The sequence below is a fragment of the Puma concolor genome, chromosome A3 (assembly GCF_028749965.1).
Source record: "Puma concolor isolate L17-30 chromosome A3, mPumCon1.1.hap2, whole genome shotgun sequence".
NCBI lineage: Eukaryota > Metazoa > Chordata > Mammalia > Carnivora > Felidae > Puma > Puma concolor.
The window spans coordinates 21,787,171-22,063,387 of NC_141669.1; the positions used below are offsets into that span (position 1 = coordinate 21,787,171).

Sequence of the window (276,217 nt, forward strand, 5' to 3'; positions counted from 1 at the left end):
ATTTAAACACAGCTTGCCAGGCCTCACCCCCAGAGTTTCGGGCTCAGTAGGTCTGGTGTGGGGCCTGAGAATTTGCACTTCTAACAAGTTTTCAGGTGTGCTGAGGACCAAACTTTAAGAGCCGCAGCGGAGCAAATAGCTCCCACTCCTTCAGCTGCCGGTCCATGGCGTTGTTTCCATGCTGCTCACCATCATGTTAAAACGTAGCATCAAGCCTCCAGGATGGAGGTTATGATGCTTCTCATAAGCCAATGACTTCCAGCCTGGAGACAAGCAAGGAACAGCTAAAAAGGCAGAGGGTCACGGGAAAGTAAGTCTCTAAGCAATGACCTCCTCCGGAAGGCGAGTGCCTTCAATTCCTAGGCAGCCAGAGCAGCGGCTGTAAACTGAAAATGCCTGGAAGGTATTTCCTCACCTGCCGCTCTCCACTGCTAGACAGGTCTCCCCTTCTGCCCTGTCTCTGCCTTGTTTGGCCTTTCCCTGCTCCCTCAAATCCTGGGTCCGTGGGATGGCCCCTGGCCACAGTACTACCCATAAGGGCCTCCAGGTGGCGCTTTAAGCCCATCAGCGGCTGCTTTTTCCATTTAAAAGTGCCAAGGGGACTTAACCTAGGTGACCGGGTAAGGCTCAGGAAAGGCAGGCACACCCAGGTTACGGCGGTCTCAACCCCAGCCCTCAGAGCAGCTGGGGATGGGGTCAGTCTTGAGTGTGAGTGAGGGGCCATAATGGCCCTTCTCTCCGCCAGGAGAACCCCTGGGGGATTTGTCCCTTTCAAGGCCAACCTCGGGGGTTAGGTGAAGGTTACCAGATACAGCAAATAAAAATATAGAATGCTCAATTAAATTTGAATTTCAGGTAACAAATACATTTTAGGTTTTTTTTTTTTCCTTAGTGTAGATGTATCTCAAGTAGTGTCTGTGGCAAACTTATATTAAAATATTGTTTATCTGAAATTCAAATTTAACTAGGCATCTCATACTGATCTGGTAACTCTAGTTCGGGTTTACTTAACATTTTCCACCTTGCATTTAATGCATGCATACGGAATATGTGCCAGGCATGTATTAGATACTACAAAAATGAAGCAAATGTGGCTCCTGCATTTACAGATTAGTTTGGAGAAGACATATTGACAAATGATTATAGCATAGAAAGCGCAGGAAGCAATGGGATGGTGGAAGAAGTTTGGATTTTGGTGTTGGCTTTAGTTCCAATCATGCTTCTGATGGTCACAAGCTGTGTGATCTTAAGCAAGTCAGTTAACCTCTCTGGGCCTCGGTTGTTTATTGTGAAAACGGAAATGATACCAACCTCAGGAGGTGATCAGCGAGGTTATAGGAAACTCATCCAATGAATCCCAGCCTTTGTTACCCACCTGATTGTCACGGTGGGCACTTTCTTCAAAAAGCGGGGTAACAACTTGCCATCTAAGCCACTGGTCCGAGGTTGCTGTTCATTCTGGATACGGTACATCATTACTGTTCACACGAGGCTTGTCTTAAGATGGTTGCAAATTTTAAATTTGCGTATTGGCCCCTATGTCATTTAATAGAATATAACTGAGGGGGAAATCAAGTGAGCTCTTGACCCTAGTGAAAGTTTGGTCATTACTCATAGTTACCATTCACTAGGCATTTACTGTGTATAAGGCACTGCTGGACATTTTTCATACATTATCACATTTGACCATCACAACAACAGATGAGAAAAACCAAGGTCCAAGGTCACATGGCCAGGAAGTATTGGACCCACTGCTTATGCAGTTCCAGCAGGGTGAAGGGTTAGAGTCACTCTCTAGATAAGGACGCAACTGTGTCATGTCATGTGATTAGAATTCATCCCTCAGCAAAATTACATACTGCCAACACAGGTCCCTTGTAAATTTTAAAACCATGTCAAGGGGTTCCTATATGTGGGGATCAGTCGTATGTGAGTGCCTGTTCCACTCTCAGCTAGTTTCAAACGAATAATGAACACGGCTGGTGACGCTCACCAGCTTCACAGATCCCTGCCTCCCCCTCACCACCAGGCAGAGCACCCCTGCATGTTCCCATCTAAAATCTAGCCCCCCACCAGCCAGAGTTAACCCATTCACTTAGACTCCCTCCACCACCACTTGGCTTCCCCAGTCACCCTGGGAAAAGTGCAGAAAGGTCAGATTGTTTTCAGCTTGCTTGGCTGTTTTTAGTGAGGTGTTTTATGTGAGGTGCTAAGAATACAAAGATAAAAACAAGATGTGGTCTATGAGTGTGAGCACCTTGGACCGTGATAAAGAATATGCCTGCTACCAAGGAGAACATGCCAGCTCTCCGTCCCACATGTCTGGTAAGGACCAGAGTATAATACAGCTTGTCCACCGTGTGAAGGAACCTGAACTTTATCCTTTTAGCCTCACCGGTGTTTCTTAAACTTTCCACTGAAATCCCGTCAAAGGCAGTGGGTAGTACAGGCATGGAGGTGTCTTGAGTTCAAACTCTCTTGAAAAGTTTTGCCTTTAAACTCTTGTGATCCTTGTATTCTACGTCATCACACGCCAGTTTGTCTTACTAGTTTTAAATGGTTTACTGACTCGCCAAATAAAAATGAAACTTGAGGGAGATGTCACTATTCCATAGCTGCTCCCTCTCTGTCTCCTTACATGAATCCCCCGTGGCCAGTGGTTGCTTCAGCTGGTTTGAAGAGGACAACCATAGGGATTTGAGCTGAGACGTTACGTGATAAGATTTACCTTCTGGAAAGAGCTTTCTAGGAGTGGCGTTGAGGATGGGTCGGAGGTGGGAGAGGTTGGAGGCAGAGAGACCAGGTGGGAAGCTCTGCAATAACTCAGGTAAGAGAGGGTAGAGGTGATGGGGATAAAGAAGGGTCATATCTGAAAGACATTTAGAAGTGTGATTGATAGTATTGGAAAAACGTTCTGGTATAGGGAGCTGGGAGATGTGGGATAGGATCATCCTCACGTTTTTCCTAGTGATGCCATTAACAATAATAAGGAATATAGCACGGGGGGGGGGGTTGGTGGGGAGAAGGGTAAATAAGTTTAACTGAAACTCACTGAGCTTGAGGTGCTTATGGAACACAGGGTTGGAGGAAATCTAGAAGACAATTACATGAACAGGTCTGATAGCTAGGAGAGCTTATTGGGCTGGAGACCCAGATGCAGAAGTCACAGCAACAGATTAAGGCACTCAGGGAGTAGGTACAGAGGAAGGAGAGAGAAAAATGAGATGGGAACTCAGGGAAACATCGAAGTCTAAGGGCAGATTTAGGGAGGAAGAGGGAATGGAAAAAGGAACATCAAAAAGTCAGGAGGACCCATGGTTCCCTGGTGAATGGCCAATTCTGGGGCGGGGCAGGAAAGGCACAAGATGAGCCTGGAACATCTTGTGTCAGAAAGCAAGGAAATGTTCAAAGAATGATGAAAACAACTCCAAAGGGCACAAGAGCCAACTTGGAATTTCTTTCCCTGGCCAAATCGGTGACAAATTGCATATCAAAACAAATAATCATAGGCAAGGATTATAACCCACTGGGGGAAAAAAATCCATGTGAAGGCTAATATAAGTAAATGGTAGTGGGTCCGAGCACTACATTGGGAATTGGCAACATGTGCCCGGCTAGATTTCAGAATTGCTATGAACTAGTAACTGCTGTGTGTGCCTTCTGTTTTTCTCCTGTTTGAAATGATAATATCCATAGAAATTACCCCATGCTTGTGCCACTAGTGTTTTCTGGGCATATATGAGGCACGCGATGTGTTTCTTTACTTCGCAAGGTCTTCAGGTCAGGAGGATTGATACTCAAGGAGCCATGCCCAAGGAACTGGATGTGAGGAGCTATATCCACACGGGGACCCGGTTTAGAAGAGGGGATCCTGGGCTTCAGGCTGGTGCTGTCATGGAATGAGACTTGGGGGTTCTTGGGGGAGGGGATGAATGTATTTTGCATTGAGTGGGATATGAACGGTTGTCATCAGAGAATAGGAAAACACAGATGATGTTTTCCAAAGATGATTTCGACAATCTCTCCCATCCACATTCTCTTATTATATGACTTGGATATTCTTCCCATTAAGAGGTGGGGTCTGGGTTCCCTCCCCTTGCTCTTAGGTAGATTTTTGTGATTTTTTTTTCCAACCAAAGGATATGCCAGAAGTGATATCTGAAGCTGGGTTATAAAAGGGGATGCAGAGTTAGTCTTATTCACTATCATTCTCATCCCGAAACCTTCGGTTACCATATGAGTAGGTCCAACAGCACTGAAGACACCATGTGGTTATCAAGCTTGCTCTAAGACAACTGGAAGAGAGAGGGTTGTCTAGCTGGACCCCTACCATTTCAGCTCCTGCCACCATGTGACTGCTGCACTTGTGGGAGGAACCCTGAGCCAGAAAACCACCCCGCTGAGCTCTTTTTGAATCCCCATCCCACAGAAATGGAAATAATGCAACAGTTATTATCTTAAACACTGGGAGTGATTTATTTTGTAGCAACAGATAACCGGCACATGGTAAAATGTTAAGGTGGAGAATCTGGGTGAAAGGTATGCAGGAACTCTTTGTATAGTGGTCCTCTATCCCCTGCAAAGATGTGGGGCTACAATCTTCTCACGATTACTTGGGGCAGTCTACACCACCCAAGTCTACACTTACAACCATGGAGCTGAGCTGGAACTTCAGAATGGAGACACAAAATACACTGAATCTGAAAATTTCCCCTTGTCTTTATAGCATCCAGACACCCTACAGATACAGTTAGGAACAATTCCATTCTCCAATTCTGTTGCTAGGAAAAAGTGTGGCCTGGGTTTTCACTCTCCTAACTCCTTGATTTGTCCTGGGGATTTTTTTTAATGTTTACTTATTTTCAAGAAAGAGACTGTGAGCTGGGGAGGGGCAGAGAGGGAGGGAGACACAGAATCCGAAGCAGGCTCCAGGCTTCAAGCTGTCAGCACAGAGCCCGACACGGGGCTCAAACCCACAGACCGTGAGATCATGACCTGAGCCAAAGTCAGGTGCTTAGCCGACTGAGCCACCCAGGCGCCTCTGTCCTGAGGATTAACCTCTACAAGGAACCCTCTCCATTCTGAGAGTTGCCTTGGATAGGAGGAGACGGTCTTGACTCAACACTTGCTGTGTGCCTCTCTTTTCATACTCTACTTATGATAGGCTGCCTTCTCCTTCTCCCCTGAGAAAATGGGCCCAGAATCCTTTGGCACCCATAGTCCTGGGATGGAATCTCTGAGAGGTAAGCAGGGACACTGGGAAAAGAATGAATTCTTACTTCTGAGTCATTTGAAGAGAATGCAGTGTCTCCAGTATGCCAACGAGCCCAGCAGCATCCAGGGATGCACACCTAGAGGGCTTGATCCAAGCTGGGTCAGCAGATGATAGAATGGTAAGGTGTGAAGGGCTTACACTGATTATAGAGGCTGACAGGAGTCATGGAGGAGATCAGTACCCAGTGAGGTAATTTTCTTTGGTGGATGCATTTGGGATAGTGTAGAAGGGACACTAGCTAGAGGCGAGGATTCAGGAAATACAGAATGCTAGAGTCTCAGTTAAGAGATGACTAGAATTTTAGCATTGAGATGGAGAGCTAAGGGAGTGAGGGAGTTCTAATAGGAGTATTAAAGATTAAATATGCATTAAAGTCATAAGGAAAACACTGATGGAGACTCTGAGGCAGTTTGGTCAGAGAAAGTGAGAAAGAATGAAAATCTTCTTTTTTTTAACCTTTTGACTCCCTTCACCCATTTCTTTGGGGGTCAAAGAAAATCTTGAAGAATTTTCAAGGAAATCTTTGTCTTCATTCGATTCAGTTACATCAACACTATGTATTTATGTGGAAATCTACTATGTGTCACATTCTGTGCTAGATGCTGAAGGAATTCCTGCCCACAAGGGGCACGTAGTCTGATTGGGGAGACAGAATGTAAACCAAAGACAACACTGTCTTTGGATGTATGTAATAAAAGAGCTATGTTCATGGTGGGTACAGAGGTGACCTCAGACATCTGTGGGAGTCAGGGCTGAGGGAGACAGAGCCAGAAATCATCTGCAGGAAGAGAACCAAGCTGATGAAATCACAAAGCGGGTGAGCACAGTGGAGCCCTGGACAGAGCACTGAAGAACAAGGACAGCAGGCGTGGAGAGGAAGAAGAGGGCTCTAGAAAATATGGGGAGATCCATAAAAGCAGACTTGGCATAGGGAATTTGGAGACACCAGTGAACATATCAGGGAGGGAACTAGTTATGAGGAGATAGAATCTCAACCAGCTAATGGACAAGATGAAGACACAAGAAATGCTCACAAATGCATTGGGAGAGACAAAGAGGTTGATAAAAACTCAAGAGATATGTGTATAGGCGATTCTGTTAGCTCGATTTAGGGGTAAAGGTATAGACTTTCTGGCAGAAGACGAAAAGGTATGTTTAACACGGGGAGGGGAAAATTGAACTCGGAGATTAGAGTAACGGGCTGTGATGAAAAACCATAAACCGCGAGGAGCTTAGCCTTAGAGCTCTCATGCGTTGCTGAAAGAGAAGAAATAATGCGCGAATTTTTTTCCTTTGCAGTAGCCGTGAGGCAGATAAGAATCCGTCATCTGGCTACTACGGAATCAGGTGTAAATGGTTGTTCCTTCTGCGCTTCGTTAGACGGGGCGGAGGAATTGTTACCCTGTTGCTAAGGAAAAAGGAAGGGGCTGTTCCCAGTTGCCATGGTGACAAGGTAAGAGCGCTCCCTCGGTACCACCATAAATTTATGAGGTGGTTTCTTCTCCTTGTTGCTATGACAATGTAGAGAGACTGTTCTCGTTGTCCCCCACCAAACCCCCCCCCCCAACCGCCGCCGTCGCTAAGAGGTGGAGGTTGGGGCTGTCCTTTCCTCGCCGCCCAGTTGCCTTGGAGACGGCGGGTGCCCTGGCCCCGCCCCTCTCGGACTGACAGCGGTGGCCGCATCGCGCCTGCGCAGTGCTCTCTTCCCCCGCAGTCCCTGTGCGTTGAAGCCGGAGACCGCGGCGGCCTCTGCTAGGACCCCTCGCCCCGGAGCCTCCGGCCGGAGCCGCAGCCTCAGCCGCAGCGCCCCCGCCGCCTGTTCCCCGCCCCGCCGCCTCCGCCGGAGCCGCCTCGCGCACTGTGAGTCCCGGCCGAGGCGACCGACGCCGTGGGGCTGAGTCAGCGAGAGGCCCGGGCCCGGGCTGGGGGAGGGGAACCGGGCTGCCCCCCTCGCCTCCCCACCCGCGCCCCCGCCACCCCCCCCCAGCCGCGACTCACCCCCGCCGCCTCTGTCCCTCCATCCCTCTCTCCTGGGTTCCCGGCGGCGGCCGTCAGGCCTCCGAGCCACTCCCCCTCCCTGCCGTCCCTCCGGACCCACCCCAGGGTTGGGGAGTCGGGGCGGGGGGGTCCTTCCCCACGAGATGCGGCGCCACCGCACCTCCACGCGGGACTGATTCTCTCCCCACAGCCCCAAACTGCCTCCAGTCCGCCCTTGTCCCTTCTCCTTACTCTTCTTGGGCCTGACACCTCCGGCCTCTCTGGTTTTCCCCAGTGATATGCCAGAAAAAGAGTGACAAGGGAGAAGGCGAGGGGAGACTGGGGGAGGGGGGACATTCTGCCTGCCCAAACCTTGGGGCCTCAGGTTTCTTACCCCACAAGCTCGTGCCCTGGCTGGTGTGGGGAAGCAGGTTTGGACAGTTCTGACTGGCTGCTAAGAGCTCGTGGGGCTTTCAGAATAGATTTTGCTGAGGACTCAGCCCCATGGCGATCAGCTAGTGTTTAGTGAACACCCGCTAGTGCATGGTGGCCTTCTAGTGGGCTGGGCTATGGCCTTGGCTGGTGCTACGGAGAGGGACTAGAGGTAGTGGGGGGCGGGGGGAAGGTTGCATTGGGGAGCTGAAGTTACTGCGCTTCCGGTGTGGTGTTGTGAATAAGCATCTTTCGGTACTATTTAGTATGCTTTTCTCTCTCTCTCTTTTTGTTTTTCTTTTCGTTTCTACTTTTTTTTTTTTAATACAGTACAACCCTGGTGTACTGTGAGGTTTAGAAATAGGCCTGATATCATCCATAGCAGGTGCTTACTGTTTGTGTGTTGAGGCCTTGTGGCAGGACAATCTCTGATACCTGTAAATTCCATGTAGTAACCAACTGAGCGATAGTGAGTTTAAACATAACATGTGCAGAGTGGAGAGGAAGAAGAACTGAGGTTGCTCCATGGTGTAGGTCTGAGGCCTGTACCCCCTGCCTCCTGCAGCTGTGAATCTTTGTGGGGGCTGTCACCTGATAGGGGTTCTAGCATATTTGGACAATTCCCTGGGTTATGTTTGTTACCAATCCACCTGCCCACCCTGCGTTTCCTGATCTTGGAGGATCCAAAGTGTTTTCTTCTTCCAGCAGAAATGGAGCTGAAGTCATAGTTGGTGTCCATAGCCAGAAGCTGTCTGTTAATAAACGTGTCTCAACTTGAGGGCTCTTAACTACTAAGCATGTACCTCATTCCTCATTGCCAGCTTCCTTTGATTTTTTTTTTTTTTTTTTTGGCTTCCAGATTTCAGTGTGCTGTTAGCAAATATGTGTAACTATCAGCCAGTTAAACCCTAAAAGAAGCTTTGTGGTTTTTTTACTCCAACCTACAAAAGGAGTAGAGAGTTTACTTCTAAAAATCATAGTGAAGGACTCACCAATTTGGAGTTTGGGGGATTGCAAACAGTGAGAAATAAAGGTTGTGCTCCTTGACTTTGCTCAATCATGGCCTATTGGCAGTCTCCTCGGAGCCACTCCCCACCCCCATGCCCATCAGATTAGTTTACAGTAGCAAAGACGGCTGTCGCCCTAGTTTTAAACATAGAGATGAAGTTCAGGAAAACTACAGCCCCCATGCAGCCATGCAGTTTCTTCTGTTTCGAATGCCAGTCTGGGGTTTGGCGGGATGCACCTGCCTGTGGGGCGATGGGAGCTGTGGGGCCTGAGAGTTGCATTCCTTCTGTGTGGTCCTCTGTGTTGCATAGCTCACCGAAATACCCCGGGCAGGGCAGGAGCAGACAGCTGTGCTGGAGAGCTGCTCCTCCTGGGTTGAGTGTATTTTGGGAATCGGCGATATTACTGGGGTGGAGGGTTGTGAATTAAGAAGCAAGAAAATGTGTCAAGGCTAGATAGATGAAGAGGGTGTGAGTAAAATGTTCCCTTTCCAGTTTGCTGTGGGACGGTACGTTTTCAGAGCATCACAGTGATTTTTATATGGGTTAATTTGCCTTTGAAATCCATACCGATGTTTTATGGGATAATGATGGAATGCCTTTTAAATGGCTACTATTGGGAAACAGGACTGATCCCTGTGCCTTATACATTGCCTATCCAGTTGTTACTGAATGTAATTGTTAGGATCAGGGAGAGGGGCATGATTTGAATCAAGTTAGACCTACCTCTATGTAATCCATGTTGTGGTTTCATAGCATTAGATTTCCCTGATTCTAAGACACCCCAGCAATTTACCAACAGCTCTTAGTAAAATCGTTTAACACAACCAGATCAAAATATATATGTTGATTCTAAGGCATATCCTAATTTCAGGACCATTAAAATAGTCAGGAAGTGGCAAGACTTGAAGGAGGCTTTATGTGTCTTAGAACTGAGAAGGGATGATATTTGTAATATTTCTGGGTATGTGATGATGCCATTACTGCCCTACCATCCAGAGGGTGCCTGCACTGTGGGGACGGATTTCGTCAAATCCTTCCCCCAAGCCAACCTACTTTATGGGTTTATGTGTGTAAGATGATTGACTGCCAGTAGGCATAGTAGTTGACTATTGAACAGAGGAAAGCTATGTAGGCATCCAACCCAAGACCTTAATATGGCACCTTCCAGAAGCTGAGCCAACTAGCTGGCAGCAAACGTCTTATGAGCTATATGTGAACTTAGCTGGGTAACATCTTTCAGAAGCTGAACAGAAAATAGTATTTTTCTAAAGTAGCATGCATCTGCCCTTGTTTACAGACACGTTCAGAAAGATCCTAAAGCACATGCCCAACCCCTGTGTGATGTTAGAAGTAGAGGGGACTTCATTGATGTAGTTCAATGTTCTCTTTTCCAGATTTTAGCGTGAGACATTAAAAGTTAAGTGATTTGCCTGAGGTCATCCAACTAATGTAGAAAGTATGTAAAAACACTTTGTAAACTGTATATACCATACAAGTGAATGTTGGTGGTTATTAGTGGCTGAGTCAGGATTAGAACCCAGATTTCTAAACTAGAGCTAGTCTACACTATACCTTGCCCCACCCCTCATGTTTAATATTCCAAAGGCTTTTAATAAAAATAATTTACTAGTCTGTAATTAGTCCCACAGACAAAGACTTGTTTTATTGTCTGAGATGTTGCAAAGCTAGGTAAAATCTAGTGTCCTGCTGTCTAATTAAATATTTATTCTTGCTGCCTTAAAAATAATAATTTTGTCTCACACACTCTGACCTGAGGAAGGTTTTGCTTTCAAAAATTTGCATCATCTAATATAAAGCAAATGGGAAGGTGGGTATTTGAAGCCCTCTCAACTCCTCATCTGTGAGGCTGCTGCATCCCAGGAAGCCGGATGCAGAGGGCTGAAAGGGGCCAAGAGGAGGAGAAAACTGGGTTATCTTCCAGCTCCCAGACTGTAACCTTCTGTAGTTCCTGGAAGCCCCGGTGAGATCTCTAACCCCTCTCCTTGAGAAAGTGAGGCGGTCTGGCCTCTGGAAGCAGACAGACCTGAGTTCAAATGCCAGTCCTGCCACTTCCTGGCCTTGGGGGGCTGTGGAACGTCCGAGTGCCAGTTCCTCACCTGCAAGCCTGGGGTGATAACCTGCCTGTTTTTCAGGGTTGTTGTGGGGATTAAACGAAAGAAAGTACGTAAAGTACCTGCTGAACAAGAGATAGCAACCACTATTTTGTATTGCTGGTGTATAAAATAAAAAACCCTACTTTCAAAATTGTATTATGACTTAAGTCCATCTTGGACCCTCAATTCCGCAGCCCCCATCTCCCAGCAGCTCTCTCGTCATGTTTGACATGCACAGAGAGAAGACTTGTCCTGTGAAACCTGGCACTTGCAGTGTTACTCCAACTGCCAAAACTGGAGTATATGAAATGCCCCTTTGTGTCCATGGATTCAGCTGACCTGGTTGTCTGAAGGCCTGGCAGGGCAGGAGCACTTGACTAGGAGAGTGCCGACTTGGTGTGTTTGTGTGTGTCTTGGGGGCAGTGGGTCCTCCAGTTGGGGAGGCCAGTCTGGGGAGGGAGCTTAATTTGAAATGAAAAAGCCGCTGAGCTCTCCGTTGTGACTAGAGTTCCCGTGGCTTTCATGCACTTTCTCGACTGTTAGAGATGGAGCCCGCATGGGCGACCTTGCTCAGGCCAGCTTCTGCGCCTGCCCGGGAGAGCTGGAGGGCCAGGGAAGGGAGCTGTCCATCTTAGGAGGGAAGCCTTCTTTCTAGTGAGGAGAGGTAGAGGGAGGTCATCTTGGAAGGCAACATCTCCAGATGGGAAGATGGGATCAAGGCAGAGACTACCGAGTAATTAAGGAGCCAGGGCAAATCAGTCAGGCCCAGAACACAAGTGAACTTGAAGTCCTACAAGTGTCACTTGGGAAGAAAATGCCCAGGTATAGGCCTCTAAAGACTGAAAAGATAAACACAGTAGGTTGTACCTCTTGGAAGCAGAACTTGGGTGTGGAAGAGGGAAAGGGAGACTCAAAGGGGAACTTTTACTTTATGTGCTTCTATATGTGAATTGTTTTGAGAGACATGTATGCTTTTGTAGTTTAATGCAGACCAACAGAGTTAGCAGTGGTTGGTTTTTTTTAAGTGTATTTATTTATTTTGACAGAGAGGGGGAGGGGGAGGGACAGAGAGAGAACCCCAAACAGGCTCTGCGCTAGAAGCCCACGTGGGGCTCAATCTCACAAACCGTGAGATCATGACTTGAGCCGAAACCAAGAGTCATATGTTTAACCGACTGAGCCACCCAGATGCCCCATCAGTGGTTGTTTTTCACTGAGCACATTTTGGTACCAAAGAAGCCGTTGCCTTTACTCGGAGCCTTCAGTGCACGGGACAGACAGGGTGAGCCTGCTTCCCTCCGGTCGGCCGAGCCAGTTTACACGAAGCCAGCCTCTTACGTAAGGGCAGGAAACTCCAAAGTGGCTGCTTCCCTGGCAGCCCAGCATGCTTCATTGACCTGCTACCTCCCCACCTCTTCCTCCTCTTTTCCTTCCCTTCTTAAGAACAGTCCCTTCCTCTTGCCCAGTTGAATTCATCATCAGTATTCCAATATTCAATTGTGTTTCCTAGCCAAATGTCCTATCTAGTATAGAAAGAGGGCACACCTACCATTCAGACGCATGCTTTGACTCGCTCAACCAGGAGTTAGGATGGGTCATGCTGAGTAATCCACATTCCATCACCTAATCTTCCCCTTTGGCCAAAAGTACAAATTTGCGACAGTTGGCTAAGGTTGGAGAGGCATCCTGTGGCCAAGGATGGTTTTTCCTCTGTGTGGAGTTGACCAGCCAATACCAGCCTAAGCCCTGTGTCTTTTTCTCACTAGCGTCACGTCCTATCAGCTTTGCTAAACAGGCGTAATGTAACATCAGCATTTTGAGCTCTGGATGCCTCATTTGCCCAAAGTAAATAGGACGCGACCTATCTAAAATGTTTCAACTCCAAGTAAAATTACTTTTTTTACTGAAACTCTTTCGTGTGTATGGGAGATACACGCCACTGTGTGGTATGTTTAAAATAACTGAGCAAGAAACATTGCTTCAGTAATGTTGACAATGGATGTCAAAAGCCTTAAAAGGACATATATCCTTAGATGAAAAATTACCATTCTAAGAATATTTAGAAAATCAAGGGTGTATATAAAAATACTTATACAAGGAGTTTTATTAATGTAACATTATAAATAATATCAAACAGTTAAAATAGCCAAAGGATCAACAATTAGGGATTGGTCAGGCTTACCCAGATAAAATATTGTGCGTGCACACACACACACACACACACACACACACACACACACCGCACGTACATTAAAAATCTTGTAGAAGAATTTTTTTAAGTTTATTTATTTATTTTTGAGAGGGGGGAGGGGCAAAGAGAGAGGGAGAGAGAGAAGATCCCAAGCAGGCTCCGCACTGTCAGTGCAAGGAGCCACATGTGGGACTCAAACTCACAAACTGTGAGATCATGACCTGAGTTGAAATCAAGTGTTGGATGCTTAACCAACTGAGCCACCCAGGCACCCCAGAATATTTATTGATACCGGAAACTTTAGATATAATAAGTGAAAAAAACGGATGCAAAATAGTATGTCAAGAATGATACCATTTTATAAAGAAAAATCTGAAAAGAGGTTAGAAGGGCATATGCCAAACCATAGGTGATAATCTTAAGTGATATCACTTAAGCATGGGATTATAAATAGATGCAGTTTTTTCATAGTGCTTTTTACTGTTTCCTAAAATTGTTCTGTTAAGCAGTTATAACTTTTATTATAAAACTTTTAAACTAGTGCTTTATAGGAGCTCCTGGGTGGCTCAGTCGGCTGAGTGTCCGACTTCGCTCAGGTCGTGAGCTCATGGTTCATGGGTTCAAGCCCCACGTCGGGCTCTGTGCTGACAGCTCAGAGCCTGGAGCCTGCTTTGGATTCTGTGTCTCCCTCTCTCTCTGCCCCTCCCTTCCCCTGCTCATGCTCTCTCTCTCTCTCTCTCTCTCAAAAGTAAATAAACATTAAAAGAGTGCTTTATAGATTCCATTAGTAGACAGTCTCAAAGAAAATCACGAGATATTTAATTTATTTATCATTATTTGGTTTCACTATTATCAAAAACACTTTTTGAATGTGTTTCTTTAGATACCACTTTATTTCTTCTTTGAGAGGGAACATGCCTGGAATATCGTGTAGGTGTGTGACTCAAAAACACGGCCTAGATGCCCAAGTCCGTCATCCAAAGAAGTACTCTCACTTGACTCAAATGAGACATAAAAAAATATATATATGAAAAGAAAGTATCTTAAGATAGTCTTCCTTGCCTCTTACCTTTTGCTGTTTAAATTTATCAGAAGGTTTCAGTAAAACCTGTATAACAGAGCTCTGTTTTGGGTGGGCTTTCTTCCCCCAGTGTCCTGGAGGCCTTATCTGAGGCTTGCTGTCATGTTTTGGTGGTTGTGTACCTATCTGAACTCTTTTTGAAAGACTGTGCTCAAGCCTGCGCAAACTCCTTTCTCCCTTTGCCTTTGGCATGTTCCGTTCAGCCATCAGCTCAGAGGTCCTTTTTCTTCCAAGGATAGAGAAAGTTGGGTGCCCACCAGTAGCCACCTGAGGGGCAGAAGCCCCCTGCAGGGACAGACTGGGCAGCTCCCCTCTTTGCCACACCAGGTCCATGGAGCTCCTGGCTGTGAAGGGAGGGGTGGCCCAGTAGCTGTCCTCTCACCTCGTCTTTCTCGTGCACACACATCGTGTGTTGCCTCCATGGCCCAGCCCAGAGGACTGATACCTGCCCTCCACCAGTGGTGGTGTCTACTCACCTCTGAGCACTGGGGATTCAGGTCTTAGAGTTGAGGGACATACGGCCCGTCACACAACTTGGCATATGCTGCCATAAATGTTTGCTGAGCAGAATCTGCCTCGTCAGGATGGTTCTGACTACCCAAACCCTTGTCTCAGATGGGGTGGAGGCCTTCCTAGCCACCTGGGATTATTAGTGAACAAATCTTTGGGCATGGCTAGCTGGAGATGCTCCATCACCTGAGAGAGTAATTAGCAGAGAGGCATTCATCTTGTCTTGAGGGTGTGATTGTCCTGGTCACCTTGTCATTTAAGTGGGGTTTCCTGATTGGTAAGAATGAAACCTTAGCTGCTCTGAGTCAGCAAGACCATAGTTGGACTAACATGCATTGTGCCATGTGAAAGGGGCAGGCCTTGGACTGCTGGATGGAATTAAATATCTGTTCCCATGTGAGGGGTGTCTCACTGAAGGCTTATCTCCAGTGGTGTAATATGTACTGTGTAGCTAGACTTTTCTGCAGCACCAGTCTCTTGGCAGACAGCTGCTAGCCCCAACCCCTTTCCTGTGGATTATTGCCACTTATCAGGGACTCTGATTTAGTCTCTGATTTGTTCTGATTTTAGATGGGTAGGGTTCACGGCTGAGAGCTCCCAGTTTGGGCATCCGATTAACACCTTTAAGTGACAGGACCACTGCTAAGTACAGAGATGTGTTATGCTGGCCCCAAAATAGCAAGGTGCAGTGTTTTGAGACTTGATAAGACTTGTATTCCCCAGAAAGTACAGTTTCCAGGTTTTTAGGTTATTCATACCAATTTACATATTGTCTTCTCAAGACTTTATTCTAAGTATATCTCAACAAGTACTCCCCAGGTCCTTTCTGTTTTGTATTCTAAGTCATATGCAATTTAAAAGAAGTGAGATTTAAAAAACAAAAAAGAAAAAGAAATAAGCTTCAAACCCTGTCTCCATAAGGAGATCATAGTCTGGTTTGGAAGATAAGACACATGTGTGAAATGACTAGTGTATATGACAACATCGAATGTCAGCAACATATTTGTCGTGCTTTGTTGTATAAGATGTGGTCTTTGTCCTTAAGGAACTTGTCTAACATTCTGCCGAGAGTCAAACAAAAGTGGTACAAGTCACTACAACACAAGGGGGTGGGAACCCCAGCAGCAATAGGAAGGGGTGCTTTGGTAAGCACTTCCAGAATGCACTATTAACACACTTGCAGAGTGACCCTGAGCTTGTGGGAACAGGGAGGGCTTCAGAGAGGGAGACATACTGGGGCTGGGTGAGCAGGATGATGCCGGGTTCTGTCCACCAGAGGACAGATGAGTAAGAGAGTTCAGGTAAAAGAAATGAAAAGAACAGCACATTGCGTGCACTAGAGAGTCTAAATTCAACAAGGATTGTGAGAGGGAAATAATCATTGTGAACTGGAGTGATTGGAAAAGGCTTCACGAAGGAAGCAGAGCCTGAACTTGCCCTGAAGGCAACAAGCAGGCTTTCAGGAGACAGGAGCCCAGAGAGGGCTTTCTAACAGCCAAGGAATGACTGGGAGCAAGTGTGATGGGGACTGTAAGCAGGTCACCCTTACCAAATTGAGGGTGTGACAGTTTGGGACAATATTGGTGACATTAGCCAAAAGTCAGGAAGTTGAAGAGACAGTTTGGAGAGAAGTTGCACTTCAGACATAGAGAACTAGAGGTGACAGTTGGAGACCTCTAAGTGGAGTGATCCCATAGACCCAGAAGCTGAGGGTGAGGCCGGGAATGGAGCTACAGAGATGAGAGTCAACAACACAGGAGGAGGGATGGCTTCCCTGAAAGGGGCTCTTTCCAGAGGTCTTGGGTATAGAGCACGAAGATGAGTGCTCTGAGTTACAGGCCTCGAGAATTGTCCGTAATTAGGGAAAGAGCAAAGAGAGGTGGGGAAGTTAGGATGATTCAGTAGCAAGGGAAGAGAAGAGAGATGTCAAGAAGAGAGCTTTGGTGCTGCTGCTTGACTAGACTCAAGGATCTACCCAGAAGAAGATCATGATGATTGCTGCGAATGTCAGTCCAGTAAAACCCTGGAGATGGGAGCCAAGTTGGGTAGTGTTAAGTGGGGAATCGGGTAGAGAGAAGATAGAGGCAACGGATGGTCACCAGAGAACGGCAACAGGAAAAGAGAGAAAAGTAATAACAGAAGAAGCAGCACGATCAAATTTCTTATTGTTATAATTCTATTCCTTATCAGCAAATGTATATAAAAATTTAATAAGCAGGTATTTTTGTTTATATGATTTTATGTATTAAAATGACCTCATCTGCGCATTTCTCTGTGTCAGCATAATTCATGTATTTGTCACTTCAAATATCCCATTGCAGTACACTTCTCTTGATGAGCACTGAGTAATTATATAGAAGTGTTAAGTCACTATATTATACACCTGAAGCTAATACAACACTGCAGGTTGACTACACTGGAATTAAAATTAAATAAATAAATTAAAATAAAATAAACAAATATCCCATTCCTTCTGTGGTATTCTATTATATCGGTACCAAAATATGCTTAACTATCAATCTATTATTGGGCAATTGGGGTATTTCCAACATTTTGCAAGTTGCAAATATAAATATCTCTGCTCTGAACATCACTGCACAAGCTACTATTTTTCTTTTGTGGGTTTTTTCTTCAGGGTGTATCCCATAAAGCGGAATTACAGAGGCAAAGGGTACAAACAATGTTGGGCTTTGTTTTATTTTGTTTTTGATTTTCCCATTTGGCCCCTTCCCCCCACCCCTCTCCCTCTGGCAACCACCAGTTTGTTCTCTGTATTTGTGGGTCTTTTCCTGCAGCATTTTTAAAAAATGTTTGTTATTGATAGAGAGAAAGAGCGTATGCGCGAGTGGGGGAGGGGCAGAGAGAGGTGGAGACAGAGGATCTGAAGCAGGTTCTGTGCTGACAGCAGAGAGCCCGATGGGGGGCTCCAACTCATGAACAATGAGATCATAACCTGAGCCAAAGTTGGACTCTTCACCGACTGAGCCACTCAGGTGTCCCATTTCTGTGGCATTTTTTTAATTGAGATATAATTGACTCATAACATGATAGCGGTTTCGGGTGTACAACATAGCAATTCTGTGTTTGTAGAATATATGTCTAGTTAACATCCATCACCACACACGTAGTTGCAAATTATTTTTTTGTTGTGATGAGAACTTTTAAGATTTGCTGTCTTAGCAACTTTCAAATATACAGTACAATAAATAACTACAGTCACCATGCTGTACATATCCCCAGGACTTACGGTTTTTATAACAGGAAGCTTGTACCTTTTGACCTTCACTCATTCCCCCCACCCCTCATTCCCCATCTCTGGCACCCATCAGTCTCTTTTCTGTATCTATGAGTTTGGTGTTTTTAGATTCCACATGTAGGTTTTTGCCTTTCTCTGTCTGATTTATGTCACTTGGCACTATGCGCTCAAGATCCATCTGTGTTGTTGCAAATGGCAGGAATTCCTTCTTTTTTGTGGATAAGTGATACTCCATTCTGTATATCACCACATTTTCTTGATCCATTCTTCTATCAATGGATATTTAGGTTGCTTGCATGTTGTTGTTGTTGTTGTTGTTGTTGTTGTTGTTGTTGTTATACATTGTTCTCCATGGTGATCCAACCAACTTACAATCAGAGTAAGAGTTGGGTATTGACTTAGAATGATTTCTGATAATAAGGAGGTCTGGGGGCGCCTGGGTGGCGCAGTCGGTTAAGCGTCCGACTTCAGCCAGGTCATGATCTCGCGGTCCTTGAGTTCGAGCCCCGCATCAGGCTCTGGGCTGATGGCTCAGAGCCTGGAGCCTGTTTCCGATTCTGTGTCTCCCTCTCTCTCTGCCCCTCCCCCGTTCATGCTCTGTCTCTCTCTGTCCCAAAAAATAAATAAAAAACGTTGAAAAAAAAATTAAAAAAAAAAATAAGGAGGTCTGAATATGTGGAATGGCAGAAGGGAGACAGAGTTATTGGAGGAAAATAATTGGGGTACAAGAGAGAAGGAGAGCAAAATAGGAAAGATCTTAGGGACACCAGGGAAGGGGTAGCTTTGCAGAGGAGGGAAAGGTTCCCTTCTACTGAGACCGGTAGGAGGAGAGGGTATGGCTCTTTCTACCCATGACTTACAGGGTGAAGCCCAGGGGAGTGACTGGAGTTCCTGCTAAGAAGAGACTTTCTCCTCAGTGAAATGGAGCCAGGGCCCCTTGCTGAGGTAGAGAGTGAATGAAGTCTTGAAGGTCTGAATTCACTGCTGTGAGAAATGAGCCTGGGCGTACGAGAGATGAATGAAAGTCTTGTTCAGGGCGGAGGGCTGACTTGGACCCGGGGATTCATAACGGGCTAAGTCTCTGAAGTCCTTTGGCCTAGGGAAGCAGCAGCAAGCCGCGAGCAGCGGGGGTGCGGGGCATGGGCACGTTCGAGGCAGGGTGTCTGAGGAGGCAGAATTTAAGGTGGCATTGACACCGCGGGCCCTAAGGTCAGAGGTGGAGGGAAGCGCTACAAATCTGAGGCGTGCTGGTTGTCAGCAGGAGGAGGGGGCAGAGTGATTACAGGCTCGAGTGAGAACAGAGAGCAGGTTTGGAATATGAGGGATGAGGAGTAAAGAGGTTATTGATGGAAGATTTTAATTTAAAATTTTTGAAGAGACTGTTTTTACTTTTAATTATTTACCACTGTGTAAGATTTGGGTGTTTTTACATGGGCATGTATTACCAGTAACATTAAAAAATTTTTAATATTTATTTATTTTGAGACAGAGAGAACACATGCATATGAGCTGGGGAGGGGCAGAGAGAGGGAGAGAGAGAATCCCAAGTAGGCCCTATGCTGTCAGTGTGGAGCCCCACACGGGGCTCAATCCCATGAACCATGAGATCATGACCTGAGCCAAAATCAAGAGCTCAACCAACTGAGCCACCCAGGTGTCCCAACATTTTTTTAAACTGATAATTAAAATCTCAGGAGTAGGGGCACCCAGGTGGCTCAGTTGGTTAACTGTCCAACTCTTGATTTCGGTTCAGGTCACGACCTCAGGGTCTCGAGATCGAGCCCTGCGTCAGGCTTCTCTCTGGGCGTGGAGTCTGCTTGGGACTCTCTGTCTGTCTGTCTGTCTGTCTCTCTGTCCCTCGGTCCCTCTCCCTCACCTTTTTCTCTCCCTCTGCCCCCCACCCTCTCTCTCAAGTTAGAAAATAAAATCAAATGGTTAATTTTAAAAAAATCTCGGGAGTAGAGCTGTGCCTTCAGGGGCGGCTGGTTCTCTGAGATTGATGAAGGAGAGATGAGGATTGCAGAGGACCCCAGAGTCTGGCCTGTTAAGTGTTAAAACTGTGAGGTGTCTCTGCTTAACAACCAATAGCTCCTGTGGTCACAGCTTGTCACTAGAGAGCAGCACCCAGCCACCGGCCCTTCCCCACCCACAGACCAACACTGTTTCAAACCTGAGGACACCCGCCTTCCCTAGGCCCGGCAGCATTTTCGATGTGAGGTGGTGTGGTTCTGGCTGTTTCCAACCCCCTGACCAGGTGCCCTACAGAGCCATTCCTCTCTGGCCTCTGTCAGTGAAGGTTCTTCCTTCAGGCAGATACAGCCTCTCGCCAGGAACACGGTTTTGTGAGTGGAATATGGATTCCACTTCAGCCTCAAGCATCCCCTCCCTGAGTGCTTCGTGCAGTGTATGAACGGGTACATCTGTATATTCAGCCCTGTTTCTCTTCTTGCCTGTTTTGAAAGAGGCCCTTCCCTCCTGGTCCCTGTTTTTCTCGTGTCCTCCTGGATCATCCACTTTGACCCTGACCCAGACTGACACCCATGGTTGTGGCCTGCATTTCACTTACCGGATTCACATTACCTTCAGGCTGCACCACCGAGCTATCTACACGGCTAACCAGGCACAGCAGTCGCAGGGGCTGATAGCAGGGAACTGAGCAAGGTGGAAATGCATGGAAAGTCAGGTGCCAGCGTCAACATGGGGAGATGGAAAAGCGGGGGCGCTCTGCATTCTTTCCAGGGCTTTCCACTGGGTCTAAACCTCGCCTGGCCATTTTGTAAATGCTGTTTCATTAAAGCCAGGACTGAGCAGGAATATGGCTCCCTGCCAGTCCCTACCAGGAAGGAACAAACAGCTTGCAGTGCAGGCCTCGAGCCAGGTGGGGTAGGAGCTAACGTGCACTGTTTTGCATGTAGAATTTAATGGGCTCTTTGTAAACACAGCCTCCTGCTGTTGTTCCTTTCTCTTTTCTCCTAGGCAGCCTAGGTGAGAATAATTAGTGCTTGGCCCATAATTACTAAATGAAGAGGAAGACTACACCTGGTAGGCTGCAGTGCACGAAAGAACCTTGAACCTAGAGTTAGAAGACCTGAGCTCAGAGTTATGTGACCTTGAACAAATCACATCTCCTCTTTGATTCGTTTCCTTTTCTGTAAAATGAGAGGTCTTTGTATATGCTGTTCCCTCCCCGACACCCCCACCCCCCACTCCAGAACATTCTTTCCTGGCCTTTTTGGGCTAACCCTCCTTAACCTCACCTGCCTGGGCCTAAGTATCATTCCCTCAGGAAAGTGTCTCATGACCTCCACCCCAGCTCCATTACAGGTTGGGGCCTCCAAGACAGAACTTTTCAAATTGTGGATCACAAACTTTAATTGGTTGTGAGATCAATTCACTGAGTTATAACCAGCACTTTGTAATGAATAGACCAGAAAATGTCAGAGTGCATAGTTCATAGTAAGAATAAGAATTCGTTGAGGCACCTGGGTAGCTCAGTTGATTCATAAGCGTCTGACTTCGGTTCAGGTCATGATCTCACAGTTCATGAGTCTAAGCCCCACATGGGGCTCACTGCTGTCAGCACGGAGCCTGCTTCGGATCCTCTGTCCCCTCTCTGCCCCTTCCTTCTGGTTCTCTCTGTCTCAAAATAAATAAACTTTATTTTATTTAAACAATAAATAAACATGTATAAACAATAATAAAACATGTATTTTATTATACATGTCTGTATGTGTATATATGTATTCTGGATTATAATGTAAGATGTATTGGGGCACCTGGCTGGCTCAGTCGGTTGAGCTTCCAACTTCGGCTCAGGTCACGATCTCACGGTCTGTGAGTTCGACCCCCGCGTCGGGCTCTGTGCTGACAGCTCGGAACCTGGAGCCTGCTTCAGATTCTGTGTCTCCCTGTCTCTCTGTGTCCCCTGCTCACACTCTGTCTCTCAATAATACATAAATATAAAAAACAAACAAACAAAAAAAAATGCTTTAATGTAAGATGTATTTTTTACTAAAAGGCTGAAAGCCATTGCTTTCAAAACACTCTAGTCATGTATTTTTCCTCTATAGCACTTAATGTGATTACATAGTTATTTCTGTGATTATTATATTACTGTTTGTCCACTTCACTAGACAACATGCTCCATGAGTCAAGGACCAAGACTGACTTACTCATCAGCATCAGACCTAGAAATAGTTGAGGCTCAACAAATAATTGCTGAACGAGTGGCTTTCTGAGATGTGTTTTGTTGCCATCAGTCCTTAGTTCTGTAGAGTCATTCCTAGGAGTAAGTAGTAACTGTAATGATAAACTAAAAAGCCCGCACATTCATCCCTCATGGACAAAAGAACTGGAAAGAGCAGACCTCTGACGTTCATCTCCAGATCGGTAGTGGCACTAGAGACCAAGAGGTCTCAACCCAGCTCCTCTCAGAGGGAACTAGGAAGCAGATACCACTATCGCCACTCTATTTAACAAGGTCTCACTCGAGCAGTGTCAACTTTCCAGTAAGATGGAGACAGAGACATTCAGAGAGCAAGACCCACCACATAATTTTGTACTTACATAAAAAGAAAATTGACTGGTCTAGGGTGGTCTCTCCCAGGGGTGCATTTCTGGCTGTCCCGGGTGTGGGTTACCAGACCCTGACCTAGGAGCCCACCGGGTTCCAAGGGTAAATTCAGAACTCCTTTTCTCCCTGCGGCACCTCCACCCTGCCCACCAACTGATCTACTTCCCAGGGCATCTTTCCAAACCCAGCCAGTCTGACAGCAAACAGACTACGCCTTCCACAACATAACAAGCCTCTGATTGTAGCCCGGAGAACCTCCTATGGCCGGGAAGGCTCCATCAGCAAGACCCAGCCAGGCACTGCTCTGCCCAGAGCTGTTCTGGGATGTGCTGAAGGTTGTAACTCAAGAAGACTTGTGACTGTTGAGGACATTGGGAACCCACTGATAACACAGGCCCTGTGAGGAGTATTTATCTTTATCTTTAAAGCTTATCATTAGAACTCAGATGGCCTTGCCAGCATCTAGCTGTTTTGTGGAAATTATGTTGCTTGCTGCCTGGAGCAGATGACCTCTTTGGGGGGGTGGGAGGGGACAAGGAAATAGCTAGTTGTTTTAGAGCTCCCAGAACTGTGAAGCATCTTAATTTATACATTGCTTACAGCTCGGTTTTCTGGAATTGGCAGCCCTTTCTAACTGTCTCTCCAAAGAGGCTGCCTGTCAGCTTCTCTCAGAAGCTTTCCCAGGTGTCTGAGCCACAGTTGGGTTGTTGTAGGCATGAAGTGAGCTGAGAGAAACAACTGGGAAGCCTCGATGACAGCTTGTCCCTGGGCGGCCGTTGCCTCTCCCCTCCGGTCCCTTCCCAATGGCGGGGACTGGGGGTTTGGAAAGGCATTCCTCCAAGACTGCTGGGTCTCCAGCTGTTTCTCTGAAGGACACTTTTAGGAATTTGGGATCGCTTGTCCCACTCTCACCCCTGATTTGTGTCCATGCATTAGCTTTCCCATGAATTAAAAAAATTCTCAGAAATCACTGTTAACTTGCCCATATTTTCAGAGAAGCTTCTAAGAATAATATGTGTTTAACTAAAAACTTTAGTGTATAGCAATCCTCAAATCTCCTTTTTTGGATAGCAAGTGTAAGTCAAAATTGCCTTTAAAAATATTTTAAAATTAAAACACTACAGAAACACTTTAAGCAGAAATATATATATATAATGGAAGGCACAGAGAAGAGAGAGAGAGAGAAAAAAATCCCAAGCAAGCTTTACGCTGTGAGCACAGAGCCCAACGCAGGGCTCGAACTCACAAACTGTGAGATCATGACCTGAGCCTAAATCAAGAGTCTGACACTTAACTGACTAAGCCATCCAGGTGCCCCTGCACGCATATTATTTCTTTTTAACAACATGACAGCTTATTATTTTTCATATGCAAAAAAATTGGAAAAGATAGAAAAGAGTAAATGAAAACATGAGACCCATTTGTAATTCTACTACTTGGATAGTAGTGGCAACCATGGGGTGGCTTAGGCGCTGCCCCTCTCCCAGAGCCACCCCAAGGAAACCTACGATCCCGATGCGAATTGGTGCTAGTCCTGCAAGGCAGCTTTAAGACCCACTTCTAGCTCCCTCTTCCCGCCAGACCACCAGCCCTAAGCCCTCCCTACAGAAAACCTGTTGCTGTTATTGCCATTGACTACAGTGACCACATCACTGCCTTTTCTTCCAGTTTTTAACTACATTAGAATCCTATCCGTTTACAGTTTTTTCCAGCAGTCACTTTTAAATCCCGGTGTAGGACACATGTCGAAAGCACTTCCCATTGCTCCAGATGGCATTGTATGTGGTTTTGTCCCCAGTAGCACTGTTTCCAAGACACTGACATAACATGTTGGGGGACTTTGTTTTGAACTCATTCGTAGAAGACACTTTCACTGTGCTTGTGGAAAAACTGAAACCTAGGGACAATGACTTGTTTTAGATCAAAATAAAACTCTCGCATAGCTCAGCTTACCTACAGGTGTCTCAGTGCCCAATATCACTGGTCGAACTGCCTATTTTCGCTGAAATTTGTGTAAAGAAATAGAAGGGACATCCTAAATTCTTCCTTCCCTAGCCTGGGTATCAGCTGCTTAGTACCATTTAGATACATGTGCTTCAGCCCTGAGACAGATTGTTAAAAGCCATGTGCCATTGAAACTTTTTTCCTCCCTTTGGGGAAGGATCTTGGCCTTTCCCCAAAGTAAGTCAGAATCCCACCTGGGCCATCTTGCCAGGTCTTGACATGGTTCACAATGCTCTCATTCTCGATTCTCTTCCATGCATCTCATTTCACCGTGTGCAAACACAGCCAGGCAGAGTTCTGACAGTGTGGGTCTGAGTGGGTGAGGCCATTCTCACAGAAGGAACCCAGCAGAAGTAGGTTCCAGAGACCCACTCCACCAGCTCAGGTTTGGCCCATACCAGTGCCAAGACCACCAGGTAATCACCATAACCTGGAGAAACCTCCACAAGTGAAAGCAAAGAGGGGCTCTGCAGCTTAGAGTACAGCTGAGGACAGACTAGATCAGTATGTGGAGTAGGTTCCTCTAGCTGCCGCAACAAATTTCCATGAGCTTTGTGGCTTAGAACAACTTAAATCTGTTTTACAGTTCTGGAAGTCAGAAGTCCAAAATAGTGGGCGGAATGCTAGCTCCCCAAAGATCCTCCCTAGAACCTATGAATGTTACCTTATATGATGAAAGAATGAATTTTACCTTCTTAAAAAATGTTTATTTATTGAGGGAAGGGTAGAGAGAGAGGGAGAGAGGGAATCCCAAGCAGGCTCCATGCTGTCAGCACAGAGCCCCATGTGGGGCTCAATCCCATGAACCATGAGATCATGATCTGAGCCAAAATCAAGAGTTGGATGCTTAACTGACTGAGCCACTGAGATGCCCTGAAAGAATGAATATTACTTCCTATGAGGAAGGGTGTGGTTTCGGATCTTGAGAGGAGGAGTTTATCCTGGATTTCCTGGGTGGGCCCTAAATGCAATCACATGTATCCTTGTAAGAGGAAGGCAGAAGTTTTGAGAGAGAAGAGGAGACAGGGTGACCAGAGGCAGAGATAGAGTGATGTGGTCACAAGCCAAGGAATGCCTGGAGCCACCAAAAACTAGAAGAGGCAAAAACAGATTTCCCCAAGAGCCTTTGGAGGGAGAACAACCTTGCTGACACCTTGATTTTGTACTTCTGGCCTCCAGAACAGTGAGAGAATTACCACAGTGTGGTAATTTGTTACAGCAGCCAGAGGAAATTACTATAGAGGGTTAAGATCACGGTGCTGACTTTTGGGATGAGCACTGGTGTTGTATGGAATCCAATTTGACAACAAATTTTATATTAAAAAAAACTGAAAGAAAAAAAGATCATGGTGCTGACAAGGCTCTGTTCCTTCTGGAGGCTCTATGAGACAATTCATTTCCTTGCCTTTTCCAGCTTCTAGAACTGCCTGCCTGCCCTCCTTGGCTTGGGGCCCTGCATCCCTCCAGCCTCAGCTGCCATCATCACATCTTCTCTCGACCCCACCCACTGGCCTCTTATAAAGACCCTTGTGATTACATTAGGCTCACCTATATTCCAAAATGATCTTCCCATCATAAAATCCTTAACTTAATTACATCTGCAAAGCCCTTTTGCCATTTAAGGTAACCTCTTCCCAGGTTCCAGGGATTAGGACATGGACACATTTGAGGGCCTACCACCATCTATATAATCCTAAAGGGTGTGAATAGGAACAGTGGGTCTGTTCACCATATCCCTATGTGTTCAAATTAGATGAACTTATTCACGTAAGAAAGAAAATATCAAAGGAAAATTTTCTTGAACAGAGGCAGGAAACATGGAATGCATTGCCCCCACAGGTTCTTTTAGGCAGAAATTGTAGAAGGGCTGAGGTCAGCTGTGGTAAAAAGATGGGGGTATGGATGTGAGCTAGGCAAAGTGAAGTTCTCCCTTTAAGCTTTCAAGGTGACAGTGTGTGTGTCGGTGGGGGGGGGGGGGGGGAGTCTTCCACAGCACTCACCTTTGGTGCTTATCGGGCAGACTAAGCTAAATGGGTCTGTAGGGCATTTCATGCTGCCATCAGTCATAAAGCTGGTGCCTGTGGAGACACAGCATCCTGAAGATGAGCCAAAGGATGAGTCACAAGAAGTGTACATGGTACTGGGATTAGAGGTCATTGTAATGGGAGACCTACAGAGAATGTGAGAAATGTATGAGAAATGTATGGGTCTATCGTAAAAGACAGAAGTGTTTCGTGCAGAGTGTTGGTCAGAAGAGAGAGTAAGGAGCTGAAGAGCCACCATTTGGAACAGGTTTCCATCTAGAAGCAAGAATTGAGGAGAGACCAGTCCAGTGATAGTTACTCTTGAAGGCAGGTGGAGTGACTTGAGGCAGTTTGAATCCTCATCTAGACCATCAGAAGCAGTTTCATTCTGCTTCTGCCTGTCTCTCTAGCTCTGAGAAATAATACTTTTGTTCTCAGAAGTAAATAAAACTTCCTACTTGGAAAAGGATGAGAAGACATTAATTATTAACGTTTATTTTCATATTTACGGATGAAAGGCATGCCAACTTCAAAGAAGTAGGGTTGAGAGTGGGGAAGATAATTAATTCACAGCATTACAATGATCTACTAGGAAACACTTGTGACTATTTTGAAAGTTTTTCATGGCTGAATATAAAGTTGGAGAATTTTTCAAAGAAATTTGACAACCAGAGAAGAGTCTTAAGACAGCAATGTTTGTGTTCCTAACCACTCAAACTCATTTCTAGGACAAGGCATCAGAAGTGTCCTGCACGCTTGCAAGACACGACGAGGAGTTATGGCAAATGCCTCGGAACCTTGCCAAATAATTAACGACTTAATTCTGCTTTAGCTCCTCTTTTTATAACACAGAGGTCTGAGACTCCAATTAATGAATTGCACTTTAAAAAGCAGCAGCCTGCTGGATACTTGCTCTAGTTTAGAGCATAAGGTACAAGGTACGGGACGAAAAGAGCCCATCATCCTGGGGCATCTCTCTGTAGTCAATCCTGGCAGGGGGGGCCACCTGGGGGCTGGGTTCTAACGACTGAGGCCATTGTTACATAGTGTGTCTCTTGGCCAACTGGGCTGAGCAGCCACAGCGATGGGCGCTAGTGTCTTTCTTGGGACCAGCATCCTGACTTGATGGAAAGGGAGGCTTCTCCTGGACTCTTTAATACAAGGACTTCCAGTGTTTCAGCATTCTGGAGTGGTGTGAGGTAATATCTGCCCTAGTCTCTAGCTCTTTTTTTTTTTCATTTGCGTACGTGATCTTCAAGAAAGAACACTGTGTACATTTGGCTTCTTTTTAAATGTTGGCAAAAGAAACCAATTAGCTAAAGTGATCATTAATAGCTATGACCCTCCATTGAAATTTTTTTCAGCATCCATATAGGAAGTCAGCGTATTTCTTTGTATTTGTTTCTGAAGTTGCTTTACCCCATCACAACATTCTAGAATCCAACCAGAAAGGAGACTGAAGCTTTTTGGAAATGAGGGGAGCCTGCAGTATAAGATTCATGCCTTCCCATGACTCAGCTTAATGCTGATCAGCTTAATGCTGGTCAGGCCACTGGTTCGCAGTGACAGCAGCAGTTCTGCCTCAGAGCTGGTAAATGGGAAAATCTTGCACATATTCTGTAGAGCAGGGTGGTCTCTAGTGTTGTCCTGCCACAGACTCGTGAGGAAAGCCTGTGAAAAATGCAGACTTCTGAGACCCAGACCATATTTGTCTCTCTCAGGGCACAGGCTCAGGATTCTGCATTAATAATGGAGCACCAGTCAGATGATTCTTGTGCACGGTAAAATTGGAGAACCTCTGCTCTGGAGAGTTTTCTTTCTTGAGGTATTGGGGGGCGGGGGGGGGCGTTGGTTTGCAGGGCTTCATTCAAAGCCAAATGTGACCCTGGCCACGCCTTAGCAGAAGAATAACCCTGCTCTTCTTTTTGTATCCCCTTGGATCTAGAGAAGAGTTGTGGCCTAGCTCAGCACCTTAGGTACTGTGAAATCCCAGGTTTATTATTCATTCTTCCTGTGAGCCAGGCAGACAGCTTCACCTCCTTAACTGTTTTTATAAACAGCTCTATAATTACAGCATCCTTATCTCCCAAATTGACACAGAAGTGAAGCCTTGAGATGCAACTCTCTTTGTCTTTTTCATTATTTGATGGCATTCTAAAGCTTTTCTTGACACCCTTAGAAGAAAAGTCTACATGGAGTTTCTTTTTTTTTTTTTTTTAAGTTTGTTTATTTTGAGAGAGAGCGCACACTCAGAGGAGGGGCAGAGAGAGAGGAGAGAGATTTCCAAGCAAGCTCCACACTGTCAGTGCAGAGCCTGATGCAGGGCTTGATCTCACGAAGCATGAGATCATGATCTGAGCTGAAATCAAGAGTCAGACACTTAACTGACTGGGTCACCCAGTCTAGAAAGGCTATGTGGAATTTCTGATGACTGTTTTGCAGACCATCAAGAAACATCCACTAAGCTCCAGAGCCCATGAGCAGCCTTTGTTTTGTTGTGGTCAAGGAAAGAAATGACTTTTCTCTGCTGTGAGCTGGGCCCTATGCAGGATGCTTTCCATACTTTGCCTCAGTTAATGAGAAAAGTGATACAGGGTTCACATAATTCAAGGGAAAGGACAATAGTATCATGAATGGAATGAGAGACAGGCTTGAATTCTGTTCTCAGCTTCAATTTTGACTCAACATGATAGGAGTCCCCCTGTGCTTCTGTTTATCCTTCTATAAAATGAGGTTATTACCAGTTTCCATTGCTTAATCATGAGGTTAGCATTGGGAATACTTTGAACTTCTCAAATGAAAGACAATATAAAATTACAAAGTGAAGAGTTGGTGGGGAGAGGATGCTAGAAGGCTAAGAATGAGATGACTAAGTGAGAGAACAACATAAGGGTGTCAGGGCTTTCCTTTTTTTTTTCCTTTTTATGTTATTTTATTTTTTATTTTTTTATTAAAAAAATTTTTTTAACGTTTATTATTGAGACACAGAGAGACAGAGCATGAACAGGGGAGGGGCAGAGAGGGGGAGACACAGAATCTGAAGCAGGCTCCAGGCTCTGAGCTGTCAGCACAGAGCCCGACGTGGGGCTCGAACTCACAAACCACAAGATCATGACCTAAGCCAAAGTTGGACGCCCAACCCACTGAGCTACCATGCACCCCCCCTTTTTTTCCTTTTTAAAATGTTTTTACTTATTTATTTTTTTGAGAGAGATGGAGTGAGTGGGGGAGGGGCAGAGAGAAAGAGGGGATAGAGAATCTCAAGCAGGTTCCACATTGTCAGCACGGAGCCCAATGAGGGGCTCAAACTCATGAACCATGAGATCATGACCTGAGCTGAAACCAAGAGTCAGACACTTAACCTACTGAGCCCCCCAGGCACCCCAGGTGTCAGGACTTTCTACTCCATTATCATGGGGACTTTCTGGCCTCCAGTTACCTTCCTTGCCTTATGAAGGATGAGGGGAATACACCCTCATAGAAGGAAGGCAGTCTAGTGTAGTGGTGAAGAGCAAAGACTTTGGGGGACATCAGCCTATTGAATCAGAATCTCAAGGTAGGGGATGGGACAGCTGCAATTTTAAAAAATTCCCGGGGTGATTCTGATGCACACCAAAGTCTGAGGAACAGCATGTCCTCACCAGACCACTGGTGGTCCCCAAAGAGATTGTGTACTTCCACACCTCTCTTACATGCTCAAGCTGTCCACACTCCCTGAACCACCTTTCATACATCGCAAGCATTATCTCTTGCCTTTGCTTTTTACTAAATGAACTCCAGCTCCTCCTTCAAGGCCCAGGTCACAAATCACCTTTTACTCAAAACTTTCCCTAACCTTTTCAGAGAAATTAACTATTCCTGAATACAAAAGAATATGTAATCATCAAGGAGAATGTGGTGAATCTCTATATACTGCATAGAAAAGTAACCACGATATTTTTAGAGGAAAAAAGTCACAAGGTTTTATTGTTTTTCTTTAAACAATGGAATAAATATATGTATATGTTTTGAATACATATATTAAAAGGTCTGAAGAATATATGTACCTGATATCAGTAAACTTTACTTTTTAATTTTATACCCATCTGCGTTATTTGAATACTGCTTTTGTAATTTTTCAAATTTAATAACAATTAAAGTAGTTACCAAGAGAGGAATTGCTCCAATAATTACCAGGGAGGAATTGATTGATGTTATAGCTCTCGTATGTGATGTTGTCATTGGTATGTCTGTCTCCACAGTTCATCTATGAGCTCCTTGATAGCAGGGGACTCATCCTGTTCATCTGCCTATCACCAGTGCCCAGCGCTGTCCTTGACACTCAGTGGGTGCACAGTGCATAGTTACCAGATTTAAGAGATCTAAAACAGAGTCTGGGGAGGCTTAGTTAATCAACCCCAGGGACAATCAGGTCTGCCGCTGCGGCTCAGCCTATCCATCAGTTGGCATGTCTAGTCCTAGAAGAAGGACAGTAGCAAAAAGAAAGTGATAGTGGTGGCTGAACCAATACTGCCTACAGCCTTGATCACTATAAATATAAAGAGCTTGACAGTGATGGTAGGGAGAAGAAGACTTTGGAGATTGTAATTGGCTACAAAAGGTCTGTGGGTCACTGCCATTCGCTTTATTAAAAGTCACTGCTCCATAGTTATGATCCATGTCTGCTTGCTTGAAAGTAACCCCTACTGTTTTTGAAAACAGAATAAAACTCCTCATTCACTTTGTAGAACCCTACATAAGTAAAATAAATGGGTTAATTTTTACACATTGTCCATAGCATCTCCTTTCTATCCCTAATCCCTCCAGAATCCTGCAATCAGGATTACCTAAACAATCTCTCTGAGAGGCCCTGGCAACCTCTAGGCATCTACTCCCTGCTTACATATCTGGATCAGACTCTCAAACTCTAAATTAGGCCAAATGTAAACAGGTAACAGCTCTCTGTATTTTCTCCAATCCTCTAAAATTAGTGGCATTCCTCCCCTCCTTCCCTCATTGAAACCACTCACTCTCATAAATCATGTTCGACCTTAACCTTGACCTTCTTAGGCCACACATGTGAGAATTGGTTCCCTGTCCTTCGCTACCGCCACCCCACACACACTCTTCCTTTGTGCCAACTTCCAATGAGAAACTGGATATGTATAAATATTGAATCTCATGATTTGGGGAAAACATAAACCTATTCCTCCTATAATTAAGGGAGAAGAATAACGGAGGTGTGTTTGTATTTATTATGTTTACATCTAAAAGCTATATAAATTTCCTTTTTAACCAAAAATGTGATTTTAAAGTCATAAGGGAAGCAGGATACTCATTCTCACCGAGTAATGTTGTCAGATAATTTTTTAAATTTTTTAAATTAAAAAAAATTGTAATGTTTATTTATTTTTGAGAGAGAGAGAGACAGCCTGTGAGTGGGCGAGGGGCAGAAAGAGAGGGAGACACAGAATCCCCAGCAGGCTCCAGGCTCTGAGCTGTCAGTACAGAACCCAATATAGGGCTGAAACCCACAAACTACCAGATCATGACCTGCCAAATTCAGATGCTTAGCCACCCAGGCACCCCCAGATATTTTGTTTTTTACATACTGACCTATTCTATGAGTTGGAGATGGGTTATTTGAGGGGAAGAGAAGACAGGTCATTCAACAAACATCAAGCGCCTACTTTGGACCATGCTTTGGAATTAAAAATACAAATATGAGACACTGCCTCTGCCCCTAAGTTCATGTTAATACATTCTGCTATAATTACTTGGTGCATGTGGGTATGACTTCCTGTCTAGTGAATGACCAAGTTAGGGACCAGCTGCTGAGCCCTCTGCTCCCTTCTCAGCCTTACCAACTCTGTTTGCTGGATTCAGGAGATAGGGCAGTTCTGGCACTTTATCCTACTACTCTAGGCCCAGCTTGGTCCTGGCCACTGGTCAGGTCCAAACGTTAATGTCTGGGAGGAAAGCCAGGACTGTAATGGACAAATTGAGAACCATGCTCTCCTGGGTAGAGGGTGGGCTTCTCCCACAAGACACAGACTTATTGGGAATATTGACTTTAGGAATGCTCCCAGGATACCCCCAGGATTTGGCTGGAGCCCTAAACTTTGTGAATGGGAGCTGTCCAACATTTCAGCATACTTTTGCATCTGCATACTTTGAAAAATATATAATAATCCGTCAGTTTGACTGTTTTATTGTGTGCCATGTTATAAGAGAATTTACACAGTTCAGGACCTAGCGTCTCAGGTCTTTAGTTTTGTTTAAGATTTTATTTTTAAGTAATCTCTACACCCAACATGAGGCTCAAACTTAAAACCCTGAGATCAAAAGTCTCACACTCTACCAACTGAGCCAGCCAGGCACCCCTCTCAGGTCTTTAGATCTGATACCTTAATGTTCAGTTCTCCTTAAAGTCACTGAGACCTGAAAAAAACCTGACTTATTATTTGTTTAGGCACATTGGTACCAGAAAGCAAATTGAATATAGAAAAAGATATACTTCTTTCCTATATCATGGTGACTTGACAATCAGAAAGGTAATCAGAGCTTGCTTTGCTCTGTCCTAGTGACCAGAATACCAATGTCAACTAAACAGATTGCCACTTCATTGGACAGTGTTAAAATCGTACTAACATAGTTTTACTTTCCAGGTATCATTTTTTCTAGATTCCGTAATAACCAACCCTGATGTTTATAATTTCCTTTACAACCAGATTCTACAGCATGCTGTATGACAGTTTTTACAATTTTATATTTTATTCTGCATCAATAAAAGTACTGCCTGGTGACATCCAGGGAAACATAGGGAGAGATATTAATCTTTTTACAGTATCTCCAAGTCACACTATTCCTCTTGAAAGGGATCCTGTCTACAGCATGTAAATACGTGTTAGCAAGGATCAGCAGCCATTTTCTGCAAGGGCCAAATAGTAAGTATTTTACATTTTGCAAACCATACAGTCTCGGTCAAAATTACTCAACTCTGACATTGTAATATGAAAGCAGCCTTAGATAATAATAGGTGAATGATTATGGCCATATCCCAGTAAAACTTTACTTACAAAGAAAGAGGGGGCTCTAACTCATAATTGCTGACCTCTGCTTATTAGTCATAATCAGAGAAGGGATCTTTCTTGTCCTTTCTTGACTTTGCTTTGGTCCTCTTTTATCATAAATATTAATATGATGGTTAAGTCTTCAAAAGTGGTTTTCACTCTCCCCTAAAAGAACAGGAATCCTTTGAGAAATGGCTTCTTTTGAGATGGAGGCAAGGAAAGTACAAGTTGAGCCTGGAACATCTTGTTCCACCAGAAAGTAAGGAACTTTTCCAAGAATGATGGGAATGTGTCAAAAGGACATGGGAAGGGGCTCCAAGGCCAATACTAGGACAATTTGAGCATAAAAACAAATGATAGTAACATATTATAACCCGTAAAATAATCTATGAGTTTATACTGATTTAAAGAGATAAGTAAAAAAAAAAAAAAAAATGGGATAGGAAGGGAAAGCTCTTCCTTTTTTAAAAAAATTTTTTAAATGTTTATTTTTGAGAGAGAGGGAGACAGAAAAAGTGTGAGCAGGGGAGGAGCAGAGAGAGGGAAACACAGAACCCGAAGCAGGCTCTGAGCTGTCAGCACAGAGTCCCACGCGGGGCTCAAACTTACAAACTGTGAGATCATGACCCAAGCTGAAATCAGATGCTCAACCAACTGAGCCACCCAGGCACCCCAGGAAAGCTCTTCCTTAGTGATAGGGTTAGGAGGAAAAACTGTTTCTCAAATGTGGGAGAGCAATCAGAACCACTTGGGGAGCTTTTCCACATACCTGAGCCTTTTTTTAGAGGGCTGTGTGTGTGTGTGTGTGTGTGTGTGTGTGTGTGTGTGTGTGTTTAGAAAAGCTCTCCCCGATAACACTGCTCAGCCTTCTCTGTTTAGGGAAAACTGATATGTGGGCTTAGCCCACAATTCTTCTTCCATTGAAGACAATGAAAAGACAGCAAATGGGAGTGTTGTCTCTTGAGACTGCTTCGCCCAATCATGCCTGCTTCTTACCTCTATTCCTTCTGTTATCCTTGTCAGTGTATTTGGTCCTCTTGGAACCTGGTGGGTCCAAACGGAGGAGCTCCTGCCTCTAGGGTCCTTGGGCAGCCATAGGAAACAGGTACTTCCTTGGGGTGCTTGGGTAGCTCAGCTTGTTAAGCATCCGACTTTGGCTCAGGTCATGATCTCACAGTTTGTGAGTTCAAGCCCCACGTTGGGCTCTGTGCTGACAGCTCAGAGCCTGGAGCCTGCTTCGGATTCTGTGTCTCCCTCTCTCTCTGCCCCACCCCAGCTTGCACTCTGTCTCTCTGTCTCTCAAAAATGAATAAATGTTAAATAAACAAATAAATAAATAATGAATAAATAAATAAATGACAAGCATTTCCTTAACTAGCAGAGACTGCCTCTTCCAATGTTTCCTTTTTAAGCTGTTAAAAGGAATAGCAAAATACCTGGAGGAAAAGTAGCTAATGAAGAATTAATTCTTTCCTAGGGAATTTTTAGGAGATAAAAGACAATCCTGTTAACAGACAAATTAAAGTCAAGTCACAAAGTGAACATTTAAAATATTTTTCTTCTATTTTGAACAAGTGTAGATATGTGAGACCAAAGATATTTAATACATGTTATATGATCCGTGACTTCAAGGGGTGTATCTGTTTAGGAATATGTTGGGAAAAAATTAAATGAAAACATAAAGGATTGGTAACTTAAATATTTTGTGGCAAGCTACATTTGTACTTAATCACCAAATGAACTATGTAAAATCATAAAATTTATTAAATATGGAGGAGTAAGAGATTGCCAATAGCTAGAGAGGGCAGACAGGACAGAGTAATAGAATCCGCATCTGTTGAAGGGACCTTAAGAGGTCACCTAAAAATAAAAGCTCACCTACTTCAGCTCAGCCTTCCACCTGGTTCTTGACCCTACTAGAACATCCCACATGGTGTCATCCAGCTTAAAAACCGGCCATGATAGGACCTCACCCCTTCCAGGGATAGGCTTGTTGCATTTAACTAGCCCTGCTGGGAAAGTTTTTCTTCAGTGGGTCAAAATCTGTCTTTCTATACCTTTAAACCTTGATCAGTTTTACCCCTTGTGACCACAGAGAAGAAATCTAATCTTTACTCTTCCCCTCATAGCCCTTCAAGTAATTAAAGACAGTTCTCTGGCCACTCCAAGTTTTTCTTCCATCTCTAAGCTAAACCCTCAGTTTCTCCAGCAGATCCTCACAAAACCTAATATGAGTATATTTGCTACATACACCATCACAGTCACTTTGTTATTCTAAAAATAGGCTGCCCATGAACTGGTATTCCATGAATTCAGTATTCCAGGGGAGAAGGGGGAACATTATCCTAGAAAGATCTTATAATCACTTATCTGGCTTCAAACCAGTTCTAACCAGCTGTTACTTTGGGCAAGTTACTTAAACTCTCTGAGCCCCAGTTCTGTTCTGCTGAGAACATACCATGTGCTGGGCACCATACTAGACATTAGGGATGCAAGGACTTAATGCCAGCCCTCAAGAAGCTCATAGTGAAGTGGAAGAAATAATTATGGTAAGTACTGTCTGCATTAGACGTGTATGCCCACACAGTATTACCGAAATACCTAGAAGGCCAGCCTAACCCAGCCCAGTAGAAAGAAGTAGGAATCAGGGCCAACTTTCCAGGTGAGTTGACACTTGACATGAATCTTGAGATTAGGTGGGCATTTACCAGGTGAAGATCAATGGCAAGGAAGAAAAGCATGAACAAAAGGCTCCTAAGTTTGTCTCAGTTGGTACAGTGTCTTACAGCTGGAACATGGAGTAGTGAGAAGGGTGAGAGGTGATGGGAGGTGAAGCTGGAAAGGCAGGCGGGTGCCAGTCACAGGGAGTTCAGTGAGGCGCAATGAGAAGACGCTGGGAAGACATTGAATCAGGGGTTACTTTAACGGTGGTCTGCAAAGAAGTAGACATGAAGCCTGTAAAATGGAGCTGATGATGCCTTCAGCCCATTAGTACCTCCCCACGTTGTAAGGAGCAGATGAGATAAATAAAATGCACAGGGGGTCAGGCGCATGCCAAGGGCTCAGTCAGTGTGGTCCCTTCCCCATCTTCTGTCAGTTCCATCACAAAGACAACTCCCGTCAAGCCCGTATCCGTTTAAAAGGCTTCTGTATTTTTGCACACTCTGTTGCAAACCCTTATGTCATCGGCCTAATCTCTTCCTTCCATTTGGTGTTTCAGATCCAAATTCACAACCTCATCTGAATCTCTTTTGAGTGGTTTAGCCTCTTGCCATAGCCTGTCACAGCAGTTTGGGATCCTGACTCTGTCAGCCAGTGCTCCTGGGAATGGTGGGGGGGTAGAAGCATCACCTTAAAAGGAGTAGGGCATTCAGGAACAAGTGAGGGCAGGGTGGGAGTCAATATCAGGACCGGAAGAAGGAGAACAACAGTCTGAAGCTGAGGGTTTAAAGGGTGGAGAAGTCAAAGAAAAGAATGTGGGGGAGGGGTTGGGTGGTATGGAGTGAAATTGTGCACACCAGGCCAAGACCTTTGGTCTTTATCCTATAGATAGACATAAAGGGCCACCAGAGCTTTGCAGGGGTTTGATGAAAGCAGTGTTTGGGGGAAGTTTGTCTTGCAGCGAGGGGCCACAAAGTTGAAAGGAGACTGGAGGAGGAATACTGTTGGTCACAGAATGACAACAATCTGGACAAGGATGAAGTCAGTGAGAATGGTTGGGATGAGCTGGGTGAGAAAAAGCAATGCTTTGACAACTTGGCCAAAGCAGGAGGGATAAGATTGGTTCCCACGACATGCACTTTCAATGCAGCATTTCACGGATCCTCACAGACTTTTTAAAAACATTTCAGTGGTGGGGCACCTGGTTGGCTCAGTCAGTTAAGCATCCAATTCTTGATTTCAGCTCAGGTCATGATCTCACAGTTTGTGGGATCAAGCCCTGCATCAGGCTCTGCACTGATAGCATGGAGCCTGCTTGGGATTCTCTCTCTCCCCCTTTCTCTCTGCCCCTGCCCTGCTCACTTGCTCTCTCTCAAAACAAATAAACTTAAAACAGAATAAAGTGTCTCAGTGGATGCTACAGATTTAAAATATAATTTAGTTCTAATATTTTGCCATTAAAAAAACACTTTTTCTAAATTACCATTATCAATGTTCCCAGTATTTTTAAACTGCAGTATTTTTAAACTGCAGTTTGGAAGAAAAAAATCATTTTCCAACTTACTAATCGTTCTGCCAGTTCTCAGTTATTGGCTCATAAAAATAAAGATTCCATAAGACCTTAATTTTTAAGATGCAAATAACACATCTCCACTCATTTATGTGGATGGCTGATTTTACACATAAATGAGTGTCTCTGTGTCATATTGTGCTTTATCCAGATAACAAAACAATGGAATGTAGTTCGCAGTATCGGGCAAACACACATTCGCCAGGAGTGTACTTTGAGTCAGGTGTTACGAAAGGTTGTCGGGAGTGTAAAGGCATGGTCGCCGCTCACGGACCACACTGGTGAGCAAGGACGAGAGGCCCGTGAACGGATAAGTACAGTGCAAGGTCACGTGAAATGTGATTAAAGTACACATACAGGGCTGCGGAGGCCCCGCAGGTCCTTGTTATGCCGTGGCCAGAGGAGGCAGGAAGAAGAATGAAAAAGGAAAGACGGAAGAAGAGTGAAAGCTTTTTAAACAGGGAGAGAAAAGAAGGAAGAACAAAGTATAAAGTACAAAGAAAAATACCTTGTCCTTTGTGACGCTTTGTAACGTGCAAAGTCCTTTCAGATAGGTTATCTCATTTGATTCTGCCAGGAAGCTTATGAGAAAGCAAAAATGTGAGACAGAGGGGAGGCGATGGGAAGGGAGGCCCACAGTGAAGAGGAGAGAGGACCTAGGGAGAGCTCAGAGGCCCTCACGGCCTCTTCTGGCCATCCCGGAGGATAGCAGCCTGCTGCTGGGATCAGGTCTCGGCCGCCCGGTGACAAGCTGGTGCGGACCGCTTACCACCAGACAGACCGGCAAGGAAGGGCTCGAACCACCACTTCAAAGAAGTCGGAACCACCCGGACAAAAAGCAAGAGAAGCCTTTAAGTGGTTATTTTGGCAGCTATTATCAAGGACTTCTTGCTGGCTGACTGACCACAAGCTTCCTTCCATACTTCTCTGCCCTGTTTTTTAAAAATATTTTTATTGAATTTTTTTCTTGTCACAAAAGTTACACGTGTTCAATGTAAAAAATTTAGAAAATCCAGGTAAACCTGAAGAAGAAAATAAAAATTCCCTATAACCCTGCCGTCAGATAGAACCACAATTATTATTTTAGAACATATCTTCACATTATTCTTCTGTGCCTATTGGAATATTTCTGCTCTGTAATACCTTCCCTTCACTTCATATATTGTAAACGTCTTTCCATGTCTTTATCAGTCGGGATTGTGTTTTGATACAAATAACAATAAACTCTAAGGACAACTAGCAGTGTTCGTTAATAGCAAACCCCAAACTAAACTAAGCATGGCTTCAACAAATAATAGGGGCATTTTTCTCACGCGGCAGGAGTCTGAAAGTAGGAGGTACAAGCCGGTACCACAGCTCACGACACCATGAAGGACATTACAGCCCCTTAGCCAGTTGGGTGTTAACCTCATGTCTCAGGTGGCTCTTCGCTATAAGAGAAGCTGTGAAAAAAGTATTTCGTCTTTCTGACCCCCCTAGCGGAGACAGGCAAGGGAGAAGGGTGCTGGGAATGGGCGCTGAGCCAGCGCTCTCTTAAGCAGCTGCAGTTTAGTACCATGATTTATTTAACTGTTCGTTATTGTTCATCGTTTTAGTTGTTCCCAGTTTTTCATGATTATAAATATGCTTACGTCTAAAGTTTTACACATACTCACAATTATTGCTTTAGCACAAAATTCCTAGAAATAGAAATAAGGTCAGAGAATATAGAAAATGTAAAGGCTTTTAATGTTTTGTTTTGTTTTTTTTAACCAAATTGCCATCCAGAAGGACTGTGCTAAATTACACTCTGACCAACCACGTTTAAAAGAGCACATTTCCCCGGACTCTCAATAAAAGGTTTTTGTTTGTTGGTTTGTTCATCATTAAGCTATTATCCTATGACCATTTAACAGATTTAACTTTGAGCTAGCGTGGGCCAGATTCTAAAGTGCTCAGCAGCCTCTGGGAACCCAGAGCAGGGATGCTGAGAGCTTCAACCAGCCCCCACCCTTCTCCAGTGCTGCCTGGAGGTAGGGGTTTGCAGGGTGGCCTGTGCTCCCAGGCACAGGTGTGGGTCCTCATCTTGGCAGGCACCGCAGAGGACTTGTGAGGTCCCTGGTGAACAGAGACCTCACTCATCTGTCCTTTTTTTGGGAAGTTCTTTCTGCCACCATGAAGCCATCGTCTGTTGCCATCTTAGTCCTAACTCAGGGCTAGCCTGGCTTATTTGGAATTGAGGTGCACCCGGTATCTGGCCTCTTTCGAAACAGCCCTCCCTGTATCTTCACACATCACTCTTCCCTGAGGTACCTCAAGTAGGGTAGCCTCACAGGCCTACCTCACGATCTGCAACAGAGAGAGGGCTAAGAAAACAGTATCAGGAGATTTGGGGGGCGTTTTAATCATATTAAGCCGCTTTCGTGACACGCTGCAGGTTCCCGGGGAGGTGGTCAAAAGAGTAAATCATCCCTAGACGTCACTACCCTTTGAGATAGTTATTAACTAGTCAGGAGTTGGCCACTGTGTACAGTCCTACTCATTAAACGAGGAGCCATCCATGGATGAGAGAAGAATTCCTCTGGCCCAATCATCTGTATGTACATAGTAGGTGCATAGTATCTTAAATATTCATGAGTGTAGACATATATTCATGTGTGAACAAATTAGGGAATGATGAATCCAAGCAACACTTGTGCTCGGTGCAGGAACACAGGCCAGATCTCAGCACCACACCGTGACCCTCTAAAATAAGAAAAGGAAAATCCCAGAATTCTGGTTCCAGGAAGGAAATGATAAGGATCCTATTTTGGTGGTCGCTTTAGGACCTCACCCTGACCTCCGGAGAAGTGACGCGTAAGACGTGAGAAGCGCTATCTTAAGGAAACGGAGTTCCGCGTGAGCTCTCCTTATGGGGCATGGTTTGGAGCTCCTGTCGGTTATTACCACCACAAGGGAAGAGAAAGGAAGAGAAACTAAAACTTATGAAGCCCCTATTCCAAATCCAGCTAAAGCAGGATCGTGATGCCCTGGCCAGTCACTGCTGTTAAATGCCCACCTCGGGGCCTTTACCCGGATCCCTCACTTTTCCAGACTCCGGAATGCGACTTCGTAAGACATCCACAAAATAGATCCACTCACAACTGACTGTAGTTAACTGTATTACTTAGAGTCTCCAACCGCCTCTCCCTACCGAATTACATTGTTACTGGTTCTATGTCAAAGACTTAAAAATTCTCCGTCAGAATTGCTTTACAAGCCTCTCACCAATAACTGTAACGATAAAGCTGGACTGGTTAGGTCCTGTGTGAGTGCCCCACTCAGGTTAGCTTTAACCTTCATGACGGTCCAGCAGCATAGCTACTTAGAAATCATTAGTAAAGTTGAACATGTTTCATATTTCATGTTTGTTAGCCATTTGTACTCCTTCCATGAATGCATCTGTGTTTTGGGTGCCCATGAGCCACACACATAGTGAGTGATGTCCGGAAGGCATTTCTATTTCATGATAAGAAACTGAGGCCTCGAGAGGCCACCTTTGCCCAGAGCCCAGATCGTGAGAGGCAGGGCTGGAGCTGGGTCCTTTGGAGTCTTTGTGTGTGTGTACCATGCTGTCTGTTCACGCAGCTAAACATGCCAGTATATTTCTTAGGAAATACGCTGTAAGGCTCCCTATTTTTGGAGATGCAGTTAAAGTTTGCTTTCTTAATTCTCTATTTCTCCTACTTTCAGCAGAATCTTGGGAAACCCTAAGTCATTTTCCCTTTCTTAACCCCTTTCCCCCATGTACTAGGCAAAAATATGAAGGGGGTGCGTATCTAGGGTAATGTCTAGCTTTATCTTGGTTCCCTGGTCATGTGCGATTTCTCCATTGCTACCAAACGTCCGCTTTTTTCAAACCAAAATGCATTTTAGCATAGCTGCAGTAGAGCAACAGTATTTTCTTTCATTTTATAATTACCTTAAGTGAATCTTCAAAACCTTCATATAGGGACATTTTCTAGTATCTCATGTTCAGAATAAATTACATGGAGTATCAGGGATTTAGTTTTGAAAAAAAAGTAACTTCCATTTAGTAATAAATAAACAAACAACCGACAAATAAATAAATAAATCTGGGGCCAGTACAAATCCATCCCAGAACCCTAGATAGATCTTCAGTAAAGGTGTGAATAGTGAGAATTTACTATCAGAATATCCAGATGTTTCTTAGACCACATCAATGACCTGTGGGTTCCCCAAACTCTACAGCCCAGACAGTTCACAAAAGAATACATTTATATGAGTAATAAATGTGGAAATAATGTTCTCCCTCACTAGTAATCAAAGAAATGTTTTTTAAAAGAACAACAAAAAAGAGTTGGTTTTTATTAAATCAACACATTTTCTAAAATAATAACATTCTGTGTTGGTGAGAGTGTAGTGAAATGAGCACTCTTTCCGTCTGGAAGGAAAATAAAAGGTACAGTCTTTTTAGAAAACTGTTAAGCCTTAAAACATGCCATGCCCTTTGACATAGTAATTCCCTCCCCCCAGGTAGTAGTATATTTAGACAAAAATTGAATGTTCATAGATGTTAAATCTAGCACTATCTAAATACCAAAAATGTCTAACTACCGGAGACTGATTTAATAAAGCATGGAAGGGGCGCCTTGGTGGTTCAGTGCGCCCCATTCTTGATTTCAGCTCAGGTCACAATCTCATGTTTCATGGATTCTAGCCCCACGTCAGGCTCTGGGCTGGTGGCACAGAGACTGCTTGGGATCCTCTCTCTCCCCCCCTCTCTCTCTCTGGCCCTCCTGTCTGTGCTCTCTCTCTCTCTCTCAAACAAACTTTAAAAAATCTTATAATAAAGCATGGAATATTGTGCTCCATTAAATATGATGTTTCCTAATACCCCTACCTATTCTTCCCAGTGTTCGTGTATGATATTAAGTGAGCCCCTGGTCTCCACCCCACCCTTAAACCTGGTCCTCCTGTAGTTTCCTCCATCCTTCCAGGGCTGGGGCCAGAAACTGTGGGGTCATCTTTGACCTCTCTCTTTCACATCCCCCAGCTGGCCTGCTGCATTCTGTCTGTTCCACCTTCAGTAGGATTTGCCCTACTTTCCAGGCCTCTTGTAAAGCATGAACTGAGAAGGCTTGAGGAGAAAAGAAAGCAACCCTGATTCCCCTTGAGTGGCTAAGGTTTTGATTCTTAAATCGAGGCCAGGTTTTTCTCCTTCTTGAATTATCTAACCATCTCTTTTTCCTAGAGCAGAAGCCGATGGGCCAAAATCACCTCATTGAGAACATGACATCTAAAGTAGGATAGCAGGATTCAAAGCATTACTGCAATGAATAGAAAAATAAGTGAGGAGAAAGTAATAGGATTCCACTGGTGGTAAGCCTACTTACTGAGAAATGTTGTGTGTTTTCAGTGAGCTACAAATATTGTATACCATGAAGGACCATCCAATTTATTTTTTTTGTTTGTTTGTTTGTTTTTTTGTTTTTTTTTAAAATTTTTTTTTTCAACGTTTATTTATTTTTGGGACAGAGAGAGACAGAGCATGAACGGGGGAGGGGCAGAGAGAGAGGGAGACACAGAATCGGAAACAGGCTCCAGGCTCTGAGCCATCAGCCCAGAGCCTGACGCGGGGCTCGAACTCACGGACCGCGAGATCGTGACCTGGCTGAAGTCGGACGCTTAACCGACTGCGCCACCCAGGCGCCCCAGGACCATCCAATTTAAAGGAGACCCTAAAACGAAGTGTGCAGAAACCTCCAATAACTTAGCTGCTGGGCTGTTGCCCTTAGGACAGGTGAGTAGACTCTGCCACAGGGGAAGAGACACTGCGGTAGATTGTTGATGTCTGATGGTTCCCACGAAGTTGAGTCATAAACACCAAAAGTTTGTCCGGATCTCACATGTACAAATAGGTAGAACGGTTTTTGATAACTACGTAAGCCCAGAGTGGGAAGATGTTGAAGGGCTAATTTAATTCGCAAAAGGCCTCTTCATGTTTAGATTCCTAAGGAAGAGGTTTGCAGACTGAGGGCTTGGTTAAGTTGTAAGTGTGATGATTTAGAAAAGTTGGAAAGTTGGGAACGGCCTGGACTCCGTCAAAAGTATAGGATTTACCTCCTGGGGATAAATCATGTCCTGGGTAATAACCTTTACTTTGACCAAATTGTAACTTCTCTTTGGAACGCTGTGCCCTCTCCGAGAGAAAACAGCAGATGGCTGGAATCAGTCTTAGAGTCTACTTGTCTTTAGAACACAATGTAACGTCATCCACGTGAAGAATCATGCAGAAATTTAAGGTCTTTAAGGTTGTGGCTGGGGACTTGTGAGAAGTAGGTGAGGCCTCAGGAAATCTTTAGGGCATTTAACAGTCCAGGTAGATTGGTGAGTTTCCCAGAAGAAGGCAAACAAATGTTGACCCTTTCGACCTAACAGAACACTAAAGAAAGCAGAACATGTATCTGTAACTGTAAACTATGCACCCTCTGGAGGCACTGGAGATAAGAGTATTTGGTTCTGGTCAGGAGATGACTATTCTATTTATGGCCCCAAGGTCCTGAGTAAATCTATATCCCCACCCACTGGGTTTTTTGACTGAAGGGTAGGGGTGTTATAAGGACTGTTCAGAGTATGATGAGTCCTTTCTCTGTTATGCTTTTGACTACTTTAGTCCTTCTTTAGCTTTAAGAGGGTATTGTGTAGGTTTGGGTAGAAATTCAGACAGGCTGTTCTGAACCTCAGTGGATTCAGCCCCAGTAACCCTGCAAACAATTGAATGTTTGAAACTTTGTCCCCTTTTTGTGCTAAAGCACTTCTCAATTTTGTTCATATTGAAGGTTCCCCAAATTGATCACTATAATTTTAAAGTATCCTTGAGGGGCGCCTGGGTGGCGCAGTCGGTTGAGCGTCTGACTTCAGCCAGGTCACGATCTCGCGGTCCGTGAGTTCGAGCCCCGCGTCGGGCTCTGGGCTGATGGCTCGGAGCCTGGAGCCTGTTTCCGATTCTGTGTCTCCCTCTCTCTCTGCCCCTCCCCCGTTCATGCTCTGTCTCTCTCTGTTCCCAAAATAAATAAACGTTGAAAAAAAAAAAAAGATAAAGTATCCTTGATAAAATTGGGCCATCTAGAAAGATAAGTTCACAAATTTGAGTTACAGAGTAAATGTATATAAGAAGCAAGAACCTGGCCTACAGGGGTCCAGTCTTTAGATCGAGCAAACCCATAGTTTTGAGAATAGTCAGTCCAAAGAGTTGCTTGTGTACCTGTGTCCCCAAACCTAATGCCTGGGCCTTCCAGCTACAAACCCCAACCAGCTTTGTGGTTCCAGAGGACAAAAAACATGGCGAGATCTCTCCCAGAGCCACACTTATATGGACAAAGCAAGAGAAGACTGAGGAAAGTTCTCACAGGGTTTTTAGTAATCACCCCAAACTGGAAACACTCAGATATCCTTCAGTGGGTGAGTGGATAAGATGTGGCCTATCCATACTTGTACCATTGTTTGGAATACTACTCAGCAACAAAAAGGGCTATTAATGTATACAACAACTTGGATAGAACCCCAAAGGCATTATGCTGAGGGGAGAAAAGGCCAATCTCAAAAGGTTACTATATAATTCCATTTATATAACATTCTTAAAATTATAAAATTATAGTGATGGCAAACAGATCTGTGGTTGCCAGGGGTTAGAGTTGGGGACGAAGCATGGCTATAGAGGGGCCACACAAGGGAGTTTCCTTGAGGTTATAGAACATTCTGTGTCCAAGTAGGGTGGTGATTACATGAATCTATACATGTAATAAAATTTCATAGACTGTACACCAAAGAGAAAGAAAGAAAGAAAGAAAGAAAGAAAGAAAGAAAGAAAGAAAGAAAGAAAGAAAGAAAAAGTGCATGTAAAAGCTGATTAAACCCAAATAATGTCTATAGCGTAGTTAATAATGTACCAATGTCAACTTCCTGGCCTTCACAATTATTATGTAAGATGTTACTGGGGAAGCTGGATGAGGGTGCATGGGAATTCTTTGTCCTATTTTGCAATTGTGAGTCTAAAATTATTTCAAAATAAAGTGTTTCCAAAAATTTGGAGGGCACTGATTTCTGCAAGCAGCACTTGGGAATCTCTTCAATTTTTACTAGAAAAGATAATATAAAATAAAGCCTCAAGAATTACAAATTTAATGCAGTTTCTATTCACTGCAATTTCATTTGCTGCAATTTTGATTTGGAAATTATGCTCCGTTTTTTTAACTATAGTATGGTTACAAGTATTTTTGTATCGTTACCAATATGTTATATACAAGGGAACAAAATTTCCTTGAGTTTCCCCCCGGATGGAATACCCCCTAACCTCTTTACGGAGCTCCTGGTGTATAGCTCCTGTGTACCCTTCTAACCTAATCTCCGCCGGCACCCAGCATGCATTCTGGGTGAACTATTTGTAATCCTCGCCCTCTTCCCCCTAGTCTTCTCTCCTCTTAACTCTTGGCTCGATGACCTTCTCTTTCAAGACCGCATCAAACTATGCTTCCTCTACAAAGGCTTCCCTGACCCCGGGAAGCAGGCCTGCTCCAACAGCGCGCCCTTCCTGCCTGTGGGGTTCTAGCATAGTGTGAAGCCCTTTGGCTATTTGTTCACTGGCCTAGCTCCCACCCTATCCGTGAACGCCTTGAGGGCCCCGACTGGATCCCATTCCTTTCTAGAGGCCCTGTGCCTGGCTCCATGCCTGCAATATACACTCCATGAATGGTGGTAAGTAAGTGAGTGAATCTGAGGCTCTGGAAAGTCCTTAGTAATAAATTTTGTGCATTCTACCCTGCCTTAATAGACCTTTCAACAAGATTTTCAACGAAACTGAAGATCAAAAGGGGTTCTGTTCTGATTAACTACAGGTAAACAGGACAGTAAATGAATACTTAAAACATATTCCAAACATTCAAATTAGTTAAGATTTTATTATATTTAAAGTCTTCCCCCATTCTTTCTTTCATTCATGACACAGGGTTGTGATAAGCTTTAGAAAAACCAAGAGGTTGTACTTGTGAGCCTCTGTGGACAGATACAATCTAGAATTTAAGAACAGGATATGGAGTCTGAAGGAGGATGTGTGGGATGTTGAGATTAGAGCACGAGCCTACATTGAATCTGAATATTGCTTCGGCCTTTACTAAGAGTAGCGCGGTGTCCCCCACCTTGCGGGCGAGTCGCTCGTTACTTCACCTGTGATATGGCAGCAGACATAAATGGCCTGGATGACAAACTCCTGATTTCCCCACTCAGCATCCATCTGGGCAGATGGTCTGGGACTCTGTAACTGTCTTTGGGTCTAGCGTCTCTCTCCACCCTGCAGCAAGGTGACTCAGATATTCATCGTTTCTTCTTGCACAATCTAATGACCATTTCTCCATCAGAGGTCTGTCTGGTAACTTCATTCAACAGGGTCGATGACCTCCTTGAAACTGGTGTCTCCCTTGGCTTAGACACATCACCTGCCTCTCCTACCTCCTCTCTTGATCGAATCCCCTAACATTCCTCTAAGATTGAATCACTGGTCTTATGCTCATTTTAAAAAATAAAAGTAACAGCAAACCTCTTTTCTGTGTCTCCACTTTCCCGTTTTCTCTTCACTGCTTTCTGATACGCTGTCATCAAGGTGTTAGGTGCACCTTCCCCCAGCAATCATCTAACTGAGCCCACACTCATCCTTTGCGCTCTCTTGGAGCACTTAAAAGCCAAATGTACTTTCACTGGGTAGCGCCTCCTCTGTTCTGGTTTGCGGGATCCCTTGTTGTTTTATGAATTACTCTTATTTCTCCAAACGAAGGCTCCTTAAGGACGAGACCCGAGTCTTGAAATGATCCTGTGTCCTCATGGTGCCTCACAAAGTGTTTAGCACCTTGTGTCAGCGGTCAGTAAATAGTTGGTGGCTGAGATTAAGACAATGCTGCAGTAGCCAGGAAAAGGAAACGTAAAGAAGAAAACCTTTGAAATTTCTTTTCCCTTCTCCTAATGCTCAGGGGCCTAAATCATTAGATCAAATGATCACGCACCGCACCGGGGCTGTGCAAGATCAAACAGCTCTTCTTGCCACAGTGTAGTGGTAAAGAGCATAGACTTCAGGTTCAAATGGAAGGGGTTCATGCTCTAGTCTTGCCAGTGGTTGATCTTGAGCTTGAGCAAGGCACTTACTTGAACCCAGAGCCTTCATTTCCTCATATTCAAAATTGAGATAATAACTAAGGCTTTTCAGAGATGAAGGCTATCATCCAGAAGAGTATCATCTGTGGTGGGAATTTCAGGAACCATGGCAGACCAGGGGAGATGCTGTCTGAAAGTAGGCACCATACCCCGTCCAGCGCATATCCCCACTGAGGGGGGGGCCACTGTCTCCTGCGGGGCAGGCAGCTAGAGTCTCGGGGACCTGAAGAATGACAGTCTGCACGAGAAGACAGAAGAGCAAACACTGAAGCTTGTCAAGTTCTAGACATAACCAGGGTAGACTTTCTGGTGGAAAAGCTAGCAGATGAGATGAGCAGTCTGTCAAAAAGGCAAGGGAATAAAGCTGGAGAATCCTGAGAGGGGTTGGCTATGGGGCAGGAGGAGCTATGAGGGCAGAGGAGGGCTGAGCTTGGGATAGAGGGAAAGCAGGCTAAACAACCGGTCAGATCCACTTGTTCCAGAGGTAGGGAGAACATGCCACTTGGTCCAGTGACAACCGCAAGGCATACAGGCTGACAAAACATCGTTTTCAGGAAGATAAAGTGACACAGCTTGTATGTGCCCCCTGGGAGACACCTGCTTTTGAAGCGCGAAGGATCATTAAGGAAAATCAGGCACACCAGGGCTGCAGAAACCAACGTTCTCTTCTTAACATGTCACAGCAGCCGCTGCTGCCTCCTTCCCTGTCTGTCCTCAGGCTAGCCACAGATGGGCCAGCAACCCACCCCCGGCAGAGCAGGGCAGGGGGAGAGGGGCTGAACACAGCCTCCGGGGATATGGCAGCATTACCCGGACCAGCCTGGGGAAGCCTCTTTAAGAATTGAGATCGGGGCACCTGGGTGGCTCAGTCGGTTGAGCATCTGACTTCTTGATTTTGGCTCAGGTCATGATCTCAGGGTTGTGGGATTAAGCCCCGTGTCAGGCTCCGTGCTGAGTGTGGAACCCATTTAAGATTCTCTCTCTCTCTCTCTCTCTCTCTCTCTCTCTCTCTGCCCCTCTCCCCAACTCCCGCTTGCTTGCTTGCTCTCTCTTAAAAAAAAAAAAAATCAATAAATAGAGTTGAGATCATTGTTCAGCAGGACATGTCCCAGACCCTGGAAGCTGGGACTTCTGTGGGGTTCGGGATCTTAGAGAACAGCCACAGCCACATGACCTAAAAGTGTTGTGAGAACAGAATCCTAGAGAAGCTCCAGTCCCCACCTGAACCAGTACCATCCAGATCCCTGTCCTGGATCTGCTGGATTGGGCGTATGCTGGTTCCCCACCAGCCCTGGAGCTGTTCCACCTGCCCCCTCTCTACCTTTGACGAATTCAACTGTGAGAGCTGAGCCTCCGTATGAGTCAGGTCCCTGCTCAGCCGTGAGAAGAAGGTGATTGGCTGGGTCTGCCGGGGCTTTGTGACCCGCTGGCCGGACTCCTCCAGGCCCTCAGAACCCTTCATGCCTGCCTGCACATATTGCCTCCATGCAACCCCGGAATAACCTGGATGTGTGACCCAAGGGGACAAGGGGTAGCAATTTTGCAGATTTTCCAGACAGGTGACTTCAGCCCCCCCGGGCCTGGGCAGGAAAGGTTAACCCAGTGACAATGGGCATAGCCCCATGTCAGGAGCAGGAAACGTTTTGGCAGACTCCTCAGAGTTGTCCTCTGATCCCACAGCTTCTCTTCCAGTTCTCCTGACCGGTAGGATGAATCTACAAAGCCAAATATGTGGGAGATCTGGAGTTGGGGAGGAATTGTGGTCAGAGGCCCAGCTTCAGGAAGCCCAGATGGCTGTCCCCAGGCAGAAAGGGCAGAGCTCTGTAGTCTCTCTCCCTCCAGGACTGGTCTTCCTTGGTCTCGGAGACCTGAAGCCGGGTATGTGTTGAGCCCCTGCTTCCCAAACACGTGCCCTTGGAGTCCCCGCTGTCTGCCCCAGTGGTGCTGACAAACACTTACTGAAAACTGACTACGTGCTGGGCTCTGCTCAGCATTGTGTATGTGGTTCACTTAGTCCTCATGAAAGCTTGATGGAGTGGGGACTGTCCCCATTTTATAGATGAGGAAACTGAGGCCCAAAGCCAAACTGCTAGGAAATGTTAGAGCCAGGGTTTGAACGCCAAGCGTTCTGACTGGAGCTCAGTATGTTTAACACAGCACCTTTTTGGAGGCTGCCGAAGGCTTGCCCAACACCCACTGCAGGACTGAAAGACCCGGTGTGTCTTTCATAGCCGTGCTGGCCGGAGGGTAGAGTCCCGGGAACTGCAGGGGGTTCTTGTAGGGACCAAAGAACTGGGGGCTGGATGTCCCTGAATTAGCTTCAGGACACATTTGTAGAAGATAGATTTCCACTGAAGACCTGAAAACGAAAAGCCAAAATCAGATTTAGGCTCGTGATACTATTATTAAATATCAGAGTGTGAACTTTCAGAGTTCTGTAGACTTATTTATGACTTAGGAATCAATACTTAGAGCTAATGTAGTCCTGGGTATCTGGGAAGGAACTGGATGATTTCTAGAAACTCTGCTGACCATGGGATGTTGAGATGGAGTCATTTTGAAGTCACTAGGCTACAGGGGCGCCTGGGTGGCGCAGTCGGTTAAGCGTCCGACTTCAACCAGGTCACGATCTCGTGGTCCGGGAGTTCGAGCCCCGCGTCAGGCTCTGGGCTGATGGCTCAGAGCCTGGAGCCTGTTTCCGATTCTGTGTCTCCCTCTCTCTCTGCCCCTCCCCCGTTCATGCTCTGTCTCTCACTGTCCCAAAAATAAATAAACGTTGAAAAAAAAAAAATTTTTTTTTGAAGTCACTAGGCTACAGAATGACCAGCGTCTCTGCCTCTCTGGACGAGACCTGTGGCCACCTTTCCCATCTCCAGTAAACGCACCGTGAACCTTACGGTCCTAGCACAGGAAATGATTTAGCAAAATCATCAGCTTAAACCTCCTCAACTTGTCTTTCCCATGACTCCAGACCTGTAGCAAGAGTCATGGCTCTGAAGAGCAGGCTTTTCCCGAGGCCGCATTTTCAGTCTGGTCCCAGAATGGGGTTTACAGCTGGCTCAGACGGTGACATGCCACAACCCCATCAGGGGCTGTTCCTCCTGATATTCACCATGTGCCAAAGATGATGGTAGAAACCCAGGGACAGGGAAGACCTCGCTGTGGTAGCCTTTGAAACAGAGCCTGACCCCTTGTGGGGGTGGCTACCATTGTCTCAGAAGAGAGAAAGCCGCTCTTGGTAACAGGTGTGTTAACTTCAAGAGTTTTGTCAGACTGTTTCTCCGCTTTAATTGGAGGCAGTTGGACCACGAAGGGCCAGATGCTTGGATAAATGCTCTATATATCTTTGCCCCCAGAAGCTGATCTGGTTTGAGTCTGGGTCTGAGTTAACACCCAGTACAAAACGTCATCCGAAGGTGGACCGATTGATGAGTTTAATGTGTAGCTTTGAGGAATAGAGAGGTTGGTGTGGTTCAGTCCAGAATCTCAGACCCAGCGTTCCAGGCCCACTCCAGCTGGTCCAGCTCTCAGAGGACGTCTGGGTCAGGAATGAGCACTCCATCCCCCCACCCCCACCCCCCGTGCCCTGACATCACGAGCTTTTGACAAAACCAGGCTTTTTCTTTGAGGGCCCAGATCCAAGTTAGGGGCTCTCTTTTTCTAAATTGAGCTAGGGAGAGGAGGATTTGGGGATGGGGGAAATGTTTGAGGAGGTTTTAGCTCAGGACCTGGGTGCCACCTGCTGGTCATAACTTAGTCTTATTTACGGTGTCAAATCTAGGAAAGGCAAATGAAATCCTGCCCTCCCTACCAGGATGGGGGATAAGGGAGCTAGGAAGCCACTTCTTTGGGACCCTCTAGCAAGTGTGACAGAAAATCCTTGCAGAGACCCCTGGGTACCTTAGATGAGTCCTCTTGAGCTAAAATGGACCCTGACCAAGGCAGAGAGTGGCCAGTCCTGAGTGGAAATAATGGCTCTGTTCCTAGTATCAGCCTCCCACCTACACTACCCCACTCTCCCACCCCACTCCACCACACCCCACCCTCTTTCCCAAAAGCCCCACAGGAGGCAACAACATGATTGTTGGGCCTCAAGGAGACATTTTTTCCAACTTCCTTCTTACAGGCCCCATTGCCACTTTGGGGACCCTAGATTCAGAAATGATCAAAGGTGTGGAGAATGCCCTCCCATCGTCAGGCACAGACCGAACTGGGAATTTCTGGCCAAGCTGAGAAGACTTTGGCATTTTTCAAGTACCTGTATAGCTCTTGGTGGCTCTTGGAGCCCTGATAGCAAGGTCTTTGGTTGTATCCTGGAAGGAAAACTAGACATTTCTCCCATGTGTCAAGGAGGAAGATGGCTAACACTTTCCCCCCCAAGGGAGGTGGCAAAACATCTCAACATCCCAGCGTATGCCATTGCAGTGTAGGCCAGTCAGTCCCAGCCAAGCCCCTGTATCAGATGAGGATCAGACTCACCTGAGGGTGTGTGTGTATGTGTGTGTATGAATAATATATGTAATATTTGTGTGTATAAATGTATGTGTGTTTAACTGTATACAGTTGACTCCTGAACAATACAGGTTTGAACTGTGCAGGACCACATATATGTAGATTTTTTTTGATACATACAGTAGGCTATACTGTAAGTGTATTTTCTTTTCCTTGTGATTTTAATAACATTTTCTTTTCTCTAGCTTACTTTATTATAAGAATACGGTATATAAAACATACACAAAATGTGTGTTGATCGACTGTTTATGTTATCAAGAAGACTTTTGGTCAACGGTAAACTATTAACAGTTAAGTTTTGGAGAGAGTCAAAAGTTATACACAGATTTTCAACTGTGGAGGGGGGTCAGAGCCCCTAACCCATGTATTGCTCAAGGGCCAACTGTATATATACTCTACATGTTATATATTATATATAAATATGTATTAATAAATTGTATACATAGTATGTTATATATGTAACATATATAATATAGTTATATACAATACATATATAGTTATACACACACACACACACACACACACACACACACACACACGATGCACTTGGGCTTTACTCTGGCCTACTGAATGTCTCTGAAGGAGAATCCGATGTACTCTTCTAGTAAAGAATGTGAACTATCACCTGTTCAGTCCTATGGAACCCAAAGAAAGCTAAGAGACTCTTGAATTCGTTCTGGAGGACTAATTTTGACCTAGACCAATGCCTCTGCTTTTTATTCAATAATCAGCCCTTGAAACTCATACACTAAACGGAAAAAAAAAAAAATCCCTAGAGTGGCTCAGGAATCCCCAGGGCCAACCTAAGACCCCTGCCCCCATTATCTCCTAGATCCAACCCTGACCAGCCTAGACCCCCTGAGGCAGACACCTCCTACAGAATGCAGAGCCACAACCCTCCCCCTCCCCACCCCTCCCATCACCCTGCCTCAGGGGCCTGGGGGAAGAAATAATTCCCCTAGCTCAAGCTAATGGAAGGCCAGTATCCACAATAGCTTGTCTCCTCCCACACTGAACTCCTGGAGGCCTCTGCACCCCCCCCCCGGAGGCCTGGAAGGGTCTGACCACTCAGATGGGGTCCTTTCAAGCCCATTTCTTTCTAACTCTGCCCGCTCTCTCCTTCCTGACTTCCTGTCACAACAGTAGGTGACACTACGCTTTGGGGCATTTGGTTATATTATTCTCCTATGAGTTTTCCCAGTAAGACTATAAACTCCCTAAACTAAGGAGCAAGTCTTTTCTATTTCTCACAATCCCTAACTAAAGAGTCATCAAAATAAAATGCACTTTCCTTGATCCTACCCATTCTGCCTCTCTGTCAAGTTTGGTGTCCATCCATTCCCCATTCCCACTAGCTTACTGATGTTAGGTGAGTTTCCTAGGAACTCAGAAGCACTCTCCTAAATCCAGTCTCTGCAATTATTGTTCATGGAGAATTGGTCTGGAACCCACAAGTGAATGAAACAGCCTGGCCATGGAGGAACTTACATCTAGGTGGAAGGGACAGGCATAGAAGTGATTTCAGGAGAATTGACAAATGCTGTGAATGAGCATGCTCAGCGTGCTATAGAAACAGAGAGGGGCAGGGCAGGGGTTCAGAGACAATGTCCTGGAGGAGATGATGCCCAAGCTGAGTCCTAAAGGTTGAGTGGGGGTAGAGGGTCCAGGCCAGAGGTGATGAAAGATGATTCAGAAAGAGGAGAGGCCATGAGGAGGCATCACTCAGTCATTCAACAATTTTGCTGAATACCTTGCCTGTGACTGGCCTGAAAATCCCACCCCTGGCTTTAAGGCCTTTACTGACAAGGGGGGCAGGCATTTAGACAAGTCTTGTGGTTAGAGCAAGGGTCAGAAGGGCAGAGGCACTGGGCTCAAAACCACTGTGTAAGAGGAGACCCAAGTGCAGTCAAAATTACCCTCAGAAATCTCTGGAATTCCCAGCTTCTGAGTCCTTAGGAGCTCCCAAGACAATGCAAGACAATACAATAATTTTTGTTTCTGTTGGCTTTTTGGCCTGCCGGACCTCCCTTTCCCAGGGCAATGAAGGGCAAAACAAGAGGGTTTCTCTCTCGATTTTTCTCAAAAATGCCATTGAAGTTGAGTGTGCATCTAGTGAAGTTCCATTATGTATACTTGGGGTGGAGGCCATGAGGGAGCAGAGCCCGGCGGATGTCACCCAAGCCTCCTATCTAAAGCAGCTTCTCCAATCTGCGCCTGCAGACCCTTTGGGCATGTTGGTCAGGAGCAAATCCTGACTCAGTAGGTTGGGGTGGGGCTCCAGGATTCCAGTTTCTAGCAAGCCGAAGCCCAGACAGCACCACTGCTGCTCCTGCAGGGACCATGGTTTGAAAACCATGGGAGCAGAGAACGAGTGGACTTTGGGGTGGGGGCAGCATTCCAGACAGGGTGAGTAGGCAGCTGCCGGAGGCTCCCAACTCGGGGAGCAAAGTGAGAGACAGGGCTGGAGAAGTGGGGCCCAGTTAGGAGTTTGATAAGTGGTGGGGAGGGTCACACGATAAGGGCAGGTGCCTGCTGGGGGGAGGAGGGAGGAAGGGAAGTGGTCTGGGCATATTTTTCCTTCACAGAGACATTTTATGTATTAAACCTAGAGAAATATTCTTCAGTCCGAAGTAAGCACTCTCACAGTTCTCAAAATACGCTGTCCTTTTGTCTATCTTCTGTTTCTCCACTTCTGATAAAGACCTAGTTACAAGGTATACTGTGTGCTTAACGGTGCAAGTCGGTGACACTTGGCTGAACGGGGCTAGGGGGGAGGATAAGGAGGAGCTCATATCCGCTGGCCAGAAGGGGGCGCCTCTGCCCAGCTCCAGCCATTGGTTGCTGTGCAGGAACAAAGGCCCAGCGCTGCCAAAAGCCAGAAACCTCAAGTTGTTTGTGTGAAACATCCCAACGTTAAAATATTGGGCACTAATTCAAAAACGCTTCCAATGCTGGGAGTGCTGAACAGCTCAAGTCTATAAGGCAAATTCAGCCAATGGGGGTCTCGTTCATGACTGCGACGGAGAGTGGTGTGGTTTGGGCTACTTTTATATGGATTCTGATCGGAGCAGTATCAGGGGTGGGCCAGGAAAGACTGGAGGCTGGGGGGGCCTTTAGGAGACTACTGCTGGCCTTGGCCTGAGAGAGTGCATACATAGCCCCCAGGCAGCAGGAGACTAGTCTGAGCAGGGCACACTGGAAAGGACTTGATGGATGACTGGATATGAGTGTGAGGGGGTGTAGGCTATGTAGGATAACCCCAGGTTTCTAACGTGCGTGATTGGGTGACTGGTGGTGACGGTCGCTGAGATAATGAGTATAACAGGAGACTGCACGTATTGAGGGGAGGTTCTAGACAAGCAGGGTTTAGGTGCCTGTGGGTCAGCCAGCAGGCCACCGGCCACAGAAATATGGGGTTTCAAGTCAAAGGAGAGGACAAGATTGGTCAGCTTTCTAAAACACAAACCTGGTCAGATTACTGCCGGCTTAAAATCCTCTAATGGCTTCCCGTTGTCTGAACAGAAAGTCCAGACTCCTCCTCGTGGGAAACAAAGCCCTTTGCAATCTGTCCCTGCCAACCTCACTGTACCACACCCCAACACAAAAACCTGCTCCCCAGGCCTGCTGAACAACTCAGAGTCCCCGAATAAGCCATGCCTTTGTTCTCGCTGGTCCTTGGGCCTGCGGTACCCTTCTACCCCATCCCTTTGCATGTTTGGAAAATTCCTGGTCCTTCCAGACTCCAGCATCTCTGCTCCGAAGCCTTCGCTGACCTTGTCACGCAGAAGAGATCACTCCCACCTTTGTGTCGTCTCTTAACTTCGTGTGTGCCGCTTTCGCTGCCCTGCCACTCCCTTCTGTGAGGGTTTGCCTGTCTGTAAACTCCTTGGAGGCAGAGACCACATCTTATCACCAGTTTCTTAGCACATGTCTGGCGTATAGTAGGCACTCGTTAGATGCCTGAAGAGGGAAATGCCTGAAGGGTTTTCCAGGAGGGAAAACCGCAAGGCCGGTCTGGAGGAAGGTGCTTTTCACTCGCCCGGGACTGTCCAGCTCCTTCTGTCCTTACAGTCAAGGAATAGCACGCGGCCCCTGGATGCTGACCTTGCCTCTCGTCTTTCTTTGCAGCTGGGGTATGGCCGTCAATGTGTACTCCACGTCCGTGACCAGTGAAAATCTGAGTCGCCATGATATGCTGGCATGGGTCAATGACTCCCTGCACCTCAACTATACCAAGATAGAACAGCTCTGTTCGGGTAGGAGCCTGGGTGTGGGGGGAGTGGGCCCTGCTGGAGGGAAGGGGAGGGAGAGTGGGAGGCAGAAGGGCCACGGCAGAGAACGGAGTCGGAAATTAGGATTGAGGAGGAGAGCAGCAGAGCCCTAAACTAGTCACAGTCGTGGCGGTGAAGGAAATGAGGGTCTCGTGGAATGGGAAGAGTCTGAAGCGAAGAGCAGGAGAGACTCAGGGAGGGGCTGCGGGAGGGCAGGGGCCGTGGGGTATCAAGAGCCGGGACGGGCAGCGAAGCCAGCGGCCCACAGCATGAGGTCTAATCTGGCCACGCTGGGCCCGAAGCTCAGCTCTTCTTGCAGCGCAGTCCTGGGCAAGTCGCTAGGTCTCAGTTTCCCCATGCACAAGATGGAGAGAACATGCCTGTCAAACTAGGGCTGCTGTTGGGATTAAATGACACGTACGCAGTGTTTGACGTGACCGCATCAATCTGTCGTAGTTGCTCTTGTTCTGGGAAAGCTGGGGGGGGGGGGGGATTCCGGCCGTATCTGTCCCACCCGTAGGACTGACCCTGCCAGGACAAGGAGAGAGGAGACTGGGTAGTTTGGGGGAGCAGCCCAGGCAGGCGACCCCCTCAGGCAGCTGTGCTTCTCCCCAGGGGCAGCCTATTGCCAGTTCATGGACATGCTCTTCCCCGGCTGTGTGCACTTGAGGAAGGTGAAGTTCCAGGCCAAACTAGAGCACGAATACATCCACAACTTCAAGGTGCTGCAAGCAGCTTTCAAGAAGATGGGTGTTGACAAAGTAGGTGCCTGCGCTCCGGGGGGCCCTGAGGAGCTGTGTGACCCTGGGGAAGAAGATGACCCGCCAGCCGGGGCAGCAGGGGCTGCTGGGGTCATTCCAGCTCTCACGCCTCTCTCCACCCCCTGCTCTCCGGAGGGAATGTTCCCCCAGCTCAAGGCATGGTGGAAAAACCCCCACACTTGATATCCTATCCTGCCGACATTCCTTCCCCTTCCTTCTCTCTGGACCCTGTCTGTCTCAGCAGCTGGGGCTCAGTGTGCCGCTCCTTCTAAGGTCCTTCTCTGTAGGGCCTGAGGAAAGTCTCTTGGCTCACTCTACTGCCTCAGTGGCCCCCAGCCCCTGGTTCCGGCACCCCCACCCCACAGGCACACGGCGGCGGCAGCACCGAGGGCCGCAGCCGGCTCCTCCCGTGCCTGGAGGAGAGGGCCGTCTCTGGCTCCCAGGCCCGGCCACAGCGTCCCGGCTCCGGTGCCGAGGGAGGGGCCCCGTGGAGAAGGTGGAAGACGCCGCAGCCCAGGAGCTGGCTTTCCTGAGAGCAGTGGACCCTCTCACAGAGGAAGGCAGCCCTGCGGCAGCAGGTGGCTAAAGTTCTCTGCTTGTGTGGTCTGTTTCAGATAATTCCCGTAGAGAAATTAGTGAAAGGAAAATTCCAAGATAATTTTGAGTTTATTCAGTGGTTTAAGAAATTCTTTGACGCAAACTATGACGGAAAGGATTACAACCCTCTGCTGGCGCGGCAGGGCCAGGACGTAGCGCCCCCTCCTAACCCAGGTGATCAGATCTTCAACAAATCCAAGAAACTCATTGGCACAGCAGGTAACGTGCCCGAGCTGGGGGAGGGAGCGTGGGGGGCCGGACCGGCATGGCTCCGCAGCCAGGAGCGCCCCCTGGGCCGCCGGCCCGGCCCTGCCAGCCTAGAGGAGACTGTTATCACGGAGTTCAGATGACGCCGCCTGCTGCCCGCCCAGACCAGGGGGAATCACAGTAGGGAGGACAGGGCTGGAAAGAGGGCCGAAAACGGAGAGCCACCGGCACCAGCCATGGGGGCAGTGGTGCTGGGAGGCCCAGGGCACTGGCTTTGTGCCTTGAGATGACGGGGCGGCATGTGGCGCGGTTCGTCTGTCCAGATCCATCCAGGCCAGGGGCCTGGTGCCAGCACCACACACCCTTCTTGCCCCCTGCCCACTGGACGCCCCCTGGGGACAGGAGTCTGCCAAGCTTCCCCCATTGGGATCCGATCTTCCCCTATTCCAAAGGCCCACAGCCCTGAGTCCTCAAGAGATGAGTCTTTTGAAAGGAGGCTTTGTCTGGGTTCGAGAGGAAAAGGGAGAGAAGCAATAGGGCATTTGGGGGATGAGAGGGTTGGGGAAAGGAAGAGAAAGGAGCAGCCCCAGCATCTGAACCCGTCATAGCAGAGCCACTCCTCTGTTTGCGCTGCTGCCCCGCCTGGGCCTGCCCCCCCCCCCCCTTCACCTGCTTGCTTTGTGTTAGAAGCAGCCAGCTCTGTCTAGGGAGCGGCCATAGCTAGAAGACAAGTGGCCTCAGCATGCTGGGCTTGTGGGGGAGGAGCCGGGGTCCCGAAGTCAGGCCCAGCAGAGAACACAGAGCCCATCCTGAGGCAGGGATGCTGGGAGGGGCAGGGGCCCTGAGACTGAGCTTATCCCCAGGGAGGGTGGGGCTTCTGTCGGGAAAGACCCAGCAAGTGCCAGACTTGAGACCCTGCACCAGCTGCTTTTCCTCAGACTCTGGCTGACAGTACAAGAGGGCCCAACCCTCCCAGCCCCACTTCCCAAATCCTCCTTCCTGGTTGCCCTCACTTCTCCCTCAGGCCAGCTCCCCCCCCTCCCCACACCTCATACCTTCTTTGCTTCCCTATAGTCCCTGCTCTCCCAGGCTTGCCAAAGAGCTGCCCGGCTGCTGTGGTGTCAGTGTGGCCATGGCTTGAGGCCTAGATGTCGATGCCCCTCCCGAGTGGGAGAGGAGGGGAGGGCAAGAGTGCCTGCCTTTCGCATGGGCCTGCCCCCGCAGTCATCACACCAGGCTGTCTCAGGCCCCGTGAGCCGCGGGCTCACGTGGCCCCATCCGACCTTTCTCCTCTGGGCAGTTCCACAGAGGACGTCCCCCACAGGCCCCAAAAACATGCAGACCTCTGGCCGGCTGAGCAATGTGGCCCCACCCTGCATCCTCCGGAAGAACCCCCCATCAGCCCGGAATGGCGGCCATGAGACCGATGCCCAGATTCTCGAACTCAATCAGCAGGTGAGTAGGGTGGGCGAGAGAGCCCTCAACAAAAGCCAGGACCTTGGGTGGGAAGGGGAGTCTGGGGCAGGGGCCTCTGGCCTGAACACCGCCTTGTCCCCAAGCAGCTATTGGATTTGAAGCTGACGGTGGATGGGCTGGAGAAGGAGCGTGACTTCTACTTCAGCAAACTTCGAGACATCGAGCTCATCTGCCAGGAACACGAAAGTGAGAACAGCCCGGTTATCTCGGGCATCATAGGCATTCTCTATGCCACCGAGGTGAGCTCTGCCTTCCCCCGCTCATGTCCCAGGCCCACTGGGCCCTCCCCATCCTGCCCCCTGCAGACCACAAGGGGTAGCACCCGAGGGGCCTGGGGGAACAGGGTGGGGAGAGCCCACTGAAGTCAAGAGCCCAGGGTCACACAGAGATCAGCAGGGGAGGTGGGACTGGCTCCCAGCAGAAGTCTTCCCCCTCTGCCTGGCCTGCCTGGCTCACCACTTCTCTCTCCCTTCCCACCCTCCAGGAAGGATTTGCACCCCCCGAGGACGATGAGATTGAGGAACACCAACAGGAAGACCAAGACGAGTACTGAGGGCGGCTCCAGCCCTGGCTGACTGCACGGCTGCCGTGCCTCCCCGCCCTGCTCCCGCCCCACATTATAATCCTTTCCTTACAGCCGGTCGGCGCCGGGTGCTTTGTGTCAGTGCCGCAGCACTGGGGAGTCAGGCAAGGAGCGAGGCTTGTGGGGACGGGGCAGGTGAGCAGGCAGAGGCCCGGTGGGCGCTGGGCGAGGCCTCTGTCCACTCCTCCACCCCTATTTATTTCCGTTGTCTCTACGCTGTGTCGGCCAACACTTCCCAGGGTGGCGCTGCCGCCGCCCGCCCCAGCCAGCCGCCCGCTCCCCTGACAGCCAGCAGCTGTATATTTGACAAAGTCATTGGTATATTTTTACTTACTGGATTTTCCTTGCACTTTACCTGTTCTTTTCCCAGGGCTGACAGCACGGGGCTCCGGGGCAGTGTGCCTGGCTTGGCATCCCTACCCCATTGCTGGGAGCCTCGGCAGGACTCACCCGTTCTTATTTATTTTGTCTTCTGACTTCCCAGTAGTTGAGGGGAAGGCTGATGTCGGGAGAGGGATAAGGGGACCGAGTGGGGGGTGCCTGAGGCCCCGGTTGTCAGGGAGAGGCGGGGGGAGCACGTGAGGGATGAAAATGACCTCCTGGCACCAGGCTCACCCACCCTCGGCCCCCTGCCCCCAGCACCGAAGCCCAGCACCGCCCCCAGGCCCCCAGCCACCCCTTCTGCAGCTTGGTTCATACCACACAGATTCTGCCTGGACCTTCCTGTTCGTCTGCCTCCCATCTGCCCTCCTCCCCGACCTCTGCCCCCTCGGGCCACCCAGCCTGCATATGTGTTCACTTTTATTTAAATAAACTTGTGTGGTAAAAGTCCATGCCCTGTCTCCCTCAAGCGAGCCACAGCCTGGGTCTCAATGTTTTTCTCCTCCCGAGCACTCCCCTCTCCAGAGGTGCCGGCCACGGAGCACTGCACCCCTGCCATCCTCTGTCAGGCCTAGAAACTGCCATTGGCGCTTGGCCTCAGAGGCCAGCTCTGACCTAGTCCCCATCTCTCAACACTGGTGCCAGGGCTCTAAGGGAAGGAATTCACGGAGGCCCCAAAGCCCCAATCCCCATGAAGGAACAAAGTTTGGGGCTATGGCTGTGACGATGGGCAACCCAGTAAAGTGGCTGGGGGTGGGGGCAGTAACTGGGGGCGGGCTGGGGGCCCGGCCAAGGGTTGCTTTGGTTCAGTCTCCTTTGGGCCAGTCAGGGCGCATATTGTTATATACCTCACAACTGTGATCCAGCTGGGGACAAGGTATTATGTGACAGAGAGCTGAGTGGGTTACAAAGAGCAAGCAGCTCTGAGTGCTGAAGCCTAGGACAGCAGTGCCCCAGTGGTTCCTCCTTCAAACAAGCTCTGAGGAACCAGGAGTCAGGAAGCCTCACGTCATCCACACAGCCCTACATTCCTGGTGCGTGCCCCGGCAAAGGGCCATCGTAACCAATGGCCCGGAAGCCGACCAGGGACCGAGGGCCCTGAAATGAATGTGGGAACCAGGCCCAATCAAACAAAGTCATCTCATTTACTGATGAAGGGACCAAGGCCTGCTTGTGACATGACTTGCTCAAGGTGGTAAAAATCTAGGTTAGACTTCAGACTTCCTGACGCATGATTCGGCGCTCATCCCCAAAGACCACGGAGGTGTGACCTCCAGAGTGTTCTGTGGCTGCAGGCTAGTAGTCCTTGTAGGTGTTTCCTCATCATCCTGAATTATGATCAAACTGGAACTGTTTCTCCTGTGACCCTGCTCCCTGAGCCTCTGCCAGACCACTGCCATTTCTCCAATGACTCCAGATAGAAGCCTTAGAGAAGCAGTTCATTCCTGGTCATTCCTCATTCGCTTCACCTCCTCCTTTTGACTCCCACCCCCACATAGATACTTCTAGCCCTATTCTACTTCTGTTTTTCTCCTCCCAACAAGTTCCTTGCCTGCTTTTATTGATCGTTATGACTTTTAATTCCCTTGCCTCACTTCAAAGGGCTTTCCCTCCATTATTCCAGGTAGACACTGTAAGAGGTAGGGGTGCCCGGGTGGCTCAGTCGGTTAAGCGTCCGACTTCGGCTTAGGTCTTGATCTTGCAGTTTGTGAGTTCGAGCCCCACATCGGGCTCTGTGCTGACAGCTCAGAGCCTGGACCCTGCTTCAGATTCTGTGTCTCCCTGTCTCTACCCCTTACCCGCTCATACTCTGTCTCTCTGTGTCTCTCTCTAAAATAAATAAACATTAAAAAAAAAAAAAAAGAGGTTAAAGTAGTTGTTCTGTGTGGCCCTAATCTTCAGGCCAAGACCTCACCCCGCCAGCAAAGTGGGTGTGGTCGCCAAAACAATGCCTCCTCCCTAAAGGTGTCCAGGTCATAATTCCCAGAACTTGGAAGATGTTAGGTTACATAACAAAGGGGGATTAAGGTTGCAAGTGGAATTAAGTCACTCATCAGTTGACCTTAAAATAAGGAGAGTATTGTGGGTTATCCAGATGGGGCCAGTGTAATCACAGGGTCCATACAAGTGGAAGGGGAGCAGAGGAGATACCCTGTGAGAAGGACTCAATCTGCTGGCTTTGACGATGGGAGGGGCCTGAGCAAAGAAACTCGGGCAGCTTCTAGATGCTGCGAAAGGTGAAAAAACAGATACTCCCGTAGAGCCTGCAGAATGGATCACTGTCCTGCAGACACCGTAGTTTAGCCCAGTGAGACCCTGCCAGACCCTTGCCCTCCAGAACTATAAGATAATAAACGTGTTGTTTTCATCCACTAAGTTTATGGCAAGTTTGTTACGGCAGCGATAAAAATCTAACGTGGTAAGTCACACTGCTTCGGTGAGCTCACCCTTCCTGCCCCCACACTAGACACCCACCTGTCCTGCTTGACCCCACATCTTGATTCTTCCCTCAGACCCCACGTGGGTAGCTGCCCAAGTCCGCTGCACGGCTAGTGTCTGAGGCTGCTCTTGGAACGCCCAGAGTTCAGGGACATAAAGCCACTGCCGCCGCCTCCACCTCTTCCCAGTACCCTCATCATACTAAGTCTCTTCCTCGTGGAACACTTAGATGGTGAACTATAATTTTCTGCTTTCACATTTGTCTCACACAGGCTTCGAGTTCCTCACAGGCAAGTGAGGTGAATCCTCCAGCTCCCCTGGCACAGTGCCAGGTGCTTAGGTAGAGAAGGTGCTTAGAAAGTGCAGAAGCGCCTAAGTAAGTGAATGACTTCTCACCCCTGGATACCAAGGTACAACAAATGAGCTGTCAGACGGTGCCAAAGAAAGATAGAAAAGAAAGCCCCTCCCATCCTTTTTAACTACGTCCACCACGGGGCAGACCCTACGGAAAGCCCACCCGTTCTGTTTCTCTTCAGAAAAGAACATCTCTTCGGTGACCCTACACGTGACAGAAAAAGGGCTGAGCAAAGGAGATCTTGTTGTGAGGTCGGGTAGAACTAAACCGATGATCCGAAAAAAAGGAACTGATGAACGAGCAGCTCAATTACGGTCCTGGGCAAAAGCACTCCATTTCAGACGAAACGGAGGCAAGGTCAGCCACAGTCAGGCCAGAAGGGGCTAGAGGACAGGCAGGAGGCATTCCCCCCGCCCCACCCTATCCTTCACATACACTCACTTATTTTTCCAAAACAGTAGATTGTGCCACTTTCTCACTGGCTTCCCAGTCCACATTTCTGGCAGACCATAGCATATGGGTTCAGATCGCTTTCCACCCTTCTTCACCTCCCAAATCTCATTAAACACCATCACACTGAACTACTTCGTTTCCCAGCTTTGCCCTGCTGTGCCCCACCTCTAGGCTTTCACTTAAAGCAATAAACCCATACGGCTGGCCTGTTCTTTGCACCTGTCCTGATGGCCAACCAGTGAAAATTCTCCCTGTCCCCGGACCCATCTCAAATGCCACCTCTTTCAGGAAGGCTTCTCTAATCTCCTTCCTATCCTTAGGATATCCTTAGGATATCCTCATCACTTCCCAAGCTGTTCATCCTGTAGGAATTTGGACTCTATCAGTTCTTACTACAAGGCCTCACCTATCTTGTACCTGAGTACGGCAGGTATGAATCTCACCCTTAAATGTAGGAGTGTACCTGAAACAGCACATTTCCTTAATTATAATAAGTTACTTTCATTTCTCCTCTCCTCCTCCTCCCCTACTGGGATGCTTTACATTTTGAGGTTTCACATGATACTACAAGCATGGTGGAAGGCCCTCCAGGGACAGAGAAAGTCAGCAGTAACCTCTTTTGAGTGGTTCCTCAGGTCTGGGGCTCTTCTTGATGACTCCCTGCCACATCTGGGACTTGGGACTGACTCTTGCACTGAGGGTCAGAGCCATTCTTTCCTATTCCCTGTAAGGGGAAACAGCCCTGGCGGTCCCAGAACCCCAGACTTTTCCCTTCTATTAGCGGGGGCCACCGCTCTCCATTTCCTGTCCTCCAAACACTTCCCCTACCCGCAAGTTCCATCCTCTTCCTTGTTCTTCCACAATAGATTTTTTTTTTATAGCCCAATAACTTAAAGTTTAACCACTAACAACAAAAAAACTAGCACTTTCCTAGAAGGGAGAAAGCATGTAATCTTCAACCTCGCCCCGAAGGTAAGGAGAATGTTCCATTCCATCTTTCTGGCACCACTAGAAAGCAAAGAAAACCGCAATTGGTTACATTTCCAAGTCACCCAATGCAGTGGCCTTCATACAGTAAATGCCCAATTAAAATGCTCTGAATACAACAGCCTCTCATCTCAACGCCTTTGCGTGGATTTTTTTTTTCTTTTTTTTTTTTTTTTTGCTACGAAGGAGACCCCAGCCGCCCGGCCCGACCCGATACCTTGCTAGAGATAACGCGGCGAAAACGAAAGACTACAAGTCCCAGGCTGCCTTGCGGTCGGCGTCACGCGCCGCGAGGCCCTGCGAGGAGACGTGGCAGAGCGCGGTGCATCCGCGCCGGACCGGAAAGCCCAGGGAGGTGGCAGTGGCGGGAGGGTCGGAGCCATGGCAGCCAAGGCGGCTGGTGGGGGGCGCTGGGAGGTGGTGAGGAAAGGGCGGCGGCCCGGGGCCGGCGGCAGTGGTAGAAGCGGCGGAGGGGACCGCCGGGCTCTCGGGGAGGCGAACGGTGTGTGGAAATACGACCTGACCCGTGAGTACCCACCCGGCCGGCCGCCAGCGCCGCCTCCCGGCCCCGGGCCTGCCCCTCCGGCGAGGTAGCGAGCAGCCACCCGAGCCCCTGGGCTGTCCTGCCGATCGGCACCCCCCGTTCGGCGAGCGCTGCCGTGCGTCGCCCCTTGAGCCTCACGGGAGGTAGACAGCGCTAGGAGGGAGCTGTCCTCGCCTCGCAGATGAGTTAACCGAGGCCCAGTGGAGTTAGGTGCCCTTTCCCGGGGTCACATGTCAGAGGGGACCAGGACTGCTGTCTGCACACACCCTACCAGCTGTTCCCGGCCCTAGCCTGGCCTCTGGGGCCAATGTCTGAGAGCTGGGGAGAGGCAGCCGGCTTCATCGTGCTCGGTGCCGCCTCCTTGAGTAACCAGCAGGTACTGGGGGGGGGGGGGGGGGGGAAGAGACCGACGGGGGGGCCCCGGCAGCAGAAGGAAAGACCCCACCACTCATTCTCAACACCCAGCGAGTATTTAAGTGGCGCCTCTTTCCTCGAAGTCTCCTGGAGAGTGGAGAGAGCTTGCCACTTGTTGATTATAGAGTTGTCACACTGGAACCAAGACAGAAAAGTCCTGACCTCCCAGACTGGTAGCCACTCACCAAGGAAGCCAGCCCTCTGTATCCTACTCCTCTGCTAGTTCCCACGTACTCTGACTTATCTAATAAAGAAATGCCTCACCTCTTTGAAAGAGCCTATGAACTCAAGAGCTGCCATGACTGAAAGAAGCAACCGGGAGGGCTGCCCGCCCTGCTCCTTAAGCAGGACGCAAGAAGGGGCGTTGAGGCAGGCTCCCCACTGGAGACGAATCTGGTGGCAATGTGGGGGAAGGCACCGCTGTTCCCGTGAGGCCCTCATGACTCAAGGATGGTCCCCCTTTCTCTGCCTGTCATTACCCCAGCTCCAATTCAGACGACAAGCACCCTTTATGAGCGGGGCTTTGAGAGAATCCTGAAGCGGCAGAATAAGGAGCAAGTTCCACCCCCTGCTGTGGAGCCTAAGAAACCCGGGAACAAGAAGCAGACTAAGAAGGCGGCCACCCTCGCCAACCAGAACCAGAAGCAGGGTCGCTTCCGCAGCCTGGAGGAGGCACTGAAAGCTGTGAGTGTGCCTAGACTTTAGGTGGGGAGACAACAGGGACGTGAGGTGTGGAGAAGATGAAAGGAACAAGGGGGTGGCGGTGGCCGCCGAGGGACCTGTGGAACTCGAGACACTACTTTTGGGAGGAAGCATTCAGGAAAGGGCAGAGATCCCAAGGTATAGAATGCTTGCATTTAAGACAGATCGGAAATAAGTTTCTAGGGAAACCGAGATTATGCAAGGAGAGCCTTGAAGACCCAGGGATACTGGGGAGAGGGTAGAGAAACAGCTGTGGTTCCTCGCCCTGTGGCAGCAGCAGTGTTTCATTTTCCGTCTGGTCCCCTTGAACGTGTGAAGGGCTTAAGAGTATTGGGCCTTGAGATCAGCAATCCCAGCTGTACTCTTCCTCAAATATCCGGGTGCAGCAATATTGTGGCATTCCGCATACTTAACACTTAAAAGCAGAAACCCTTTTTTCCTTCTGCCTTCACCTAGTTCACCCGTTTTCCCACCTCTGTCCTGTTTCCCTGTACTCATAACGCACCATGGGGGGCCTGTGTCCCTGGCAGCTCGACGTGGCAGCTCTGCAGAAAGAGCTAGACAAGAGCCAGAGCGTGTTCTCTGGAAACCCATCCGTGTGGTTGAAGGACCTGGCCAGCTATCTCAACTACAAGCTGCAAGCGCCTCTAAGTGAACCCACTCTAAGCCAGCACACTCACGGTTAGTTCTTCTGACTCCCTCAAAATCAGACCAGTTCAAGGAAACACCGAAAGGGCTGTGCGTCAGCACATGAGTTAGTAAAAGAGCCCAGTGCCCCTACCCTGTCCTGATTCCTGTGCGTGAATCAAAGATGTTCTCGAATCATAACAGCTGTGACAGCGCCTGGGCCTCACTGGGATAGGGAGGATGCCAGCCTCAGTGCAGGGGGCCTCTGCCTGCACTCCCCATCCTCAGGGAGTGCACAGAGCTGCAGAAGCTTCTGGTCCTAGCACTCACGTGGAGGCCTGTCGGCCCCAGATTATCCCTACAGCCTGGTAAACCGGGAGCTGCGTGGGATCATCCGAGGGCTACTGGCCAAGGCAGCAGGGTCTCTGGAGCTCTTTTTTGACCACTGTCTGTTCACTATGCTGCAAGAACTGGATAAGACGCCAGGTGAGTGGGCCCCCCTGTGAGGGTTAGCCCCCCCCCCCCATCTTGGAAACCTACTAGTCCCTTTTTTCTACTTCCAGATGGGCTGGGTGGTTCTGTTTCCAACAGGGAAATGTACCGATCTCCACACTCTTTTGGAAAGAGAAAGTTAGAAGTCGCTGGGCCTGCGTTCTGGGCTCACAGCTGCTAGAAGGGAGATTTCAGATTTGGGATGTCAAGTAGGGTATGTACGTCTGAGAACACATGTCTCTTCAGGGGAGTCACTACATGGTTACCGCATCTGTATCCAGGCCATTCTGCAAGACAAGCCCAAGATTGCCACCATGAACCTGGGCAAGGTGAGCTCAGGCTGGTGGTGGGGACACCAGGAGGCTAGGACTGGGGAGGCTGGGCAGAATCTACACTCTGGACCGAGTTAAGGGGTAGTAGAAGACCCTGTAAGACCAGTATTGATGGCTAATGCTGCTAGTGCTTGTCCTGGATGTGCTTTGTATGTACGTGAGGTAGGTACTGCCGTTACTCTCATTTTATAGAGGAGAAGGTTGAGCTGCGGAGGGGTTCAGTAACTTTCCTAGAGTTAGTAAACTAGTAAGCGGAAAGTATGGTCGAAGGCCACAGCCTGGTGCCAGAGCACATGCTCTGAATCACTGCCCTGTACTACTCCACTGCTCCGTGGCCTGTCCCTTGTCTCCCTGTTGACATCTCTTACTGCCTGGCGTTGGGGTGCTCCTGGTGCTTTGCCCCATCCCAACCTGCCTTTCCCACCGGTCTCCTCAGTTCCTGGAACTGCTAAGGTCTCACCAGAGCCGTCCAGCGAAGTGTCTGACCATCATGTGGGCCCTGGGTCAAGCAGGTTTTACCAACCTCACTGAAGGACTGAAAGGTAACGGAGAAGGGGGGCAGGAAGAAGGGTGGTCTTGGAAGCAGTAAGCTTTTTAACATCCCCAGTGGGTCCGAGCCTGAGTCTTCCTCCCTGAACTTTGTCTCCTCAGTGTGGCTAGGGATCATGCTGCCTGTGCTGGGCATCAAGTCTCTGTCTCCCTTCGCCATTGCATACCTGGATCGACTGCTCCTGTGAGTAACTGGGGGGGGGGGGGGGGGGGGGCAGCCAGGAAGGCTTAGGGTGTTCAAAGTTCCTGCTTCGGGGGCACCTCAGTCAGCTGAGCATCTGACTCCTGATTTTGGCTCGGGTCATGATCTCATGGTTTGTGGGTTTGAGCCCTGCATCGGGCTCTGCACTGACGGTGCTGAGCCTGCTTGGGATTCTCTCTCTCTCCCTCTCTCTGCCGCTCCCCCGCTCATGCTCCCTCCCTCAAAATAAACTAAAAAAACTTTTTAAAAAATTTAAAACGAAAAAACACAAAGTAGCTGTTTCAGCAAAACGGGATGCTGTGATCCTGGCCTCCATAGATGTGAGGAAAACCAGGACCAGCCCCTCCCGATCAGAATGTGAGGAAGGAAAGGAAAGAAGCTATTAAGGGGTAGGGGGTGGGGCAGGGTTTATGCCCATTTCCCTAGATGTTGGGTTTAGCTGGGTTCACAGCCTGTATGGTAGTCTCCACAAGTCTGTTCCTTCCTTCCCCCGTAGGATGCACCCCAACCTCACCAAGGGCTTTGGCATGATTGGCCCCAAGGACTTCTTCCCACTTCTGGACTTTGCCTACATGCCCAACAACTCCCTGACACCCAGGTAGGACTACCCTGGGGCACACCTGCTGTGAAGGATCCCAGCAGAGTCAGGAGCAGGCAGCATATTTCCTGTCCCCTCTTCTCCAACCATCCTAAATTTGAGATTCTCAACCTGCAAGGTTCGAGGGATCGGTGAACCTCCTGAGATTGTGTGGGCCCTCGAGTATCATTGCCATATGGACGTCTTCCTGGGGAGAAGATCCATGACTTCAACAGATTTCCCGGGGGCTCTCTGTGTTTGAAAAGACTCCTTGCCATTATAAGGCCCTTAGCGACTCCCCTCTCTCGGGCAGGAAAAGGGACGCATCACATAGCTCCATTTAGAGCCTGTGCCTGGCTCTCCTCCCCACCCCCACCCCAGCCTGCAGGAGCAGCTGTGTCAGCTCTACCCCCGACTGAAGGTGCTGGCGTTTGGGGCGAGGCCGGAATCCATCCTGCATACGTACTTCCCCTCCTTCCTGTCCAGAGCCACCCCTAGCTGCCCTCCTGAGATGAAGAAAGAGGTGAGGAAGTGGCGGGAGGCCGCTGCAGAGGTCCCTACCTGCTGGTGAGGTCCCTGCCTTCCTGGGACCCGTTTCCTGGGCACCTCCTTAGCTCCTGATAGCCACCCGCCCCACTCGCACACCACCCTCACGAGGACGGAGCTAAGCTGGTCTCTGATGTCCTGCCTCTTGTGGACGGGTGACCTTCCAGCTCAAGCTCTAGGTTGGGAGTTCCAGCCTCCCCGTTACGACCTCTCAGACATTTCTGGGGTCTTGGCATGATTTCCCCATTCTCTGGGATGGGTGTGTTGCCTGGGCTGCCCCACTTGGGGGCCAGGGGTTACCTCTCAGCACCCTCTCCTCCAGCCAGCCCCAGTCCCCAGCAGTTTCTCCTGTCCCCTATGCAGCTCCTGAGCAGCCTGACCGAGTGCCTGACGGTGGACCCCCTCAGCGCCAGTGTCTGGAGGCAGCTGTACCCCAAGCACTTGTCACAGTCCAGGCAGGTGGGGGTGGGGGGCTGCCCACCTCCAGTCCATACAGAGAAGCCTAATCCATGCTTCCCCACCTGTCCCTAGCCTAGAAGTAGAAGGGGAAAATCTGTCACTGTCCTTTGGGTTCGTGCCTCTCAAATTGAGCGGGAACGTTGCTGGGGTGGCCTCTAGGAAGCTGCCCACTGTGGGAGGGAAGTGAAGGAGCCAGGGCCTAAAGGGGGACGGGAAGGGCCAAGTGGGCCCCCTGATTGCAAGGGGTTGTGCTTTCCCCATAGCCTGCTGCTGGAACACCTGCTCAGGTCCTGGGAGCAGATTCCCAAGAAGGTGAGGAGCTGGGAGGACATGGCAGGCTGAGCCTCGTCTGGGTTCTGGGTTCGTACCCTTCAACCACTGCCCCCCTCCCTGAGAAGGCACTGTATTCACTGCGTGGACAGTGAAACAGGGTGGAGGCTCGGTTCCCTTACAGACTGAATGCTGTCCTCTCAACCCAGACTTTTCTTATCCGATAGACACAGAAGTCTTTGCAAGAAACCATTCAGTCCTTCAAGCTTACCAACCAGGAGCTGCTAAGGAAGGGCAGCTGCAACAACCAGGATGCCGTCACCTGTGACACAGCCTGCAAGGTACCAGCACCCAGCCCTCCCCAGCCCGCGCACCGTCCTACACCTGTGGCTCAGCACATTCTCCGCCCCACCTGTCCCTGGAGGGGAGGAGGCCTGGCTTGAGGCCCGCCTTAGGAGGCGAGGACCACCCCCTTCCCATCTGACCACCGGTCCTTCCCCCTCCCCTCGTAGGGCCTGTTGCAGCAGGCACGGGGCTACCGGCTGCCCTGGACACGGCTGCTCCTACTGGTGCTGGTCTTTGCCGTAGGTTTCCTGTGCCATGACTTCCGGTCACATAGCTCTTTCCAGGGTAAGCAGTGATTGGCAGGTGAGGAAGATAGCACGAGGGTGAGGCACGGAGCTAGGTGTAGTGGCCACTGCCCCTAATACAGCCTTGTCCTAGTCCTACAGAAGAAACCTTTCCAGGCAGGCTTTTCTGTCCACAACTGTGACATTACCGCTTCAGATTGGACTGTTGCTTTGCAGTGTAGAAATGCTTGTGTATGCACGGTCTTGTTTGAGAAAGTGTTATCTCCTTTTTAACTCCTGAGGAAATTGAGGGTCACATTTACCAATTAGCTTCAGATCACGGCTGGTAAGTAGACGGGTGGACCCTCCAACCCAGGCTTCCTGACACCTGCCTGGCTGCCTCATTCCCATTCACCCGGCCCAGCAGGAGAAACGGGCTCAGCTCCCCAGGCCTGCACCCCTCCCTCCAAGCGAGCATGCTCCAGAGCAGACTGGAGCCAGCTCTGCAGCCCTGGGAGCATGCTGCGTTCTGCTACATCCCCCACTGGGCCTGCTCTGGGGCCTGTAGTGTCTGTCTCCCCACTCCCTGTCCGCCTTGCCCCCCAGCTCACCACGGGCCCCCTTTACTCAGCCTCCCTCTCTGGCCGGTTGCTTCAATCATCTGGGTTCTTGCCTGCTGGCCAGCACGTATGTGCCAAGGTCTACTCCTACAGCCTGCAAGGCTACAGGTGAGCTCCGCCTGGGGAGGGGAGAAAGGAGGTGGCAGGGAGAGGGCTTGGTGTTCGAGGTGGTGGCGGTATCGGTCGGGAACGATGGCAGTTTTCCCTCCCCAAGGCCTCCCTTCCCCCCAGCTGTTCTCAGGGGAGCCGAGCTGTCTGAGGAAACTCGGCCTTCCTTTCTCCCCTCCATCTTGTACAGCTGGCTGCAGGAGACCCTGCCAGCCTGGGGCTCCCACCTGCTGACTGTGGTGAGGCCCGGTTTGCAGCTGGCCTGGACCCACACCAATGCCACAGTCAGCTTTCTTTCTGCCCACTGTGCCTCCCACCTTGCCTGGGCTGGTGACAGCCTCGCCAGCCTCTCCCAGAGGGTAAGCCAGATACAGGGAGAATGGCTGGTCTGCCCAGGGGCCGGAAGGTCCAGCCCCGTGTGGAGCGGGTCCTCAGGACCAGGATGCGTTCTCCCGGTGCTCTAACCGCCCCCATGCTCTGTGCTCCAGCTACAGATCCAGCTCCCCAACACCCTGATCCAGCTGCTCCAGTCTCTGAGGGAGCTGCTCCTGCTGCTTTACCACAGTGTGTTGCTGCCGCTGTGGCACGTCCTGCTAGAGGCCCTGGCCCGGGCCCAGGAGCGCTGCCATGAGGCGTGCAGGTGAGAGCCGCGTCCAGCGCTGCAGCAGGAGCCCCGGAGCCCCCTGCCCTTTCCCCAGGGACAGGGCTCTCCGTCCAGTCTCTCCCTGTGCCCCACCCCAGCGGTCAAGCGTCCCTAGGCGACTCCGGGATGCGGGTCGTGGGTCTGAGCTGCAACCCTGTGACTTGACACTGCCTCCCAACCCCCACAAATGTTCTGCTCTCCTCCCAGAGGTGAGGTGACTTGGGACTGCGTGAGGACACAGCTCAGTGCGGCTGCCCGCTGGACCTGGCTCTGCCTACAGGACATCACCGTGGCTTTCTTGGACTGGGCACTTGCCATGATATCCCAGCAATAGGCCCCGCGTCCCTGTCTGGGGCAGCCCTCGGAGACTGCTGGGGGGTTTCCGCAAAGGAGTCTTTTTTTACTTGGCGCCCGAGTTCTGTCTCCTAGGCAAGTGGCCAGTGGCCTCTGTCCCACTTCTACCTTTGGTGGGGACTGAGCCCAGAGGCATCTCAGCCTCCTACCCCTGATCCCACTGAACACTTGCCTGGCCCTGTTGCATGTAGCTCCCGGCCTCTGCCCTCAGGCCAGTAGCCTCTGTAGCCCGTTCTGGTCTCAGGCTCTCCACTTCCTTCCATCTCATCCCCAAAGCCCCAAAACAGCTCCTCTCCAAAGTGGTGGGACTCCACTGAGTGACATCTGCATTCTTTTGACGAGTGATTCCTGCTCCCAGACTTTGGTCACGGTGGAACAAGGAGAGGGGCCTGCAGAAGAATATAACACCATAGTGGGCGACAGCGGCCTCGCCTCAACCCACAGCCTGGGCGTGACTGTCGGTGGACGTGAGGCCTGGCCGGAAAGGCCTTTCACCTCCAAATGCCCAACTTAAGTCCTTTGAGGCCCCTCACTGCCCCCCCCTCCATCGTGGTCCTACTTCCTTACTCTCCACTCCCCTTTGTTGCTGGGGGACTCTGCCTCAAGGTTCAGCTTATCTCTGCCGCCCAGCCCTACCGTCTGCCTGGAGAGCAAAGCCCAGGTGGTTGTGTGCCTCGGGCCCAGCGAACCTTCCAGCAGCCCGTCGAGACGGGATTCAGCATGTGGCCCCTGGGTATGCCTCCTGGGTGGAATAAAGGACACAGGTGTGATTGCCAGCTTTCCTGTCCGCATCGTCACGTCGGGATTCCCGTGGTTGTGAACGGGACAGCGAAACACTGGGCATATGCGTGTTCTCCTTTGGCTCCCTGCCTCCTGGAGGTTGTAGCCACTGGCTGCAGGGGAGCTTCTGGCAGGGAAAGCTCATGCCCATCACTCTAAACTTGGACCTGTTGAGGATTCCAGACGCTCCTTTTGCTGCCCTAATCATATTGTCTCACTTGCCACTATGATTCGTGTCCCAACACCTACCTTGATGGCTTGACTATTTTAAGCTGGAAAAAGCAGGGAGAGTTTCCTAGGGGAATTCTTGGTCTGTGATTGGTGGTGGTCTCTTCCTTGCTAGGACCTTCATTTTATTTTATTATTTTATTTTTATTTGTATTTTTGTTTTTAGGTAGGCTCCACGCCCAGTGTGGGGCTTGAACTCACAACCCTGAGATCAGAGAGTCACATGCTCTCGGAGAGAGCCAGCCAGGCTCCTTGCCAGGACCTTAATTTATTAATTAGTTTTATAAGGCAAGGAGTGAAAGATGTAGGACTCCAAAAGACACACGAGTCAAGGGCCTATCACCAAAGCCCCTTTTTGTTTTTGACTGGGGACCGTAAGAGAGCTGCACAGGCTTTCCACTCTCACCTCAAGATTCTAATGTTTGAAATGTAAGCAGTGCTAGAGGTGCACTGTCCACTCCAACCCCCCCAGGCTGGTTCCTGCTTCCATCAAACCCTGAGATGACAGCAGGATGATGGCCAGCTACCACTTTCCCATTCAGTTGTTGCCCTGAGACTCTGCCTATCAAGTAGCCAGCGTAGAAAAATCATGGCACAAAGTGAGGTCATGAGTACAATGGCATCTCCCGTTGTGTTCTCTTCCCTTGTTAGGATGTAACTCTAACCTGTCGACGGTTAAACAGTCCACATTGGGCAGAACCCTGCTCCTAGTGGCAGCTGACCACGACCATTTTTCCCAAGGGAAAAAACCCACCTGGCAGCTAAGGTCTGGGACTGCTAGGCAGGACTGTCCAAGGGTCCCAAGACCTCACTTCCCAATCAGAAACAGGTGCAATTCTTAAGAATAGCTAATCCTTCTAACTGGCGTGAATTCAAGGCAAGTTGAAGGAAGGGCTGCTGTGAACCTGGCTTGGCAACAGCATAGGACAAGTAAAATGACGACCCTGTCCTATGATGACATTGAATCACCAACGCTGCTGGACTGTCACAATCCAGCAAACCAAAGAACGCCACTTAGGAGTGCTGTGTTGGTTTCTAGTGTGTACGAGATTTACCTTGCTGGGTTTGTTTAATTTCTGACCTAGAATCCTGGGGTACAACGTGTAATCAGGTTGGCTGGGGCCTCCACAGCTTTTCATAGGGACACTGACACCCTAATTGGCTTTATTTGATAAACCCCGTTGTTTGACCTGTTATTGGAATTGTCCAGAATTTCTCCGGTGTCAAGAGAAGTAGTCCAACACTGCACCTGCTGTCCAATAAAGCTAAACCAGACACCCAGAAGTTTCACATTTGGCAGACCTGTCAATGCACAAGTATCTAAGCTGAGCCAGTGAACTGACCTAGTGTGGACTAGACAAGCAGACCCAGGCTGACAGGTGGGCTATCACCCTATGATGATGGGTGTTACTGGAAGAACAGAAGTCACCTGACGCCTCAGAAGGTCACATTTGGACATTGTAACTTTACTTTTTACACAGCTGGAGTTCTACAGATAACGTGCCCCAAAAAACGAAGGGCAGTTTGAGTATGGTTATCTTTTGTCAATCTCTTACCAACTCCTGTATGGGCCTGCGAGTTCTGGTACATGACTCATTTGAAACACTTCTTCCCAAAAGGCTTAAAGCACGTTTCTGGATGTGTACCTATAGCGCCAGCTTTACAGCAGGTCAGCTTAATGGGTGGTCTGACTTCCCCAAAGCATGGCGTCGCTAGACTCACCTGTAGCATTGCCAGTCCCTTCTCAAATGCCATCACCCCTGGGGTGGAGCGTTTCCCACGGAGACGGGCATGCCTGCCTGTTCAAACGATGATTTCAAAGACTCTCTAAGACATAGGAAAATGCTTATAATTGAGCTCAATTTGTTGAAAATGGGCTATAATAAAAGTATCCAGAAGAGCATTGGCAAGGATGTGGAGAAATTAGAACCCTCCTACATTGCTGGTGGGAATATAAAATGGTTCAGTCAGTGTGGAAAAAATTTGGTGGTTCCTCAAAGAGTTAAACATATAATTACCATAAACCCCAGCAATGTCACTCCTATACACCCAAGATAAAAACACATATCCACACAGAAACTTGTACATGAATGTTTATAGCACTGTCATTCATGAAAGTTAAAAGGTGGGAACAGCCCAAATGTCCATCAATAGATGGATAAACAAAATGGTATAGTGATACAATGGAATATTATGCGACCACCAAAAGGGAGAAGGTGCTGACACGTAACACAACCCGGAAGAGTCTCAAAAACATTATGACAAGTGGAAGAAATCGGGCACAAAAGGTCACATATTTTATTATTTCTCTTATATGGGATCTCCAGAATAGGCAAAGCCATAGAGAAAAAGCAGGTTAGTGGTTGCCTGGGCAGGGGCGCCAGTCAGGGAGTGGGGGAGTGGTGGTGGAGAATGATTACTTAAAGAGTACAGGATGTTCTTCTAGGGTGATGAAAAAAATAAGTTTTGAAACTAGAGAGAAATGATAATTTGCATAATACTGTGAATGCACGAAGTGCTACTGAACCGTTCATACTTTAAAACGGTTCATTGTATGTTATGGGAATCTCATCTTAAAAAAAAAAAAAAAAAAAAAAAAAAAAAAAAAAAAAAAAGTTCGGTTTACCAGCATCCTTCCCCTCAAGAAAGAGAGTCAATGGGCACACTAAAGACTGAGCCAAGAAAACTGCCCAAATTAACACTCTCGGACACAGTGGTAGCATTTGGAGCAGCAGAATGAAGCTAAACTAAGAAATCGGTGGGGAGATTGTTAACCTCCTGCTTCGTGGGTGGGCGCAAGAGTGAAAGCCCTGTGTGCTCAGTGACATCAGAGACCTCGGATTTAAAGTGTAGGGCTGCAACGGGTCCTAAAACCATCACTGGACCTGGATTTGCCCGGGGCGACTGTGACTCCAGGTAGCCCAGGCCGCAGAGCTGGAAATGGTCCAGGTCTTCCCACACAGGCACTCCGCCAGACCACCAAGCAAGGCTTTGTAGGGGAGGTGGATTTTAGGTTGGTTTCAAAGCCCCAGGAAATTCTGGTGGGCAAAGGATTGTAGGCTGGCATTCCAGGCCCTTGGAAAGAGGCGCGGAGGTGTGACGAGATAGGGGCAGGGGCGGACGGGCGTACTTGGCCTCGCCCAGGGCCCCCTCCGCGCCTGCGGCCAGGCCGGAATCGCAGGCTTTCTGCGCGGCGGGACGGTGCGCTGTCCTGCACACAGCGAACAGCTCTGTGGTTTGTATGTTTCATGCTCCAGCCAGAACGAATAAATCCTGACAAAACGTTGGTTAACTGACCTAATGAATGTCCTTCACATCAGGAGAGCAGTAGGATTTTACCGGCGCCCCCAAGACACCGAAGGGAAATCTGGAGCAAATAGCGAAAGTAAGCCCTCGGCTTTGCAAACTGGACTTGCGCCTTGCAACTGCAGAGCACATGTGCGTGCCCGCCGCGCACGGGAAATGCGCCCAGCGGCCCAAGGTTGCGAGCAGGATCTCAAAGCGTCCTCAATCCTATAAAAGCCACGGGGGGTGAGGAGATGTGGTTTTTTTGTTTGTTTGTTTTGTAAAAAACGGAAATGGAAGGTAAGTGTATTGCCCATTTCCTTTGTCCAGAGTTGGGAAGCAGGTTCTTTGCCCGAACTTGTTTCCGGCTTCCTTTGTTTCTGTGCGGCTTGGAGGGACTCGGCAGGAGAGCTCCTTTTATGAAGCGGGGTGGGGAGCTTTCCCCCAAATCTAGATCTTGTCAGAGTAATGTGGCGTTGGTAAGCATTAGGGAGGAATTGGCAGGCGTCAGAGACAGCGGAGCCTTCGATAGCTCAGTTGGTAGAGCGGAGGACTGTAGTGGTACGAGTTGCGGCAATCCTTAGGTCGCTGGTTCGATTCCGGCTCGAAGGACTTCGTATAATCTTTTTAGCTTCCAACTCAAGCCAATCAAGTCGTAGGGAGAAAGTTTCACTCAGAGGCCCGCTGTGGATTTGCAGGAGCACAGCAGATGTTCGGTGAAACACATGTGCAGTAAGTAATCAGTGTACGATCCAACCCTCGTCTGTGTTAAATGCGAAGATATGTTATTACTATTGCTTACGTGTGATTATTATATGCCTGCTTTTAAAAATCTTGCCCACGATCCCCCTGTACACTACTAGATAAAGGTTTTGAATTACGGTCGGTCCTCGGGTCAGCGGCCAGCCTAGAACAGCCTGTAAGGCAAAAGGAAGAGAGGCGGCAGCAGGCGGGGGATTAGCTCAAATGGTAGAGCGCTCGCTTAGCATGCGAGAGGTAGCGGGATCGATGCCCGCATCCTCCACTGAGGCTTTTTGCCCCCTGTATCAGTATCAGAGGATTCCTGAAGGGCGGGAGATCCGCTGACCCAGGAAGGTATTTTGTAATACACAGAAGAGCGCGGTGCGCAATGATTAGCTTCGCACATCGTCCTTTTATTTTGCAGGTGAGTCTTCCGGTTTATTTCTTGGTCACTTTTGTCTTGCCCTCCTCCCAGCGGGCAGGCGGTTAACCGTCTTCTGAGAAGACCCCGGTAGAACCCTCTGGCCGGATCTGCCCGCCGAGCCCCCAAAAGCCACTGGCTCAGGTACCTGCTAACGTGCGAGGGAACCCCTGCGTGCTGACCAATGGCAGCGAGCCTTACTGGGCGGGTAGCCAGCTGTATCAGCGGCCAATAGGCGAAAGACTTCTTGTTTCCTGGCAGAGCGGGGTCCCGGCACCGCGGCGCTCGGGTTTTGTTTGGGTCCTGGGTGGAGGACCCGGGTGCCGGGGCCCGAGGTGGCGCCTCGCTAGCGGGAGAGAGAGCGGGATCGCCGGCCCCGAGAGAGGTGAGGGGCGCTGCGTGGAGCGCGGGCCCCGCCGGCCCCGGCCCCGCCCCCTTCTCAGCCCCTTTCAGCCCGGAGCCCCTCTGGAATGCCATCCCGCCCCACGACCCGGCCGACCCCTCCTCCCCCGCCCCACTCCCACGCCCGCACCTCTGACCCCCCCCAGTCCCTGCCCCGAGTGTGAGACCCTGTCGTCCATTCATGCCTCCGAACCCCGCCCTGCCCAGGGCAAGCTCGGTCGGTGTGAGGTGAGGGTCTGTCAGAGTCGAGGGTCGAGAATCACCCCCTACCCCCACGTGGGTCTCTGCCAGCCACGTTTTTAGAGGTGCTCAGCATACCCATCACTTACCCACAACTATTGCCAGCGTAGCTTTTTCAGGGACTCCAGTGCTTTGCAGGGCGGGAGGGGGCTGGAGACAGACCCATGCCCTAACTGGCATTGAGCTACAGTTTCCAGGTGAGCAGGTGGCTTCTGCCTTGTTTCTTTTGACTTGGCAAAGGCCACCGTTTTCTAGGCATAGGGTAGTGACAAAAAAGGAAGAACTAGCCCTTCCAAGGGTTCAGGGGAGCCACAGACGAATGCCTGGTCAGGACTTGTGAGGACAGAGGAGTGGAGAGAAGCAGCTGCCCATTTAAACTTAGAATCTTGGCTCTCTCCGCTGCTCTGCTCTGCTGGAGATCGGGGAGCCAGTCTAGGAACAAGAGATCCAGAACGGCCCGTTTTTCAAGACGGCCACGTGCTGTGGTGGGTGTATCTGGGTAGGTTTGAGAAATCTGACCTCTCCAATGTCATTCTCTAGTCTTTTGCAAAAAAGCTTGGACTCTAGCGTTTCTCAACATTAGTTAAGCCATGGAGTACTTCATTTTGGGTAAGCCAAGATGTAGTAAAATGGGGTCCTTTTAGGTCAGTTCTAGCCCTTTGTGTGGCGTTAGACAACTGCTTTCTCTTAGCCTTTGCTAGAAGGCCACTTCTGCCTTTTCTGAGGTGGAAAGAGCCTCTTGTTTCTTAGGGCATTTCCTAAGAAGAGCTTTCATTGATCAGGAGATACCCAAAAACCTTGTTTTCATTTTTCTTCCTTCTTCCTACGCCACCCCCCACTCTCCCCCAGCTCTCAGGGCCAGAGTGGGCAGGAGGATGCTTTCCCAGCCTCACCATGGAGCTGCGCTGTGGGGGATTGCTGTTCAGTTCTCGCTTTGATTCAGGGAACCTAGCCCACGTGGAGAAGGTGGAATCTGTGTCTAGTGACGGGGAAGGAGCAGCAGGTGGGGCATCAGCCCCCACCAGTAGCATCGCCTCTTCTCCTGACTACGAGTTCAACGTGTGGACCCGACCAGACTGTGCTGAAACGGAGTTTGAGAATGGGAACAGGTAAGGGGGAAAGAGGGGAGCGTGGAAGAAGGACAAGAGAGGAGGTGGCCAAGGCCCCAAATCCAGGCTCATTTCGCTGTCTTACTGTTCATCCCGTCAGTACCCTTCCTCTCCCTCCCCTCCTCCCTCCTCCCTCACCTCCTCTGTACCGAACGGGCCTTTCCCAATCTTGCTCGCTCCAGCTGTTTCACGTAGCCTGTCTCCAGCCCTCAGTATATAATGACCTATTCCTCCTCCTCTGGCCCTCAGGTCATGGTTCTACTTCAGTGTCCGGGGAGGAACTCCAGGGAAACTCATCAAGATCAACATCATGAACATGAATAAGCAAAGCAAGCTATACTCCCAGGGCATGGCCCCCTTTGTGCGCACACTCCCCACCCGGCCACGCTGGGAACGCATTCGAGATCGGCCCACCTTTGAGGTAAGTTCTCCATGAGGGAGAAAGACAGACTTGGGTGCTAAAAGCAGAAGAGGGAAAGAAGAGAGGAGTTACCCTCGATACAGAGTACCAGGCAGGTGGGACGCCAGGTTTTGGTATCAGCTTTCCCTCTAGTGCTAGCTGGAGTCCAAGATAAGCCCCTGCTTCAGGAAGCCCAGAAGGAGCCAGCTGTCATATGGAAAGTCCCAGAGGGAGGGAAGTCGGGCATTGTGTTGAGGGTGTAAGGTCAGTTCTTGGCGATCCCAATAGGATCTTAGTTCTCACACCAACAGCCCCTCCCTCTTCCTCCTCTGCTCCTCAGATGACAGAGACGCAGTTTGTGTTATCCTTTGTCCACCGTTTCGTGGAGGGCCGTGGGGCCACCACCTTCTTCGCCTTCTGCTACCCCTTCTCCTACAGTGACTGCCAGGACTTGCTAAACCAGCTAGACCAGCGCTTTCTGGAGAACCACCCTACCCATAGCAGGTGCCAACCCCATCCTTACTCCTGCCACCCAGTCCTCGACCAGACACCACCTCTGCTACTTCTGGAACTTGCCCCAGGAGCCCCGAACCAAAATGTCACCCGCTCTTTTTCTGTGCAGAGTGTGGGACTTTGGGTACCTTTGACCAATATGTTTCTGTGTGACCATGACCTTAGCCTACCGCTACCTGCATTCTACTCACCCATGTGCCCAGTTCAAGCCTCTTAATATCCCAGCTCCCATCAGTTGCCCAGAACTTAGCCCCGCCATTGCCCAACACACCTTTTTTTCTGTCCCGGCAGAGGGTGAGTCTGTGTACGAAGTCATCACATAGTAGAGAGCCATAAACTGGGGAGAAAACAATAAGTTCATCCCGTCTTGTATTCTGCATTCTACTAATTCAGACGACCCAAATCCTCAGCCTCTTTTAACACTCTGAGGGACTCTAAGGCCCCAAAGGTTAGCGTGAAAGACCAGATCCTACAAATCCTAGGCCGGGGATGAGGCTCACCTCTTGCTAGGATTTTAGGGACTTCTCGTGGCTTAATCGTTTTTATCCCCATAGCCCCCTGGACACCATTTATTACCACCGTGAGATCCTTTGCTATTCTTTGGATGGACTTCGTGTAGATCTGTTAACGATCACTTCCTGCCATGGGCTTCGAGAAGATCGAGAGCCCCGTCTAGAGCAGCTATTTCCTGATACCGGCACCCCCCGACCCTTCCGTTTCACAGGCAAGAGGGTGAGTGGGAACAGCATAAAGGTAGCACCATGGCCTTTCCGTAGCTCCAAGCCCTGTGGATAGCTTAAGGCCATGTTACCTCTGGGAGTCGTGGCCGCATTCGGAGGCAAGCAGGGCTGCTCCCAGCTCCACTTGCAGACTCAGCCAGCTGCAAATCCAGTGGCTCTTCCTGCCCGCCCCCCATTTACTGTTAGAGAGGACATACCAGGTAACTGGCCTAATGACCGCTCTCCTCTCCACCTCAGATATTCTTCTTAAGCAGTAGGGTACACCCTGGGGAGACTCCATCTAGCTTTGTCTTCAATGGCTTTCTGGACTTCATCCTTCGACCTGATGACCCCCGGGCCCAAACCCTGCGTCGCCTCTTTGTCTTTAAGCTGATTCCCATGTTGAACCCCGACGGTGTGGTCCGGGGCCACTACCGGTAAGCAGCCTCCCCAGCCTGTCAGGATTGTTCCCGGTCCCCTTCGTGTCCTCCACCTCCGTGAAATACTATCAGCCTCTCCTTTAACTTCTCCTGCATTCCCAGTCCTCTTGTACCCGAACAAGGGCAAGCCCATCTCATTGTCCAGGGACCAGAGAAGGAATGTGGCACATCTAGCGGCGCTCTCTGGAAGGAGCAGAGTTAGAATAACCGCAGGTCCATCTGGGTAGAGGGAGCCGTGCTTAGTCTCTGTGGTCGGGGGGACAGCCCACCAAGGAGAGGGCCTGTTCTCAATCCTTTCCTTCCTAATGCAACCTGGGCCTCTCATTTTGCAAGTCAGTCTCCCCCAGGCCCCCTTTCATCTACTCTCATGTCTCCTTCACCGGCTCAGCGCTCTAGACTCTGCTTCAGTCTCTGTTTTCCTATAGCACAGACTCGCGTGGAGTGAACCTGAACCGTCAGTACCTGAAGCCCGATGCAGTCCTGCACCCAGCCATCTACGGGGCCAAAGCTGTGCTTCTCTACCACCACGTGCACTCCAGACTGAACTCCCAGGGTCCCTCTGAGCACCAGCACAGTCCCCATCTCCCTCCTGATGCTCCCCTTTCTGACCTTGAGAAAACCAACAATATCCAAAATGAAGCTCACCTTGGGCACGCGTCTGACGGGGATGACCCTGAAGGCTGGACACAGACCGAGTCGGCAGAACAGAAGCCCAGTGGTGTGTGGATTATGCCACAACGGTCCGCTGAGGTTGAGCAGCCGGCCCCCGACACCATCCCCCCTAAAGAGAGTGGCGTCGCTTACTATGTGGACCTGCACGGACATGCTTCCAAAAGGGGCTGCTTCATGTATGGAAACAGCTTTAGTGATGAGAGCACCCAGGTAGGAATCCAGAGTGCCACGTGAGTGTGGGAAGTGTTGCAGGTCAGGAGATACAGGTTAGGCCAAGGACAAAGGGAAGGTGGTCTTATGACAGGAAGGCCTGTGGCTGCAAGAGGTATTCTACCTCCAAACAAGCTTCAAAGGGCCAAAGGGGGATGGCACTGGGGCTTTGTGTCTCAGTCTTTACATCATGACCTTTGAACGAAGACCAAGCTGTCAGCATCGTGGTGTTTATTCTACAGTTCGGGAAATCAGGGGAAAAGGAAAAGTTTGCATTGTGGGAGAGACGAAGCTAAGAGCTTAAAAAGAGATAGAACTGTACCTTTCCAACACCTGGAAATAAGGTCAAGCACACAGTGACATTTTCAAAAAACATGGTATCTGCCATGTATTTAGTCACATGGCCCCCTGCTTGCCATCTCTTCCTTGCCCATTCCTTCTTTCTGTCTGTCTCTCCTGAATTGCCTTTTTCCTCCCTACACAGGTGGAAAACATGCTGTATCCAAAGCTCATCTCCTTGAACTCAGCACACTTCGACTTCCAGGGCTGCAATTTCTCAGAGAAGAACATGTATGCCCGAGACCGCAGAGATGGCCAGTCTAAGGAGGGAAGCGGCCGGGTTGCAATCTACAAAGCCTCAGGGATAATCCACAGGTTGGGGGGAAACTGGGATATAGCTGATGAAGTAACTTCCTTAAAGAAAACAATACCCAGTCTAAGTTGTTTGAGGGGCAAGGGACGGCCCAAATCTTCTCAAAAGACAGGCTCACCATTAGCATTACTGTCTTTGGCCTGAGAGTCTGACTTTTCGGTACTTCTCGGGTACATGATATAGTGCCAAGGTCAATTGCTAGTTCCTAAGGATTAGCACTTTGTTTGTATCCACTGTTTTCCAAGTGATTATTTCTTAGACCACCTAGGCTGTCCCCCATGGTTCTGTCCTGATTTTTCCAGGCAGGACACTAATAAAGGTCTCTGTGTCTTAGCTACACACTTGAATGCAACTACAACACCGGACGCTCAGTGAACAGCATCCCTGCCGCCTGCCATGACAACGGGCGGGCCAGCCCCCCTCCCCCGCCGGCTTTCCCCTCCAGATACACTGTGGAACTGTTTGAACAGGTATGGATACAGGGGATACCTGGGGAAGAGGGGAACCCCAAAGTCTGGAATGGTCTTCACTCCTGCTGCCTAAGGCCCTCTGAAGAGAGGCTTACCACCGTCACCATCTCACCGCTGTGGTTATTTTCTGCAGTTAGCATAGGGCAGGCCCCTGACTCTGATGGGATTGGGACGATGAGTAGGCACTATTTCTGACCTCATACCACAGAGAATCCCCAGCACATCTGAGTCAGATTCTTTGCGTCTTAAGCTGGTCTTCTTCCTTCTATTGGGTTTGTTCACTCCTACCTAGGCTTAAAAGCACCACCTCTGCAGTGGTCTTTGAGGACCCCAGGGTCCTAGAGCTCGCGAGAGAAGGAGAAAGAGCTGCAGGTTATAGAAGAGATTGAAACACCTTCTCCTGCTGGGAGAATGCCTTCCTGGTGCCAGCCAGAAAGCCCACTTGCTCTTGCCCATAAAGGATGAGGGTCCCAAAATGAGCAACGGTTTAGGGAACGGCTTTAAATCTGCCGATATAAATAGCCCTGGCACAAAATATAGCCTGCCCGCTGAGGAAATTTGGGGCCGGGCCTCCCCTTCCACTGTGCTGTGCAACCCCCTCCCCAACATAGCAGCCTGGGTTGGAAGTCCCAGATGCTGAGCCAAACTGGACTACCCCACAGGTGGGACGAGCTATGGCCGTTGCAGCTCTGGACATGGCAGAATGCAATCCATGGCCCCGAATTGTACTGTCAGAGCACAGCAGCCTCACGAACCTCCGCGCCTGGATGCTAAAACACGTGCGCAGCAGCCGCGGCCTGAGCAGCACTGTGAACATGGGTGTCAACAAGAAGAGAGGCTCTCGAACTCCACCCAAAAGTAACAAGTAAGACCCACAGGGTGGAAGGAGGAAAGGGTATGAAAGTGGAACAGGGCTTTAGAGCAAGGAGTTCCAAGGGGTTTGTGTTCCTCCCCTATCCAAAAGGACCACATGGTGAGTATTTTCAGAGCAAGTTAAAATTGGTAAGATTAGTACATTTTTTTGAAAATGGGATCCTCTTCCCTCTTCCCTGGAGCTACAGACTTCCTAGGCATCTGGAAACCAGGCCAGGGGATTCCCTGCTCCAGAGCCCGGCACAAAATTAAATTTAATTGTGGTGGGGGTAAGGGCAGGTCTCGGTTTCCAGGGGTTGGGAATGACCAAGAGGTCCAAGGGAATAAGGGGGGAATTCACGAAGTTAAGCTGCTCCGAGACAGCCCCGCAGCCCTTAGTATGTTTTCTGCAGGAGCATGTCTTTGCGAACAAGGGCTCCCAGGCATCCTGAGATCAGCTGGTATGGTCCAGGTTAGATACCCCATCTGTGGACACAGATCCCTCCCTTTTCCCTTGCAGTGAGCGCCTTTGCCTTTTTCACCCAAGGTGAACCTTTCCTGAGCATCAGACCTCAGGGAAAGCCTTGGGACACAACCTCCCCGGCCCAGGGCTAACTGGCATCTGCTTGCTTCTTTGCAGCGGCTTGCCTGTTTCCTGCTCTGAAAATCCCTTGAGCCGTGCACGCAGTTTTAGCACCGGCACAAGTGCCGGTGGCAGCAGCAGCAGCCAGCAAAACTCTCCACAGATGAAGAACTCCCCCAGCTTTCCTTTTCATGGCAGTCGGCCCACAGGGCTGCCAGGCCTGGGCTCTAGCACTCAAAAGGTCAGCCACCGGGTGCTGGGCCCCGTCAGAGGTAAGCCAGTCTGGGAGCCCCTGCAACAGGTGTTCAGTTGTTTGGGGAATTGCTGGGGGAAATGAGAGCTTGAAGATACACACTCTTGGCTGGGACCAAGGGGTGAATCAATAAAAGTAGTTTATAGCAGAATCTGCAGCCTCTCCTGCGACCTTGGTGTTCCCTGCGCCATGAGCCCCAGAGCAGTACTGTGTGTGGCACAGGCGGGAGTCCTGGGTACCTGGGCTTCAGCACATGCTGGGAAGCAGCGGGATTTCCAAGAACAAAACACTAGCTGCAACAGGGCCACACTGAAATGTGGAGCCTCCATGTCAGGAATGGTGTCAGACTGTCTTGTTAGGAGCAGTGTAAGGAAATGTCCTCACAACGCAAATTGTAGCACCGTAGAGATGGAGAATCCTATCCAAGGTCTCTATGGGATGAAACTGTTCCTGGCTTCAGAGCCTGTTCAGAAAGCGGTGTCAGAAGGATTCTAAGTCTTCCAGAGAAAAACGGAACAAGTACAGACAGCTTCTGTTGGAGGCTTACAACACAACAGTCTGGCCCCTCCCAGCAGTCACCACAACTGCTCAACTGTGCATCAATACCCCTGGGGTTGGCTTGATGAGACCCTGCCTGATGAGAGATTCTGAGTTCAGAGGTATACCAGAAACAGATGGGCTTTTAGGGACAAAGAAGAGGAAGAGACCATGGAGCCATTCCTTGGGGGTGACTCAGACTTGGGTGGGGGGAGATTGTTGTAGTGCCACTTCCAGAAATACACGAAACCTCAAAGCGGTATTGTACGTGGCCTCTGGGCTGGAGACATCCTGCCAGAGTTTGGAGGCTTGTAAGCTGGAACTAAGAGGCTGGGGGTCTTCAGGCCGCACTCCTCATTAGCACTCCCTGGTAGGGACCCAGAGGCATGCCCTGGGTCAGTGGCTGTGGGAACCTGACTGCACCCGCTGGAGCAGCCACAGGTTTATAAACAGCCAGTAAGACCGTTTATCCCTCATAAGCAACACAGTTACCGCTTCTATTCCGAGCCCCATTCTTTGAGATTCTCCCTTCATTTGGAGAGGATGCTTTTGTACAGCGTTGTTTGAAGGAGAGTATTAAAATAATAATGCCACGTATTTAAATAGCATTAAACAGCGAACAAAACAGTATCACATATATATATTTCATTTAGTCCTCACAAGGACCCCGTGGGGCGGATGGTATTTCCATTTCTCTGATGAGAAAACTGAGGCTGTTTAAGGGCGACTTGTCCAAGATTTCATAGCTTAATATTAAGTAGCAAAGTTATTCACTAATCATTATTCAGACTTCCTCTAATTTCTTTTCCTTTTTTCTTTCTGTTTTTTTCCTTTTTGTCAGCCTCTCATACCTCTTCACTCATAGCTCCTGGGAAGGAATGTCAGCGTCCTAAATTCCCCTTCCCTGACTACAAAAGAGAAATAGGAAAGAGTCTTCTCTAGGCCCAGGTCCTCACTGGAGGATTCTAAGCAGTTTTTCGTTCGTATTTTATTATCGTCCCCACCCCACCCCATGCAGAGTGCTGTATGAAGCTCCGTCAGTGAGAGACATGTATTCTGTGTCTTTGTTACTTCCCCAAATAACGAAGAGAAAAGGTGCATATTCAGTACTAAATACTTCCTGGTTGGCTGACTTTAAATTTAATAGGGGACACAGGACAGTGAACAACATAAAAGCACACACTCGTAAACACAGGGCACTTGGGGAGCCACCGTCATAGAACACTCAAGAGTAAGTAGCCAAAGAATGTTCAGTTGAGTGAGGATTTTGAAGAATGGATGGTAGCATATGGCTTGACAAAAACATTCCGGAGATGAGAGTGGTAGCCAGGGCCAGTGCTGCTGCGCAGAGGGGACAAGAAGCAGACAGACCTAGCTGGTGCAAAGGGCCAAGCCCTTCAGCACAGAAATTAGGTGGAGAGAGGTTGGAGGAAGAAGTTGAAATGTCTGGAAAACAAAGATGATAAGTTAACTGAGACATAGGACAACGATTGTGTGCTTCAGAGAATGGTGGGAACGAGAGATTTATGCCAGAGTGGCCTGTGAACTGTATGTATTGGGTAGGTGGGGGGAGGGGAATCCTCACAGTAATTGATAATGAGATAACTAATGGCTATACCAGGGTCTGGAAAGGAGAGAGAAATATATGCATCAGAAACAGGTAGCAGGATTCAGTGATGGTGGAAGAGAGGCAAACTAAGAGTTTCAAGGTTACAAGCCAAAGGAGAGAGTCGTGGTGATGTTAAGACATTGTTTGGAAGAAAAAGTGTTGAGTTTATCTATTTCAGACATACTTGGATGTCATGGGCTATCTATACGGAGATGTCCTGCAGGCAGAAAAAAGAGCCAGCCTGTAGAAAAGGTGACATCAAGGTTGGATCTAGGCATCAGCCATACGCAGGTGCAGGTAAAACAAGTGAGAAGCGATGTCCCCCCAGGTAAATGAGCTAAGAAGCAGAAAAAAGGAGCTGGCGCCAGGAAGAGACACCCTGGGGACTTGAGTAAAACTTGTGAGACCTAACAAACTATGTGTCTAAAGTCAAAGGGTTGAGAAGAGGGTTACTAATTCTATCAAACAGGAATACTGGAAGGAGGTGAAAGGTCAGAGCGCTGGAATCTTGACTCCAGGTACTACAGTTTTTGCCGCTTCATCTCCTAGAGTCTCCAATAGGACTCTAGGATTGGAGACTAGTCCCGGCTTAGGATAGGGACCTGCGGCTTTATTTGTCCGGTTGATCTGTCCTATAGCTTTGTGCTGTTTCCTGGTTCTGCACATCCGGTTCTATGGCCCCTGCCACATCTAGTCATACTTTGTCTTCTGACATAGGAAGAACACAGCTCCTGTATCTCTGAGACCTAACTATAAAGCGGCTATACTTTCCAAACCCAAAACTGAGATTGTGATCTGACAAAAGATTTTTTTCTGACTTGTAAATTTAAAAGAAAGTTCCCACTGATGTATAAAAATCGTATCACACTTAACTGTATACTTAATTCATGACTATCCTTTATTGGCTAGAACAGAGCATAAGACAGGCTATCCAGAAAATTTCAGAAAAGAGCTAGGCAGCCCAGCCAGAAGCTTAAAGCAGAGGTTAGGGAACTAGTCTGGCAGGTTCTATTCTCAAGACTGGAGGATGAACATTTTAGGAGACCAACGAGCAAGGCAACTCAGGGTGAACAGGAATGTTCCTGAGACAGGAGACTGCAAGAGCCTCCAAGGAAGCTTGACCCCACTCCCACCCCGTGACCGCAGTGCCAGGAGCTTCTTTACCTAGTTGCCCCAGCTGCAAAACACCTCCTGAGCAGCACCTGCCCAGTTATGCAGCCGAGTTCCAGTTCGGCAGGCACAGAACGGCACACAGCGTTAGCAGCAGCTGTTGCTGCAGAGGAAAGCAAGCTCACGGGAAGAGCTTATCCAGTGACTGAGTCAGGGAAGTAGGAAGTTGAAAGCCTGCAAGATACTGGTGCAAAACAGAGCTTGAAGGCAAGCCGGCTGGGGTGAGGGTGGATAAATCAACCAGCTCCACCTGTCTGTTATGTAGGGCATAGGACTAAGGTGAAGCTGGTGGGGCGCCCAGGACTCGGGGTCGGGAGTGCACCCTAGGTGTCTCATCCTAGTCCTGGCCCTGGATTCAGGCAAGTCTCACCCAGTAACTGAAACATATTCCCTGGCCCTGTGCCTATCTGGTGGGACCCTGGGGTAAAAGACAAGGGGGCAGTGTAAAAACGGAGGCTGTCAGCTGTCATCCCACCACAGCCACCGTCCTCCCTCCCAGCTCTGGCACTTGCATCCGTAGTTACTAGAACTCTTTCCTGGCCTCTGCCATGCCATGGCTCAGCCGACGGGCTGCTTCTGGTAGAGCAGCTGAAGTCCGATGGTGAGTGGAGGTTCCTTTGAAAAGTGAGTCAGAGGACAGAGGAAGAATGCCTCCAGCACCATCACTAACTACTTTTACTTTTTCCACTGCAAACAAGTTTTGTGGTTAAGAGTAGATTAAAGCTTGAGGGCAGGAAATGTCTCCTAACACATTTACTGATTCCCTTGGTGCCTTGCATTTATTTATGATCAGTGAATGCTTGTTGAATGGAAAAGACAAGAAATTGGGAGCTGAATAAATGCTTGTCTGACCTTTTCACCCCTTAGAGGGCATAAATCAGGTCTGTGATTATCCCAGGGATTCAGTACGATCTAGGGTGCTCCGTGTAGGGACAGTTCAAAGATGCCAAGTCAGTAACTGTTCCTTTAAATTTTGAGACCTTTAGAATAAACCACTCTGACTCCTACACTGGGGAGGTCAGTCCGGCTCTACCTCAGACCTTTGCCCCAGGATTATCCTACTCCCAAAATGGAATCTACAGTTGATTACCATAAAATGCAATCTCACAACCTCTGGAAGCACAGCTGACTCACATATCACTCTGCACTCAGCCTCAAGCCACTGTTTCTATAGCTTAGAAGCAAGAAATAACAGCTGGGGTTCCTCCCTTAAATTTTTGTCTCAGTGGGAACTGAGTAGGCCTGGATTATACCAGGGGCCAAAAGTCAAAACATGAGAAATTGGGCTGTGTGCTCACATTGCCAAATTTACAGGGAGGCCTGGCCAGGCTTTAAGACAGTCTTTTAAGGGACACCTGGGTGGCTCAGTCAGTTGAGCATCTGACTTGATTTCAGCTCAGGTCACAATCCCAGGGTTGTGGGATCGAGCCCTACATTGGGCTCTGCACTAAATGTGGAGCCTGCTTGGGATTCTCTCTCTCTCTCTCTCTCTCTCTCTCTCTCTCTCTCTCTGTCTGCCCCACCCTCCCCCAGTGCACACTCATGCTCTCTTAAAAAAAAAAAAAAATCGTTTAAGTGAGGGTTAAAATGCTATTTTTAAATGCCTTATCCTTTCCATATTAGGCCTCTCCTAAACCAGACTGGTCTCCTGTCCTTAAAACTCTCATTAGGGGCAGGATCCTTGAGTTGTATCTGTAGTATCTTTCCCATAATACGTACATTCACACTGACATTTTTTACATCATATGCCTGTTCTGCTTCATACCTTCCTGAGTGTTGCTCAGTTTCTTGCTACAACCTAGAAATGTCCTAAAGGCTTTCATTCACTTTCTTACTTGCTCTTTCGTACCTTTCCTGGGGTGGGTAAGGCTTCATCCTTAACATGATTTCAACATGCCTCTGTGTAGAGATACCCAGATCATCAAGAAACCCACTATTTCCATCCTTGATCAAGTTCATTTCTGCCTGCTATGCACTGTCATCTGGATATCATCCTGATATCAGTGTTTTACTGAAGAATCACTCAAGGCTAGGTTCTACAGTATTTCTGAGTCATTGGTGGTAGGTAATGCTTCAGGTTGACTGTGGCCATGAGTCTCTGACTTCTGTCCTTTCACTGTGTATCACCTCTTTAGTACCCTAAGGTCTGTTTGTTGTTGTTGCCTGTTTACTATTGACTTACAATTGACAGGTCTGGTTAGTTTTGACTCTTGGCTCTAATTGGTACTCTAATTGGTACCCAGCCCCTCAGCAAACTCCTCAAAGCTAGAGTAGCTTCTGTCCTGAAATCTCTCCCTTTCTTCTATTCCTTATTCATGTGTCAATTTTTTAAAAATTTGGTTTGGGATTTCCAGAAGTAGTCTTGTCACTGCTGACTACTGCTCATTATAGCTGGCCAAGATTAAGTTATTGTCACCTACTTCCTGAATTAGAGGTATTTTGCATCCAACACACATTACTTTGTTAGAGGCCAAGTGGCATCCTGGGACCTTCACTGAATTCAGCTCCACAAAGCTTAATAGCTCATTCAGTCTGAGAGCATTTGGCACCTACCATCCCTCTGTGATGAGACAGACCTGCCAAACCCGAGAGCCTCCCTACACCATCCAGTCACCGTCTGCTCTCAGAACTTGTACCGGTGAGGCTCTAGCCAGAGTGGACCAGAAAGAGCTGCCCCACGGAGAATAAGCATATGTCCTTAGACTCAGATTATTGAGCAGCCCATGGTCTATGGTGGGTGTCTGCTATTCAGGAAAACAAAACCTTTACTAGTGTCTCTGGTTTTCTAGGCAGAGTTTTGTAGGCACCAGGATATACAGACTGGTATAGACTGGAGAAAAGTCCTTACCCTCAAGAGATTCCAGTTTCAAGCAGAATACTAGTTAACAACTACTGAGTACTATGTACCAGGCATGATTATAAGTACTTGACATGTGCTAGCTTCTTGAGACAAAAACCATAAATCATTACTAGCCAAGTGAACAAAGGACAATAAAGCAAGGGAGAACAGTCGATTCTACCTGTGATGGTCAGGGAGGCTTCACAGAGGTGACATTTGAGATGGGACATGTTAAGTTGTTCAAGGTTTCACTAGAAGAGGAAACGGACATTGCAGAGGAACCACACAGCTAGCAGCTACAGGGGCTGTAGCAGAGGGTTTGAAGGATCAAGTCAGCATCCTACCAAGGATGGGCAGACTGGAACCACAGTGGATGGAGCTCTGAATGCCACGGTAAAGGGTTTAGACTTTATCCTTTATTTTTTTATGTTTATTTATTTTTGAGAGAGAGAGATGCAGACAGAGCATGAGTGAGGGAGGGACAGAGAGGGAGACACAGAATCTGAAGCATGCTCCAGGGTCTGAGCTATCAGCACAGAGCCTGATGTGGGGCTCAAACCCACAAACTGCAAGACCATGACCTGAGCCGAAGTCGGATGTTTAACTGACTGAGCCACCCGGGCGCCCCTAGGCTTTATCCTTTAAAAGACCTTCAGTTATCTCCTCCTTGCCTGAACCAGATGACTTTTGATCAGGTCTAGGTTTTGGAATAATTTCTGGCACCGGTGTGAAAGATGGGACTGTAAAAGGGAACAGATTCAAGCTAGGGTGACAAGTGGGGAATTTTTTTCAGAAGCCTGAATGAGAGATAAAGACCTATAGCTGGACACAGGCCATGGCAAGGGAGAATGAAGGAGGAATCCAAGCAAAGGCAGAGGCAGAATTGTCTAGATTTGGTTAAACACAAATCTAAATATGAGGGAGGAGTCAGAAGATGAAACAGGTTTCTAGGACATTTTTCACCAAGGTAAGGAGAAGAAAAGGAAGGATGGAAGAAAATTAGTTTTGCGGGGGTCACGAGAGACCGCCAGGTAGAAATGCCAGTGGACCACTGAACTGTAGTTCAGGAAAGAGGGCTCCAGAGCAGCTTGGGAGTTTGGAGTATGCACAGCAGGAGGGGACCAAGGGTACAATGGGGGAGGGGCACTGGCATTTGGGGGCAGTAAGAGTAGTTGAAGAGGAGTGGTTAGAGGCAGGAGAAACCTAGGGAAGCTATTTCAGAAGCCAAGCTCAGTAACTTCTCGGCCAGAAGAATGAACTGGCGAGCGAGCAGGGTGGTTAGCCACAGAGAGGCGGATGAGGGCTTGCTGTGACCCGGGTAACCAGAGTCAGTATCAGAGGTCTTTCTACCCACCTTAAATTTACTTCCAGAGAGGAGTGCTGGTGTGATGACAAGTGCAAGAACCAGCAGGGCAGTGGAGTGACAGGGCCTCACTTACTTGCCCTTTTATCTCCTTGTGTCCCTTCCACTCAGAGCCCCGAAGCCAGGACAGGAGACGGCGGCAGCAGCCACTGACCCATCGCCCTACTTCAAGCGGCCTGGCCCCATCCCCAAATCCTGCTAGTTCTAGCCCAGCAGCCTCACACAACATGGGTTCCCGCCTACTCCCCAGCTCACTCAGCATATCAGGTCTGTACCTACTGCCACCGAAATCTGGGTTGGCCAGCCTCCTTCCTTCCCTACTACCCAGGGTGTAGACCAGACTCCCTGCTAGGCTTAAACCAATCCCTTCAGCTCCTTTCTTGACTTGATGCAGAAAGTTAATGCAGGCCTCTCCACACCGGGGGCATCCGTTATCCTCCTGGATTATCCTAAACCCGTAAAGCACCCATGCTCTTGTACAGGAAGCTGGAAGTTAATGGATGTCTTTGTATAATAAAATAGCTATTGTTTCTTGAGCATCTATGTGGCAGGCACTGCTCTAAGCACGTTGTCTCACTTAATCCTCAAAGGTGAACAACCTGAGTACCTGCTACTTACTCAAGCTTCCTGACTCCAGGAACTGGGCAACATTAGACAAAACCGAAGAACAAAAAAAGGCAGAGGCCTTTCACCTATCATCACAGCAAATGCTGTGTGACCGCATCATCCACATAAAACCCAGGCCACCTGCTGTCCTTTTAAGTTATACACCCAGCTGTGTAAAGGACTGGACGGGAATGATTCCTAAGACTCCAGTCCAACATCCTCTAACTCCCTCAGAGCCCACTACTCCCAACCTGTTAACGGTCTTCAGTGGGTAGCCCTTGTCAGTCTATCATCTTGGGTACTGACTTATCCTTGAGCGCTTACTCATTTGGATGCGACAGGCCCTGAAGTCTATAAATTCAGAGTAGTTCAGCTTGATGGGCTGTGGCTCAAGTTGCAAGTTGCTACTCCACTCCTTGGACCCGACTAGAGCATGCCGTGCTTCTCAACCAGGGGCCATTTTACTCGCTAGGGAACATGTGGCAAGGTCTGGAGACATTTTTGGTTGTTACAATGGGGAGGGGACAGAGGAAGAAGAAATGCCATCTAGTAGGTAGAGACCAGAAAGGCTATTAAACATTCTGCAATGCACAAGACAGGTCCCCACAACAAAGAATCATCCAGCCCAAAATGTCAATATTGCCAGTTTTGAGAAACCCTGTTCTAAAGGAAGTTCCCTCTTCTTCTCCACGGCTCCCTACCCTGATAGCAGTTTTCTTTGTTTCCTAGGGAGCAGCTGCTCATTCCTGTCCTCAGGCGACAAGCCAGAGGCTGTCATGGTGATTGGGAAAGGGCTGCTAGGGACTGGACCTCGGATCCCCTGTATCAGGACACGACTGCAGGTAACATTTTTGTGTCTTCCCCAAACCCCAGTGTAACAACTCTCACAGAGCCCAGCAAGGCACTGTTCGTCTGGGTAGTGGGAGGGAAAATGCTCAGCACTGCTTTACAACCTCCCCCGGCCATATCAGAGAGCTGCTCTGGTGCCCGTGCCTGTCTGTCCAGTACCCCCATCCCTCAGCCAGGTCTCTTGCTTGCTTCCAACCCGCGTCCCTGCCAGATACACCCCAACCTCAGCCTGCTAGCTTTGGCACTGCCCGCCCCTGCCCTTAGCTTCTCCTCTCTTTCTGCCCAGACCTGCCCGAGGACAGTTCCCGCCAGGAGGGGTCCCGGATTCCCCAGGTAACACATCTGGTTGCTGCTCCTAAGAACAGCTGTGCCACCAACTCCCAATTCAGTCCAGATTTCTCATGTTAAACTGGCTAAAGCTGAGTACAGACAGAGACCGGATGCGTGAAGCCTAAGCTGCTCTGGCAGGGACTGAGGCACAGAAGGCTCTGAGAGACCCACCAATTCTCCAACCTCTTTCCAAACACTGCTTCCCTATTCAGCCAGATGTCAGCCATAATACAGCCATGGAGGTTAAATGCTAGATCCTTTTGCCTCCCCTAGTTAAGTATGACTTAGAGTGTATAGTCATAAACTGAACCTAAGAATTCTCTAGCTATTATCCTGCCTTACCCTCTCAGCTAGGGACAGTGCCCAGAAATTCAAGGTCCCAGTACCGGTGTTGACCCCTGTCCTACACTCTTATGCACGGAAACTCTAGAAGCAAACCCAGAAGCAAAAAAGTTAATGGAAGAATCCAGCCTCTCAGCCCACCCCCTATCCACACAGGCTAGGCCCAGGTTGGGCCGGGGCTCACCGCCGACTCGCAGAGGGATGAGAGGCTCTTCGGGCCCCACATCCCCTACACCCCGGACCAGGGAGAGCAGTGAGCCGGAACCAGGACCCATCTCTGCACCAGGGTGAGCACCCGGGTCCAGTCCCTCACCCCACCTCTCACTTCTGTCCCTTCATTCCCATTTCTGTGCACATTCAGGATCATTTTCTTCCTTCCCTAATCCCTCTGACCTCCAAAAGACTAAAGGTACTTTCATTAAGAATCTAGTCCCTGATTTTTTTCCCATCATGGCCTCAGTCTTCACTGCAAAGGACAAGAAAACAACTCCTTGTTAGGGGCTAAGGCCTAGGAGCCGCCGCATTTCAGCATCAGCCCAAGGTGCAGTGCTCAACCCACCTATCATTACCCATCTCCCCTCTCTCATGTCCAGCCCCTGTCAGAGTTCTCACAAGCCTGATTCCTCTCTCTTCTCTGTTGCAGGCTGCCTCATGCCGGGCCCCCACGGCCCCGCTCTGCCCCTGCCTTTTCTCCTATTTCCTGTAGTCTATCTGACTCCCAGTCCCGGATACGTTACAGCGGGGGGCCTTTGGGCCAGCCTGAGGTTTGTTTTGTCCCTAAATCACCCCCACTCACTGTTTCTCCCCGGGTCTGATGCCTCCACCTCCATGCCCAGGATATAGCCCCAAGATGGGGTACACAGTGAGAAATGTGCTAGCCTCCTCCCTCAGCTGTTGATTCCATGTGACAACCATAATTCCTATATGAACGGACAGTGAATACCAGCCACACTGTTCTGAGACATCCCAGAGCATCACCTTGAGACAGCACAAAGCAGAAACCTGCTACCCCATCCCTCCCTCCACAGCACAAGATTTTGGGACCACAAAAAATATATATCTATATTTTTATATTGGGGGGAGGGAGTAGAAAAAGCCCCTATACTGGGCCCTACTCAGTGGCAGCTTCTTGTTCCATAGGGTTAAGGAAGACTTTGAGGAAATAAAAGTTGTTTGGAAAAATCCAGGTGTAGTTGCTTTATATGTTGTGATGGGTAGAGGGATGAAGTGAAGTGTGAAGGCCCCTCACACCCTCCATCTTGCCTCAGCCTATGTCCTGGAACCCTAGAAAAAAGGGGGAAAGACCCGAGGTAAGGAAAATGCTGCAGCTTTCCTCTGGGGAAATCCTTCAGGCATCCACTCCCATCCATCCTGTTCCCCCTTTACATTTTTGACCAACACTTAAGGTTCCCCACCCTACCCCACCTTTCTTGTCTAGGGCTTGGGTCTACAGGAGCCACCCTAACTCAGTGCCTCTTGCTCCAGAAGTCTACATCTTTACAACCCCCCCCCCCGCCTCCCCCTCCCCCCCAAATTCTGCCTAAATAAAAGCCTCAACAAGCTTGGAGAAGTGAGGACTCCTTAAGTCCCCCTTAAGTGAAGAGCCCAAATCCTCATACTTGGATGGCATCCTCAGTACCTTTACTCCTCTCTGTGTCAGTGTCTCCTAGTACCCAAAGGCCCAACTTGGGCATGGGGGTACCACGAAGACGGGGGCAGAGGAGTAGGAAAGTCACCCCCATTCTAGCAGGTAAAGGGCGGGGCACTGTAGGGCATTCCCTACTGTGTGCGGATAAAGGGGCTCAGTTCTGGACTGTATCATGCTTGGCCCGGCACTTTCTGATTTGAAGTTTCGAACCCTGCAGGCCCTGGCGCGGCCTCGCCACTCCACTCTCCGGGGGCTGGGCGCTGCAGCCCCGGACCGTTACCTGGGGCGGAGAAAGCGCCACTTTCATTCCTGCTTCTTGGGATTGTTGACGGCCACGTAGTGATAGAGAACCACAAGCAGAAAGAGCGACACGCCCAGCATGTTGGCGAAGATGGCGAGCTGCACGTCTGTGATCATCCTGCGGAGAAGAGGAGGGACTGAGCCTGGGGCTGGCGCATTCCTCGCCCAGGCCGGGACCCGTTCTCGCCCCCTGGACCAGCCACCGCCAAAGCGCCGCTGAGCGCGCTTACGCGCCTCTCACCTGACCAGCTGGGCTCAACGCGGTGTGGTCTGCGCACTAGCTCCAGGTAGGAGTTCCGGCCCGGAAGTTGGTAGCGCGAGCGCAAGCCCAAACCAGGCACTTCCGGCCGTGCTGCTCGGCCGGAACGGGCTCTCTAGCCCCGCCGTCTCGCCTGCTCCCCGAGGCGCCTCGCAGGGGCGGGGTCTCGGGCGGGGCTGCGGCCGGACTGCCCGCCGCAGGGGGTGGGCGAGCCGCGGGCGCGCGCCACAGGCGGGCGGAGCGCAGCTGGCCGCAGCTGGCGCAGCATGGGACGCGGCAGAGCCGTGGCCGCCTCCCCGAAGCCCAGCGGCGGGCCGGGGCGAGGGTGCGGCGGCGTGGTAGGGTGAGAGGCTCGGCCTGACCCCTAGACTTCGACCCCGCTTCCTGCCTTGGCCCCCCGCGCTGCTGCCCACCCTCCGCTTCCCGGCTCGGCCCAGCCAGGTGCTTCCTTTGGGCCCTGCCCTCAGGGTCCCCTCCCTGGCCCCCGCGGCGGAGAGGGCGGTTAGAGGCGGTGCAGAATAGGGAGAGAGCTGGGGCGGCCGGAGGCTCCTCTCCTCGGCTCCCGCCTTTTTGCCCCACACCCGCCCAGGGGAACGATGCTGCCTGCGATCCGACCGGTGCCTCCCTTCCCCGGGCTCGCTCCCCCCACCCCACCCCCGGAGGTGGGCGTCGGAAATAGGGCGGACCCTCCCGGAATCAAAACCCAAACCGTGGGACTTGGGCCAAGTGGGAAATCACCCCCCGGATGTGAGGGAGGGAGAGTGGGAGGGAGGGCCAGGACAAGCAAGAGGGGTTGTGTGTTCTGAGCAGAGTGGATCACTGAGGAGAAAGCCGACTGTGGGTAGATGACTGAGGGTCTCTGGTGAGGGAGCGGCCCTGGAGCTCTACAGCGCTCTGCCCCAGCGAGAACCTACTCCCCACCCCCCCCCCCACCCCCTCCTTGCCTTCCCTCCGCTTCACCATAAAAGGGAACGGCACCGAGCCAGGCTGGGGCCGGGGGCTGGGCTGTTACTCTGGAGCTGTCAGGGGTAATGGAAGCCAGTTGCTTTGCGGTAGAGGGGAGCCAGGGCTCAGGGGACGCCTCTGCTTCTCTGAGCCAAGGAAAACTACAGGAGCTGCTGTGGGACTGGACCAGCTGGGGCAGGGGACCGTCTTGCTGCCTGTGTGCACCATGAGCTAGGGGCTCACCAGCCCAGAGCTGGCTTCTGAGGCCTGGGACCATCAGCAGTGGGTCCTCCATGCGCTAGCCCAGTGGCTCCGAAGGTCAGTCCCTGCCTTGAGCAGTCAGTCTGTCATTCCCCCTGGCCTTCCCCATGCCACCCCCCAGCATTTCCCCGAAGTTTCCTATTTAGGATCCCAAGCCCATGTCCCGTCTACATAACCGTGAAACCCCAGGCGTGTACATCCTCGTGTCCCTCAGAGTGTCCCAGCCCTGCTCTGGGAGAATGGGGGTCTAGGTCTCAAAGGACTACACACATTATGCTCTGTGGCTCCTGGAAATTTGAACCAGATCCAAGTCCAGCCAGACACTTAGATCTACTGTTAAAACAGAACGAAACCCTGGAAAGTAGACTTTCTAGACTGCAAATGACATGAGGGAAGGCCTTGGAAGTATTTCAGATTAACAAGGGTGTCCTGAAACCAACTGACCTTAGGCTGACAGAGCTGAAAGGGGCCTTCAAGATCATTTTACAAAGAAGGAAACTGAGGCCCAGAAGTAATTGATTTGAGCAGGACTCTACAAATAGTTTGAAACCGTCACCTGATTCGCTTTCCTCTATTCCATACTCCGTGTCAGACTGTGGACTCGACAGGTTATCCTAGGGCCAGGGACAAGAGGAAAAGATTTGTTTTAGAAACATCCAGAAATGTCCTTCACCTCTCAGAACTTGCCGTGCCTGGGTCAGCAAATCTTTATTGGCCTTGAATGGGTCATTTGGCCTAGTGCCTGGGGGAACTGAAATTAAAAAATGGTCCCCAGGACTAACCCAGACTCGGCTAAGAACTAACAAAACTTGAAAAAAGCTTGGGTGGAAATGTCTGTGGAAAGTGAAAGAGTCAAAGCCTCACCCTTGGGGGAACTGGAGGAGAGAGAGAACTGCTGCGAGGGGCATATGTGGAGCTTAATCTCTGGAGTTAGTGTGACATTTTCAAGGAGAAGACAGGAGGGAAGGATTCGGCTAAGGAGTGAAAAGGCAGCAAGATCCCGGAAATGGGCCTGGGCCCTGAGTCCAGAGAGGCTGGCTCTTAAAGTATTATACCTGTGGGAAGGGTTGGGAAGAAAAGGAAAATGTGTACATTTGAGCAGGAGTGGACTTCTGCTCAAGAGTCCCCAAAAGCTTGAATTCCCATCTGGGTTTGCATAACCTAAGACCCAATTCATATCACTCTCATTTTTTCCCTCCCAATATCCAGTCCTCTGACAGAAGGCATTAGACATGAAATGCCCCTCGCTGCTGGTGCCCCCAGCTGTCCTGGCCTTGGTACATGAGCTCATTGCTCAGCCACCGATGCTCGACTGAATAATTTAGTTGTCCAGTATAGCGAGGATTTCCCATTGGCACTAGACCCTTGATAGTCCCCTATCCTGGAGAGGTTATAAAATAGATCTTGTCCTCGTGCTCCAAGGACTTAGCCATTTTTGGTCTCCGGAATTCTCTTGGCAGTTTCTTTGGACATTTGTGGCTACTCGTCAGTTACCACGGCCATCGGCAATGTATTTGCTCTAACCTTAGTCTCCATTGCAGCCTGCTGGCTCAACACCCCAAGCCTCCCCAGTGAACCCAGAGCCACTGATTTACTTGAAATATCACAAACATTCTATGTCAGCCCCTAGGTCGGGGCTCCTAACTACAGGACTAAATGAAATGCAACCTATCACAATTGTATTTCAAAGCCAACCTTTTTGGCTTGGCATACTTAATATACAACAGATTTTTAAATTTAAGGGGGACGCCCATTTAAACTTAAGGAATGAAGGACAACCGGACAGTGACAAGATGGCTGGGATGACTTTTCAGATTGTCAGAAGCCCCCTGATGGGAGGGAGGGTGGCAAGAACAGAGAAAGAAAACCCACAGCAGCAGCCAGGGCAACCTGAAATGGGTTGGCTTCCTGCCAGGGCCAGGGCCCAGAACTGATGCAGAGACCAGGGACAATGCTACAACCTTCCACTGACAGCAACTTTCAAATCAATCCCTTGGGGCTCTTTCCTTCAAGTCTCCCTGTGTGCTGATCCCCACACTTCCGAGGGTAGCCACAAATTTCCATTTCTGTGGATTTCAGCATTCACTTTCATCATCCTGTCGTTTTACGAACATTTCTCCCAGCCATCAAGATCATATTCTGGGCCATAGGACCTCAGGGGCAGATCACACAGAGTCACATAGAAGATTTGGTGGCATCCATTCTCATGATTTCCAACTATTGCCCTATAAATGGTTTCCGGAATCAAGACCCACATCTCTGACCATCTCCTGGACATTTATTACCATTGAACCATGTTATTCTCATCTTAAACTCAGTATGTCCAAACTAAGGTCATCTTCTTCCAAACCCGTTCCTCTTCTCAAGTTACCCATTTCTGGCTCAAACCCCGGAATCTTCTCTGATATCTCCTTTACTGTGGCCCCTTATTACCCAGGCAGTCACCAAGCAATCACAGCCTTCTCTTCCCAACCTGCATCATTTTGCAATGTAGAATTTCGAAGGCACCATAGACAGTAGCCAACAGACCTCTAGCAGAGTCATGGGATTTGCTCAAAGGGATAACGATACTTAGAGGAGGAGCAGGAACCGGCATCCTTGTGCCTAAAACCCTGCCCATTGCTCCTGTCTTCCTTCTGCATGTATATTGAGCTCCTACTCAAAAACTTACAATGCAAGCTCCTAACCAGTCATCTGGGCCTCTCCCCAGGTTTTCCACAATCGACTTCTCTGACTTTCTGTCCCACTTCTTCCTGACACAAATAAGAGCTAACACTTACTGAGCGTGAACACGCGCCAGGCACTATTCTGAATGCTCTACGTGTATTAACTTAATCGTCACAAACCTAGGAAGGAGGGTGCTGTTATTGCTGCCATGTGGAGCAATGAGACGACAAAGGCAGACCTCTTTCCCCAACCTGAAATCTCTCCCCTCCCCCTGTCTCTGTTCTTCACTTTTCCCCCCCAACACTGTTCCGGCTCTCTCTTCCAAGGGCTCTACTCTGACTCCCCCGAGCGTCCAGCTGTCTTTCCCCTCCTCTTACCCAGAACACATCATCCATTTGTCTGGCTCCCTTGGCACGCTGTCTATCCTGCTTTGTGTTCGTTTTCTGCTTCAGTGTCTGTGTTCCATTCCCCCGCGGCCCCAGTTACTCATTTCTGAGTCTTACATACGCCTTTGCTACCTGGGCACCCGGGCACCTGGGCACCACCACAGTGCTGCACACAGCACTCCCATCTCCCTTCTGTCTGATACTTCTGCTTCGATCTTGCAAGCGAGCGCCCTACCACACAGGGACACCTGGTCCAGAGCACAGTGCTGAGGCCAGATGGTGAGGGGGGGGCCAGCTGACGGATTCGGACATCTCAAGAGGAGCTTTCCCGTCAGGCTGTTGAATGGGACTGAGTTCCTTGCCGGCTACGGAGGCTATCAGGCTTGCCTCTAGGCTGGGGAGTGACTTCCTTTGGGCTCTGTAGATTTAGATAACTGCCCAGTTTGCCTCCTTCCTTCCCCTCCCCCACTTACGGCCTGGCCTTTACCAAGAAAGGCCTGGGATCCATATTCATTTGGTTTTTTGAGAATAAGTCTCCTCCTGCTCATGCCCTCTCCATGCTTGACAGAAGGCTGTGGCCTCATTTCCAGATTCCTTTCTTCCTCCTCTGGCTTCTCTGAATTTCCTGCCCACCTCAGTGGTGTTCTTTTCCGTCTCCTCCCTGGCCCAGTAGCTCTCTCACCTATGCTACTTCTTCCTCCCAAGACACTGACCTAGGCATTTAAATTCTAATCACAGCCCCACTCTTGATGTGCTGTGTTACCTCGGACACGTTACTTTCCCACTCTGGGCCTCATTGTTCACATCTGTAAAAGCAGGCAGCTGGACAAGATGGTTGAGTGATGCCCTGCTGAGCCCTACAAGTTCATTCTCCCTTTTACCGTCCTCCCCTCCTTTCTCGGGTCTTCTCTCCCAGAGGAGGCTTGCCCTAGCCCCAGGGGAGCTGTGGCTCCAGCTCCCGTTCCCTGTCTAAGCGACCAGCCCAGGGCCTCCTCCCCAGCTCTGGCCCCGGCTCCACTCCATGTGGCCCGTCTGAGAGGCTGGCCCCAAGCCTGGCGGCAACTCCACATTTCTCTGTTTTTCCTTTTTTTTCCTCTCTTTCCCGGAGTTAACAAGAAGCAGATGTGGCGCACGATGGTTGGAGAGGTGGGGGGAGGAAGGGGGAGGCTGGACCGCCAGCCAGACAGGGGGGAAGGGAGTGAGCAAGAGAGGGAGGCGGGAGGCCAGGGCCCGCCCCACAGCCACTCTTGCGCCTCTGAACAGCCACAGGGGCAAAGCCCTGTCACCCCCAGGATCCGGTCATTGGGGAAAACAGATAGGGAGACCAGAGGAGGGCCAGCTGGGGCGAGGGGGGTGGAGGCCCAGGAAGCAGCATCTGAGAGGGGCAGGGACCAGGCACAGGAGGCCAGGGGGCACAGAGAACAAACTCCCCTCAGAAGTGGAGAAGAGGAGAACGGAAGGAACCAAGGGAGGGACAGACAGGAGCCTGAGGAGGAAAGAGGAGGGGGAGAGGGGTCAGGCCAGGCGGCCAAGGAGGAGGCGTGTGGCTGGGGGCTGCCGCCGGCAGGAAGCTGGGGACAGGACCCGGCCCCGGCGCTGTCCCTCGGAGCAGAGGCATCCCGGCTCCAGACAGAGGCGCCAGTGGTCAGGCCAGGATGTGCCTCTGAGGACCACTGCGGAGCACCCCCACCATGGCCCCCAGCACCCTCTGGAGCTGCTACCTCTGCTGCCTGCTGACCACAGCCGTGGGGGCAGCTAGCTACCCTCCTCGTGGTTATAGCCTCTACACAGGGGGCGGCGGGGCCCTCAGCCCTGGTGAACCCCAGGCCCAGAGCGCCCCCCGGCCTGCCAGCCGCCACAGGTAAGAGTCTGGGTCCCAGCCCAAGGCTGGAGGTGGGTGGGAGGGTGGGTCAGGAGGTTGGTATCCTGGTCCTCGCCTTGGCTACCCTCTCCGGGGCCATATGCCCTAGTGCAGGGAAGAGGGGGAGAGGAAGCCCATCCATCAGGTGGCCCTGCACAAGCCCGCCTTCCCGTGGGGCATTTCCAGGGCCCCCTAAATAGATAGGTCCCTCCCTTACCTCAGGGGGACCCGTAGTTAGGTGCCCGGGAAAACTCCCCTGAAGGGCACGGGCCAGGCCTTCCTGCAGGCTGACCGTTGCGTCCCAGCCTGGTATCCTCCGGCAGACCTTTATCCCTTCTTAGGGCTTCCTCGGCCCCATCCAGTGATCTGTGATTCTTTCTGACGCTGCGGCTGCTCTGTCCCTTCGGGCTCTCCAGCCGGACACAGATCAAAGGCCAGCATGAATGGGGCCAAGAGTGTAGAACGGCAAGCGATGAGAGGGGCAGCGTTCATCAATGGCTTATTCTCTACTTAACCCTGAGCTGGACCCCTGCCTGCCCTGTCCTCTTCTCTTAGGGGTGGGTGGAAGCCAGCATCCAGGGGATCACCAGAGGGACCCAGCCAGCTGGCTCATACAGGCCACGCTAGGCTGGGGATTGGGACAGAAAGGGACATGAATGAATGTGTGAATTCAGAGGCTCCCCAGGACCCCCCAGCCATGAGAATCAACTTCTTGTAGTTGTGGTTTTCCATTCTGTGCTTCCTTTTGCTGTCTTGAAAAGTCTTTACCGACTCTTACAGCACAGGAAAGCGTGGGGGGAGCTGCCCTGCCAAAGTCCTGGCTCCTACAGGTCCCCAGGGGCCCTTCATCTTTTGACCCTCCCTCAGCCCCTCTGGTAGCCCCTGGGCCCTCCTCTGGGGCTTGTGTCTTGGCCCTTGGGCCCAGGTGGGGTTGTGCCTACAGGAACTGGTGTGCCTATGTGGTGACCCGGACAGTGAGCTGTGTCCTTGAGGATGGAGTGGAGACCTTCATCAAGCCCGACTACCAGCCCTGTGGCTGGGGCCAGCCCCAGTGTCCCCGCAGCATCATGTGAGCCCCAGTGCTGGGGGATGGGTACTTGGTGGGGCTGGGCTAGGACAGAAGGAGGGCAGCCAACTCAGGGAATTTGTGCGAAGCAGGCAGCAAGGGACAGGACCAGGGGCTTCGGTCAGAACCATTTGAGAAGATGCCGAGGCAACAGTTTGGGGCGGATACTGAGGGCAAAGTTACCTAGACCACCCTGCCAACCCCCAAATGCCTTCTCTGGGCTGAGTCAGGCCCCAGAGGAGGAGTTCGAGGTTCCAGCATAGGACAAGGGGAGGAAGAACAGGGATTTGGCTCCTGGCCAGAAAGCTGACAGCTGTCAGCTGAGCACAGACACATGCTGGACAGTAAGGGGGACCCAGCCTGAGGGACAGGCCTTGTCCACCACCAGCAGCTGCCCATCTCTGAGGACAGGTCCCAGGGTCACTGACAGTACAGGGAGGAGTAAAGAGGCCTCCCTCTGCCTCTCCCAGGTACCGCAGCTTCCTCCGTCCTCGTTACCGAGTGGCCTACAAGACAGTGACAGATATGGAGTGGAGGTGCTGTCAGGGGTATGGGGGCGATGACTGTGCTGAGGGTCCTGCCCCGGCGCTGGGTCCTGCACCTACCACACCACGCCCCCGGCCCCGGCCCGCCCGCCCCAACCTCTCCGGCTCCAGTGCAGGAAGCCACCTGAGTGGACTAGGTGGGGAAGGTGAGTGTGGGAGCCGCTGGGGAGAGAAGTGGGAGCTGGTACCGGGTGGAAAATGTGGGGCCAGGTTGTAGAGGGAAAAACCCTGTGCCCCAAAGTCAGAAGGGAATAGAAGGGAATGAGATCACTGAGATTCTCTGCCTACCCGTGAAGCCCATGCACTGTGTGTGTGTGTGTGTGTGTGTGTGTGTGTGTGTGTGTGTGCGTGTGTGTGTGTGTGTGTGTGTGTGACAGAAGCAGATTGAAAGAGAGGGAGAGAAAAAAAAAAGGCTGAGAAAGAGAATGTGCTCACGCACGCCCACATGTGGCCGAGATACTTCCCAGTTGCGAGCCACTTCGGGAGGAAGGGGGAATTCCTGGGAGAAGCTTGTTCACCACGGGGATAGACTACAAGTCCTAGCATGCACTGCACCCGACTACAGGTCCCAGGCCCCTCGGTGGCCTCTGGAGACTGCAGGTCCCAGAATGCAGCAGTCCCCCCTGCTTTCCTGTCGTGTGTGCACCAGGCACTGCGGACCGACGTGCTGTGTTTGCCTGCCAGGGAGATAGTCATGCTGTAATGATGGAAACAGGAACTTCTGGCTGATTCTCCCACCGTCCAGCTAGAGCCCCTGCAGGCTTCCCGCGGAATCTCGCCTGTCCCTTGGTGTTAGGGACAGGTGCTTGCCGCCCCAGGAACATCCACTGTTATGGGGTCTACAGTGCCTCCCCATATTCCCATTTCACAGATGAGAAAACAGTTTCTGAGAGAAACTCTGGATAGTAGACTTGGTGGTCAAATGGATGCCCTGGGTTTGAAACTTGCCTCGGCCACTTACTAAACTCGTAATCCATGGCCCAGTTCCTTAATGTCCCCTGAGCCTCAGTCTCACGGTCTACAGAACGGGGAAAGCTGTGATATCTGTCCGGTGGAGTTTGGTGTAAGGGGTGGGGGGAGCCATGTTACAAATTGGGCCTAGAGGCATTCAGTAAATGGAGTTTCTTTCCATCTTTTCTTGCCCAAATTACCCAGCTAAGGAGTGGCTGACTCAGCCAGGAGCTCTTGCTGGAGCCGGGGAAGGCAGGGCCTCGGAGGTAGGCACTGAGCTCTGAGGCCCGGCCCCTCCGCCTTATGCCTTCGCCTCTCTGCCAGGTCCTGGGGAGTCAGAGAAGGTGCAGCAGCTGGAGGAGCAGGTGCAGAGCCTGACAAAGGAGCTGCAGGGCCTCCGTGGTGTCCTGCAGGGACTGAGCGGGCGCCTGGCGGAAGACGTCCAGAGGGCCGTGGAGACGGCCTTTAACGGGAGGCAGCAGCCAGCGGATGCAGCTGCCCGCCCTGGCGTGCACGAGACCCTCACTGAGATCCAACAGCAGCTGCAGCTCCTGGACAACCGCGTCTCCACCCATGACCAGGAGCTGGGCCATCTCAACAACCATCACGGCGGCGGTGGCGGCGGTGGCGGCGGTGGCGGCGGTGGCAGGGCCCCCGCCCCAGCCCCGGCCCCTCCCGGCCACAGTGAGGAGCTGCCGCGGGAGCTGGAGCGGCGGCTGCAGGAGTCCTGCTCCGTGTGCCTGGCGGGGCTGGATGACTTCCGCCGGCAGCGGCAGGAGGACAGAGAGCGGCTGCGAGTGCTGGAGAAGCGACTGACCTCGGTGGAGGAGCGGCAGCGGCAGCTCCCCGGGCAGGCCGCGGGCCGCAGGCCCCTTCAGGAGTGCTGCCCTCCGGAGCTGGGCCGGCGGCTGGCAGAGCTGGAGCGGAGGCTGGATGTAGTGGCCGGCTCGGTGACAGTGTTGAGTGGGCGGCGAGGCACCGAGCTGGGAGGAGCGGCTGGGCAGGGGGGGCACCCCCCGGGCTACACCAGCTTAGCATCCCGCCTCTCTCGCCTGGAGGACCAGTTCAACTCCACTCTGGGTCCCTCACAGGAGCAGGAGGAGGGCTGGCCCGGGCGCCCTGGGGGCCTGGGCCACTGGCTGCCTGCCGCCCGGGGCCGACTGGAGAAGCTGGAGGGACTGTTGGCCAACGTGAGCGGAGAGCTGGGTGGGCGGCTGGATCTGCTGGAAGAGCAGGTGGCAGGGGCTGTGCAGGCGTGTGGGCAGCTCTGCTCCGGGGCCCCGGGGGAGCAGGACACCCAGGTGAGCGAGATCCTCAGTGCCTTGGAGCGCAGGGTGCTAGACAGCGAGGGGCAGCTGCGTCTGGTGGGCTCAGGCCTGCACGAAGTGGGAGCAGCCGGGGAGGCCCGGCAGGCTGCACTGGAGGAGCTGCAAGGGGTCGTGGGCCAGCTCCAGGGGCGTGTTGACGCGCTGGACGAGACGACGGCGGAGTTCGCGCTGCAGCTGAACCTCACGGCGGCACGGCTGGGCCAACTGGAGGGTCTCCTGCAGGCCCGTGGGGATGAGGGCTGTGGGGCCTGTGGTGGTGTCCAAGAGGAGCTGGGCCGCCTTCGGGATGGTGTGGAGCGCTGCTCCTGCCCCCTGTTACCCCCACGGGGCCCCGGGGCCGGCCCCGGGGTTGGGGGACCAAGCCGAGGGCCTCTGGACGGCTTCAGTGTGTTTGGGGGGAGCTCAGGCTCAGCACTACAGGCCCTGCAAGGAGAGCTGTCCGAGGTTATTCTCACCTTCAGTTCTCTCAATGACTCACTGCACGAGCTCCAGACCACCGTGGAAGGGCAGGGTGCCGATCTGGCTGACTTGGGAGCCACCAAGGACCGTATCATCTCTGAGATTAACAGGCTGCAACAGGAGGCCACGGAGCATGCTACAGAGAGTGAGGAGCGCTTCCGAGGCCTGGAAGAGGGACAGGCCCAAGCTGGCCAGTGCCCCAGCCTAGAGGGGCGATTGGGCCGTCTTGAAGGAGTCTGTGAGCGGCTAGACACTGTGGCGGGGGGACTGCAGGGCCTGCGTGAAGGCCTTTCCCGACACGTGGCTGGGCTCTGGGCTGGGCTACGGGAAACCAACAGCACCAGCCAGACGCAGGCAGCCTTGCTGGAGAAGCTGCTTGGGGGGCAGGCGGGCCTGGGCAGGCGGCTCGGTGCCCTTAACAGCTCCCTGCTGCTGCTGGAGGACAGGCTTCACCAGCTCAGTCTGAAGGACCTCACTGGTGAGGGGGCGAGAGAAGGCATGCGGTGGGAGGTGGTGGTGGGGGGCCCTTTTAAGTCTTTTCTTTCTCCTATCCCTACCCCACAGTAGCCAGTCTTAATCTCATCTACTTTCTCCTTGCTCTGCCCAGCATGAATGGCAGACCCATCACTGTCCCAGGGGTTGGTTTGCCCACAACAGATGACCCAAGCTCCTGGCTCCCCACTCTCCACTGGCAGCTCAGACAGGCCTGTGGGCAGGGGTGGGGTGCTGCTCCGCCAGCCGGGTGTCCAGCACGGGCAGCAAGGTGCCCCACCATCTGTCCATGGAGCCATGACTTTCCTTGTCCTTTGGAAACTCCTTTTGTGGCTTTCCTTCAACTGAATTTTGTCACTGTAGGGCCCGCAGGTGAGGCTGGGCCCCCAGGGCCTCCCGGGATACAAGGACCCCCAGGCCCTGCTGGACCTCCAGGACCTCCAGGCAAGGATGGACAAAAGGGACCCATTGGGCCACCAGGTATGTGAGATTCCTACTGCAGCGGGAACTCCCCCACTCCTCTAGCAGCCCTAGGCTCGACATTCTATTCTGAATTTGACAGAGAAGGGAGGAAAGGGGCAAGGAATGGGGGGAAGGCCTATATGGCTGACAGGGAGTGACTAGGAACTGGGATAGTCACTATATGGGCTAGTTGGATAGGGTGGCCTCGATGATGTATCGAAGACTAAGGCTGGGCTCACAGGGCTATGTAGGGTGTGAAAGGCTGGGGGCTAGTTGCACTGAAGGGACCCTATTCCTCCTTTTCTTGACACCCCCCTTCCTGCTTTGGAGTCTGTGTGATGCCTAGCACAGCGGAGAGATTCAGCAGATGTTTGCTGAGTGACTTAGTGAGAGCTGCCCCCTTCTTACTGCTCCCTCCTGTCTTCCCACAGGTCCCCAAGGAGAGCAGGGTAAGTTCCTCTCATCTGGTGCTGGAGGGAGGGGAACTGAACTAGGGGTTGGAGGATGGAAGGCCTCAGGCAGCCCTGGAGGTAGAGACCCAGGAGGGGAAGGGGGCCAGGCAGCTCTGCACTGAGCATCCACTCTGAACCCCCCCCCCTTTACCCCTACCCAGGAGTGGAGGGGGCACCAGCAGCCCCTGTGCCCCTGGTGGCCTTTTCAGCTGCCCTGAGTTTGCCACGCTCTGAACCAGGCACAGTGCCCTTCGACAGAGTCCTGCTCAACGATGGGGGCTATTACGATCCAGAGACTGGTAAGCCTGGAAGCAGGCTGGCTGGGCAATGGGGGAGACCGGAAAGGCTGTGCAGTGATATGTTCTCATTCTTGCCCCCTCAGACAAGGGGAAATCTTCTCATGCTCTGGTTTGGGGAGATCCCTACTTCCTTCATTTACCCATTTTCACCACAGCTTGGGTAAGGGGTGAGCTGGGGAAGGCAGGAGCGCTTCTGTTCAACAGCTCTTTATTGGGGCCCCGGGGATGCTGTAATGTGCTGGGCGCGCAGTAACGAACAAAACGCCAAATGCCCTGCCCTGGTAGAACTTACACTCTAGTGGAAGACAGGTGAAAAGAGCCAGCAGGTTCCTCCTTAGTCCAGGAGTTCTGGGTGGGCTCCCCAACACCTCCCTGGCCCCTGCCACCTGTCTCCCCTCCTGACTGCCATCCTTGTTCCCAGGCGTGTTCACAGCACCACTGACCGGGCGCTACTTTCTGAGCGCGGTGCTGACTGGGCACCGGCATGAGAAAGTGGAGGCCGTGCTGTCCCGCTCCAACCTGGGCGTGGCCCGCATAGACTCCGGTGGCTACGAGCCTGAAGGCCTGGAGAATAAGCCAGTAGCCGAGAGCCAGCCCAGCCCCGGCGCCCTGGGGGTCTTCAGCCTCATCCTGCCGCTGCAGGCTGGAGACACGGTCTGCATCGACCTGGTCATGGGGCAGCTGGCGCACTCAGAGGAGCCGCTCACCATCTTCAGCGGAGCCCTGCTCTACGAGGACCTGGAGCCCAAACAGGTGTAGACAGGGGGCTGGGCCCGACCGGCCCTTAGTGTCTACGCCGGCCAAAGAGCCAGCTGGGGCCGCGGGGCTCTCCCGGCTTCCTGCCTGGGGTGGGGCTCCGTCCCGCCACGCCAGCCCCAGGCGAGCCGCCGTCCCTGTCCCCTCTGTGGCACAGGCGCCCAGAGCAATCTCTTCGCCACGGCCTGAGCGTGCCGGGTGGGGGACTCTGGCATCCCCTCGTCCAGACTTTTGGCCTGCTCGCCGTCCCCTGCAGGGCCGACTGCGGAGGAGCCCATCCTCGCACCTTCTGCTCCTCCAGCTGGCCTCCAGGCCGATGCAGGGCTCTCCCGACGGGCTCCGGCCCCCACCGCCATACTAAACTATTCAGGAATAAAGACACTTGGTTTTTCTAAAAAACAAAACAAAACAAAACAAACCGTCTGCTCCAGTACGTATTCAAGGGTAGACAGAAGTACACAAGGGACGGACGGGGTGAGGGAGGTGAAGCCCCAGGTTGGGGACCCTGGTCGCCCCTCCTCCGGGCTCGGTGGCTCTGCGCGCACTTGCTGTGCACGCGCCGGCGGCCCGTGCCCGGCGCTCCTCCCCGGAACGCCCGTTCCGCCGGCGTCCGCCAGGGGGCTCTGGGAGCCGACTCCCGTCACGTGACCGCCGTTGCTCACCTAGCCGCCCCAGCTGCCCGGCGGGGGAGGCGGGGCCTCGAGCTGGGATTGGCTGGACCTCGGGGGCGGGGCGGAGCCGCGGCGACGCGCCGGGGAAGGCTAGGGCTGAGGGGGCCAGGCCGCAGCTTCGAGGCCCGGCACTACCGCGGTCTCGGGTCTGGAGTGGGAGTCGCAGGTGCAGGAGAGGGAGGGGCAAGGGGCGCCTTTCTACTGCACTTTTTTTTGCATTCAGGAGATTGCCTAGCTGCAATCTAGAGAGGTTTGCATGAGCTCCGAGTCTGCCTGACAAGTGAGGAAATGAGGCCAAGAAGCGGGAAGGGTTGCCATCTGCTGGGCCACGCCACCTGCTAAGGGAAGGCCGGGAACCAAGGCCTCGGGGGTCTGCGTTCCCAGGCCCGCTCGGTGGGCGTGGGGAGCAAGGGCCCTGCTCCGTTCCCTCGAGACTGCAGAAGGCTTTCTGAGGGGAGGAGCTCAGGACGCAGAGGAGGAGCCAAGTCCGCCCCAGGAGCTGGGACCCGATCCTCGGGGATAAAACGCAGAGCCCGGGAGGAACCCCGTCAGCCAGGCGGGCAGAAAGCTCCGGGAGCGGCCTCATGGAAGACAAGCAGATCCTGTGCGTGGGGCTAGTGGTGCTGGACATCATCAATGTAGTGGACAAGTACCCGGAGGAGGACACGGACAGCAGGTAGGGGCGCCCGGGCCCCTCGGACACCCCAGGGGCCGCTGCAGCCCCACGTTTGAGCCCGGCAGCTCAGACCCCAGGTCCGCGGGGCCAGGGGCCCCACAGTGAGAGTCCAGCCTCGGGAGCTGGTGTCCCGTCCCCTCCGCCCGGGAGGACCTAGGGAAGGAATTGAGGCCGTTAGTAATAAAGCCCAGGCTTTGGATGGCACTGTGTTCGCCAGTTGCCGTTCCAGGAATCATTATCCACGTTTTACCCATAAGCAGGTAGATGAAGAGATTTAACCAAGGGCACAGAGCTAGTAAGGTGCGCGACCAGCTTCTCTCTTTTTAACAAAAAGGCGGCTGCACTTGCCTCTTACCAGCATTTACTTCTAATTTATCTACCACGTATATCTCATCTATTTCTTAAATCTTGAGGTAGCTTACAATAAGTATGCAGTTAGACCGCAGGAACATTTAAAACCGTGGTATTTGAGCTTCCCTCTAGCTTCAAGGCCTTGCTGGCACTGGAGGTGTATTTGGAGATGCTGTGGGTGGTGGATAGAGCTGGTTCGTGTGCCATCACCAACGTGTTTCCCTGGCGCTAAATTCCAAAAGGAGTTTACGAGAAGTCCTTTTTACAAAACACAGCGTCTTTCTTGGTTGTCTGGTAAAAGTGGAAGAGTCGCTGGTTGGCTCTTACATTTACTCTTGATAAGAACCTCACCGTTAATCACTGCAATCCCAAGAGGGCATTTCTGTGGGCTAGAATCTTTGGGTCCACCCAGCCCCGTCACATGCATTACCACATAATTTCCTTACAGCAGCCAGTGGGCAGTATGGAAGGGTCAGTCGGATCCTCTCTTTATAGATGATGAAGCAGCTAAATATGTGGAGAAATTAAATAAGAATCGTGAGACCACATAGTTACTGAGTGGCAGAGCAGTAATTACAACGCCTAGGAATCTAGTGCTCCAGGCCTCGGTTGTCTCCTGTGCTCCCTCTGCCCATCTCACGGAGTTGACCCTTTGCTTTGGGCTGCTTTGTTTGCCAGAGGTTAGAGCCCTTGCCAGGGGCACGGGGACAGTGGGGGAGGGGCACAAGGGGATGCTGCTCTGTACACCTAGCCCCCCTCCCTACCAGGTCAAGCTGGCCCCAGGATGCAGTGCACCGTGAGGAGTTGGGCCTCCTCTCAAGAGAACAGTGTGGATCCCAGGACCGGAGGGCCCGGGGAGGAACCGGAGTGCCTGCTTTTCACAAGAGCTGCAGGCCCATTCCCTTTGAGCTTACTTAGGGGGAGAGGTTAGGATAAGGAGATCCTCGGGGCTCCCACTAGGACGAGCTCATTCTGAAGGTGGGCGCAAAGGAAGGTGCCTCTCTAAAGAGACCTTTCCCATGTTCTCCATGCTCTCTGCTCCCAGGGTGTACCCCCCTCTCCCCCAGACCCATAGCTCTGCTCCTCTGCTGAGCAGAGCCCTTGCCTATAGGGCCTCTGTCTGTCATGTGCCTAGCCCACCCAGCCCACCTTCTGGACTCTGTTGTGCTTCCCAGATGGGCAAGCCCAAGTGGGGACCCAGGCCTTCCCAAGTGGGCACCTCAGCCCCATCTGTCCCAGACTCTCTGTGCTCCACGGGCAGCTGGGACTCTCAGGAGCTGCCACCTGGAACTTGGCCAGACCCCTGAGGAACGGCCCTGCCTCCCAGAGTCCAGGCCAAGAAGAGCCTTCCAGAAAGCATCCTCTTGCTCAGCAGAGCATTTCTGCACAGGAAGTTGGGTATTCGTGTGACTTTGAAGGATCTCCACAAAGCCAAAGTGTGCAACCTTTCTGTGAAACCTCATCCAAGCTGGGGCCTAACTACTTTCGATTCAGAAATATAGAGCGCATTGCAGTGGTTTAGGGAGTAAGGAAACCTGGGTTCTGACAGCAGCTTTGTCATGAAGTATTGGTGTGATCTGAGCAAGTCAAATCCCACTGGGCTCCCCCTTTCTAATCTGCATGAAAATTTCTCTAAACCTCATAGCTTGAGTAATGTTTGACCTTTTACAAATTAGTATCTTTTCTTTTTTTTTTTTAATGTTTATTTTTGAGAGCAAGAGAAAGACAGAGCATGAGCTGGAGAGGGACAGAGAGGGAGGGAGACACAGAATCCGAAGGAGACGCCAGGCTCTGAGCTGTCGGCGTAGAGCCTGACGTGGGGCTCGAACCCACGGACCATGAGTGGGATGCTCAACCGACTGAGCCACCCAGGCACCCCAAATAGTTTCCTTTCTAATAAGATCACGGACACCTTTTCCCAAGGCTGAAGAGAACCACAGGGTTAAGTCTTGTGTGCCAAAATACCTTAGCCTAAAAATTCTGTTTCATTTCTTTCTTTTTTTTTAAGTTTATTTATTTTTGAGACAGAGAGAGACAGAGCACGAACAGGGGAGGGGCGGAGAGAGAGGGAGACACAGAATATGAAGCAGGCTCCAGGCTCTGAGCCATCAGCCCAGAGAGCCCGATGCAGGGCTCGAACTCACGGACCGCGAGATCGTGACCTGAGCTGAAGCCAGACGCTTAACCGACTGAGCCACCCAGGCACCCCTGTTTCATTTATTTCTTAATTAGTGGTTCTTCTTACTGTGAGGCCACAGTTACTCTTGTTTTTGGAACTGGAAGAATATAAATAACACCTGCACTGTTTACCTCCCAGTATTATTGGAGCACAATGAGAAATCGTTCCAGTGCTTTGAACATGCATAAGTAATAATTTTTGTTGTTGAGAACAATGCAGTCCTTCGGGTGTATCTCCAGTTAGTTTCCTCGGAGTACACCTTGAGTTAGGTTTCCAGCAAAGATAGAGAAAAACTGAGGGAAAAAAAGGTAATTATGTGATGGGATGTTGTGTTAACAAACCTTATTGTGGTAATCATTTTGCAATACGTGTGTATATCAAATCACCACATCGTATACCTTAAACTTATGGACTGTTATATGGCAATTATATTTCAATAAAACTGCAAAAAAAAAAGGGGGGGAATGGAGAAAAACTGGTCTTCATCCAATAATCTTTTTTTTTTTTTCAATGTTTATTTATTTTTGGGACAGAGAGAGACAGAGCATGAACGGGCAAGGGGCAGAGAGAGAGGGAGACACAGAATCGGAAACAGGCTCCAGGCTCTGAGCCATCAGCCCAGAGCCCGACGCGGGGCTCGAACTCACGGACCGCGAGATCGTGACCTGGCTGAAGTCGGACGCTTAACCGACAGCGCCACCCAGGCGCCCCTCCAATAATCTTTTTAACTTTTGACATTGTGTTTTTATTTTTTTTTATTATTATTTTTTTAATGTTTATTTATTTTTGAGACAGAGAGAGACAGAGCATGAACGGGGGAGGGGCAGAGAGAGAGGGAGACACAGAATCGGAAACAGGCTCCAGGCTCTGAGCCATCAGCCCAGAGCCCGACGCGGGGCTCGAACTCACGGACCGCGAGATCGTGACCTGGCTGAAGTCGGACGCTTAACCGACTGCGCCACCCAGGCGCCCCTGACATTGCGTTTTTAAATCTTTAAAAAAATTTTTTTCCTAAGTTTATTTATTTTGAGAGAGAGGCAGTGCAAATGGGGGAGGGGCAGAGAGAAAGGGAGAGAGAGAATCCCAAGCAGGCTCAGCACTGCCAGCGCAGAGCCCGACATGGGACTTGAACCCACGAAACCACGAGACTGTGACCTGAGCTGAAGCCAAGGGCCGGATGTTTAACAGACTGAGCCACCCAGGCACCCCTTAACCTTGACATGGTAAAAGTTAGCTTTCCCTCCACATAACTCCTACATTGGTTACAGCGTACAGGTTTGCTCCCTGTCTTACTTATTTTGACCTGAGTTGTTGCTGAAGCAGGCTCCCCAAGGACAGGAGTAGGTAGCAGATTTGACACCTTTGGGAAGAGGCTCCTGAGTTATCCAGCAATCAAGGTGGAGGCTGAAGGTCCCTCTGCCTGGGGGAGAGGTGGGTCATTGTAACTGAGGAGGAGGTCACCTGAGTTAGTGGAGCCCTCCTCTGAGATACCTGAAGGAGTGAAACTGGAAAAATCCAGATGCTTTCTGAGGGAGGCCTCCCAGCTTTTACACGCCCCGGGGCCCTGCCCCAGGACTGCGTTTGGTCTTGCTTATCCTGGCATCAGCCCGCTGGAGCCGCAGGGACCCTCCCTGTGTTTTGCAGGTGCTTGTCCCAGAGATGGCAGCGTGGAGGCAACGCATCTAATTCCTGCACCGTCCTCTCCCTGCTTGGAGCCCCCTGTGCCTTCATGGGCTCGCTGGCCCCGGGCCATGTTGCCGAGTGAGTGGAGGAAGGAGCGGGCAGACTGCCCTGTAGAAGGAAGTCTTAACCCTGGGTGGGGGTGGGGGGCTGGGGGCAGGCTGTGAGAAACGGTTTGTGGCCACCAGAAATGGGTGGGAGGGGCACGAGTGGGGCACCAGCATCCCAGACCCTCCCAAGCGCGGCTGTTCGCTGCTCGGGTGCTAATGCTCTCCTGTGAAAGCTTTTATTTCCACAGCCTGTTTCCCTGGCCACTGCCCAGAGCCTGCTCAGCTCCCCACCTTCTCCTTCCTTGCTTCCAACAGACTCTGCAATGGATGTGACTTTGCCCTTCTCAAGTCCCTAATCCTGGCTATGCTTGTGGCAGGAGGCAGCTAGGGACCTGCTGTCCCAACCCTCCCTCGGGGATGTCCAGCATCCATGGTCCTAGGGTTCAGGCCCACGGTTTCTTCCCCAGCTGAGGGGGCAGGGCCACTGCTGTGTCCCCGTGGTTCACTAAAGCAACAAGAGCAGCCTGCCGAGGACACCCTGAAGCCACGTGCTAAAGCTGGGCCCAGGCCCAGGCCTCCCAGCTCCCCGGCTGTGAGGCTGCAGCCCGTAGGTGGCCCGTACACTTTCTCCATGTTGGCTGCTGTGGGGACCCAAGAGCCCTTTGACCCCTGGCCCCGCCGACTCAGCAAACGCTTATCAGGAGGTGAGACCCACACTTTGCCCACTGTGGGCACTAGGGCAGGCTGCCAGGTTGCTGGCCTGTGAAGCACAGCCCTTTGAACCCTGGTTTCATGGGGCTGCTGCCAGAGCCCAGCCCCCTGAGCTGTGGCCAGATTCTCTTCCTCGGTGATCCGGCACAAATCAGTGGGCAAGGGCCCGCCCTGTGAGGTGGGACAGAGGGACCTGGTGCCAATAGCTGGCCACTTGTCAACCTTCTTCAGTGGCTGTCTTCCTTCCTGTTCCTCTGGCTTAGGGTGGTAGACTCACCTTTCTGGAACAATAATGCCGTTAGGTAAGCCATTCCAAATTCTCCCCCTTTGTTCAGCAAGCATTTAATGAGCACCTACCACGTGCTAGGCACGGAGGGTGCAAAAAATCATTTGGAAAACCACCCTGTAGTTTGCATGCTTTGGAGGGATCCTACTATTTAAAGGATCTTTGAGGTGTACGATGAGGAATGATGCCCCAGCTTGATGCCTATATACAAATCTGTATTGTCCAGCCAGCGTGAGAAAGGCCAAGATGGTGGCCGGACCAGCGGTCATAGGACACTTTCAGAGACGCTGCGGCCAGGAAGCGTGGGGGTGGCGCAGTCCCCCCCAGGGTCCACCTCCCACTCACTCTGATTAGAGGGGATTCTGGGGAAGAGTCCTGGACCAGGCCCCACGTCGAGGAGCATCAGGCACTGGGAGCCAGCTCACTGCCTGCGGGGTTCACCTTGCCACGAGAGGTGAGGGTGGTGGGTGGCCTCACCAAGGCAGCACCACTTCCTGGCCGGGCATCACGGAGGCAGCCGCGGACTGAGTGAAATCCCAGTAGCACTCAAGGGACTCCCGAGAGAAGAGTACCGTGAGGATGAGTGTGTAGAGGGCAGCTGGGGAGCGAAGTACCACCTTGGTAATTATCAGTTCTGCCAAGGCTTTGCATGAGACAGACCACAGTGCCCTCACCTGCTTCGTTCAAACAGGGCATGTGCTCCAGGCCCCCAGATCTACCCCATCTGGGTTCACTGAGCACATCCTTTCTGGCTTGAGTCAGACTGAAGGACAGGATCCGGGTTGGAGTTTACCTCAGCCAGGACCTAAAAGAACATCCCTTAGTGTTTCTCTCACTGAGTTCCAGGCTCTGTGCCCCTGCCTCTCCTGCCCCCTGGCACAGCCTCTGACAGCATGGTGATTCCCGGCTCCCTCCTAGCCCCCTCTGCTTGCATCCGGAGTCCCTGCCGCCTCCCTCCAGTCCCCAAACCCTTTGCAGCCGGAGTCCCTGCCACCTCCCTCAAGTCCCCAAACCCTTTGCAGCCGGAGTCCCTGCCGCCTCCCTCCAGTCCCCAAACCCTTTGCAGCCGGAGTCCCTGCCGCCTCCCTCCAGTCCCCAAACCCTGTCGAACTACACCTCCCCTGGGTTACTCCGTCTCGGCAGTTTTGTCCTGGATGACCTCCGCCGCTATTCTGTGGACCTACGCTACACAGTCTTTCAGACCACGGGCTCTGTCCCCATCTCCACAGTCATCATCAACGAGGCCAGTGGTAGCCGCACCATCCTCCATGCCTACAGGTTTGTATGCCTGTCTGCACCTTGCCAGCCGCCGCCGCCGCCATCACCGAACTCCCGGAACGGGACCCTTCTTCTCAGAGAGGCACCCCTGCTCCGGCATCCCTCCTCAACCCTGAGGGAGGCCCAGGCCACTCGTAGGCTCTAATTTGTGTCTCCTTGCCCTTCCCTTGGCTCGGGCTCCACCTCAAGCTTCCTGGTGGCCGACTTCAGGCAGCGGGGCGTGGATGTGTCTCAGGTGGCCTGGCAGGGCAGAGGGGAAACCCCATGCTCTTGCTGCATCATCAACAACTGCAATGGCTCCCGCACCATTGTGCTCTACGACACGTAAGGCCCCCCCGGCCTCGCCCTGGCACGGCCCACCAATCAGTTCCCTCCCTCGCCACCACGGGCATCCCAACTGCCTGCTCTCTGCTGCCTCTCTCTATACCAGAAATTGTCCTCATGCCAAACTGCTCAGTGATTTCTGAATTGTTTTCAATTAGGAGAGAAGTGAGGTGGGAAGAGATGTGCTTTGTTCTGCCTGGTGACTTGGCCTCGGTCACTATCAAGGATGGGCGGGCAGGCCTGCACAAAACATAATTCGTGATGTAATTCCTCCGTAATTGGCCAATCAGCAGCCTGGGTATGGGTGTGGGGAAATTGTTCTGAGGAGCGGGGGACAGGAGGTGTGATTCAAACCATCTGAAGCCCTGAAGGGGACTCACTGGAATTTCCAGGGTCAGCCCCAGGGTTGCCAGCCTGCAGCATGGCACCAAGGAGCTGGGTTTGGGTGTTCAGAAGAGATGAGCCCACCGCGAAGCTCCCTGCATAATGAAGCCAGGCCAAATGCCACACACAATTCACAGCTGTTGCTGAAGAGAGGGAAGGGGAACATTGGGTCAGCAGATCAGGGCCATCTGATGCCATGTTAACTGGGGGAGGGAATCCCTTTAAAGTCCCAAGCTGCTAGGGAGAGGCCCTGTGGGCCCAGACCCTTCTTGTCTCCCCTAGATTGCCTCCTGAAGAATCTCAGACATTTAGCTTACTAAGAATCTAGCATGTGCCAGGTACTATGTTAGGGCTGAGGTGGTCCACACCCAGCAGCCCTGGGGTTCAGGCTGTCCCTACTGCCCGGCATGACTACTGGACCTGGGGAAGAGGGGGCAATTATCCTAGGACAAGCTTTATGGCCAGTGGTCTCTGGGCTCAGTGTGTCGCAATGAATAAGTGAGTGGGCATATATGCAAGCAATGACCTTCACCTTGGTCAATCCTAGTGTTCTGCCCATCAGGTAACAATCTGTAGCAACTTTGATCAAGGACACCACATGGGTATCCACAGGAAGGGAAGGAGAGGAGTTCCAAGGAGAAACGTTTGTTGCCCTCTGGCCTCAGTGTAGGGAGATCCGCACACGTTACCTTCAACTGCAACAAGCTGGTGGGTTTGGACCCATCTACCAAATGGAGAAGCAGCCTCAGAAAGGCCCAGGTACTCAGCTAGTTAACTGGATAGATTCGGCTGCAGAGCGGGAGGAATATAGGTTAGGTGTAGCTCACTGGTCAAGGCGGACCCTTCCCAGGGCTCCACACCTAAGTCAGCCAAACAAAAACTCATCCTCAAGCACCAACCTTGACCTCGGAGTTGTAACACAGAGCCGCCGAACTTAGAACGGTGGTGCTGTCACGGCTGGGACGCCAGAAGTGAACAGGACCAGACCCAGAGCAGCCATAGCTTTTGTAGATCACCAGGGCATTGCATGCTGGGAGCTGTGTGTGCTGCTGGCAAGGCGGGGAATTCTGGGAATTGTAGTCCCTGGTGCTCTTAGAGTATTCTGGGAGATGTGGTCTCCAAGGCACTCAACTGGCCTCTTGTCACATGCTGCAGTTGAGTTTACCCTTAGAAAATATCACAGCCTCCAACACCCAAAGGGCATTCTAGCAAACTGCTTCTAATCCCCTGTCTGGATGGAACTGAGTGGGGCAAGGAGTGGTCAGGAGTTTAGCCTGGAATAGCGCCTATCCTGGAGCTGAGCCTCAGAAGCCTGTGCTGTAGAAGCCTGTGCTGTAGATGTAGTTTCTGGCCATGCTGCAGGCAGCACCAGGCAAAGGGGCTCCAGCAACCAGTTAGAGATCCCAGCCTTGGCTGACCTCACCATCATGCCTTTTCTGTCGTTTCTGTCCTATGACTTAGGAACCTGCCAGATGTGTCTGCTGCGGACTTTGACAAGGTTGATCTGACCCGGTTCAAGTGGATCCACATCGAGGCAAGTCCTGCCCTACCTGTGTTTTGAGGGGCTCAACGTGCCAGGTCCTCCACATATTTTGCCTTCTTAGTTTTTTTGAACCATGATGTACCTTAGAGATAAATGAATCCAAGTACCCTCATCCCCTCTCCATTCTTCTTTGTGTTTTCAGGTAGGAAACTAAGGCCCAGAAAGATTGGGTGACTTACTCAAGGTCACACAGCAGGGTGTAGGCACCAGAAGCAGGATGCCGGCTCCAGGCAAAGGCCCATGCTTTCTGTGTTACAGACTGCCCACCTCCTCTAGACTCTGAGAAGTCCCAAGTTCTAATCCTAGCCTTGTGATTTAATTTACTGTAGGTCCTTAAGAAAGTCTCTCTTTTATTATTCTTTTGTCTCCTCCTCTGTGAAATGGGGGGGGGGGGTGCTGGTCAATAAGGTCTCCGAGGTCCATGACTGCTCTAGAATTTTGAAACTTAGAATGGAGTTCCCGCCCCCTGCCTCCCCTCACCCAGAATTCCAGCAGGGAGGGAAGAATGAGCCAGATCAGCTGGGCACTGCCCAGCTGGTCCTGAGCTGCCCCGCCCCGCCCCACCCCAGGGCCGGAATGCATCGGAACAGGTGCAGATGCTGCAGCGGATAGAACAGCACAATGCCAGGCAGCCTCCAGGTCAAAAGATCCGAGTGTCCGTGGAAGTGGAGAAGCCCCGAGAGGAGCTGTTCCAGCTGTTTGGCTATGGAGACGTGGTGAGTGGCCCACACAGCTTCCCCTTGCCACATCCTGCTAATTTGGTTCTTAAAGGGAGCCAAGCATTCCCTTGTTCTGCCTTCCACACCTGGAATGGCTTGGTGTCATTGGCAGGTGGGGGGCAAAGAGGCCCCCAGCTTTGGGCTCCCATGCAGGCCTCAGCAGTGGCCACGGAGCAAAATTTCTCCGTCCCAGTGGGTGCATAGGTACGAGAGTAGCCAAGGGGGGGGGGGGGGGCTACTAGAGCCAGCCTCGGAGCACCCTGCGTGGGAGCATCTCCTCCCTGGGCCTCCTCAGTCTCTCCTTCTGTCAAATGGAAGAATGGGACTGTTCTCCCAGGTGTCCTCCAACTCTGGGGTGGGTGGCAGGCTGTGGGGGCCACTGAGGGGTGAGGGAGGATGGGAGGGGACTTGCATAGGGTAAGTTTGGGCAGTTCTGGAATGGAAATGAAATCTGAGTGACAATCCTGGCATCATAGCCTGAGCTGGTTGGACCTCCACTGTGGCGGCACAAAGGTACGGGTGCCTGAGCCACACCCTGGGTTTTTATTTGATTGGTGGGGGTGGAGCTCAGCTGAAGTATTTTTTAACAAAACTCTCTCTGGAAGTTCTAATGTGTAGCTGGTGTTGAGGAAGCTCTACAACCCCTGCCCCTTTGTTTTATAGGTGAAGAAACGACCCAGAGGGCGTAGTTGCATTAGGAAAACAAAACAAAAACGCCCGCGAGAGCCAGAGGTGTAACGTGGCAGTGGTAGCTCTCACCGCCAGATGGCGCTCAAGGCTCGCTGTGGGTTTTCAATTGCAGGGACATTCGTTGCTCTAGAACAAATAAACCGGGGATTTTTGCGTCACAATTTACAGGGCTGTATTCTAGCATATCTAGAGCAAGTATGAAAACGCATCCCAGTGGGACAGCGAGATACTACGTTGGGGATTTAGGTGGCCACGTTGGAGGAGTGGCATTGCACTATGGGGGCAACGCCAGGCTGCTGGTGGTGAGTGACTGAGCCAGGACTAGGGTGGAGGTAACCGTCAGCCTCTCTTCCACTGCCCACAGGTGTTTGTCAGCAAAGATGTGGCCAGGCACTTGGGGTTCCGGTCAGCAGTGGAGGCCCTGAGGGGCTTGTATGGTCGTGTGAGGAAAGGGTGAGCAGGGGAAAGCCAGGAAGAGGCCTTAGGTACGGAGCGTGAGTGAGCCTGGACACTGGGGGCCGCCCTGGGGAGGGGGGTGAGGCTGGGGGCCCGGGTGGGCTGACAGCCCAGCTGAGTGGAGGGTCTTGCAGGGCTATGCTAGTCTGCGCCTGGGCTGAGGAGGGCGCTGATGCCCTGGGCCCTGATGGACAGCTGCTTCACTCGGATGCTTTCCCTCCACCCCGGGTGGTGGATACTCTGGGGGCCGGAGACACCTTCAACGCCTCAGTCATATTCAGCCTGTCCCAGGGTGAGTATCCCCCCCCCCGCCCCCACCCCCGCCCCCGGCACGAGGCCCAGGGCTGAGGCCTGCCTCTGCCCGGAGGACCGAGCTCATCTAGCTATTTGTCCCTCCAGGGAAGAGTATGCAGGAGGCTTTGAGATTTGGCTGCCAGGTGGCCGGCAAGAAGTGTGGCCTGCAGGGCTTTGATGGCATTGTGTGAATGCCCGATGGTGGCGGTTGCTGGCTTACACTACCCCCCTCCTTGGAGGCTGGCATCACCGGCCGCCGTTGCCTTCTCCCCTCCATCCAGCCTGGCACATGGGCTGCCCTGCTCCCTGGGCGGATGCAGACCGCGGGAGGGTTCCGCCTGTGTCCTGTGTCTCTCTCACACTGCTGAGCCACACAGGAAATAAATCTGCCCCAAAGCCAGCTTCCTTCTGCCAGTCTGTTTGTCCTTGATGCCTGAACTGCTCTGGCTGGGGACTCCGGAGGCTTTGATACTACAGCCCTTCACCCTCTTCTTCTCTAGTCCCCAAATTAACCTCCATGCCGAGGCCCAGAGGAGGGGCTGCCTACACCAGAGCAGCAGGGAAGTACCCCAGACTTGCCTCCAGCTGTGCTCTTGGTGGTGGCCCAGCCGGTCTGGTGAGGAGGAGCCACAGGGAGTGGGTCTCGAGGCCCAGAGGAGGGGCTGCCTACACCAGAGCAGCAGGGAAGTACCCCAGACTTGCCTCCAGCTGTGCTCTTGGTGGTGGCCCAGCCGGTCTGGTGAGGAGGAGCCACAGGGAGTGGGTAGAGACCGTGAGGCTTCCTGGCTGGGGGCAGGGGGACACTTCTGTCCTTGTGCCCCAGGGAACCTTCCGAACAATACGCCCATTTGAAAATCTCCTCTGGGCCCCTGGGCTGTCACAAGACTCCAGTCTTAAGGTCTTAAGGCTCCAGGACTGTCCACAAGGTTGAGCCAAGCTGATGGGCCAATGGGCAGGGAGCCTACTCTGGTTTGGTGGTGCCTTCACAATCTAAAAATATCCCCCCCCCCCCCCCCCCCCCCCCCCCGACTGTCCCAGAACCAACAAGCCCCACCCTTAGAGCCGCCCTGTAGTTAAGGCTGTGCTTCAGCCACAAATGTGCCCCAGGATACAGTTGCTGTCCCGGAGGGAGACGGGGCCTGAGGGCATATTGGAATTCGCCTATTTTATAAGCTTCATAGGGGAGTTGGGGCAGGGTGTGTGAGGCCACAGAATGTGATACAGAGCCTGGGCTTTGCAGTCTGACACACGTGAATCCAAATCGGCCACAGTGTCACCTTGGGTGTATTACTGAATGCCGTCTTCCTCAGTTTCCTCATCTGTCAAATGGGGCTAATTCTGCCTGGTCATAGAATTGTGAGGGTACAGACAACATATAAAATGTCCAGCATGATGGCTGGTACGGACCAGTCTCTCAATAAATGGCAGTTCTTGTTAATATTTGGGGGTGGGCACATACAGGGTGGTGGGGAAGACCTGCTCGGAGCTGCAGGAGGCTTCTGGGTGTCTGAACACCCGGTGGGGGGGGGGGGGAGGGGTGCACTCGGGCTCCAGGGAGAGGCTGTGCTCTCTTCCCCGGCTTGTCTGCAGCCGGCCGGGCCCTACTGCTGCAGCCTGCTTGCCGGGCACCGTCCACGAACACTGGGAAAGCCGAAGCCCCTCCGAGAGGCCCTCCCGGTCCCCAACCCCGTGTCCCTGAGATCAGGCAGGCTAGACCTGTAGGTAGACGGCCTGAGTGGATGAGTTCATTCAGTTTTTTATTGGCTGTCTGGGCCCTAAAGCTGCCCCTCAACTTAGGGTCTCCCTGAGCTGCACAGAAAGACCTGTCCCTACTGGGGCCAGGAAGTGGACAAAGAGGCGGTCCTCGTCACACACACACACACACACACACACACACACACACACGACTCTCCGGGGCTTATGTTCTGGTACTGAGACTTCTAGGGAGGCAAACTTGTGACCTCAAGATTTATATCTCATCATTCTCCAGTTGAACAGCATGAACTTCAAAGTCATTTGGGATGTCCTTAGACTCCAGTGTTTCCCCTGGAAGCTCCTCTGCTTCCTTTCCAGTATCCCTGGCCTCTGCCTGTCCTATAGCCTCCGCTCCAGGGGCTGGGGCTTCTCTTTCAGCCTCTGCCTGTCCCCCAGCCTCCTGTACAGGCTCCAAGGACTCCCTTCTGGCCTCTACCTGTCCCCCATCTTCTCCTCTAGGACCCAGGGCTTCCTGCGTTTCTGGTCTTGATGGGCTTTTAGCCACCAGGGACTGCCTCCCAACATCTTGTCGCTCCAGAGGCTCTTTGGGCTCTGTGTGGCTTGGGGCCTCTCCTGGGAAGTTGATGAGCTCTGCAGGGGTCATGAGCCCATCCCCATTCAGGTCCTGGGTCTCGAGCACCTTGTCCACTACCAGGATCACCTGTGGAAGCACACAGTTGCTCTGAAGTCTACAGTGAACAGAGGTGTTCCCAGAAGCCCTGACCCTCCCAACACCTTCCTACATCCCTGCCATGCAGTGCTTTGAGCATTTCTTTTATAGTGGATTCACCAAAAGAGTCATGATGAAAAAACCCAAAGTCCCAAGAAGCGGTGTCTCCTTCGTGGGGGAGAAGGGGCCCCCCAGCCGGCAGGGCTTACCGGGTTGGCAATAGGAAAATCAGCAGCTCCAGGGGCCAGAGCTGCGGTCAACATGGACAGCAGTTCCAGGCCATCCAGCTGTCCACTCTGGTCATAGTCGTGGAGGGCAAAGAGGTAGAGGAGAACTAAGGGGGAGAAAGAAGCTACATCAGAAGGGGCACTAGGGACAGATGGAGGAGGCAGGGGGCACCCGACGGCCTGGGGTCAGTCCTGACTCTGCTGCCTTAAGCCCCCCACCCGCCGGCCCCACGGCCCAGGCCCTCACCCTGCTCCCGGCTCATGTGTTCCGGCTCCTCTTCCATCTTCTCCAGTCCCTGTAGGTAGTTCTGCAGAAGCCTGGTGGAAACACGGGAAGTAAGCCCCAGAGAGGCCGGTGTGCAGACCCAGGCCTGCCCCCCAGACCAGTGCACTCACCGGAGCTGCTCCTGGCCTGGCTGGAAGGGGTTGGGCAAGGGCTGCTGCTGCAGGTCAGGATCCAGCCTGGAGGAGGGAGAGAAGGGCCGGCCTTGCAAAGAGCCTCTCACAGGATGCAGCCACTGGCCTTCCACCCTCAAGTTCTTTGTAGGGTTCTCTCCCCAGACCCGAAGGGCATTGTTCTCTCAAATTCCCAAAAACCTGGTGGGGAGGGGGCCCTCCTGGTCTCAGAAGCAGAACCTTACTCCCTCAGACTATTCTTTTTGCAGATTCCTAACTTAGATGCTAAGTGAAAACCCAAATAAAGCATCTGGTTAGACAGAGGCCAGATGAGGCCACACCTAGTAGATACAAGTTGGAGATCCAGGAAAACAGTGAGCGGGTGGCCAGACCACATGGATTGTGGTCACCCTTCTACTTTGGTGCCAGGCCCCAAGGGGCAGGTCTCTGGCTCAGCCCCGAGGCACTGCCCAGTTTTACACAGACCCGATTTGCTCCACAACACAGACTGGATTCTTTTTTCCAAGCTGAGGGCATTTATGTTGGTTTTGGAGTTTGAACCTACTCAGGGTCTCTTTCTCAGTCCTTAAAGCTCACGGTTTGCTCCCAGTTCTGGACAGGGCTACCTGTTTGCCCAAATCAGTCCAGACCTGTGAAGCCAGACTGTTGGCAGGAGCCACTGCAGTGGCCTTTGTCACCACTGCCAGTCTCGCTGCTGCTCCTGGATCTGTCCCTCCACCCCACCCAGCACATCCACTGTGTAGCATTCATACCAAAAACCTTGACAAAGGATGCTCGCGCAAAATAGAAATGGTCTGCTAATGATCTTGATGTCGTCGGCATTCCCACTATAAGGTCTTGCTAAGAGGACCGCAGCCCCTTGCTTGGCCCACAGCTTCCACCTCATGCTTCACACCCCGTGGGAACGGAGCTCCTGGATCCCAGACACAGTGACCCCAGCAAACGCGTACTGAATGCCCACCCTGCGAGGGGTGCTCTAACTGGCTTAGAGGCTGCAGTACCTGGGCAGGGAGCGGGGCTCAGATACAGAGATCAGGGAGCACAAAGCCCCGTCTCCTGCCTCCCAGAGGGGCCCACCACACCCTCAGATTCCCCAGAGACTGTCCCCGTCCCAGCCCACGGCCCTGCCCTCTGAATCCCCTTACCTCACGGTTCCGTCCTTGGGAGCGGCCTGACCCAAGGGCAGCAGCAGCACTAACACTCTCACTGTCAAAGGTAACATCCTGGAACTGAACTAGGAACAGAGGTAGGGAGTCAAGGGGAAGGGGTGGAGGGTCGGTGGGCTAGACAGGAGCACCTTCTCTCCCTGCCCCCACCTGCAACCCAGGTGACAGGACTCCTGCTCAGGGCAGAGGCACAGACATCAGGGATCCCCTGTGGAATTCATTCAAAATGAATCTTACTCCAGACCCCAGGTGGAAGGCGCCTAAAGCAGACCTGCTGTGGTGGAAGCAGCAGTTAGGGCAGGAGCCCCTCCCCACACCCAGCTCCCTCTCCCCCCACCAGCCTCCCTGAGGTGCTCGGAGAAGTGCAATTTCAGTACATCTAATCCAGTCCAGTCACTCATTTTGCAGATGGAAACTAGCTCAGAGAGGTTAAGAAAAAAGCCAAATCAGAAATGCATAGGGATACAAAAAGGCGAAGACTCGCACAGAGTAAGACTGTTACTTTGTATTAAAACTCACCCAAGAACAAATCAATAAAGGCTCAGTCTCCTTGCAACAGATCTAAACTCACATAGGGACTGAAACAAATCAGGGTCAAACCAACAGTGGCCCCAGGAACTATTTACTAAATGCAGTTAGGAAATCCCAATATAAAGAAAAAAAAAAAAACTTTCCTTTGGACGTACTTTCTATAAGCTCCCTGGCAACACAATCGCTTGGTTATATGAAAACAGTCAAACAGAGGAAGGATCGATCAAAAGCACAGAACGCGAAGCTTTCTGATTACTCCCAGGTGCGTGTACATATCATATGAATTTCTGAGGAGGTACACACCCACCACAGCTGAGGCCTGAGACCCTAGTCCCACTTCTAGGAAGACCAATCGCCAGGTGCTTGACAAATCACCTGGGCAGAGGACCAGGAACCCTCTGAAACCCTCTGCACCCTCTGAAATGCCATTCTGGCTAGCACTGGATTTTCCTGGAGAAACGTTTGTAGCTTTCATGAGATTCTCAAAGCGCTCCATGATTCTAACAAGGTTCAGAAGCACTGCAAGGTTGGACATCGACTTCCTAAGAGATGTGGGGTAGAGCAGGTGAGCATCCGGCCAACGGGAAGACACTTACGGGAGCCTGGCTGCAGTTGCGCAAGCAGAACTGCCTTGAGGAAGAAGCAGCAAAACATGGACGTCTACAAGAAGGTAAAGCAACTGAGAGGCACGGAAGCCGTCTTTAGTTTTCTCTGCATACGTGGCCCCTACAGATATCATGAGTCGACATAGTTTATTGGCGTCCATAATCCCCAGTGGCCAAACACGAACACTGGCTGGCAACACAGATGCTTGAGCTTCAGTTGTTGTCCCCAAAAGAGAAGACACGTCTTGGGTCCATCCAAGGGAGGTAGTTGGGACTGAGATCTCCATATCAACTGCGGGCCCTCAGGGGTCTGGATACACCTCAGTGAAAGGGTTGTCTAGAAGAATATCCAGATCTCTATGTCGGAGACTATGATTGTAAATGTTCAAAGAAAGTAACTCCAAAGTTGGATAAAAATAGTATTTTTTCAAATGCATTGAGTTGGCAAGAAAGTAAGAAATTCTGAGTGCAAAAGCACAGTGAAAACGGTCATCCTGGGGGAAAGTGAGCTTGAAATCAGCTTTGCCTTAAAAGTGTCTGCCAAACCAAATCCAGGTGAATTTGCACTATCAATCTGAGTGCTTTGTGCAACAGAGGAGCCCAGAGATAAGGTCTGGACCCACCCATCGTGAGGAGACTGATAGGAAATCCCCTACAGAAAGCTGGGATTCAAACAGCCTGACTCAATCTAAGGGTGAACGAAAAGTAAATGTGTCACAAAGAAGGGCAGCACAAATCTTGCCAGTCTTGACCTTGGTGCTGGGTAGAAGGGATAAAGTCTTCCCTCAGAATTTGTAACAAGCCTGCTCTAATGTGGGTTCAGGACCTGAATTAATTCTATCTCTGTGGTTCAAAAACCTAAAGCAGATCATTTATATTTTAAGTGGTACCTGGTTGATGGTACCTCCAGTTGACTAGCAGAGGAAATTATACATCTTGTCCACGAAACACAACTCCAATCCTAGCTCAAAGAAATTCCGAGTATCGGTGAGCATGACCTTACAGCCAGAAAGTCATAAACATACAAGGAAATAAGACACTGTGAATGAGAGCCAGCTAACCAATAACGGGTGAACCCAGACTTGCAAAAATTAAAGACATTGGAATTATCATACAGAGAATATAAGGTATATTTAATATGTTTCAAGAAACCAAAGAGAAGTTTGAAACTATGCAGAAGGAATATGAACATAAAAATGACCAAGAAGATTTGAAGAAGAAACAAACATAACTTACACAAATACAAAGAAAAGGTTGATTTTAAAATGCAATGGGTGGGGTGCCTGGGTGGCTCAGTCGGTTAAGCGTCTGACTTCAGCTGGGGTCATGATCTCACGGTTCATGAGTTCGAGCCCCATGTCAGGCTCTGAGCCTGGAGCCTGCTTCGGATTCTGAGTCTCTCTCTGTGTCTCTCTCTTTCTCTGCCCCTCCCCCACAGGCACTCTCTTTCAAAATAAATAAATAACTTTAAAAAAAAAAAGCAGTCAGAAAGAAAAGGTAAATACCCCAGAAGGAAGAATAATTAGACTGACAGCTGATTTCTCAACAGCAAGAGTGATGCCAGATTACAGTAGTATCTTAATACATTGAGAAAGGCAGGGGGAAGGGGGTGGGGGTGGGGAGCGGCGGTGGGGAGACTGCCATTCTAGAACTCCAGTCTCAGCAAAATTATCTTTCAAGAATGAGGTGAAATAAAAACAATTTCAATAAACAACAAATTAGAGACTATGCCACCAACATTCCTCCAGTGAAGGAAATTCTAAGGGATCTGTTTCAGGAAAAAGGAAAGTGATCCCCAAAGGATTTGAAATGCAGGGGAAAATGGTGAGCAGAAAAGAAATCAGAAAGTATTTGGGAAAATATAAACAAACATAGATTGACAACTATGTTAATACAGGGGGCAGAAAAGGTGGCCTGAGCTACAATATTAGACAACATTAAGATGTAAGGTGCGGACGGTTGTTTGGGGAGAAAGTAGACATACTGAGCAACTTTGTTAAATACGCATGTAGAAGTTTTAAGGATAACCACTAAAAAAATAGAAATGGAATGCATGACCTCAAACCACCAGAGGAAAAAATGAATGGAATTAAAAAAAAAATCAATTCAAAGAAAGGCATTACAAGAGAAAAAAACTAAAAAAAAAGTTAAAAAGGAAAGGCAAGTAGAAGGGCGCCTGGGTGGCTCAGTCAGTTAAGCATCCAACTCTTGATTTCAGCTCAGGTCACGATCTCACGGTCTTGAGACTGAGCCCAGTGCCGGGATCTGTGCCGGGTATGGAGCCTGCTTAGGATTCTCTCTCCCTCTGCCCCTCCCCTGCTTGCACACGCATCGGCACTCTCTCTCAAAAAAAAAAAGCAATAATAGACAAAAGAAAGCTACTATAGCTTTATTGACTAGACTTTAACGCATGATTATAAATAAAAGAATGTCATTACAAAATTCATAAAACTTGAATCCCATAGGAGGATAACATAATTCTGAACTTGTATGTGTCTAATAACGTAACCTCAGAACATCCAAAATAAAAACTGGCATAACACTACACACCTATCAGAATTGCCAAAATCCAGACAAAATCCAGAACACTGACAACACCAAATGCTGGCAAGGATGTGAAGCAGCAGGAACTCTCATTCGTGGCTGGGGGAATGCAAAACGGCACAGCCACTCTGGGAGACACTTGGGCAGTTTCGTATAAAGCTAACCATATTCTTACCACACAATCTAGCAATTGCACTCCTTCACATTTAATGAAAGGAGCTGACAAATTATGTCCGCACAAAAACCTGCACACAGATGTTTATAGCAGTTTTATTCATAATTGCCACAACTTGAAAGCAAAGAAGATACCCTTCAGTAGAAGGATGGAGAAATAAACTGTGGTCTATCCAGACAATGGAATATTATTTAATGCCAAAAAGAAATGAGTTCTCAAGCCATGAAGAGACCTGGAGGAACTTAAATGAATATTACTAAGAGAAAGAAGCCAATCTGAAAAGGCTGTGAGCTAAATGATTCTGACTACCTGACATTCTGGAAAAGGCTAAACTATGGAGACAGTCAGAACATCAGTGGTTGCTAGGGGCTGGGGTGGAAGGGATGTGTAGGAGGAGCACAGAAGATTTTTAGGGCAGTGAAACTACTCTGTACGATCCCATCATGACAGACACATGTCATTATACATTTATCCAAACCCACAGAATGTACACCATCAGGAGTGAACCCTAACGTAAACTATGGACTTTGAGTGATGATGTGTCAATGCAGGCTCAACCGTCGTAAAAATTGGACTCTCTGGTCTGGAATGTTGATAATGAGGGAGTTGTGCATGAGGGGCTGAAGGGGGGAGGTATATAGGAAATCTCTATACTTCCCTCTCAATTTTGCTGTGGACCTAAAACTGTGCTAAAAAAATAAAGCCTTAAAAAAAAAAAAACAGGCAGAACTACAAGGAGAAAAGTCGAATCTGCCATCATGGTAGAGAATTTAACATATCTCATTTAGTATTTGAAAGATTAAGCAGACTAGGGGCGCCTGGGTGGCGCAGTCGGTTAAGCGTCCGACTTCAGCCAGGTCACGATCTCGCGGTCCGGGAGTTCGAGCCCCGCGTCAGGATCTGGGCTGATGGCTCAGAGCCTGGAGCCTGTTTCCGATCCTGTGTCTCCCTCTCTCTCTGCCCCTCCCCCGTTCATGCTCTGTCTCTCTCTGTCCCAAAAATAAATAAACGTTGAAAGATTAAGCAGACTAAACATTAGTAAGAATGTAGAAGGTTGAATAAAACATTTAATATGCCTGGGCTAAATGGGGGCTCCTGGGGGGCTCAGTCAGTTGGGCAGCTGACTTCAGCTCAGGTCATGATCTCACAGCTTGTGAATTCAAGCCCCGCATCGGGCTCTGTGCTGACAGCTTGGAGCCTGGAGCCTGCTTCGGATTCTGTGTCTCCCTCTCTCTGTCTGCCCCTCCCCTGCTCACACTCTGTCTCTCTCTCTCAAAAAATAAATAAGCATTGGGGCGCCTGGGTGGCGCAGTCGGTTAAGCGTCCGACTTCAGCCAGGTCACGATCTCGCGGTCCGTGAGTTCGAGCCCCGCGTCAGGCTCTGGGCTGATGGCTCAGAGCCTGGAGCCTGTTTCCGATTCTGTGTCTCCCTCTCTCTCTGCCCCTCCCCGTTCATGCTCTGTCTCTCTCTGTCCCAAAAATAAATAAACGTTGAAAAAAAAAATTTAAAAAAAAAAAAAAATAAATAAATAAGCATTAAAAAAGTATATGCCTGGGGCGCCTGGGTGGCTCAGTCGACTTCGGCTCCGGTCACGATCTCCCGGTCTGTGAGTTCAAGCCCCGGGTCAGGTTCTGTGCTGACAGCTCAGAGCCTAGAGCCTGTTTCAGATTCTGTGCCTCCCTCTCTCTCTGACCCTCCCCCGTTCATGCTCTGTCTCTCTCTGTCTTAAAAATAAACATTAGAGAAAAAAAAATCTGTCGCACACTGTATTATATGACTAACATACAATTACATTAGAAAGCAATAACAAAAATTATGTAAAAAATCTCACGTAAATGGAAATTTAGAAGTCATACTTGTATGTGGATCAAAGAAGAAAATCATAATGGAAACTGTTGAATAGTTAGAATTGGATAATACTGGGAGGATATGCATGAAAACAAGATAGGTAATCAAAGTGGTATCAGAGGGAAAATGGATTGACTTCAAAGTGTATATTAGAAGAAAGGACTAAAAGTTAATGAGTTAAACCTTCCAACTCAACAAGCTAGTAAAACAGAATAAACTAAGAAATAAAGTAATAAAAGATGGCAGAAATTAGGAACACGATTGAGAAGAGCAGCAAAGCCAAATACTGGTGTTTCTTTTCTATTTTTTAATAATTTTTTTAATGTTTATTTATTTATTTATTTATTTTTGAGAGAGGGTGACAGAGCCTGAGCAGGGGAGGGGCAGAGAAAGAGAGGGAGACACAGAATCCGAAGCAGGCTCCAGGCTCTGAGTGGTCAGTGCTGAGCCCCACGCGGGGCTCGAACTCATGAACAGTGAGATCATGACCTGAGCCCAGGTCGGAAGCTCAACTGACTGAGCCACCCAGGCGCCCCATCACTGGTGTTTCTTTAAAAGGACTAATACAGAGGTTAGAGTGGGAGAGAGCCAAAGCATAGGAGACTGTTAAAAACTGAGAACAAACTGAGGGTTGATGGGGGGTGGGAGGGAGGGGAGGGTGGGTGATGGGTATTGAGGAGGGCACCTTTTGGGTTGAGCACTGGGTGTTGTATGGAAACCAATTTGACAATAAATTTCATATACTGAAAAAAATAATAAATAAAATAAATAAAAAATAAATAAAAAAAATAAATAAAAGGACTAATACAGGGGCACCTGGGTGGCTCAGTTAGTTGAGCTTCTGACTCTTAGTTTTGGTTCAGGTCATGATCCTAGGGTTGTGGGATCGAGCCCTGATTTGGGCTGAACGCTGAGCATGGAGCCTGCTTAAGATTCTCTCCCTCTTTCCCTCTGCTCCCCCTCTCTAAAATAAAAAATAAAAAATAAATAAATAAATTTTAAAAGGGACTAATTCAGGGGCGCCTGGGTGGCGCAGTCGGTTAAGCGTCCGACTTCAGCCAGGTCACGATCTCACGGTCCGTGAGTTCGAGCCCCGTGTCAGGCTCTGGGCTGATGGCTCAGAGCCTGGAGCCTGTTTCCGATTCTGTGTCTCCCTCTCTCTCTGCCCCTCCCCCATTCATGCTCTATCTCTCTCTGTCCCAAAAAAATAAATAAACGTTGAAAAAAAAAATTAAAAAAAAAAAAGGGACTAATTCAATAGACAAACCTCTGACAATTCGCATTAAGAACAAAGAGAAAAGGTACAAATAAAATGAAAATGGGGACATAACTATAGAAACAGCAGAGATTTGAAAACTTCTTAGAGGATAGAGCTAATTTCCTAGAAAAACTTAGTAGCAAAACTGATGGAAAAGGAAATAGCAAATCTTAATAGTCCTATAGCCATTACATAATTTGAATCAGTGAGGATTAACCTCTATCACTTGAGGGACTACAAACCTGAAACGTTTCTAGAGAGGTAATCTGCAAATATGTGTTAATTGCCATGAAACTCTGACCCAATAACACCATCCTGAGGATTACATAGGGAAGAACTCAAATGGAAAAAGAAACTACAAAGATATCTATAACTGTGCTATAAATATTAGTCAAAGAAACAAACAACCTGACATTGTCTAACATTTAGGCAATGGCTAAGCAAATCTCATTATAAGACGGAGCAATAAAAAATGATAAATACTGGGGCGCCTGGGTGGCTCAGTCGGTTAAGCATCCAACTTCGGCTCAGGTCATGATCTCACGAGGTTAGTTTGAACCTCGCATAGGGCTCTCTACAGAGCCTGCTTCAGATCCTCTGTTCCCCTCTCTCTGTCCCTCCCCAGCTTTCGCGTGCACATACTCTCTCTCTCAAAAGTAAACATAAAAAATGTAAATACTACAAACTCATAAGTCTTAAAGGAAAAAATAGACAGATTTGAATATATCAAGGGTTTAAACTTCTGTATCACGAAGGACGTGGTTAAGTCAAGTGCAGTGGGACAAGTGAGGACTGGAGGCAAGTAGGGTTTCAACACCGCTGCCTACTGCAACAGGGGGTTCAAGACAGAAATCTCAACAGAAAGTCCATGGAGACTGAGTGGAAATGCAAGAACTGCAGGGATGTGTGCCTTAGCCAGGAGGGTTAGAGGGAAGGTCCTGCCCGCAGGGCACCGGAGCACCCAGGAAACAATGGCTGAAGGAGGATATAGGTGAAGGGGTCTGGTATCCAGAGTGCTGCTGGGTTTCGGGGGTGGTGATGGCAAGGTTCAGCTGAGGGTTCTCTAAGGCGGAAGGAGAGGCATATAATGGCTGAGAGGGCCAGCTGGCCAAAAGAGGCCAGACGGAGAATGCCAGAAAGTATAGATCCTGGGACCAGATGCCCCAGAGGACAGCATGGGTAGCACCAGATGTCAAAGACTTTTCATGACAAAGGCCAGGAGCGTGAGCATCTGTAGGGAAGGCAAGTATAAATACTAAGTTTGTAGAATGAAGATAAAGGTATTTAGTTCTTCAATATTTATTGAGCACCTACTATATGTGAGGCACTCTTATAAGTGAGATGAGAGTATGAAGTAGAAGTACTTATTCCTTTTTTTTTCTTAAAGCTTGCAAATATATAAGCAGGAAAAGATACAGATGTTAAGCAATGATTAAGAGAAAGAGAAACACAGAATTATAAGGCATAGGTGGCACAGCCCAAAGTGTAAGGGAAGGGGCCCTAACCTCAGGCTGCCTGAATCCAAATCCTGGCTCTGGAACGCAGTAGCTGTGTGACTTCTGTGTTTTGGGTTCTCGTGTGGCACGTGAGGTGGACCTCTCGTGGGGTGTGGTAAGGGTTAAATGACACAAGATTTGGGGCACCTGGGTGGCTCAGTCGGTTAAGCGGCCGACTTTGGCTCAGGTCATGATTTCGCGGTCTGTGAGCTCGAGCCCCGCGTCGGGCTCTGTGCTGACAGCTCAGAGCCTGGAGCCTGTTTTAGATTCTGTGTCTCCCTCTCTCTGACCCTCCCCCGTTCATGCTCTGTCTCTCTCTGTCTCAAAAATAAATAAACGTTAAAAAAAATTAAAAAAAAATAAATAAATGACACAAGATTTTACATATGTTGTAAAATCCCATGCCTGGCTGTACAATAATGCCTTCTTCCCCTCCAGAAGTTTTCTTGGACTGCTCTGCAGTGGCTTCACACATCCCCACCCCTCCCTGGATACCCTCAGATGGTGTGGGTATACCCCACACTACCGCACCCCCCCCCCCCACCCCCATCTGTTTTCTGCCAGGACCTACGCCTACAGGAGGCACTGAAGTAATTTAAATCCCTCAGAGCTGTCCAAACCTATTATCCAGGCTTAATGTGTTATCATCCACTACGAGTTGCCTTTTAAAACAGGACTCTCTGGGGGTAGCAACTCAGGCATAAAGGAGAAGCACCCTCCGGTCCCACTAATGTACACACTCGTTAGGCCAAATGTGCTGGTTTGAAAAAACATGTCTGCAAATTCTTTGACACTTCTTCCCACAAAGGATTGAGTCTAATTTGCCTTTCCTTGTATATGATCTGGACTCAGCCACTCACTCCTAATGAAGAGCTGAAATGATGCTACGTGACTTTCAAGTGTGGGTCTTCAAAGGTGACATAGCTTGTACCTGGTTCTGGTTCTCTCTCCCTCTCTCTCTCCCTACACGCAGATATGCGCGTCTGAAGCCCTGAGCTGCCGTGGAAGAAGTCTGGCGTCCCTGAAGCTACCACGCCGAAAAGACTGGAGAAACCACAGACAGCGAGATGTCTGAGGAGCCTCGGCTGTTCTGGCCTTCAGCCGCTCACATCTCCCCAGCCCAAGGACCATCCAGGAGAAAGAGCAAACCTTCAGGTGATTCCGACCCCCAGCTTTCCAGGTGCCCCAGCCCACACTGAATGGAGCAGAAATGTGCTTGTCTCCATACCCCTGCCCAGACGGCACGCTCGTGAGCAAAGTCAAAGTTATTGTTTTCAGCCACTAAGTTTCGAGGCGGTTTGTTAAAGCTGTCTGAGTAATCTGAACTGCGTGTGACCTGGGCAGTCACACAGGGGCCCAGCTCTCGGAGGGGCCCTGTGCTTAGTGTAATACTCTGCTGTCACTGTTTTGAAATTATTTTTCTTTAATATATTTTTTAATGTTTATTTATTTATTTGTTTATTTATTTAGAGAGTGCAAGCAGGGGGAGGGGCAGAGAGAGAGGGAGAGAGAAACTGTCAGTGCAGAGCCCAGTGTAGGACTCAAACCCATGAACTGCAAGATCACGACCTGAGCCAAAATCAAGAGTCAGCCGTTTAATGGACTGAGCCACCCAGGCACCCTTCCATCTTGAAATTCTTAATTTTGTTTTTGTCCTGGGCCCTGAAAAGCATGTGCCCTGTCCACACGAATTACCAGTACTCTCCTCCTCTCGGTCATATGCACCCATCACAAGTATGTAACTATGCAGCATGTGTAGTGGACAGAGAACAGAGCTTTGGAACCAACCAGGCCTAGGTTCAAATCCCAGCTCCACCACAGGCTGTCCTCACTGAACTTCAGTTACCTTACCTCCACAAGGGAGATAATAACAGTATGCAACTCACAGGGTTACAGTGAATGTTAAGTGCATAACGAAGTATTTCTTGCACAAATTAATGCAGTAGCCTCTCTCTTGCCCTTGCCTCTGGTATCTTCTCCATTTAAAGGACCCTCCATACCCACATCACATTAATCTTCCTTAGCTGGAACTCCAAAATCTTCAGTGGCACCCTATTTCTATTAGAGTACAAAGTCCTCACCTTGGCATTTTCAAGGCCTTCTACAATTAGATAGATATCAGGTCACCATTTTACACTCATCTTCCGGTGCTCTATGACACTAATGCTCTGCTGCAGAGGAGAGGCTCCCAAAATACCTCTCACTTTCACTTTACAGTGCTTTTGCCCAAGCTGTTCTACCTTCTACCTGGAATAACCTGGGCCCTCCTGACAACCTTAGCATTCTGACGATAGTTCACGTCACAAACTTGAATAACTGTATGTGGACTGTTAATGTCAATCCAAGTAATATTCTCAGGAGTTATGCTTCAAACTGGCATTTTTAGTACAGATGACCCACCTATATTGCTTAAAGGAAGTCAGCTACAGCACTTCAAGTAATGTGTAATGAGGTTGGCATAATGTGACTTGTCCACACGTAAGACATTTCTCAGCATTTACAGAAGCTTTTGTAAGCAATAGAAGAAATAAAGCCATTATTGAACCACTGCCTGTCAATTAAAATGTTCCTAATCATTTCCTATAACTATGATGCTCATAAACGTAATTTACTCTCATGACGACACGAAAGCCACTGCAACTCATAGTCAACAGTTGTGATGTAATAGTTACTCACATCCTTCACACACACTCCCATTCATACACTCCCAGTCACAGCGACTCTCAGGCCTCAGATTTCTTCAAGCCTTTGCCTCCGAGCACGGGAGGAGAGCCCAGCCTTGGGGTCAGACCTCTGATCAAACCCGGCCCCTCCGTCCTGTCGCTGGGGCCTAGGTGGGTGTCTGAGTCTCTCTGCGCCTGGAACAACAATATCAGCCTTGTACGGGCCTGGGGAAGATGCAGTGGGATAATGTCCGTTACATGACTGGCAGCGAGCGCATGCTCTTTGAGTATTTCCAGAGAATCTAGGAAGTGGCAGGGGCCTTTTATCTTGGGTAGCTTCCCATCCAATGCAAAGCTTTCTTCCACAGCATCCCTGTCAATGGCCATTCAGCCCCCGCTTGACTTTCCAGGGCAGGAGTCTAGCACCTCATAGGGCATCCATCCCATTTCTGGCTGAATCTAACTGTCCCAAAGTTCTTTTGAACCAAATCCTCACCCTTAACTTATCCCTCTGGTGCCCCCTGTGCCTCCCAGGACACTCCCCTCCCCCAAAAGAAGAGAGAGTGGCTTTAAGGGCCAAAAAGGTCCCCCACACCTGACAGCTGGTCTCCACCCTAACACTTCCAGCTGGCCCCAGCTGGGGTCCCTCCCCAGTCCCCCTTTTCTTCATCTGTCAAATGAGGATGAAACTCCTGCCTGCCCCCAACCTCCCTCCCACGATGTCAGAGAGACAAAGGAGACATGGGGGGAAAGGCGGCCGGGGAACTGTGAAACCCCATCACCACGCCTAGAGAGCTCGGGATTCGCTCTCCAGCCCATTCCTCTACTCGCCCTCCGGGGTAACCTCCTCCCGGGAGGTGCCCCGAGGCTGGAGCCGCCGCTCCTCGCCGCCCCCGCCCGGGGACGCAGAGGGGCGGCGCCCGCAGCCTGGGTCCCCAGAGGCCGGAGGCCGCCCCCGCCCCGCGGCCCCGCGGTCCCCAGCCCGCCAGGCCCGGGGCGAGGCCGCCCGACGCCGAGCGCGGACCCACCTGCGGCGGCGCGGCGAGGGCTGGGGTCCGGCTTCGCGGCGGCTGGAGGCTGTGCGCCGGCCGCGCCTCGGCTCGCCGCCGCCGGGCCCTCCCCCGGGCCGCTCCACGTGGCCGCTCCACGTCGCCCTCCGGCCGGCCGCCGCCCTGGCCCGGGCAGAGTCCGCAGCGCCAGCGGCCGCGGGCAGGGCCGCCGCCCTCCGCAGCCCGCGCCGGGCTTCCTCCCCGCGGCCCCGGCGCGCGTGTGCGTGCGCGCGTGTGCCCGTGTCTCCGTGAGAGAGACAGGGACAGACTTCTAGAGAGACAGCTGGTGATGCTGGTGTTCAGGAGAAGCGTGCCTAACTGTGGTGGTGCTGCCGGTGCCACTGCCCGCCGGCGCCCAGCCTGTGTACAAGACAGGACGGAACTGTTAGTGTGGCTGTGACTAGTGCATGTGGCCGTGTGCGTGAGGCACTTGTGACAGTAGAGGTATTTTGTGTAACTGTGTATCCAGAGCGACAACATGGCCCTGAGAGCGTATGGCCAGGGTGGGAATGATTGTCCGGGGGTGTGACAGGAGAGGACAGTAGCGGTACATGTGTTAGGGTAGTTGGTTGAACTCTTTCCTGAGTTGTTTGTGATGCTCACATGACAGCTGTGACTGCTGGTTTCCAGGGAAGGTGTCATTGGGTGGCTGTGACCAGGTGCATCACTGAGAAGCGGCTGCATACGAGACATGGTTGGCGAGAGGGCTGGGAAAAGTGTCATCTTAAGGGTGATGGTGGCAGTCATTTGCCAGCAAAGTGTCACCTACTTTTGTCACAATGATCAATTCCTCCTAGGCTTCAGACTACATCTTCACCCACTGGCCCAAGGACTGACTTCCTTCCTTCCTTCCTTCCTTTTATTTTCTTTCTTTTTCTTTCTTTCTCTTTCTTTCTTTCCTTCTTTCTCTCTCCCTTTCTCTTTCTTTCTTTCTTTCATTGTGTGTGTGTGTGTGTGAGAGAGAGAGAGAGAGAGCACAGGAGTGTGCACACATCAGCAGGGGAGGGGCAGAGAGAGAGGGGGAGAGAGAGAATCCAAGCAGGCCCTGTGCAGTCATCACAAACTGCAAGATCATGACCGGACCTGAAACCAAGAATCAGACGCTCAAACAACTGAGCCGCTCAGGCACCCCACAAGGACTTAGTTCTTCAAAGGAATAACTTATCTCTTCAGAATCTTCAACGTCTCCCTCTCCTTCAGCTCCTTCCAATCTGCATCTTTCAGAACAACTGACTCTCATCGAAGTCATTCTGTCCTCCTTCCTATGGCGGACATTGCTGGACACTACCTGCGAGAATTAGGGGACCCACTGCCCAGCAACACCATCTTCTCCCTCTACTCGTCTCTTCTTAGTTTTCTTTACGCAACAGAGTTCCTCTGGGCTCTCCCCTCACTCCTATCTGTTCATGTTGCTTCCATCACTATCTGTTATGGGTTGAACCGAGTCCCTCAAAAAGTCATATGTCGACATCCTAACCCTCAATACCTCAGAATGTGACTTTATTTGGAAGTAGGGTCGCTGCAGGTATAAGAAGTGAAAATGAGGTCCTACTGGAGTAGGGTGAGCCCACCCCACTCCAATTTGACTGGTGTCCACGTGAAAAGGGGAAACTTGGGGGCTCCGGAGTGGCTCAGTTGGTTAAGCATCCGATTCTTGGTCTCGGCTCAAGTCATCATCTCACAGTTTGAGCCTCAGGTTGGGCTATGCACTGACAGTGCAGAGCCTGCTTGGGATTCTCTGTCTCTCTTTCCGTCCCCTGCTTGCTCTCTCTCCTCTCAAAATAAATAAATAAGCTATTTTTAAAAGGGCAAATTTGGACATAGACACACACACACACACACACACACACACACACACACACACACACACACGGAAAGCATCTTGCGAAGATGCAGGTAGCATGTTCTTGTGGCCACGAAGCTTCTACATGCCAAAGATTGCCAGCACACCACCAGAAGCCAGAGAAGAGACCTGGGACAGATTCTTCCTCACAGCTCTCAGAAGGAACTGATCTTTCTGGCACTTTGAAGTTGGACTTCTAGTCCCCAGAACTGTAAGACAATAAACTTCTGTTGTTTAAGACAGCCAGTGTGTGGTACTTTGTTATGGCAACCCTGAAAACGAATATATCATTTAAATGCTGATGGCTGCCAAACCTCAAATTCCAAGCCCCAAGCCCCAGACCTCTTCAGGAAATGAACATCCTCTAATTTGTGCCTAGATTTTAATGTATAAAGGTGACTGAGTGACAACGTGGAGAGGTCAATGTCATTGAAAGAAAAATTTAGTGCTCCAGTTATCCTGGAAACGACAGGCATAGCTCACTACACAGGATGACAGGGGGAAACCCCAGTGGGCTTCTGTCATGGGCAGAAAGGAGCAAGGAGGAAGGCAGAGGCCACAGCCTTTATTAAGTGGAAAGGCAAGACAGGGCAAGGTAGACAGCTTAGAATTGGCTAGTTTGAGTAATCAGGCAGGCTTTGGGACATAGGGACTGTCCCTAGTTATGTGATACCTGGCCCTGGGTTGATTTAGGACAGGGGAAATATTGGCTTGTCGTGTGAGATTTAGATAAAAGAAGTGGCTCAGAGTATGGGCTCTGGATTGCAGACGAAATGTCAACTTCGGCTGTTAGTTTGGCCCTGTGACTGACGGATGCCAAATAGACAAATACAGAATCTAAGAAAAAGCAGTTAGAACACCTACCAGCACCCTAACCTCTGTGTGTCTGAGTTCAGAACGCATCCTCTTCCTCCTCAAACCTTCCCTTCCCCCAGTTTCCTTAACCCAGGGACTGGTACCGCCATGCATCCCTGAGTCATACAGTCAGAAACCTGGGCATCCTTCATGATTTCTCCTTCTCTCCTGACCTCCAAACACCAAGTCCTATTCCATTCTGCCTCCTGTCTTAAAGATCTTCACTCCTCTCCCAAGCTCCTCCAGTCCAGGCAGCCACCTGCCATGCCGAAGTACTGTTAACAGCCTCCCAACTGGCCTGTTTCCATTCTCAGCCTCCTCCAATCAATCCGTTCTCCAAGTCGCCTGAATGATTGCTCTAAAACATAACGCCGGTCATGTTGCTCACCCCTTTGTAAAACTCTGATGGTTTTCCCCCATCCTTAGTCTAAACTCTCACATCCCTTGTGTAGCTGCTCACAGCCTGATTCTTGACCATCTCATATGCTCCAGACAACCAGATTTCTTTTGGTTCCTTTAAGAAGTCTCTCACACCCAGGCTTTTGCTTACGCTATTTCTGCTCCTGGAACAACTATTCTCTTCCCACCTCTCCCTTGCCTGGGAAACTCCTACTCAATTTTTGGTTTCACCTTAAATGTATCATCACTTAACATCCGGGTACACTCGCTCTGACCCATGGTGTTCGGGCACCCTCCTCAGTGCTCTCACTGCAGCTAGTACTTCCCCTATCTAGCTAGCCCTGTGCCCTACCACAGGGGTTCAACCCTGACTACACATTCGAATCTTCCAAAGAACTTCCAAGTTATATTGATACCTAGTCTCCTCTCCAAACCAACTATAGCAGGGGGTGAGGCCTGGGCGCTGGTTGTTTTTAAAATTCCCAGATGAGGGGCGCCTGGGTGGCGCAGTCGGTTAAGCGTCCGACTTCAGCCAGGTCACGATCTCGCGGTCCGGGAGTTCGAGCCCCGCGTCGGGCTCTGGGCTGATGGCTCAGAGCCTGGAGCCTGTTTCCGATTCTGTGTCTCCCTCTCTCTCTGTCCCTCCCCCGTTCATGCTCTGTCTCTCTCTGTCCCAAAAATAAATAAACGTTGAAAAAAAAAATATTTAAAAAAAAAAAAAACTCCCAGATGAAGGGCGCCTGGTGGCTCAGTTCAACGGCCAACTTTGGCTCAGGTCATGATGTCATGGTTCATGAGTTCAAGTCCCACATCGGGCTCTGGGCTGACAGCTCAGACCCTGAAGCCTGCTTCATATTCTGTGTCTCCCTCTCTGCCCACCACCCCCTTCTGCCCCCAGCTCACACTCTGTCTCTCCCTCTCTCAAAAATATAAACATTAAAAAAATTAAAAAACAAAATAAAACTCCCAGATGATTCTAATCTTCAGTCACGGCTGAGAACCACTGCTCTATTAGATTACTTATTCGTTTTCACATTCCAGTGACGACAGGCAAGAGCATTCCAGGGGTATCCCACTGCCTGGTACAAAGTGGGGGATGAGTAGGTATCTATTGTACTTACTTGACATTATGAAAGACGGTGTAGAGTGATGGTACGTGACCTTAACCCTTGTGTGTGTGTGACTCTATGTGGAATGCCATCCACCCAATAGCTGAAACCTATGTGACTGGGTGCCACAGTGTGAATGGCTGTGTCCAGTACGGGAAGTCCACTGTGAATAGCTGAACACTGCAGGACTGCAGGGCGTCACAAGGTGAGCGGCCACGTCCTGAATGTGAAGTTCACAGTGAATGGCTGCCCTGTGTGAAAGGGCAGGATGTCACCAAGGAGTGGCTGGGTCCTGTGTGTCAGTGACTGGTTGACTGGGGGACCGTAACCAAACTGCCTAACTAGCGTGGCGGGGGCAGAGTTTGAGGAAGGCGCTGGAGACACGTCTCACCAAGATGGAGGCTGGGGAGAGGGTGGTGGTCCTTGCAAGGGGCGGCACCGCTAGTCACCGGGAGGCGGAAGCAGGAGGCGCCCAGGCGCGCGAAGCGGGCGACGGACAGGGAGGTCACCACTGGTAACTCGATTCTGCTCGGCGCGGGTCGAGGTCCGGGCCCCGCCCTTTGCCACGCCCGCCGCGGAGCGCGGCGGCGGTGGGCGGGGCGGGGCCCGGACCCTCGCCCCACCCGGCAGCGGAGGCCGTCCCTGCACAGACTGTCCAATGGCGTGTAAGGGGCGGGGCCCGGCGCACACCTGCCGGCCTCCAGGCCAAGAACCAGGTGCAGGAGCCGGTCAAGAACTGGGAAGTCAGAACCCGACCACCCAAGATGCTGAGCTCTTCTCAGAGCCCTCAGACTGGCACCTGGACAGAGCCCTTCTCTCTGCTTTTGGGTCTTGGCGCTACCCTCTACTTGGGCTACTACTGGATATGTGTGCCCCAGGTGGGTGCGGGTCCAAAGCTCTGGCCGGCGGGTCTAGGATACTCGGGCCTAAGGGCCAGCTTCCAGCCAGGGGATAGAGCCCTTTGTGGGAGGTGGCATGATTGGGCCCCCTGCCCCCAGGTGAAATTTGATGCCCCAATTCCACCACCAGCCCTGCCATGCTACAGCAGTGTTCTGTTTTGCTATTATCACCTAACGAAGAGTTTTGCTTCTTTGTCTGCCTAGATTCTCTGCGTCCCAAAAGCTCCCCATGCCAGTTGGGCCTTTCAGCCATCAGAGGGGTGCTGCTCCCTATGATAGAGACAAACAGTTGAGGAAGGGCCGGCTGGAAGGCATCCTCAGGTGTCAGGGAGACGCTTTCCTCTTCTAAAAAGGCAGTCGAGTTGAGTTTCTCACTAACTTCACAGAACAAAGGAACCGGAGGCCTGTGCAGATGTGGCTGACTCCCACCATCCTGTCCACTTAGCAGAGCCTTGCTTCTCTTAAGGGCGGGTAGAGGTTCCCTGTGTAGCTCAGGACTCGTGGATAACCCTGTCGTTGTTCATTCAGCCCTGTGTTAAGTTCTAGGCTCTCCGCGTATATATAATGCAATGGTAAAGTCTCAAGAGGTTGATTTTGATGAACTTGGACACTGAAGTTGAACACTGAAATTTAGACAAAATACATAATTCATATATCCAGAAAAATCTAAATCTTTTCATCTTCATTAAGCTGTTCTAGGTAACTGAGTCTAATGAAAAAAGATCTATTGATGCAAGCCCTTAAAGATCTATAGGGAATTTAAATGTAATCTAAACTTTCTGTATTTTCAGAGCTTTCTACATTCGCATGTATTAAATCTGCCTTAATAAAACAAAAATCCAAACCTCACAGTACCCTATAAATCCTACCTTATATGCCTGATTTCAAAAGTCAATCATTTCAGACCAGAGCTGTCCTTAATAAACATTTTCCTTTGCTTGGACCAGCCACAAAGAACTCAGAGACCTCTGCCATTTTTTACTCCAAACCCCTCCTTGACTTCCAAATAGTGGTTACAATGCAGGAAAAAGCACATTCTGAAAGCCCTGAGGAGTTTGGATTGTCCAGCATGATAATGGACTATTATTGATTTACCCACAGTGACCAATGGCATATTACTAATTAATTGTCAGGAATGAGTCAAGAAATACTTCACTATGGGGCGCCTGCGTGGCTCAGTCGGTTAAGCATCTGACCGGCTCAGGTCATGATCTCACGGTCTGTGAGTTCGAGCCCTGCGTCGGGCTCTGTGCTGACAGCTCAGAGCCTGGAGCCTGCTTCAGATTCTGTGTCTTTCTCTCTGTCTCTGTTTCTCACCCATTCATGCTCTGTTTCTCTCTGTCTCAAAAATCAATAAACGTTTAAAAAATTAAAAAAAAAAGAAATACTTCACTAGAGCTAAAATGAAATTAACCCATATAAATCAAATGTGTGACCTAGTTTATTCTACACTACTGAGCTTATTTGATCAAGAATTCCCTAAATTGGGGCACGTGGGTGGCTCAGTCGGTTAAGTGTTCGACTCTTGATCTCCGCTCAGGTCATAATCTCGTGGTTCATTGAGTTTGAGCCCCAAACTCTGCCCTGACAGTGTGGAGCCTACTTGGGATTCTGTCTCTCCCTCTCTCTTCCCCTTCCCTCCTTGCATTCTCTCTTTAACTAAACTTAAAAGAAAAAATTCCACAGATTGATGACAACTCAAAATCCTGGCAATTAGGAAGTAATATAGTACGGTGATTAAGAGCATAAGCTCTAGAGTCAGACCTGGGTTTGAATTCCAGTTCCGCCACTAGCTGTCTTTGGCAGGCTTCATGACCCTTGACAACTTACTCAACATTCCAGCCTGTTCCCACGGGGGATCACAGGATCTACTGTCAAAGAGCTATTGTGAAAATCACAGGGTATAATTATGTAAAGTGCTTAGCACAATGCTTGAAACATGAGCACTCAACAAATTCAACCTACTAGTATTGGTGGTAGTATCATAATTGCGAATTCTGCTTTGCCTCTTGCTTGCTGTGTGACTTTGGGCAAACAACTTAAACTCTTTGAGTCGCCATTTCTTCACCTATGAAATATGCTCCCTCATAAGGTTGGGCTTAGCCTAGAACCTGCATATAGCATACAATGAATCTCAAGCATTATTATTCCGGGGGTTAAAGACCATGTTATGAGTCACATCTCTCAACAGCTGCGCTAGCAACTTGGCCTCTCTAGTTCATAATTTACCCAGCCTTTTTTGGGTACTAAAACTGCAGAAGACCTAGGAATCTGGTCCTCAGGTTCCTTAGGGCTTGCAACAGCAATAGAAATTTCTTGAGACTGTGACCTTTTGGCTTTGTACAGCATGCCCCTGTTTCATAAGCCTGCTATGCGGCTAGCCCTCTCATTCACTTGATGTGTACCCAAGAACCAAGCAGAGGGGTGGAAAGTCAGAGCCGAGTCCCCACTGACTTGTCTGTCCCTGCCATTGTTACCTTCCCTCTAGCTGGCATGAAACAAGAAGAAAATCTGTTCACATCGAGACCATTCCTCCTTTGGAGTATGGTCTGGCGACAGGGGTCCTATGAGCGAGAAAATGAGGTGCTGTGGTAGAAGCAGCAGTGAGCGCATGGTAGGGAGGGACCGCGAGTATGTGGCAACGGGGTGCTAAAATCAGGCGCAGCCAGCATGGCTGGAGCTAGTCTGAGGAAGAGGAGTGTGGTAAATCAATTGCAAGGCAGAAGTCACAGATTGAATGGTACTGCATTTCTTCAGCCTCTGACTAGGATGCCAACCCTTTCCGCAAGGACTCAGCTGGGCAGTTGATATTACCTGCTCTCTGCAAAATGGGTTTGGGGCACAGATAGCCTGAGCGGAGGAGTCAGCACTCAGTCAGCTGCAGCAGTTCCCAGCCCTGGTTCCAGGTCAGTTGAGTCCGTGCCGGAGGTTGCCCTCCAGGACTGGAGTTCGCCCTCCAGGACTGAAGTTCTTTGGGGCTCCAGCTGGACTCTATTATAAACAGAGGTGACTTGGCCATTCCAGGCTAAGGTATGTTAGGTCTCTCACCCCCAGAGGCCGGCCTCTGGAGAGGGGTTGCTCTGGTGTCAGGTGCCTCACTGGCTGTGCAAAATCCAGGGGAGTGAGGTAGACTGTTATGGTTACAGAGGCCTCAACTGGTGACTGGGCCCCGGTTTCTGGCCCTCCTGGAGCAACACTGTCCGATCACTCTGGAGACTTTCTACCCTACGCTGTGGTGTTTTGAGGGGCGGCTACAAACCATCTTTCGAGTCTTGCTGCAGTCTCGGCCTCCAGTCCCTTACCGGAGGTAAGAAGGGACAGAGCGGGTGAACAGTAAGCTGCAACTATCGGGAAATCCTGTCTACTTCTTAAAACTGAAGGTAATCTTTGCCCCACGTACCTCAGTGTGTTGAGGATAACGAGAGTGGTTATACAGAAGGGCTATTTAATTGCACAACAGTGAGGTAATATTTAATCTTTTACGTCCCATTACACCTTGTTATGGTCTTAATGTGGGGCACACTGTGTGCCCTCAAATGATACAGGAGGGAAGTTGTGGGAGTTGTTTGTGGGGAAGAGAGGTAAACCTTCTGAAGCACACGGAGTTCCTCATAGTATCTTGGTGTGCCCTTTTCTCCAAAACCACAGCGAAGTCCTCCAAACCCCAGATGGAGGACAGCTCCTGCTAGACTGGGCTGGCCAGCACAACAGCAGTCAATATCCTGACCCCACCACCCAGCCCATTGTATTACTGCTTCCTGGTATCACAGGCAGTAGCCAGGACTCCTATATCTCACAACTAGTCAACCAAGCTCTGAGGGATGGTTATAGGTAAGGATGGGTCCAGCCCGGAGGCAGTGGGTGGTATCTGAGGCCTTGTAATAGGGAGGCCGATCAAGACCCTGATACCTCTGGGAAGAAAGCACTATATGAGGGGCACTTCTGACTGGGGTCTTCCTGAAGGCTACCAAAAGGGGAGCGGGGCTTCTAGGAAAGGCCTGGCTGAGACGTACCTGTGTGTGTCACAGAGCTGTTGTATTTAACAACCGAGGCTGCCGTGGGGAAGAACTGCTGGTGAGTATCCTTTCCTCATCGTAGCCCTTTACCCCACTCCCTTAACAGATCCTTGGCCCTGGGGCTCTACCTACCCATCCTTCTTCCATTTTCCTTCCATCTCTCGAACCCTCCCATCTTTCTGCTTCTGGCCAGGGCCTCCCTCCCTACCTAATTATCTGGTTTGCCTCAGACTCACAGAGCCTTTTGTGCCAGCAACACTGAAGATCTGGAGACAGTCGTGAGCCACATAAAGCACCGCTACTCCCAAGCTCCACTGCTGGCTGTGGGCATCTCTCTTGGAGGGTAAAGGTTGCCTGGGCTTGACCCAAAGGTCCAGTCTTCCTTTGTTTCCTCCCCCATGTCCTCTCCCCCTTTCCCAACTCACTAAAGCAAACCCTTCTTTCACGGCCCCTGGATCCATCCTTCAGGATATTAGTGCTGAACCACCTAGCTCGAACAGGGCAAGATTCGGGGCTGGTGGCAGCACTGACTCTATCTGCATGCTGGGATTCCTCTGAAACCACCCGCTCCCTGGAGACCCCACTCAACTCACTGCTCTTCAATCAGCGCCTCACTGCCGAGCTCTGCCACATTGTGAACCGGTAGGGTTTTGGCAAGTGGGAGGGGGCAGCAGGCAGGATGGGATGGCAGAAATACCAGGTTCTCCCAGTGCTCAGACTAGTTTTGTAACTGGGTTTGCTTATTCATGAGATACGATAGGGTCAGGTCCAGGAGAGTCACACCTCTATGAACTCTTTTGCAGAAATAGGAAGGTGATGGAAAAGGTGGTGAACGTAGACTTTGTGCTACAGGTAGAGTCTTTCAACCACCACCCCCTACCCAAAATTGTTCAGTATCTTCTTATTCCCTATCCTCATCCTAGCGTACCCCACCCTCTGCCACATGCAGGCCCGCACAATCCGCCAGTTTGATGAGCGCTACACAGCTGTGGCTTTTGGATATCAAGACTGTGTTACCTACTACCAAGCAGCAAGCCCAAGAACCAAGGTAGATGCCATCCAGACCCCTGTGCTCTGCCTCAATGCAGCTGATGACCCCTTCTGCCCAGTCCACGGTGAGCACCCTGAATCTGGATGCTTTACAGGCCCTGGGGAAAACAGGTGGTGAGGTGCAAGGGGAGAGAGACTGGGCTCTCAGAAAAGGCCAGTTCCTGACCTCCTCTCTAACCCCTCCCCAAGCCCTTCCCGTACAGGCTGCCCAACATTCTCCCCATGTTGCACTGCTCATCACAGCCCGGGGTGGCCACATTGGCTTCCTGGAAGGGCTGTTCCCCTGGCAGCACAGCTACATGAACCGCCTCTTGCATCAGTATGCCAAAGCCATCTTCCAGCACCCAGTGTCGCTGCTCAACCTCAGGGATCTCTCACCTTCTGAGGGAGGCAAGAACTGACAGGAGTACCACCAGGGTCTCAGTTCAGTCTTTGCTTGTTTATTAAATATCAACTTTTCCAGGGGCGCCTGGGTGGTGCAGTCGGTTAAGCGTCCGACTTCAGCCAGGTCACGATCTCGCGGTCCGTGAGTTCGAGCCCCGCATCGGGCTCTGGGCTGATGGCTCAGAGCCTGGAGCCTGTTTCGGATTCTGTGTCTCCCTCTCTCTCTGGCCCTCCCCTGTTCATGCTCTGTCTCTCTCTGTCCCCAAAATAAATAAAAACGTTGGAAAAAAAAAAAAAAAAAAGAAAAAAAAATATCAACTTTTCCTGCTGAATGTGCTGAGGTTCATTTTCCCTTTTCTCAAGGGTAGGGAAGACCATCCAGGAACTTATTGTATATGTCACCTGGCTGGCTTGGAGCTACCCGGCTGGACCCAGAGATTACTGCCTGGGTCTTCCTTTTGCCCCTTCCTTCCCTAACGGCAAGTCCCAGGCCAGTGCTTGCTTCAGCAAACGCCAGGGGTTCACGTGAAGACCCAAGTGATGGACAGCAGTACCTCCAGGTTCTTGGGCATCCTCACATATTTCTGGAGAAAGGACAAGCTCAACTTTGGAGCCTCTGGCAGGCAGAGGAAGAATGCAGGTGGTGTGGCCTGGCCTTCAGATACCACTGTCCTGGGAGGATCCACGGATGAAGAATGAAGGGTTCTCAGGATTCAGAGTCACACAGAGCCATAGCCAAGCTTTAAGTGGGCAGGGCAGGCAGTGCCCGTCAGTCTCATCAGAGGAACGCCAACTATGGATTCAGGTGGAATGAGCAATGGGGTTCAGGCCTCCACTCTGTTCTAGAAGGTAGTAATGTCCAGGCCCCTGATTCCCTAAGAGCAGAAAGGCTAAAGAAAACCTGGAAACACACTCTGGAGCAGCAGGATGGTCATAACAATAAGTCCGACACATAGCAGGAGCAGCAGCCACACAGGAACACTCCCTGCAGGAGGGGTAAGGGAAGAAGTCAGCAGGCAAAGGGGCTTCACAGCCCTACGAACAAAACCATTCAAGAAGGGGACAGATGGCTACAAACAAGCGGCCCATTCTCTAAGGGGCAAGTTTTTGCTATAGCTAGAGGTAGGGCGGTACCCACCCCCATCCCAATGACTCACTCCGTGAGGGCAGCAAGTGCAGCTGGCAACGACTATCCACAGCCACAGAGAACAGGGCAGTTTCATGGAAGCCAAGGAGCTCTGGACCACGACCCTTCTCAGGTAGAAAGGCCACATCTGTCACGACAATGCCATGAGCCTCCCTCACATAATAGAGGCGCTGGAGACAGGAGAAGAACTATTGACGGATGGCCCTGTTCAGAACATTCCCCTAGAAAACAATCTCCCTGTCCCCAGATGGCTTTTCCTCTAGAGCTGGGCCAGACCCTTCCTACACACTTAGGTTCGAGCAGGCCCAGAGTCCCCACCCCAAAGAGCCCTCAGGGCTGTGCCCACCTTTACCCATTACCTGGAGAGAGAAAGCTATGTAGATGGCAACAGAGCCAGTGACTGTGCCCAGGCCTAGGAAGGTGCCCGATTCACTGCAACAAAAAATAAAGTGCTCACTGTCCCGGGGGCCTATGCAGCAACATTCACCAATAGTACTCTTCAGAGCCTCAGACAGGACATCCTTCCAAGCTCCCCAGGCACCCCACAACCAGCCAAGTCACCACTGTCTCACACCTGACACTAAGGCAGGAGATGACTTCATGGCCGCAGGACTTAGTCCGAAGGGGCAAGAAGGTGGAGCCATCCCAGGCTGTGAGGTAGCAGGGTGGGGGCTGGCGCAGACGCTTGTGGGGAATCTGCACTGTGAAGAGTCGCAGCCTGGCAGGCTGGTCTGGAACCTGCCCAAACCTGGGGGCCAGGTGAGAGGATATTCAGCTCCTGGGGCCTGCTCAGCCCTTCTCAGAGGTTTGTGCCCTCCTGCACCCTGGTCAGGCCTGGGGTAACACCCACCAAGGCTACAATCCTCCCCAGCTTCCCCCCAGTCTCTTCCCTCTCCCCCACCACATCTAGGCTGTGCCTCTTTTAGCTACCCTCTGGGGTCTCACACCTGCAGGCCTGGTAGCGGTAAGGCGTGTTAGAAAAGGTGGGTCCGTTCTCTTGCCAGTGCAGCTGTGTCACCAGCTGATCCTTCTGCCACACGGAGGCCTTAAGGTCCCAGCCCACAGTTACCAACTAGTCAGGAATCAAGATTCCAAGGATGGACAGTTAGGGGATCCACTTACTGGACAAGCAGCATAATCACCTACTTTTTTGACACTCTCACTTCCTCACCTTGCCATCAGGCCCCAAAGCCAGGTCCTCAATCTCTCCTTCATGGGCTCTGAACTCCAGAACTTTCTCTAGGCTGGGTACCTGCGACCAAACCACCATCATGGTTACCCTAGGTACCCAGCAAGGGTGCAATGATCCCCACCCTTCTTTTTTTCTGCCACTCAGTACAGGCTCCACTCAAGTTTCCCAGAACCATGATCAGTTCATCACAATCTGACCTTGCTGCTACTGACACTCATCCTCTAACCCACAAAACCACACCTTCCAGATACGAACGTAGCCATCCGTCCCTCCAGTGGCGAGCAGGGTGTTATCGTGGTTGAAGCATACAACTTTTTGCAACGGATCAGGGCTGAAGTCTGTCTGCACCGCTTGCAAATTCTCTACACTGAGTTCTACCCCCTCCTGGTGGGTTTCAGCTCCAGACTTCTTCTCTACTGGGGCTGCCCCCTTCCTCTGTCGTGGCCCCTGTTCCTTGCAACCTGAAATACAAAGAGTCTGCCAGGTTTCAGGGCCCTATAGTAAGTAGTACTTGCCCCCTCCCTAGTAGTGAACATCCAGCTTCTTGCCTGCTACCATAACCCACTTCCAACCCCTTTTTTTGGAACCAAAAATAAGTGATCTTACTCATTTAACCCTTACCCCAAAGCTAAAGAGGGAGCTTCTCACCTGCCTTCTCTGTCTTGTTTTTGCCCTTCTGCTGATGGGCCTGGAAGCGCAGAAGCTGACAGTGGGCATCCTGCCCTGCAGCAAGGATGTTACCAGCCAGCGCCAAGTTCATGGTAGCCCGTGTCTCTGTGTCATGAGAGTGTAGCAAAGAGGCGCTCAGGCGCCCATTAATTTGTTCTAGCTGCAGAAAGTGCTGTGGAAGAGGGAACCAGGGTGAGCAAGGTGCAGGGGCGCCCAGGATGTAAGGACAACCTTACATCCTATAATCTAAAGCCCTATCTCTTTGCTTACTACAGTTTCTACTTAAAAGGCTTTTCCCAGCCTGCTTGCTTCTTTCCTTTTCTTTCTTTCTTTGGAACCTCACAAATCTGTACAGAAAGGAGGGTTGGGATTAATACCTGCAGTTTACAAAATAATTGGGTAATCCTCAGAAGAGTGAAGAACCCTTGCCTAAAGACCAAATGCAGCACCCTTGCCGCTGCTAGAAAGCAGAGACACAGGTCTATGCGATCTCCCCAGAAAAGACCAGGATAAGACCCCTGGAGCTGCTTGTGAGGTTGAGTTGAAGCGTTCCTGCCTAAGCGGTGTCGTGTGCTGTTTTTACTCCACTTTACGATTCGTGGTAAGTTCTCAGGTGAAATTCCCGCCAGGGCGCCGGGCTTTCCACCGGGGAGGGGGCAAGCTAGAAATGCAGCTAGTGTGCAGCCGGAGGTACAGCCCACCCCCAAGACCCCTTATCCCCGTCGCCCGTGCCGTGACCGGCCCCAGTGTCCCTGAGCTCTCACCACGCCATTCTTTATGCCCGTCTTGGCAGCGCCTCCTCCGCCCGCAGCGATGAGCAGCCCCGCGCTGGGGTCGACCTGAAGCGCGTACAACGGGAACGGGGCCCGGTACAGCTCGGGCGCCCGGCGCCGGCCCATCCTGCTCGCCGCGCGCTTCACTGTCCGCACCGGGGCACCCGGGACATGCCACGCCCGGCTTTCGACCACTCGCCCTGCCGCGATTCAACTTGAGCCCGTCGCCGCCAGGAGGATTCTCGACTGCTTCCTCGCACCCTCGGAGTTGCCAAAACTCTTCACCACACTCAGGAATCCATATCTCCGCCCCGAGCGGTCTTAACCCTGTCCGGTGAACGCGCAGTGCGCACGCGCACTTAGCCCTGGGCTCTCCTTGCGCAGGCGCAGACCCGCCAATACGCGTCAGCACTAGCGGGCATCGGGATGACGCAAGTCCCGCGCCAAGATTCTGTCCGCCTGGGTCGTGAGTCTCCGTCGTGTTTGCGTGGGGTCAAAGAGGCAGGCTCCCCTTCCAGGGGATGTGCTTGGTGATTCTGGGGGAGGAGGGGAGCTAATAAAGGTTAAAAGAGGCTAATAAACCTTTACAAAAAGAAATCCTTGGATGCTCCTGGCTGTCAGTCCCAGGGCATGCTTCCCTTGATCTCTGTGTTGTCAATTCGAGCCCCACCTTGGGCGTAGAGATTACTTAAAAATAAAATCTTAAAAAAAAAAAAAAAATCTTGGATTAGGGTTGTCCCCATTTCAGGAGTGATACCTGATGTGGAAGTGGGGTGGGGGGTGGGGTGGTCAGAGCGGATGACCAAGAAAGAATTCTTGAGACGTCTTTGGTGCAAAAAGGTGGTTTTATTGAAGCCCAGGACAGGACCCTTGGGCAGAAAGAGCTGCACTGGCGCTGTGAGGGGTGACTGATGGATGATACACTTTCAAGTTGAGAGGCGGTTAGGGACAGCGTAAGCCTCCAAGGTATTTTGGAAGCTAGGTTTCCAGGACCCTGAGGGGGCTAGCTGTTGTTAGGAAAACGTCATTTATTACTGGTCAGTAAAACCTCAGTCACAGATGCTTCAGATGTATACCAGTGGGCCATATATGCTTCGAGCATGATTGCCAACATGTATCTTGAGGGGTAGAGATAAAGATTCCAAAGGAATTTTTATATGTTAAATTAGATCTACAGGATCCTAGAGGGGCGGGACAATGTTAAGCTAAGACTGACTTTTGCCCTTAGCAAAGTGTCAACACGGAGGCAGTCGAGTTTCCAGAGATCACTCTGCCTGTCTCAAGGAATTGTCAGTTGTAAGGAAATTTAATTTTTTCTTTTGCCTTTGTTTCCTACACCAATACACAAGTGCAGCCTTTACCTTTTACCCCAGAGAGGAAGTGATGTGTCCCAGGTCACACACTTTGGAAATTTCACATTTGGGAACTTGAACTGTGTCTCTTGCCTTTTCATGGAGGCAGCATGGACTTTAAAGTAAAATTGGCTTCAAACTCGGAATCCACTGCTTCCTAGTGTGAGGAAACCACTATTTACCTTAACAAATCACCTCAGCTCTGTGGTTGGCGGATGTGAGAACCGGCCATGCTTGCAGCTCTGTGACAAGGGAGACGATTCATTTTCAGAAATACCAAATAAGAGCTGAGCTGTCTAGTTACCAGTAGGCTTACAACCTATTGGAAATCTATATGAACTCCCCCTCCCCCCATGGAGCCTCAAACCCTTAGACACTTCACTTCCTGATTCTTCTAACCCTCTCCGTTTTGCGGGCTTATTTTCCAAAGGCTTTGCGAGAGCATGCGCCAAAGAACAAAGGAGGGACTGAAAGTCTCTGCGTCACCTCGGGAAATGTACATATGTTCCAAACAGACTACTTTTTGCCTTACGTGGGCATAGGCGAAGTCTGGGTAAGGCTGTAACCTCCATTGTACCCCGCCAATGAGGAATCAGGAGGGACTTGCACGCTAGGAAATAAATTGTTTGCTGTAACTACACCAGATGTGCCCGTCCATCACACCCGCTCTTGCAAGAATGTTGATTAAATCCTCGCTTCACTGTGCTCCGAGTCTCCACGTCCCTCCTTTGATTGGGTCAGTGGCCTTATTTCTCACATGCATTCAGGGGTTTGGGAATGGGGATTGCTCTATGCTGACACCCTCAGAGGGAGGTGACTTGGCTCCCAGGCAGGGTAAGTCTCTTTTCTGCCTGACATCCCACCTTCCTGAGGGGGGCCACTTGGGTTTCTGATCTTCAACATGAGTACTCTTAATGTTTCTCTTCAAGTGAACCCTAGGAATGTCCATCCCTTCAAGGAGACACCTCCTGCTGCTCCCCTGGCTGCCTAAGCATCTGTGTGTGTGTGTGTGTGTGTGTGTGTGTGTGTGTGATGTTTATTGCTTTATTTTTGAGAGAGAGAGAGCAAGCACAAGTGGGGGAGGGGCAGAGAGAGAAGGAAACACAGAATCTGAAGCAGGCTTGAGGCTCTGAGCTGTCAGTTCAGGGCCCTATCTGGGGCTTGAACCCATGAACTATGAGATCATGACCTGAGCTGAATTTGGATGCTTAACCAACTGAGCTACCCAGGTACTCCAGTATGAATCCTTGTTAACCTAATATGATAGGGAAAGATAGGATAAAATAGGCAGAGAGAGAAAGATTAGGACCTGAGGTCCCTGGATGGGGAAAAACATATATTTTGGATCAATGCTGGGAGGGTCTGACCACAGTAAACCCCGTTGGGCCTAAGATTCCTCTCAAGAATGTAACAGACAATCCAACAATACATTAAAAAAATTATTCGGGGCGCCTGGGTGACTCAGTCAGTTGAGTGTCCGACTTCAGCTCAGGTCACGATCTCGCGGTCCGTGAGTTCGAGCCCCGCGTCAGGCTCTGGGCTGATGGCTCAGAGCCTGGAGCCTGCTTCCGATTCTGTGTCTCCCTCTCTCTCTGCCCCTCCCCCGTTCATGCTCTCTCTCAAAAATGAATAAATATTAAAAAAAATTTTTTTTTAATTATTCATCATGACCAAGTGGGATTTATACCTGGGATTCAGGGCTGACTCAATATCCACAAAACAATCAATGTGATACATCACATCAATAAAAGAAAGGACAAGAACCACATGACCCTCTCAATAGATGCAGAGAAAGCATTTCACAAAATACAGTATCCTTTCTTGATAAAAACCCTCAAGAAAGTAGGGATAGAAGGATCATACCTCAAGATCATAAAAGCCATGTATGAAAGACCCACCACTAATATCATCCTTAATGGACAAAAACTGAGAGGTTTCCCCCTAAGGCCGGGAACAAGACAGGGATGTCCACTCTCGACACTGTTATTCAAGATAGTATTGGAAGCCTTAGCTTCAGCAATCAGACAACACAAAGAAATAAAAGACATCCAAATCAGCCAGAAGGAGGTCAAACTTTCACTCTTTGCAGATGACATAATACCCTGTATGGAAAACCCAAAAGATTCCACCAAAAAACTGCTAGAACTGATCCATGAATTCAGCAAAGTTGCAGGATATAAAATCAATGCACAGAAATCGGTTGTATTCCTATACACCAATATGAAGCAATTCCTATACACAAAATGAAGCAATAGAAAGAGAAATCAAAGAATTGATCCAATTTACAATTGCACCAAAACCCATAAAATACCTAGGAATAAATCTAACCAAAGAGGTGAAAAATCTATACACTGAAAAGTATAGAAAGCTTATGAAAGAAATTGAAGAAGACACACACACACACACAGGGGAAAAAGATTCTATGCTCCTGGATAGGAAGAACAAATATTGTTAAAATATCAATACTACCCAAAGCAATCTACATACTCAATGCAATCCCTATCAAAATAATACCACCGTTCTTCACACAGCTAGAACAAACAATCCTAAAATTTGTATGGAACCAGAAAAGACCCCAAATAGCCAAAACAATCTTGAAAAAGAAAACCAAAGCAGGAGGCATCACAATTGCGGACTTCAAGCTGTATTACAAAGCTGTAATTATCAAGACAGTATGGTACTGGCACAAGAACAGACACTCAGATCAATGGAACAGAATAGAGAAGCCAGAAATGGACCCACAAACATATGGCCAACAAATCTTTGACAAAGCAGGAAAGAATATCCAATGGAATAAAGACAGTCACTTCAGGAAATGGTGCTAGAAAAACCAGACAGCGACATGCAGAAAAATGAACCCGGACCACTTTCTTACACCACACACAAAAACAAACTCAAAACAGATGAAAGACCTAAAGGTAAGACAGGAAGCCATCAAAACCCTAGAGGAGAAAGCAGGCAAAAACCTCTTTGACCTTGGCCGCAGCAACTTCTTACTCAACACGTCTCTGGAAGCAAGGGAAACCAAAGCAAAAATTAACTATTGGGACCTCATCAAAGTCAAAAACTTCTGCACAGTGAAGGAAACAATCAGCAAAACTAAAAGGCAATCGAAGGAATGGGAGAAGATATTTGCAAATGACATATCAGATAAAGAGTTAGTATCCAAAATCTACAAAGAACTTATCAAACTCAACACCCAAAAACAAATAGTCCAGTGAAGAAATGGGCAAAAGACAGGAGTAGACACTTCTCCAAAGAAGACATCCAGGTGGCCAACCGACACGTGAAAAAATGCTCCACATCACTCATCATCAGGGAAATACAAATCGAAACCACAATGAGATACCACCTCACACCTGTCAGAATGGCTAACATGAACAACTCAGGCAACAACAGATGTTGGCGAGGATGCGGAGAAAGAGGATCTCTTTTGCACTGCTAGTGGGAATGCAAACTGGTGCAGCCACTCTGGAAAGCAATATGGAGGTTCCTCAAAAAATTAAGAATAGAACTACCCTACGACCCAGCAATTGCACCACTAAGTATTTATCCAAGGGATACAGGTGTGCTGTTTCAAAGGGACACATGCACCCCCATGTTTACAGCAGCACTATCAACAATAACCAAAGTATGGAAAGAGCCCAAATGTCCACCGACTGATGAATGGATAAAGAAGATGTGGTATGGTGTAATACAATGGAGTATTACTCGGCAATCAAAAAGAATGAAATCTTGCCATTTACAACTATGTGGATGGAACTAGAGGGTATTATACTAAGCAAAATTAGTTGGAGACAGACAAATATCATGACTTCGCTCATATGAGGACTTTAAGATACAAAACAGATGAACATAAGGGAAGGGAAGCAAACAATAATATAGAAACAGGGAGGGGGACAAAACATAAGAGACTCTTAAATATAGAGAACAAACAGCGTTGCTGGAGGGGTTGTGGTGGGGAGATGGGTTAAATGACTAAGGGGTGTTAAGGAATCTACTCCTGAAATCATTGTTGCACCATATGCTAACTAACTTTGATGTAAATTAAAAAATAAATAATTTTCAAAAAAGGGATGTAACAGACACCATCTACTCCCCCTCAGGTTTCCCTCAGGAATTTGACAAAAGAGCTGATTAAAAATAAGTAGACCATAGGGGCGCCTGGGTGGCGCAGTCGGTTAAGCGTCCGACTTCAGCCAGGTCACGATCTCGCACTCCGTGAGTTCGAGCCCCGCGTCAGGCTCTGGGCTGATGGCTCGGAGCCTGGAGCCTGTTTCCGATTCTGTGTCTCCCTCTCTCTCTGCCCCTCCCCCGTTCATGCTCTGTCTCTCTCTGTCGCAAAAATAAATAAATGTTGAAAAAAAAAACAAAAAAAATTTAAAAAAATAAATAAATAAATAAGTAGACCATAAAATGTATGGCCCACAAGGAATGGTACGGCCATAGGCCACACCTCATACAGTGGAAACAAGCCAATCAGGAATGGACAACCCAGCACCTAGAGCTATCAAGCCAATAAGGGTAAAACCTGAGAAGGAACAAGGGGGGAGGGAATGGGTGTGTGTGGAGGGGGGGTGGGGGGCAGTGACCAGAACCTTATAAAAGAAAGACCCTTGCCTATAGTCCACGGACATTCACTTTCGAATGGCCCCTCTCTGTAAAGAGAGCTTTCATACTGTTCTTCTTTCTGATCTTAAATTCGAATACACTTTTACCTGCTACTCATTTTGTGTCCATCTCTTCATTCTTTGAAGCGGCGAGACAATGAATCCCAGGTGTGGAGGTAAAGAATCCTGCAACACTAACGTGCACTCCGAGGAAGGGGCCCACGGCTCCATCTTTGGGGATGCCATTATCTGTGCCACCAAACTGAATTAAACGTGTGAAGAGCCTTGCAGAACCCTCTGAATGTCTCAGGTGCTCATGCCTTATGGATCCCATGCCGTCCTCAGATATACGGTAACAACTCTCCCCGGCCGCTCTGGTTCCTTTGACTCTCCCCCTCCCCTTCTTTAGTTGTGGCCCCCTGTAGGTTCAGCTACCCACTGTGTCTGCTGTGCAGGACGCAAACACAAGTGCTGCAGGGTCAGGCTTTATTGGATACACTGAAGGCTGAATGGGGTCTCGGGTGCCCTTCGTCCTCTTCAGCCAGGAGAGAGCAGACTCCATAAGGGGCTCCCAGGGTTCAAGGCTGGAGAACACACCTGACCTCCGGCCAGCCAGCCCTTCAGGGAGTCTCGGGGGCTCCCTGAGTTCTGGAGCCTGGTGGGGGCAGTGGGGTTCAGAGGAGGTACTCCAGGGAGCCTCCTTGTCTCTGGAACTAGAGTGGCGACTTTCGGAGAATGGGCTCTGAAGAGGCAGGACTCTTTCGGGCAGAGGACGGCCTGGGCTTCAGGGAGACAGTGGCCTGTTTTGGTGCCTGCGGTAAAGGCCCTGAAAAGCGCATAGAGTGTGTAGATCTGAGGCTCCTGGTGGGGGAGGGTGGGCCCCGGGCTGGATCTGCCCGCGCCTGAGCCACCGGTACGTGAGCTGCTGGGGCCTGGGACGCCTGGGTTTGATACCCACGGGCCTGAGCGGCCTTGCCCTGTGGACCTACTTCCTCTGGCCTTCTTTCTGGCAACAGGTGCAAGGCCCTGGCCTGGCCCCGAGGCAGGCGGAGGCCGAAGCCAATGCCTAGGCGGAGTGGTCCGGATTCCTGGCCCTGCGCACAGGGCAGTAGTTGGGGGAAGGCAAGCAGCCGGGGTCCGGTCTTGTACCTGGAGATGGGGCACGTGGGGCTGCGGGGCTTGAGACACACCAGGCATATAGGATATTCTACAACTGGGGCCTGGCCAGTTGTGCCTAGCCACAGGTGCTGCAAAAGCAGTAGCCGCAGGTCGTGTGCAATGCGGCGGTGCCCCAGATGGGCCACTAGGGCCTGGGCCAGGGCTCCCGGGTCCATGAACTCTGCAGGGTCCCTCTGGCTTGCCACGCATCCCCCCACCACCCCAGGGGACCCGGTGTCCCTGTACTGGCGCCAGGGCCATGTCTGCCTCTTCCCGTGGACCCCAGGAGAAGGAAGGCTGGGGGCCGGGGAAGTGACAGTGGAGCTGGGGTGGTACCCTGGGTTGGAAGGAGACAGACGGTGAGAGTGGGGGAGAGAGTCGTTCTGTAGCTGAGTGGGAGAGGAGGAAGAAGTAGGAGGAAGGGAGGGGTATAGCTGGCGGGTGGGAGAGGAAGAGCGTGTGAGGGAGAGAGAGAGGTAATTCTGATGAAAGAAAGTGGGGGAACTTGGGAGGGAGGAAGAGTAGGGATGTAGGACAAAGTCAGAACCTGAGTCAGAGTTGTAGAAATGGGAGCCAGGAGAGTGGGACCGTGGGGGAGGGGAGCAAGGTGGGTGAGAGGGAGGGAGCGACGGCTGGGGAGGCAGAGGCTGCAGGTTGCCAGAAGACAAGTCCACAAGTTGTGAGGAGCCCTGAGGGGGGCGCCCAGGGGGTGCTGTGTTCTGTGGCAGCACCTCGTCCTTGTTTTGAGGCAACATTGCCTTGAATCCAGAAGGGACTGGGGCCTCAAGACCAGAGATTAGAGACCTAGCAGAATCAGGACAGTATCTCGGAGGCCAGACCTGGCGGAGAAATCAGGGCCTTCTGTGCGCAAGTGTGACTCCAGCCTGGTGTCGGTGCTGCTGTTGGTTGAGGACAAGGAGACACCCAGCCCTGTAGCACTAGGCTCTCCGAGTGTTCAGGCAGGCACTTGGATCTAAACTTGGCCTCTCACTTTGCAGTCAGCCATTGACGAGGGATATATGGGGATAGAGAATCAGAGCTGCCTCTTGGGAGCTGAGGGGCAGCAGTAATCATCTGGGTGGGCCAGGGAGGAAGAACACAGCCCATGGGACCTGTAGAGAAAGAACGAGAACCTAAGATATTGGGAGAATTGGTCCATTTCTGGCTCTGAAGGCTGATTTACTAAGACCCTGAATCCATGTCACCTTTGGGGTCACAAGAGCTGGAAAAATGCTCCACGGAAAGTGAGAGCCGAGGAGGAGAAGAAGGGAGGTGGGAGGTAGAATGGAGTTGGAGGAGGGGGCTTAAGGATGGCTGCTGAGATGGGACTAGAAATTGGGGGTGTTCTGGTGATGTGAGCTCTTACCAATGAGGGTTCCTCCAGGCTGTTTCGCAAGGCACTTCAGCAATTGAGGGAACCTGGGAGAAAGAGGAACAGTCACCAAACGGTGGATACACCCCCCTCTGTCCCCAGTATCTGTCACCCTAAACTCACTCTGACTCAGATTTCTGTTGGAGCCGTGCCCTCAATGCTCCTTCACCCAGGAAGAAGTCTTCTGTTACAGGCTTTTGCTGTCCTCAACCTGAATCAAGGATTCTGCAAGCATCCTGGTTTCCTGCCCACTTTGGTTTCCGTGACCCCTCGTCACCCCTAATGCTGATGTCCTCTGGCTCAGCCTGGTCCTGGCTGAGATGGCTGAGCACACCCAGAAATAGCAATACCAGTGGGGCCAGCTGGTGAAAGCCTGTGGAAGACCGGGCTTCGTCTAAGGGGTGGCGTTGCCACCCCCATTGGGAGCCAGGAACCCCATTCCCTGGGGGAAGTTCTCCCTGGCATCTAGTGCCTATGTCACAAAGGTCAGGTGCTGACATAATACACTCTCCTCCTCAAGGCTCTAGGGCCTTCTTTCAGAGATCGTCAAAGGCTGGTCCTTGACAAAACTGAAGCAGACAAAATTCTTTGGGGCACTCGGTCTCCCTTTCAGGCCCCAATCCTCCCCCTGCTCTCTGCCCATATACTTTACATTTCCTACCCCTTCCTACATCCAGGGTCCTCTCCAACCACACAGCCTATGTGGGCCAGGCTCTCCCTTCAATTTGCTATTTTCTTTTGCTTTCTGAGCAGTGCTTGTGCTCTACATTGGTTCCCCCATCTGGGATATACTTCTATAGTTTAATAACTATTTTCTTAGCAGCTTTAATGAGATATAACTCATATACCATACAGCCCACCCATTTAAAGTGTGCAATTCGCTGTTTTCTAGTTTACTCACAGGTTGTGCAACTATCACATCTAAGCATGTTTTTCTTTTTGATGCTATCTACATCTAGATAGATGATAGATATAGATATATCCTAGCGGTGTTTCTCTAGAAAATGGTTTCATTTAAGGTATCTATTTTTATTGACATATAGATTATATATATTTACGGTGATAGATATATAGATATTATAAGAAATTGGTTCATGTATCTATGGAGGCCGAGAAGTCCGAAGGTCTGCAGTCTGCAATTTAGATATCAGGAGAGCCGATGGCATAGCTACCCCAAGTCCAAAGGCCTGAGAACCAGGAGAGCAGATGGTGTAAGCTCCGGTTCAAATCTGAGCCCAAAGGGAAGAGAAAACTGATGTCCCAGCTTGAAGACAGTCAGGCAGAGAGAGTGAATTCTCCCTTATTCTGCCTCTTTTGTTCTACTCAGGCCTTCAATGATCCGACGAGGCTCACCCACATCAGGGAGGCAAGCTGCTTCACTCAGTCTACCGATTCAGACATTAATCTCAGCCAGAAACACCCTCACGGACACACCCACGTTAATGTTTAACTAAATATATGGGCACCCCATGGCTCAATCAAGTTAACACATAAAATTAACCATCACAATCTACAACTGAAAGATTAGATGCCCTTCCAAGGGGCTATGATACCTGTATTAAAGGAGGCTTTGCCCATATCAATATTTCTGATAGTCTTTTTTTCAGGTGCCCTGGAGTTTGTTTGTTTTTTTTAATTTTTTTTTTAAAACGTTTATTTATTTTTGAGACAGAGAGAGACAAAGCATGAACGGGGGAGGGTCAGAGAGAGGGAGACACAGAATCTGAAACAGGCTCCAGGCTCAGCACAGAGCCTGACGCGGGGCTCGAACTCACGGACCGCGAGATCATGACCTGAGCCGAAGTCGGCTGCCCAACCGACTGAGCCACCCAGGCGCCCCTGGAGGTTTTTTTTTTAGTCCAGGGCAAGTCATGATAAATTTAGGAATGAGTAAGAGTCGTGGCTTGTATAAAGTGACAGAAGGGCACTTATGGGTGGTGGGAAAGGAAAACCAGGCAAGATCTCAGACACGTCAGTTTTACGGAGGAGGAAATATGTGAGTTGAGATCCAGCCTTCAGGGATCGAGAGGCTTCCTGGAACATGGGACTTTTAGTGCTAAAACCAAGACAGCTCTGGAAAAACCGGGACAATTGGTCACACTAGAACTTGGGTCTTCTTGGAGAATATTCATGTTCCCCTCGGGGTATGAGAACCCCATTCTGGAGATGGCTGTTCAAACAAAAAACGTCTGTAGTAATTTCAATTTACACTAATGAATCTCTCCCCTAGTTTGTGCTAATTACCCTAATTACTTGGTTTGTGCTTAGTAAACCTTTATGGACTGAGTGAACAGAAGTTCTCCAAGCATTTGGCATCCAAGGTGGAAATGCGATATTGTAACGGACTTGTTTTAGTTTGCTAGTTATTTCCTGTTGTAGATATCATCTACCATGCACACCTCCCACCCTCCGTTTTCTAACCCTGGGCAAGAACACTGTGTATTATTTCCTCCAAATGCTATATAGCATGATCCTTCCAGAAATTTGCAAATGTTTCTTAAGAGGATGGATGGATGAATGAGTAAATTGGTAATTATTTAAGAGAATTTGACCTTTGCACTTTTTTCTTGTCCTTTCTTTTCTGTTTGAGTTGCACATATGATACGGAAGGAAGGGGCTGTTTACAGAACTACCTTGACTATTCTTGGAGAGATCATAATTATAAGAGAGGTGTCAGATAACTGCAGATAGGTAAATAATTTATTCAAAAGGGGGAAAAAGACAAATTCTAGGAGCTCAAATCAGTTTCTAGTTGCTTGCTAGGAAAATTTTATTTTATAATTTCTAACGTTTACTTATTTTTGAGAGAGAGAGAGAGAGTGTGTGCACAAGCGGTGGGGAGGGGCAGAGAGAAGAGAGGGAGACACAGAGTCTGAAGCAGGCTCCAAGCTGTCAACACTGAGCCTGACCCGGAGCGAGAACCCACAAACAGCGAGATCATGACCTAAGCCGAAGCAGGATGCTCAACTGACTGAGCCACCCAGGTGCCCCGGAGGAAAATTTTAAACTGGATTATTAAACAGAATGTATGTGAGCTCTGAGAAAGGAAACTGATGATCACAATGGCCAGAGTTGATTCAAGCAAAACAAATTGTGGAGAACATACGGCCATCTGGAAGTGGCATATATGCTGTGTCATCATGGAAAACAATTATATCTGGCTTTTTACTTTCCAGGATGAGAAATGTGCTCTTGACGTTGCCAGCTAAAACACAACAGCCTAAAGTAAGCGCCAGAATACCAATTTTTATTTTTGGGACAGAGAGAGACAGAGCTTGAACGGGCGAGGGGCAGAGAGAGAGGGAGACACAGAATCGGAAACAGGCTCCAGGCTCTGAGCCATCAGCCCAGAGCCCGATGCGGGGCTCGAACTCACGGACCGCGAGATCGTGACCTGGTTGAAGTCGGACGCTTAACCGACTGCGCCACCCAGGCGCCCCCAGAATACCAATTTTTAAAGAATAGTTCACGCAGACGGGAAATAATTCACTCTATAGTCTCTCTCTATAGTCTAGGTATTTGGGAAGACAAAATGATCCGAATCCGCATCATTGACTTACCATTGGAAATCATATGTTGCAGGGACTGACTTATTGCTTTCAACATCATCAGTATCCTCAAATCATATAGACAGACCTGCCTGGGAGCCAGAAAGATGTTTGATGCTTGGTCTCTGAACAAGGGAAGCTGAGAAAAGTAATGAATTAATTGCCTACTAGCACCCAGCTAAGGGGGTTAGTTTCATTCACATCAATAGAAATACTCAAATGGGGGCGCCTGAGTGGCGCAGTCGGTTAAGCGTCCGACTTCGGCCAGGTCACGATCTCGCGGTTCATGAGTTCGAGCCCCGCGTCGGGCTCTGGGCTGATGGCTCGGAGCCTGGAGCCTGCTTCCGATTCTGTGTCTCCCTCTCTCTCTGCCCCTCCCCCGTTCATGCTCTGTCTCTCTCTGTCCCAAAAATAAATAAAAAACGTTGAAAAAAAAAAGAAATACTCAAATAACGTTGGGCAAAGTTCTATCTTTTTTGAACGGTGCTGGAGTGAGCATGATCGGATTTGCCTCCATGACCCTTCTTTTCTTACTCTTCCAAAGTTGACTGACATATTCTTTCAAACTGGCTACTAAGGAGCCTTGTTAGATGGGAATTGAAACCTGCACACCAGTGCTCTGACCTACTGTGAGTTGCTTTTGCAGTTCAGCAAGGCAATATACTTCATCCCTAAGTGTTTGTAGGTACCCACATATACTCCTTGAGTACTTACCGCACATATTTTCCCACGTTGTTTTTATTTCCTACTTTGTAAATGAGTCTTATAACCTGGGAACGATAATAATCCCTATGTATTTTTTACGTTTATTTAGTTAAGTAATCTCCGCACCCAACATGGGGCTTGAACTCATGTCCCAGAGATAGGCAGCCACAGGCTCTTCTGACTGGGCTAGCCAGGTGCCCCTCCCTACATATTTTGATTTCATCAAGGCGTTGACTATTGTGCTGCAAAAATGTGAGCCAGCCTGTTGAACCACTATTGCTTTTTTGCCTTTTGTCTCTTATTGTTCTTTGAAGTATACAAATGATACACAAATAAATTTCAGTCTACAAAAGCCAAACAATACAGAAGTATCCAGGTAAAATTTAAAAGTTCTCCTTGGCACTCTTCCCATTTTTACTCTCTCCAGGGATCTTCACTGTTTGTCCTTTACTTTTGGATTTATCTAATATCTTGAGTTTATTAACTATAATTCAGTATCTCTGCTTATATATCTCTGTTTAATCTATCAGTTACTGAAAGGGGTGTGTTAAGATCAACTATAATTAATTTCTCTGTTCCTACATTTCTGTCCATTGTGCTTGATATATTTTTGAGGTGTGTTATCGGGTGCAAAAATGTGTTTATGATGACTGTCATCTCGTTCCATTGTTCTTCTTATCATTTAGCAAAACACAACAAATTTTAAGATAAGCCAACCAAGCTTTCTCCTCAGGAGTTGGAAAAATGAACACGAGGGCAAAAGTGAAGAAATGAGAGGGAAGAAAGTAAAAATGATCAGGCTAAAAATTAATGACACAGAGACTTAAAAATAATATAGTCACACTCATCAGGGTGGCAATTACAGAACAGAAAATAACAAGTGTTGGCGAATATGTGGAGAGATCGGAACACTCGTGTACTGCTGGTGAGAATGTAAAATGATACAGGTACTACGCAAAACAGTACAGTAGTTCCTCGAAAAATTAAAAATAGAATTATCACACGATCCAGCAATTCCACTCTTGGGTATGTGCCCCAAAGAATTGAAAGCAGGGTCTCAAAGAGATACTTGGAGACCCATGTGCATAGCAGCATTATTCACAGTAGCTAAAAGGTTTCTACAACCCAAGTGTCCATTGACAGATGAATAGATAAACAACAATTATATATACATACAACGGAATATTATTCAGCCTTTAAAAAGGAAGGAGATTCTGACACCTGCTTGCAATATGGATGAACCTTGTGGATGCACAAAGTGAAATAAGCCAGTCACAAAAGGACAAATATCATATGATTCCACTCATCTGAGGTACTTAGAAGAGTCAAATTCATAGACACAGAAAGTTCAATGGCAGTTGCCAAGGGCTGGGATTAGGGAGAATGGGGAGTTATTGTTTAATGAGTATAGAATTTCAATTTTGCAAGATGACAAACGTTGCGTGAGTGGATGGCAGTCATGTTTGCACAACAGTGTGATGTACTTAACGCCACTGAACTGTATACTTAAAATTGTTCAAAGGGTACATTTTATGTTATGTCACAATTTTTTATAAATAAACATTTTTTGGGGCGCCTGGGTGGCTCAGTCAGTTGGACGTCCTACTTCGGCTCAGGTCATGATCTCGCGGTCCGTGAGTTCGAGCCCCGCGTCGGGCTCTGGGCTGACAGCTCAGAGCCTGGAGTCTGTTTTGGATTCTGTGTCTCCCTCTCTCTGACCCTCCCCCATTCATGCTCTGTCTCTCTCTGTCTCAAAAATAAATAAACGTTAAAAAAAATTATAAATAAACATTTTTTTAAATATATAGAATACTTTTTAAGGAATAAAGGCTGGTCCTTGAAAAGATGGATAAGTGAGGCACACTTCCGGTAACACTAAGAACAAAAATAGAGTTGGGTACAAATGAAATACAGGACAAAGAAAAGGGGTGGGGGAAGCATCTAGACACATAATGGAGATTTAAAAATAAGAAGGGACACCTGGGTGGCTCAGTCCATTAAGCATCTGACTCTTGGTTTTGGCTCAGGTCATTATCTCACAGTTCATTTGTTTGAGCCCTGAGTTGGGCTGCACGCTGACAGTGGAGCCTGCTTGGGATTCTCTCTCCTTCTTTCTCTGCCCCTCCCCTACTCATAGACTCTCTCTTTCTCCTGAAAATAAATAAACTTAAAAAAAAGAAAAGACAGAAAAGAAAAAAAAAAGAAAAGAAAAGAAAAGAAGGAGGCGCCTGGGTGGCTCAGTTGTTAAGTATCCAACTCTTGATCTCAGTTTAGGTCATGATCTCATGGTTCATGAGAGCCCTCATTGGGTTTTGCACTTGGGATTCTCTGTCTCCCTCTCTTTCTGCCCCACCCACCACTTTACATACACTCTCTCTCTCAAATATAAGTAAATATTTTTTTTTTAATTTTTTTTTTAAAGTTTTTTATTTATTTTTGGGACAGAGAGAGACAGAGCATGAACGGGGGAGGGGCAGAGAGAGAGGGAGACACAGAATCGGAAACAGGCTCCAGGCTCCGAGCCATCAGCCCAGAGCCTGACGCGGGGCTCGAACTCACAGACCGCGAGATCATGACCTGGCCGAAGTCGGACGCTTAACCGACTGCGCCACCCAGGCGCCCCTCAAATATAAGTAAATATTTTTAAAAAATTCTTTAAAAAATAAGAAATACTTGAGGCATTAAGAGAAGTATGAGTGACTGTTCTAGCTAGAGGCGGAGGGATAAGGCTGCTCTTCCTGTCCCCTCCCACTGAACCCACAGCCAAGCAGAAGGATCCTGAGCTTGCCAAGCACTTCTTTTTCAAAGGGACTTCCACCAGTATCCAAGAGGTCATTGTTCCAAGTATAAAAACTCCTGAGAGATGGGGCTCAAGTTCTGAGGTGAAGACGATCCTACTCTGCATCCACTTCCTCGCTACACCTCAGTGAGAGCCAATTCCACCCAAGTGGGACTGTGCCTGGGCTTCTTCCTCAGCCGGTGATAGTGGGGGCTGATGGTGCTGTGCTGAAACAAAATCCAGGAAGAGGAGAACCTGTCATCAGCACTAGACGCCAACATAGAAGCCATGAGACCCAACTTCCACGAGTTACACTAGCTCCTGGGACCATACCTATGTCTGACCCAAGAAGTAGATATCCCAGACCAACTTCAAGAGAATACATGATAGGGAAGATGGGCCTTCACCCATCTGCTGCCTGTATTCCCCCTAAAGCCCACTTGGACCCGTGTGGTAGAAGCTGTCCTTGCTATATCCGTGGCCTCGCTGCTGGAGATGAAGCACAAGGCTATGACAGACTTGCACTCCACAGAGCCACCCACACATGCGTCTAGGTAGAACCATGCCCCAGAGATAGCCAAGAACAGCACGGACCTGAACTGTGCCCTGGAGATGAGTTTCACAACGCAGAACCCTACTGCCTTGAAGACCAGCTTGTTGAGTTCCAGTCTGCCTTCTCTGATGCCCGCCAGGGAACCTGTAAGATGATGGAGTACTAGAAATGACCTCTGCTCCTTCTGGCCTGGGAGGCACCACTCCTTGTATTTCAGTCTCACTCTCTCCTGGTTCACCACTTGGGGCTTTGTGGACACTGTTTTTCGCTGTGGAAGTTTTCCTTTCTACATCAGCATCCCTGCTATGGATGCAGTGCTGAGGCGGTAGACTGACACTCCCAGGTTCATCTGACCATGACCTTGCAGTCCTTCTGAGGACTGAGTCTTCAGGTGGAGGAGCTCCCTGAGGGTGTTCAGATCACCTAACTCTGAAAAGGCACTTGGCACAAGAAGATCTGTTTCCACATAGCTGCGAGTGTGGCTTTTTTCTTCCCTCCTACTTTGTGTCCTGCTGAGGCTCAGAAAATTTGGAGTCAGACCTCCCTCCTTCCCTGATGGGTAAGTTCCTACAGAGGGAAAGAGATCATACCCCTTTACCATACAGTAAGGGCTTCCACAGCTTCTCCTAAAGTCTGACGTTGGCATGGACCTGATTAAATTTCAGATGGAAGCTTCTGGAAGTCTGCCCTAGCAACAACTTCATGTCTTCTGAGAAAGAATATTGACCTGAAAGCCTAGAAATGCCCACCATTCATTCCATGGGCTACTCCTCATCTCACAGATGGTTAGAATGCAAGAAACTCAGGACTGCCCAATGAGCTCCCTGGTGGTGGTAGATTTTGGGGGAGGGGGCTTTTTGAATCTGTTCTCCGGAACTTGGGATGGGAGCCCCTGTTGACTTTTAGCTCATCACTGGAAGGTTGGTGTCTGATACCTTCAGAGTAGCTACATAAATATAGGAGGATAAAAGACAGTTCTTTTAGGTCTAAAAAACATCTTTTTGCTCTATCCTTCAAAATGATGTTCTTCTGTCCTGAGGTTCTGGGCAGTTCTCTCAAGATTAGAACGCTCTCTGACTGCAAGGGGGCTATACTTCCCGTAGATGACCTTGCTCTTTAGGAGTGCCATGACAGTTTCCTATGTTCTTGAGTTTCAACAGCAAAAAGGTTCATGTCCTAGGAATGGTTCTTATGCCTCTTAGAAGGTGTGGGTCTTTTGTGCAGATCTTGGAGATGTTTCACATCAGTCTTAGTCTTGCAGTCCAGCCACAGAACTGTTGGCCTGTTAGAGTCTCTGAAGCTTTGGGTTTTACCAGAGATCCAAGGTCATGCCCATTTTGTGGGCCAAGTGTTGTTCTTGGGCAAACTGGCCATTCTCAGAGTTCTACACTGTTCTCAGGGCTGAGGAATGCTTAGATTTTTTGAAGAAAATTTCTTCTGGATAGAACGTTTCTTTTTTTCTCATTTCCTTGGAGATAGGTTTCTAAAAGCATTTTGTTCATTAAAGTGTTAGAATTCCTTAATGAAATGGCTAAATTCAAAGAAATATAAAATACTAAGTATTGAAAAGGAACAGGCACTTCAATCAGTCAATAAGAAGCCAAAGAAATTGAATGAAAGTTAAAATTTCTTCCCCTCTTCACCAAAAGAAAACTAGTCCTAGTGGTTTTACAAGTAAGTTTTACCAGACTTCAAAAAAGAGTTAATTTCTATATTATGTAAAAAGTTGTTTCAGGGGCGCCTGGGTGGCTCAGTCAGTTGAGCGTCCGACTTTGGCTCAGGTCATGATCCCACAGTTCGTAAGTTCGAGCCCCACGTCGGGCTTTGTGCTGACAGCTCGGAGGCTGGAACCTGCTTCGGATTCTGTGTCTCCCTCTCTCTGCCCCTTTCCCACTCATGCTCTGTCTCTCTCTGTCTCTCAAAAATGAATAAACAAAAAAAATTTTTTTTAAAAAGTTGTTTCAGACAATAGGATAAGAGCAGCTAAACATCCGACTGTTAGTTTCAGCCCAGATCATGATCTCATGGTGGTGAATTCGAGCCTTGCACTGGGCCCTGTGCTGAGCATGCAGCCTGCTTAAGATTCTCTCTCCCTCTCTCTCTCTCTGCCTCTCCTCCCCACTCATGCTGTCTTTCAAAATAAATAAATAAACTTAAAAAAAATACTTTTACTTTTAAATTAAAAAAAAAAAGAAAATAGAATAAAAGGGAGAGCTACCCAGCTCATTTTATGAAGTTAGTGTAACCTTGATACCAAAACCAAATAATGACAGTTAAAAGAAAATTAGAATCTCATTTCACTTATGAGATGGCTGTAAAAATTCTAAACAACATATTAATTATACGAAGCAGAAAGTATATTTTTTAAAAAGTAATCACAAGCAGATGAGACTTACCACAGGAACTCAAGCAAGATTTGTCATCAGAAAATACAACAAAATAATTTGGGGTGCCTGGGTGGCTCAGTTGGTTGAGCAACGACTTTGGCTACGGTCATGATCTCATGGTTTGTTTGAGCCCCACGTCGGGATTTGTGCTGACAGCATGGAGCCTTCTCTGTCCCCCTCACTCTCTGCCCCTCCCCACTAGTACTCTATCTGTCAAAAGTAAATAAACATATAATAAAAAGAAAATACAACAAAATAATTTAACATATTCATAGACTGAGGGAGAAAAATCATGATTGTATCTCAGCTGATGGCGGAAAAGCATCTGATAAGTTATACACCTAGTTAGAATAATAATAAAAAAAAAACTACCAAAAACCTCTTAGCAAACAAGGAATAGAAGGATATGTCCTCAACTTGCTAAAAGTTATATATCAAAAGCCTACAGCAAATAGTATGCTTAATGGAGAAATTCTAGATACGTTCAGTGGAGGGTTAGGGGAAGAAAACAGTGCCAGCTACCACTATTTCCTGTTAATGTAGTGTTGGAAGCACAAGCCAATGCTCTAGGGAAAGAAAAAGAAACAAGTGTAAAGATTGAGAGGAAGAAATAAAACTGTCATTTTGTATCTACTCAGAAAAGCCAATGGAAGCAACAGAGTTTTAAGACTAATAAGAAAGCTCAGCAGGGTTGCTGGATTCAAGACAAACATTAATGAGCATTTCTGTACAGCAGCCATCATCAACTAGAAAACAGAATAAAATAAAAGCATTTGCAAGAGCAACAAAAACTGTGAACTAATTAGTTCAACAAAACTGTGAGCTATTTCACTGAAGCAAGAATACACAGACCTTCATGGAGTAAACTATGCAATTAATAAAGGATATAGATGTTTAAAACAAAATGAGAGGGGTGCCTGGGTGGCTCAGTTGGTTGAGTGTCCGACTTTGGCTCAGGTCATGATCTCGCGGTCTGTGAGTTCGAGCCCCGCGTCAGGCTCTGTGCTGACAGCTCAGAGCCTGGAGCCTGCTTCGGATTCTGTGTCTCCCTCTCTCTGCCCCTCCCCCACTCAGGCTCCGTCTCTCTCTGTCTCGAAAAAGAAACATTAAAAAATAAAATAAAATGAGAGACATTTCATGTTTTGGGAAGGATTGACTCAAAAGTATAAAGATGGCAATATTCCCCCAGTTAGCTCATTTACTCAACAAAATCTCAATCAGAATTTCAGTTGAATTTTATAGGAACCCAATGAGTTTTCTCTAAAATCTATATGGAAAAATAAGGGTCCAGAAATAACTAAATCAACCTTCCAAAATAAGAGTAAAGAGGAGAGTTTTATCATTCCAAGTAGTAAGACATGCTATCAAGTCAGAACAATAAAAGCAGTGTGCTGTTAGCTCAAACAGACAAAAAGATCAGCAGGACAGAATAGAGAACTCAGAAATTGGCTTTTATACGAATATGGGAACTTATCATATAATAAAGTGGGAGCTACAACTGAACAGGAAGAGAGAATGGACTGTTCAGCAGATGATGTTGGGATAACAGTCTCCCTATAAGGAGAAAATAAAACCGGCTCCCTATATGGAGAAAAATAAAGTGCAATCTCTACCAAGCACCACACACAGGATGCTTGAACTTGTCAGTTATCAGATAAAGGCAAATTAAAGCAGCCCTTTATAGCTCTCCCACCATAAAACTGGGAATCTGGTTAATATCGGGTGGTGGTGAGCCCGTGGGGCTCTAGGGTCCTGGGTAGTGCTGACTCGGCAACTGTTCCGGATGATGGCACTCTGGCAACACTTAGTCGATTAACCCAGCATTCTGGTCCCAGACCTATGTTGTTTTGTTTTGTCAATCTTGCATAGATCCACAAGGACACATGCAATGGTATCATGATGGCATTTTTGGGGTGATGATGAGTTGGCAGCAATCTGGATGTCCATCCCGGGGTCTCTGGGTGATCAAAATGTGATGGGTGCGCACTGTGGGGCATCCTGCAGCAAGTCAGAAGAAGGGGCTTAAAAACATAGGATTGGACTTCCGGTAGTGGCAGCGGGAAATGGGTTACCGGGAGGTGTCTAGGCCTGTGCCGATGGGAATCCAGCGGGAATCGGATCCATCGGAACCGTCACTATGATGCCTGTGGGCAAGAACAGCAAGATGCTGCAGCACATTGACTGCAGGATGAGGTGTCTCCTGCAAGATGGCCGTATCTTCGTTCACACCTTCAAGACTCAACAAGCATTCGAATTCAATCCTCTGTGACTGTGATGAGTTCAGGAAGATCAAGCCAAAGAACTCAACGTAAGCAGAAAGAGAAGAGATACTGCTTTGCAGGGGAAAGCCTGGTCTCAGACGATAGTAGAGGGACTTCCTCCCAAAGATACTGGCATTGCCCAAGTGCCACTTGCTGAGCTGCCGGGGGTCCAGGCAGAGCTGCTGTCAGAGGAATCCAACTGGTGTTCCAGGGCCCCAGGTTCCTACAGGACTTGCTGGACCAGTCAGAGGGGCTGGTGGGGCACCCAACAGGTGGTGACCCCGCAAGGAAGAGGCACGGTGACAGCCACTGCAGCTGCTGATACAGCCAGCACTACAGGGGACCCAAACCAGTGTCTGCCTGGCCGTGGGGGTCTTCCCCCACCTATGGGCCAAGGGGCACCCCCTCCGGGCATGATGGGCCCACCACCTGGCATGACACCTCCCATGGTTCCCCCAGTGGGGATCGCCCCTGGACGAGGAACTTCAGTGGGCATAGCCCTCTGGGGATGTGGGCCCCCTCCCCTGCAAAGCAAGGGCCCCTCCCCTGGGAATACACCCACCAAGACCCTAGACTCATCATGGCCCCTATAAGTTCCCTCGCTATTTCCTGAAAGGCTGGTCCTTTTACTTCCTTTTGGCCTGTGAAATTAGTTCATAATAAACTCTTAAGATTATAAAACAGAGGCACCTGGGTGGCTCAGTCGGTTAAGCGTCCGACTCTTGATCTCGGCTCAGGTCATGATCTCGCAGTCTGTGGGATGGAGCCCCGTGTTGGACTCCCCAGCTGACAGCGCAGAGTCTGCTTGGGATTCTCTCTCCCCCTCTCTCTCTCTGCCCCTCCTCTGCTCTCTCTCTCTCTCTCTCTCTCAAAATAAGTAAATAAATGTTTAAAAAAAACCACAAAGAGGGGCGCCTGGGTGGCTCAATTGGTTAAGCGTCCAACTTCGGCTCAGGTCATGATCTCACGGTTCGTGAGTTTGAGCCCCACATCAGGCTCTATGCTGACAGCTCAGAGCCTGAAGCCTGTTTCCGATTCTGTGTCTCCTCCCTCTGCCCCTTGCCCACTCATGCTCTGTCTCTCTGTGTCTTACAAGAAAGAAAGAAAGAAGAAAGAAAGAAAGAAAGAAAGAAAGAAAGAAAGAAAGAAAACCCACAAAGACCTCTCGTTAGGATGGGAAGACATGTGCGTAACCCACCCAAGGCAGAACACCACAGGGCGTGGGGCCACCTTCCAAGTCCACCTGGCTGCCTGGGCTCTCATCCCAACCCCGTCACTTACTAGATGTTTGACGCTGGGTGAGTTGCGTCACCTCCTGATACCGGTTTTCCCATCTGTAAAATGGGGATGTAAGAGTCTCTTTTTCTTAGAAGTTTGTCCTGAGAAATAAATAAGAGAATACGTATAAAGTACTTAGCACAGTGCCTGACCCAGAGTGACCTAAACGCACCGAGCTTTGAGGAAACTAGCCAGGGTGTGGTCGGTCACGCATCAGTTAGAATACCCATGAAACAGGGAGACATGGGCTCTCTGCTCTGTGGGGTTTGAAGAAATCTTCACGAACGAAGGGCATAACCCAACAGGCGAAGGCAGCTTTTCCCTGGCAGAGCTGGAGGAAGATATTCCAGGGGATGGAAAAGCACTAGGTTGGAAATAGGAGGCCTGCTTGGGGGGATGGGGATTAGTGCCCCGGGGCTGGAAGGTCAGGTCATTGGCAAGGGGAGGAAAGGTCCTTTTAGGGATGTGTGCAGGCACCCTTCTGGCAGAGGAGGAGGTTCGGGGCCCTTCCATTGGCTTGAGCCTCAAAGCTGGAGTCGGGCGACCATCGCAAGACTACTGCGGGGTCAGGCAAGTCTCCGCGAAGGGAGCTCCCTTCCCACCATCCTCCGGCCTTCTGGAGCGGGGGGGCCTCCTCCCAAGACTTGGCCACTCCCAACATCCAGTACCCCCACCCCAGAGCCGGGTGGGAGGCAGGCAGGCAGGCAGGCAGGAGGCTTCTCGCGGGGGCTGTGCCGGGTGGGCGGTTTTCCCAGAGCAAGGAGTGAAGCGCGACTGACTTGGCGCCAGCTCCCTCAGACACAGACATGGTCGGCTGGGTGACCAGCCTGCCCAGTTAGCCCGAGCCCGGGGGGCTCCCTCAGGCACTGTGCTCCCGTCCTAGGGGCCGCAGCACCACCCTCCAGGGGTGTGGCATGTCACGGAGGGAGGTCAGAAGGCCACCAGCCATGCCAGGAGTGGGGCAGACCCCGGCAAAGGCCAAGCTGCGGCTGGCGGCAGGCACTGGCAGGAAGAGGAGCCGCCCGTGCGAGACAAGGCAGGACCTGTGGGAAGAGACAAACTGGAGGGACCAGATGTGGAGCAGAGCTGCCCCCAGCTTAAGAGGGGCCAGGGGTCCCGGCAGGGTAAGGAATCACTGGCCCTGTGGAGGGAGCGGGGAGGCAGGAGGGGAGGGGCTGAGGCGTCACCTCTGCTGGCAAAGCCTCGCTCGGTATGACCGTCCCTTCCCAAGAGGGGGACACTGGCACCCGGGACTCCACGGCTCCACACTTGGGTGGTTGGGATAACCGAGCTGGTCTTACCCAGAGCGCAGCTCAGAGAGCTCCTTTTTCCTTCTCTGCTGTAGCTGCCTCTTCATGTCAGGACCTGGCTGGGCAAGGATCAGCCCTGAAGAGCAGGGGTGGCTCTGTGCTCCCTGCGGGCCCAGGGCACCCCGACAGCAGGATTCAGACTGGGCCGTGGGTGCAGCAAGGGCTAGAGCGTTAGGAAGAGTAAAGGACTCTCAGCTTCTGAGCTGCCATCTGACCCCAAGTGAGACCCTCTCTCCATTTCCTCAGCCATAAAGCAGGGCAGGACTGAGAGTGCACAGAGACAGCGTGAGGCCCTCGGGTCTCTGCTGTCCGGCGCATGGTTGCTCACTCTAGAACGTTCTTAGAAACCAGGGGCAGATGGGGATCCAGTCAGACCCACTGACCTGGGGTCCTCTCTGCAGAGCGAGGCCAGTCCCGAGAACGCTGCTCGGGAGCGGAGCCGCGTGAGGACGCTGCGCCAGGCCTTCCTGGCCCTGCAGGCCGCTCTGCCCGCCGTGCCCCCTGACACCAAGCTCTCCAAGCTGGATGTGCTGGTGCTGGCCGCCAGCTACATAGCCCACCTCACCCGCACACTTGGTCGGGAGTTGCCTGGCCCCGCCTGGCCACCCTTCCTGCGTGGACTCCGCTACCTGCACCCTCTGAAGGTAGGCCACGAGCTCAGGGCCTCAGGGGGTGGGGTTTGGGATGGACTGGGCTTAGGCCCCCGGCCCTGAGCAGAGCTGACACTGGGACCAGCTGCTTCCTGCTCTCTCGGAGGGAGAGGAGCCAAGGCTGGCTCTTGGGACTGCGCTGACCTTGGGTGTAGTGGGGGTGGTGATTGGAACTGACTTCACGAAAATGCGGTTCCTCCAAGAGGAGGGAGATTCACAGAGTCCCAGGACTCTGGGGTGCCTAGCGGCAGGGGAGAAAAAGGAGCGGTTTCCGGGGCTGGGGCCTGGGAAAGGAAACCGCACCAGGAACGCCCTAGATTCCAGGGCACACCACCCCTTCGTACAACGCCTTGGTGTCCCCTGGACTTCTGCCGTAGGAGGGATCCCCCTCTGGGAGAACAAGGTCTGAGAAAGCCTCATTCTAGAAGCAATCAAGCTGGGGTCGGGGAGGAGTTTGGGGGGTGCCTCCTGCATGCACCACCTCCCCAGACCAGGACCTACCTTTTCGGAGCCTCGGTTTTATCAGATGTGAAAGGGAAGAGGACGTGAGCCTTATTTCTCCTTCCGGGGCATGAAACGAGATCATGAATGAAAAGTATAATTAACAATATTCACCATCGCAATAACGGCAATAACATCACTTGGGTGCTAAAGTGATGTCAGGAGCTGGGCTTAGCGCTTCGGCCATCTCTACCTTTTAGTGCGCAGGAGAACCAAATGAGGATCACTTTCTAAGTGAGGAAATCGAATCTCAGGGAGAGTAAGTGGCTAAATGCAGTTTGAACCCAAAGGCGTCTGACCTCAGAGCCCATGCTTACAGCCACCAGGCAGGCCAAGGGGACGGCACTGTAAGTCGCTGTTTGCAGAGTGTAACTGTTATAGAGGAAGGGCCATGCTTGCCCTCTCAGGATAGATACAGCCCTGTGATGGGGTCCACCTTGTTTTTATAGAGGATACTTTCACTATCTCTCTCCCTGAAACACAGTTCTGAAACGTCTTGAAAACTTGAGATTGTTTTCTTCCATGCAAATATAGCTTAAATGCAAGAATTCGAGACTACGTGGGGGCAACTCTGAAATACTGACAGGGGCAGAGTCACTTCCTTAGCTGTAAAACGATGAGCAAAGTAAGGCCCTTGCACGTAGGAGGTAATGGATACATGTGTTGAAGAAAGAACAGATGAGAGCTGGTTTAGGTCAAGAACTTGGGCAGTTTGGTGGGATAGGATAGTTTGCTGGGGGCAGTGCCCCTTCGACTCCCCCGGTAAAGGGGCTGCCAAGAGGAGGGGAGACCTCAGGGCAGAGTAACCTGGTGTTTTGGGGGCTGTCCACACTCCTGCTGGAAGAATGGGTGATCTTGGGAGGTCTTAGACGGACAGAGCAGCACTGATAAGTGTGGCCAGAGGCACTTGGGCGGGGGGCTGGGCAAAAGAAGAGGTCGGGACCGGTCAGTACCAGGAGGAACCTCTCCTTGCCCTAGTTCTCTGCCCTCCCCACTGCCTAGCCCCTGGCCATTGCCAACACTGCCATCCACCTCCCTCCCCACTATCGGGGGGCTCTGTTCAGGGCCCTTGCTCTCCTCGAACAGCTCCTTATGGCCACCAGGCTGAGGTGGTCAGGAGAACGCATGGGGCCATAAGTGGCGGTGAGTCCGAGACCACTATCAGAGCAGTGATGAGGGAGGGCTCGGGGAGGGGGCTAAGGAAGGCCATGTTTGGGGTGCCAAGGACTACAAGGGGCTGTAAGAGTGAGTGTTACTCACTTACCATCCCCATGTCTTGCAGAAGTGGCCCATGCGATCTCGTCTCTATGCTGGAGGCCTGGGGAGCTCTGGCCTCGACTCCACCACAGTCACCACCTCAAGCCAAAGAACAAAGGAGGCAGAGGCTGGGCCCCAAGTCTCTGAAGAGGCACACGCTCTCTTTCCCACGAAGCCACTCTCACCAGCTCTCGGGGACAAATGAGTATCACACTTGCCCTTTTCTCCTAGACTACAAGTCGAGCTTAGGGACCTGGATTCTCTACCAGCCCTGCCTGTCTTCATTCTGACTCTCAGCCCTCGGATCAGACGGACTCAGGTTCAGCTCGCGGGCTCCAGCATGCAGACCAGGCGAAGCTGCGGGCCCTTCAATGGGAGGGGACTCAGAAGCACCGGCGGGGGTAGGGGGGGCGCAAGTGCTCATCTGGGCACCCAATGGGGGGGGGTGACTTCTCAGTGGCTCCTGCTGTGGCAGCTGCAAGGGAAGTGGGAGAGGAAGAGGTTTGGCTGGGTTGGAAGTTGAGTTAGGGCACCCTCCCCCCCCCCCGCCCCGCTTTTCTCCCCTAAGCTTCCCACAGACACTCGGAGAATGCAAGGACAATGACAAGGCTGTGCAGGTGCAGAGGTAAAGGCCTAGGACAGCAGCAGCTGCGGGTGCTGGTGGGAAAGTCTAGGGCCAGACATGTGCGTGTGAATAGAACTGGGCCGGGTCACGTGGCCAGATCCTGGCGACACGGGGACCTGTCGTTATTGCTCCACAAACCCTTACCTGATGGCGAAGAAGCAGCAGGGAATTTAGGAGTCTTGTCCGCATGATGGTCTCTCCAGCAGCCCAGCATCACTACATTCCCTCCCTCTCTGGGCCCCGAGACCTTCCACTCTTTTCTTGGTATGACTTATACTTACAGGTTAAGCCAGAAAAACCTACATTGCTTGCATTCCAGTTTCCACAGAAACTTTTAGATGGTCCCAGCTGCCTAGTTTGAGACGATCTTATCCCAGAGGCAGGTCTATCTACCGGAAATGAACCAGACAGCACCTTGCATCTAAAGGATATTGATGGGCCTGATTACATCCTTGAAGGACCTTAGAGAGAGAACAGATATCTTTTCCAGAGGATGATAATTACAGCCTTCTCTTTCCATTATGTTAGAAACCCAACTTCCAGGACAAACAAGATAGGCCTGGGTTCAGTGGGTTCTTTGTATGATTTTTGGCCTGAGGTCTCACTGGCTCTGGAGTTATTTCTACCATCTGGCTACAGACAACTGCCCCAGAGGCAGCTGTGCCTTACAGGCACTGCCCTCCTAGGCACTCCCCTCCTAGGCACTCCTTAAGTCTTGCCACGGGGTGCCAGAAATCTGTTAGAGTTTTAGTGGAATTTCTCTCTGGCTCTGAAGAAATAACTTAAGGACTAATCACAGAAGTCTACACATACTGAAAGTAACTTTCCTTTCCAGATCAAGTATAGCTTCAAACCCAAAGGCACCTGAAGTCCAGACAGAGAAGTAACCAGCTTTTTAAAAAAATTTTTTTTAACATTTATTCATTTTTAGAGACACGGAGCACGAGCAAGTGAGGGGCAGAGAGAGGGGAGACAGAGAATCCGAAGCAGGCTCCAGGCTCTGAGCTGTCAGCACAGAGCCCCACACGAGGCTCAAACTCACAAGCCAGGAGATCATGACCTGAGCCGAAGTCAGAAGCCCAACCCACTGAGCCACCCTGGCGCCCCCAGAACCAGCTTTTTGTTAAACATCAGTGCCTCAGAGCGGGAGGGGATGGGCCAGGCCGACCCCGAATGGGGTAGACTTAGAGCCACGTTGCCACTGTGAGACTAAATGAGGTTCTGGGCAGGCCGGGAGTGGCCAGAGGCCTGGGCTCTGAAATGACGAACCACGGCTCCTCCACAGGGCTGGCCAGGGCCTCAGGGGAAAGGGGCTGAGGGGTGACTCAGCAAGTCGAGGTGGAGGCTGAAAAAGACACACAACACGCCAGCCACAGGCTGCATGGGATGTGGGAGAGCGGCTGATCTGTGGCTGGGAGCCACGGGGAGAAGGTCTCAGCCAAGGCCGAACTCGTAAATCTACCAGGTCCCCACCGCGGGGCCTGGAGAGCTTGTGCAGAAGTGCTTCTGAGCAGCTGGGTGAGGCCAGGCAGGGGCAGGGACCAGGTGCGGGTGGGCGTGAGCGCAGTGTTCTCCACGAGACCATAAAAGTCCAGCTTGAATATTCTATTTTTAAAGCCAAATAGCAATGTCTTCCTGGTTGAGTCTGAAGGTGGTCGGAAGAGGAGCAGATGAATTTCTTCCCAAGCTGGTGGCACAGTCTTTTTCTGGGGACGAAACTGGGAAAGCTGGTTTTAGGTGTATGGAGGCTGCCCCAGCCCACCCCGCTCAGACTCGAGCCTTTGCCCAGCAGTATCAGACCCCCTCCTGCGCCTGACCCCGTAGAGACAAGGACAGCAAAGGAAGATGAAGCTGGCGGAGGGTGGCTGAGGAAGGACAAGCGCCATCCCATCGATACAAGTGGCTTAGGCTGCCTCAGGCTCTATCCGGGCAAAGCTGTTTTCCTTCGTGCCCAGGCCAGTCTGGGGTCCAGAGGCCGTGGCCTCCAGCCAGAGAGCACCCAGCACAGGCCACGTTGCCAAAGGGCTCTGAGAAGGCAGGCAGAGCCAAGGGAAGGACCGGAGCATGAACGGGAAGAACCAGACGAAATGTCAGGTCAGAGACTTGGATCCACAAACGAACCAGAACCAGGAGTTCTTTGCCTCTGCCGCAGAGGAAGAAAACACCTGCTCACTGGGAGACTTTTTATTCCCACCGGGTCTAGGGGCATGCGGTAGGCAAGAGTAGAAAGGGGCAGGTGAGACTCGGGTCCAGAGACAGCTTGGTCCCCTGCGAACAGGGGTTATGTGGGAAAGAGGCTCCAAAAGGAAACAGAAGCACAGAGGACAACACGTCACTAAGGTGGCCTAGTTCAGGAGTCAGAGGGATGCCTGGCCCACTTGGTTAGCTTTTCCTGCCTGCCCAGGTGCCCAGGACACGAGGTGGGAGGGGAGGAGGCAGTGATGCTAGGACGGCTTCCCCAGAGTTGGATGTGCGTTATGTTTCCTGATGAGCGGCAGAGCCGCAGGGCAGAGGCTCGGGCCATGAGAGAGGGAATGGCTAAGGAGAGGGTAGAGACCGTCGATTTACCACTTGGGAACTAGGTAATTAAATTGCAAGATCTAGTCTTCTCTGAGAAATTTCTTTTCTCTTCCTTTGGAAGGCTCCTGGCTAAGTCACATGCCACCGTTCTCCCTCTTTTGTGGCACAAGCCCTAAACTCAGGGCACCTGCAAGCTTGGTATTGTAGATCAGGAGCTGGCTCACTGGCCACAGCGTATCAAATCCAGCCCACCCCCTCCCTCCACCCACCATGTTCCTGTAAATAAGTTTTTGTGGGAATACAGTCACATCCATTTGTTACACATACTATGGCTGTTTCCTGATACAGCACAATTGAATAGATGCCATAGGTTAAGCCTAAAATATTTATAATCTGGTTTTTGAAGAAAAAGTTTACTGACCCTCGCTCTAGATCATAGGTACTAAAAGTGTGGTCTGGGAACTCTGGGGGTCCCTGAGGCCCTTTCAATGGTCTAAGTGGCCCAAACCATTTTCTTTTCTTTAATGTTCATTTATTTATTTTGAGAGAGAGAAAGCATGATGGCCTGTGCACAAATTGGAGAGGGGAGGGACACAGAGAGAGGGAGAGAGACAGAGAGAGAATCCCAGCAGTCTCCACACTGCCAGCATGGTGCCCAACATGGGACTCGATCCCACAAACCTTGACATCATGACCTCAGCCAAAACCAAGAGTTGGACGCTCAACCGACTGAGCCATCCAGGCACCCCTAAAATCATTTTCATAATACCAGGCACTATTTGCCTTTCCTTACTTTTCTCTCACGAGCATAGCAGAACGTTCCAGAAGCCATACAACATGATATTGCAACAGATGGAATGTAGAAGCAGATAGGAGAACCCAGCTGTCTATTGCAACAGACATTAAAGGTATTTGCAAAAATGTAAAACAATGCCACTCCTCTCACTAAATATTTTCCAATATGGAAAATAATTATTTTTCATGAAAACATTATATATATTCACATACAGTGGATTAATTAATGTAACTTTTAAGTAACAGCAAGATGTCAGCTGTTGAGCAAAACAGAGGATAAGGGACCACCCGAACTGCCTAGGGCAGGAGCTGCAGGATTAGGTGCAACCTACAGAAGGTACCGGAAGAAGGTGACCACCAGCCACCAGTAAGGTATTAGCAGGGACAGAAGTGGGAACTAAGGACCAGTGCAATGAATAAACTGAGAAGTTATGAAGGGGCAAAGACAATTGAGGTTTTTTTTTATCTGAAAAGAAACAAAAATATGATCCAGAAATCAGAAGAAGAACAATCCTCCACAGCAAGGAGGCTAGAAGGAGAAAAACAAATTCAGTAAATCAGACCTAAATCACATCAGTTACATCAGGCTACAGTGGGCTGGAACCTCTGGGTTGCGGCCAAGTTGGATGAAAATAGATTCTATGTTTCACATCTCAGAAACCACAGCTAACTGCAGGCTGGGTGGCAGAGCCCCTGGAGCTCCTGGTACAAATACAGGCACACTCTCTATAAATGTGCTTGGGGAGGGAGCCAGCCATAACTGATGCACCCATGTCGAGTGAAGAGAAAACTATGAAGGTCCCATAGGCTCTGAGAAGTACAGCAGCATAAATCAGAAGTTGAAGCAAAGCTCAGTTATAACCGCTGAAGTGTGGGCATGTGCCAAGCCTGCTGGGAAGGGCCACACACATCTCATCGCAAGAAGCCATTGGCCCTGATGCTGGGAGGGCTGCCAGATGTGTGATGTGCCAGTCAGCAAAATTCCTCCTCCTCCACGGGCAAGGCTGGTTGAACGTGCCGCTCTAACACAGTTCTAGTACTCCACCATCTGGCCAAGGAAGTGAGTCTCCCCTTGACCAGTCTCACCTATCTTGGCAACAATGTGCCACCACCATTAGTTCCCTGGACATAAAGGCAGAGCAGGGCACACCCTTTTTGCTTTGGGGAGCTGCGTCACAAGAATAACGCCACTGACCCGAATGGGCAGGCCCCTCATACGTTAACTATAAAATGAATATCGACTTGTGCCTTTAAAAGGGAGAACTCAGGTGGGGGATACAATGGTGTTACTAAAAAATTATGAAATCCTAGGCTGTATTTGAAATCCCAGACGGGGTACATACGGGACCCAGGGTCAGCAAATTTTCACGGAGTTCCTGTTATGTGCTAGCCAGGGGCGTGTGGGGCGGGGAGAGGAGTTGAGGGAGGAGTACGACTGGAGAGCCCTTTTTGAAAGGCAGTGTCACGTTGTAGAAGAGATCTTGATATTGCAAATCATTCCAAGAAACCAGCTGTTAGAAACACCACCAGTGAAGCGGTGGGTGTGTTACTAACGCTGTGCTTATTTAAGAACTAGAATGGGTAGGGGCCCCTGGGTGGCTCAGTTAAGCATCCAACTTCAGCTCAGGTCATGACCTCACGGCTGGTGAGTTCGAGTCCCACCAGCATTGAGTTCTGTGCTGACAGCTCAGAGCCTGGAGCCTGCTTCAGATTCTGTCTCCGTCTCTCTCTGCCCCTCCCCTGCTCATGCGCGCGCACACACACTCTCTCTCATTTATAAATAAACATTAAAAAAAAAAAAAACTAGAAGCGAAAGGGACTGGTCTCATGAATATTAAAAGAAGCCAGAGCCTTCCACAGCTTCCCAGAAACAGTAAAAATCCAAAGTCAATCATCATATGTCCATCCTCCTCAAGCCCTTTTAAGAAGAAAAGTGTTATTTTCAGCTAAAGATGACACAGAAATTGGTGGTGCTTCCTGTCCCACACCCTTTACTGGAGGACATTTTTTCCTTACGGTATTACAAGGATGATCTTTGTCATGATTAAGTCAGAAGTGGAACTATCAAAAAGCCGCCCCCAAATTGACAAAACATCTATGTTGAAATATCCCCTCTGACTTTACCAGAATCTTTTCCACTTAAGTTTATATCCTAAGCCAGGGAAATCACCTATTTTGAAACAACTCCTACCTCTTCCCAAATTGCAAAATTATGGAAGAAAGTGACTCTGATGTTTTTTTCTTTAAGGTGTTCTTTTTTTGTTTTGTTTTTTGGGTTTTTTTTGAGAGAGAGAGACGATGGGGGAGGGGCAGAGAGAGGGGGACAGAGGATCTGAAGCAGGCTCCATGCTGAAAGCGGACAGCCTGATGCGGGGGCTTGCACCCACACACTGTGAGATCATGACCTGAGCCAAAGTCAGACGCTTAACCAACTGAGCCACTCAGGGGCCCCGAAGTGACTCGGATCTTGATAGAAGTGTATCAAAAGGGATCGATCAGTTCTCCCATAGCCTTTATTTTATCCCAACTCTATGTGGTCCTGGATGATCGTCTCATTATCCGGGGCAATAATTCCTCACAGGGCTTTCGTTCAATCTGTTCTCCCTTTACCTGTGCTCCCTTTACGGCAACTATGCAACTCTGTTTCTCCAGAGACACTCTAAACAAACACGAAGAAACAGAGCAGAAAACAGAATACTTGGGTTGATAAAACATACTTGACTGTGAACTAGAAATTACCTGCTTTATATAGGACTCCTGCATGACGGACATGTCTTCTAAGAAAACTCGGTGGACTTCCATTTCTGACAATATGGTGGACCTGATAATGTGGAGAAATCTTCCTGGTACAGAACACTCAAAATGATGGATCAAATATTGAAAACATATTTTTAAATGTACTTTTGGGCCAACAGAAAAGTAGGGGACAAGAATAAGAGAAGGGATAAGAAACCATAAAACCAACACTGGTAAGCCAGCACTGAGGCCAATACTGCCTTGGCAGCATCTGCCGATCGTTGGTGCCCCGAGCCAGGGTTTTAATAGGCCAAATTTGGATACAAGAGACAAAGCCTGGGGCCTATACAAAATGGGAAGTTGAGTCAGAGATCTTGTCACAAAGCTGGGGTCGCCGAAATGCAATACCCTCAAGTATGTAAAAGAGAGTTGACCATACTTGCCCAAATAGACCTTGGCTGGGGTGGTGGGAGTGAGCGGGGGAGGAGCTTCCCAGAAATTTCTTTTTTTTTTTTTTACGTTCATTAATTTATTTTTGAGAGAGAAAGGTGCGCACAAGCGAGTGGGGGAGGAACAGAGGGAGAGACAGAGAGAAGGAGAGAATCCCAAGCAGGCTCTTCACTGTCATCTCAGAGCTCGAGGTGGGGCTCGAACCTACGAATGGTGAGATCATGACCTGGGCCAAAATCAAGAGTTGCCCGCTCAACTGACTGAGCCACCCAGGCACCCCTTCCCAGAGATTTCTAAGCCCTCAAACTTTGGGGGCAAAAAATGCCAAAAATTTTCATGAGTCTCAATTTAGGAGTGTTTCTAGGCACAAGCAAGTACAATTCCTCTGTAGAAGAATATCCTTTAAGTCTAGCCTTCGAAGGATTCCCATGAATAAAATTCTAACAAACTTGGGCGCATAGCAGTTATAAACATCTGAAAGAAGCATAAGCCCCCATAAGCCAATGATGGCAGAAACACTGAACTGTAGAATCACATTTGCAATGACTGAAGATACTGTAATGTTTAGGTACATCATACCCATTAGACATGCTTCCTGTGTTTAAAGAAATAACGAGTATTTTGAAAAGACAATCCAGGAACAACAAACTAAAAATGAACAGGCAAAATTGGGGAAAATCATAATTTGTCGCAATTAAAAATATAATATTTTATTTTATTTTTTAAAAAATACAATATTTTAATTAGAAACCCAGCAGATGATTAGAAACTGCTGAAAACAGAACAAGTAAATTAGAAAATACATGTGAAGAAACTACTCATAATTCAGGACATACAGACAAAGAAAAGAGATGAAAAACAGAAAAAGAAGACTTTGGAGACTATATTCATGGATCTGGAATAAGGAGATACTGTTTAAAGAAAAAACAGCCTAACCCTAAAGGAAAAAATGTAAAGTTGTACCACATAAACTTAAGAACATCTATTCATCACAAGACACCAGTTCAGAGAATGAAAAAGACAAGTTCACAGACTGGGAGCGGATATTTGCAATGCATATAATCAAAAGGGTTTATACCAATGGTGAGAGAAACAAAGTCAAGAAAAACGTAGTTGAAATTAAATTCCCTTACAGCCTGGAGCCCACTGATAGATATCAGAGACCTGCATGCAGCGTGTAATACTTCCCAAGACGTGTATGGCTGCCTTAATACCTTAATGTTTACACTCTCTTAAAAAACTAAAAGCAACCTTATCTTGACAATAGCTAAATCTTCAGGGTCCTGTGAGACCCTGCTTTCAGCGTCCAGAAATTCCTTGGAAACTAACTTTATCTCTATCCCCCTCCCAAACCTAAAACTACATAATCAGTCCCTCCTCACAACCCCAGGGCAGCTATTTCTGCCCATGGGTCCTGTCCCCGTGCTTTAATAAAATCACCTTTTTGCCCTAAAGACATCTCAAGAATTCTATCTTAGCCGTTTGCTCACGAACCCCACTTCAAATTTCATCAAGAGTATATTAAAAATCCCCACAGAGCAATAAGAAAAAGCCGGACCATCCAACTGTAAATAGGCTAGAGACTTCACGATGCACCTTAAAAAAAAAAAAAAAAAAAAAAAAAGTGGGGCTTCAACTTGCAACCTCAAAATCAACAGTCCCATATTCCACCAACTGAGCCGGCCAGGCCTCCCAATGAGGAACCTTTTTAAAAGTTTTATTTATGTAACTAATCTCTACACCCCACTGTGGGGCTGCAACCCAGGACCCCAGACATCAAGAGTCGTGGGCTCCTCGGATCCAGCCAGGCAGGCGCCCCACGAAGATACTTTCTAATTAGGGAGGATATCCCAATGGTCAAAGATGGCCAACTTCAATATTAATTAGAAACATGCAAATTGAAGCAGCTCTTTCTGCCCACGGGTCCTGAATAAAACCATGTTTTCGCACACGGCGGGAGGGGGGGGGGGGGGAGAAAAAGAAATACGCATATTGAAATCACAATTCACAATCACCAGAACAGTTATTATCTGTATCTATTAAATCCAGCAAGAACACTCCTTGGTATACACACCCAAAATACGAGTACACAAGAATGCTCGTAACAGCATTATGTGTAAGAGCCCCAAACTAGAAACCTGTACTCGTTTCCCGTAGCTGCCGGGACTGGCCTCCTTGCAGCTCAGTTCTCTTTGCCAGCTGGCTCCTTGTTAAAGTCCGCCAACAGGGGGTGCTAGAGGAAACCTGCAAAGTGGGCGGGGGAAGCGGGAATGGACTTGCGACCCACGCCAGAGTGTAGTGGTGGCAACAGCTCTCCCCACCCCCGGCCCCGCTACCCTTCCCCCCTACCCAGTTCCCGGCCGCCTCAGGCGCCGCGCTAGGTTCGAGTTTCCAGCTTGAACCCTCCCTACAACTAGTCTCCATTGTGCCCCTTAAAGATACCACCACCAACGCTCCAGCACTCCTTCCTCCGCGGTCTGAGTTCCACCTCTCCCAGGCTCCTCCTCTAAGCTTCCGGGTTCTAGTAAACTTGTAACTCTTAGCCCTTTGTTAACCGCTACCCGTCCAGGAGCTTCTTTCCGTGGCCACCTGTGTTTTCTTGGCATTTCCCTTCGGCTTTTGCCACCCTTGTAATAAAGTTTCTCTGTTAACTGGTTTCTGTGTTCTTGACTGGACCCTGACTGATAGGACAGCCAAGGTTTGATTCGTTCGGAATCTGCCCTGCCTCCTGACCAGGAGTGCATTGAACATCACTCCTGTTTTAAATAGGGAACCTGAGGGCTGCGACAAGTTTCACGGATCCTTATAGCCTCAGTTGGTTGTCCATGACGTCTTGACACGGTTACAGAAATCAGCTAGGGCCAAAGAGAGCAGAGCATCTTGGGTGTCTATTAGTGTGCCTGCCAGGAGGACAATTAGGTTCGCACCAAACATGAACACACTCTGGCTCGACTTTTATTTATTTGTTTGTTTGTTTGTTTATTTATTTAATTTAATGTTTGTTTATTTTTGAGAGAGAGAGCACGCGAGCAGGGGAGCGGCAGAGGAGAGAGAGGGAGACACAGAATCCGAAGCAGGCCCCAGGCTCTGAGCTGTCAGCACAGAGCCTGATGTGGGGCTCGAACTTCGGAACTGCGGGACCATGACCTGAGTTGAAGTCCCACACTTAACCGCCTGAGCCACCTCGGCGCCCCTCGACTTTTTTGCCCCCGTGAATGTGCACGGGAAAATAGCATCTTTCCTAACGTCTTCGTGCCCCTCTTCAGGTAAGCTGTTGAGGAAACGAAATTTGAGAACATCTAACTCCACAGGTGCCCTGCCTGCCGTTGCCATGGCCACCATTGTGTACATTTGTGTTTAATAACGTCATTGTAAGGGCTGATTCTTTAACCAGATGGCAAACATGTGTGCAGAGCTTGCCCAGCAAAGGAACAAGAAAGTTATGCAATTTGTAAGCAAAACAACTTGAGCCAAGACCTTGTTTGATGGGCCATGATTTTTCAGTGTTCTTCCTCCAGCGGGCTGTACCAACCATTATGAATCCTTATAAACCCAGACCACCTATCCTCCCCACCCCAAATCCCTCATGGTGTATAACTGTCCTACCTCACCATTGGTTTAAATGGTTCACACCATTTAAATTTGTGTCTAAACAAGGCAGAATACAAGCCATTATTCAGAAACCTATTTTTATTTACACTGTAAGCCAGAGTACTCTCATAAGATTTTCTTAATGCATAAATTCTAAATTGTGCCACAGTTTGGGTTCTGCCCAGCGGCGTCAACCATCCTTGGGATCTCAGCTCCTCACTTCCGCAAATGCAATGTCGTATTATTTTGCTTCAGCCACCTACGTGCACGGTCATGCCCTTTACCATTTCATCACCAATAACTGCACCGCCTCCAAACTCCCTATTTCCAGAATTCTGACTTGATATTTTGATCCTTATCGCCTATCCTCCGTCTTGCTTAGGCTAGAGCATGCAGTCCAGTATATCTTGAACCTTACCGAAACCTATGACTCATATGCTAACCATCTGCCCTCACGTCCTCACTTCCTCTTTACTCATCTCGGATCCTCTGTTCGTTATTGTGATTGCTCCCTTGCAAATACCTCTATCCCTTGCCCCCCTTCCGCTGTTTTTGCTTGGCAACACCCTGACCCTGTACTATTTTCTACTCCAACCCTTGCCTGAACACTGTGGGAGATGAACACACCGTTTAGTCAGTGGCCTCCCTTGAAATTCTCACCATGGGTCTCAGATGGGCGACTCAACACTGTGTGGCAACTTTCCCCAGTGTGTTTACTTTCCACATTCTAACGCACTTATTTCCCACTCCTTTTCTCCACTCAGACCTCCCAACTTACCTTCACCACATGGCTTCGTGGAGAAAGCAAGAACCATCAGGCAGGAACCCCTCTATCATCATACCAACAACCACACCTACCAATTTCCAGCTGTGTGCCCACGCTCCCAATACACAATGTGCCTTCTATGTGGACCAAGGTCCCACCCCCTTTTGCCCTTAGGAGGGCCTCACTTCTAAAAATATTCCCTCCGCCTCCTTCTGAATCCTTAGATTTTTCCATCCCTGGGTCATTTCTCCCATTTAAATCAGCCTACAAACACTCTCTCAGTATAACACCTTCCATTAAAAAAACTTCTTTGACCTCATAGCCCCATCTGGCTATGACCACACTTCCCTGTTCCAGTGCATAGCAAACCTTTAAAAAAATACTCTCAGTTGTCTTTCCTCATTCACTCACTCTAACGTGTATCTCCCTCTTACCTCTAAAACTGCATTGATGGGGTGCCTGGGTGGCTCAGTCGGTTGAGCATCCAACTTCGGCTCGGGTCATGATCTCGACGTCTGTGGGTTTGAGTCCCACATTGGGCTCTGTGCTGACAGCTCAGAGCCTGGAGGCTGCTTTGGATTCTGTGTCTCCCTCTCTCTCTGCCCCTGCCCCACTCATGCTCTCTCTCCATCTCTCAAAAATGAATAAATGTTAAAATAAATAAATAAAAATAAACACAAATAAAACTGCACCGGTAAGGTCATTAATAGCCTTCTTTTTTGCCAAATCTGATGTTTGTTTCTATGGCCTCACCTTAGTGTTTTAAGTATCATTTGACTCGTTTGACAATTCTGTCCTGTTATTATTATTGTTGTTGTTTTAAGTAGGCTCCATGCCCAATGTGGGGCCTGAACCCAGGACCTCGACATCAAGAGTCGCATGCTCTACATGCTGAGCTAACCAGCCAGAGAGAGAATCCCAAGCAAGCTCCACAGCCTTTTTTTTTTTTTTTGAACTGAAGGGAAACTCTTTTTAGTCTTTTTGTTAAAGCAATCAAGTTTAAAAACGAGCTGAGGTTAAGCAAAAAGAAAGAACACGAAACCTTCCACAGACTCACAGTCAGACAGATAGACAGGGGGCAGGGATGCTGGCAAGGGGCCTCCTCATCAGATCTTCTCCATCTTGGAGATGAGGTTATCACCGATTTGGGTCAGTTCCTCATTTTCCTTAGTCTTTTGCTCAACTCTGTTGTTTCTTTTTTTCTTTCTTTCTTTCTTTTTTAAGTTTACTTATTTATTTTGAGAGGTGGGAGGGGCATCGAAAGAGGGAGAGAGAGAGAATCCCAAGCCTGCTCCACAATATCCGTGTGGAGCCTGATGTGAGGGTGGCTCGAACTCATGAACCATGAGATCACAACCTGAAGTCGAAATCGGACGCTTAACCAGCTGAGCCCAGGTGCCCCAACTTTGACCTTCTTGAAACACTTTTCTTCTCTAGGTTCCCTAACCAACTGTTCCTTCGCCTTCTCTGTTCTGTTCTTTTTTTTTTTTAATTTTTTTTTTCCAACGTTTTTTTTTTTATTTATTTTTGGGACAGAGAGAGACAGAGCATGAACGGGGGAGGGGCAGAGAGAGAGGGAGACACAGAATCGGAAACAGGCTCCAGGCTCTGAGCCATCAGCCCAGATCCTGACGCGGGGCTCGAACTCACGGACTGCGAGATTGTGACCTGGCTGAAGTCGGCCGCTTAACCGACTGCGCCACCCAGGCGCCCCTCTGTTCTGTTCTTAAAGGTCAAAATAGCATTGTACCAGGATTCTCCCACAGAAAGTTGTGACACAGAGGCTTTTCTTTCCAGGAAGCAACTTTATTCCTGCCGGCACCATTCAGTTGGGTTCGTATCCGAAGAACTGAGCCCCAAATGTCCCGTGGCATAGTTTTTCATACATTTTTTATTGTTTTGTCTCCCATATATGGTAACACACACAAACAGGTAGTCTGATTCAGTAGTCTCAGTTTACAAGGTCATGAGGGATGTTGTCACATAGGCACATAACCAGGTTACCTTGAAGTTTTCTGTTTTGTTTTGTTTTTCTTTTCTCTCTTCTTTTTTTTCCTCTCCTTATGGAGGGGACCTTACCACATTCCCCCCTTTGATGCTCGGACCCCTGTATTTTGGGTCTAAGACCATCATCTTGGTTTAGAGGTTTATATTTTTATAACATTATTACATGAGTGGCCGTCCTTTTTATTTTATTTAAAAAAATTTTTTTAATGTTTATTTATTTTTGAAAGCGAGAGAGAGAGACAGAGCATGAGTAGAGGAGGGGCAGACAGAGAGAGAGAGAGACACAGAATCTGACACTAGTGAACTCCAGGCTCTGAGCTGTCAGCACGGAGCCCGATGCCGGGCTCGAACCCACGGACTGCGAGATCATGAGCTGAGCGAAGTGGGACGCTTAACCGACTGAGCCACCCGGGTGCCCCCGTCCTTTTTAAATCATGGCCTCATTGAGACTGGAGACAGCCCGTACAACCAAGGGAGCTAAGCAGGGGAAGATTAAGCACCCTCCCAAAATGAGAGGATAATTCCTATGAGGGTTTTGAATCCCCCATGAGTTGAAAACCATCCTCCAAATAACTCCCCAGGGTTCCAACAGTTCCAGGTCTGGACTGGACGTGAGCAACCTTTTTTATTTGATCTGTGATCTCCTCTATGACTCCTCCCTCATCATCTATCTGTAGGCAGCAGTTGCACGGGTAAAATCCTCCGCAAACACCTCCCTCTGAAGCAAGCAGGTAATCTAAGGCCAAGCGATTTTGATAGATGGCATTGAGCATTTTCGTTTGCTGCTTGGCCAGTAAGTTAAGAGCTCTGGCAGTTTTATTGGTTATAATTTCTACAACTGCTTGCAGTCTGATGATGCAGTTTGGCATGTAAATGGGAGTGCAGTAGCCCCAGGACGCATCCTCTGCCCAGGCGGCAGGGCCGTAATACCGGATTATACGCTCTGGAGCCATTTATCTTCTTTTTAACTGCCAATTTGTAAGGCACGCTGCTTCCTTGGAGTCTCCCTGTCCCCATACACTTGGACTCCCAAATGTTTCCCTCTGGCAAGTGGGAGCAGGAAGAAAGATGGATGAATAGTTTCCAGCACACATGACCCTGACCAGACTGAGAGAAGTACTATGTAGGCTGTCCTTCCACGTGTCTAGTATAATCCACCTGGGACCCGCCATTTGATGGCCGCGTTGACACTGTCTCAGGCCTCTTGGAGTTGAGAGAGGTTAGATAAGGGGTGGGGATCTGGTTCAAGGTGATCCTGGGTCCCCCATCACTGGGTTTTTTGGGCAGTTGAGTTACAGAATCTTTGGCCTAGGCATGTTAAGTTTTTAACAGAGACAACGATGAACTTTTTCCCCATTAAGCAAGACAGTTTTTCCCAATAATTGAGCTTTTGAGAAGCCAAACCCTGGTTGTAAGACGGGAGTATTTTGGTTTACTACAAGGTTTGTGGGGATCTACTTTTCTAGTCTCTTACAGCCATTGTTTCCCCATTGTTTCGTTGGTACCAATGACGTATCCTATCCACAAAAGGAAGGTGAGTGCTAACAGAAACCTCTCACCACATTTCCAGCCGGCCGGGGCGGCCTCAGCCAATCCTGTGGCAAAGAGTAAAGCAAGAATCACGAGAATAGTGAGAAACAAGGTGTGACAGTGCATCACAGTAAGGAAACATATAGAAAATAAGGACAGTCTTTTGTTGCATCAGACCATCGATTCCTCAAGCTTCTGCAGTGCGTAGATTAGTCAACTTCCGGAGTGACTAAAGCAGGGCTGCAGTCTCCTGGAGCCTCTGGAGTTGCAGATTGCTTTTTTTTGTACGGTCAGCTTGCACAGCATTGATGGATCAGGAATGCACTCCCAGTTTCGGGACGCTGGCTTCACTCTGCTGTAGTGAATCCAGGGACCCACGTTGGCTACATTTACTGCAGGAGGGGTGGACAAAATGACAGTGAACGGGCCCCTCCTGAGGGGTTTTAGGTGTTGCACATTTCACTCCTTTATCCATATTGCATCGGATTCACAGGCGATCGCTCCCTGACCCAGCGGTGTAAGGTGGTTAGGGTAAAGCTAAGGGCCCCGCATCTGTTGTCGTAGGGTTAGGTTGTCTGTCTCATTTAGATCCCCTCCTTGTGCCCTTGATAATGGGGGGAGGGTGCCCATAAAGGATTTCATCTGGGAGAACCCCAGATGTTTCTTCAGCCTCCCACCTGCAGCTGCAGTCTGCCTCCCTGAAGGTCCCTTACCTCTTCCTGCCTAATGTTCACCCTTTCCCTATTTATTTCTCCCCTGGAACAGGGCCTGTAACTGCTGTTAGGGAACAAGGATGATGACTGTTCTGGCTTCTTCAAGCTGATAAGGGACGGTGTAGGGGTACAGCAGTTAGGGTCAGTCCAGTGGCCCACAGTATGGTTTTACAGGAAGGCTGGCAGGCATGAGGCAGTATAAACATTAGCAGACACAGAGAAAAACACAAAGTAAAGATTATACTGACCAATAAGGTGGCATCTTAAGATAATGTCTACAGTTTCCAAACCTGACAAATAACTAGGAGAGACCCTGACGTTGTAGACAACACATGTCAGGGGATCTCTCATAACCCAGGTGATAGAGGAGCAGTAAATAATTAATGGTGCCTCTGTTTCTGAGAGTTTGGCCCTAACTTAATTTAAAAAAAATGTTTAAAGCATCTAATGCTTGTGAGGTGTTATTTATAGTTTTGCTGAGTATAAGTAGACAGTTTGCTTTATTTCGAGGTGTAAAAGTTTTCCAAGAGCCAGGAATTCTACTACAGGAAAGAGTCAAGGCAGCCATCTACCATTATTAATTTGTAAATTTTTAGGTAAGCCAAACCTGGGTATTACTTCATAAAGCAGAATTTTTATTACTTTTTGTGCCTTTTCTGTCTTGTATGGGGAAGGCCTTTACCCAATTAGTAAAAGTGTTAACCCATACCAACAGATGTTGGAATTTTTTTGACCTTGGCAGATGAGTGAAACCTAACAGTCAGTCTTTTCTGGATGGCCTCCAGTTTCTTGATTGCCTGGGAGAGCAAGTTTGTGGTTGAAAGGATTGTTCCTAAGGCACACTTCACAGGCTGATACTACTTGAAGAATTGTCCTTGACAAATTTTTTTTTCAGTAAACATCTTTTGGGCCATTTGATAAGTTTGTCCCTCCCTAAATGAAAGTCCTGATGCTGTGCTTTAATGATCTTTTAGCTCTGTGAACTTGGGAATAGTAATTGCCCTGCTCTGTTTGTAACCATTCTAAGGGCTGGGGACAGTGTCTAGGAATCAGACCCCCGTTTATTTTTAGGGGGACAGTAGGTGGGATTGAGTCTCCTTTAATAATTGGTAAAGCAGGCAAACTGTTAGGGTCAGGCGTAAGGCAGGGTAAAGATAGGAGTCAGAGGCTAAAAAATTTTAGCAGTCAAAGGCTTTATTTGGGAACTAAGGTCTCAGGCGAGGTTCCGTGACTCAGGGAGAGAGAGAGAGGAGTCAGGGAAGTTGCCCCCAGGTATGGTGGGATGGGGTTTTTAAGCTGCAGCGGTTCCAGGTTTAGGTCCGGGTGGGCCTTTTTCGCATCAGGTCGTGCTGTCGCTCCGTGATTGGTTGACCTCCAATTCGTTCTGGCACCCTACTAGGAGCTTTTCGTTGGGTTGCCCTGGCAAGATGGCCGTCCCCTCTACTGTGGTTCCAAGGACATCCTAACACAAACTATTTTCCTGAACCTTGGTATCTGTAGCCTACAATATCCAGTAATTTTCAAAAAGTCACATAATTGTTTCTCTGCCCTGGGGTTAGTAGCACCATAGTCTCTAATTTAGCTATAGTGTCCCTTTCTAGCAAGGGGGTAAGGCTCTCTGGCATTATGAGGAAAGAATGAAAAAAAAATTAGGTTTTTCCATATACATCCCAGGGGCTGAGAGAAAAATTTAGTTAGAAGTTTTTCGAAGACGGCTCTAATTGTCATGCTGCATTTGGATAGTTGTCCTGGAGTGGAAAGGAGGACAGAAAAGGTAGCTCTGGTGTTGAGAAGGAAATCAACCAGTTTCCCTTCTATATTTAGAGTTACCCGAGGCTCTGGGTTTCTGACAGACAGTTGGTTTAGGTGAGCCACTGTGAAGAGCCCCAGGCCCTGGCTAGTGCCTTCCAGGGACATTGGTTATCTGAGCCCTCACAGATTGAAGTCCCCGAGGGCATTCAGATCTCCAGTGATTGTCTGTCTCCACAAAAGGGACAGACAGGGCTTACGGGGTTTTCATTTTGGTTGTCCCTTCTGAGGACATTCTCATTTTAGTGCTCTGAAAGGCCATATAAATGGTACTTGGTGCCAGGACATCAGGAAGTCCCATCTGATGTAGTAAGTAAGGCCATAACTAAGCCTCCCTTTCTCTCTCTCTCTCTCTCTCTCTCTCTGTGTGTGTTTTAAATTCTTATTCTCCTCTTGATCTTGGTTGTAATATACCCAATTGGCAGCTTGTAAGAGCTCCTCTAGGGTCCCTTCAAGGCCAACAGCCAGTTTTTGCATTTTCTTTGAATATCTAGGGCAATTGAGTGACAAATTCATCTTTTAAAATCATCTCAGCCTTAGGGGTGTCAGGGGAGATAGCCATATATTTAATGAGAGCCTCCCTCAACCTCTCCAGGAAGGCTATTGGGCTCTCATTTTGTGTTTGTAAAATAGTGGCTAATTTAGCATAATTTAAGGGCTAAATCTTAGATTTTCTTAATTTTCTTTTAAAACATCTGTCTCATTAAGAGTCTGATTTAACAAAAGCATTATATCTTGCCAGGTCAACTCAAAAACATACGTAATATTCTGAAAAGCCTTTATATACTTATCCGATCAGAAAATTTACCTAGATCTCCTTTTATCTGTCTTAAACCTTGTAATGTAAAGGTTTTTTTCTTCTGGCATTCTAGTTTCTTGTAAGCGAAACATGCCTGTTACATTACAGGGAGGGCCTGGATAAGGCGGGTAGCAGGGAGCAGAATTGTATTATTATATATACATACATAGATTGAGGACCTGAGGAGGAGGAGGTTGAGGTGAGAGACTTCCCTTCCTCCTTCTCTAGGTCTGTTTTGGGTACAGGTAAGGGGCCCTTAGTTGTTTCCCCTCCTGATTGCTGGACTTTAGAAAAGAGTTGCCATTAAATTAGGATCCACCTTACACTGCTTACATAGATCTCAATTTTTTTTTCTTAAGGCCCAAAAGCAATGAACATAGGGGAATTCTCCCCATTTCCCTTTACATTTGCAAAACCAGTCCAATTGTAGGATAGTATCGTCATTGATATTTCCCTCTGGTGGCCAGGTTCCCTCTTCCAATTTGTATTGGGGCCAAGCCTTTGTGCAAAAGAAATTGAATCATAATGCATTCCAAAGGAGTAATGGCCTTGGTTGGGGAGTTACTCATCTACAGGAAAAAGGAAGAAAGTTGTCCCTTATCTCAATTTCCTGTAGCTGGCCAGGAGAAACCTCATCTCCTGGCCCGGCATTTTGGCTGGCTGTGGGACTGGCAGCCAAAAACCCTGTCAGTCTCGCGAGGTGCTGGGAGTAGTCCTTCTTACCCAGACTTTGACCCTACCTCTGAGAGCTGATCTGGTCTTTCTTGCTTTTTTTACCCCTCCAGTTTCCCACCTGCAGGACCTTGGGGGTATGGACTGTGACCAAGCAAGACTTTCCTGGTTATTGTAGGATGCACTCATTTTATTTTGGCCCAACAGTAACTTACATATTGATCATTGGCCTTTGAGGGAGGGGGTTAAAGGGCCAAAGTCAAGGTCTATTCCCCTGCCTTTTTCAACAATGCCCGCATAAATATGTTTTAGCCATGTGGATATCCATTTTTGGCATACAATGGGCTCAGTTTAGTAAAATGGCTCCCATGTATCTTAGTAAAAGCCCTTCATATATCATCCCTCTCTCATATGGCAGAGGCATCCAGTCCTCTGCTAAATGGGAACAACACAAATGTGGAGGATTTGGAGGCCGGCGCCAAGGGTATTGCCATCATTTTCCCGGCCTTTGAATCAAAGGAGGAATTTTAATCTTAACCCAGTGTACTTTTAAAATCCATTTATTTATGGGGCGCCTGGGTGGCTCAGTCGGTTAAGCGTCCCACTTCGCTCAGCTCATGATCTCGCGGTCCGTGAGTTCGAGCCCCGCGTCGGGCTCTGTGCTGACAGCTCAGAGCCTGGAGCCTGTTTCAGATTCTGTGTCTCCCTCTCTCTGACCCTCCCCTGTTCATGCTCTGTCTCTCCCTGTCTCAAAAATAAATAAAACGTTAAAAAAAATTTTTTAAATCCATTTATTTTAACCTTAGTCTGTCCCGACCATACATAAAAAAAAAATGTTTTTAAGATTTTCCTTCACGAACCCTCTACAACTTTTCTTTACGTTTAGATTTTGTCCCAAGCCATTTCTCTCCAAATAAACAGTCTCATTTAGGACAGAATTACTTTCTTTTACCTTCAACAAAAATATATTTTCATTTCTTATATATATTTTTATATCTCTTACTTTTCTACACACACACTTGCTTTTCTTATCTTTATCAGTTTTAACTACATTTCGTAGAATTTTAACTCTTAGAAAACTTAGTCTCCAGTGAAAACTAAGTAGTAACCAATTGTGAACTCTACGTTACATCAGAATTTTTTTTTAGATGGCAAACTTATGAATCCATTAAGCACAAAGCATGTTTTCCCACGCACCCAAATATTCTTAGTTTTTTTGCAACAAGTCAAAAGCACAGACCTACATCTAGTAATTACTGCTTTAGCCTCTTATCTCATTAGATATCCAATGAATTTACTCTCAATTTATCATGCAAGCAAAACGTTAACGTTTTGGGTTACCAAAGACTTTGAAAGCTATCTTAACAATTACCCGGGGCGCCTGGGTGGCGCAGTCGGTTAAGCGTCCGACTTCAGCCAGGTCACGATCTCGCGGTCCGTGAGTTCGAGCCCCGCGTCGGGCTCTGGGCTGATGGCTCAGAGCCTGGAGCCTGTTTCTGATTCTGTGTCTCCCTCTCTCTCTGCCCCTCCCCATTCATGCTCTGTCTCTCGCTGTCCCATAAATAAACGTTGAAAAAAAAAAAATTTTAAATTACCCATGAAAACTCTGAAACAGACAGTCTGATGGGTGGCACTCCCTGAGCTGGTTCCTGGGCCTCCCAGGTTCCACTGGCGCACAGGGGGTCCTTGCCCCGCTGCACTGGGAGGGCTAGTCTCCTGTGGATCAAGTGGTTCACTGGCACCAGGTGAGGTCCCTTTTCTCAGCGCTCTGATGCTCGTATCCCTGGTGGCAAAGGAGGTGGAAACGTAACATCTCTGAATCCTGGACAAGGCCCCAAGTAATGTAGCAGGATTCTCTCACAGAGAGTCATGACCCTGAAGATTTTCTTTCCAGGAAGCAACTTTATTCCTGCCAGCACCATTCAGTTGGGTTCATACCCAAAGAACTGAGCCCCGAACGTCCTGTGGCATAGTTTTTTTATACATTTTTTATTGTTTTGTGTCCCCTATATAGTAACACACACAAACATGTAGTCATTCGGTAGTCTCAGTTTACAAGGTCATGAGGGATGTTGTCACGTAGGGACACAGCCAGGTTAACCTTGAAGTTGTTTTTTTTTTTTTTTTTCTTTTTTCTTTTTTTTTTTTTCTCTCTTTAGGGAGGGGACCCTACCATAGCATGAGAAAATTAGCAAGGCAAAAATCACTATAAGAAAAGTCAAAAGGCAAGTGACAGAATGGGCAACAGTTGTAATGGAAAAAACTCAGTTTTTCCCTTCCAATGTAGGGGAAAACCCAGTTCTTTTCTGCTATGTGTTTTTCTCTTGTGTGTCTCCCTTACAGAGAATACTTCACTTCTGACACTTCTGGTCACAAATGTTTGAGGGTTTTTCCCTGCAACAACAAGCAATTCTCCCAACACCAGCTAGGTGTCCTACAATTTAACCCAATTCTAGCATTATCTACCTGAAGACAGAGTCAAATCTCACAGGTAAGGGCTCAGTCCTACAAGACTGCTCCTCACGAATCTCAAGCTCAGGTTATCTATCACCTGTGTTTCTGATCTACTGGCTACCTATCCCTCCTTGGTTTAATTAACTCGCTAGCACAGCAAAACACTGTTTCCAAGTTTATTAAAGTATATGATAAAGGATACAGATGAACAACCAGATGAGGAGACACACAGGGCAAGGTCTGAGAGGGTCCCAAGAGCAGGGGTGTCTGTCCCAATGGATTTGGTGTACATCACCCTCCTGGTGTGGATATGTTTGCCAGCCTGGAAGTTTCCTGAACCCATACCACCAGGATTTTATGGAGGCTTCCTCACGTAGGCATGATCAATTATTAAATCTATTTCTACCCCCTTTTCCCCTCTCTGGAGGATGGGGGGTGGGGGGTGGGACTGAAAATTCCAAGCTTCTCCTCACAGTATGGTCTTTCTGGAGACCAGCCCCCATCTAGATGCCCACCCAGGATCACCTCATTAGAACAAAAGATACTCTTCTTTCTCTTATCCTTTAGAAATTTACAAGGGTTTTAAGAGCCCTGTGTCAGAGATGGGGTCAAAGACAAGTATTAGAACAAGAGATATTCCTAGTGCTCCTAACATTTAGAAAATTACGAGGGTTTTAGGAGGTCTGTGCCAGAAACTGGGGGCAGAGGCCAATATATATATTTTCTATTGTCTCATAACAGTATTTACAGTTCAGGTCATGGACATAGTGATTATATCCTAAATATTTAGAGAGAATTCTCTTTATCTGCCAAATCAACAAAGAGACCAACAACCCAACAGAAAATTGGAGAAAGAATATGAACAGACAGATCTCAGGAAAGTGATATAAATACGTTTTATGATACAAAGACATAGGGGCACCTGGCTGGCTCAGTCAGCAGAGCATGTGACTCTTAATCTCAAGGTCATGAGTTTAAGCCCCACACTGGCCATGGAGCTTACTTAACAACAACAACAACAACAAAAAGTTACAAAGATATAGGCAAACTCATTAATAATAAAGGGAAATAAAGATGAAAATCACACCAAATATCATTGTCAACTATCATACTGATAAAAATTCAAAAGTTTGACAATATACCCTATGGGAAAACAGATCCCATATGCTGCTGTGAAATTAATATGAAAAGATCTCTGAGATAGATTTTTAAATGGATAAAAGGAAAAAGACAAACCAGCTCCTAAAGCATATATGATTTCCATTTTTATTTGCATAAGGACACACACACACACACACACACACACACACACAGAAAAGTGGTTACTTGTTGCAGTGGGAACCAGAGTGGATGAGGGATAAGGTGAGAGTAAGTGTATACCTTTTAAGAAAAAAACAAAAGAACTATGGTCCAAAGAGTTTCCTAAAAGGCAAATCATTATATGTGATAAAAACAGAATACTGTTGTTGTTTTTTAAAGTATCCAGAAGTTTTGAAATGTACCCTATGGCAATGACTCCTATGTGTACAACTGCAAAAATATTTTGTGTGTGTGTCTGTATCCTGGCTTATTTCCGAGAAGACTAATTGGCAGAGAACTTTTTTTATATCAAAAGGGTGGTTAAAGGGTATCTAAAGTGCCAGAAAAAAAAAAAAAATGTGGTGCAATGGCTTCTTGGCAGTCTTTGAACAGGATGTTACAAAACATTTCCCAAACATTCAGTTAATGGGAATCCTCCTGGCAACACAGAGTAACAATGAGCTTATTCATATGAAATGTGTCAATATGGTGGTTATGAATAACCTGAGGCAGACAGGAAATGCACAGTCAAGTGAAATACCTTCACTGAACATTTACGGTATCAGAATTTGGCATCCTTTCCATCATTCAAAATATGTTCTGACCTGTCAAGAGAAAGCACACAATCAATTGATTTAAAAAGACAAGTATCATATGATTTCCCTAATATGTGGAATCTAAATAAACAAACAAACAAAAAAATCAAACTCATAGATACAGAGAACAGATTAGTGATTGCAAGAGGCAGGGAGTAGGGGATGGGAGAAATAGGTGGGCCTTTTTTTTTTTTTTAGTTTTTATTGAACAAAAATTTTTATAAAGATAAAACATGGAAGTAACCTGAGTGTCCACTGACAAATGAGTTGATAAGCAAAATATGGTATATACATGCAATGGAACGTTATTCAGCCTTTTAAAAAAGGAAATTCTGCAATATGCTACAACATGGATGAAACTTGAAGACATTAAGCTTAATGAAATAAGCTGGACACAAAAAGACAAATACTGTATGATTCCACTTACATGAGGTGCTTAGAGTAGTCAAAATCATAGAGACAGAAAATAGAATGGTGGTTGCCAGGGGCTGGATGGAGCAGGAGAATCAGGAGTTATTGATTAATGGGTACAGAGTTTCAGTTTTACAAGGTGAAGAGAATTCTGGAGATGGATGGTAGTGATGGCGGCACAACAATATGAATGTATTTAGTATCACTAAACTGCACACTTAAAAATGGTTAAGATGGTATGGGGCACCTGGGGGGCTCAGCTGGTTAAGCATCCAACTTCGGCTCAGGTCATGATCTCACAGTTCGTGAGTTCCAGCACCGCACTAGGCTCTGTGTTGACAGCTCAGAGCCTGGAGCCTGCTTCAGATTCTGTGTCTCCCTCTCTCTCTGCTCTTCCCCCGTTCATGTTCTGTCTCTCTCTCCTTTAAAAATAAGTAAAAACATTACGAAAAATTTTTTTAAATGGTGAAGATGGTAAATTTTAGGCTGTGTGTTTTACCACAATAAAAAAAGTTTAAAGAAATAGAAAAAAAGAAAGCTAGAGTGGCTTTGTTAGTATCAGACAAAATAGACTTCAGAACAATACAATTACCAGACATAAAGAGGGACTTTTTTGAGAGAGAGAGAGAGAGCGAGAGAGAGACTGAATGAGTGCAAGAGAGAGGCAGAGGGAGAGAGACTGAGAATCTTAAGCAGGCTCCATGCTCAGCATGAAGCTTGATCCCATAATCCCAAGACCCTGGGATCATGACCTGAGCTGAAATCAAGAGTCAGATGCTTAACCAACTGAGCCACCCACGTACCCAAAGGGATACATTTTATAATGATAAAAGAGCCAATTGACAAGGAAGAAATAGTAATCCTAAATGTGTATTCACCTAATAACAAAGTTTTAAAACACATGAATGAAAAACTGATGGAACCAAAGGAGATTTATAGTTGGAGACTTCCACACTTCTCTCTGTGTAACTGATGGAACAAATAGACAGAAAATCAGTAAGCACAAAAAAGCTCTGAACAACACTATCAACCAACTTGATGGAACTGACATTTAAAAAAATTTTTTAAAAATGTTTATTTATTTTTGAAAGAGATAGGGGCGCCTGGGTGGCGCAGTCGGTTAAGCATCCGACTTCAGCCAGGTCACGATCTCACGGTCCGTGAGTTCGAGCCCCGCGTCAGGCTCTGGGCTGATGGCTCAGAGCCTGGAGCCTGTTTCCAATTCTGTGTCTCCCTCTCTCTCTGCCCCTCCCCCGTTCATGCTCTGTCTCTCTCTGTCCCCAAAATAAATAAACGTTGAAAAAAAAAATAAAATAAAAAAAAAAAAAGAAAGAGATAGAGTGCAAGTGGGGGAGGCTCAGAGAGAGAGAGAGAGGAGGACAGAATCTGAGGCAGGCTGTAGGCTCTGAGCTGTCAGCACAGAGCCTGATGCAGGGCTCGAACCCACAAACCGTGGGTTCATGACCTGAGCCAAAGTCCGGTGCTTAACCAACTGAGCCACCCAGGTGCCCCTAATGGAATTGTGTGAAATAGAACAATCCACACAACAACAGTAGGAAGTCTTTCAAGTTCACATGAAACATTCACAACCAATAAGGTAGACCATATTCTAGGCCATAAAATAAATCTTTACAAATTATTAAAAATTAAAATCACACAAAGTACATTTTATGAACTCAATAGAATTAGATTAAAAACAATAACAGAAAAATATCTGGACAATTCCCTAATAATTGGATAGCTTCTAAATAACCCATGTGTCAAGGGAGAACTCTTCAGTGAAATTAGAGAAAATATTTGAGCTAAATTAAAACTTGTGAAATGCAGGGGCACCTGGGTGGCTCAGTTGGTTGAGCATCCAACTTTGGCTGAGGTCATGATCTTGTGGTTCATGGGTTCAAGTGTCACATTGGGCTCTTTGCTGTCAATGTGAAGCCTGCTTCAGATCCTCTAGCCCACCTCTCTCTCTGCCATTTCCCCATTTGTGCATTCTCTCTTTCTCTCAAAAATAAATAAAAACATTAGAAGTTTAAAAAAAAAAAAAACTTGTGAAATGCAGACAAAGCAGTGCTTAGAAGGAAATTTATGGCATGAAAAGCTTTTATTAGAAAAAATGATCTAAAATCATCTAAGCTTCCACCTTAAGAAATTTTTTAAAAAATTAAAAATAAGAGCAAATTCAGAGTGCCTGGGTGGCTCAGTCAATTAAACATCTGACTCTTGGTTTTGGTTCAGGTCATGATCTCATGGCTTTGTGGGTTTGAGCCCTGCATCAGGTTCTGCACTGGCGGTGCAGAGTCTGCTTGGGATTCTCTCTCTCTCCTTTCTCTCTCTTTCTCTCTCTCTGCCCCTCCCCCACTCGTGCTGTCTCTGTCTCTCTCAAAAATAAATAAACAAAAAAAAGAACAAATTCAACTGAAAGCATGCAAGAGAAAATAAAGAGCAGAAATCAATACAATTGAAAACAAAAACACAACAGAGAAAATCAATAAAATTAAAAGCTAGTTTTTGGGGAAGAATAATAAAATTGATAAACCTGTAGCCAGACTGAAAAAAGAATACACCAATCATCCATATAGGAATAAAAAGGGAGATATCACTACAGACTCTACAGACCCTACAGACATTAAGTGTATCAGAGAATACTACAAAAAAAAAAAAAAAAAAAAAAATCAAAACCCTCTATGCCTATAAATTTGATGACTTAGATGAAATGGACTGATTTGTTAAAAGATACAAATTACCAAAACCTGTTCAAGAAGAAATAGATGAGCTAAATAGTCCCACATTTATCAAAGAAATTGAATTCATTGGGGAAAGCCTTCCAACAAAGAAAACTCCAGGCTCAGATGGTTTAACTAGCAAATATTTAAGTAAGAAATAATACAAATTTGACATAATCTCTTCCAGAAAATAGAAGAGAAGGAAGCACATCCCAAGCCATTTATGAAACCAATATTTTTGTCTCAGGTCGGGCTGCTAAAATGAAATAGCATAAACTGGGTGGCTTAAAAACAACAGAAATTTACTTCTCACAGTTATTGAGTCTGTAAGTCCAAGACTGGGGTGTTAGCATGGTTAAAATTCTGGTGAAGGCCCTCTTCTGGGTTATAGACTGCTGTCTTCTCATCCTGTCCTCATATGGTAGCAGGGGTGCAAGAGAGCTCTTTGTGATCTAACGGCCTTAATATCATTAAAGAAGGCTTCACCTTATGACCCAATTACCTCCCAAAGGCCCTACCTCCTAATACCACCACACTGGTGGTTAGTATTTCAACATATGAATTTTGAGGGAAACAAGCTTTCAGTCCAAGTGCAATTACCTTAATATCAAAACCAGAACCAGTGTGGTATTAGGTTACAGGATAGGCACACAGGTCAATGGAACAGGACACAGAGTCCAAAAATAGACCCACACAATTGATTTTTGACAAAAGTGCAAAGGCAATTCAATGGAGAAATGATTGTCTTTTGAACAAATGGTGGTGGAATAACTGGACAGCCATTTACAAAGCAAAATAAGCCACCACCCAAACTTCACATTTTATACAAATTTAACTCAAAATGGATCATGAATTTAAATATGAAATCTAAAAGTTTCAAAACTTTAGAAGAAAACACAGTAGGGAATCTTGGTAACCTGGACTTAGGCAAAGAGTTCTAAGAAATGACACCAAAGGCCTTATAGAAGAAAAACTTGATAGATGGAAGGGATTTCAGGACTTAAAACTGACTCTGTGAAGAATACTCTTTTTTTAATATAAGGTTCCAAATTCCTGGAAGTTTTTTTTTTCTCTTCTTTTTGTATTTGAGAGAGAGAGAAAGAGACAGGGAGAGAGCATGAGTGAGGGTGGGGGGGTAGAGGGAGAGAGAGAGAGAGAGAGAATCTTAAACAGGTTCCATGTTTAGTGTGGAGCCTAATCCTGAGTGCGGGATCATAAAATCAAGAGTTGGACGCTCAATTGACTGAGCCACCCAGGCACCCCTGTGAAGAATACTCTTAGGAGAATGAAAAGACAATTCAGGGGCGCCTGGGTGGCTCAGTGGGTTGAGCATCCAAGTTCAGCTCAGGTCATGATCTCACAGTTTGTGAGTTCAAGCCTCACATCAGGCTCACTGCTGTCACCCTGTCAGTGCAGAGGCCACTTCACATCCTCTGTCTCCCTCTCTCTGCTTCTGCTCCTCCCCTGCTTGTGCTCTCCCAAAAATAAATAAATATTAAAAAAAGAGAGGGAGAGAATGAAAAGACAATTCAGAGATGGGAAGAAAAAAATTTAAAATCACAAATTAGACAAAGGACTTGAATCCAAGATATATAAGGAACTTTCAGAATGTAATTACAAGGAAATCAATTTTTTTAAATGGGCAAAAATTTGGAAATATAAAATTTTAGAAGACAGCACCGACAACAATTTCTTTGACATTGGCTATAGCAATATTTTTCTAGATATGTCTCCTGATACAAGGGAAACAAAAGCAAAAAAAACAAAAACAAAAAAAACCCCACAACCCATTGGGACTACATTAAAATAAAAAGCTTCTGGGGCGCCTGGGTGGCTCAATTGGCTGAGCATCCAACTCTTGATTTTGGCCCAGGTCATGACCCCAGGGTCATGGGATCGAGCCCTTGCATTTGGCTTGGTGCTGAGTGTGGAACCTGTTTAAGATTCTCTCTCTTTCCCTCTGCCCCCATCCTCTGCTCTCTTTGTCTGAAAAAAATAAAAATAAAAAGCTTCTACACAGCAAAAGAAACAATCAACAGAACTAAAAGACAACCTGCTGAGTGGGAAAAGATATTTGCAAATGAAATATCCAATAAAGGGATAGTATCCAAAATACATAAAGAATTTATACAACTCAACACACACACACACACACACACACACACACACACAAATAATCCAATTAAAAACGGGCAGAAGACATGAACAGATATTTCTGTAAAGAAGACCTACAGATAGCCAACAGACACAGGAAAAGATGCTCACCATCACTCATCATCAGGGAAATGCAAATCAAAACCACAGTGACATATCACCTCACACCAGTCAGAATGACTAAAATCAAAAACACAGCAGACAAGTGTTGACGAGGATGTGGAGAAAAAGGAACCCTCGTGCACTGTTGGTAGGAATGCAAACTGGTGCAGCCCCTGTGGAAAACGGTATGGAGATTCCTCAAAAAATTAAAAATAGAATTACCATATGATCCGGTAATTCCACTAATGGGTATCTACCCAATGAATTATGAAAACACTAATTCAAAAAATATCTATGCACCCCTATGTTTATTGCAGCGTTATTTATGATAGTTATATTATGGAAGCAGCCCAAGTGTCCATCCATAGATGAATGAGTTAAGATGTGGTATATACATACAATGAAATGTTACTCAGCCATAAAAAAATAATGCAGTCTTGCCATTTGCAACAACATGGATGGAGCCAGAGAGTGTAATGCTAAGTGAAATCAGTCAGTCAGAGAAAGACAAATACCATATGATTTCACTCACATACGGAATTTAAGAAAGAAAAACAAATGAACAAAGAAAAAAGGAAACAAACCAAAAAACAGATTTTTAAGTACGGAGAACAAATTGATGGTTACCAGAGGGGAGGTTGGTGAGGAGATGGGTGAAATGGTGAAATAGATAAAGGGAATTAAGAGTATACTTACGATGAGCACAAGTAATGTATAGAATTGTTGAATCACTATATTGGACACCTGAACCTAATATAACACCGTGTGTTAACTATAGTGGAATTAACATTTTTTTTAAAAAGGGCAAAGATTTGAACTGACAATTCACCAAAGAAGCTACATGGATGGCAAATAAGTACATGAAAAAATGCTCAAAGTCATTAGTCGCTAGGAAATTGCAAATCCAAATCATAATGGTGGGGGCATCTGGGCATCATAATGGTAGGGGCTCAATCAGTTGAGCGTCCGACTTCGGCCCAGGTCTTGATCTTGAGGTTCATGAGTTCGAGGTTCTGCTGTCGGCCTGTCAGCGTAGAGCCCGCTTTGGATCCTCTGTCCCTCTCTCTCTGTACCTCCCCCACTCATGCTCTCCCACACAAAAAATAATAAATACTAAAAAAATCATAATAGTATACCACTTCATAACCAATAAAGTGGCTATAATAAAAAAATACAGACAACAACAAGTGTTGATGAGGATGTGGAAACAATGGAACTCCAATACACCATTGATGGGAACGTGAAATGGCCCAGTTGGTGTGGAAAACAGTTTGGCCGTTCCTCAAAAACTTAAACATAAATCACCACACGATCCTGCAAATCTACTCCTAGGTACACACCCAAGAGAACTGAAAACACGTTCACACAAAGACTTACTTGCACTTGAATATTCATAGCAGCATTATTCATACTAGCCAGTATGTAGAAATAACCTAAATACGTGAGTGATGAATGGATGAACAAAATGTATTTCCACCCAAGGGGATACCACGCGGCCGTGACAAGGAATGAACTATGATGCACACTACAACATGCATAAGCCTTGAAAGCATTATGCTAGGTGAATGAAGCCAGATACGAAAGGCCACGTGCTGTATGATATGATCCCATTTATATGATTGTCCAGCAGAGGCAAATCCATAGAGACAAAAAGTCGATTAGTTATTGTCAGAGGATGGGTGTAGAGGGGATTAGTAGTGACAGGGCTTCTGCTGTGGGTTATCTTAATCAACTGCAGCTGTCATAGCAAAATACTGTAGATTGGGTGGCCTAAACAACAGAAATTTCTTTTTCATGCATCTAGAGGCTGGGAAGTCTAAGATCAAGGTGCTGGCAAAGTAGGTTTTATTCTGAGGCTCTTGGTGTGTGCATATGGAGAGAGAATCCTCTCCGCCTCTTCTTATAAGTGCATGAATCCCATCAGGGGGACCCCACCCTCATAACCTCATCTGTCTCTAATTACTTCCCAAAGATCCCAATCTCCAAATACCTTCAATTTGAGGAAGAGGACTTCAACATGTACTCGTGGGTCAATTCAGTCCAAGCAAGGACTGATGGAAATGTTCTAGAATAAGATAGTGGTGGTGGTTGCACAACTTCGTGAATATACTAAAAACTATTGAATTTTATGTTTAAACACACACATACACACACACACACTAAGATGCCACCATCTACCTGTTAGAGTGGCTAAAGTTAAAAAAATAAAGAAATAAAACAAAACACATATGACAATACAGAGGGCTGCCAAGAATGTGGAGGAACCAAAACTGTCACATATTGCTCAGGAGGGTGTAGAATAGTTCAGCCACTCTGGAGAACAGTTCGAAGGTTTTTTACAAACTTAAACACACACATACCACAGAACCCAGAAATCTCACCCCATGTTATTTGCCCAAGTGAAATAAAAGCCTGTATTTACAGAATAACTGAAAACCACTTCACAGATGTTGACAGTAGCATTGTTTGTCATCACCAAAACCTGGAAACAGTCCAAAAAATTGTAGCACATCTATAAAATGGGTCGCTAGTTTGTCATTAGGAAAATGGCACTGATACCACAACACAAATAACTCTCAAATGCATTAGCTCAATGAAAGAAGCCAGATTCGAAAACTTACAGGGGGCGCCTGGTGGCTCAGTCGGTTAAGCATCCAGCTTTGGCTCAGGTCATGATCTCGCAGTCTGTGGGTTCAAACCCCACGTCGGGCTCTACGCTGACAGCTCAGAGCCTGGAGCCTGCTTCGGATTCTGTGACCCCCCTCTCTCTGCCCCTCCCCCCGCCCCTCGTGCTCTGTCTCCCTCCATCTCTCAAAAATAAACAATTGAAAAAACCTTACACACGGTATGATTCCATTTACGTAACATCTCAGAAAGACAAAAGTGTAGGGACAAGACCCAATCAGTGGTTGCAGACAGACACCGTACCTTCGGTTCCTGCTGGCCAATTAGCTTTCTCTTTATTGGTGTGCCCTCCACTCCCCACCTCCACCTGCAGCAGCCCTCCCTCCCATGAGCGCCCTTAGGCTTAAGCTTCTCCATTCTACTAAATCGGTTATATTACTCCTCGGCTGGCTTTCGTTTTCCAGAATTGTGTTGACATTTCTTTTTTTATATATAATTTTTTAAAGTTTATTTATTTACTTTGAGAGAGAGAGAGAGAGAGTGCACGCACAAGCAGGGGAGGGGCAGAGAGGAGAAACAGAATCCCAAGCAGGCTCCAGGCCATCAGTGGAGAGCCTGCTGTGGAGCTTGAACTCAGAAACCGTGAGATCATGACCTGAGCTGAGATCAAGAGTCAGATGCTAAACCGACTGAGCCACCCAGGAGCCCCTGTGTTGACATTTCTTTTTTTTTTTTTTTTTTTTTCCAACGTTTATTTATTTTTGGGACAGAGAGAGACAGAGCATGAACAGGGGAGGGGCAGAGAGAGAGGGAGACACAGAATCGGAAACAGGCTCCAGGCTCTGAGCCATCAGCCCAGAGCCCGACGCGGGGCTCGAACTCACGGACCGCGAGATCGTGACCTGGCTGAAGTCGGACGCTTAACCAACTGCGCCACCCAGGCGCCCCAACATTTCTTAACTCTTATCATCTCCTCCCCCCTCTTTAGCCCTATAGGTTTATGGTCTTTTTATTTCTTTACTGTTATTACAGTGGGGATTTGGAAGGGAAACGGATAAATGCACAGTCAATCTGTCACGTTAACTGACACAGCTGTTCTTTAATCAAGTCTACAACATAAATATAGTTGAGGAAATGGATACTATTTTCTCATGAATATATATAAAGTTTATCACTAGCCAACCTGAGAAAATATAGATGTTTAGCAGATAGGATCCCAGTAAGGATGTCCATGCAAGCCATTTGATTTTTGACTCCCAGAGGGGACACCCTAAAAAGAGTTGCCTCGCGGTTTCCGGTCTGTCAGCCAGAATTTCCAACAGCTGCCTAGGCTATGGGCCAGAGTTCATGACAGTCTGGCAAACCAACAGTTTTATACGGGCCTGTGGGAGCTGGGGCAGCCCCCTAGCAGTGGTAAGCTGGTGACTCAGCAAAGGAGTTGTAGGTCTGCGTGTATCTATCAGCAGAGTCCCAGGAATCACACTTAAAATCAAGACCCAGAAATGCCTTTTCATTACTTACGTCATAATCATCCCCTCACATAAATGCGTAAAACTTGTGTTGAAATAGCACTGACTCCCAAAGGAAACATTCCTGTTCTCTCTCGTTTCTATGGCACTGTGATCTTCGGTCTCAAGCAGTCTTTGAAAAAGGCAGTAATACTCAAATCTTCCACACCAAGATCACATCAAGTACCACAAAAACGCCAGAGTCTCAGGAAGCAGCTGGGCTGTTGTTTCCCCCTTCTTTAGATGCCCCACAGAAAAACTGAAGCACACTGGGTGGTGGCTTCTAAACCCTTGGATCCCCCAGATGTCAGTTGCAGGTTGTAACATGCTCTACTCGCAACTTACTCTGTCACTGTTCGTCTTTGCCAGCTGACCCTGAAAATTGAGATTTTACTCTGTAATACTATAAAACTGTGATCTTGTATCTCACTCCAGCACACCACCAATACACAGAAAGAGAGAGAGACATACAGACAGAATTGGGTGCCTTTGTGTTTATGTGGAAACTCTGGGCCATGTAAACCAGGGCTTTCTTTTTTACGTGTGAGGGTGCATAGTGTACTTTATTGATGGTACGTGACAGGTAGGGCTCCCTAAATGCCTCCCCTTCTTCAGGGGGTTTGGAATGGAAACTGTGTTGAGGACAAGCGATTTTTCAGTATGTCGAGGGACCCCTGTAGGGCAAGGACACCCCAGCAGCTGAGGGCCTCTCTCTTGCTCACATGCCTCTCCCTGGGGCTGGTGTTCCCAGGGTTCTTATTCCTTGGAGTCCATGTGTCCATCGCCCTATTGCTAGAGACAGATTCATTTTCATTAAAGGAAATAAGCTTGACAAAATGGTCATTGAAGGCAATGTCAGCCCCAGCACCAAAAGTGGAAGAGTGGGAGGGACGCCTGGGTGGCTCAGTCAGTTAAGCATCCCACTTTGGCTCAGGTCTTGATCTCGCCGTCTGTGAGTTTGAGCCCGGCGTTGGGCTCTGTGCTGACAGCGCAGAGCCTGGAGCCTGCTTCGGATTCTGTGTCTCCCTCTCTCTCTGCCCCTCCTCCACTCATGCTCTGTTTCTGTCTCTCAAAAATAAATACACATTAAAAGTTTTTGAAAACCACATTAAATAAAGGTGGAAGAGTGGGTGTCACCGTTAAAGCTGCAGGAAAACTGGTCCTTAGTGTAGCCCAGGATGCACTTGAGAGGGCCCTCTGATGCCTGCTTCACCATCTTTTTGATGTTGTCCTATTTGGCAGCTTTCTTCAAATGGTAGGTCAAGTCCATGACCAACACATTGTGGGTGGGGATACAGAAAGTCATGCCAGTGAATTTCCCGTTCAGCTCAGGGATGATCTTGCTCACAGTCTTGGCAATACCAGTAGAAGGAGGGATGATGTTCTGGCTGGCTTCTTAGCCATCATGACATAGCTTCTAAAATTTTTTTTTTTCAATGTTTATTTATTTTTGGGACAGAGAGAGACAGAGCATGAATGGGGGAGGGGCAGAGAGAGAGGGAGACACAGAATTGGAAACAGGCTCCAGGCTCTGAGCCATCAGCCCAGAGCCCGACGCGGGGCTCGAACTCACGGACCGCGAGATCGTGACCTGGCTGAAGTCGGACGCTTAACCGACTGCGCCACCCAGGCGCCCCTTGACATAGCTTCTCAGAAAGGCCATCTATGGTTTTCTGGGTGGCTGTAGCGACATGTACTGTGGTCATGATTCCCTCCGCGATGCCAAAGTTGTTATGGACGATCTTGGCCAGGGGCTCAAGCAGTTAGTGGTGCAAGAGGCGTTGCTGACTATCTTGAGAAAGTTGTCATACCTCTTTCTCTTGGTTCAAGTCCATCACAAATATGGGGGCGTCAGCAGAAGAGGCAGAGATGATGACTCTTTTGGCTCCACCCTTCAAATGAGCCCCAGCCTTCTCCAGAGTAGTGAAGATACCAGTGGGTTCCACAAGAAATTCAGCACCAACCTCACTCCATTGGATGTTAGTGAGATCTTACTCCAGGGAGACTGAGATAGGCTTTCCATCAATGACAAGTTTCTCATTCTTAGTCTGGACTGTGCCATTGAACTTTCCATGGGTGGAATCATACTGGACCAAGTAGACCATGTAGTTGAGGTCAACGAAGCTGTTATTGGTAGAGACAATATTTACTTTGCCAAAGTTAATAGCAGCCTTGGTGACCAGACACCCAACAGAGTCAAAGTCATTTACTTGGGCCTTCACCATCATGTCTCAGGGACACAGCTGTTGTCAAACAGGGAGGGGCAGAGAGCCAAAAGGAGCCAGGACTTTCTTGAACAGAAGTTAAAGGAAATCTTGTAAAGCAAGGAGGCAGATGGTTGGTTGCTACTCTTAGGCACTACTGTCTTATTCTTGCTAATGAAACGCTGATTTTGTGAAGTATGGTCTGGCAACAGACTCAGGAATGAGGAAGGTGTCACCCAGCAGCATTGCCAGAGTCTCAGACAAAAAATATAAACACACCCAGTTAAAACTGAATTTCAGACAAACAAGGAATTTGCAGCCCTATTCACCACCTCCTTCCGAGGACGAACTGTGATTGGTTAAGACGAACATGGTAATTCCTTCTCCCCTTGCTAGGGATTGGGTTGGAGGTAGGCATATAGCACACTTCTGACCGATTGCATCTGGGGGAGAAATCTTCTGGGGGCTTCTGGGAAAGATTTTCCTCCCTGATTAAAAACAGGAGAGCTAGGGGCGCCTGGGTGGCTCAGTCAGTTAAGCACTTGACTTCAGCTTCAGGTCATGATCTCACGCTCTGTGAGTTCAAGCCCCACGTCGGGCTCTGTGCTGACGGCTCAGAGCCTGGAGCCTGCTTCGGATTCTGTGTCTCCCTCTCTCTCTGCCCCTCCCCTGCTCATGTTCTATCTCTCTCTGTCTCAAAAATAAATAAAAACATTAAAAAAAAATTTTTTTTTAAAACAGGAGAGCCAGCCTGTGAGCAAGGGAGAGAAAGCACAAGAGCAAGCAATGCGGGAAGTTCTTCATGCTTCGTGCCTTCAGTAAGCTCATGTGAGGATATGGTGCTGGGACCAGCAACAGTCACTTCGTCACCATGAAGAAAAAGTCATGAGGAAATCAGAGAGACCGAGCCAGAACTCTGCCATTGTTGAACTTCTGAATGAGGCAGCTCTGGAATTCTCTTTGCCAGACTTCTTGTTTTGTGAAAAAATGAGTGTCCTCACTGTTTACGCCTCTTTTAGTTGGGCACTCTGTTTATGCTGCTGGAAGCCTCCCAAACGATTCACCCGAAGGTATTTTGAGTCTCGCTCGGTGTTAAAATGGCTGTGGTTCACAGGCCCAATCTCCTGTCCAGATCAGCAAAACTATCTTGTTATACCATCTACTGGCCTAGCAGTATCGCATGGATCTTTCTCAACTTCTCACAAAAGAATCACAGAAACCCTCCCACGGACTTTGGAGGTGGGCAGGGGACTGTTTCTTGCCTCTTAGGATGGAGTAACTATGAACAGTTCTCTGTGTCCTCAATGTCACTGACAGCTTCAGAGATCTGAACTGGCTGCATGGGGAGTGCTAGCCAGGCAGGCCAATTTTATGGGAAAGACGGATGCTGTTTCACAACTGTGGGTATAAGATAAGTAACCTTTAGCCCAGAAGAAGTTGAGGCTCAGCATCAGTGGCGTTTGTGCTACTACTTTCTTTTTTTTTTAAGTTTGTTTGTTTTGAGACAGGCACATGGGGCGCATGCCTGGCGAAAGCAAGCGGGGGAGGGGCAGAGAGAGAGGGAGAGAGAGAGAATCCCAAGTAGGCTCTGCCCCATCAGCACAGAGTCCTACGATCTCACAAACTGTGAGATCATGATCTGAGCTGAAATCAACAGCTGGACGCTTAACCAACTGAGCCACCCAGGCACCCCACTTTTAATAATACCCACTATTGGTTGGTTCTACTTCCAAACATTCTAAAATTAATACAGTTTATCAAATGTTTGATGGCCACAGTTTGTATAGGTGGCAAATATTTTTACTTTTTAGAATTTTGAGGTGTGCCTGTGTGGCTCAGTCGGTTAAGTGTCCAACTCTTGACTTCTGTCAGGTCGTGATCTCATGGTTTGTGGGTTCAAGCCCCACATTGGGCTCTGTGCTGACAGCAAGGCCTGCTTGAGATTCTCTGTCCCCCTCTCTCTCTTCCCCTCCCCCACTCATGTGCACACACGCTGTCTCACTCTCTCTTTCAAAAATAAACATTAAAAAAAAGTTTTCGAATAGATTATAGATGCATGTGGCATATGTAGAACTCAGACCAGTAAGTTCCCCATCCATCCTCGTCTCCTTTTTCCCTTCTCTAGAAGCAACCATTGTTACCAGTTTCTTGTGTACCTTTCCAGACTTTTGTATACATGGACGAATATATAAATACGTACAGCTCTTTTAAAGTACAAATGATAGAACATAATGCACATTAATTATATCTTGAAGATTCCCCAACATTATTAGTCTTTACACTACCTTACTTTGTTCAAGAACTGCATAGTATTCTAATGCATGGATGTGCCATAATGTATTAGGTATCTCCAACTGACAGACACTTTAGTGGACATTTGTCATGTTTTCTGGTTTGCCAACTCCTTTGGAATACTTTTCTTATTTATTTATTTATTTATTTATTTATTTATTTATTTAAGAGAGAGAGAGAGAGACAGAATGTGAACCGGGGAGGGGTAGAAAGAGAGGGAGACACAGAATCCAAGGCAGACTCCAGGCTCTGTGCTGTCACCACAGAGCTTGACGTGGGGCTCGAGCTTGTGAACCATGAGATCGTGACCTGAGCCGAAGTCGGATGCTCAACCAACTGAGCCACCCAGGCGCCCCTGGAATACTTTTCATGTTTGTGGAAATACACATTCTGCAGTCTCTGAAACTCCACCAACCAGTTGCACCCATGCCAGTCTCCAAATCAGAAGTGGACCCCAGGAGGAATCGGGCTTTGCGCGGGACACCTATTATGCTGGCAAGGGTGCGTCACAGCCTTATGGCCTTGGGGGCAGCATGGGTTACAAAATGAGTTCCTGATGCAAAAGAGACATTAGTGCTGCGGGTCTGAGCGACAGGTGCGATTGCAGTCAAGTTCTTGGGGGCATTGCAAATACAGCATCTAGTTTTTGGTGGCAGCAGAATGTTCTGGGCCTTTTGTTCACCAGGCTATTTATATATGTGGTTTGTGGCTTTAATTCTGGAAGATTGTCATCAAGCCTCTTCTCTAGCCCTCTCAACGGTTTTCTTTATAACAAATGACTTTCTGCTCATCAGCCAGAGTCACTTCTGCTTCTCGCAACCAAGAGCCCAATCTGAGACAAACATTTTGTTTTCTTTCTAATTTGTTGTTTTCATCGTCTAATTTGTTATTTATATTATTTGTCCATATACATCTTTGTAACTGTGTGCAAGTAAACCTGTGGCATAAAGTCCTAAAAATGGAAATGCTCTGGAGAAGCATATTTGCAAAAGATATGTCTGATAAAGGAATATTATCCAACGCATACAAAGAACTCTCTTTTTTTAATGTTTGTTTATTTATTTTTGAGAGAGAGAGAGAGAGAGAGAGAGACATAGAGCATGAGTGGGGGAGGGGCAGAGAGAGAGGGAGACACAGAATCCAAAGCGGGCTCCAGGCTCTGAGCTGCCAGCACAGAGCCCAGTGCCGGGCTCAAACTCACGAACTGTGAGATCATGACCTGAGCAGAAGTCAGAGGCTTAACCGACTGAGCCACCCAGGTGCCCCGGAAATGCAAATTAAAACGAGATAACACCACACGCCTATTAGAGTGGCCAAAGTCCAAAAAACTGGCAATACAAAAGCTGAAGAGGATGTAGAGAGTAACAGTAACTCTCACGCCTTGCTGGTCGGGTTGCAAAATGGTACAGGCCACCTTGGAAGAGAGTTCGGCAGTTTCTTACACAACTAAACATACAGTCTAGCAATCATGCTCCTTGGTATTTAACCAAATGGGCTGAAAACTTATGTTCACTCAAAAACCTGTGCACGGATGTTTATAGCAGCTCTAATCATAATTGCCAAAATTGGAAGCACCAAGCTATCCTTCAGCAGGAGAATATATAAGCAAACTATGGCCCATCCATACAATGTAGTATCACTTGGCGATACAAAGAAATGAGCTACCTAGCAGCAAAAAAAGACATAGAGGACTTTTTTTTTTAAGATTTAAAAAATTTTTTTAAAAAGTTTATTTATACATATATTTTTGAGAGAGAGAGTACAAATGGAGAGAGAGAGAGAGAGAGAGAGAGAGAGAGAGAGAGAGAGAATCCCAAGCAGGGAGCCCTATGTAGGGCTTGAACGCACAAACTGTGAGATCATGACCTGAGCCGAAACTAAGAGTCCAGCATTTAACCGACTGGGCCACCCCAGGTGTCCCCCCCTCCCTTTTTTAAAGTAATCTCTACACCCAACATGGGGCTCAAACCTACAACCCTCAGATCAAGAGTCACGTACTCCACCCACAAGCCAGCCAGGCCCCCTGACATGGCAGAACTTTAGAAAGTGTGTTGTTAAGTGAAAGAGGCCAATCTGAAAGGGCAATGTACTATAGGATTCCAACTGTATGACATTCCAGAAATGACAAAACTATGGAAGACAGTAGTAAGATCAGTGGTTGCCAGTTGTTCTGAGGGAGAGAGGGATGACAAGGTGGAACACACGGGATCTTTAGGGCAGTAAAACAATCCTGTAGTATACAGTATTGGTAGACACATGTCCTTATACATTTGTCAAAACCCAGAGAATGTACAACACGAAGAGTTAACCCTAATATAAACTATGGACTTAATTAATAATAATGTATCAATATCGTTCATCAATTACATGTATTACACATTGTATTACACACTAATACAAGATGTAAACAATGGAGGAAATTGTGTGCTCAGGGAGAAGGGATATGTGGGAAATTTCTGTACTTTTCAATTTAGATTTGTAAATCTAACGCTGCTCTTCAAAATACCAAAAAAAAAAAAAAAAAAAAGGGGGTGCCTGGGTAGTTCAGTTGGTTGAGCGTCTGACTCTTGATTTCAGCTCAGGTCATGATCTCGTGGTTCGGTTCAAGAGATAGAGCCCTGAATTGTGCTCTGCGCTGACAGTGTGGAGGCTGCTTGGGATACTCTCTCTCCCTCTCTCTGCCCCTCCCCCAGCTTGCACACATGCTCTGTCTCCCTGTCTCAAAATAAATAAATAAGCATTTTTTAAATACCAAAAAAAAAAACAAAAAAACAAAAAAACCCCCAAAAACCCCCAATGAAAACTTTCTTACACCCACTAGGATAAAAAAGATGGGCAATAAAACTTGGTTAGGATATGGAGAAATAGGAGCTCTCATACATTGCTGGTGGGAATGTTCAATTTGCATCCAGTTTGAAAAACAGTTTGGTAATCCCTTAAAAGTTGAAACATAGAGTTACCGTACGATCCAGCATTTCCACTTCTAGGTATATAACCAAGAGAAACGGAACCATATATCCACATAAAAACTATCCAAAGACAGAGAGGAGCCCACTCTAAGCACCATCTGTGCTTTGGATTTTGAGGCTCCCTTGCAGAAAATTCATACAGAGCATGGCTTCTTGGGATTGCCTGTCAGAGTCGAATGCTAAATATCCACGAAGGAGATTGCATGGAAAGTCACTCACATCCAGTACTTACATCACCCAAGAAAAGCTGTTTCTATGCTGTTGCCATCCAGGACAATCAATCTATAAATGTAATGCAATCCCAACCAAATTTTAAGAGAATTTTAAAATTGGAATTCAAGAATTCTGATTCTTTTCTGGAAGAGAAAATGTTCGATAACAGCCCTCAAAATCTGAGCAGGATTATTGAGTGGGAATTCACTCTATATAGATGAAAATATAAACATAAAAATATATAAAGCTATATGAATATAACCCAAGCAGATTTAACAACATACAATAAAGGGATAATTATAAATCAGTGGAACAGAATAAAGTGCAAACGAATCCATAAATCTGCACAAATGAAGCTTACATAGAGGCAACATGTAAAATCAATAAAGGAAGGGTGGCATTTTCAGTAAATCATGTGAGATAATTGACTATCTACTGAGGAAAAATAACATTAGATTGACCCTCCTCCCCCATCACATCAAACACAGCTGGTACAAATAATTAAATATTTAGGGGCCAAAAGTTAAAATACTTTAAAGGTTTTAAAACTATATTTTAAATAATATTGGGGTGGAAAATGTCTGCCTAAACAAGATACAAAATCCAAAAGCCGTAAAAAACTGAGAGATTTGTAGGTGTGCCTGGCTAGCTCAGTCAGTACAGCATGTGACTCTTGATGTCAGGGTTGTGAGTTTGAGCCGCCTGTTGGGTGTGGAGACTATTAAAAAAAAAAAAAAAAAAAAAGCAGAGAGATTTGTTCTCAAAGTTTAAAACTTCCGTTAAAAGAAACACTATAACAAAAGTTATAAGAAAAGGGAAAGTGGGGGGGGGGGATTGTTGCATGGAATTGGTACCCAGAATATATACAGAATTCTGACAATTATTTAAATCAACAAAGGAAATGACCAGGAAACTCACAGAAAAATCCAAACCAAAAAAGAAGGAGGTAGAGAAGGAAAAAAAAAAGAAGGAGAAGAGGAGGAGGGGGAGGGGGAGGGGGGAAGGGGGAGGAGAAGGAGGAGGGAGAGAAGAAAAGAAAAGGTGCTCAAATTCAATAGTAATCAAGAAAAGTAAATAAAATGAGGTGGAGTGTTTTTTCCCCCATCAGCTTGTTCAACACTTAACCAACTGAGCCACTCAGGTGCCCCAGATTGTTCAACACTTAAAAGATTGCTTGTCTAATTGCTCTGTAATGCTTTAGTTGCAATATGATTCTAAAATGGTTTATAATTGCCAGTATGATTTTATTTTTAATACAGGTTTATTTAGAAGTGTTATTTAAACTTCCAGATGTATAGGGATTTAAAAAATATTTTAGTATTGGGAATACATGAATTGTTCAAAATGAAAATGTATAAAAAGTGTAGAGAGATGAGACACAAGCTGCCCCCCACCAACCTGTCTCCTTGTCATCTCATCCCCTCTCAACAGACGGGGAGACTCCCCTCTTCATTGGTGTAAGCTTCTTTTGTGCCCCTTCCAGAGGAAGTTTGTGCATATACAAACAAGTAGGAATATATTCTTTTCCACATCATTTTACTACAGTGACCTACATTATTCTGCACCTTGCTTTTCTTCTTAATATGTGAGAAGGGAGAGCTATGTCAATGACCATCATATGATATTTAAAATTTTTTACTGAAAAATATACATAGAACATATAAGACATACTTTAATGGATGTTCAAAGTGATCCTTTGTGGGTGCCTGGGTAGCTCAGCGGTTTAATATCTGACTTGGGCTCAGGTCATGATTTCATGGTTCGTGAGTTCAAGTCCTGTGTCGGGTGAGCTCAAGCCCTGCTTTGGGTGAGCCCTCCTTCTCTCTCTCTTTCTCTTTCTGCCCTTCGCTCGCTTGCACCTTCTCTTTCTCTCAAAAAATAAAATAAATAAAAATAAAATGATCCTTTGTGGGGCACCTGGGTGGGTCAGTTGGTTGTGCGACTGACTTTGGCTCTGGTCATGATCTCCCAGTTCATGAGTGCCAGCTCCAAATCAGGCTCCCTACTCTCAGGATGGAGCCTGCTTCGGATCCTCTGTCCCCCTCTCTCTCTGTGTCCTCCCCCACTCTCTCTCTCTCTCTCTCTTAAAAATAAATAAAACATTAAAAAAAAATAATGGAAGGGTGCCTGGGTGGCTCAGTCAGTTAAGCACCCAACTCTTGGTTTGGGCTCAGCTCATGATCTTGCAGCTCATGGGTTCAAGTCCCACATCAGGCTCTGCACTGGCAGTGTGGAACCTGCTTGGAATTCTCTTTCCCTTGCTCTCTGCCCCTCCCCCACTTTCACTGTCTCTGTCTCTCAAAATAAATATACTTAATGAAAATAAATAAGTCATGTGACCCTTTATGATATTCCCACTCAGTGTAGCACTAGAATATTGCAGGTGGCTGCAAGCCCCTTCCTGATCACATCATCCGCTCTCTTCCCTTGAGGTAATCTCTCTTCCTGGCTGTAGGGTTAATCATTTCTTTGCTTTAAAAAAAAAAAAAAAATGGTTTTACCACCTTTGTATGGGTCCATAAACAATAAAGCATAATTTTTTTCTGTTTTGAACTTTAACAAATGGAATTACGGTGTTTTCTTCCATGACCTGCTTTCTTTTGATCAACATTTTACTTGTTGATGTGTATGGTTGTGGTTAATTTTTTGTCATTGCTGCACAGCATTCCTGTAAGAATATAACACTAGTTTTTATGGACTTCGGGGTTGTCTCCAGTTTGAGGCCACTATGTTGCTAAGAAAGTTCTTGTACATCTCCTGGTTTAGGGCAACAATTCCCAAAGTGTGGTCCATGAACCCCTAGGAGTGCTGGAATGTTATCAGGGAGTCATTAAAGTTAAAACTGTTTTCTTTTATGCTAACACTAAGATGCAATTTACTCTTTTCGCTCTGTGGACATTTGCACTGATGGTACAAAAACAATGATGGATAAAACTGTAGTCACTTAGCACAAAGCAAGTCGATAGCGCCAACCTATACCCGGAGTCATTTTTTGCCAGTTTGGTTAAGAACGTAACTGCATATTATTTGGGTTTTAATTGGAATATTCCTGGTTATGAATAATATTGAGTTCCTTTCCACATATCCTTGATTACTAAGAAGACTGAATTCTTTTTCACATATTTGTAGACCATTTGGATTTCCTTATTTATAAACTGTCAATTCAAATCTTTTCCTCAGTTTTAATTATTTGTCCTTTTTACATTGACTCGTAGCTCTTTATGTCATATGTTCTTTAAGTCAGATGTATTTGTTGCAAATAGATTTTCCCTACTTTTTGTATGCTTTTTGTTTGTTTCTTTATTTGTCATGTTAGCCAACATTCAGTGTAGTCTTGGCTTCAGGTGTAGATTCCTATGATTCATCACTTACATCCAACACCCAGTGCTCATCCTAACAAGTGCCCTCCTCAATATCCATCACCCATTTTCTCTACCTCCTCAACACCCCACCCCCATCAAACCTCAGTTTGTTCTCTGTATTTAGGAGTCTCTTATGGTTTGCCTCCCTCTCTGTTTGTATCTTATTTTTCCTTCCCTTCCCCTATGGTCTTCTGTTAAGTTTCTCAGATTCCACATATGAGTAAAATCATATGATATCTTTCCTTCTCTGACTGACTTATTTCACTTATACCCTCGAGTTCTATCCACCTTGGTGCAAATGGCAGGATTTCATTCTTTCTCATTGCCAAGCAGTGTTCCATTGTATATATAAACCACACCTTCTTTATCCATTCATCAGTTGATGGACATTTGGCCTCTTTCCATAATTTGGTTATTGTTGATAGCACTGCTATAAACATTGGAGTACATGTGCCCCTACAAATCAGCACTCCTCTACCCTTTGGATAAATTCCTAGCAGTGCTATTGTTGGGTCATAGGGTAATTCTATTTTTAATTTTTTAGGGAATCTCTACACTGTTTTCCAGAGTGGCTGCACCAGTTTGTATTCCCACCAACAGTGCAAGAGGATTCTCCTTTCTCCATATCCTCACCAACATCTGTTGTTTCCTGAGTTGTTAATTTTTAGCTTTGGATTCTGTGCCCCTCTTTCTCTCTGCCCCTCCCCCATTTGCGCACACACACTCTCTCTCTAAAAAATAAACATTAAAATTTAAAATTTAAAAACAAACAACTTTGATTATAGTTAAAGAAATTAAATTATTTTGGGGCGCCTGGGTGGCGCAGTCGGTTAAGTGTCAGACTTCAGCCAGGTCACGATCTCGCGGTCCGTGAGTTCGAGCCCCGCGTCAGGCTCTGGGCTGATGGCTCAGAGCCTGGAGCCTGTTTCCGATTCTGTGTCTCCCTCTCTCTCTGCCCCTCCCCCGTTCATGCTCTGTCTCTCTCTGTCCCAAAAATAAATAAAAACGTTGGAAAAAAATGAAAAAAAAAAAAAAGAAATTAAATTATTTTTCCTTTAATTTTGGTTATAGTTTTAAAAGCTCTGTTGTAGATTGTTTTCATAGATACACTTAATCAGGTTAGGGAAGTCCTTCTTAGTGCTAGCTTTTCTCCTAAATGAATGTTGAACTTCATGAAACCGGTTTCTGCATCTGTTGAGATGATAATGAGATTTTTACTTTCATCTGTTAACATGGAGGATCATATTATTTGAGTTTCTATTGTTAAAGCTACCTCCTATTTCCGAGATAAACGCAATGATGATGATATATTATCTTTTTTATATACATTGCTGAATTCAGTTCACTAATATTTCATGATTTTGCAGCTATGTTCATGATAATATTGACCTTTATACTTTTCCTTTCTGCTTATGCTGTCTCTGTCTGGTTTTGATATTGGATTGATGCTATGATAAAAGATACTTAAAATTTCATGCTTTAAATGTTTGTTGCTGCGTGTGCCTTGGTGGCACCAACTTGGTGCCTCGGTTAAGCATCCAACTCTTGATTTCGGCTCAGGTCATGATCTCACGATCAGCCCTGCTTATTGAGCCCTCCATGGGGGTCTGCACTGACAGTGGGGAGCCTTCTTGAGATTCTCTCCCTCTCTCTCTGTTCCTCCCCCACTTATGCTCTCCTCTCCCTCTCTCTCAAAATTAAATATTAAAATATTAAAAAACCTTTTTTTTTTTTTTCAACGTTTATTTATTTTTGGGACAGAGAGAGACAGTGCATGAACAGGGGAGGGGCAGAGAGAGAGGGAGACACAGAATCGGAAACAGGCTCCAGGCTCCGAGCCATCAGCCCAGAGCCTGACGTGGGGCTCGAACTCACGGACCGCGAGATCGTGACCTGGCTGAAGCCGGACGCTTAACCGACTGCGCCACCCAGGCGCCCCTTAAAAAACCTTTTTAAGAACTTTAAATGTTTATTGCTGGAAAAGAGAAAATGCATTCAGGAAAGTTCCCTCTTCATCTATACTCTGGAATCGTTTATGTAAATTTAGAATTAGTCATCCCTTGAAAGATTAGAACTCAGCAGTGAAGCCATGTGGGCCCGGGATTTTCCTCACGATTAGAGGTTTTATTTAATATTGTTTCTTTTTACTGGAAATAGGGCTATTCGCATATCCTATTGCTTCCTGAGTCCGTTTTAGTGATATTTTTCTAATAATTTGTCCATTTTCATCTAAAGTTTCATACTTGTTGGCCTAAAGTTGTTCATAATCTGATTACCATGTTAATGTCTACAATATCTGTCATTATGTACCCTTTTTGTTTCTGGAATTATTTGTGTCTTCTCTTTTCTCTTGATAATTTTTGCCAATTGGTTTTATTATTCTTTTCAAAGTCCCAAATTTTGCCTCGTTGAGCAATGTGAAATTGGACTGCAAATCTAACGAGAGCGGATACAAGATTTTCCAGAGATTTTTTTTCACTGCTTTGTTTGGGTCTAATCCAACTCTCCTTGCACTTGGCTGGCCCCTCTGTGGATGTCTTCATCACCCTGCTTAGGCTGACACCACGCCCCAGGCTACCTCACCCTTCTTGGGCTCCCATCTGACCACAGGTCTTCCTCCTACACAGATGTCCTCACTTCACTCGGGTTCTAACAGCTCAGGCTGGGCTGCTCACGTAGGCAGATACCCTCTTCATTCTGTTTGAGTTCTGCTTCCCCATGCGGGACACATGCAGACACACGTACAGGCTGGCTCTGATAACCCACATCAAGCCACCCTCCTTGAGGATGCCCTCCTCATGCTGCTCAGACTGACGCCCCACCTCAAGCTGCCCCTATGCACAGACCCCCTCCTCCCGTTCCACTCCAGCAGACAGCCCACACCAAGTCTTCTTTTGTGGGGGTGTCTGGGGTATGTCTTTTTCATGCTCCAACCCCTCACCAGGCTACCAAACCACATGGACACTTTCCTCGTCCCAACTTGGGCTGTAACACCACACGGCAGACTGTGCCTCCATGTGGTTGCCCTCCTCATCCTGCTTAGACTATGATGTCTAAGCTGGGCTACTCCCATCCATGGTCTCCATTTCACTTGAGCTCTGACATGCACACCAGACATCCTCCAGCACCGATGCTACTTTGCACTGCTCCACCTAATGGCTTTAGGACTGAATTATGCAGGAAGAGAAGGGAAGAGGAAGAGCTCAGATAACTATACCCAGAGGTATTTTTTCATGAAAGGTCTTAGTAACATAATGCAATATATGAGTGGACTGGATCATAACGTGAACATAGTCCTACTGTGGGTCTGTCAAAGGTTTGAAAGCCACTGACCTACAAAGGTTCTGGAATGATGGCATAGTAGCACCCCCCATTTAGTGTGTTACAGTTGTCTGGACTATCTCAAGATTCCCTGTCACCTGTGGACACCCCATCCAAACTGACATTCTTCCATGGCAACAGAGATACAGCTTTGATTCTAGTCCTACAACCTGGGTTCTAGTTCTGCCCCTCAACCTCTCACTAGCCGTGTTATGTTACCTTATATATTAAAAATGCAGATGTTACACAATGCACTTCTCTCCCAAGGCATAATATGGGGTGGTACATGAAAAGTGCCTTGAAAACTACAATAAACACGATCACACTGACATCAAAGGAATGAATAAGTCCTTTACGTGCAATGTAACTAAATATTTTTTTGTTTATTTAAGTAATCTACACCCAACGTGGGTCTCAAACCCACAGCCCCAAGATCAAGAACTGCACACTCCATCAACTGAGCCAGCCAGGCGCCCCTGTAACTAAATCGTTAACCAGCTCTGTGAAATTCACATTTAATAGATGAAAAAACTAAAGCTTAAGGAGGTTAAGTGGATGAACCAGCATTTGAACCTAGATCTGTATACTCGACTCCACCATCACCAGTGGTATTTTTAAAGATTCAATTTTAAGTCATCTCTACTCTCAATGTAGGGGTAGAACTCACAACTCTAAGACCAAGAGTTGCGTGGTCTTCTGAGCCAGCTAGAGGCCCCCTAAGTGGTACTTTAAAAATGTGCAAATAAGTTTACTTTGTTAAAAGCAGAGCATCTTTGTTCTGTTACGGACTTTGAATTATTTATACGGAGTACCAAATGTTTTTACCCTCTCCCCTTAAATGTCATAATCCTTGAAACCTTTGAATCCTGTGGTTTTTCCTCTTTTCTCTGCTAACATGCAAGGGTCTTGGACTGAGGCAACTTTGAAATAATGGTGGCACCTGGTACAGGGTCCTGAGGTGGCATAGTCATTTTCTTGGATGCAAAATGGCGGTCAACTTTAACGCCCTTGCATGTAGGTGATGGATAAACATGTTGAAAATGAACAAAGCACAGCCTGGTTAGATCTAGAACTCTGATAGCTTGGTGCGTGGGGGTAGTCAGCCAGGAGCAGCACCCCCTTTGCCCCCAGGTAGAGGGGCTATCAAGAAGGCAGACCTCAGGGCAGTCAACTTGGCATTTCCTGAAACTGTCCACAGATCTGCCTGAGGGGCCCGGAGAGCTTATGCAGAGTTACTTCTGTGCAGTTGGACAAGGCCAGGCCAACCGAGGGCCTAGGGTACATGGGCTTGAGCTGTGCTCTTCACAAGAGTCCAGCTCCAATGTTCTATTTTTATTATTATTTTTTTAAGTTTATTTATTTTGAGAGAAAGAGCACAAGCAGGTGAGGGGCAGAGAGGAGAGACAACCTCAAGCAGGCTTAACACCACCCAGCAAGTAGCAGCATTCTCCCAACAGCCTCCAAAGTGAAAATTTGAGCAGCGGTGATTGTACCAGTCAAGGACAAGATGGGTGGGACAGGAGACGGACTGAGCTGCAGGGAACGAACAGCAGCAGAGGGAGTGTGCATCTTCCACCCAGATAAGCACAATGCTGCTCCCTGAAGACATGACAGCCAGTCTGTGCAGGGGTAGAAGGGGCTCTATCACTGCCATGGACGGGCCTGGGGTGAACCAGAGCAGCTGTGAACAAATAGTACAGGAACCCCGATTCTAGGCCCATTAAGCTTTTATTTCCTAGGAACAAAGATATGTGGGAAAGAAACTCCAAAAGGAAACGAGTACAAACAACAAAATGACACTAGGGTGGTGTGACAGGTGGGTGGCACACTCCACAGTGGACCTGGTCAGGCCCTGGTTTCTTGGATCTACATCTGTCCCGTCCCCAAGTGCCCATTACATAGGTGGAGGGTGCGGGCAGCAAGGTAGAAAGCTTCCCAACTTTATGCAAAGGAGATGAATGTACCGATCCTTTTTGGGTTTTTTTAAATCTTTTTTTAAATGTTTTTTGTTTGTTTTTTTTGAGAGAGAAATTGAAAGCATGAGCAGGGGAGAGACAGAGGATCCAAAGCACAATCCACGTTGACAGCAGTGAGCCCATGTGGGGCTCAAACTCATGAACCGTGAGATCATGACCTGAGCCAAAGCCAAGACGCTCAACTGACTGAGCCACCGAGGCACCCCGTACCGGTCTGTTCTGAGAGGACTCTTGGGGACAACTAACCCTCTGCCTCAAGAATGGAGGTAGACAGGTAAGAATGAGAGGAGCCTCGGTGTCACGGACAACCTGAAAGTAGTCACGGGCTCTCTGTGGCTGACAGAAACTATGCTCAAAATAGGACTGCAAGAGAAGTGACAGCTGGCCAAGGCAGCTTTGTATTTAATTGTAAACATGGCCAACCTTGTCAAATCAGGCCCCAGAACAGTGATAACCAGCACTGCAGTTTCTATTCACTTCAAAGGATCCTGATGATGATTAATCAGAAGCCATTACCCACTCCCCAGAGGATTTGCTTCTATACCCTTTGCTAGCAAAATCCTGTCCACTGCAAGCCCGGTCTTCTAGAGAACAGACTGTCAAGGGACAAGTAAAAACCCTGTCCTGCCCTCACACTTCCCATGTTATGATGGCTTCTACTGCAGCCCAAACATCTAAGAACAAGGTCCTTTGGTGGGCTAGGTAATCTAGTCCTTGATTGTCTCTGCATTATGCATCACATAACTCATCACTTTACTACAGGCTGCCTCCGGGACTGGGACGCGAGCTCGGATCACAGTGAGGTCTCCTGCAGGATGAAGGTGGGGCTGCTCCCCTGGTGGGCTGAACCTTCCTCAGGCACGGCCATGGCCTCCTTGTCTCTGCTATTCTTCAACATCCCATTACTCATCTTTTCTGGAAACGCAGGGGTATCCACCGAGAGATCCTGGAGAACACACAGACCAAAGGGAATGAGACACTGCTTTGATCCTTGCTGGAAGGGAGATCAGCAAGGGGCAGCGGGAGAGAAAGGGAGAAGCAAAGCACACGGTGAGCAGGGAGGCAGGAGAAAGGAAAGGCCAGCATGTTGGGCACCTCTCTGGGCTGAGACCCTTCTGTCCACCAAGCCAGCACTCCCCCATGGGTAGAAGCCGGGGGGTTGCTGGGGGACGGTCCAGGTTCAGGCAAACAATCAGGTTTGCTGGGGAGAAAGGAAAGGGATGGAAGGAAACCTAGAAGGTCTGGTAATAATCTGGAGAGGTAAGGGAGGGTATAATCTGGGCAACATAACTGCTACCTGGCTGTAGCTTTTGCAGTGAAATCGCTTCTGACAAGACAGGGGCAGGAGATCAACAAGTCTTGAAAACACTGGGGAAATGGTCCGAGGGTTCAGGGTCCGGCCCCGCATTCCCCCTGAAGGCAAAGGCAAAGGCACTTCTGAGTCTCCTACTCAGTAACCAGTGCACACCCAACAAGCCATCTGTTCTTGGGGCTCTGAGTTCTCAGCCCCTGCCAACCTCCCAGAGCTCAGCCAAGAAGTCTGACTGTTAGACACCCAGGAGCCCAGAGGGCAGGGTCCGTTCTACCCCAGAGTCCAGATTCCCTGATTAGCCTCCCTCAGCCTGTCTTGCTTCTCTGTGCCCCCATCCCACATGCCCTCACCAGTGAGCCAACTGACAATCAGGCCCACCACAATGACTGTGGTGGAGTTGTGAGCGCTGTACCATAAATATGACAAGGAGTAGAACCGTTGCAGTCCTGTAGGCCTGGGGAGAACAGGAATAAGGATAGTTAGCAATTTACTGACAGGGCATTCCTCAGGGACCTGGTTCCACCCACCTATACTGTCCTAGGGTCTTGGGACCCAACTCTCAACATTGCCCTGAGGACTCTGGTGGTCCATCCCTTAGCAAGGCCCCTGGGAAACCCCTAAAAAATGAGCTATTCTCCCCAAGTAGAAAGTGAGTGAACCCCAACTCACCTGGAGTGAGTGGTTGAGGGCATCAGTGTGGTCATGGCAACGGTGGTCAGGTTACTAGGCAGGGAAAAGCTGGATATATTAGAGGGAGAAGGTGCCACGCCAAAGGCCATCTTGGTCACTATGCTCCCAATGCCAATCCAGAAGGCCATGACAAGTCCAGCCAATAGGCCCACAATGGCACCCTGCCCAGAGACACAGCACATTCTCCAGTTATGATGCCAGCCCTAATAAACCTTCACACCAGTTCCCAGAACTCACGGGGAGAGCCTTGCCAAGCCATTCCCCAGGCCCACCCCTGTAAACGACTGTGGAGCCAGACGGTCACTCACAGGAGGGTTGGCACAAGGAAAGAACATCCCAAGACAGAAGAGTCCGAGCAGCGGCCCCCCAACCATGCCAAAGATGCTGAGTGCTGCCTGTGGAGGATAGGGTTGAAGAAAAAAATAACAGAGACTATTCAGGCTCAGAGACCCCCCAGCCTCACCAATGTAGAGTACAGCCACCTGCCAATGGCTCAGCGCCCCCCTTGTCAGATCTGTGTCTTCTACGTGAAAATGTTAGAATGCAGGATTCCAGAAGGCATATGGGTAAGGAAATGTGCTGTGGGTTTTCCTCTGAGGCTAAAATAATCCCCAGATGTCTGAGCCAACAAGGACCTGGGAATGACTCTGGAGAAGGCTACTCACAGCCAAAGGTGGTCCATCAAAGATGAATTTTTGACACCCATCCCTATACCATTCCCTTCACATCAGTGGTATTCCTCAACTTCCCATCTCAATCACCTCCTTATCTCCCTTGACAATTGCTTTCTTTTCTGCATAGTCCTTACCTGCAGCACAGGTCCCATCTGAGAAGAAATATAGGCCATTCCCAGACAAAGTAGCCCATAGCCAAACGCTGGGGGAAAAAAAGGGAGAAAACATGCAGAGGTAAGTAAATAGAACTAAAAGAAGAAAAAGCAGAGGAAAGCTCCTTCCCCAAACCGCTACCTCTGTGTCCCTGGAAACAGGGCATATTACCTCCTGCCCCAGTTCCAGGTCCCTCCCACCCGGTCCTCACGCTTATGGGACTCAGAGACCTTCCCAGGAAATGCCCTGAGATAATAAACAAGGTTGTGTGCTTCATGTGGCAAGCGCCAAGCCAAGGCTAAAGCCGGTGCCGTCAAGCAGACTGATTGATGACAGTGCTTCAGGTGTGTCTTAGAAAGAATACAACTGAAAAGATGAGGAAGCATAATCCCACCGAGGATTCTGGAAAGCATGATGGCCTGGACTTCAGAGAACTGAGGGAACCAGGGTCGGATCAGATCTTCCATCGTAACAGTTGCCAATGAATTAAAAGCAGAGGATATGGTGCTGAAAGAAGGAAGAAAAAGATGAGCTGTGCTGACTCTGGGAGCTGAGAGGCAAAACCACCAGGGGCCCTACTAAGGGAGTAGCACTCTAAAGGCAGGAGAAAACATATGCAGCCAGAAGCCATCCTCACAGTTGGCAGCCGAGGAAGAGGCCTGGAAGGCAAGGACACCTGTCCTTTTCTGACTGGGGTACAGGTTTTGATCAAGTAGAATCAATTCCTGGTGTCGTAAAAAGAAGAATCCTTCACCAAAAGGGGGGGCATCTCCTGGAAGATGATATGCTCTCTCCTACACAGATAAGCTGTCCCTCATCATCCACAGATAAAAGGGCACATTGAGAAACTCAGAGAGATCCCCTCCTCCACCTGTCACCTTGTGTCAAGCAGGGATCAGCTGCACCAAGCCTGAGGAAAATGGTCAAAGAAGGTACCTGAGGGAACCACTGAAGAGGCAGGCAACAAAGAGCCCAGGCAGGCCCGGCAGGCCTTTCAGGAGATCCATCACAAAATACAGGACGAACTGCAGGCAGAGCAGAAGTGCACAGCTCTCTTGAGAGAGGAGCCCTTCCCCAGGGCAAGACATGTGAGAAGCCCCCTACATGTGCCCCTGCCAGCCTACGGAAACCCAGTGATTAAGAAGGGCGCTAAGCACTGAAGGTGACCCACAGGAAGTAGAAAAAAACGGGCTCTGGAGACAGAACACAGTTTGCACCCCAGCCATGCCCAATTAGCAGTGTGACGAGCATGTGGGCCACCCTGATGACTTTTTTCCATTCTATAAAATGAGGCTGTTGTGGGGATTAGACGAGACCGGGTATGTGACAGTTCCTAGCAAAGCGCATCACACGGTACATAGTGGTGAGCCAATAAAGGTAGGTCCCCACCCCAGCAGGGTGAGCACTGTGATTAGGTGATACTGGGAACTGGGACCCTCATGTGCCAGATTGTAGAATCCCACAGTGAAAAGCCACTTACATCCATTTCCTACCCAGGGTGGGAGTCCTTTCTGCAGCCAACCAGACACTCCTCATGGGGCCTAGGTTGGCCCTCATGGGCACAGAAGAGTGCCAGGGAGGCCTTCTCACCTGGTCAGGGGCTGCTTGAGCCTGCTGGGTGCTCATGGGATACTTCTGGTAATAGGCAAACATGACCAGGCCAATGAGACAGCTCATGCAGAGGACCACCTGCTGGCAAGGGAAGACTGCATAGCAGGAGCTGTAAGACACCAGTGCCAAGGAAACAGAGACTGTTAATAGACATCTTCAGGCATGTCCCCAAGTTCCAAAAGGCAAACCTGTATCCTGACCCCAATGGGTATGTTTGCGCTCTGGCATCATGCCCCCACCCAACTGCCCTGTAGAACAGGGTCCCACCATCTTCTCTAGCCCCTGCTCCCTGGTCTTCCTGTCCCTGCACTCACAGTATAGCAGCCTTCTCCGTGCGGGAACTGAGGTAGCGCTGCACCTGAGCCTGGTTCACCCCATACAAGGAGAGCATCATGAAGACACCCCCAAAAGCCAACGTCCAGAAAGTGTGCCGTACAAAAGGATCTGGATTCAGCCTGCAACAGATGCCAAATGGTCACTGTGGCATAGCCCCCAACAGTCTCAGCCTTCCTCGCACTCCTACAATGAGGGTCAGAGGAAAGCAGAGCACAGACGCTGCTGCAAGGGCCAAGGAGCTACCGAAGGCAAGAACTGGGTGGACACGAGAGACGGTGCAGCAAGATGGAGGAAGGGTTCTATCCCTCCAACCCACAGCCTCATTCCAAGTACCAAAAACATCCTGCCCCTCCTTACCCTCCAGCCAGATTCCTGTGATCACCCTCAATCTCTGCAGTGCCAGCTTCCCACCCATCTCAGTGATGCCACCTAAGGCTTACACAGCTTGTCCTCTGCTTACTGCAGCCCTGAGTTCAGGTTCTAGGATGGGCTCGGCTCAGAGGCACTACAGACCCCAGCCAGGGGAAGGGGTACACTTACTCAATCCCAGAGATGCGGCCATGCTGGGAAGCCACTTCCCACGCATTCCCCAAGCCGCCCACCCTGGTTGATCCCACAATGATAACCACCAGCTGCCCTAGGAACATGACCAGCGTCTGGAACACATCTGTCCAGATGACTGCCTTCAGACCACCCTGCAGGGAAAAGAAAGCATACCTGACACAGATGTCTTTAAAACCATCCACAAATTAAGACACCCGACCACCAGCAAGGGCACTATACCACCAGGGGCCTAATTCCCACCCCATCCCCTACCTTCAGTATGCCGTCCCCTCTCCTTCGTCCCACTTCCCACCAAAGTCCTATCGCATCTCCTACGTATTATTTCATCCCACTCTAAAACTCCATCCCATCTTCCCACCTACATTTTTACCTCATCCCTTCTTTTTCTTCCCATCTTCCCTCCTTACTTGACCTCTTCCCCTTTCTCTTTTAAGATTCACCACACTCACCAAAGCAGTGTAGATAGTACAGACAATGCCTAGGGTCAGCACTGACAGCCACAGATCAAAGCCAGTCACTGCAAACAAGTAAAAACCACAATTCTGTCTCTAGAAGAGGGTTTCCCAGAGACTAGAAAAAAACCCAGTAAGACATGAAACGTGCAGTCATCAAAGATGTAATAAATCATTCACTATAATCGAAAAAAATGTTCAAACCCCACCAAAAGGTACTGATTAACCAATTCAGACGAGACATGGTAATGTCTGATTAGCTTTCAAGTGAGGCGAACCAAGGTGCTTCCACCTCCGGCAGAGACAAGCCAAGGGCCCATGCAGTGAAATAACTCCCCGGCCAAGGTCAGATTCTTTTCTGCACACTCTCCTCTACCTGCCCCTCCCAAAGGTGTTTTCCCAGCCTGCTGTGGCTGACAGCCAGGGGCTGTGACTCCTCACCTGCATTGAGGGCCAACGATGGTGCATAGAGCACAACCCCCATGTAGATCACCTGTCAGGTATGGAAAAGAGAATGTGAGGGGGAGGGGAAATGAGGGTGGGTACGGAAAGGAGAAAAGATGGACCTCAGCTCCTAATGGCCTCCCTTCATCTAGGCTCACTTTCCTTTCCCTTCTTCCAAATTTTAGCTTGCTGCCACCATACTGACTATGCTGGAGCCAGAAGGAATAGGAAACAGGATGCCTCTGGTGGCTTCAGGGACACTGACACCTTGCAGGACCTTTAATCCTGCCTGAGAGCAGAGGAAGCTCAGAGTGCTTCAGAATGCCTGAGTTTGGGTCCCCCTACCATATCCCAGGCTCAAATTCTACCTTCATTTCCACTTACCATCTGAAAGATGAAGGTCACGGTCCCACAAATCCGCACAGCCTTATTGAAGCGGAGCTCCAGATACTAGATAGAAATATGCAGATATAGATATATAATCGTAGACATCTTCATATATTTAAAGGCATTCCTCCCCACTCTACCCCCACAATTCACACACAGCATCCCTCAAGAAGTCCAGGAACATGAGGGAATATTCAACTCCTATCCACTCTGGGCCTCCATTCACAGTACCTTCCTTCTCTCCCCACTCCCACCTGACTTCACCCAGAACTTGGAAACACATGATGTGTCCCATCGCTCTAATTAGGCAGAAAAGGTGCAGGGGCCCAGATCCCTTGTATGTGCCCTCTTCCTCCTTTCCGCCTCTGACCCTGGTGGTCCTATGTGCTCCTCCCTTCCTCTCTGCTCACCTCATAGGCACTGGTGAGATGCAGGCGGTAGAAGACAGGGATGAAGACGTGTGCAGGGATCACCAGCCCCAGGAAATAGCAGCAGCCCAGGAACCAATACTGGGTCCCAAATCGGTAGATCTCGGACGGCACACCGAGAATGGCCACAGCTGACTGGAAGGTGGCCAGCAGCGACAGAGCCACAGGAAGACAGCCCATTTTGCGGTCTGCCATGAGCAGCTGGCCAACAGTATGCCGGCCCCAGCCACGAAAGGCATGGTAGAGCCCAATGGCAAGGGAAAGAACCAGCAGCAGGGCAAACACCACATAGTCCACAAGGGAGAAGGCAGATGTGACCACGTCTGTGTCTGAGGCTGGAAGCAGGGGAGTAGAGGTGCTAACCCCCACACTCATCTTCACTGTGTCTGTGACCTACAGTCACTTGCTGCTCCTGGGCTCTGGGCTGCCACTCAGCTGGGCAACGGCAGGCAAGTGGCTACAACCTGGCTTCCGGCCACGATCTCACAGTCCTTCTCCTCCACCAAGTGACATTGTCCAAGGTGAGTTGCAAAGGAATCAGCTCCTAGTCAGGCCTATCTTGCCTTCATGCACATCTGCCCTCAGGCCTGTGTATCCAACAACCATCAAACTTGGACCAGCCAGTTCTGTACAGCCCTTGGAGATCTGGAGGTCCTGGTATGGTTTTGGTAGGGGAGGAAAGAAGCAACAGAGTGAGACAGCCAGGAGACAACTATTTGGCTAAGACTGTTTTGGGCAGACACAGCTGAGAAATATAAAAACTTTCTTAGGTCTCCACCCCAGTAACAAAAGAAAAATCAACTCGAGCCCACATTTCTTCTCAAAAAATTTCCCTGCCCCCACCTGCAGGCACAGACCCAGTCACTACAATGTACTAAGCCAGCAGACCCCAACCTGGCGCCACAGCCCAGCAGGGAAGAAGAAATGGGAGACCAATAACAGCATGGCTTCCTCTATTTCCCCTAGCTTCAGCCCCCACCTCCCATATTCCTAGTGTCAGCTTCCTAACAGGACGCCTTCTTAGCCCTGATCCCTAGTTAGATTACCTTCATGGAAGCCCAAACTCCATTCCAGGCATCCCCAGGCCAACCACTTTGCTCTCTCCTGCCACCCACCTCCCAGCTCCTCCCTGCAACACAACAGTCAATAGCAGATCTGGGAAGAGTGATAGAATTCAAAAGTGAGAGGGTAACATGCTGGAGCCAGGAGTTCAACTTATGATTATAGAAAAGCAGATCAGCCAGGGAGCTGGGGCAAGGGCAGCTGGGGAGAGTGCTCCTATCCTCCTGAGGTAGACACCTACCTAGAGAAGTAATCCCTGTTCAGAGGCAGCACTGCCTGGAGAAGCTGTGTGTGTCTAGAGCTGGGCAGAAGCTGAGAGTCTGGCTCTGTAAGTGGTGGAGGTGAAATCAGGAATTAGGGGTGAAGTGAAGTTCAGCAGTTATTTGTTCTGGCCGCTTTAAGGAACCAATGTGATCCAAATGGCCCTATCACCCTATGGCCCCCAAACTCTAGCTCAGTCCTAGAGATTCCAGAATGGGGAACAGGGAGCTCACATTCAACAGCATTCCTAGCTGGATTAGGCTTTCACTGTAAGTCACACTTGGCACTGTGTGCTAAAGGGAATTACAAAGGAGGAGCTGAGAGAAATGGGAAAGTTGCTTTTCTGACTCCTGCACAAAAAATACTAATCCTCAAGAATATAGCATTATCCTCACAACAAGGACAAGATTATACACTTCAAAACTTAAAGGAATATTAAAAGATCACTATTACGACCCCTCGTTACCAACAAAGACACCGAGGCTCAGTGATTCAAGTGATCTTTCCAAAAACCACAGAGCTAATTATTGTCAGTCCAGATCAGAGCTCAAGTCTGGTGATTCCCATCCAGCCACTCTTCATTTATACCATAATGTCTTCAAAGAATATCTGTGAGATTCTCACTGATATGGAGAAAATACCACAGCATGTCAGATTTTTAGATAGCCTAAATGATGACAGGTAATGTTGTTTTCAGTATCTCTTTTTTACATTTTCTTAGTGAAGCATCTCACTTTTTGTAACCCAGCGGTATGCCGTGAACTTCAAAAACTCCAATAATGATAAATAAGGAAAAAGTAACCATTACTATCACTTTTAAAACACCATGCCTCAGTTTATGCACTTTACACAAACATTCTCTGCTTCTCAAGGAAGCAGAGTTAGACAAGTTAAATAACTTGCCTAAGGTTACAGGGCACAATACAAAACAAAGGAGAACGAAAGAGCACTAACTGCAGGTATGACAGGTGATTCACCTGGGGGGAGGGGGACATCCTTACTATTCCTAGAACCAGGGTAGGAGCAGAACATTAATTGCAGTCAGTCATTCGCAGAACAAAGTTTAGATTTAAACTAGTCTAGACACACATTAATATAACCTATGTCTTCTGTGCTTGCCCACTAGAAGAAAGATCAGCCTGGCTGTCTTATGGTTCTCCCACACTGTGTTCTTGGGCAGATGTTGCCTAGCTGGCAAGATACGGCCTTACACAGACCAAACCTGAACTCTGAACCTCGTGGACCCAACAAAGATAGGAAATCAGAGCCGGCAACTCTTGGATCACATGTTCTACGAGTCTCAAATGTTAGTTCCCAAAAAAGCGTTCCCACCAGATCCCTCTGGTTTAACCTAAAGATTCCCTGCGGCTCCTCTTTGGCAAATTTGACTATGACAGAGGTGATGAAAAATACTAGGAGTAAGAGAGGGTGTCTGCTGTATGCAAATAAGAATGTGTAGCCTCTGTCTCCCTCTCTCTCTGTCCTGCTTGCTTTCTTCTCTCTCTCTCAAATAAGTAAACATTAAAAAAAAAAAAAAAACAACCATGTAGGGTTAGTGACAAAGATAGAGCAGTTACAGAAAGGAAAAAAGTCTCGGTATAGACTAGAACACAGACTTACAGAACTGGTGACCCTCTACTTCTGGGGTAAATTGGTGGAGCTTCTTGACAGAATTCTATTAGCACAAGGTGCAGAGACCCTTCCCAGAAGGCTGAAGAGAGGCAGGCAAGACAGGTAAAACCTGACCCAGTGAAGTGTTCCTTAGACAGGATTCTGATTCTAGGAACAGGAGAGTTAGTGGCTTTCCAAAAACTCTACACCATTGTAAAGCCCATGGACTCGCATCTGAGACAGTGGGAGCCAAAAGTAAGAGCTGAGTTGTGTCACTAAAACTGAAACACACAAGGCACAAATAGTGGACTGTGAGACCCCTTCTTAAAACTATAACACACACAGAAAGGGAAGAGAATCACTTACACCACCCTACCCCCCCAACCCCTGCTTGCGCTGAACTGCCTGGACTCCTACAAAAGGCAAATGGGGCCACCGCAGGACCCACTGCCTTAAAAAGATTCCTTCAAAATCTGTCCTTGTGCCTAGAATTCCTCAAGGTCTGAAAGGGTTTAGTACCCTCATTAAAATGCTAATAACTACCAAAGCCTTAGAGAACGTGCCGCCAGCTGAAAGTAAATCCTTTTAGGAGAGTCCACGTGCCCGTGGATAAGTGCAAGGGAAGCCCGGGGGGCCACTCTAGAGGAGTTAGCTTTGATGAGCTTTTGCCTGGCCCTCAGCAAAGGCACCACGCAGTCCCTTCGGGCGCGGGGCTCCCCAGGGCCACCCTCGGGGAGCGTTCGCCTTTCCCTTACCTCCGTGGCTCAGCCAGGGCTAAGAGAGTCCAGTCGTTTTTCTCGTGATCAGCATCAGCCCGTTTTTCTGGGAAGGGAAAGGAGATAAGAAGGCAGCGAAGCTCGTGTCCCGCCCCTCCCTCCTCACCAAGCTCCGACAGCCACGCGGTCTCCTGACTGAGGTGACGGGGCCAGGGTGCCCAGGGCGTCCCCAGGCTCATCTCCTCCCGCCGGGGTTTGCCCTTCACTCTTCGCTCCTCCATCACCCTTACCCTCTTTATTTGCTGGCTTCCCGCCTTCCCTCCACACGTGAGGTGGCTTAACCACTAGCACCACGAGGCTCGCAACTCAGATCTTCCCGCGCCTCCACGAGGGGGGCCGACTCGCCCCGCCCCTCCCTGCCTCGGCGCCACTCTCGGTAGCCTTTGGGCACTGGCCCCCTGGCGCCGGCCCGCCCCATTTGCCGGGTCTCCACGGTTGAGTGCGGCGGCGGTGGCAAAGCCTGGCCTGCCACCTGCCGGCTGAGTGACAGCGGGGCCCGCCCCCTGGCCGCCTCGCGTGGCGCCGCCATGTTTACTGAGGGCGGCGGGAGCTGCAAGTCGCTGCAGTGACGCGACCTCGGCATCCGGAAGCGAGGAACGCGGAGCTGAGAGAGCGGCGGCTGGGAGGCCTTTGCTAACGGGGGAAAGGAAAGGGGGTTGGCCAGTCCTCTCTAACGGGGACTGGGACGCACTGAAAAGAGCTCTGACCTCCTCAACCCGCAGCAATCCCCCAGCCCGCTTCGGGCCGACTGGGCCACACCCGCGGAGGGCGGAGCCACACGCGCAAATCTCGCGAGGCGCTGAGAAGGACAAAGGGAGCGAAAAATGGCTCCTCGCGGGCCGGGTAGTCCTTCGAACCTGGTGCCTTGGGCAGCTGCCGTGCTCCTTGTTGTGGGCGCGAAAAGGGCCCTGGCGCTACCCGAGGTACAGAAACAAGTTAGAGGTCGGACTGCAGCATAGTTCCTGGGCAGCCTTGTTTCGCGCTCGCCCGCCCTGGTCTCTCGGCTCTCCCCAGCCCGCCGGTGGCGACGATTTCGTCCCTGAGGCTTCCCTCGCTGTAGCCCCGCCGGCTCCCGCTCCCGTGTACTCACGCTGCGTAGGTCCCCCAGTGACCTCGCCTTGCTGACGTGGACCTTTAAAATTTGATCTCCTTGCTCTTTTGAATAATTGTAAATTGTTCTTCTACCGACGAGTCCTCTGACTGTACTTCACGCTCGTCACGCGCGAATGCCGTATATCGTGCCCTGGCAGGACTGTACTTTCTGTAATGCTTGATGACTTCTTTGTATACCTGCAGTGCTTTTATACCTGGCCAAACCGGGTCTGTCAGATTGAGAAGTCACTGGATAGGGCATAATAAATATTGTCGAATGGTGATCCTCGAAGACGAGGGCCTGTCCTGGGTGAGCTCTGGTACAGAAAGTCTCTAGTGTGCTGATTTGGCTCCTGGCTCTAGGCGAAGAGATGCATCTCCTAGTCAAACTTGACATAAAGATAGGACACCTACCTGCCCATTGTTAAAGGAATTTTGAAGAGTGTACGGTAGTTAACTTTTGACCCCTGCTTGTTCTTGGTTTTTCTTTCTGGAATCCTAATCGTTTTCTCTCCTCTGCAGATATGCATCCAGTGTCCAGGGAGTGTGCGAAATTTGTCAGAAGTGGCGCTTTATTGTAAGCAGACACCGGAGCTAATGCTGCAGGCCCGCTGCTGCCTGAATCAGAAGGGCACCATCCTGGGGTGAGAGAAGACAACCCTGGATCCTGGAAGAGTTCTGGAACTGGATTCTTAAAGGCTTACCTGATTGGCTAATTGGGATAAATATTGGTGCCTATTTTGGAGTCATCCAAGCCATGATTCTCACACTTTAAAAAAAAATTTTTTTAAGTTTGTTTATTTTGAGAGAGAGACAGAGAGTGAGCCAGGGAGGGGCAGAGAGAAGAGAGAATACCAAGCAGGCTCCACAGTGCATGGGGCTCGAACTCATGAACCGTGTGATTCTCATGCTTTTAAATGTGTTAGTAGCATTTTTAGCTAAACAACCCTGTTATTCTTCTATGCAGTTGAAACTGCATAGAAGTCATAATTTTTACCCACTTTAAAAAAAAAAAAGGCTTTTATGGCTTTCTTTTAAAAGAAGCTTTGTTCTCTGTTTGTTTTCAACTCTGGATTATTCACTGTGTGTCTCCATGAAATGACTCCCTTAGCCTCCAAGGCACGATGCTAACAGAATTTTCTTCCCTTTGAATTAATTCAAGTTTGTCTTTGAGGCAAATTCCTCTTTCATCCCTTATGAACATTAGTCTCTGTGTTTACTCCCTTTATGCTTTTGAGGCTCCACCTATTCTCATGACTTCAGCTGTAACCACCACGCAGGTGTCTCCCAAAACTAGATCTCTTTTAGTATCCTTGGCCTTCTCTCCAAGCTGTACACATGGGCACCTCTAGCTTTCTATTAAGCATTTCCTTTTGAGAGCACCCTCACTTCAAAATCACAAATGTCACCTGTCTTCCATTCTCTTCCTCCTCTAATTACCTAAATACTTCCTTATAGGAAACTATCTGAAAACCATTTTTTCCCCATTATCCCTCCATTTTTAAAATTTAATTGTCTGTTGCCCTCAGGATAAAGTTCAAACCATAAACCACCACAGATTGGTTTCAATCCACCTTCCCAACATTTTTTCCCAATTATTTGTCCACTAAAGTCCTTCACAAGGGTCTGGCTTCAGCCAGACCTGCCTACTTACAAAAGCATTCCACTTTTGTTTTCTTTGTTCAGGCCTCTCTCCTTACCTGAAATGTCCTTCCTCCACCAAATTAAAACATATTCATCCTTTAATTCCAGCATCTTCTGTGAATGCTCTCTACTACCAAATACCAGGGTAATATCTCATTTTTTTACTTCCTCTAATCCTTAGTGTTTGTACCACTTAAAATTATTTATATACTTTCCTGTGATTTCTTTCATATCGTAATTTAATGTTTATATTGCTTTTAAATTTTTGGTTATGGTCTTCCTCTGCTACATTGTAAGCCACTTGAAAGCTAAGATACTGAGGGTTTTCTTTTATTCTCCCAAGTTTTGCAGTTAGTAGGTACTCAGTAAATATTTGAAAAATAAAGGAACTAGCAATAGATAGTGAAGAAAAAAATAATGTGACATGGTCCTTAACATCCAGTAATTTATCTCCAATCTATGGTAGAAATGCATTGGAGGGGCACCTGGGTGCTCAGTAAGTTAAGCCTCTGACTTCAGCTCAGGTCATGATCTCACTGTTAGTGGGTTCAAGCCCTGCATTGGGCTCTGTGCTAACAGCTCGGAGCCTGGAGTCTGCTCCAGATTCTGTGTCTCCTGCTCTCTCTGCCCCTACCCTACTTGCTCTCTCTCTCTCTCTCTCTCAAAAATAAACACTTAAAATTAAAGAAAAGAAAATGCACTTGGAAAAGACTTTCATTTATGTGACTTGCATTTTTTTTCCCATTTGAAGGCCCTTTGTGAATCTGAGAATCATAATACAATGTGAGATTCACTAACCTAGACAAGAAACAAATTTCTTCCAATACATGCACAGATGCATAGGTATACTGATGAGAACAGCACCGTCCAATAAAACTTTCTGCTATGATGGAACTGGTCCATATCTGTACTTTCCAATACAGTAGTCACTGATCACAAGGGGAGTGGTTACTGAATACTTGAAATGTGGCTAGTGCAAATGAGAAACTGAATTTTTTTCACTTAAATAGCTACATGTAACTAATGGTGACAATGGGACAGTGCAGATTAAAACATATACCACAGCATCTAGTGTGTGGCCCTGAACACAGCTGTGTTCACTTAATATTAGCTGTAAAAAGGGTTGTATTAGTTTACCATGAATGAAGAAGAGAGACATAATTGTACTGATTATTTCCTCAGGCTGGATCTCCAGAACTGTTCTCTGAAGGACCCTGGTCCAAACTTTCCTCAGGCACATACTGCTGTCATCATGTAAGTGGTTGGTTATCCTCCCTCCAAAGGGCCAGTATGGTGAAAGGGTGATGGGAAAAGTCTTTAAGGATGAACTTCTAAAAAGATGTTTGAATATTAATGTCGAACGTGGGCAACTCAGAATAAGAACTGGATTGCCAGTCCAGGAAGATGTGTAAATGGAAGTAGAGTGTTTTCCTAGAGCACAGTGCTAACAACGTATGCTTTGCAGAGACCTGCAAGCAAACCCCCTCAAGGATGACTTGGCCAACATTTTCCGTGGCTTTACCCAGCTCCAGACTCTGTGAGTAAGGGTACAGGGTGTGGGAGAGAACCAAAAAGGGACAGTGCTGTGAGCGCAGCAATCTGGGGCTGTGTGTTATGACTGTCTGTGTTGTGTTCAGGATACTGCCACAAGATGTCAGCTGTCCTGGAGGTATTAATGCCTGGAATACTGTCACCTTTTATATGAACAACCAAACCTGTCAAGGACAAAGGAACCTTTGCAACAGCACGGGGGACCAAGGTATGTTGTCTCACTTCCATCCTTCTAGGAACTGCCTTTCTTCACGTCTACTCCCCATTTTAGGTCCAACAGTAATGTTGTGTACGTGCCTCTTGTTCAAGTTTCTGAAGCTCTAACACCTTGAAAGGAAAGGTCATAAGATGCATTTTATTATTGTTGTTGTGTTCTGTTTATCTGAAATCTTCTTTCTTCTACTTTGACCTAGAAATAATGGAGAGAATGAATCTAAGTTGAAGCAGATATTCGAGAAATCTACATGATGAGATCCAGTGATTTTCTCTGTTTCTCTCTGGCTCCCAGAAATGTGTCCTGAGAATGGATCCTGTGTGCCTGATGGTCCAGGTCTCTTGCAATGTGTCTGTGCTGACGGCTTCCATGGCTACAAGTGTATGCGCCAGGTGAGGAATTAGGCCTTCTTATTAGGAATAGGAGAAATGCATAAGGAAGAACCTCTTTGAAAGAAGAGCCATAAGACCAGAACTGATGCAAATCATCTAGAGAAGGAAACTATAAGAGAATTGCCCTGGGTAAGGGGATTGGTATACTAGGAAAGAAACAGCTGTTAGGATGTAGTCCTTGATGAAACGCTGTATGAAGTTTTTTTGGTCTGTCATTCACAGGGCTCTTTCTCACTGCTTATGTTCTTCGGTATTCTGGGATCTACCACATTATCCGTCTCCGTTCTGCTTTGGGGGACCCAACGCCGAAAAGCCAAGGCTTCATGAACTGCATAGGTCTTCCTACTGACTTAAAGATTATCTTGATCTGCCTTAGCCCAGCCAGGGAGATTTTCTACCTAGACAGGCATGGTGGCCAGCAGATCCTCCTCAAGGATGAAGCCGCCATTTGGCAGGAAGATGGGAAGTTGCATAGCTTTGGGGTGTTGTGGACACTGCAGTCCAGGAGTGGACAAGGACCGGTGCCCCATTTGTGCTTGACTATAATAAACATCTTTACTTGTCGTTCTTTTTTTGTTTTTTTTAATTTTCTTATTTTTTAGGGAAAGACGTCGTGGATTTGTGTGTTTCTTGGAGTGGGAGAGAGTGCTTTGGACTAGTCGGTTGTTTTTCAGGTTTCCCGGGTCTTTGCGGTGGGGCGGTGTTGGGGAGGGCGGGGAGAGGAGACGCCCACCACGCCGAAGTTAACTTGGCCCCGCCCTCTTACGTGCTCGGCCCCGCCCTTCACGCTGCCGGCAGCTCGCGCCGCCGCAGTCTGCGGCTGCCCAGCGCGCCGGGAGCTCCTGCGCCTTCCGCGGCCCGCGCTCCAGCCACCAGCGCGGTTAGCCACGTGGACCGACTCCTGGCGCGCCGACCTCACGTGGTTCTAGCATCGGCTGGGGCTTGCTGCGTTTCCCGCTTCTCTGTGCTCGCCCCCGCCTCTGAGCTCCGTTCCCATGGCGGCCCTGATGTTGGAGGATGGGTCGGTCCTGCGGGGCCAGCCCTTTGGGGCCGCTGTGTCGACTGCCGGTGAAGTGGGTAAGCAAGCTCGGGCCGGCTGCCGACCTCATCCCACTCTCTGCTGCCCCTCTCTGCCCAACCTGCCCTGCCCAAACCCGCCATTTTCCCGCCTGCACACCCAGCCTCCCACCCCCATTTGGTGCCCGTGTCCCCACCCTAGCCCCTTTTATCCGTCAAGGTCAAGGCAGCCTCCGCTGGGGCATTGTCATCGCTCAGGGCAGTGGTGGGAAGGGTGTCCTGCCCAAGCCCCAGCCCTGCCTCTTTCTTGCAGTGTTTCAAACCGGCATGGTCGGCTACCCCGAGGCCCTTACTGACCCTTCCTACAAAGCACAAATCTTAGTGCTGACATATCCTCTGATCGGCAACTATGGCATCCCTGCAGATGAAATGGATGAGTTCGGTCTCAGTAAGGTAGCCACACCCAATGCTTTCTGTACTTTATCTTTTCAAATCAGTGGTTATTAACTGTTAGTCAAGTGAAGACATTGACATTAAGTTAGGCATCCTGGAGAGAACAAAGATACACACTGAAGTGATAATACAAGTACTACCCACAGCTTAAGTACCTTAAGAGGCACAGTGCTGGAGGCCAGCCAAAGAGTCTGGATTTTGGTAAGGAACCAGTGAAGATTTCTTAACAGTGGTGTGATGGGAGGAATGCTTTAAAATACATAGTAGGAAAAAGACTGGAAATTAGGGCCACACCCTTCTCAGTGGCTGTGGGTCCCAGTTCACCTACCAAACCAAGTTGGTAATCGTCTTGTAAACCTACTTTCCTTGCCTTGACTCATTTTTTTGCCACTTTTCAGTGGAGTTCTTATCTCTAGATAAGAAAACTCAGTCTCCTCCCACAGTGAGGTTCCACCTATTCCTCCTCCTCTGGAATTTGGAAACTAAGTTGCGCTGTGAAAATTAAAGTAATGAAAAAAGTCCACAGAGATTAATCGTGGAAATCACCGCAGCCTAGATACGGTATTCCTCAAAACTCATTTTGTCCTGGTATTCCACGCTTAGTGGGCCTTTAATTCCTTAATTCACCCTGACATTTAGGAGAGGGAACTCGAGATAAGGAGTGAAAGGACCATTCCTTATCACAGATCTGTAAATACACTGCATTCTAGTTTATAATGCAGTATGTTAACATATGGCAGTTTTTAGCTTTGTTAGCTGTAGACACACTGACAAAATGAGAGTTTATGAACCTGCAGAATTGGGGCCCATGACAGAACCAGGGTGAGTAAGGCCTCCTAGAGCCTCTAGCCCACCATGGATACTTTTGTGGCACGTGTGCTGTGAATGCACCTGTCCACATGCAGACTTGTCTTCCTGGCCATGGAGGGTTCTGCCAAACTCTCCTTCAGATCCGTAAAGAACAGTCTCAACATCCATCTTCTTTTAAACCTCTACCACTAAACAGATGTGATTTAAATATACCACTCCCTCCCATGTAAATGACCCATTTTTCTCTTTAATTATTAAATGTTTATCTACTGGGTAGCAAATTTATATTAACTTTATTATTATTATTATCCCTTACATGGAGGGGGGTAGAATCATGCCTAGCGTTGTACCCTGAACCTTTATTTTTATTTGATGAGGTATTGTGCACCTGTCTTATTTTCTGTTTTTACCACATTCTGTAATTGTGATCTTGTTTATTTGCATGTTACGTTATTAATTTTCAGGCTCCCTAAGTAGTAAATTCATATGGTAAGGACAGGGATCCTGTCTTTTTGCATACTCACTGCTCCTCCCCCAACATCTGTTACAATGCCTGGCACTGAGTGGGCACTCTGTAAATGTTTGTTGACTGCTACTGTGTGTCAGCCACCTTGTTCTTGCTGAGTTCACAGTTTGGTGAGGAAGACAACACAAACACATATATGATACAATGTAAGTAGCAAGAACAATAGAAACAGTGAGTTTAGGTGAGCCCCTAAGGAGGAGGCACAAACTACAGTGAGTGAGGGGGTGGTATCTTCACAGAAGTAGGATTTGTAATCTCAGTTTTGGACTAAAGAAAAGGAAGGGAAGGAAAATATTTTCAGTTATTAATCAGGGCCCAGCTTTTGGTGTTTTCATATGAGGAACAACATTGTTGGGAAAGGACAAAAGCAGGAGATGCTTGCTGTGTTAAAGGAATGACTGGGTCATTTATTCAGTGTGGGTGAAGTGTAGGGTCTCAGCCGTGCGTTGGGAAAAGAAGATAGGAAGATGTGTGGCCCTCGGCCCCTCATGCTCTCTTCGTTCCGTCGACAGTGGTTTGAATCCTCAGGGATCCATGTGGCAGGACTGGTGGTGGGAGAGTGCTGCCCCACACCCAGCCACTGGAGCGCCACCCACACCCTGCATCAGTGGCTGGAACAGCATGGCATACCTGGCCTGCAAGGTACGGTGCTAGCACAGTTGTGTCTGGGCAGAACACAGGTGCCTGGATGGAAAGAATCGAGATCTCTTTTGCACTACTGGGACTCTGAGGAGTCTGGGACTCTGAGGACTACTGGAGTCTGAGGTTGTGATACAATGTATCAGATTTGGAAGGTTAGAGTAGGGTCTGGGAATTGGAGAAAGAACTGAGTTCTCACTCAAATGGAAAATTTTGTACATGCAAAAGGAAAGAAGAATATAATGAACCCCCCAGCTTCTGTAATCATTAACTGAGGACTAAACTTAACTGCACCACCATGACTAGAACCCCCCTAATTATTTTGACGCAGGTCTCCATCATTGTATCATTTCAGCCACAAATAGTTCACTAATCTATGAAAAAGGAGTCCTTTTTAAAAGAGCCACAGGGGCGCCTGGGTGGCTCAGTCAGTTGAGCGACCGACTTTGGCTCAGGTCATGATCTCACGGTTCGTGAGTTCGAGCCCCGCGTCGGGCTCTGTGCTGACGGCTCAGAGCCTGGAGCTTGCTTCAGATTCTGTGTCTCCCTCTCTCTCTGACCCTCCCCCACTCATGCTCTGTCTGTCTCTGTCTCAGAAATAAATAAATGTTAAAAAATATTTAAAAAAAAATAAAAGAGCCACAATAACATTATGGTATCTTTAAATAAGTAACAATAATTCCTAAATATTCAGGCGATATTTATACATTTCTCTATTATCTAAATGTTTTTTATTGCTTATTTGAATTTGGATCTAAATAAGATTCATTATTGCATTTGGTTGGTATGTCTAATTTATGGGCATTGTAACCCACTTGATAAAAACAAGTCGGTTTTCCTTTAGAGTATCCCACAAGCTGCATTTTGTCAATTACGTTCCTGTAGTGTTGTTTAGTATGTTCTTTTGTCTCCTGATATTATTTTCTGTAAACAAATCTAGAAGTCATGGTTCAATTCAGATGTGATATTTTTAGCAAGAATACTTCATGGTAGTGTACTTCCATCAGGATGGCCCAGGATTTTGATGCCCATAGAACAGCTGTGTGTGACTCAGGGCTCTGGAATGCAGTGCTCCTGAAAGTCTAACCTCATGCATGACTGAGTTGGGGGAGTGTGATCTCTGAGAGTGTGCTATTTTGACAGGAGTGGATACTCGGGAGCTGACTAAGAAGTTGAGAGAGCAAGGGTCTCTGCTGGGAAAGCTGGTCCAAGATGGAACAGAGCCTTCAGCCCTGCCATTCTTGGACCCCAATGCCCGCCCCCTGGTGCCAGAGGTCTCTATTAAGGTACAGAGGTAGAGTGGGAAAATGTTGCAAGCTATAGCACATCAGTTTTATTCTGTTCCTAACGGGTGAACACTTGAGGGTAAATCAGAAGAGGCCTCAAAGGCAGGGGTTGGTGTGTGTATATCTATACTCATTGATTACAACTGCCCGCTCTTGCCCTTTATTCTTCAGGCTCCACGGGTCTTCAATGCAGGGGGCACCCCTCGGATCCTTGCTTTGGATTGTGGTCTCAAGTACAATCAGATCCGATGTCTGTGCCAGCGTGGAGCTGAGGTCACTGTGGTACCGTGGGACCATGCATTAGACAGCCAGGGTGAGTAGCTGGGGCGTGTATAGGGCTACAGACAGGTAGCTTGGGTGGAAGATCTGTCCCTTGGTCCAGTCTCTGTAAGTCAACATGAGTTGCAGGGAAGGAGACAGAGATCAGGGCTTTTGCTCTGATGGTAAGGAAAGGCTGCAAGTTTGTCTCTCTGGTTAAACTACTGGTTTTGACATCATCTTTTCTGCCCACTCCAGAGTATGAGGGTGTCTTCCTGAGTAATGGCCCTGGTGACCCCGCCTCCTATCCCAGTGTGGTATCCACACTGAGCCGTGTCTTATCTGAGCCTGATCCCCGACCTGTCTTCGGGATCTGTCTGGGACACCAGCTGTTGGCCTTAGCCATTGGGGCCAAGACATACAAGATGAGGTGGGACTTGTGGGGAGAAGAAGGGCCTGAACTACTGACATGAGCGGTGGGGAGTCTTGGGGATGGGAATAGAGTTGGTGTTCGTTAGTGTCGAAACAGGAGCAGGGGCTGGTGAGGGTCCTAAGCTCCACAAAAGCTGGGTTTGGTACAATGGTGAAGGGAGGGTGAAGAGGGCCTGTGACTCAGTGCGCTTCCATCTCCAGATACGGGAACCGAGGCCATAATCAGCCATGCTTGCTAGTGGGCTCTGGGCGCTGCTTTCTGACATCCCAGAACCATGGGTTTGCTGTGGAAACAGACTCACTGCCAGCCGGCTGGCTTCCTCTCTTTACCAACGCCAATGATCGTTCCAATGAAGGCATTGTACATGACAGCCTGCCCTTCTTCAGGTGAGCTAGAGTGATTCCGGCAGGGTGACTGGATCTGTACAGCTTGCAAGCCCCGGGGTCTTGAAGATCAAAATAGGAAGCGCAACAGTGGGCCCCAATCATCTATCCTGATGCCCGCTTCCAAGACTACCAGTTCCCAAGTCAGGGATAATGGCAGATTTCGTGATCCCATCTCTTCAACAGTGTCCAGTTTCACCCAGAGCACCAAGCTGGTCCTTCAGATATGGAGCTGCTTTTTGATATCTTTCTGGAAACTGTGAAAGAAGCCACAGCTGGGAACCCCGGGGGCCAGACAGGTAAGCCCCTGAGTAGAACTGGGTTTTGTAGAACTAAGTAGAAGTAAGAACAGGGTTGGCTCCAGGATGGGCATAAAATGGGCATGCCCTAGGAAACTGAGATCTGTTTGGGAGGTTAAGGGGATGAGTTGGGAAAGCAACCAAGCCAAGATGATTCATTTACTTCTTCTACCGAAAGGAGCTCCAGAGTCAAGAGTCCTGGGTCGTTGTTCCACGTCTGCCACTCATTAGAGGCATGACCTGTTTTGAATTCTTCTGTAAAGTGTGGGAGTTAATACAGGTGATCTCTCAGGTCTCATTCAGCTCTAACATTTATGACTTTCTTTGCCTCCACAGTTCGAGAGCGGCTGGTTGAGCGCCTCTGTCCCCCAGGGATTCCCACCCCAGGCTCTGGGCTTCCACCACCACGAAAGGTTCTGATCCTGGGCTCTGGGGGCCTCTCCATTGGCCAAGCTGGAGAGTTTGACTACTCAGGCTCTCAGGTAAAGCATGTCCATCCCTGCCCCTCTGGGTGTGTGACCCTCAGGAACGGATGGTCTTGAGGAGAGGGCTGAGGCATAAACATTGGTTGTAGGGAGAGAATGAATCAGGAGATCTGGGGAATGTTCAGAAAGGTGAGGTGCTAAGGAAAAGGAGTTGGTTATGAGAGACTGGGAGTACAGGAAGGGAGAGACACGTTGGTGGTTTCAGACTTGGTAGTCTTGCTTCTGTAGGCGAGGCTGGTACGCCATTTTTGTCTCCCTAGGCGATTAAGGCCCTGAAGGAGGAAAACATCCAGACGTTGTTGATAAACCCCAACATTGCCACAGTGCAGACTTCCCAGGGGCTGGCTGACAAAGTCTATTTCCTTCCCATAACGCCTCACTATGTAACCCAGGTATGACTGGCATAAGGCTGGACTGAGGAAGGGACCCATGTGGGCAGGGGTATTCTGTGGTCACTCTGGGTTTCTAAACTTCTTTGATCCACTCTATACCCCCAAGGTCCTAACGTTTGTTATTCCTCTTCTCCCTCAGGTGATCCGTAATGAGCGCCCAGATGGCATCTTACTGACTTTTGGGGGCCAGACAGCTCTGAATTGTGGTGTGGAGCTAACCAAGGCTGGAGTGTTAGCTCGGTATGGGGTCCGGGTCCTGGGCACACCTGTGGAAACCATTGAACTGACTGAAGATCGGCGGGCATTTGCCTCCAGGATGGCAGAGATTGGAGAGCATGTGGCCCCCAGTGAGGCGGCAAATTCTCTTGAACAGGTTCGAGGGGCGGTTGGGGGAAGGTGGAATGATGCCATTTTCTTTGTGTCTTATTTTCTCTGGGGCCAGGAACCCTCTATGCAGCAAGCAGTCGAGGCCTGATCACTGTGTTCATCTCTTCTGCTCGTTACAGGCCCAGGCAGCTGCTGAGCGGCTGGGATATCCTGTGCTAGTTCGTGCGGCCTTTGCCCTGGGTGGCCTGGGCTCTGGCTTTGCCTCCAACAGGGAGGAGCTCTCTGCTCTTGTGGCCCCAGCTTTTGCCCATACTAGCCAAGTGCTGGTAGATAAGTCCCTGAAGGGATGGAAGGAGATTGAGTACGAAGTGGTGAGAGATGCCTATGGCAACTGTGTCACGGTGAGTGATGGAGGTGGGCTGGGAGTAATGTCAGGCAGTATGAGCTCCAGTAAGAGCAGAGGTCATAGCTGAGATCTTTGAGGGTTCGATGTCCCTCAGACCCAGAATGGGTACTGTCCCAAAAGCAACAGGACCCTGGGATGCAGCCTCTTGCCTCTCTTGACTTCCTTTGGCAGTGACCTCCACGGGATCCTTCTTTCACAGGTGTGTAACATGGAGAATTTGGACCCATTGGGCATCCACACTGGAGAATCCATAGTCGTGGCTCCAAGCCAGACACTGAATGACAGGGAATACCAGCTACTGCGGCAGACAGCCATCAAGGTGACCCAGCACCTTGGAATCGTCGGGGAATGCAATGTGCAGTATGCCTTGAACCCCGAGTCTGAGCAGGTGAGACCCTAGGCCCTGGAGCTGATATTCTAGCTGTTGGATCTCCATCCATAATTTTGGGTCTTTGAGGCCAGGGGACTCTTTGGCCCTACAGACCTTGAAGTAGAAGTCAGGATTGTCTGTGGTAAGGTTGGACTGGGATGGGGGTGGTGCTTTTGTTATCTGTGCCTTTGGAGAGGGCTTAGTTTTCTGGCCCTTCTAATACCTCTCCTAGGTGGGCCTTCTGCACCAGTTATCTGATGTCTGTCTCTCTCTCTCTCTCTCTCTCTCTCTCTCTCTCTCTCTCTTTGCAGTATTACATCATTGAAGTGAATGCCAGGCTTTCTCGAAGCTCTGCCCTGGCCAGTAAGGCCACAGGTTATCCACTGGCCTATGTGGCAGCGAAGCTAGCATTGGGCATCCCTCTACCTGAGCTCAGGTACAAGGGTGGGGAAAAGATCACAGAGATGGGGAGGGGAGCTGAAGAAAACATTCATGGGACAAGGAATTTAAAAAAGATATTGGCCTGGATGTGTGGGGTCAGAGGAAGCTATCTGGAAGCTCACTCTGCATCTCCCACTCTGTCCTGACACCTCCACGTGACGGCTCCCAGGAACTCAGTGACAGGGGGAACAGCGGCTTTTGAACCTAGCCTGGATTATTGTGTGGTAAAGATCCCTCGCTGGGACCTCAGCAAGTTCCTCCGTGTCAGCACAAAGATCGGGAGCTGCATGAAGAGCGTCGGTGAGTGAGACGTGCCCCAAGAAACCCTTCCCCAGGTCACTCTATGGGGTCCCAGCAGTCCTAAGAATCTAGAATATCATAAAGTTAGTTCCCTGGCATAGGCTTTCAGATCCTATATTAGCGGCAGCTTGGGAACATGGTTTCTCAGAACTCGGACATTTCAAACTCCGTGGTCCTCATCAAGAGCGGGAATCAAAGGCATCTGGAAATCTGTGCCAGAATACACATGCCACCTCCACTCCCCCGCCGTCTGTCAGAATCTCTGTGATGGGGTGATGGCCATCAAACTATCTCCTCTCTCTTGGTTTACAAATAAGTAAACTGAGGTGCCCGCAGAAGGAAGGTGACATGGCTGAGTAGAGGGTAGAGCCAAGAACTGAAAACTAGATCCGGTTGCTAGTTATGTGCACCTCTGTCCTACTATGTTGCCTGTCATCGGCAAGACCAGTTTCATGAAATTCTACCCACAGCCTTGCATTGCATTTTGCCCACGGCCTCATCACTAGGTTGTTAATGCCAGTGACAGTTTGTTCTCCATGTGACTTTAAATACTGATGCTTCGGGGAAATGATGCCTGTTGTTTTGTGAACCCTTGTATATCCACGTTAGCACAGTGACAGTCGTCGTTAACGCCTATGAGCTTCTCTGGGTACTTTCTGCCATGATCACCCCCCAAATTTTTTAACATGTTTAAGATCAGAGCAGAACATCAGAGCCCTTTTTCATAAAAACAAAGAAATTTAGTACCGAACAGCATGCAAGCAATGGTAGAGTATGCTGGAATTGAGTTAATATGCTTCCCTGTGACGTCCCTTTAAGTCACGTTAGACTGTTCTGAAACGTTTCAACCAAAGCAAGCATTTCACATACCACAGTGCCACCAGCCAAGGATAAGAGCATTTCATTGTGTTGCAAATATCCACGTACAGCAATAGTAGCCTTTATTTATTTTTTTATATATATTTTTTAACGTTTATTTATTTTTGAGATAATGCAAGAGACAGAGTGTAAGCAGCCAAGGGGCAGACAGAGGGAGACACAGAATCTGAAGCGGGCTCCAGGCTCTGAGCTGTCAGCCCAGAGCCTGATTCCGGGCTCGAATTCACGAACCGTGAGATCATGACCTGAGCTTCAGTCGGAGGCTTAACCAACTGAGCCACTCAGGCACCCCATCAATAGTAGCCTTTAAACAAGCAAGTCTAAGTAAGCTCAGATATTATTTTGGAATTTTTAGAAATCTTACAAGACTGCCAACTTGTTCCTTCTGGAGATGAATTCCTGTTGTGTGAAAATTACGATAAACATGGGAATAAAGCCATAATTAAATTGTTGGTAAAAGAAGTGGACTGAAATAGGATAAAGATTAATCCCCAGATGAGATGTTTAATGTTTTATATCTATTCAGGTGTTCTTAGAACATGATCTTCTTTGATAACTTTTTGTGACTTTTATCGTGCAAGTAAGATACATGAACCATTGAGAAATTAGTAAAGTAGTTAAACCAAAAAAGAGTAATCCTCTATAGTCTTGTTACACAGGGATTATTTGGGTATATATATGATTCCAGAATCTTCCTAGGCATGTATATGTGAATATGTTGGGTATCTCTCTTACTCAAAATAAGCATTTACAATAAAACCATACTACAAAGGAATTGAACAAAATCATTTATCATTCTCTTCCTTAACACTGCTATTAGCATTTTAGTGTTTTAAAGTTCTTTTGAAGAAACAATTAGGATTGTAAATAGAAAAATACAGTTAGTAAAAAAAGAAAGAAAGAAAACACAATTGGTAAGATGATCCTAGGGTAAATTGTCAGAGGACATTATAAAACTTTGTGGACGAGGAAATCAATAAGCAAATCTGGGGAGTTGTAGGGAGAGGGGAGTTCCCTTTTATTAATAAATAGAAACTAGCTAAAATGAGCAAATTTAAGAGAAAAATTGTTTAAAACGATTATATGTACTTCTTAGAAGATGGTGAAACTTATACTTGTAAGCATAAACTTCTGTGAAGCAAGTAATACTTATTAAGACCCAGAAAATTCTTACCTATTTCTCCTGTACTTCTGCAAGTTTATCCTAAGGAGATAACCCAAAGCACTGAAGAACTCACAGCCTCACTTAGAAGGATGAACACTTCAAAGCTAGGTGTCCTTCCGTAAGTGAGTAGTTAAGTTATGGTAAATCATACAGGAATTAAACTGCCGGTAATAAGGTCACAAAGCAGTGTGGGAACATGGTTATGATAAAAGAAAAAGCATGATAGAAATTGTATGTGTACTATAGTCCCATATAAAACATATATTTGAAAGAAGTCCAGGAAGGAATACTCTAAAATGAGAGTTGTGAATGTGATTATTTCTGGATGGGTTCAAAGAGCAGTGGGATCATCTTCCTATTATTCAGACTGTTGAAAAGTTTTAAAGGATGAGACTGATCTCAGATGGTGTCATCATAATAGGAATAAAGCACATAACTGGATAGCTGTCAGTGGTTGGGCCATTGTGATCAGCTGCACTATTTCTAATATCCACATGTCCATTTTAGGCATCTTAATTTCATAGTCCATAATAAACACAAAACAGAAAATGGTAAGGAGAGAAGTTCCAGTTTAAGATTGCTCAATAACAAAACATGATACATACCACTGCTTTCGTTCTTGTCCTGAGAATCTTCCAGAATCTTGACTAAATCATAGACATAGGAACCTCCTACCTCCAGGGCCTCAGTTTTCACATCCTGTTCCTCCAGGTGAAGTCATGGGCATTGGGCGTTCTTTTGAGGAAGCCTTCCAGAAGGCTCTTCGCATGGTAGATGAGAACTGTGTGGGCTTTGATCACACAGTAAAGCCTGTCAGTGACATGGTAAGTGGCTCTCTTCCCCTGGCAACACCCCTGAAATGGACCCTCCTCTGTCCCCAGTCTGTGGACATGTTACCATTAATAGCAGCAGTCATTACTAGACATTTGCATTTTTCACTTGGCTCAGAATTTTGTGGTTCCTCTCATCTATTCTATAAGGATGTATTCTTTTTTTTTTTTTTTTTTTTTTTTTTTTTTTAGTAATGTTTATTTTTGAGAGAGACAGACAGACTGTGAGCAAGGGAGGGGCAGAGAGAGGGAGACAGAATCTGGAGCAGGCTCCAGGCTTCGAGCTGTCAGCACAGGGCCTGATGTGGGGCTTGAACTCACAAACCATGAGATCATGACCCGAGCCAAAGTTGGACGCTTAGCTGACTGAGCCACCCAGGCCCCCCTCATAAGGATGTATTCTTAAACTTGTTTCTGTGGACATTGAAACAAGCCTAGAGAGCTTGTGGAACTTGCTAATACATTAGCTGCACAGCCAGAAAGTGGCAGAAGTAGGATTTATATACAGGTTTTTGCAATTACAGAGTTGCTGCTTTGGCTCCTTTTTTGCAGTGTCTTTTCCTAAAACAGTGTCACTCATGCTCTCAGGCTTTATGAGGTGCTAAAAATAGATTGGGAATGTTTTGCTTAACAATCGTACGTCTCCTCCCTCTGCGCAGTCCTTCCATATCCATCTGTCTGCCCTCCCCATTAGGAGTTGGAGACGCCAACTGATAAGCGGATCTTTGTGGTAGCAGCTGCTCTGTGGGCTGGCTATTCTGTGGAGCGGCTGTATGAACTCACACGCATCGACCGCTGGTTCCTGCACCGGATGAAGCGGATTATAGCACACGCCCAGCTGCTGGAACAGCACCGTGGACAGCCTTTGCCCCCAGACCTGCTACACCAGGCCAAGCGCCTTGGCTTCTCAGACAAGCAGATCGCCCTTGCGGTTCTGAGGTCAGAGGAGGTGGTGAGGGCCTTGGGCTGAGGATGTGGGGCAGAGAGTCTTGGTACCAGTGAGGGGCCCTCGGAGAGATTAGGGTGTTTTGGAGGCTTCTGACCTTCATCCCTGGGTTGTTTTCCTCTTAAATTCCTGCCCTGGGATCTCACCCCTTTACTAAGTCTGAACCCCACCAGGGCTATATTTTTGACCCTTCTTCTCCTTTAGCACAGAGCTGGCGGTTCGCAAACTGCGTCAGGAGTTGGGAATCTGCCCAGCAGTGAAACAGATTGACACAGTTGCAGCTGAGTGGCCAGCCCAGACAAATTATTTGTACCTGACATACTGGGGCACCACCCATGATCTCACCTTTCGAACGCCTCACGTCCTGGTCCTTGGCTCTGGCGTCTACCGTATAGGCTCCAGCGTTGAGTTTGACTGGTGTGCTGTGGGCTGCATCCGGCAGCTCCGAAAGGTCCAAGAGCTAGTCTTTCCTACCGTCTTATCTGCTGTTCTATTCTCTTTCAGTTCCAGCAGTTGCCTTATGCCCACATTTAATCCTGGCACTTTCTGTTAATTGCTACGCTTAGAGCTTTGGGAAGAGTGTGGGGGTGGTAGGGGCGGGGGACTCCCCTTAGGCCATCTTGTGCCCCACACAGGGTATGTGTCTTTTCTCCCAATACTTTGTACCTGTCTCTCTAGTGCTTGGCCCCACTTCCCTCCCAAGGCAGGTGTCCCATATAGCTATTTCAGAGAAAGCTTTTTGGCTTTGCCTTAGTTTCTCCATGTTTTTCCTCCCATCTTATAGTTCAATCTCATCTCCCTCCCTCTCGCAGATGGGATATAAGACCATCATGGTGAACTACAACCCAGAGACAGTCAGCACTGACTATGACATGTGTGACCGACTCTACTTTGATGAGATCTCTTTTGAGGTGAGAGAGTTGAAGGCTGCTCGTTAGCCTGGGTGGCCAGGGTTAAGTGGGAATGGCTGGCTGACTTAAGATTCTTTGGGCTCTGTGGGGTTTGAGGGGACGTGGGTAGAGGGTGAGAAGCAGTGAGCAGGAAGGCTCAGATCCCTGACTACCTGCTACCTCCACTTGATTCTCCTGTTGCACTAAGGTGGTGATGGACATCTATGAGCTAGAGAACCCTGAAGGTGTGATCCTATCTATGGGTGGACAGCTGCCCAACAACATGGCCATGGCTCTGCATCGGCAGCAGTGCCGGGTGCTGGGTACTTCCCCTGAAGCCATCGACTCGGCTGAGAACCGTTTCAAGTTCTCCCGGCTCCTCGACACCATTGGTATCAGCCAACCTCAGTGGAGGGAACTCAGTGACCTAGAGGTGGGCTGGGGCTTGGTTGGGGGCTGGAGGCTAGATGCGGTCAGGGGTGAGTGTGACCAACCCAGCTGCACCCTTCTTAGTCTGCTCGCCAGTTCTGCCAGACAGTGGGGTACCCCTGTGTGGTACGCCCCTCCTACGTGCTGAGTGGCGCTGCTATGAATGTGGCCTACACTGACGGGGACCTGGAGCGCTTCCTGAGCAGTGCAGCAGCCGTCTCCAAGGAGCACCCTGTGGTCATCTCCAAGTTCATCCAGGAGGCTAAGGTAGGGCCTCAAACAAGTCTCTGAGGGCAGCCTCCCCAGCCTCAGAGGAGACTCCTCTCTCTGGTCCTACAACAATTTCTAGGCACAGAAGGCTGGGAAGGATGGGTTGTATCAAGGCTCTTCAAGGAAGGGAGCCTCCTGGGGCAAGTGGGAGAAGAAAATGGTCCCTGCCCTACATCACATTGCCTTCACGTCCCCACTAGGAGATTGATGTGGATGCTGTGGCCCGTGATGGTGTAGTGGCAGCCATTGCCATCTCTGAGCATGTGGAGAATGCAGGCGTGCATTCAGGCGATGCCACACTGGTGACCCCACCGCAGGACATCACTGCCAAAACCCTGGAGCGGATTAAAGCCATTGTGCACGCTGTGGGTCAGGAGCTGCAGGTCACAGGACCCTTCAATCTGCAGCTCATTGCCAAGGTAGTAAGAGGGGGCTAAAGGAAGAGACTAACGGGCATTAGTACCTTCTTGCTCTGTGCTGGCCACAGTGCCAGTGAGCACTCACTGTCTCCTGCCCTCATCAGAGTAGGCCCAAAAGCTGGAGGGAAGGGGCTCCTAGCTAGAGCCCACAGTGTTGTAATGGTTTGTGACAGTCTGTTCATAACCTGATCCCTGTTCCCCTGTTAAGGTTGATTACCCACAGAATGGTAAGTGAGGGAAAGAGTCCAGGTCAGTGGAATAGTGTCAGCAAGCCCATCCTACAGAAGGTCTGACCAATCCCTGTCTGCTCTAGGATGACCAGCTGAAAGTTATCGAATGCAACGTGCGTGTCTCTCGCTCCTTCCCTTTCGTCTCGAAGACACTAGGTGTGGACCTAGTAGCCTTGGCCACACGCGTCATCATGGGGGAAGAAGTGGAACCTGTGGGGCTCATGACTGGCTCTGGAGTCGTGGGGGTAAAGGTACGGAGGATTGAAACCTTGAGGTTAGCAGTCAGAAGCAGGGAGACATAGTGGGAGAAAGTTCACTTACCACACATGTGAGTCCGCATGTAAACTGAGCACCTATCATGGGCCACAAGGATGATAAGGGTCTTTGTCCTTTAAGAGCTCACACTAGTAATGGAGACAAGGGAAGTTGGGTTAAAAAATAGCTTGTTTCTAGAACAGTCTATGGTAAACCTGCGTAGTAAAGATAAGACTAAAATGCTATAGGAGTTTACAGACAAGAGATGGCACTTCCAAAAGGAGTAACCTGGGAAGGGCTGGGAGAGGTGGTATTTAAATGGAGTCCTGAAGGGTGGTCAGGATGTTTGATTGGCAGAGCTTGTTGAGGAAGTGTTCCAAGGCCAAGGAATTAGCTTAGTGGAAACTGCCGGAAGACCCGAACTATATTTGAGAAGCAGCTCACCTACTGGTGTAGAGCATAGGCAGAGCAGCAGCAGGCAAGGCTAACCCTGCCGTCTGGCTGAGACCACGGGAAAGGAACTGTGGCTGCTTCTTCTGATGAGGGGAAGTGGGCCCTCCTTGCCTTGGTGTCTCATATCCTGCTCCCACAGGTGCCTCAGTTCTCGTTCTCACGCTTGGCGGGTGCTGATGTGGTGTTGGGTGTGGAGATGACCAGTACCGGGGAGGTGGCTGGCTTTGGGGAGAGCCGTTGCGAGGCCTACCTCAAGGCCATGCTAAGCACTGGCTTTAAGATCCCCAAGAAGAACATCTTGCTGACCATTGGCAGCTATAAGGTACAGAATCCAGAGGCAGGGGCTGCCCAGAGAGGTGGGGGCAGATAGCCTTGGTTCTCTGGGCCTGGGCTGACCTTGAAGTGGAAGACAGAAGAGATACAACCGCATCCTCCTTCTGCTTGGTTCAGAACAAAAGTGAGCTGCTCCCAACTGTGCGGCTGCTGGAGAGCCTGGGCTACAGCCTCTACGCCAGCCTGGGCACTGCTGACTTCTACACTGAGCATGGCGTCAAGGTACCGGGGCTCCCGCAACCTACCCCTGCTTTGTACCAGAGAATTCTGTGTTCCCTTGCTTTTTCTGTCATTGCATAAATCCTCTATATTTTGCATAGAGCAAATAGAGTATACAGAAAAGCAAAGAAAAATTTTCCTTACAGTCTCTCTACCGCTCTTAACATTCTGGTGTATTTCTTTCCAGAATATTATTTCTATATGTACATGTATGGGCTCATATTGCACAGTCCTTGATAACCATAGAGTAGATGTTTTTCCTATCAAGAATGTACTCTGCCAATAATAAATAGAGGCAGCCCTGGTCCCCACCCTATAGGTCTTCAGTCTCTTCCTCATGGGTTCCTGGGCTACCTCTCCTCCCTTTGCTGTCCTTCGTGACTCCTGCCAGGTTCAGGTTGGCCCTGACCTTATCTCTGGGCCACAGGTAACAGCTGTGGACTGGCACTTTGAGGAGGCAGTGGATGGTGAGTGCCCACCGCAGCGAAGCATCTTGGAGCAGCTGGCTGAGAATCACTTTGAGCTAGTGATTAACCTGTCAATGCGTGGGGCTGGGGGCCGGCGTCTCTCTTCCTTTGTCACCAAGGGCTACCGTACCCGGCGCCTGGCCGCTGACTTCTCTGTGCCCCTCATCATCGATATCAAGTGCACCAAACTGTTTGTAGAGGTACCTGGGACCTGGGTGCTAGGAGAGCAACAGCCAGTGTTAATGGGACAAGAGGGAGAAGTGAGTGTGCCATGGGGTTGGGAAATCTCAGTATGAAGCAGTTACGGTAATAACCGGGCTTTGGGGCTACAGAGAGAAGTTGGGTATTGGGAGGTAGCGCCTGGTTTATGCAAAACCTACAATTCCTGGGTTGCCCTTAAATCAGAGCTGACTGTGGTTTTCACCTGCAGGCCCTAGGCCAGATTGGGCCAGCCCCTCCTTTGAAGGTGCACGTTGACTGTATGACTTCCCAAAAGCTTGTGCGGCTACCTGGTAAGTGCATCTTCTGGGAGAACCCAGCTTCTGCACACTGGTAGCATCTGGCTCAGAGATCTGGGCTGTGGGACCCACACCCTGCCTGGACTGCATAGAGTGTGGGGGCCAGAATCTTTCTCACCGAGCTCTTTCCTCCCACGATCCTCTGTGCCCTTGACTGAGGAACCTTGCCACCTCTCACCCGTATCAGTGGCTGCTCATTTTCCTACCACCCCAGTTCACATCTTTGATGTCCTTTGTGTCTCTGAACCTTCCTCTAATCTTGCCACATCCATGTTCTCCCAGGACTGATTGACATCCATGTGCACCTGCGGGAACCAGGGGGGACACACAAGGAGGACTTTGCCTCAGGCACAGCTGCTGCCTTGGCTGGGGGCGTGACCATGGTGTGTGCCATGCCTAATACCCGGCCCCCTATCATTGATGCCCCTGCCCTGGCCCTGGCCCAGAAGGTGAGCCCTTGTACTCCTGCTTCACGGTGATCCAGACGTCTCTGCCTATCTCCCAGACCCATCCTCCTTGTGCCCTCCCAGAAGCCTAGGGGCCTAGGCCACTGGTTCCCAGGCTGGCATGGATGCCAGGGGGTCTTATCTCATTATCTCATATGTATCTTCCCCAGCTGGCAGAGGCTGGCGCACGCTGTGACTTTGCCTTATTTCTTGGGGCCTCGTCAGAAAATGCAGGGACCCTGGGTGCTGTGGCTGGGTCTGCTGCTGGGCTAAAGCTCTACCTCAACGAAACCTTCTCTGAGCTTCGGCTGGACAACGTGGCCCAGTGGATGGAGGTAGGGAGTGGGCACGTGGGAGGAGGCAGCCAGTGTCCTGGCTTGAGGACCACACAGAGTGGGCTAACCAACAACAGTGAGGTGTCAGGAGCTCTGTGAGGGCTCTGGGCTCTGATAAGCTCAGAGAATTAAGGGCTCTGCACGCTCCCCGATAAATTCTTTCCGTCCCCAGCACTTTGAGACATGGCCATCCCACCTCCCCATTGTCGCCCATGCGGAGCGACAGAGTGTCGCCGCCATCCTCATGGTGGCCCAGCTGACCCAGCGCTCAGTGCACATATGTCATGTGGCACGGAAGGAGGAGGTGAGAGTACACCTGGGATCCCAGTACCCCTTGTTTTCTCAGTGACACCCAGAGGTCAGGGTCTCCTTGGGGGCCGGAGGGGGTGGGGAGCAGGGAGCCAGTACCCTCAGCATGTCTGCCCCGTAACTTTCCTAGAGGGGGTGTTGGCTGCGGAGACTTGGAGGGCAGGGCACGAGGGAGGCCCCTTCTAGATCTCCTGTCCCCCCAGATCCTGCTGATTAAAGCCGCAAAGGCCCGAGGGCTGCCAGTGACCTGTGAGGTGGCGCCCCACCATCTGTTTCTAAGCCACGATGACCTGGAACGCCTGGGGCCCGGGAAGGGCGAGGTCCGGCCTGAGCTTGGCTCCCGCCAGGATGTGGAGGCCCTGTGGGAGAACATGGCTGTCATCGACTGCTTCGCCTCAGATCATGGTGAGAGGGCCCACAGTGTACCTTTCTGCCCAGCAGGGCTCGTGCCCCAGCTCAGGGCCCCTGGGCTCTGTGAGGATACAAAGGACTTGACCTTTGTAGCACAGTGCCTGGGCTGTGATGGGTGCTTGATAAATGCTCCCTGAAGGAACTAATGAGCAAATGATGAAAGTTATAAATGAGAGAACACGGGTAAAAGGTGTAGTCCCCGGAAGGTGGCAGCTGTCATGGTTTATCTGTTTTCCAAATAACCAGAGGAGAGGAGCATTGAGATGTGTAGCGAGGCAGTGCAATCCTGGTGGCCTGTGTGACTCCCCAGATGTGGAGGTGATGGGGCCTGAGGGTGCTGCTCTCTTCCTTCAGCCCCCCACACCTTGGAGGAGAAGTGTGGGCCCAGGCCTCCACCAGGCTTCCCGGGGCTGGAGACCATGCTGCCGCTGCTGCTCACGGCTGTCAGCGAGGGCCGGCTCACTCTGGATGACCTACTGCAGCGGCTCCACCACGGTCCTCGGCGGATCTTCCACCTGCCCCCACAGGAGGACACCTATGTGGAGGTGTGGGCGTGTGGGCGGCTGCGGAGGGTGGGCGGCTCTGTATCCCCCGCAGCTGTCCCAAGGTGTGGCCCTACCCTAGCATCACCCGTGACTCTGGGCAGGTGGATCTGGAGCATGAATGGACCATCCCCAGCCACATGCCCTTCTCCAAGGCCCACTGGACACCCTTCGAAGGGCAGAAGGTCAAGGGCACCGTCCGCCGTGTGGTCCTACGAGGCGAGGTGGCCTATATTGATGGGCAGGTATGTGTGTGGCCTGAACCCCATCCCAGTAGTGACTTCCTTGGTGCCATTGTCAACTTGCTCTGGCACATCTCTGTGGTTCCAGCACCTCCTCCAGCTGCCCTGAACATGGGTGGGCACAGGTCCCCTGAGGCGTGTTTCCTTTTTGCTGGCTTCCGTTGCTTTAGGGTCTCAGTCCAGCTCTTTGCCCCCTGCTCACTCGCCTGCTCCTGCTTTCTGTCTGCAGGTCCTGGTGCCCCCGGGCTACGGACAGGATGTACGCAAGTGGCCTCAGGGGGTTGTTCCCCAGCTCGCACCTCCAGCCCCTGCCACCAGTGAGATAACCACGGTATCCACAGTGCTTTGGGACTGGAGGGGGGTGTTGGGGGATGTGGCCAGGAACAGCCAGCAGCACAGATGTTATAATTAGTGGTTTAGGGGTGGAAGGCTCTGTAGTTGACACGAAAAGTCCCCCACCTATCTCTTTGTCTACTACAAAACATAGACTTAACTCTCAGTTTAGGAGATTACCTACCTAGGGGAAACACAAGCCCCTTATTAACCCAACCAGAGGTTTATCTGAGAGCCTGTCATGGGGCTAGCACACACCTCTAGGAGGCTAGTTGGTCTTCCTGTGCCACAGCAGCATAGCAGAGGGATGAACCTGAGGGGAGATGATGGAGAACGGGGTCCATTCCATTCTCGCTACAGACAGTGAGCAATTTGGCTTTTCTCGAGGAATTAAATTTGAGGAGTTGGGTCAGTACTTTTTAAAATGTGAGGCCTATATCTCTCCAGACACCCGAAAGGCCTCGCCGGGCTATCCCAGGGCTTCCCGATGGCCGCTTCCACCTGCCTCCCCGAATCCACCGAGCCTCTGACCCAGGTCTGCCAGGTAAGAGGAGGGTCCTGTGACATGGAGGATGGGGCCACCTGGACTCAGAGATGTGTAGGGACAGGCTTCTTTTCCCCCAATGTCCCCCTGATGGACTGGGGTCGGGCTCACAGCACCCCCCCCCCCCCCCCAGCATCTCACTTTGGTCCACTTACCCTGTTCTTCCTGCCTTTCCTTCATACTACTAGTCTGACCCGCTGTACCTTCCTTTGCCTAAATCAGTCTGCCCTCTATGAGGTAGGTACCCCACAGCTTCTCACAGCCCTTTCTTGTTGTGGGCAGCTGTGTTCCTCCGCCCAGGAGCTGGGATCCCACGGGGCAGCAGAACGTGGGGTAAATCCAGGTTACTGGTTGGTGTGAGCCTGGCCGTTCCCCTTGCCTAGGATCCCTTTGCCACTTGGGCGGGCCCTGGGAGGGCACCACTGCTCTCACACAGCAGCCCCCGTGGGAAATCACTGGTGTGTCCCCAGGGCTATTGATCCTTGTTGTCCCCTAACCTGCTATAGCTACTGTTGTGTGAGTTGGTTTAACACAGACGCTATGATCCAGAGTGTGGGGAAATGGGGGTTCTTCACAGACCTTAGTTACAGGCTTATATCTGTCCTGTTGCCCTATTTGTAGCTGAAGAGCCAAAGGAAAAGTCCTCTCGGAAGGCAGCTGAACCAGGTGAGACTTCCCCAGAGCCCACGCTCACTTCGGGGACCTGTCTGACCTGACCTCTGTAGGAGGAGCCCTCTGACCCACCTCTTCTGCCCCGTCCCTCACTGCAGAGCTCATGGGAACCCTTGATGGCACCTGCTACCCTCCACCACCAGTACCTAGACAGGCGTCACCCCAGAACCTGGGGACCCCTGGCCTGCTGCACCCCCAGACCTCACCCCTGCTGCACTCATTAGTGGGTCAACATATCCTGTCTGTCCAGCAGTTCACCAAGGATCAGGTGCCTGGGGGAGGGAGGATGGGGACACCCAGAGCTTTGAGAATCTGAAAAGTTGGGGCTAGGACCTCTGGGGTCCACTGCCTTTCCAGTTGACTTGGGGTCTTTTTTAGATGTCTCACCTGTTCAATGTGGCGCACACACTGCGTATGATGGTACAGAAGGAGCGGAGCCTCGACATCCTCAAGGTCAGGGTCAGGGCTGTGGGCTACAGATCCAGGACCCTGTCAGAGGGATCTCCCTCTCCTGCCATAGGTCACCTTGTGTGAGTCCAGATCCTCCACTATAAGTTGCTCTGCCTTCTTTATTCTGGAAGGTCCTGCTGACCTAGACCCCTGACCCCCACATGTTTGCTCCCCTCTGACCAGTATTTAGCTGATTTGTGAGGCCCTGAGCGCCGGTGCATCAGCCTGCTAATCTGGTCACTTGCTCTGTGCAGATGTATTCAGTGGGATAGATCTGGGGTGTTCCTGTGTCTCCCAGAGAATGAATATTTCATTCAGATATTTACCAGCGGTGTTTTGGAGGCAGAACCTTTAGCTCAGAGCAATGCTAATAGAAATGTCAAGGTTAGGACAGGTCACAAGGAGGTTTGCAGGGAGTTCTCTCAGTGTCCCTCCTGTGTAAGTGGGCGAAGCAAGCAGCAGCCTATACTTTCCCCAAGATGAACACACACTTTCACACTGAATCTTGGCCCTCCCCCCCCACAGGGGAAGGTGATGGCCTCCATGTTCTACGAGGTGAGCACGCGGACCAGCAGCTCCTTTGCGGCAGCCATGGCCCGGCTGGGGGGCGCTGTGCTCAGCTTCTCAGAAGCCACGTCTTCAGTCCAAAAGGGTGAATCCCTGGCTGACTCTGTGCAAACCATGAGCTGCTACGCCGACGTCGTTGTGCTTCGGCATCCCCAGCCTGGAGCTGTGGAGGTGAGGCCAGCTGTCCACTGGACAGGGTTGATTGGGATGGATCCAGGGACATGACTGCAAGTCTCTGGTTGGGCCACATGGGTGAGGGGACCCAAGAAGAGTGGGACTCAGGCAGGGAGCGGGGGCCACTGAGATGCAGAAGACAAGGCTCTCCTTTCTTATTCCCATTTTCACAGCTGGCAGCCAAACACTGTCGAAGGCCAGTGATCAATGCTGGGGATGGGGTTGGAGAGCATCCCACGCAGGCCCTGCTGGACATCTTCACCATCCGGGAGGAGCTTGGGACTGTCAATGGCATGACGGTGAGCGCAGTGGCAGGGGTTGGGAGCCTGCCTGGGCAAGGTCTGAAGAGGGGGGGCAGTTGGGCAGTACCTTCTCTGTTCCGAGGCATGCTGCATCAGGGAGGCCTGTGTCCTGATCCTGAGACTGAAAGCTTTGAAGTGGGGGGACAAGGTGCTTGATCTGGGGGCCCTCTTGGTGATCGGGTTCCTCCCCTAGATCACAATGGTGGGGGACCTGAAGCATGGACGCACGGTGCATTCCCTGGCCTGCCTGCTCACCCAGTACCGTGTCAGCCTGCGCTACGTGGCACCTCCCAGCCTGCGCATGCCACCCAATGTGCGGGCCTTTGTGGCAGCCCGCGGCACCAAGCAGGTGAGGCCCTGGGAGGCCATGGGGAGCTGCGGGTTGGGCAGTGAGAGCCTGGCACTGCATTCACTCTGACTCTGCCTCCCCCTCCAGGAGGAATTTGAGAGCATTGAGGAAGCGCTGCCCGACACTGATGTGCTCTACATGACTCGAATCCAGAAGGAACGCTTTGACTCTAGTCAGGAGTATGAAGCTGTGAGTACCAGGGCTGAGGCGAGGCCAGGGCTGGAGCCGCGGGGCATCCAGGCTAGTGGCCAAGAAGGCTGGGCCCCAGGAGCTTGATTGGGCCTCTCGGTTGTGATAACTGCATGTGGGTGTGGAAGGAACCCTTGAGGAACCCAGGCTTGTGGCCCTACGGCCACCCTGGCCCTGAGGTGCTGACAGGGCCCCCGTCTGCCTCGCAGTGCTTTGGCCAGTTCATTCTCACTCCCCACATCATGACGCGGGCCAAGAAGAAGATGGTGGTGATGCACCCGATGCCTCGAGTCAATGAGATAAGGTGACACGGCTTCAAAATTGAGGATACACCGGGGGCTGGCTGTGGGAGGACACTTAGTCTTGGACAGGCTGGGGTAACTGTTTTCCTTCTCTTGTAGCGTGGAGGTGGACTCGGACCCCCGAGCAGCCTACTTCCGCCAGGCCGAGAATGGCATGTACATACGCATGGCTCTGTTAGCCACTGTGCTGGGCCGCTTCTAGGGCCCAGCTCCTCAGACTCTTCTCGTCAGGCCCAGCTGCTGGGCACAGATTCTGGTGCCCCCCACGGGGGCAGCACACTTAGGAGATGCTCTGGGGCGTCCAGGCAGCTCACGTGCTCACACATACACATGCAGGCCACACTTGGGCACTGGACTGGACTGGAGTGCTCTAGCATGGGGGTAGGTCCCCATCTCCTTTATTGCACCGCAAACCTGTAAAGTCATTTTTCTACTGACTTAATAAATAGCTAAGCTGCTTGTAAGTGCCTATTTCCTTGCATGTATCCTGGCTTCAGCATAGAACACGAAGTGTAGTGGGCAGGACTTCTGGAAATTTGAACAGCTGCCCAAATCCAAGAGCAGCCTTGCTGGGCAGACTCTTGCTCTGGCCAGGGCTGAGCAGCAGGGCTCAGCATTTTCAGAGTCGTGGCTCTTTGGGGTTCTGGGCAGGGGTGTGCTGTTCTGTTGGTGCTGAGTCCTGTGCTGCACTGACAGGTGTCCAGTGTCCTTCCTCAATTAAGTTGCACTCAGAGTTCTGAGTTATGGGAAAAGGAATGCCAAACAGCTGGGTCCTCTGGTGAGGCCTTCACTCTTCTCTCTTCTGTCTGGTTAGTTCTCTCCTTCAGAGGCTGAGGTGGCCATTGCGTCCTCAAAACCTGGCCTTGGAGTTCAGCTACCATCACTGTTAGGAGCCCCTCCCACCTACTATCCCTGGGAGCCTCTGGCTGACGCTGGATGTTCCAGACTGGACACGGGCAGACGCTATGGAGGCTGAAGAGCACTTGGCTTAGAGACCGTGGGATTGGGGACTGAGGTGGAGTAGCTCCTGTGTCTTTTCGGTTCAGGGCTTCTATGGATCATACAAAGTACGTGAGCTATTCCATTCCGTTCCATTCCATTCCATGCACGTTAGCAGCATTCAAGAAATTTCTTGATCCAGGAGACTCCACCACCCAGGTACAAAGTACCACGTGCAGTGAGAGGGCAAAAACAAGAGAATTCTCACCCTCAGTTTTGAGGCCTCTTAGCCAGTAAGGCATCCAATGACTACCACAGGTCGGACTGCCGCATGCTGGCACATGATGGTCTAAACTGCATTCGCATCATTCAAGAGGAACCTACTTCACACACAGAGCTATTAGCACGTCACAGAGATGGGAAAGTGAGAAAGGCACTCATTTTCTGAAAACTGTGAGCACAGAATTTCACATATTCTCATGTAATCTTACACCAACTTTCTATTTTACAGATGTAGGAACTCTGAAAGGTCCCTGGGTGGCTTACTCAAAGTCACGTAGCTAAGATTCATATATAGGACCACTTAACTCCAAACCCATCTCTCCTCTAGTAAGAAGGAAAAAGGAATTTCACGCGTTAAGGGCATCCAAAACCAGTGTGAGAGACAAGCCACTCAAATCTAAACAAGGAAAGAAGTCTAAGATGGGAGCCAGTTTTCAGAAGAAAGATCAGCACAAACCTGGACCTCTGTCCATGGAGTGGGGTTTGGGGCTGTTGCCCGAGGAAAGGGCAGGTTGGGTGGGAAGAGAATCCTGCCAGCACCACTTGAACGTAGGAGTGGCAATTCTGTGTCTGCGGCACAGTGAAGGGCTACACCCGGACCCCACAGGGAGCACCTGCTTCATACTGTTAGGGATGAGGGTGACAGACCAGACCGAGAGGTCTGGGTGTGCTTTCCAACAGAAACAGGAATTCGTAACCACAGGCGCTGTTGGAGGGTGGAACTGGGTATGACTCTATCAGCTCCTGGAGAGCTGAGACCTCTCGCCCTGCTAATGTTAATCCTTCCAGGCTTCCCAGACCCTCACCCTGACCAGTTCTCCCTCTGGTACCTAGAGGACTTTGTTGGTTGGAAAAGAATATCATTTGGAGAACGCTTCTCCTTCCTAGAGCTCCGGTTACCCTTCTTAGGCTATTCAGACACGTCAAGAGATTATTTTCCCAAGTACCTGGGAATCTGCCACACACATTCCCATAGAACTCCGTCTCAGAGCCTCGTCCTCAAGGAGAAGCAGGGTTTGCTGCCAAGCGGCATACACGTTCTACTCAGTTGCTAAGTGGTGGGAGGTGTTCCTGCTCTGTTCCTTTCCTTGACTCTCCTGATCATAAAACGGCTCCAAGTTGAATAAACCTCTTTTCCCTACAACCAGAAAGATCTTGGTACATTGGGCAATAAATGAAGCTATCAGCAAAGAATAAAAACAGTCCTTTAAACAAAATATATCTAAGGCTATTCCACATCCACTGAGAAATTTCGTATGTCCCATGTGGTTATCATTAACTATAAAAAGTTAAAAGTTTTCCGGGCTCCTGAGATACTTAAGCAATTTGATCTTTTTTTTTTTTTTTAAGTTAACATAGCTCTAATTATGTGCCAAGCACTGTTCCAGCACTTTACAAATATTAACATTTTTTTTTCACTTTTACTTTTGGATGAACCCTTTAAATATACCGCTCTGTGAAAAAAAGGTCTGACCTAATGTGTTCACTCATTATCGTTGCAAAGTCACTTTCCCCAACTCTTCACTGTCTACCCTAGTGAAGAAGAAAATCTCAAAATAGGTCTTCTTGGAGCTTTGCCACTTTCATCCTATTCCTACCTGTTAGGATTAATGAGCTACAACCATGGCAAGTCGGTGCAGCTTTGGGTTTCAGTAGAAAGCCTGGAGTTGGGAATTCCCAGGGTAACATTGTAGGTGTCTGTAATTGTGTAACGATATCCCATAGACAGTGTGGGGGGGGGGGGTTGGGGGGGACACTGGCTGGAGGAGATGTGGTGCAATGACTGCTAGGATAAGGGAGTGCACAGGAAGACTAACCTGGCAACAGCATCGGGAAGAGTCCACCGTCGGGGAAGCCAATTAGAAGGCTATTGCACTAAAAGCAAATGACGGGTGAAAAGGGTCTGAGTGTTAGAAAACACGAAAATACTAAGGATAGGAAAGACTAGAAAATGACTCCATGGCATGGGACCTCGAGACTGGGAGAATGAGGGCTGATGTAGATCAGAGAGCCAATGTGGGGTAGGGAAGGATGAATCCTGTTTGGGCATGATACTTTTTAGCTGCTGTGGGACATATATGGAGATGTATAGATACTGAAGCTGGGAAGTTGGGGCAACGTGCAAGTTGGGATAAATATGTGTTTACATAACGGCCTTACTCATTAATATATCCCAAGCACCAAGAAAAGTATTAAGTCCATAACAGGGGCTCAATAAATATTTGTTGACTGAATCATTAACAGAAAGGTAATCGAAGCTCTTCAAATATGTATCTCTGTATTAGTTCACCAAGAGAATGAGAGCAAGGAGAAATGAGCAGAATCTTAGAAAGTGTGGAGAAGAACTCTGAAGAAAGCCCTCAGAGTCCCAGGGTTGCAGGTGTGTGAGTTGTGGGGCGAGATGTCAGCGGATCAGATCCTGCAGTAGGTCAATGGGGCAGGGACTTGGTCACAGTAGTTACTCTGATGCTTTGTGGCTGTAAGGTGGACACCACATGTCATGGGCTTAATGAGGGACTAGTCTGGAAGCTGAGGTCATTTGCCAAGAAGTAAGGAAAGATGGGTGTGGCATTAGGACCTGAAAGGTCCAGAAAAAGCTGGGAAAGCTGTGATGAATCCTTAGGAGGGTAATAAAAGGGTCACCGAGTGGGGCTCAATGGAAAGATAGACATCATGAGCTTGTAGTAGGGTTGGGGAAGCAATGTGCAGGGCAGGACCAGAGACAGGCATGTCACCCACCATGGAGGACTCTGGAAATATCAATTACTTCCTCGTTGGGAGGCATCTGATTAGTTACCACCAAATGCTGGTGCAGATTTACCCTGGAGAGTCCGCTTGTAAGGCTCATTGGCTCGTGGGCAGGAGCCTAGGGAATTAAGATGGCAGTTTATAGGCTTTGTGTGACCCCGTGTCCATTTGTTTACCATCTTTTCATCCATTCACTCCACCAACACCTGTTGCTGAGTATCTACTAAGTGCCAGGCAAAGGTAAGGAAAGCCAGTGCCTTCTTCCCTCCGGGGGGTGTGCAATTTACCAAGCAATCTCACCCCATCACTGTGCTTCCCAGAAGTTCCATGTAACCGAGTCCTGATCTGAACCCTGCTCTGGTGCAGCAGGTGGGCAGGATGGAGGAGAATAGGGAGGCAATCGGGCCAGGGAAAGCAAGTTTGCTATTGTAGGGCCCGAAACCTGCTTATTTTGGTAAGCTTTAGCTGTCTTTTAGTTCCTGGGTTTGGTTCCATTGGTTTCTCCTTAGGCTTCTGGCTCCAGTCCTTTTAAAATTTATAGTGTGTCTTAGTTGAGCCAAAGAGAACAAGAGACTGGAATTGAATGTTCAGACTGTTTGGGTCAGAGAAGATGTCAGGCAGTAAGCCCTGGGAACCAGGTGCCATGGGCATAGCACCAGATTGGAGAGAAAAACTCAGAAGGGATTCACCTGGAGACCCCCATACAGGGCTCTTCTGTTCTATTCTGGGAAGCTTGTATGTTTCCTTTTAAGAATGGAAAAGGAACCTACATAGAGTGCTAAGCTAAGGTGAGGGAGGACATTGCTGGCTGCACTTTCCTTCTCTCCCTCCTGAGGCACCCACTTAGGAATTGACCAGAGAGTCTTCCCCAGGGAGTGGAAGATCTGGTGCAGGAGGGGAGGAGGGGAATAGCCCATGAGCGGCCATGGGATGTGCCCTTCCCAGGGTGGCCACCAGGGCCTCTATACTGGTGACTAGTGCAGAGGGTCAGCTCTGACACAAGGGGACCTGTTCTATGAGTGAGCTTCTCCAGGCCCAGTGGGAGCTGCTTCCTGGGGCTTCAGGATGCTGTAGCCAGAGAGCAGGTGAGGGAGGCTGGAGCAGAGAGAGGGCAGGGAGTGGGGACTGAAGGAGAGAGGCACAGGTCTGGCCACCCTGGGCCTATTCTTCCTGGGCATTCTCCCCGCCCACTTTCTCTCACTAGACGTAGCAACAGGGCCCACTTCGTAGGACCATTCGTGATCACCTCAGACTCTGCCCCACTGCCCAGCACCCCTTGTAAGGTATTGATCTAGTGCTGATGGGATGGCTCTGGTGCTCAGATCAGGGACTGAGAGGTCCTGGGCACTCCCAGAGTTGGGGATAAAGAGTCCTTCAAGTACAAAGGAAACTTCCTAAATGCAGTTCTCCACAGGGGTGGGGGAATTTGCCCTGAAGAGGGTGAGGGCTCTTCCCATCTAGCCTTGATTCTGAGATTCCCTCCAGAGCCTTCTGGTCTGGTCGCCTCTGCTGCTTATCATAGCGTGGGCCGCAGGGGGGCGCTGCTCTCCCTCTGATGGTCTGGCTAAAGGCGGCCGGGATGGGCTCCCAGCTCACTGAAGTTCCTGAAAAGACGGCAGGGTCACCAGAGGGAGGAAGATACCAATTTATCACCCAGTGCTTCCTCCCGGCCCGAGACAAGCAGTTCCCCCGGTCCGCTGGGTCGTCAGGCCTTCCCCTTGGACAGAGAGGTTCAGCCCCACCCCGCCCAGAGGGCCCCAGGTGAGCCCCACAGTGAGGGGGCGGGGCCTGCCCATGTGCCCGGATGTTCCCACGCCCCCTCCCCACATCCACACACCCGCATTCTGGCTTCTCCTTCTGACTGCTGGGTCTCCTATCTCTCTCGAACGCTCTGACAATGGCACTTCCAGTATCCCGGCCTGTCCCTCTCTCCCCCCTGTCCACCCCATGTTTTTCTGGTCCCTGTCTGCCTCACAGGCGGCCGTCTCCCCTCCCATCCCCTGGTTAACCAGCTGTGTAAAGTGCTGCCAGGGCCGGACTGATGGATGGGCCCTTCCCCAGCCCTGCTCTTGCTCGTGCCTCCCCGGCAAGCCCTTTCTCCTCACCTCTCCCTCCACCACATATTTTATCATCAGGGAAGGACACCAAGAGGAAAGGACGTTCTGGATAAGCAAGTGGAGGTGTGTTGGGCAGATAATGGGGGGATGCGGGCAGCTCTTGCAGATAAGGGTTTCCAAGACTCCCTGGAGAGTGCTGTATGAATGAGGGAGAATGCCCCTGATCCTTCTGTCCTTCCATGACCCTGACTGAGCAAAGCCTGAAGCTGGGAAATGGATGGAAAGGGAGGGTGGTGCGTAAAAGGGCTGGGGATTTAGAGCAGCCAGAACGGAATTTGCATCTCAACCCCGACAGTTATTAGCTGCAGGACCCCGGGCAGGTACACCTCAGTTTCTCCATCGGTAAAGTGGAGGTAAAGCGGTCTATGGTGCCTTGCACCAGTGTAAGCTCAGTAAATGGCTCCTATCCCTGCTATTAGGGTGCTGGGCCACCCTGTTCCCCTGAAATCTCTCTCACCCCTGCATCCTGGATTCCATCCAAGAACACCTATTCCTACATGCCCTTTATATACCAGGAACCTTCACATCCACACTACCATGTAATTCCTCTTTTTATAATTACAAAGGCAGGAACACAGAGAGGTTAGCTGGACCAGTGTATTAATAGAAGCTGAGGCAGAACCAAGAAGCCTGAGTCCAGAGCCCCAGGATCTGCCATGCTGGTGGCAGCAGGTTGCTGAAAAAGAAACTGAGCAAAGGTTTGCTGAGAAACTCCACTGGGCAAGAGCTTCAAAGAGGCCTGAGTGGGAGTGAGAACCCTGGTTCTGCTCCTGCCCCTGTCACTTGCTGGGTGACCTTGAGGAAGTTCTTTTCCCTCTCCAAGCCTCAGCTTCCACTTCCTCATCTCGCCAGGGTGTGGGGCAGAGGTGGGCCACATCCTTTGTGAAATCTCATTCCACCCTGAACACTGTGTTCCCTCCCCTACAAAGGAACCCAGCATTGTGATATATAGTGGGGCTGAGCTCAAGGCTGGTCATAGGGTGAAAATCTAGTCCTCATTTTCCCCACCCTTCATTTCCTCACTCTTCCCCACCCCCATCATGTCGCTTGGGGCCTGTAACCAATGAGACGTAAAATGAGAAAGTATCAGGAACTAGCAAAGCATGGAGAGCAGCTGGGGCATCCTCGAGTGTGATGGACTGCCAGCCCTTCACCTCAGCCCAGCCTCCCGTGCCTGACTGACGCAGGCCAGCAGCCCAGCCGAGACTCACCCAGCCTGGGCGGGGGTGGAGGGGAGTGCAGGTGGAGATCAGAGTGGGGAGGCCTATTTTCAATGAGTCCAAAAGCCTCACCTTAAAAAAAAGCAATGAAATGTGTATGTATTGCCATGGAGAGATACATCCAGCACGTATGTTTGAGTCATAAAAGCAGGTTACGTGATCTCACCCATAAAGTGATCCCATCTATGTTATTACATAGAACTGTTGGTTCATACATAAAAATATGGGCAGAGAGACTCCAAACTGAATAGCAGTTACCTCTGGGAGTAATATAATAGGGGAAACATTCACTTTCTACTTTATACACTTTTCCTTTGTTGGACTCTTAAAGCAATCATATATTGCTCTTATAATAAAAGAAAGGTCGTTTTACAATAAAGATATTTCCATTACGCAGAGGAAAGCCTTGAAGAAATATGCACGGGCTAATGAAAATGCTGTTTCTTTGCTTCAGGCTGGGATTGTATTAACCTAGGGTCGCAAGGTGTGAACTGCTGATCCAATGCACTAGATCTAAAATCGAAGCACAAAGAGTTTGATTTTTAAAAGAGAAAATCCACAATCCCTTAAGTTTAAGGGAGGCCTTAATAGTAATAATAATCCTTTAAGTTTGGTTTCTAAGACTAAATCTGTCCAAATATATGATACTTAGGGGCGCCCGTGTGGCTTGGTTGGTTATCTGACATTTGGTTTTGGCTCAGGTCATGACCTCACGGTTCTGGGATCGAGCCCCACGACAGACCAGACTCCATGCTGTAGAGCCTGCTTGGAATTCTCCATCTCTCTCTCTCTCTCCCTCTGCCCCTCTCCCCCACCCATGCTCTCTCTCTAAAGTAAAGCAACAACAACAATAATAATATGTATGTGATTCTTAAAGGCAAAGGGAGGATAATTGTAAAAGAGGTGCTTGGTGGGGCACCTGGGTGGCTCCGTCGGTTGAGCGTCTGACTTCAGCTCAGGTTATGATCTTGCAGTTCCTGAGTTCGAGCCCTGGATTGGGCTCTCTGCTGTCAGCCTGTCAGCGCATAGCCCGCTTCCGATCCTCTGTCCCCCTCTTTCTGCCCCCCCCCCCACTTGTGCTCTCCCCAAAATAAATATTTTTTTTTTAAAAAGAGGTGCTGGGTGTCCACAGCCCAAAACTGGTCTCAGGATGAGGGCCTCTCCCCCTGACACCTTATACAGCTCAGGAACTAGGCCCACAGCAGCATGTGGTCCAACCACTCTCCCAGGAAGGGACAAAGCTTCTCTATGACCAGCCTGAGGCCATGGTGTCTGCGGGAGTCTTTAGGAAC

At 49.0% G+C, this 276,217-nt stretch overlaps 14 protein-coding genes, 3 long non-coding RNA genes, 2 other non-coding genes and 3 pseudogenes across 44 annotated transcripts; 15 read left to right on the forward strand and 7 right to left on the reverse strand.

Annotated features, from left to right (window-relative positions):
* Positions 1 to 6,955: 6,955 nt before the first annotated feature.
* Positions 6,956 to 61,150, forward strand: MAPRE3 (microtubule associated protein RP/EB family member 3). Of its 4 annotated transcripts, none has more exons than XM_086700201.1 (7): positions 6,956 to 7,135; positions 56,553 to 56,680; positions 57,311 to 57,456; positions 58,071 to 58,272; positions 59,561 to 59,715; positions 59,823 to 59,975; positions 60,221 to 61,150. In XM_086700201.1, the coding sequence occupies exons 2-7, from the start codon at positions 56,560 to 56,562 to the stop codon at positions 60,287 to 60,289; spliced, it is 846 nt and encodes a 281-aa protein (XP_086556327.1). In that variant the 5' UTR covers positions 6,956 to 7,135; positions 56,553 to 56,559; the 3' UTR covers positions 60,290 to 61,150. The 4 variants fall into 4 exon arrangements, with proteins under 4 accessions (XP_086556327.1, XP_086556330.1, XP_086556328.1 ...); XM_086700204.1 differs by having other exon boundaries at positions 58,071 to 58,227; XM_086700202.1 differs by lacking the exon at positions 6,956 to 7,135 and adding an exon at positions 43,426 to 43,512.
* LOC147582308 (uncharacterized) lies at positions 46,650 to 49,402 on the reverse strand. The gene is made up of 2 exons (XR_015248956.1): positions 49,134 to 49,402; positions 46,650 to 48,150 (listed from the first exon to the last, which is right to left on the reverse strand). It is a non-coding gene; the product is annotated as an uncharacterized LOC147582308 (long non-coding RNA).
* A 4,118-nt stretch (positions 61,151 to 65,268) lies between the features above and the next one.
* On the forward strand, positions 65,269 to 73,718 carry TMEM214 (transmembrane protein 214). Of its 2 annotated transcripts, XM_086700199.1 has the most exons (17): positions 65,270 to 65,460; positions 66,377 to 66,576; positions 67,125 to 67,275; positions 67,573 to 67,707; positions 67,960 to 68,042; positions 68,482 to 68,587; positions 68,697 to 68,778; positions 69,293 to 69,394; positions 69,755 to 69,896; positions 70,283 to 70,374; positions 70,642 to 70,690; positions 70,876 to 70,989; positions 71,161 to 71,278; positions 71,849 to 71,945; positions 72,136 to 72,304; positions 72,434 to 72,585; positions 72,796 to 73,718. In XM_086700199.1, the coding sequence occupies exons 1-17, from the start codon at positions 65,316 to 65,318 to the stop codon at positions 72,920 to 72,922; spliced, it is 2,064 nt and encodes a 687-aa protein (XP_086556325.1). In that variant the 5' UTR covers positions 65,270 to 65,315; the 3' UTR covers positions 72,923 to 73,718. The 2 variants fall into 2 exon arrangements, with proteins under 2 accessions (XP_086556326.1, XP_086556325.1); XM_086700200.1 differs by lacking the exon at positions 72,796 to 73,718 and having other exon boundaries at positions 65,269 to 65,460; positions 71,824 to 71,945; positions 72,434 to 72,570.
* A 4,039-nt stretch (positions 73,719 to 77,757) lies between these two features.
* On the forward strand, positions 77,758 to 77,847 carry TRNAY-GUA (transfer RNA tyrosine (anticodon GUA)). Its single transcript is given in 2 exon segments — positions 77,758 to 77,794; positions 77,812 to 77,847. It is a non-coding gene; the product is annotated as a tRNA-Tyr (tRNA).
* A 339-nt stretch (positions 77,848 to 78,186) lies between these two features.
* On the forward strand, positions 78,187 to 78,259 carry TRNAA-AGC (transfer RNA alanine (anticodon AGC)). The gene has a single exon. It is a non-coding gene; the product is annotated as a tRNA-Ala (tRNA).
* A 141-nt stretch (positions 78,260 to 78,400) lies between these two features.
* AGBL5 (AGBL carboxypeptidase 5) lies at positions 78,401 to 97,619 on the forward strand. 5 transcript variants are annotated; one of them, XM_086700206.1, is made up of 16 exons: positions 78,401 to 78,541; positions 79,889 to 80,148; positions 80,398 to 80,569; positions 80,889 to 81,052; positions 81,616 to 81,793; positions 82,039 to 82,217; positions 82,646 to 83,102; positions 83,587 to 83,756; positions 84,089 to 84,224; positions 84,887 to 85,089; positions 85,717 to 85,931; positions 93,542 to 93,697; positions 94,766 to 94,878; positions 95,714 to 95,844; positions 96,201 to 96,321; positions 97,423 to 97,619. In XM_086700206.1, the coding sequence occupies exons 2-16, from the start codon at positions 79,934 to 79,936 to the stop codon at positions 97,543 to 97,545; spliced, it is 2,733 nt and encodes a 910-aa protein (XP_086556332.1). In that variant the 5' UTR covers positions 78,401 to 78,541; positions 79,889 to 79,933; the 3' UTR covers positions 97,546 to 97,619. The 5 variants fall into 5 exon arrangements, 4 of the variants coding, with proteins under 4 accessions (XP_086556332.1, XP_086556331.1, XP_086556333.1 ...); XR_015248957.1 differs by lacking the exons at positions 78,401 to 78,541; positions 97,423 to 97,619 and adding exons at positions 78,636 to 78,782; positions 95,172 to 95,218 and having other exon boundaries at positions 96,201 to 96,305; XM_086700205.1 differs by lacking the exon at positions 78,401 to 78,541 and adding an exon at positions 78,636 to 78,782.
* Positions 96,613 to 97,900, reverse strand: OST4 (oligosaccharyltransferase complex subunit 4, non-catalytic). 2 transcript variants are annotated; one of them, XR_015248959.1, is made up of 3 exons: positions 97,747 to 97,900; positions 97,486 to 97,623; positions 96,613 to 96,841 (listed from the first exon to the last, which is right to left on the reverse strand). XR_015248959.1 is itself a non-coding variant. In XM_086700217.1 (2 exons), the coding sequence occupies exon 1, from the start codon at positions 97,620 to 97,622 to the stop codon at positions 97,509 to 97,511; it is 114 nt and encodes a 37-aa protein (XP_086556343.1). In that variant the 3' UTR covers positions 96,613 to 96,841; positions 97,486 to 97,508. The 2 variants fall into 2 exon arrangements, 1 of the variants encoding a protein (XP_086556343.1); XM_086700217.1 differs by lacking the exon at positions 97,747 to 97,900 and having other exon boundaries at positions 97,486 to 97,622.
* A 130-nt stretch (positions 97,901 to 98,030) lies between these two features.
* On the forward strand, positions 98,031 to 102,308 carry LOC147582310 (uncharacterized; annotated as a pseudogene).
* Positions 102,309 to 103,218: 910 nt separating this feature from the next.
* On the forward strand, positions 103,219 to 111,112 carry EMILIN1 (elastin microfibril interfacer 1). The gene is made up of 8 exons (XM_025927172.2): positions 103,219 to 103,884; positions 104,828 to 104,953; positions 105,421 to 105,641; positions 106,771 to 108,711; positions 109,089 to 109,205; positions 109,619 to 109,636; positions 109,801 to 109,938; positions 110,360 to 111,112. The coding sequence occupies exons 1-8, from the start codon at positions 103,715 to 103,717 to the stop codon at positions 110,695 to 110,697; spliced, it is 3,069 nt and encodes a 1,022-aa protein (XP_025782957.2). The 5' UTR covers positions 103,219 to 103,714; the 3' UTR covers positions 110,698 to 111,112.
* Positions 111,113 to 111,445: 333 nt separating this feature from the next.
* KHK (ketohexokinase) lies at positions 111,446 to 123,386 on the forward strand. 3 transcript variants are annotated; one of them, XM_086700213.1, is made up of 9 exons: positions 111,446 to 112,041; positions 116,216 to 116,332; positions 118,442 to 118,576; positions 118,766 to 118,900; positions 120,746 to 120,818; positions 121,397 to 121,543; positions 122,601 to 122,689; positions 122,827 to 122,984; positions 123,092 to 123,386. In XM_086700213.1, the coding sequence occupies exons 1-9, from the start codon at positions 111,950 to 111,952 to the stop codon at positions 123,175 to 123,177; spliced, it is 1,032 nt and encodes a 343-aa protein (XP_086556339.1). In that variant the 5' UTR covers positions 111,446 to 111,949; the 3' UTR covers positions 123,178 to 123,386. The 3 variants fall into 3 exon arrangements, with proteins under 3 accessions (XP_086556339.1, XP_086556342.1, XP_086556340.1); XM_086700216.1 differs by lacking the exon at positions 118,766 to 118,900; XM_086700214.1 differs by lacking the exon at positions 118,442 to 118,576 and having other exon boundaries at positions 111,450 to 112,041.
* A 1,336-nt stretch (positions 123,387 to 124,722) lies between these two features.
* Positions 124,723 to 144,164, reverse strand: CGREF1 (cell growth regulator with EF-hand domain 1). 3 transcript variants are annotated; one of them, XM_086700210.1, is made up of 6 exons: positions 143,989 to 144,164; positions 127,201 to 127,289; positions 126,035 to 126,100; positions 125,886 to 125,956; positions 125,621 to 125,745; positions 124,723 to 125,402 (listed from the first exon to the last, which is right to left on the reverse strand). In XM_086700210.1, the coding sequence occupies exons 2-6, from the start codon at positions 127,275 to 127,277 to the stop codon at positions 124,956 to 124,958; spliced, it is 786 nt and encodes a 261-aa protein (XP_086556336.1). In that variant the 5' UTR covers positions 127,278 to 127,289; positions 143,989 to 144,164; the 3' UTR covers positions 124,723 to 124,955. The 3 variants fall into 3 exon arrangements, with proteins under 3 accessions (XP_086556336.1, XP_086556335.1, XP_086556337.1); XM_086700209.1 differs by lacking the exon at positions 143,989 to 144,164 and adding an exon at positions 139,371 to 140,156; XM_086700211.1 differs by lacking the exon at positions 143,989 to 144,164 and adding an exon at positions 139,371 to 139,484 and having other exon boundaries at positions 127,201 to 127,284.
* On the forward strand, positions 133,947 to 138,228 carry LOC147582311 (uncharacterized). The gene is made up of 2 exons (XR_015248960.1): positions 133,947 to 136,834; positions 137,897 to 138,228. It is a non-coding gene; the product is annotated as an uncharacterized LOC147582311 (long non-coding RNA).
* ABHD1 (abhydrolase domain containing 1) lies at positions 144,117 to 150,017 on the forward strand. Its single transcript, XM_025927370.2, has 9 exons — positions 144,117 to 144,475; positions 147,643 to 147,803; positions 148,145 to 148,327; positions 148,525 to 148,570; positions 148,743 to 148,855; positions 148,981 to 149,154; positions 149,316 to 149,364; positions 149,462 to 149,627; positions 149,752 to 150,017. Exons 1-9 carry the CDS (start codon positions 144,362 to 144,364, stop codon positions 149,961 to 149,963), a joined length of 1,218 nt encoding a protein of 405 aa, XP_025783155.1. The 5' UTR covers positions 144,117 to 144,361; the 3' UTR covers positions 149,964 to 150,017.
* A 238-nt stretch (positions 150,018 to 150,255) lies between these two features.
* PREB (prolactin regulatory element binding) lies at positions 150,256 to 154,091 on the reverse strand. Of its 3 annotated transcripts, none has more exons than XM_086700212.1 (9): positions 153,719 to 154,091; positions 152,934 to 153,126; positions 152,526 to 152,746; positions 152,265 to 152,345; positions 152,041 to 152,165; positions 151,668 to 151,841; positions 151,453 to 151,525; positions 151,104 to 151,281; positions 150,256 to 150,931 (listed from the first exon to the last, which is right to left on the reverse strand). In XM_086700212.1, the coding sequence occupies exons 1-9, from the start codon at positions 153,851 to 153,853 to the stop codon at positions 150,837 to 150,839; spliced, it is 1,275 nt and encodes a 424-aa protein (XP_086556338.1). In that variant the 5' UTR covers positions 153,854 to 154,091; the 3' UTR covers positions 150,256 to 150,836. The 3 variants fall into 3 exon arrangements, with proteins under 3 accessions (XP_086556338.1, XP_025783059.1, XP_025783061.1); XM_025927274.2 differs by having other exon boundaries at positions 151,104 to 151,263; positions 153,719 to 154,090; XM_025927276.2 differs by lacking the exon at positions 151,104 to 151,281 and having other exon boundaries at positions 153,719 to 154,090.
* A 436-nt stretch (positions 154,092 to 154,527) lies between these two features.
* Positions 154,528 to 155,784, forward strand: LOC147582312 (uncharacterized). The gene is made up of 2 exons (XR_015248961.1): positions 154,528 to 155,241; positions 155,510 to 155,784. It is a non-coding gene; the product is annotated as an uncharacterized LOC147582312 (long non-coding RNA).
* A 4,376-nt stretch (positions 155,785 to 160,160) lies between these two features.
* PRR30 (proline rich 30) lies at positions 160,161 to 162,708 on the reverse strand. Its single transcript, XM_025927426.2, has 3 exons — positions 162,343 to 162,708; positions 162,214 to 162,266; positions 160,161 to 161,959 (listed from the first exon to the last, which is right to left on the reverse strand). The coding sequence occupies exon 3, from the start codon at positions 161,600 to 161,602 to the stop codon at positions 160,403 to 160,405; it is 1,200 nt and encodes a 399-aa protein (XP_025783211.2). The 5' UTR covers positions 161,603 to 161,959; positions 162,214 to 162,266; positions 162,343 to 162,708; the 3' UTR covers positions 160,161 to 160,402.
* Positions 162,709 to 174,071: 11,363 nt separating this feature from the next.
* On the forward strand, positions 174,072 to 175,025 carry LOC112864293 (small nuclear ribonucleoprotein-associated protein B' pseudogene; annotated as a pseudogene).
* A 1,300-nt stretch (positions 175,026 to 176,325) lies between these two features.
* On the forward strand, positions 176,326 to 182,691 carry TCF23 (transcription factor 23). Its single transcript, XM_025927388.2, has 3 exons — positions 176,326 to 176,854; positions 177,442 to 177,684; positions 179,474 to 182,691. The coding sequence occupies exons 1-3, from the start codon at positions 176,645 to 176,647 to the stop codon at positions 179,651 to 179,653; spliced, it is 633 nt and encodes a 210-aa protein (XP_025783173.2). The 5' UTR covers positions 176,326 to 176,644; the 3' UTR covers positions 179,654 to 182,691.
* Positions 182,692 to 200,193: 17,502 nt separating this feature from the next.
* On the reverse strand, positions 200,194 to 214,558 carry LOC147582313 (glyceraldehyde-3-phosphate dehydrogenase-like; annotated as a pseudogene).
* Positions 214,559 to 227,051: 12,493 nt separating this feature from the next.
* On the reverse strand, positions 227,052 to 241,050 carry SLC5A6 (solute carrier family 5 member 6). Of its 10 annotated transcripts, none has more exons than XM_086700223.1 (19): positions 240,522 to 241,050; positions 239,411 to 239,477; positions 238,665 to 238,823; positions 237,025 to 237,109; positions 235,704 to 236,375; positions 235,291 to 235,356; positions 234,904 to 234,955; positions 234,460 to 234,527; positions 233,987 to 234,141; positions 233,425 to 233,565; positions 233,090 to 233,219; positions 232,436 to 232,524; positions 231,894 to 232,006; positions 231,481 to 231,548; positions 230,981 to 231,067; positions 230,652 to 230,833; positions 230,333 to 230,436; positions 229,965 to 230,083; positions 227,052 to 229,616 (listed from the first exon to the last, which is right to left on the reverse strand). In XM_086700223.1, the coding sequence occupies exons 5-19, from the start codon at positions 236,094 to 236,096 to the stop codon at positions 229,464 to 229,466; spliced, it is 1,920 nt and encodes a 639-aa protein (XP_086556349.1). In that variant the 5' UTR covers positions 236,097 to 236,375; positions 237,025 to 237,109; positions 238,665 to 238,823; positions 239,411 to 239,477; positions 240,522 to 241,050; the 3' UTR covers positions 227,052 to 229,463. The 10 variants fall into 10 exon arrangements, with proteins under 10 accessions (XP_086556349.1, XP_086556348.1, XP_086556347.1 ...); XM_086700222.1 differs by lacking the exon at positions 240,522 to 241,050 and adding an exon at positions 239,662 to 240,029; XM_086700221.1 differs by lacking the exon at positions 238,665 to 238,823.
* ATRAID (all-trans retinoic acid induced differentiation factor) lies at positions 240,102 to 244,888 on the forward strand. Its single transcript, XM_025927250.2, has 7 exons — positions 240,102 to 240,354; positions 241,046 to 241,167; positions 243,350 to 243,421; positions 243,633 to 243,704; positions 243,805 to 243,926; positions 244,227 to 244,324; positions 244,547 to 244,888. Exons 1-7 carry the CDS (start codon positions 240,256 to 240,258, stop codon positions 244,649 to 244,651), a joined length of 690 nt encoding a protein of 229 aa, XP_025783035.1. The 5' UTR covers positions 240,102 to 240,255; the 3' UTR covers positions 244,652 to 244,888.
* A 130-nt stretch (positions 244,889 to 245,018) lies between these two features.
* CAD (carbamoyl-phosphate synthetase 2, aspartate transcarbamylase, and dihydroorotase) lies at positions 245,019 to 268,083 on the forward strand. Of its 2 annotated transcripts, XM_086700219.1 has the most exons (45): positions 245,019 to 245,401; positions 245,655 to 245,794; positions 247,643 to 247,772; positions 248,913 to 249,055; positions 249,227 to 249,368; positions 249,572 to 249,743; positions 249,947 to 250,132; positions 250,316 to 250,428; positions 250,765 to 250,910; positions 251,174 to 251,305; positions 251,445 to 251,678; positions 251,812 to 252,033; positions 252,238 to 252,426; positions 252,720 to 252,844; positions 253,019 to 253,149; positions 255,905 to 256,017; positions 256,718 to 256,962; positions 257,174 to 257,420; positions 257,782 to 257,880; positions 258,068 to 258,292; positions 258,373 to 258,555; positions 258,759 to 258,977; positions 259,291 to 259,458; positions 260,055 to 260,237; positions 260,366 to 260,470; positions 260,895 to 261,134; positions 261,365 to 261,446; positions 261,735 to 261,901; positions 262,069 to 262,233; positions 262,406 to 262,537; positions 262,746 to 262,947; positions 263,308 to 263,498; positions 263,600 to 263,740; positions 263,967 to 264,068; positions 264,518 to 264,614; positions 264,897 to 264,947; positions 265,236 to 265,280; positions 265,385 to 265,554; positions 265,665 to 265,739; positions 266,262 to 266,474; positions 266,651 to 266,776; positions 266,973 to 267,128; positions 267,216 to 267,317; positions 267,527 to 267,621; positions 267,719 to 268,083. In XM_086700219.1, exons 1-45 carry the CDS (start codon positions 245,320 to 245,322, stop codon positions 267,819 to 267,821), a joined length of 6,729 nt encoding a protein of 2,242 aa, XP_086556345.1. In that variant the 5' UTR covers positions 245,019 to 245,319; the 3' UTR covers positions 267,822 to 268,083. The 2 variants fall into 2 exon arrangements, with proteins under 2 accessions (XP_086556345.1, XP_025783209.1); XM_025927424.2 differs by lacking the exon at positions 264,897 to 264,947.
* The last annotated feature ends 8,134 nt before the right edge of the window (positions 268,084 to 276,217 follow it).

Bases quoted from the DNA above. Each gene is read 5' to 3' on its own strand.
- MAPRE3 (XM_086700201.1), top strand. From the start codon at position 56,560: ATGGCCGTCAATGTGTACTCCACGTCCGTGACCAGTGAAAATCTGAGT. The intron at 56,681-57,310 runs GTAGGAGCCTGG...GCTTCTCCCCAG, and splicing joins GATAGAACAGCTCTGTTCGG to GGGCAGCCTATTGCCAGTTC. The intron at 59,716-59,822 runs GTGAGTAGGGTG...GTCCCCAAGCAG, and splicing joins TTCTCGAACTCAATCAGCAG to CTATTGGATTTGAAGCTGAC.
- TMEM214 (XM_086700199.1), top strand. From the start codon at position 65,316: ATGGCAGCCAAGGCGGCTGGTGGGGGGCGCTGGGAGGTGGTGAGGAAA. The intron at 67,276-67,572 runs GTTAGTTCTTCT...TGTCGGCCCCAG, and splicing joins TCTAAGCCAGCACACTCACG to ATTATCCCTACAGCCTGGTA. The intron at 72,305-72,433 runs GTAAGCCAGATA...TCTGTGCTCCAG, and splicing joins TCGCCAGCCTCTCCCAGAGG to CTACAGATCCAGCTCCCCAA.
- AGBL5 (XM_086700206.1), top strand. From the start codon at position 79,934: ATGGAGCTGCGCTGTGGGGGATTGCTGTTCAGTTCTCGCTTTGATTCA. The intron at 82,218-82,645 runs GTAAGCAGCCTC...GTTTTCCTATAG, and splicing joins GTGGTCCGGGGCCACTACCG to CACAGACTCGCGTGGAGTGA. The intron at 93,698-94,765 runs GTCTGTACCTAC...TTTGTTTCCTAG, and splicing joins CAGCTCACTCAGCATATCAG to GGAGCAGCTGCTCATTCCTG.
- OST4 (XM_086700217.1), bottom strand. From the start codon at position 97,622: ATGATCACAGACGTGCAGCTCGCCATCTTCGCCAACATGCTGGGCGTG.
- EMILIN1 (XM_025927172.2), top strand. From the start codon at position 103,715: ATGGCCCCCAGCACCCTCTGGAGCTGCTACCTCTGCTGCCTGCTGACC. The intron at 103,885-104,827 runs GTAAGAGTCTGG...TTGTGCCTACAG, and splicing joins CGGCCTGCCAGCCGCCACAG to GAACTGGTGTGCCTATGTGG. The intron at 104,954-105,420 runs GTGAGCCCCAGT...TGCCTCTCCCAG, and splicing joins CAGTGTCCCCGCAGCATCAT to GTACCGCAGCTTCCTCCGTC.
- KHK (XM_086700213.1), top strand. From the start codon at position 111,950: ATGGAAGACAAGCAGATCCTGTGCGTGGGGCTAGTGGTGCTGGACATC. The intron at 118,901-120,745 runs GTAAGGCCCCCC...CCTATGACTTAG, and splicing joins ACCATTGTGCTCTACGACAC to GAACCTGCCAGATGTGTCTG. The intron at 122,985-123,091 runs GTGAGTATCCCC...TTGTCCCTCCAG, and splicing joins CATATTCAGCCTGTCCCAGG to GGAAGAGTATGCAGGAGGCT.
- CGREF1 (XM_086700209.1), bottom strand. From the start codon at position 140,138: ATGACTGCCACCATCACCCTTAAGATGACACTTTTCCCAGCCCTCTCG. The intron at 126,101-127,200 runs GTAAGGGGATTC...TCCCTCCTCCAG, and splicing joins CCCAAGGACGGAACCGTGAG to GCTGGATCCTGACCTGCAGC. The intron at 125,403-125,620 runs GTAAGCCCTGCC...GTGCTTCCACAG, and splicing joins ATTTTCCTATTGCCAACCCG to GTGATCCTGGTAGTGGACAA.
- ABHD1 (XM_025927370.2), top strand. From the start codon at position 144,362: ATGCTGAGCTCTTCTCAGAGCCCTCAGACTGGCACCTGGACAGAGCCC. The intron at 148,328-148,524 runs GTAAGGATGGGT...TGTGTGTCACAG, and splicing joins GCTCTGAGGGATGGTTATAG to AGCTGTTGTATTTAACAACC. The intron at 149,365-149,461 runs GTAGAGTCTTTC...TGCCACATGCAG, and splicing joins ACGTAGACTTTGTGCTACAG to GCCCGCACAATCCGCCAGTT.
- PREB (XM_086700212.1), bottom strand. From the start codon at position 153,853: ATGGGCCGGCGCCGGGCGCCCGAGCTGTACCGGGCCCCGTTCCCGTTG. The intron at 153,127-153,718 runs GTGAGAGCTCAG...CCTCTTCCACAG, and splicing joins CGGGCATAAAGAATGGCGTG to CACTTTCTGCAGCTAGAACA. The intron at 150,932-151,103 runs GTGAGTCATTGG...CCCCTCCTGCAG, and splicing joins GCACTTGCTGCCCTCACGGA to GGAGTGTTCCTGTGTGGCTG.
- PRR30 (XM_025927426.2), bottom strand. From the start codon at position 161,602: ATGTTGCCTCAAAACAAGGACGAGGTGCTGCCACAGAACACAGCACCC.
- TCF23 (XM_025927388.2), top strand. From the start codon at position 176,645: ATGTCACGGAGGGAGGTCAGAAGGCCACCAGCCATGCCAGGAGTGGGG. The intron at 176,855-177,441 runs GTAAGGAATCAC...TCCTCTCTGCAG, and splicing joins GGGCCAGGGGTCCCGGCAGG to AGCGAGGCCAGTCCCGAGAA. The intron at 177,685-179,473 runs GTAGGCCACGAG...CATGTCTTGCAG, and splicing joins GCTACCTGCACCCTCTGAAG to AAGTGGCCCATGCGATCTCG.
- SLC5A6 (XM_086700227.1), bottom strand. From the start codon at position 236,096: ATGAGTGTGGGGGTTAGCACCTCTACTCCCCTGCTTCCAGCCTCAGAC. The intron at 234,528-234,903 runs GTGAGGAGTCAC...ACTTGTTTGCAG, and splicing joins ATCGTTGGCCCTCAATGCAG to TGACTGGCTTTGATCTGTGG. The intron at 233,220-233,424 runs GTGAGTGCAGGG...GGTGTCTTACAG, and splicing joins ACGGAGAAGGCTGCTATACT to CTCCTGCTATGCAGTCTTCC.
- ATRAID (XM_025927250.2), top strand. From the start codon at position 240,256: ATGGCTCCTCGCGGGCCGGGTAGTCCTTCGAACCTGGTGCCTTGGGCA. The intron at 243,705-243,804 runs GTGAGTAAGGGT...TGTTGTGTTCAG, and splicing joins TTTACCCAGCTCCAGACTCT to GATACTGCCACAAGATGTCA. The intron at 244,325-244,546 runs GTGAGGAATTAG...TGTCATTCACAG, and splicing joins GCTACAAGTGTATGCGCCAG to GGCTCTTTCTCACTGCTTAT.
- CAD (XM_086700219.1), top strand. From the start codon at position 245,320: ATGGCGGCCCTGATGTTGGAGGATGGGTCGGTCCTGCGGGGCCAGCCC. The intron at 247,773-248,912 runs GTACGGTGCTAG...CTATTTTGACAG, and splicing joins TGGCATACCTGGCCTGCAAG to GAGTGGATACTCGGGAGCTG. The intron at 264,948-265,235 runs GTAAATCCAGGT...CCCTATTTGTAG, and splicing joins ACGGGGCAGCAGAACGTGGG to CTGAAGAGCCAAAGGAAAAG.